Source organism: Balaenoptera ricei, chromosome 17 (assembly GCF_028023285.1).
Source record: "Balaenoptera ricei isolate mBalRic1 chromosome 17, mBalRic1.hap2, whole genome shotgun sequence".
In the NCBI taxonomy this organism is placed as follows: Eukaryota; Metazoa; Chordata; class Mammalia; order Artiodactyla; family Balaenopteridae; genus Balaenoptera; species Balaenoptera ricei.
This window is the reverse complement of record NC_082655.1, coordinates 78981845-79270202: the sequence shown is the minus strand read 5'-3', so window position 1 is coordinate 79270202 and position 288358 is coordinate 78981845. Positions and strand designations below refer to the sequence as shown.

Genomic DNA, 288358 nt, shown 5'->3' with positions numbered 1-288358 from the left:
ACTGAGCCTGCAATGAAGAGTAGCTCCCGCTCGCCACAACTAGAGAAAGCCTGTGCTCAGCAACAAAGACCCAACACAGCCAAAAATAAATAAATTAATTAATTAAAAAAAAAAAAGAAATTACAAACCAAAGTTACTATGATACTAGCTTTTACAACAATAAATTTTTTCTTTACATGTATTAGTCTTTTAAATCATGTAGAAACAAAAAGCACAGTTATAAACCATTGTTACAATAACACTATCTTTTATAATTGCTCATGCATTCACCTTTATTGAGATCTTTCTCCATGTGGTTTTGAGTTACTGTCTAGTGTCCTTTCATTTCATCCTGCAGGACTCCCTTGAGCATTTTTTGCAGAGCAGGTCTAGTGGTCATCAACTCCTCAACTTTTTGTGTATCTGAGAATATCTTAATTTCTTCCTCACTTTCGAAGAACATTTTTGGTGGATATAGGAGTCTTGGTTGACAGATTTTCCTTCTTGGCCTACTGTCCTGTGGCCTCCAAAGTTTCTGATGAGAAATATACTCATAATTTTATTGAGGATCCTTTGTATGTAATTATTTGCTTCTCTCTTTCTGCTTTCAAGATTTTCTCTTTGTTTTGGCTTTTAAATGTTTGATTAAGTTGAGCTTCTTGGATGTTTGTTTTCATGTCTTTCATCAAATTTGGGAAGTTTTCAGCCATTATTTCCTCAAATATTCTCTCTGCTCCTTTCCGTCTCTCTCTTCTCATCATGGGACTCCCATGATGCATATGTTGGTCTGCTTGATGGTGTCCCACACTGGTCCCTGAGGCTGTATTCACTTTCTTTAATCATTTTTCTTTCTGTTCCTCAGCCTTAATAATTTCCATTGTTCTATCTTTAAGTTTACTGTTTTTTTCTTTGCCTGCTCAAATCTGCCTTTGAATCCATCTAGTGTATTTTTCTTTTCTGTTATTGTGTTTTTCAGATCCAGAATTTCTTTTTTTTTCTTTTGTTTAGCTTTTATATCTTTTTATAGATATTTCCATTTTATTCACACATCATTTTCTTGACTGTTTCCATGTCTTCCTTTGGTTTTTGAGCATCTTTAAAACAGTCATTTCATAGTTTTTGTCTAGTATATCTGCCATTAGGCCTTTTTCAGGGACAGTGTCTGATGATTTATTTATTTATTTTCCTTTGAATGGGTCATAATTTGCTTGTCTTTGTATGCTTTGTGATTTTTGTTGAACACTAGACATTTGAGTAGTGTGGTAGCTCTGGAAATCAGATTCTCCTCATTCCCCAGGGTTTGATTTTTCAAAAAATCAATCAATTAATTATATTAATAATTAATTAATAATCTATTATTAATATTAATTATTATATTAATAATCTTCGTTGCTGCACATGGGCTTTCTCTAATTGTGACATGCGGGGGCTACTCTTCATTGTGGTGTGTGGGCTTCTCGTTGTGGTGGCTTCTTTTGTGCGGAGCACGGGCTCTGGGTGCGCGGACTTCAGTAGTTGTGGCACATGGGCTTAGTTGCTCCATGGCATGTGGGATCTTCCCGGACCAGGGCTCGAACCCATGTCCCCTGTCTTGGCAGGCAGATTCTCAACCACTGCGCCAGCAGGGAAACCCCCCAGGGTTTGCTTTTTTTAAAATGTATTATTATTTCGTTGTTGTTGTTGTTTTTTGATTGTTACAAGCTGTCTTTGTGCTGAAGATCAGCCTGAGGTGTAAGCTGAATGTCTTCTCAGCTCTTTCCTGAGCCTTTCCTTGGGCATATATGGTCATTTTCTAATTTTTCATGTATACACAGTTGATTTTGAATGTGTTAGTCATTCATGTCTGGCTCCCAAAAGGAAAAAGCAAAAAATTAAGGAGGGGAAGGGGCACTGGCATATTAAATCTCCCAGAAGTCATTTCAGCCAGAGGGAGAGGGGTTTGCAACAACCAGGGGAGGTGGAACAACAAAGGTTGCCAGCTTCATTGTCTTACCTCTGTGATCAGGAGGAGCAATCCATGATCTGAGCACAGATCCCCAATATCTGTAGGAAAGAATCCTTTTGTCCACCCTCGCTCCCACAGGCTGTGTGTGAGCTGCTCCAGGAACACATGCACAGCTGTCTGCAATGGAGGAGGGGGATGGGCAGCTAGTACTGTGCCAAGAAGTGAAACTGACTGAAATTAATAGCAATTTACTGTCCAAGTCTTCCCCTGGAAGTAGCAAGCATTTAATAGATTCCAGAGTTCAAAAATAGTTACATCAGATAGATTTGGCCAGTGTAGTTGTTGTCTAAGTGGGGAGACAGATTCCTGATGCTTTCTACTCTGCAATCTTCCCAGAATCCTCTCCCTCAGTTTTTTTTTTTTTTTGTGGATTGTGCTTTTAGTGTTGTATCTAATAAGTCTTTGACCCAGGTCATGCAGGTTTTCTCTATTATTTTCTTCTAGAAGTTTTATAGTTTTAAGTATTACATTTAGGTGTATGATCCATTTTGTATTAATTTTTTGTATATGATGTGAAGATCATTTTTTTTTTTTTTGCCTGTGGATATAAAATTGTTTCAGACCATTAGTTGAAAATGCTCTTCTTTCTCCACTGTATTGCCCTTGCACATTTATCAAAAATCAGCTTTCTGTATATGTGTAAGTTTATTCCTGGATTCTCTATTTGTTCCATTTATCTATTTACAAAAATACCATACTGTTTTGATTAATGTAGCTTTGTATTAAGTGCTGAAATTAGATTATGTTCATCTTCAAACTTTGTTCTTTTTCAGAAATGTTTAAGCTATTCTAGGTTCTTTATATTTCCATATGTATTTTAGAATGAGCTGGTGAATTTCTACAAACTAGTCATCTGGGATTTTCATTGGGATTGCATTGAATCTGTGGGTGAATTTGGGGAGAATTGGTACTTTAACAATATTGAGTCTTCAAGCCATAAACAATATGTATCTTCCAATTGATTTAAGTCTTCTTTAATTTCTGTCAGCAATATTTTCTAGTGTTCAGAGTACAGGTCTTTCACATGTTTTATCAGATTTATCTCCATCATATTTTTGATGCTATTGTAAATAATATCTTTTTAAATTGAAATTTCTTATTTTCCATTGCTAGTATATAAGAATACAATTGATTTTTGTATATTGATCTTGTAACCTGAAATCTTGCTAAACTCACTTATTAGTTCTCTTATCTTTTCTGTAAACTCTGTTAGATTTTCTATATCAATGATTATTTCATCTGTGAATACATAAAATCATACTTCTTTTTTTCTAAACTGGATGATTTTGTTTCTTTTTCTTGCATTATTGCACTGGCTAGAACTTCAGGTATTATGTTGAGTGAAAATAGTGAGAGCAAATATTCCTGCCTTGTTTCTTATCTTAAGGGAAAAGCATTCAGACGTTCAGCATTAAGAATGATGTTAGCTGTAGGTTTTTTTGTATATGTCCTTCATCAGGTTAATAATGTTCCCTTGTAACCCTAATTTGTGAGATTTTATATCGGGAATGGATACTGAATTTCATCAAATGCCTTTTTTTTTTGGTATATGTGAGATGATTATACAGTTTTTCTTTTTTAGTTTGATAATATCATGAATTGATTTTTAAATGTTAAGATAGCCCTGTAGAGCTGGAATAAACCCCACTTGGTCCTAATGTGTGATGCATTTACTGTATTGTTGAATTCAATTTGCTGAAATTTTTGTTTAGAATATTTGCATCTATGTTCATGAGGGATATTCATTTGTAGTTTTCCTTTCTTATAATGTCTTTGATTTTAGTATTGGGTAAAGGTGACTTCATAGACTGAATTGAAAAAAATTCCTTCTTCAATTTTTTGGAGGAGTTTGTTTAGCAGTTGCATTCTTTCTTCTTAAAATTCTTTTGGTAGAACTCACCAGTGAAGCCATTTGATTATATAATTTTCTTTGTGGGAAGGTTTTAAACTATAATTTCAATTTCTATAAAATATTTAGGATATTTAGGTAGTCTATTCCTTCTTGAGTGAACTTTGGTGATTTGTGTCTTTCAAGAAATTTGTGTATTTCATTTAATTTGTCAGATATATTGGCCTAAAGGTGTTTGTAATATTTCCTTATTATCTTTTTAATAGTATCTATAGTAATAACACCTGTCTCATTGATATTGGTAATTTATGTTCTCTTTCCCTCTCTTTTTCTGATCAATCTGGCTAGAGGTTTATCAGTTTTATTGACCTTTAAGAACCAGTTTTTGGTTCAATTGCTTTTTTTCCTATTGTTTTCTGTTTTTCTAGTTCATTAGTATCCACTTTTTTCCTTACTGTTTCCTTTCTTCTGCCTACTTTAGGTTCAAGTTATTCTTCTTTTTCTAGCTTCTTAAGGAGGAACTGAGGCTTGGTTTCTGACTTGGAAATTCTCTACTATCTTAGCACTCTGTTGCCTTCAAGTAGAAATGCTGTTCCCAATGTACCTAGTCTGTAGTCACTAGAAATGGATGCCCTAACTGCTCTCTTTCCACATCTAAGACTTCAGGTGTTGGAGGAATAAGGCTTTCAGGTTTCTGTGTCTTGGGAAAGAGTATCAGAATTAAACCTCCAGATGATACAGAGTGATGGAGATGCCCGCTTAAGGCAAAAGTGGAGATGAAGGAGAACATTCTCCCGTTGCCGATGACCAGAAGCTCCAGTAACCCTGCTTTGCTGCCAGGGAAGAAGCAGGTGGAAAGAAGGGCACCCCTGCCTGTCCCTGGCCGGAGCCAGGCCTCTTTTAGGCATATATTCTCACATTCACATATGTAGCTGTTGGTGGGTATCTCTTTAAACAGGCTGATGGTTACAGAAGAGAACTTGAATGAAAAAATATTCGGAAAGCTGCTGCTTGCCAAGTTTTAAAAAGAGTGAGAGAACCTTGCAGAAAACTTCCAGCGTAAGTTCATTGTTCAAATCACCAGCGTTTCTGATCCTGAATCTTCAGCTCACACAGAGGAGGTGATCCCTCCTGAGCCCTGCCTGGGGAGGGCGGCTGGGATAAGAGTGTGATCGTCAATCAGGAGACCTTTGAGCTTCACTCCAGCCCTCAGACATTTTGCCTCTGGGTCCTAGGAATCACGCTGGGAGTTGTGTCCGCCAGTATCTAACCGTGCTCTGCCTTGAACGGCTGTGAGATAGGAAGGGAGATAGCAGGTAATCTTGTTTTAAGAGCAAGAGGTTAGGAGATTTTTAGGTGTTTCCAGACTTGACTGCTTATTCAAAATACCCGATGAGCTTGTAAAAAAATACAGCTGCTTTAAAAAAAAATTTTTTTATTGGAGTATAGTTGATTTACAATGTTGAAAAAATACAGATGCTTGAGATGTACCCTCCTCCTGATGTTTCCACCTCAGGCCCCAAGCTCCTGAGTCAGACCAGGTATATGTATGTGTGCGTGTGCGTGTGTGTGTGTGTGTGTGCATGTGCGCATGCATATATTTCTGCTAGTGGTGTACAACAATCACTTATTATTATTATCGTTACTATCACTACTATCTTTCCGCAGTTCTGGGGGTAGACTGAGCCCAGCTAGGCAGGTCCTGCCCTGGGTCTCTCATGCGGGGCAGTAGGAAGCAGCTGAGGCTGGGGTCATTCTGAAGGCTTCCTTCCTCACATGTCTGGACCGTGGCTCAGGACACCGACACTCGGCTTCTCCTTGTGGCCGGGAAGGAACCTAACATTTTTACCAACTCCCCAGGGTGATTCTTGATAAGCTAGGCAGTGATTTATGGTTACTTTTGGGAACTACTGGACAACACGACCTTTTTAGTCCCTTAAAGTTGTAAAATTCTAGAATTCAAGCCATCGCTTTTCTTTCAACCTAAAGAATATCTTCTAAGAGAACGCAGGTGTTTCTCAAAGCAAAATGTCTTGTTGAGACAAAATTTCCAAATATAGGCTTATCAGAAATTCTAACAAAAAGCTAAGAGAATGCAGTCTGATGGAATTCTGTTTACTCAGTTGGACATGCCTTTACTGAGTCATGCCCATGACAGACACTGTTCTAGAAGAGGGTGTAGCGTTGTACTTATTTCATGGCTGCTAAAAAGGTTACACGTTATCCAGAGTAGTAACACATTGAAGCTGGTTCTGTATTTCCTTGGGACTCCCACTCCTCCTGCTGCCTGTGGGAATTGTGAGTCTGGGGCAGGAGAGGAAGTGAGAGCCTTTATAGCGAGTGGAACTTCCTGTGGGGCTACCTGCTGTGTTTGGCTCTGGACTGACTTGTATGTTGGGCCGAGACTAGACATAACTATAAAAGCATCAAGTCTGGGGATGTTTTACTCTCCAACATTGTAGGGTGGGGTCCATATGACCAGTGCATTGGCAAGTTTGTGTCACCCACCTCACAGGCATCTGCTTCACTGTAACATGACGCTTAGCATTTGGGTCCGGTTGATATCCTCACTAGATAGACATTTTGGACCTTTCTAGAAAACACTTTTAACTCGTTCCTAATTAAAATATCATAAGGCAAAATCTGGTTCTTCTTTGGGTCTTCTGGTCATTTCAAGCATTAAAAAGAAAATTAAGGGAAGCATAGTAGTCAATTGTTACTTCTCATCTCATTAATTTACAAACATAAGTTGGTGGCAGATATCATAACCTTTTTTTTTTTTTTTTTTTTTTAATTTTTGGCTGTGCCACAAGGCACATGGGATCTTAGTTCCCAGACCAGGGTTTGAACCCGCACCCCCTGCTTTGGAAGCACAAGTCTTAAACACTGAACCACCAAGAAAGTCCCTGTCATAACCTTTTTAAAAAAGATGGACAGCTCCCAAATTGATTCTTACTGAAATGAGTTTTTAAAAAGAGAAACTAGAAGCTTCCTTATATTAAATGGAAATAGGCCAACTTAGTAAAACCTAAGTAAGGCCGAGAGATGAATAACAATGTTGTGGTATTTCATGTAAACAAACAACTCTGTTGTTTAATGATTCTCATTTCCTAATTTAGAATTGCCACAATATCTAGGAATTCTCACTTTCTGGTGTAGAATGAGACAATTTTATGGGTTTCCATGATTCAGTTTAAAGCAAAAGGAAATGTGTTATAGACATTTTCCTTGAACATTTTCCTTCTGGGCAGGAAGTGGACAGTGTCAACCGAAAATGCGATCATCAGATGGAGGAAAACCTGCCAGTGTGACAAAACATCTCCCTCCCCTCTTGATGTGCTTTCTTCTTTAACGTTTCTTACTTAAAACTCAACCAAAGCTCAGTGGCCCTTCAATATCAGGGAGAAAGCGGTCGGACTGCAGCTGAAAGTGATTAGGGAGGGAATTGTGTGCTCGCACCCTAAGCCCTTCTTACTGAGATAAGAGCTTCAGGAGCTGCTTTCTCTTCAGAAACAAAAGAGAGTCCCATCTATAGGAGCAAAGGTTAGATAACAGCAAGCTCTGTGGCTCACCTTTGGGTGCCTTTAGGTAAATTTCATCTGAATTTTTCCATCTTTATAATGGAGATAACAACATTGAAATTTCTGGAACACTAACATGAGTTAATTTATTGGAAATTTTCTTAAGTTCTCAAAAAATACTGTACACGTCTAAGACGGCAGTACTCAAACCATCCTAATAAAAAATGCATTTCTGTTTTATTTGATAACAGTCTCATATTTGCAAATAATTCTCTATAAATTCGGGTCACTGAAAGCAATGCAATATTGGAGGAGCTCAGTTTGGGTGTTTAGTCTGCATTTCTATGCGTTCTTAATTCTGATTTTTCGTAACTTTCTTTTTCTTTTGTTGCTAAAAATACAGCTATTCATTAAATAAATAATTATCGATACCTATTATGTGCAGGACTGTGTACAGTTCATTGTGGGGCACACAAAAATGATAAAACACTGTTTCGATCCTCACAGAACTATTCACATTATCTGGGAACTTTACAGCTTGTATCATTAAACTGACTTGTAGATTGCATAGGTATGCTTCCTGAAATCATTCCTTGTGTCATGAAGAAAACTGATCGTCACTTGTCAACCGAGGTTTTCAGTGTAACAGCTTTCATCAGATGTGTTTCTTAGAAAGGAAGTTCAAAAGGACCAATTCTGTTAGATTGCTGACCTTGACCTCCTGTGGCCAAAAATCCTGTTTCCCTGTGTTTTTAAAGGAAACACGTTTTGAGAAAAGCTCCCAATCCCAGATTCAGTGGTTTTCCTTAAAGAGAGACAACAATGGAATTCTGGGAGAGATCTGACATAAGCGGATTCATCTGACCCCTCTCAGGAGAGAGCAGTGTTTGTTTACTCTGCTCAGAGAGCTATATTTCTATGCATGTGCTATTATTAGAGCCCTTTGAAGTAGAAAAGTCATATGTCACAGGCCTCCTTGTGATTAAAAACTTTAAGGCTGTTTATCTGATGTGTACATAGAGTACATAGGAAAGGAGAAACACCTGTTTGTTGAAAATGGACTCAGAGGAATTAGTGAGCACACATTTGCAAATGTTGATTCTCCATACAGCGTCACATTTGTTTATCTTACATCATAGGCTGCTCTTTGGATATAGGTGGTTTTAAAGAGGAAAATATGAGTGCATCGGGAAACCAAGAAATGTATATAAAAAATTTGTGTGGTATCTGAAACTGTGTTGGGCTGGAAGGTAACCAGGCCTAATGCCTGCCCTGATTATATATATTGTGAACATCCAATGAGAGAAGCCATATGAAGTTGCTTTCAGGGCATAGCTATTGAAAAACTAAAAAATTTCTTATTTCTCTGGCTCAATCATCACTAATTTATTTTTAAAAATTTATTTATTTATTTATTTATTTTTGGCTGTGTTGGGTCTTCGTTTCTGTGCGAGGGCTTTCTCCAGTTGTGGCAAGCGGGGGTCACTCTTCATCGTGGTGCGCGGGCCTCTCACTATCGCGGCCTCTCTTGTTGCGGAGCACAGGCTCCAGATGCGCAGGCTCAGTAATTGTGGCTCACGGGCCCAGTTGCTCCATGGCATGTGGGATCTTCCCAGACCAGGGCTCGAGCCCGTGTCCCCTGCATTGGCAGGCAGACTCTCAACCACTGCGCCACCAGGGAAGCCCCCACTAATTTATTTTTAAACTCTTTTAAAAATTCAAAACAGAAAAGCTCAAAATATTTTTTAATTGTTTTAACCTGATCACAGTGTGTCTTAAACTTTTTTGCACGTAAATTTATATCTCATTTTTAAAGGGCCTACGTACTATTTCCTTGTGTGAAAGTGAGAATCCATGTCCTGTATTGATAGATATTTAAATAATTTCGTTGAACTACTAAAAAGTCAGAGCCACAGTGAGTATTCATCGTCCATATACATTTATTCATTCTCAAATTGAAGGTAAAGTGTGTGAAAAGAAAGGAAAGATTTACTCAAGATGATATGCTGTTGAAGATGGGGGCTAATTATGTTTATAGTTATGGAATAAAATTTTGTATCAGGCAATAAGAAAGTTAACTGTAAGGGTAAATACATTTCAGAATGTTATAGACAATCTGTCTTAACATCTGCCTCTAGGAAGATGGAGTAGACAGCCTTTTCCCCATTCCTCTTGCTAACTAAAAGCACCGGACATTTTATATAACAAATATTAGAAGACTCTGAAAGATGGAGAACAAAAGGTAGACTGGCTAGGGACCTTGGGACCTAGGTTTTACTTTGTCTCTGGTATCCCAGATCAGGCATCAGAGAAACTGGCAACCTGGAAATACAAATGGACTCAGACTAAAAAAACCTCAAGAAAAGTCTGCAATCTCTACACAAAGGACCAAGAAAAGGGCACCCTAGCAAGAAAACTGTTAGATAATATCTGCTCTACTGCAACCAAACACCACAGAAAAAATTGTCGTCTCATCTCCCCTCCGTCCCCCCATTGCCCTGCCAGCAGAAGCCTAGACTTCCATCCTTGCCATGCTGTAACAAGGTGCCCCACCCACTGATGTGGCTTTAGTGAGGGCTGAGCGGGGTGTTGGGACTTTTACACCCCACCCCCACTCCCCTGCAGTGTCAGTGGAGAGAGCATGGGGTGACTGGATTTCCACTTCCCTCTCCTGTTGGTGTGGTGTCAGAGGAAGCCAGGTGAGAGTCAGGGCTTTCACTACTGCTAAGTGGTAATGAGCCCACCGTCCACAGTTTGGATGCACACCAAGTGGGGAGCTGGCCTGAAGAGCCTTCCCCCCAGGTGTCAACAGAAGCGAAATAGAAAACTTGGTATTAATGAGTGGCACCTTCCTTCCTCCACCAGAATGGTGTCAGAAGAGACCTGCTAAAACATAAGGTTTAAATAAGATCCAGACTCTATAAAATAATACCCAAAATGTCCAAACTTCAACTAACTATCACTAATTATAGCAAGAACCAGGGAAATCTCAACTAGAATAGAAAAAGCAATCAAGGAAAGCCAAAAATGAGATGATACACATATGAGATTTATCTAACAAAATTTTTAAAGCAGCCATAATAAATACATTTCAATAAGCAATTACAAAGATACTTGAAACAAATGAAAAAAAAAAAAGTCTCAGCAAAGAAATAAGAAATCTCAGAAAAGAAAGAGAAGATATAAAAGAGAACCAAATGGAAATTCTGGAACTGATAAATATAATAACCAAACAATGAAAAAACAACCAACCAACCAAATAAACAAACCAACAAAGCAACAGCAGAATAGGGTATACAGGTGGAGGAATATATGAACTTGAAGACAGAACAATAGAAATTATTTAATCTGAATAAAAAATAGAATGCTAAAACAATTAATAGGGCTTCAGTGGCATGTGGGACTGTAATAAAGATCTATTATTCATGTCATCAAAGTCCCAAAGGGAGAGGAGAAACCAGGTGGGGTTGAAAAGTATTCAAAGAAATAATAGCTGAAAAGTCCCCAAATTTGGCAAGAGACCTAAACCTACAGATTAGAGGAGCTGAGAAATCCATAAACAGGATAAATTGAAATATTTCTGTGCCAAGACATATCCTAGTCAAAATTCTGAAAACTAAAGACAGAAAACTTGAAAGCAGGCAGAGAGAAATGTCGCATTACCTATAGGGCAATGACAATCCAAATGACAGTGGATTTCTCGTGAGAAATGATGGAGGCCAAAAAGTGTCACAGCATTGCCAAGAGCTGAAAGAAAAGAACCACTAACCCAGTATTCTATCTCCAGTGAAAATATCCTTTAGAAATGAAGGAAAGGATACAGAGAAAACCACTGCACCCTGGACTGGAGAGACAGACAGAAGAATACAGAGCGTTATGGCTTCTTGGAGCAGAGACTTCAGTGCTAGGGAAGGAAAACCTGAAATGTAATTGGCAAATTGCAGGAGGCTCTATGTGATGACTCCAAGAGTTAAAAACTCCAAGGAGACCCACGATTTTGTGAGATTTACCTCCAGGAGCTTGATTCCCATAGTATCAAAGAAAAATCCCCTTGTGCTTCCAGCAGAGGAAGGGAAAGAGGAACCATTCTGAAATACACCAGATCACTCTGATTTCTTTCCAAGACCTGCCCTCAGGGGAAACTAGTTAACTAGAGCCTAACCAGATGAGATATTATCAGAGGCTAACTGACTGGGGGAGGAGATATACCCAACTGCAGCCTACTCTAGCCATCCTGTCTCGTCTAAGGGGAGAGAAAAAAATGAGAAACTCTTGTGAGGTTCATGGTCCAGAGGCATAGGCTCACTAAAAAACTGAAACCTAATCATGAAACTATAGAACACTTCTCTTCTTCCCACACCTCACCATCACATTACTAAAGGTCTATTTACAGCAGTTACTTTCATCCAGTATGTCATCAAGCTATCAAGAAAAAATTACAAGACATATTAGAAGGCAAAAATATGAACAAAGAACAAGGGCAACAAATAGAAAATAGTGACAAGTATGGTGGATATTAATCCAGCTATATCAATATATCACTTGAACATCAATGGTGTAAATGCACAAATTAAAAGACAGAGATTATCAGAATGGATCAACTATATGTTGTCTACAACTATGTGTTGTCTACAAGAAACCATCTTTAAATATAAAAACAAACATAGATTAAAAGTAAATGAATGGAGAAAAATATACCATGCTGACACCAATCAAAAGAAAGCAGGAGTGCTATATTAATTTCAGTCAGAGTGTACACTTCAAAGTGAGGAAAGTTATCAGGGATAAAGAAGGGCATTTATAATGATGAAGGTGTCAGTTCTCTAAGAAGACATAACAAGCCTTAACGTGTATGCACATAACAACAGTGTCAAACTATGTGAGACAAAACCAAATAGAATTGCAAAGAGAAATAGATGAATTCACTATCATAGTTGAAGATTTCAATACCCTTCTATTAGAAATGGACAGATCCAGCAGGCAGAAAATCAGTAAGGACATAGTTGAATTCAACAACACTATCAATCAACTAAATATAATTGGCATCTATAGACTGCCTCATCCAGCAACAGCCAAATATACATTCTTAAGTTCACATGGAACATTCACCAAGGTAGACGATATTCTGGGCAATAAAACACAGCTTCTCAAATTTAAAAGAATAAAAATCATGCAAAATCTTCCCTCAGAAGGAATTAAACTAGAAATCAATAATAGAAAGATAACTGGAAGGTCCCCAAATATGTGGAGATTAAAAAGCACACTTCTAAATAACATGTGTGTCAAAGAAGAGCTATCAAGAGAAATTTAAAAAATATTTTGAACCAAATGAAAATAAAACCACAACTTATCAAAATTTGTGTGATGCAGCAAAAGCAGTGCTTACAGGGAAATTTATAGCACTGAATGAATAAATTAGAAAAAAAGAGAAATCTAAAATCAATCATCTAAACTTCCATTTTAGGAAACTAGAAAAGAAGGGCAAATTAAATCCAAAGTAAGCAGAAGAAAAGAAATAAGACTTAGAGCAGAAATCAAGGAAATTTAAAACAAAATCAATAGAGATAATCAATGAAACTAAAAACTGGTTCTTTGAAAAGATTGATAAAATTGATAAGCCTCTAGCCAGGCTAATTATGGGAAAAAAAGAACACAAACTACTAGTATCAGAAATGAAATAGGAGGACATAACTACAGATCCCATAGAAATTAAAGGATGATGAAGGAAAACTATGTACAACTCTATGTCCACAAATTTGATAATCTAGATGAAATGAACAAATTTCTTGAAAGACAAAATCTGCCAAAATGCTCACAAGAAGAAATATATAATCTGAATAGGACTATATCTGTTAGATAAATTAAAAAATTTAAACAATAATTAATAACCATTCAAAACAGAAAGCACCAGGCCCAAATGGGGTTTGTTGGTGAATTTTACACCAGACACTTAACAGAGAAGTTATACCAGTTCTCCACACTCTCTTTCAAAGGCTAGAAGCAGAGGAAATACTTTCTAACTCATTCTATGAGGTCGGCATTACTCTAATACCAAAACCAGACAAAGACATTGCAAGAAATGAAAACTACAGACCAGTATTTCTGATGGACATAGATACAAAAATCTTCAGCAAAATACTAGCAGATCTAATCCAACAATCTATAAAAAGATTTATACACTATGACCAAGTGGAATTTAATCAGGTATGCAAGTCTGGTTCAGCATTCAAAAATCAATTAATGTAATCCATTACATCAATAGGCTAAAAATGAAAAATTACATGATCATAGCAATAGATGCAAAAAAAGGTTTGACAAAATCCAGTGCTCGTTCATGTTAAAAAAATCTCAGTTAACTCAGAATAAAGGGTAATTTCCACTTGATAAAGAATATCTGCAAAAACCCTACAGCTAACATCATACTTGCTGGTGAAAAATTTAAAGGCTTCCCACTAAGATCAAGGAAAGTACAAAGCAAGGAAGTCTCCTCTCACCACTCCTTTTAAACATCGTACTAGAAATCTTTGCTAATGCAATTAGTCAAGAAAAGGAAATAAAACATATACAAATTGGAAGGAAGAAATGAAACAGTCTTGGTTTGCAGATGACATGGTAATCTATGTAAAAAACCTGAAAGAATTAGCAAAAACAACTCAAAAAACAACAAAACAAAACAATACTCCTGAAACTAGTAATCAATTATAGCAAGGTTGCTGGGTATAAGATTAATATATAAAAGTCAATTGCATTCCTTCATCAAGGAATAAGTGGAAATTGAAGTTAAAAACACAAAACCATTTATTTACTTTAGCACACCAAAAAATAAAATAGATATAAATCTAACAAAATATGTACAAGACCTATATGAGGAAAACTATAAAATTCTAATGAAAGACATTAAAGAATAACTAAATAAATGGAGAGATATTCCTTGTGCACGGATTGGGAAACTCAATATTATATTGTCAGGATGTCAGTTTTTCCCAACTTGATCAACAGATTTAATGCAATCTCACTCAAAATTCCAGCAAGTTATTTTGTGGATATTAACAAATTGATTCAAAGTTTATTTGGTTGTTTAGTTTTCCCCTTATTATTATTTACCTATCCAAACTTCTAAAGGTGGTTAAGCCCCTCCCTAACTAGATCCTAGCACATGAGCCCTGAATGAATACATTGTAGGAATTTGATAGATTTCTGAATAGAAAATGAATATAGTGATAAATAGTTGACAGTTTTTAAAGAAGAATTTAAGTTCTTAGAGAGCAGGGATGACTTAATAAATTGATACATATTTATTGAATGTCTTCTTTAAGTTCACAATTATGATGATGTGAGGAATAAAAAGATGCTAATATATAGTTGAAAGTTAAGATGGGGAGGAAAAAGTATTACATATAAAGCACTGATAAAGAACTCAAGGAAATATACAGTGAATCTTCCTATTATATGATATTGTATGGATTTTGTATGCTTTTGTATAATATGTGTTTAAGAAATTGCTTGTAACAATTGACACAACATTTTTTCTAACATAAAAACAGAATCATCTTCCAAATCATATGCTAGGTTATGATATGACTGTTGGGAAGTGTCATTGTTCAATGTGATCAGCATTATTATTTATATTTGAGAAAAGAAAATTTATCTTCTTATTGTTGAGCTTTTAGGTCACATAGAACATTAAATCTCATGAAATACTTAAAAAATTGGACTCAGAATCAGTATGCACCTTATTTTTTATACTATCTTTTTGTAGTGGTCGTATAATATTACACAATGTTGCTATCCTGTTAATTTATTAAACCATTTCTCAGTTCCTGACTCATAGGTGGTTTCTAGTTGTTGAGTTAAATTTTTTAATTATTCCAGTTAAATATGACTATTTAAATATAGCACAACTAGGTAGAGTTTATGGAAGAAATATAAGATTGTTCATCACTAGAAAATGTATTAAGTTTATTCATTATTTAAAAAATTTAAGGGGAAAAATCATGATTATATCAATAGATGACAAAAGAAAAGTGAATAGTCAAATTTAGAAGCCAATTCTAATTCCTTTTTGAAAAAAGGTTTAAGAAAAATAGGAACCAAGGAAAATTACCTTGGAAAGAAAGAAACAACTTATTAGTTGCAGATGATATAACAAATTTCCTAAAAGTCCAATAGATTCAACAGAAATTGTTAGACTATTAAGAGAATTAATAAGGTGGCTATATGTAAGACAAAATACAAAATAAATATTACTTTCCTTTTTATTAGCGTTGAACAATTAGAAACTGAAATGAGAAAAATTACATTCAAGATACTATCAAAATTAGCCTGTAAAACACCTAAGAAGTATTTAATAAGAGAATTATATATTTTTATTAAAGGAAATAAAATAGGACTAAAATAAGTAGACATATCATAATTCCTCATGGAAAGACCAGTAGCATATAGATGCTGCTTCTCCTCAAATCAATGTACAACTGTAATGCAAATCTGACTAGTATCCCAAGGAATTATTTTGGGAAATAAACAAGTTGATTCTAAAATTTATTTGGAAGAGAAAGTGTTTGAAAAGAAGAATCATGAGGAGGAATTTGCTTTCTAAAATATTAAAATATATAATTATTTACATCAAAATAGTTGGGTCATCATACAAAAGCAGATAACTATATCAGAGGCACATTAAAGCGAATGCAATAGACACATTTGTATATGTGGGTTTAATGTTATGATAATGAAGGTATTTTGAAGAAAATAAAGTTACTCCCACATTGCACACTTATAAAAATTGTAGATGAATTGAGCATCGAACTGTAGAAGAAAAACTATCTTGCTATGTTAAGGTAACTATGTTTAGCAGCAAAAATATCTTAAGATCACAGTAGCTTAACATAGGAGAGCATCTTGATTGTGCAAAGTCTGAAGTGAGTTTGGAATTCTCCAGGGCACCCCTTCAAGTATTGATATTGAGGCTGTTTCCATCTTCTGTGCAATTTGGAATATGTGGTTTTGAGCTGTGCTACTGAAGGAGAAGAGAGAGCTGGAGGGTCAGACAGGGGTACCCATGGTCAGGGGTAGAAATGACAAAGACTGTGTGAGTCGCTTCTGTCCACATCCTGTTGGCTGAACTAGTCATATACCTAAAACCTAATTCTAAAATGTGCTGGAGCCCATGGAGATTTAGTCAGGATTAAATGTGTACATCAAAAAAGTATTATAGTCAAATTTAGATACACATTTTTATAACCTCAGTGTTGGGAGAACATTTCTTATGATTGTCTGGAAAAGCAAAAACAATAAGAAAAAAATAGATTTGACTACAAAAGAGTTTTAAGGCGTTAAACAGTGAAGGATGCCAAAAAAAAAAAACTTAAAAGGAAGCGACAGATTGAGAGAAGATATTTGACACATACATAAATGGCAAAACATTAAAAATTCCTACTGTGCAGTTTTTATAAAGAAAAAATGACAAACCAATTAGAGAAGATAGCAAAGGATATTAAAAATTAAAAAATGAAGATGGTCAGTCACATATGTACAAGGAAGTACATTGCAATATTCTTGGTAAAGGCATGAAAACTGAAAATGATTTAATTTTCAGTTGGAGTCTGACTGAATTGCATATGGTGTACCTATACAGCAGAATACCATGCAGTCATTAAAAGAGAACAGGCTAGGGGCTTCCCTGGTGGCGCAGTGGTTGAGAATCTGCCTGCCAATGCAGGGGACACGGGTTTCAGCCCTGGTCTGGGAAGATCCCACATGCCATGGAGCAACTAGGCCCGTGAGCCACAACTACTGAGCCTGCGCGTCTGGAGCCTGTGCCCCACAACGAGAGGCCGAGATAGTGAAAGGCCCGCGCACCGCGATGAAGAGGGGCCCCTGCTTGCCGCAACCAGAGAAAGCTCTCGCACGAAACAAAGACCCAACACAGCCAAAAATAAATAAATAAATAAATAAATAAATAATCCTTCCCTCTACTTAAAAAAAAAAAAAAAAGAGAACAGGATAGATCTCTACACTGATATGAACAGATGCCCTTGTTTTACAAGAGGAAAAAAAGAGATGTAGATCACTATGGGCAATATGATTATAATTTGGGGAAAAATTAAAATTAATTGAAAATATTAATAATATAGATAGATGATTGATAAATAATATAGATAGATAAATTAATAGTACAATATAATATGACAAAAGAATATGGGAAGAATATGGACAAAACTATCAACATTTTTTTTTGAAAAGCAAAGGAGGGGACATTCACTCTAATTCATACAGTTTTCTAAGTAGTAACTTTGATCTTTTTGAGTTTTTCTGCATTGTTTAAATAAAAACCCATCAATAATATTAATTAATTCATTCATTTATTCCTCCACTCATGTACCTGTCCATCCATCTATCCATCATCTACCCATAATTCCATTCATTTGTTTTATCGTAGCCAACCAACGGTTAATAAGGACCAATTTTCCGACATTGTGTTCGCCGTGCACGTTGCAATTAACATTGGGTTGAGCTCAGCTTGGAATAAAGAGGATGCCCAAATGTTGTTTCCTCTTTCTTGTTGACCATTGATTTAAAAACAAACCAACAAAACAAGAAGAGTCTGGCCCTGGGCTTCTTGAGCGCACCATCTGGCGTAGCTTCCCTCGCTTCTAACCTTTGTCTGCCCTGTGGATGACAGATTAGTGGGGAACATCCTTTATAGTAGGAAATGGAGGTCAATAAAATTTGCACCAGGCTTTCCAATTTAGTATCATCCCAGTCAGGACATCCCAAAATAAAATTTGTTTCAAAAATAGATCTAGGAGGAGAAAAAGTCAGGATTGAAAACAAACAATTAATCCTCTTATGTCATTGATTCTGTGAGAAAGCCAGATTTAAAAAAAAAAATCAGTTTCTTGTTCAGGTGCAGTGATTTTGCTGGTCGAAAAAAAGCGAAAGAACAAAAATAGTGCAGAGAGTCCAGTGTGGTAAATGATCCTATAGAACAAAACAGGAAGTTGTTTAATGGAAGAGAGTAAGTGACCTCAGAGCCTGAGATGTGAATGGCCCCTTGGATGCAAAGGTTTTTGCATTTCCAAAGTGTTGTAGTGATGCTTTATTGATCAGCACTGAATTGTACACCATGTGCTCTTTTGTGGCGATCCACTGGCTTATCATACAGGTGAAGAGGTGGACTATCCACTATGTTGAATTATAAAGCGTTCCAGCTGTTACATAGGAGAGGGAAACACATCAGTCTCTGTTCTAATACATGTATTCAATACTTCTGCATATACATATTTTTGTGAGTGCATGCATGTGTGCATGCGATTTTGTACTGTAGGGATATTTTTTTAAACTGAAGTGTAGTTGATTTGCAATGTCGTGTTAGTCTCAGGTATACAGCAAAGTGATTCAGCTATATATATATATATATATATATATATATATATATATATATATATAACTTTTTCAGATTCTTTTCCCATATAGGTTATTACAAAATATTGAGTATAGTCCCCTGTGCTATACAGTAGGTCCTTGTTGTTTATCTATTTTATATATAGTAGTGTGTATATGTTAATCCCAAACTCCTAATTTATCCCTCCCTGCCCTTTCCCCTTTTGGTAACCATAAGTTTGTTTTCTATGTCTGTGGGTTTATTTCTGTTTTGTAAATAATTTCATTTGTATCACTTTTTTTTTTTTTTTTTAGATTCCACATATAAGGGATATCATATGGTATTTGTCTTTGTCTGGCTTACTTCACTTGGTATGATAATCTCTAGGTCCATCCATGTTGCTGCAAATGGCAGTATTTCATTCTTTTTATGGCTGAGTAATATTCTATTGTATATATATACCACATCTTCTTTATCCATTCCTCTGTTGATGGGCATTTAGGTTGCTTCTGTCTTGACTATTGTAAATAGAGCTGCAACGCGCACTTCTGTCTTGACTATTGCAAATAGAGCTGCAACGCGCACTTCTGTCTTGACTATTGCAAATAGAGCTGCAGGGCGCACTTGTGTCTTGACTATTGCAAATAGAGCTGCAGGGCGCACTTGTGTCTTGACTATTGCAAATAGAGCTGCAGGGCGCACTTGTGTCTTGACTATTGCAAATAGAGCTGCAGGGCGCACTTGTGTCTTGACTATTGCAAATAGAGCTGCAGGGCGCACTTGTGTCTTGACTATTGCAAATAGAGCTGCAGGGCGCACTTGTGTCTTGACTATTGCAAATAGAGCTGCAGGGCGCACTTGTGTCTTGACTATTGCAAATAGAGCTGCAGGGCGCACTTGTGTCTTGACTATTGCAAATAGAGCTGCAGGGCGCACTTCTGTCTTGACTATTGCAAATAGAGCTGCAGGGCGCACTTCTGTCTTGACTATTGCAAATAGAGCTGCAAGGCGCACTTCTGTCTTGACTATTGCAAATAGAGCTGCAAGGCGCACTTGTGTCTTGAGTATTGTAAATAGAGCTGCAAGGCACAATTACAGTATGCTGCACTGAATACTGTAGGGATCTTAATTGGTTTTATGTGCAATTGGACAGACATCTCAAACCAACTTGATTTTTTTTCCTTGTTATAATCTTAAAAAGAATAGCTTCATTATAGAAATAAATATATTTTCCTATTTTTTCAAACTTTAATTGGTTTTATGTGCAATTGGACAGACATCTCAAACCAACTTGATTTTTTTCCTTGTTATAATCTTAAAAAGAATAGCTTCATTATAGAAATAAATATATTTTCCTATTTTTTCAAACTGTTGGGGAATGTACGTTCAAAAGGTATAGGCTTGAAAGGGAGAAAAATATTTCTTCCTAATATTCCATATGGTTGATTCTTCTTATAGTGCTAATCTGGGAAAATATCCACCTAGAGTAGTTTCCTGTCAGAGAGCTTGTCTTAATGCCAAGAAAAACTGTCACTCTTAAAAATTCTCCTCTCACAACAAAGAGAATTGGATATTTTAAGTCCATACTCTGATAATTCAGGCAAAACTTCTCCTTAAATGAAGCAAAGGCGAGTCTGTAGGAAGCTGCTAGGAGAGGTTTTATTTTTATCTTCTTTCCCGTTTTCCAGGGGAGCAAAGGAATGCTCCACGAGATTCTGTAACTTGTGCAAGATAGAGCTGGTTAGTAGCAGAGCTGATCTTAAACCAGATAACGCCAGCCTCCAAACTCTGGCCAAATGTGCTCTTGAAGTATGATCCAAAAAGCTTATTTATAAGATCTGTCGACCTCTGTCCCCTGTGATCTCAGCTGTCTGGACTGACAGACTCAACTTGAGCTCACGTAGACAGCAGGGAGGTGATTCCAGGATTAAGGAGTTAGGATCCTTGGAAGAGAAGGGTGCTGCTTTGTTTTGTTTTGTTTTGTTTTGTTAGTTGTTGTTTTCCTGGGGTTGGCCCTTGTCATCACTTTCAAATACACAGAGGCTGTCTTCTCTAAGTTCGTCCCTGAGAAGGACCTTTCTTGCTTTCTACCTTGCTTTTCTGGGGCTGTGGGCGGAGCCTTTGCTGGAGGGGAAGGGGAACGGGCACCCCTGAGGACCTGCCCTGTCCAAGGAGAGAAAACCAAGCAGATGGCAGCTGACACGTACAGGGCACTTTGTAGGAACACTGGCCCCGAGCAGGCTTCCTGAGCTGCAATTTGGGGTCCCTCCCTTGCAAGGCAGCCCAGAGGCGTCTGATGACTTGGCCGAGAACCAGCGGGCTGGTAGCCAAAGGGCAGTAAATCAAAGTGAAAAAGAGGTGATATTTTAAAAGCAAACGACACTTTTGTTTGTTTGTTTTAAAGGGCAGAGAGAAATAAGTTCTTGTAATGGTAAAAGGGTAGAAGATATAAAACAACACTGCTATAGAATAATTCAAAGTTATTTGTTTGTAAAAGCCCTTTCTGGAATGAGTATGCTCTATTTTTATTAAGCAAGATTCTCAACATTTCTCTAGATGAGGATGTGATTTTTACCTGGAAGTTGGTGATCCAGTGTTAATGAGGTTCTTACCACGTTAAATTAAACAGAATACTCTATTTCATAATGTCCTCGGGGAGGTTAAAATGTTTTCTGTGTAAAATTTCTGGAGCCAAAATCTTTCTTTTTTTTTTTAATCCTAATTCAAGTTATGTTTCTTCTGTCCTTGATGAAATTTTTCAGTTGGACACTGTAAGGTTGGAAACATGTTTCTAAATACTCACCTCCTGCAGTCCACTGAGGATGGCTCTGTGTCCCAGAGGAAGACTCTTGGGGAAATCAGAACTGGGTCTCGAGAAGCAACATCACAGGACCGTGGATCCGGGGCTGCGTTTCCACAGAACCCAGGCGACACCTAGGCATTCACTTGTTTATTGTGATCATACCTTTAAGAGTTTTTAATTATAAGTATAAAATGTTTCCAGAATATAAAAAATGTGTATAAAGAGTAATATCATGAACACGCACTCACCACCCTTTAGTGAAATACGACATTACACTAATTATAAGGGAAAAATACAAAGTCACCAAAGCGTAAATTGAGAGCAATACATGACAGAGTGAAAACACTAGCTTTATTGTTCCTTTAAACTTACCAGTAACCTTTATTGAGCTCCTGCTTGTGCCAGGCATGGAGGTGGCAGAGATGATGAATACCCTTGCTGACCCAGGTGTGATGGGAGACTCATACAAAAAAAAGAAGAAAAACCACAACGTAATACACGCCAGCCAGGAAGGGCTATGGCAGGTAGGCGCTCTGGGAACTAAGGGATCACAAAGAAGGAGAATCTAACTGAGAGCAAAGGTGGGGATGGAGCTGAGAGGTCAGTAAAGGTTTCCCAGGGAAAGTGATCCTTGAGCTGGGTCTGGATGAAGAGGGTTTAGCCAGCACCCAGGAGGAAAGCGTGTCAGGCAGGGAAGCAGCATCTGCAGGCTCAGAGGAGCGCTCACTGGCACGCAGAGCAACTGCTAGGACTTAGGTTGGCTGGAGGGGGCTGTACTAAGAGCTGGAACCGTCGGGGGGATTCAGATCGTCCCATCTGCACGTTAGAACAAGCCCTCTGCTCAGAGATAAGGTGGTGGTTCTTACCTGGAAGTGTCCAAGGAGGGCTTCAGAGGTTCTGTGAACCCTTTGAAATTGTATGTAATACGGTAGAAATATGTGAGCGTGTGTGAGTGTGTAAGTGTGTGTGTGTGTGTGTGTGTGTGTGTGTATGTGTGTGTGTGGTTTTCCCCTGGGAAGGTGCAGCTCTTTCCTTCCATCTTACAATGTTTCTTAACTCTCAAAGAAGGTAAAGATCTCTACTAGGCTGGAAGAAGGTGGTCCGATTGGAGGGTTATTGTAATAGGTGCGATGACAAGTGATGAAGTCCTGGATTGAGGGACTGACCCTAGGGCAGAAGGGAGGACAATTTTGGAGATAATTAAGGGACCTATTGACAGGATTTGTTATCTGATTGGATTTGCAGGGGGAGGAGGAGGGCGCAGTCCAGCGCAAGGCCTCTCAGACTTTAAGGGGGTCTCGTACTAGATTCTGACCAGTAGGTCTGGGGAGGAACCAGAGACCTCGCATCCATGGCAAGGTCCTTGGTGCTGGTGGCCATGCCGTGGTCAGGGGCTACCTTGTGAGCAGAAAGACTCCACGTCCAGGTTTCTCAGCCTCGGCTGTTGTCTTCTGGGGCCACACGATTCTTTGTCACGGGGGGTGGGGTACATCCTGTGCATTGCAGGCTGTTTAACAGCATCCCTGGCCTCTGGCCACTGGACGACAGTATCACCCCCCAGTGGAACAACCCCAAATACCCTGGCATCACTAAATAGGGGGTGTGGGACACTGCTCCAGGGGTTCACAGCCCTGATAGATAAATATTAAAATGGTCTGGGGAGCTTCAGGACTTATCAATGCCTGGCCTCACCCAGACTGATTGTATTCTAATCTCTGGTGGAGGTGGGGCAGGACACTCAGGCAGCTTTTGGAAAACCTGACATTCAGCCAGCCCTGCAGTTCGAGGCTGTGCACCAGGCCAGGTGCACAGCTGTTCCCTGTGCAGGGGGAGGCAGGTGGAGGGAGGGGTGAAGATAAGATTCCAGATTTAAATGCTGATGAGCCTGACATGCCTGGAGGTCATTTAGACGAAGAAGATGCTCACTTTGATTTTCTTGGTCACTGACAAGCTGTGTGTCCTTGGGCCAAATATATTCCCTGGCTTTTATTTTCCTCATCTGTCCACTCTGATAATATCTACTCTGTCTTAAGAGTTGATGAAAAATAAGATACATTAATGGATGTGGAAGAAAGTAAAAGCCATCTCACACTTACACACACACACACACACACACTCAGTTTAAGATGGATCTTCAGAATTTTATTTGAAAAAAACATGGGACAACGTTTTATCATATCAGGGCAAGGAGTAATTTTTGGGGAAAAAGAACAACAAACACAAAAAGCACAAATCATAGTTAATAAATTCAAGTAAATTAAAAACTAAAATTTTAGGATATCAAAAGGCACCATCAGCAGAGTTAAAAGACAAACTAAAAACTGGAAAAAATATTTGCATTGCACAAATTGACAAAGCTTTAGTATAAAAAATATGCAAGGGCTTCCCTGGTGGCGCAGTGGTTAAGAATCCACCTGCCAATGCAGGGGACACGGGTTCGAGCCCTGGTCCTGGAAGATCCCACATGCCGCGGAGCAGCTAAGCCCGTGCTCCACAACTACGGAGCCTGGGCTCTAGAGCCCGAGAGCCAGAACTACTGAGCTCACGCGCCACAACTACTGAAGCCCGCGCGCCTAGAGCCCGTGCTCTGCAACAAGAGAAGCCACCGCAATGAGAAGCCCGCGCACCGCAACCAAGAGTAGCCCCCGCTCCTCACAACTAGAGAAAGCCCGTGCTCAGCAAAGAAGACCCAACGCAGCCAAAAATAAATAAAATAAAATAATTAAAAAAACATATAATAAGTTCCTAAAAGTCAAGAAGAGAAAGACAAACAACCCAGGAGAAAATAGGTAGGAGATATAAATATGAACCAAGGAGAGGGTGTTGGAATGGCCAATAAACATAATGCAAGAGGCTCCCCCCGCCCCCCTCCAGTTTTTAGGTAAATAAATGCCAGTTGAAAGTGCAGTGTGTATTATTTCTCAACCACCACATGGGCAAACATTTACTGAATTGTAAGGCAAAAAAAACTCAGGCTGCTGGTGAGGGTATCAACTGGGACTACTACTTTCTGAGCAATTTGATAATATTTAACAAAATTAAAGATGCCCAATAACCTATAGGTATACTTTTATGAAAATAAGTAAACTATAGCTCTAAGTATTAACATAGATAAATACCAAAGGTGATGTTGGGCAAAACGGTAAGTTACAGAAGTGTACAGTCTCCTGTTTATTTAAAGTGTAAAAAATACAAAACAGAATTATATTTTATTAACAATTATATGTATTCTTACTTAAAAAAATGCACGCATGGGAATATTTGAAACCAAATTGGGGATATTGGGTCTCTGCAGGGGAGGGAGAGGAATGAGATTGGGAGGGTGACACAGGGTGAGGAGGCTGAATAACTTGCCCCTTCCCACCTCGTCAAACAGCGAGAGAATGGCAGAGCCCGGATTCACCCCGGGCTGTGGTCCAGCCCCTGCACTCTCATGAACTGCATCCCTTTTGCTCTGTGGTGCATCCTTATTTTAAGCTCTCATCCCCATATTTAAAAGAAGAACTTTTTCTGGAGGAACTGTTGTGCTCAATCTGTTTACAGTGATTTAATTGAGGGAAATTACTGGCTTTGCCAAATAATCTTTTCACTTGCGTGACTTAATTTTAAAATATTTAAATATTAAAAATATTTCAGGCACAGCATATCAGTACCAGCATATGGTGTAATTGTGACTACTACATTTTTTAAAACTATATTTAATGTATAACATATTGACAAAGATGTAATTCCCTATCATTGAAGGTTAAAGATTCAGTACAATTATGCTTCTTAAGTTTTAAAAAAAATCATCCATTTATTCTTTTTTTATACCCAGCTTTTTTTTTTTCCTACTCTCACAAAATTCTAGTCTAATGAGGTTACATTTTATGAGCTTTACAAAAATTTTTTGTACTGGAGGGAAGAAAGAGGTCCGTAAGTCTTCAGTCTGAGCCCATGATATGGTTTATTGGCCCCTAAAAGTGTTTGAAATGGGAACCAACATTGACATGGAGCTTCACTATTTAGAAAATTTTCTTGAATATGTTCTAGCCCTCGAGACTCTTTGAGGTCAGCAGGTGCGTATCGTTACTCTCAGCAATTTTCGAAGAGACTAAAGCGCAGTGGTTTTAAGTGATTTGCTCTGAGACCCACTGATCTTGTGGGTCAGAATTCCACGTTCAGCCCCCGCTGAATTCAATGGCAGCTTCAGGGGAGATCTCAGAGGAGAGCCGCCTGGAGGAGCCCAGTCGACCCACGGAGCTGGGAGATCATGTTACATTGTTGTGTTAAGCCACTAAGTTTGGGGGTATTTGGTTACGCAGAACAAAAATGGCAACCTGGGGTTTGCTGACCACGGAGCGATCTCAGCGGACCAGCGGGGATGGAGTGGAGTGGGGTGCAGAGGGCGAGGGGTACGGCGGGGAGTCGGGGACTGTGGACCCCTCTCTCAGGAGCTTTGCTGCGAAGGGAACAAAGACATGGGGGGAGAGCTGAAGCTGGACTTGGGAAGAATTGAGGGGTTTCACTTCCTTATTAAAGATAGGTAATTCCAGAGCATGTTTGATACGACAAAGGAAGAGAACAGCGGACCTAGGCTGTAAATGGAACTCAGAAGTGGAAAGGCACCGGGCCTTCGATGGAGTATTTCGCTGAGAGCAGGAGGTGGTGCCCAGGATGGTACAGAAGCACGTGCCTTGCTCTTTGGTGGTTGGAAGGTGAGATCCCCCTGCGTGATGGTCCCTGTTTTCTCCATGACGCAAAGTTAACATCCGATGGGGAAGGGATGTGTATTTTTATAAGAAGTTTGAGCCAAGAGGGACAACAAAAGGAAGGAAAAACTCTCCCTATTTCATTTTTATTGTATGAGTTGCTCAGGCTCCAAAAATACTAGTGGCCATTTTTTTTTATATCAATCAAAAAATATTAGAATTTGAATCAGAGCGCAAATATATTTTTCTTACACTTCTACTAAGCTAGGTTTCTCAATTTACTGTATTGTTCTTAAGATGCTTGTATTTTCAAATTTTTAGGTTCAGTGAAAAAAATATGTAAGTACATTCCAAATGATAGTGTTCTGAATTTTTAAAAATGCAGTTTATTAATAAATTATCACATGGAAGGGCTTGTCGTTTATGTTTAGTAACTAGAATCCCAGCCCCTACTACTCTCCATTTTGGGGAGAGAAGTGAAACCTGTTTTAATGGGGTTTAGAATGAGATTTTCATGAGAGCCAGTGCAGTGTTCATACTTGTCTATGGACACGTTTGAATTGTGTAAAGGAAATGCCCATGGATCATAAGGCTTTTAAAAAATCATGTGTGTTGGAATACCACCGCTGAGTCAGCTAAGATACGCTAGAGGCCATTACGAGCATCTTAGAGTATTGTTTTCTCCTTTTTTGCGTGGGATTTGAGATGTAGAGTTTTGTTGGATCGCTTGTAAGAGTTGGTCAGAGTATAAAAGTGTCACGGTAAGTAAGAAAATACTCATGAAACAGTACATTCACGTCCTTGCAACTTTCTTTTTCTTGTTTTTGAAGATGTTTGTTAACAGAGATGAGGATTTTAACATGCTTTATTTGGAAGGAGGAAAAACAGAACAAACTAATTTTGGTTTCCATTAGTGCTCATGATGAGGGAGAGTTGTCTGTGTGCAATTCCACACTTCTGGTCCCCAAATAAGCTACTCAGTGACAGGCTGCAGCTGTGTGAGCGGTTAGCCTGGTCCCCTGCGAGCATCCTGTTGTTGTTTTTATGCTTTCAGGGTTATCCACATGGAGGAGGTCTGAGGAAATCAGACTGCACACAAGTGTTCTGAACGGCTTTTACTGCTAGAAGGTCTCAAGGTTCTAAAGCTTATTTTTCTGAGTTAATATTTTTGAGAAAATGGGGTAGGGTTCTAGTTTTGACCCTGAATGTGATACTGCAGAAGCCACTTTGTAGAATGAGGGGCTGTGTCTCTTCCACTTCTGTGGTTCCAGCCCTGTATAAATCAAATTCCATATATCACCCGAATACCGGAACTAACTGCCAAAGTTATTCTGCATTTGCCAATCTGACTCACACTAAAATATTAAAACCCAAAAGTTGTTGAGCAAATAAAGTATTTGAAATAAAAGACTGGAATGAAAAGGGGAAGGACATCTTGACCAGATTCATCAGAGGAGCTCTAGGGTTCCACTTTTGAAGGGTATAAAAGGGTATAAAATGATGTCTCATTGGTATTGTCTCAGGTTATCATGAATTAGCAAAATCGAGGAAGGACCCGTGTGTCTGACAGCCTGTGTGCCCAACCATGGCATCTAATAAGGTTCCTCTCTGAGAGAAGCAAGGGCCATGGAGGCCCAGCTCTCACCAGGCACATGAGCCAATTGTTCGGTTTAGATTTTACAGACTCAAAAACCCGAGGAAGATCCTGAGACATATTGTTGCTGTTTTAACATTGCAGTTAGGAGGATTTCCTAGTATGTTGCTTAATTATGCCTCAGTTTTCTCACCTGAAATATTATAATGTTTATAACATAACTATTATAAAGTAGTGGTACCTACTTCATAGGACTATTCTGAAGATTAACTGAATGTGTTTATACTATAGGTAAAGTTTTTATTATTAATATTATATATTATTATTGATCCCCAGTACTATTTCCTTCTTCTTTGAAATAATGTGTATTATTGCATCATTCTTATATAGGTTTTTGTGTACCTGTAAACAATATGTGCTTTAAAAATTTATGTAATTGTCGTAATACATTTTTTAATAACGTTTTCAGTCTGCAAAATGTTTTTGAGATTTGTTTATATTGATATATGTACATCTAGTTTATTGATTTTCCCTAATGCATGACACAGAGTTTACTTACCCATTGCCGTATTGATGCACGTTTAGACACTTCATTTATTTGAACTCAGGGTACCAATGGTTATCTCTAAGCTGTCTATCTAGAAGTGGATTTGTTGGGTCATAGGAATTGCATATTATCAACCGTAATAGAAATTGCCACATTGCTTTCCAAATTAATCAAAGTCACAATTCCAACAACAATGCCTGTTGGAGAGTTCTATTCTCTCCTCTATCAACATTAGTATTGTGTTTTTGCTAATTTGATAGCTGTGACAAGACAGCCTGTGGTTTTATTTTGCATTTTCCTTATGAATGGAGAAGCCTGGGCATCTTTTCATACTTACTGGCCTCCTGGTGTCTTCTGCGTCTTGCCTCTTTGTCTGCTTTGCCATGTTTCTATCAAGTTGTTTCTCTTCCCCTTTTGATTTGTGGATCTTTATACTCACGAAAGTACGGAAAGTACCGTCAATTCTCATTATTCTCATTGTTCTAGAAAGTCACCGCGAACACTGAATTAGCGAATACAGAACCATTGCTTCTAGAAGAAATATGGGGTCAGGTTCTTGTGAGCCTTTGGCTGCTACATTTTGGTCAGCAGATCAATACATAACCTTGTTTTATGTGTGTTTTTGTTTAAAGACACCCCATTTATATTGTTGCTTCATTAATATTGAGCTCACAAGCAACAGCCCCATAACTCATGCCTGAGCTAAGCTTCTCTAATACATGTATTACATATGTTTTCTCCTTAAGTCACATCACAGCCTTTTTGCACCTAGGACACTAGATAGCACTTCAGCTTGGGAGACATTTAAAATAATGAATTCACCAACAAAAGTCACAAAAATGAGAAAATATGGCACTAAATAGACTTCAAAAAGGACTCATGTACGGTATGAGTGTTGAAGCAAGAAGGCAGAACGTAGCCTCGTTTGGCCTCCGCTGGGAATGTATGTGATTCAGATGAGTCAAAATGTTCACTTCTCTGTGCATGGCTGGAATGGCTACGAAAGCACCAAAATTATGGATTTGCGGGTTACTAATAAATATTAGCAAGCAGGTGAATTCACAAACATGGAATCTCCAAATAGTGAGGATTGACTGTAGTTCTTTGTCCATTGTACACAATTCAAATATTTTCTCCCAGTCTGTAATTTGTCTTTTAACAACGTTTATGGTGTCTTTCTTCATACGGAAGATTTTATTTTCACTTTGTCAGTTTTACTAATCTTTCTTTTTTATGGTTTATGAGTTTCATCTTGTTTTAAACAACTTTCCCTACCCTGATGTCAGGGATGTATTCTCATATATTATGTTCTAAAAGTTTTCATAGTTTTGCCTTTCCCATTTAGATGTTTATTAGGATTCCTTTGAGTAGAAAATGAGGTAGGAATTGGCTAAACCATTTCCCGAAACGATATATTGAATAAAGCTTTTGATTAGATTTGCAATGCAATTTCCATTATATACCAAGTTCCCGTACATACAACAGTCTGTTTCTAGTCCCTCTATTCTTTTTTTTTTTTAATTTTTATTTATGTATTTATTTATTTATGGCTGTGTTGGGTCTTCGTTTCTGTGCAAGGGCTTTCTCTAGTTGTGGCAAGCAGGGGCCACTCTTCATCGCGGTGCGCGGGCCTCTCACTATCGCAGCCTCTCCTGTTGCGGAGCACAGGCTGCAGACGCGCAGGCTCAGTAGTTGTGGCTCACGGGCCCAGCCGCTCCGCGGCATGTGGGATCTTCCCAGACCAGGGCTCGAACCCGTGTCCCCTGCATTGGCAGGCAGATTCCCAACCACTGCGCCACCAGGGAAGCCCTAGTCCCTCTATTCTTTTCCAAGCTTATTTGTGTATTCTTTCATGAACTCTACACTTTTTAAAATTGATTATAGCTTTATGATACGTCAGTATTTGGTAGAGTTGTCTTTGAAAAATGTGGTTAGTATCACGATTAGAATAACATTACATTTATAGATCTATTTTGGGGAAATTATCATTGTTATGATGTTGAGCTTTCACGAACATAACATTTTTCTTATTTACTTAGGTCTTCTGTAATAGCCTTAAAGAAAGTAACTGTAATTTTTCTTAATACATATCTTATACATCCTTTTTTAGATTTCTTTATGGGTACCTTGTAGTTTTGGTTGAACTTTGAATGAAATTTTTAAAAGATGACATTCCTGATAGATTTTTGCAAGAATTTAGTAAATCATGAACTTTTATTCAGCAATCTTGCTGAAGAACTCATTAGTTCTAATAGTTCGTCTATAGATCCTCTTGGATTTTTATGTAGACAATTATATTGTCTATAAATAAAAATACTTGTGTTTCCTTTTCAGCACTTGGTAATATTTCTTATTCTTGTTTTATTCTGTTGGCTAGTATTTTTACTTTGGTCCAGCTGTGCACCTGCACTGTATCAGCTCTATGTCCTCAAATGATCAGTTGGAACTAGGGTTGTCCTCCACTGATGGTCTGCATTGAGCTTCACTACTACAGAACTCTGGAGAACTCTTTGAGTTCATATCACACGCAAGTTACTTAACTACCTGTGCCTTAGTATCCTGACTGATAAAATAGGCATAATAATAGTGTCCTCTTGATAAGGCTGTTTTTAAATAAGTTAGTACTTCTAGTACCCTTAGAGCAAGGGAGGCGGGAGTTGTTATTTTGTGGGTATAGTTGCAGTTATGCTATATGAGTTCTAGAATCTGCTGTACAACATGGTACCTGTAGTTAACAATATGGTGTTGTGCATTCAGAATTTGTTAAGAGGGCAATACTCATGTTGTGTTCTTACCGCACATACACACACGCACAAAATTTAAAAAAAACACAACAACAAAGGGATACAAGAAAACTGGAAGGTGATGGATGTGTTTATTACCTTGATTGTGGTGATGGTATCATGGTGTTTGCATATGTCCAAACTCATCAAATTTTCTTCATAAATATGTGCAGTTCTTTGTATATATATCAATTATATCTCAATACAAAAACAACCAAAATGCCATTATAGCAGCAGCTGACACGTATAAAGCTCTCAGTAGATTTTATCCATTAGTACTATTGCAACTGCCACAACATAAAACTGAGATCAGCCGACAAGCTTCCTTTCTCATGCTATTCCATCTGTTTTTGATATCAAGGTTTATAAACGTCAAAAAAATGAGTTTAGTCTTCATTCTTTTTCTGTTTTCTTGAGTGGGTTAATGTAAAGATAGGAATTATCTATTCCTCAAAGTTTTGGTGAAACTCGCCTTTAAAACTGCTTAGGCCTGGAGATTTTCTGACATTGATGACTCATTCAGTTTCTTTAATGTTTTATGTCTATTCATATTTTCAGTTTCTTTTTGAGTTAATTTTGGCAATTCATATTTTCCACTCCATTTAAGTTGTCAGGTTTATTGCCATAAAGTTGTTCGGAGTATTCTTTTATGATGTCTTAAAGTTTTACTGTATCTTTTATGACCTGTTTTTTTCATGGAAAGAGTAAAATCTGTTTTATTGGTTTGTTGCAAAGATTCAGTCTTTGCTTCTATCTATCCCTCTTTTCTTTAATTTCCTCTTAGTTCATCATGTTTCATTATTTATTTCATTTTCCTTTCTTTGGGTTAACTGTGTTCTTTTAGGGACTCCTAGAGTTGTATGCTTAGCTTGTTCATTTCCATTTTTCCTAGTATTTATACTTAAGCATGTACATTCTCTCTGAATATTGATTTTGTGGTAGCCCACAGAGTATTACATGTATTTAGCTTCAAGTATCACCAAGAATTTTAATACAAGAAGCATTCCTTTCCCACCATCCCCATCCCTATTCGCAGCCCACAAGGGCAGCTAGCTTTCAACTTTTTAAACAGTTTCCTTCGTGTTTATCTCTTTATTTCTAATTAACGTGATGTATTCTCATTGCTTGATGCTTCAGTTTATTATCTACTGACCTCCTGCTGTGGAAGATAATAGGTGCTCCCACATCCTTCCTCTCCCTCTGTCCTCCTAGAGAGTCAATGTCACCATTTTACATTAAATCGATACTCAGTGTTTACACTATTGTATGGATATATAAGTATGATTCACAGAAGAGCTATGCAGTATACTGTGATTACATTTCCTGTTTCACAATCTTTTTCCTCCCTCAAGTTAATAATAGGCTTTTGATTTTTGTTTTCCTTGGTTTTCTACTTTCTTATCCTTCTTTCCTTCCCAAGGTCTCCTCCGTAGGTTTAAATCTCTTCTCACTGGCCACACACATCAGGTATGTGATTGATTTTATCTCTTTCTCAGAGATAACCCTCCTAGAATTCTCTGTCCGCTTCTTCCAGTCTTTACTTCTTGTGCTCTAGGCCTGCTCTGGGAATCCTGTCCAGGGATTTCTTCTCTTCACTGTTATGCCAGGGACCAGTGGCTTGAACACCAGAGAAAGGCAAAGGGGACCTTCTCCAATGTTCTGCCACTGGTCCCCGCATCTGGTTTTCCCCCTCTGTTTACGCTATTGTTTTGATAAGACTGCATTCTTCAGCAGCTTCCTGAGAGGGGTGCATATTATTCCCGATCATTTCATGTGATTCTTAAAAGTTTCTGAAATATATGTAATTTTTATCTGTCTCTATTACCTGCCTTGGTGTGGGTCTTTTTCTTTCATTGTCCTGGGAACTTAGTAAGCCCATTCAGTTTGGAAACTCATTTCGTTCAGTAGTAGGGAAATTTCTATAATTATTCCTAGGATAAAACCGTCACTATTTTTTATGTCTTTATGGAAAAACTATTATTCAGATGTTAGCACTCTTGAACTTATCCTCTGTTTTTTCTACGTTTCTTGTCCTTTCTCTCTTATTTTCCATCATCCTATTTGTGTGAGTGTGTGTGTATATATATACATATATATATATGTATATATATTTACATATTTAAAAGTATGTATTTATACTTATATAACACGTTTATTTGTGTGTGTGCGTGCGCGCACATGTGTGTGTGTATATGCAAATGTGATGATGGAAAAAATATATATCACTTTCACCCTCACTTAAATCTAAATAGTAATTTTTCTTATGATTTCTCCTTTGGTCCATGAATTATTTAGAAGTGTGCTTTGTAGTTTCTAAAGAAAAGTATGTGTGTTGGGGGGGGTCATTGGCAACCTTTTTGTTACTGATTTTTATTGTTACTGAATTTTGATCCGACAATGTGGTCAGTATATAATTTAAAAAATATGTATTGAATTTCCTTTTGACTTAATGTGTTTATGTTTAACTTTCCTAATATCTCATGTATGCTTGAACCAGAGAAATATTTCCTATTTGCTGGGTGCAATATTTCACATGTACTTCCCTTAGATCAAGCCTATCAATGGGGAAAACATTTATTAATATTTTGTCATCTTGATCTGCCATTTTCCAAGGAGACTTGTGTTCGGTGCTCCCCTAATAGTCCCTGTGTAACCCCTTCAGTTAATCACTCCTTCTGCCTTTGACTCCTGGAAACCACTGATGTGATTTATGTCTGCACCGTTTTGTCAGAATGTCATATACATGGAATCTTACAGTATGAAGTCTTTCAGGACCGGCTTCTTTCATTTAGAAAAATTTATTTAAGGTTTATCCTTGTTGTTGCATGAGTTGACAGTTTGTCCTTTGTGTCCAAGTAGTGTTCTGGTGTGTGCACATACACAGTTTGTTTATCCAGCCACCTGTTGAAGCACATTTGGGCTGTTTCCAGTTTGGGGATGTGAATAAAGCTGTTAGAAACGTTTGCACAGAGGTTTTTAGGGGAACACATGTCTTCAGTTCACTTGGGCAAATACCTAGGAGTGGTGGGCTTCCCTGGTGGCGCAGTGGTTGAGAATCTGCCTGCCAATGCAGGGGACATGGGTTCGAGCCCTGGTCTGGGAAGATCCCACATGCCGCGGAGCAACTAGGCCCGTGAGCCACAACTACTGAGCCTGCGCGTCTGGAGCCTGTGCTCCGCAACAAGAGAGGCCTCGATAATGAGAGGCCCGCGCACCGCGATGAAGAGTGGCCCCCACTTGCCACAACTAGAGAAAGCCCTCGCACAGAAATGAAAATCCAACACAGCCATAAATAAATAAATAAATAAATAAATAAAATAAACCCAAAGTTTAAAAAAAAAAAAAAAACAAACCTAGGAGTGGGATTTCTGGGTCCATGTGGTAAGCATGTATTTAACACTGTAAGAAATTGTTAAACTGTTTTCCAAAAAGGCTGTGTCATTTGTGTTCCCACTAACAATGAATGAGGGTTCCTGTTGCTCTGCATCTTCACCAGTCTTGCATGGTTAGTTTTTAAATTGTAGCCATCCCAGGTATGTAGTGGTCCCAATCTGTGATTTTAATTTAACTTTTTTTTTTTTTTTTTGCCTCACCATGCAGCATGCGGGATCTTAGTTCCCTGACCAGGGATCGAACCCAACCCCTTGGCAGTGAGAGTGCGGAGTCCTAACCACTGGACTGCCAAGGAATTCCCTAATTTAACTTTGTTAATGCATCATTTCATCTGCTTATTTGCTATCTGTATATTATCTTTGAAGAAGTATCTTTTCATGTATTTTACTCATTTTTAAAGGGGGGTTGTTTCTTATTGTTGAGCTTTAAGAGTTCTTTATGTATTCTACATGAATATGAGACTTTTATCAGATATAGGATACATAAATATTTTTCTCCAAGTCTGTGGCTTGACTTTTCATTCTCTTAACAGTGTCTTTTACAGAACAAAGGTTTCAAAATTTTTAAGGATACAATTTATCAAATTTTCTATTATGACTCATGTTTTTAGAATCACATCTGAAAACTTGTCACCATACCCAAGTTCACACAAATTTTCTTCTCTGTTTCTTCTAGAACTTTTAAAGTTTTAGATTTAGAATTAGGTCAATGATTTATTCTGGGTTAATTTTTGTACATGGTATGAGGTATGTGTCAAGGTTCTTTTTTTAAAAAATTTTTAATGAAAATATACATATATTTTTAATTGGGGTATAATTGTAAGATTCTTTTTTTTTTTTTTTTTGACTTTTTTGCACATGGATACTCAGCTGTTCCAGAAACATTTGTTGAAAAGATAAAACTTTCTTCATTGAATTGCCTTTGTACTTTTGCCAAAAGTGAACTGTGTTTGTGTGGGTCTATTTCTCGGCTTTTTATTCTGTTCCATTGTGAAATGCACATACTCTTTCACCAATATCATACTGTCTGGATAACTGTAGCTTTATCATAAAATTTGAAATCAGGTAGAGTGAGTCCTCCAACTTTGTACTTCTTTTTCAGAGTTGTTTTGGCTTTCCTTTTCCCTTTGACATTACATCTAAATTTTAAAATTAACTTGTCTACATTTACAAAAACTTGCTGGAATTTTGATTTGGATTGTACTGAATCTATTTATCAGTTGACAAGATGGATATCTTAAAATACTGAGTCTTTCAATCCATGAACATCGTAGATCTCTTTATTTAGATCTTCTTTCATTTCTTTCATTAGTGTTTGTAATTTTTAGCATACAGACTCTTTTATTAGATCTACACCTAAGTATTTCATTTTTAGTGCTATTGTAAATGGTATTGTTTTTGGAATTTAAAATTCCAATTGTTTATTGTATATAGGAAGATGACTGACTTTTATATATCGGCCATGTATCCTGTGATCTTGTTAAAGTCACTTTTTAGTTCTAAGAGATGATTTTGTAGATTGGAATTTTCTTCAAGACCGTCATGCCATGTGAGAATAGAGGCAGTTTTATTTCTTTCTTTCCTATTTGTATGCCTTTTCTTTTTCCTGCCTATTGTAAAAACTTCCAGCAGAAGTTCTAGGCTTCGAACAAGATATTGATACGGAACAAGAGTGGTGAGGGAAGATATCCTGTCTTTGTTCCCATCTTAGAGGGAAAGCATTCTTTTTTTTTTTTTTTATCATTGAGGTTAGTTGTAGGTTTTATGTAGATATGTAAATGCTTTCCATAAGGTTAAGGAACTTCTTTTCTATTTCTAGGTTGCTGAGAGTTTTTATCACGAATAGATGTTGAATTTTGTCAAATGCTGTTTTTGGAAGCTATCAAGATATCTATATGGTTTTTCTTCTTCAGTCTCTTAATATCATGAATTACATTAATTGATTTTAAAATATGTTGAACAAGCCTTGTATTCCTGGGATGAATCCTGCTTGATTGGCATGTATAATCTTTTTTATATATTTCTGGATTCAATTTTCTGAAGTTTTGTTGAAGAAATTTACATCTAGGTTCACAAAGAATAATGGTTTGCAATTTTCTTTTCTTGTAATATCTTTGTCTGGTTTTAATATTAGCTTAATTCTGGCCTCATAAAATGACTTGGAAAGTGTTTACTACTCTTTTTTTTTTTTTCAGGAGGAGATTGGGTAGATTTGGCATTACTTTTTTCCCTAAATGATGGTGCAATTCACCAGAAGCCATTTATGCTTGGGGTTTTCTGTGTGGAAAGGTTTTCAATTACAAATTCAATTTCTTTAATAAATATAGTACTATTCAGACTCTATTTCTTTTTCAGTGAATTTTGGTAGTTTATGTCTTTCAAGGAACTGGTCTGTTTCACCTAAGTTGCCAAATTTATGAATCTACAGTTGTTTGTTTTATTCTCCTGTTATCCTTTTAGTGTCCGTGAGGTCAAGAGTGAAGTTCCCTCTTTCATTCCTGGTATTGTTATCTATGTCTTCTCTCTCTTTTTTTTCTTGGTCAGACTCACTAGAGGTTTACCAATTTTATTGATTTTTTTCGAAGAATCAGTCTTTGGTTTCATTGGTTTTCTCTATTGTTTTTCTGTTTTTTAAAAAAATTTCTTTAAAATTTTTTTATTTTTAAAAATTTTTGGCTGTGTTGGGTCTTCATTGCTGTGCAGGCTTTCTCTGGATGTGGCGAGTGGGGGCTACTCTTCATTGTGGTGCATGGACTTCTCATTGTGGTGGCTTCTCTTGTCACAGAGCATGGGCTCTAGGCGCGTGGGCTTCAGTAGTTGTGGCGCACGGGCTCAGTAGTTGTGGTGCATGGGCTTAGTTGCTCCGTGGCATGTGGGATCTTCCCCGACCACAGATCAAACACGTGTCCCCTGCATTGGCAGGTGGATTCTCAACCACTGCGCCACCAGGGAAGTCCCCTGTTTTTCTGTTTTTAGCTTCATCGATTTCTGTCTTCATCATTATTCTTTTATTCCTTCTGCTTGCTTTGGGTTTAATTTACTTTTCTTTTTCTAATTTCTTAAGGTGAAAATTTAGGTCAGATCTTTGTTCTTCCTTAATATAAGCATTTACTGCTATGAATTTCCTCTGAGCACTGTTTTAGCTGCATCTCACAAATTTTGATGTGTTGTGTTTTAATTTTTATTCAGTTCAAAATAATTTTCAATTTTGGTTGAGACTTCCTCTTAGAACCATTTCCCCCCAGTTTTTGGGGTTTTGCCCAAATTTGTTTCTGTTATATTCTACTTTTATTTAAACTATCAATGAAGAATATATTGTTTTCTTAAACATTCAATTATCTTTAGAGCAATTAAAGTAAGAAAAAATATTTTATTTTAACTTTGTATTTTCCATTTCTCTTTTTTTTTGGGGGGGGTATAGTTGTTTTACAATGTTGTGTTAGTTTCTACTGTACAGCAAAGTGGAGTGGAGTTCCCTGTGCTCTGCAGCAGGTTCTTATTAGTTATCTACTTTATACGTAGTAGTGTATGTATGTCAGTCCCAATCTCCCAATTCATCCCACCCCATATGGTCCATTTCTAATACTCTTCATTTCTTTGTGTAGATCCAAGTTTCTGACCTATATTGCATTCCTTCTGACTGAAGAACTTGTTTTTAACATTCCCTGTAGAGCTGCCACCCTGCTCCGTCTGCTGTCTCCAGGGTCTCCAGGTCTCCCTCAGCCTCCACACTCAGCTTTTAGCACGTTATTACAAGTATCCAGCTAAATCTTATTGGCTCTACGGCCTCTGACAATATCTGCCCCAGGTAAGGAGAAGCATGGGTCCTGTTTCTCACTGCAGGCACTTGCCTCTTTGAAGATTTCCAGTTAGCTATTTGCTCTTGTTACCTTAGTTCTCTAAGGGGGACAAGGAAAGTAATTAATTTGCAGTTTGTCCAGCAGTTTTCTTGTTGTCAGGGTGGGTGTGACTCTCTTTCCAGCTCTCTGGGTCGCCATGCTGAATCTAGAAATCCAAAGAATCATTTTTTGAATTCCTACATTTCATTTTTTTTTTTTTCAAATATTCTTGATCTTTTAGAATGCTGTCCTGCCTTTTGTTATTGCTTATGTTCTTTTGTTAATCCATGTGAGTTTAAATGTACCTTTTTTTAGTGGTGTCTTTCAGGTTTTTCCATTTCCTCTCATTCTTGAGTGCTGATTCTTCCTGTGTCGAGTCTGCCCATCTGTCTTTCACGGTGTTTCCTCATGTAGCTTCAGTGGCGTTTGCGTGCGGAGTTTCCATCATGTCACTTTGAATTTTGATTTGCTGTCAGCAAGGACTATCCTTTCTATGGAGGATCCATAAGGCCATGTGTTGTGCGCGTTTTCCTACGGAACAGCTTTTCATTTGTTTTTGTGGGGGTCTCAGGATTTCACTGTCCTAGACCAATCCTCATGTTTAACTCTTGAGTGTGGTTCCTGCTCCCTTTGGGTGGTATACATTCACATCTGCACAGGGTATAGTCCGAGGTTTTGATTTCTTGCAAGTCATTTTTTTAATACAAGGTACCTGGAGACTGAAAGTTTCCTTGCTGCTTCCTGGGATGAGGACACAGAATTTTCTTGTCTGCCTCTCAGGCTGGCCAGCCTTTTGACACATCTGGGTCTTGAGCAGCTAGCTCAGTACCAGTTCCCCCTTTCTTTCTTCTCCAGTCCTCTCCCCGGAATTAAAATCCCAGCTTTCAGGCCAAGTCTGAAATCCTTGTGGGTCTCCATGGCAACAGCGTCTACACTCTGTTCTGAGACTTTTCTTCATTTCCAGAGCCCAGGAATTTCTATCCCCCAAGTACACTGTTAAGAGAAAGTGATATGATACCAGACAATTCTATTAGTTTGTTTCTAGAGGGTCCTTCCACTCCTCACCCCCAGCTCCTCCTCCTGTCAGCTCAATCGGCCATGTGGCTGGAAGCGGACTAAGTACAGCTCTCATGTGACTAGAATTTGGGTGACCCCCCCCCCAAATGCTCTCCCTCCAGTTTCCTTAAGAAAGAGAGATTCAGGTCAGGTCAAAGCCAATTTGAACCCTCACCCTCCTTAGTTATATGGATTATAGAATTTAGTGATATCTAATTTCTCTTCTTGACCACTTGAATGATTTGTAAATACGATGGCTACGCGCGGTTTTTTTATTGTCCGTATGACAATGAAGCCAAGGCATTTTGCTTTATATTCAGGGAGTTCATATTAGATCTTTAGTTATTTTAATGCACATTTAAGTACTACCCATGCTTACCAAAGTCAACTGATTTGCTACTTACATTAAGAGGAAATGTATGAAAAAATGTCACTTTCCCAATATCACCGGCAATTCCTATTGGTGATGCTTTTTCAAATTCCCAAATAGTCACCAGTTGAGGAACATTCTGAATTAAGCATCTCAAATTTCTGCACGTTGCTTTTAAGAAGAATGCTCTACCCCTCGATGAGGTTCTAGAGATGCCGCCAATGGAAGATGAAATGGAGGAGAGACTTAAGATATTCCTAGATCATTACCTTAAGTTCCCCAGTGAAATAAAAAGAGAAATGTTAAGTGAAAACATTCTCCTTAGTAAGGGATTGCATTTCTTGTTATTTCATTAATTACTAAGGTACTGACTGTATACTTTTTACTTTAATAACTTTCCTCTAGTAAAGGGCAGACCTCCAAAAGGAATTTACTGGGTAAAGTGACCGGTCTTTAATATGTAAGATGTGGTTTATTTCTGTGACCCCTTGAAGCAGTTTCATGGAGCAGTAAGCTGCAAGACAAGCATCATAGCCAGCTGGTGTAAGAAGTGGAAACGCTTTGCACGAAGATGCTGTTTTATCAGCCAGTCTTTTTCTCATCTGTAAGGTTAAGGTGTTCTATTACATTCACTCTAAGTTTGTTTCAAGGCTAAGAAAGAACTATAATCAAAATTCCAGAGGCGTTATGGGGTTGAGATGCTCCAGTTTGGGAGTTTATAAATTGATGGTAGAGAGGATTGTCAGATAAAATGCATCCATTTGGTTCCTGAGAGGAAGTCACACCAGGTCTCCCTCCTGCCTGCTCTTCTTTCAAAGCATCCATCGCAAGAGTTTTAGGAACACGTACAACTACTTATTCACACATCAGCCTCCTTCCAGACAGTGAACCTCTGGGCAGGAGTCCGTTCTCACTGTTTTCGAGACATACCACCACTGTGTGTGCGTTGGCCGTGTAAATGACGACACGGTTTTTCTCATATTTGCCCTTTCAGGTTTTGAGCTCTGAGTTTGGTTTAGGAAACACAGCCATACTCCTGATATTACGATCCCAGGGGACTGCTGCTTCTCATTCTTCTTATTGCAACTTCCAGCTCCCTCTTGCCACCCTCAGCCCCGACAGGCCCTACCTGTACAGCCTCAGCTGATCCCTACCCCCCAGCTCAGACTGAGACAGGATCATTTAAACTCACATCAAAGACTCGTGCCTGATTGTGTGTTTGAAACACGTCCTTGGTCCCAGCTGTCTCATACCCTAGAAGGGAGTAGAAGTCTGAGTGGATTGGGGAAGGCAGCATCACGTCACACCTGGAGGAGGTGGGATCCAGGTGTGGGAGAAGCAGGCCAGCGTGATCACGGTGTTAGTGCTGGCATCGGTCCTGGGGATCACGAGGAAGCCGCCTGGCTAGGGTAGCACTGCATCCTTCTTTATAGACACCCATATTAAATCCAGGATTCCTTAGAGCTAATTTCCAAATCATGAGCAAAAGGAAAGGGAATTTTCATTTCAGATGTAGAACTACAGATGGAAGAAAGTATTATAAAAATTGTGTCTCTTTACCTAGGTAGCTCATTAAAAATTTTTTTTTCTGGGCCATGCAGCGAATAGGTGGTGTTCCATTGATTGAATTCACAGTGGTGAGCCAAAGGAACAGGGCCAGTCTGATTTACTTTGAGACATTATGAGGAGAAAGGATTCACTGTTCAGATCCAGAGAGCGAGGCAAATACCCTCCAAGCTCGCAGGTGCTGTTACGCCCTATCTGTCCGTCCAGCCTTCCGCCCGTTCAGCATCTCCGCGCTGCAGGTGCACTGACACGTGTGCACCACAAGATGGAGCCTCACAGCAGCTCATCTCCCAGGGCTTCCTTCCACCCCGTTCACGCTTTGGAAAGCGAAGCAAACAGGGCCGTGAGGAGGCGCACAGGCCTTGAGTGGATTAGAGGTTGTTCTAGACATTGTTCCTGAGAGCAGATCTGTCCTCGGCCGGATCTCGATCAACGTCCTCATCAGCGTCTTCCAGGAAGACAAGCTTTAGCAGGAGGGCGGGTGACGCAAAACCAGGGAGGAGTGTGGGGGCCTCTGGACATATCGTAGAGATTCGGGGGGCTTTTCCGTGGGCTGCCAGTGGACAGGGATGGAGGCCCAAGTTTGCCTTTGATGGAGCCGCAAAAAGAGCTTTGGACAGTGGAAGGGCAGGTCTGGACGGGCGCGTCACGATAGCTGTGACGCCGATAAGCGCACCGTCTCACGCAGTGCTACTCAGCGTGTGGGCCGTGGACCGCCCGCGGGAAGCGGCGTGCTGTCTGTCCTGGATGAGGGCAGGCGCTCCTGCCAGGTGCCACTGAAATTCATCACGAAGTACGTTGCTTAGTGGAGCCGAACAGGTAAAACTTACCTGGTGAGGGAAGCAGGGCGTCCACCTGCATCCCAGCACCAACTCTTCCTCTTGGGAAGGGCCTGCCTTTGAGCAGCACTGAATTGCAAAGGCTCCTTGGTGTCAGTACTGAGTACTTGGTACTAACGGTGCTAAGTAGGTTAGGCGCATCCTCACCTTTGGATAGAGGCACAGTGGACTTAGGGCCAGTGTCGTGAAAGGTGGACGTTCACATGTTGGACCAAACTGCCTCACTTTGCTCATCTGATGGGTGGTAGCAGTAATATCTAACCCGAAGCGCTGTCATGCTGGAGGTCAGAAGTATAATGCAGGCAAAGTTCATGGCGCGTTTCTCGGCACATGGTACAAATGTGCTTAGTCCCTGCAAGTGAGAATTAGTGTGCTTCTCCTTAATACCTCTTGGAGGAAAATACTGTTGTTTTCCCTGTTTCGTAGATGAGGAATTGAGCTGAGTTTCAATGAAGCTTAACAGCGTCCTGGGGTCATGCCGTTCCTGCGTGTCAGGGCCCAGGCTTAAACCCAGGGATTTTCTGACTCTAGATTCCAAACAGGTGCTTGTTGATCATAGCACACTTCTCGTTCCTGGCTGGACTAGACCAGTGGCTTTTAAATTTTTTGACCAAAGCTCAACTGTAGTCATAACCTAGTACCACCGTCGCCCACCTCCCCCCAGGTACACAGACACATATATAATCTGAAACAAAACTTACGTGAACTAATACTTGCCATTCATAAATGCAATGCACCCTGATATCTTCTAGTCCATTTTATTTCATTTTTAAAGAAAAAGCTGGTGGTGACCTATTGAATTGATTTCCTGGCCCACAGATGGGCTGGAACCCACAAGGTGAAAATGCTGTAATAGCAATTTCTATGAACTCTTCAGTTCTAATTTTCTCTGATTCTCCAAAAAACAAAACAAAACAAAAAAACACAAACAAAAGCCTTCAAACCCAATTCCCTTCATCCAGAACAGAAGACCTGAACTTGGGAGCAGTTCACGTGGGAAAGAATAAGGATTTTAGCCAAGGCTGAGTTGCGGAAACACTGAAAAGGTGAGTGCAGAAGGCTTGCCTTCAAGGCCCCCACAGGAGCCCTGCATTCCCTCTGGGTGCCAGGTTTTAGGAGAAATCAACCACCTGATCACGTTCGGAGAAGGACAGGCAAGGTGGAGCCGGGTCTGAAATTGTTCAAGGAGCCAGGCATGTTTAATCTGATTTTGATGGGAAAGAGTCTCTAAACCGTAAAAAAAAAAAAAAAGTATATTATGATGATAGGTTTCTAAGGTAGTTGAATAAGTCTTGGCCTGTCTGATGCATTATGTCACATCAAGCTTATTTTTATTGGGCTTTTAGATTTTGGTGTCTAAACTGAGAATCATGCAAAATGATTGTTACTGCGCTTCCGTCCTGGGAAAGGCAGGCAGGAAACCACCCCTCCCAGGGTAAGTGGAGGAGCTCTCAAGCTCGCCCTTGGCCAGACATTTGCCCAGCTTCAAAGGGGTTTCAGAGGGCGGGACCGACTGCGGCCCAGGCTGTGCCTTGGAACTCAGACGTTCCTCTCCTGGAGCCTGGCCTGCCCGGCGGGAAAGCCCCCTGTTCCTGATGCTTTGGGCTGGTGGGAAGCTCTAGCTCGGTTGTTTCCCTCCCTCCTGGGCTCCAGCCAGAGAGCCGATTCCCCGTGAGTCAGGAAAGGAGGGAGTGAGAGGCTGAGCGGTCCCTCCCGGGGTTTCACGGGGCCTCGGGAACGCCTGGGGCTGGAATTCCCCCTGGAAGGTGCCTCCAACAATAGAGGTTTGCGCTGTGTGGCCCGGTAGGGCGTTCTGCTGGAACAAGCAGCAGCAGGTTTGTTGGTAGTTTGTTAGATTCAGGAAGGAAAGGGGAGAGGGGAGTCGAGAATGACTCAAAGGCTATGTGGTTGGGAAACCTCGGAGCAAAATCAGGCCACCAGAACACAGTGGGAAATCTGAAGTGGTACAGACCCGGGGCGGGGGGAGAGGATGCAAGTTTGGACGGTACTTCGTTTGTGGCTTAGAGTCGGAGCTGTGTCCGTGAAAGTCTGTGTTCATGAAAGCGGGAGGGGTTAAAGTACTCTGTAGATCTTGCTGCCCAACTGTTTACCGTCCAATGTTAAATCCTGGTCCTTGGGGCGAAACGTGGTCAGAGTTAAGGGTGAAGTGGGTCTTAGGGATGTTGGAGTTGGGCTGCTGTCCTGGATGGCATTCATCTGGTGGCATCCTGGATTGAGTTCCACTTTTAGGATATAATTAACACATGCATTTTTGGTGGTTCTTTCAGTAGACTTAAAATGAACGGGTTAACGAGGTGCTCTCTGAAAACGGCTGTCTTCATTTTATTCTGCTCTCTCAGGTGGGGAGAGACCGGTGGCCCCCCGCAGCCCGGCACCCCATCTAGTTGATGGAGATGAAGGGAGGGACTTCCTCTGCTGAAGCAGAGGAAGTTGTGCGCATGCGCGCCTCGGGGCGGTGTCGGGAGGGACCAACTGATGGAGCGAGACGCTGACAAAAGCATCACTTGTCACCTATCGGGCATGCCCTATGCACCGAGCAGTGTTCTAAGCACTGTATATGATGGTCTCATTTGATTTCAACAACCCAATTAAATGATTACTATGAATGCCCTCCTTTTATAGTTAAAGAAACTAAAGCACAGAGAGGCTAGCGGATTCGCCCAAGGTTGCAGAGCTGGGATGGCCTGACCACCAAGCGGCACCGTGAACACGTCCCAGGCAGGTACTGTCCTCACCTGGCTTGATAAACCGGCAGAAGGCAGTAGAGTCAGAAGCTGGAGAGGCTGTTTTCTAGGGGTGACCTTGCTGCTTCGAGTGCCCGGGCGGTTAAGTTGTGATCCAACATCAGGGAAAGACACACGCTTCTCTCATTTTCCAAAGGCCATGGGGAAGTCAAGGCTTTGGGTGCTTCCACGGGGAGGGCCATGGCCCTCTGAGAAGCTCCACACCCCGGAGCGCCGGCAGCCCTGCGGTCGAGCCGCCCTCAAGCGCTCATGTACAGTGGATTTCTGCAGAGAAGCGGGGTGGACCATTCCGGGGGACGGCAGAGGAGGGCACTTAGGAACTGGCCAAGGACCAAGGTTCTGCAGCAGCTCAAGGGACACCATCCAAGCTAGCCGAGCTCAGGAAAATGCAACCTACTTGTTCCCACGGGCAGGTGAGGTCCGGAGATGTGCTGAAGGGGTGAGGAGCCTCCACTCTAGAAACAAATCTTTATTCAGTTTCTTTCTATCAGTTCCCAGAACCTGTTCAAAGCACAAAGGAGGGGACCCTTTCTATCAGGAAGATAAGCTCACCTCGGTTGTCAAGGGTTTTTGGAGGGACAGGAACTGTTTGGAGTCTGCTCCTCAGCCAGGCTTGTGTCCCCAGAGTCAAGGGCACATAACAGATGCTCAACCAGTGCCCCCAGCCTGAGCATTTCACACGCGAGAGGAACAGGCCGTGTCCGGTTTTTAGGGGACAAATGTAGGGCTTTTCCTTGAAGCTGTTTAGATGCTACATGAGGAAATGCAAATAGGAAACATCTGACAGTAAAACAACAAGCAATTATTACATAAAGATGAAAAATTCAGTCCCTGGAATAGAACAGCACATAGAGATGAGACGCAAAACTTAAAGCCATGAGAAGGAGAAGAGAAGCAACGGCACCTTCAGGTACTGCGGAGAAATGGCCTTGGGAGAGAATTTAGGTTTTACAGTCTTCACCCCAAATTCCAGTGACCCCTCTTGCTCTGACCCTCTGTCTGTCATTTTTCAGTCTGCAGCCCGTCGGTAATGGTGATGCCGCCACTGCCTGGACCGTGAGGGGCCTCGTACCCTCAGTGCCAGGGCTGCGGCGTGGCTGGACCACCAGGAGGGTGGGTAGGGGGCAGCACGTTTTTGGTGTCTGCGTGGTTCCTTTGCTTGGCGGGTTGGAGCACAGACTAGAATGTTTTCCGTTTACTTTGCTTGTTGCCTCCTTCCTTGTTGTGAGTTGCCCTTGAGATTCTGACTTCACTGTCTGGTGAAGTTGCTGATTTTTTAAAGTCACAAGTTATGCGTTATGTAAGAGTACGTGGAAGCATTTTTACTGGGAACTCTTTCAAATAGTCACTAAACGACTAATTCTAATTCAGGGAAGATCTAGTGGGCCTGCCCTCCTAATGATTGATACTTTGCTGGGAGCTTTCGATTATATTGTTCAAGAATCAGAAAAAAAATTCCTGCAGGGAGGGATTATTAGCCCCATTTGAAAACTGAAGTTTAGAGAAATTAGTTGTCTAATCCTTTTACTGAAAGAGACAAATGGTCCACATATGTGATTTCTTTAATAAGCTGCAAAATAGATAAATAGATGAATAAATCCATAAATACAAATATGTTCAGTACCTAACACTGATTAAAAATATTCTTCAGAACATCTCTGGAAAATAGGTCAGAAATAGTGTTTCATTCTATATCTTGTGGTACATTTCGGACAAGGTGGAAATGAAATTGTTTGCACACCTGCATATCAATGGAAAAACTGAACACTTGGAGATTACATTCTTACAAATAAATTAGTAATATTGTTTCAGCAGCACTAAAGGCTCCAAGGAGAATAAAACAGAGTGACCTGCTGCGCAGTGACTGGGGTAAGGTGAGCTGACATTACAGGGTGGCCTCAGAAGGGCTCTTAGCAGAGACATCAGAGCTGAGACCCAGCTGGGGAGGAGGAAAGAGCCCTGTGTGTGACTGGGGAACAGCACCGGGGCATGCAGAGCCCTTATGGGGTCAGGACTGGGCAGGGAGCGGGCTGGGCAAGGAGGGGATGAGAAGACTTAGCACCATTTGAAACAGTGTTACTTGTGAAATTACTTGCGAATTGTCTACCATCCTCTAAGAATGTAAACTCCAAATGGCCAGGGACTCATCTGTTTACTCTTGTTTCCTGCTCTAATCTAGCACTGGCACAGCATCTGGTACATAGTAGGTAGGCAGTAATATTACTCAATGAAAGAAAAAAAATGCTGCTGTAGTCAAGTCCATCCAACCCAGGTCCTTACTTCGCAGACGTGTTAGATACTCAGCAGAGGTAAAGCTACTTCCAGCAGGATGGGACCTGCCCTGGGTTTAGGCTGGTCAGCTTCTGATTCTCCACTGCACCATCCTGCCCGCTGCTGCTTAGCATATTAAAAAAAAAAAAAAAGGGGGCTTCCCTGGTGGCACAGTGGTTGAGAATCTGCCTGCCAATGCAGGGGACACGGGTTCGAGCCCTGGTCTGGGGGGATCCCACATGCCGCAGAGCAACTGGGCCCGTGAGCCACAACTACTGAGCCTGCGCGTCTGGAGCGTGTGCTCCGCAACAAGAGAGGTCGTGATAGTGAGAGGCCCGCGCACCACGATGAGGAGTGGCCCCCGCTTGCTGCAACTAGAGAAAGCCCTCGCACAGAAACAAAGACCCAACGCAGCCAAAATGAATAAATAAATAAATAAATTTATTAAAAAAAAAACTAAAAAAACAATGGTCAGTGTTTCTAAAGGCACAGGTTCTTCTGGACAGAATTTCTCACTCTCCAGAATTGACATTCTAAGTTACATACGAAGGAACTTTGTTTCTTGTGTGTTCCACTCACAAAAATGATATTTTCTCTGTCAAGGAGGAAAGCAAACAGACTGTGCCTTTTCTCTGAGCATTAAAACAAATATGAGACCACAATGCAATAGCAAAACACACCAAATAAGCCAAATATAAAGTGGGTAAAGGATTTGAACAGACATTTCTCTGAAGAAGAGATACAAATGGCCAACAGGGATATGAAGTGGTGCTCAACACCATGAATTATCAGGGAAATGCAAATCGAGACTACAACAAGCTGTCACCTCACACGCGTTAGGATGGCTATTATTTTTTAAAAAGTGTAGGTGAGGTTGTGGAGAAGTGCAACCCTTGTACACTGTTGGTGTTAAATTAAAATGGTGTCGCTGCTATGGAGAATTGTATGGAAATTCCTCAAAAAGTTAAAACTAGAACTACCGTATGATCCAGCAATCCCATGTCTGGGTATTTATCCAAAAGAACTGAAATCAGATCTCAAAGAGATATCTGCCCTCCCATGCTCATGGCAGCTCTTTACACAATAGCCAAGATATGGCAGTATCCCAGGTGTCCATTGACAGAGGAACGCATAAAGGATGTGAAGTCCATACACATGTGAAAAAAGAAGAAAATCCTGCCATTTGCAGCAACATGGATGAACCTGGAGGATGTTATGCTAAGTGAAACAAGCCAGTTACAGAAGGACAAATACTGCATGATTCTACTTACATGAGGAATCTAAAATGGTCAAACTCATAAAAGCAGAGAGTACAAGAGTGGTGGCCAGGGGGTGAGGGAGGGGAAGGGAGAGCTCTTCAATGGTTGGAAGGTGTCAGCTCTACTGGATGAGTGAGTTCTAGAATCTGCCGTACAACGTGGTGCCTGCACTTTACAGTGTGGTGTGCACTTCAAAACGTGTTAGGAGGGTCGGTCTCATGGTATTTTTACCATAAAAACAAACAAACAACAAACAAGCAAGAAACAAAGGGACACAAGGAAACTCTGGGAGGTGATGGGTGAGTCTGTTCCCTCGATTGTGGTGATGGTGTCATGGCTGTTGTGCAGATGTTCATACTCATCACATTGTACACATCAGTTATGTGCAGCTCCTTGTGTATCAGTTACGCCTCAATAAAGCTGTTAAAAAAACATGAAAGAGTACGAGACCTTCAACCAGGGGTTCTGGTGACCGAAATGAAGGTACTGAAGATGACAAGGGATTTATCACCCTCTGGGGCCCCTACCTCCCTGGGCTACTGGCAGCGCTCAGAGCTCCTCTCTGCCTGGGCTGAAGACATACTTACATGGGTGTTGAGAGAGTGACAAGTGAAGCTAATGCTTGCATATTAATAGTCTAGTACAAAAGATTACTGGCTTGTGGACTGTTAGAAGTCAGGGTTTTTGTTTTTTTTTTTCCCCCGCAGGCCCACGTCTTAAATGGAGCAGGCATTTAACAGATGTCGGCTGAGTTGAACCAATCTACTTGTTATGGGGACTTGACTTCCACTTCATGGTGTCGTACTCAACGAAAACATAGTTTTCAAGATAAATATTCAAAACATCAACTTCAAAATAAGGTAAAAAGCTCCCATGTTCACATGCCACATTCTATTTGTATGCCACAGATGATCTATTGAACAAAATGGGTTATTTTTTTGGCCATTTAATAAAGTTTTATTGAAAGTAGATTATTCGGTTGGATGGTATAGGCAACTAGAAAGGAAAAGCAGTTATAGGTGCTGTGGTCTGGATGTTTCTTTATCAGAATAAGGAGAATGTGCTCTCTGATACCTCCTAAAGCAGTTATAGGTGCTGTGGTCTGGATGTTTCTTCATCAGAATAAGGAGAATGTGCTCTCTGATACCTCCTAAAGCAGTTATAGGTGCTGTGGTCTGGATGTTTCTTCATCAGAATAAGGAGAATGTGCTCTCTGATACCTCCTAAAGCAGTTATAGGTGCTGTGGTCTGGATGTTTCTTCATCAGAATAAGGAGAATGTGCTCTCTGATACACCCTAAAGCAGTTATAGGTGCTGTGGTCTGGATGTTTCTTCATCAGAATAAGGAGAATGTGCTCTCTGATACACCCTAAAGCAGTTATAGGTGCTGTGGTCTGGATGTTTCTTCATCAGAATAAGGAGAATGTGCCCTCTGATATCTCCTAAAGCAGTTATAGGTGCTGTGGTCTGGATGTTTCTTCATCAGAATAAGGAGAATGTGTTCTCTGATACCCCCTAAAGCAGTTATAGGTGCTGTGGTCTGGATGTTTCTTCATCGGAATAAGGAGAATGTGCTCTCTGATACCTCCTAAAGCAGTTATAGGTGCTGTGGTCTGGATGTTTCTTCATCAGAATAAGGAGAATGTGCTCTCTGATACCTCCTAAAGCAGTTATAGGTGCTGTGGTCTGGATGTTTCTTTATCAGAATAAGGAGAATGTGCTCTCTGATACCTCCTGACTGTCGTGACTCTCGGGCCAGCTCTGGTCTTGGCTAGTGTGCGCCCGTGAGTCACATGCGGTGCTTGCTGTTACTCCAGGGAATCCCGGTGACGATGGAAACGTCATGTTCCCTCCGACCAGCAGGACCAGAGCCAGGTTTACTCCCAGGCGGTGTCCCTGAGCCACAGGCTCCTTAGGATGCCGGGCCCTGGGCTCTGATGCTTCCTTTAAGAAATTCTGGAGGCAACTGAGGAATTTCGTTTTGGAAATTACAGGTAAAATATATGCTTTTTCTCTCCTTGCCCTTATAAAAACAGGAAATGGTAATTAAAATTTTAAGCTTTATAACTGGGTTTTTAAAAGGGAGGATGTCTTAAACTTGTATTGAAATGTGGAAGATTGCTTAATTGTGTGGAAAGTACGCCAACGATGGTAAAGAAAGCAGGAAAGGCTGGAGCTAAATCATTTTTAGTCTTGGTTGCTGTGGGGAATGAACTTATTTTTCTTGTGGGGAACTTTTGCAGATGTTTCTAAGGAATTCTAGCTTTCAGAGATTGTTTGGACAACTGTTCTCAAGTTCAGGAACCTGTGGGCCGTGCACAGGACTTGGAATCGATCCTCAGGGCCCTCGGGGACCAATGGAGGGTGGTCAGAGGAATAATATGATCAGCCTTAGGTTTAGAAAGAATAACTGACATTTTTTAAACTATGGAGGCAAACAGGAGAGTGACTTACCGTAGGGCCAGACCAGACGGAGGCCTGATGACCAGTGAGGAGGCCGTGGGGAAGTCTGATGTGGGTTGACTCCTAGGGAGGCGAAGGGCCGGATCGGAGAGCATGGAAAGAATCTTCAGAGCACGAGGAGGAGCAGTGATGCGTGTAGGGACTGGTCTCCAGCGGGAGAAGGCAGAGTTTGACACGACTCTGCGGTTTCTAACCTGGATGACATTAACTTCTCATGTTCTTGCAACTGCAGTTTTTCATGTTCAATGAGTAACACTGAAGCGGCAAACATATTCCTAGTGTGCAGAACAGGTGAGCTGAGAGGAGAAGCTTCCGGGGCATCCTGGCGAGAACGTGGGACGTGGCGTGGGGGGCACCCCCTGGGTGTGTACCTGCGGCAGCCTGAGTCTGCTACGGAAATGTTAGCCGCTGTCTTAGAGGTTTTTCTCGCTGTCCAAGTGGAAGTCCGTTGTCATTTCGATTAAGCTCCTAGCTGCTGTGTCTGCTGTGGGGCTGCAAGGACCATCAGGAATCCACTCCCCACCTCCTCCCCCGCCAGCTCACATCAGATGCGGACAGACCAGAGTCTTGGGGTCTTCTGGCCGCAAGAGCGCCGGTGGGAAGCCCCCCTGCTCTCGCTCAGGGCTGAGTTCACTGGACACGCTCCCCAAGGGAGGAGGATGTGGCCAGTGTGGGTTTCCCGTGAGGCAGCATCGCAACGTGGTCCAGGGTGCCTGCCCCAGTCCTTCACCCAGGGCAGATCATTTCTTCTCCTCCTCCTGTTTCCCAGTCCGTCAGTTGGGAACAATAACGGTAGGGCTGGGGAGGGCACCACGTACGGTGGTCAGTACCTTGTGAGGGCCCAACACGTGAACAAAGATCTCGTTTCTTCTGGTCTGGTAGGTCGACGTCATTCAGGTGGGGAGACCCACAGGGCCAGTGGCACATCTGGTGTCATCGCCATGTGGTGGCATTCAGTGGCTTTATGTGGGGCTAGCGCGGGAGCCTCCGCGTGGGCACGCGGGCTCTAGCACCCTTCCCCCAACGCCCAAGCATCGGGGACGGGGCCACTCCGCATCCTCAGGAGGTGTGATGCAGAGTTTGGATGCTGAGAGACCACAGCGGATTGCGGGGAGCGCCAGGCAGGGAAACTATTTGAGCCCCGTTATCCCAGGAGCTGGGGATCCTCAGAAGAGGGTTTTGTCAAGCTGGCCCCATTGAGCTGAGCAGAAGCTTCTACTCCTGAACTTGTTAATAAATCCCCAACCTCCGTATTTCATCTGGCATATCTGAAATTAATGGCATAACACTTTCACAGGAATATACCATGGAATCTCTTTCTTCCTTTTGGCCAAGCAGAGTTTATATATTTAAAACCTGTGATGTGGGTTCTGAGTAAACTCAGAGCGACTGTTCAAGTTAGTTGCCATCAGCACCGTAGCAACAGGTGTTCAGTGTCTGTTGACATTTACTTTCTTTAGTCTCAGGCAGATTTCATAGCAACATAACACAAAAGCCGAACGGCATCCCTGGAAACTTGTACGCACAGCGAAGGCCTGGATATACCACAGTGGAAGGATTCCTCAGTACAGGGAAACGCCAGAGAAGTTTGGCAAACATGACTTAACCCGTCAAGCCGTGTAGAAAGGGAACATCGCAGATGGTCAGCTTATAAAAAATAAACTGTGGCTTTTCAGGTGATTAATCGGCAGAGTGTGTAAACTCTGGCCATTGGATTATCTTATTCCAGGTTAATCTACATAATCACAAAATAATTTTAGCAATTAGAAAATGGAGAAAAGATCAATGACAAATATCATTGCTAGAACATTCTATGAGGAATGTTGGTGAATGCCATATTCCAATTATTTATATATCCTGATAACATATGAATTAATACCATGGTGTTGTACATACAATAACTATACTCAGATAATGAAAATACACTCAAATATAAATGAAAATAATTTTTGACTTTTTTTGAGAAGGTATTTCAGATTTTTATGGCATCTCAGGGACATTAACATAAATATCACTTATCGCAATAAAGTACCGTAGCTACAGAAGGCATATGAGATTGGCTGCTGAAGAACAGATGGTCCCCTAATATACCTAGAGAAAGATAAGATCTTAATAGTTAGTATTAAGTAATTTGAAATGAAGCTTTCTAAAATATCCACAGCTTTTCTATTACTCAAATGATTTAAAACTCAGAGTTTCAAATTTCTTGTCTTAATTACGTTCATCTATGAAACTAGTGAATATGGGTATAACATTTTTACGCCCATTAAGAAAATGATGACTGATTGATGATTGCTTTTTATTAAACAATTAATAAAACTACCTGACATTTCAGAGAAGGCATCTTTGGATATTGAAATGATAACATTTGTCTATGATAAATAAGCCAGTCTCTGAAAGAAAAGAAAGATTTTTAGTAATGTTAGAGCTGGTAAAGTGTCACTATACATTTATAGTTGTCATCTAAGATTTCAATATTAATTGATCAGAAAAGCATTTTCATAGCAGGTACTAGACACATGGCATCTTCTTCAACACAGAAGAGAAAAGCAGGGTTTCAAAGGTCTTTGAAGGTCCGCAAGGGAGTTCTGTGCAAAGAGCACAGGGCCAGGCAAACATCTCCTATTTCTACAGATTTTGCCCTGGCTGGTGATGCAGGTGCTTGTCAACAGGCCTAACCCTAACCCCAACCCTAACCTAACCCTTTCCGAGGCCCCTGTAGGCCCTAACCCTGACCCTAACCCTAACCCTGACCCTGACCCTGACCCTAACCCTAACCCTAACCTAACCCTGACCCTAACCCTAACCCTAACCCCAACCCTAACCTAACCCTGAACCTAACCCTAACCCTAACCCTTTCCCGAGGCCCCTGTAGGCCCTAACCCTGACCCTGACCCTAACCCTGACCCTGACCCTGACCCTAACCCTAACCCTAACCCTAAACACTCAAGGTGGCCCAGCAGTAACTGTGGACTCTTTCCCTTAAGTCTGCCCCCTGTTATCTGCCCCCTGGTCTCACCACTCTGACAAGGAAGGAAACCAAATCCCAAGAAAGAAAGAGGAAAACATAACTGGATTCCCTTTAAGCCCAGGGCAGAAGGGTCAGCCCGGGCGCTGGCTCTGGTTGCTGGGGGGCTTCCTATGGAGATGGGAGATCGGGGGCAGGCCCAGAGGGGGGCGCTCCCGGGCCTCCCTCACCCTCCGCTCCCCCCGGTCACACGGGGAAGCTGGGTCCTGAGATATGCTTGCGTGTTGGGATGGGCCTCAGAGAACCCCCGTGCAGAGGACTGTCTTTCCCCCGCTGAGTCTCCATTTCCACGTGTGTGATGCAGAACAAGGACGTCTTCTGTAGGCTTGTTTGATTTTTAAGAGTCAGCACATTTTAAATGCCTTACAAGCATTAGCTGTTGTTATATCTTTTTTAACAGTTAAATCTTCACGCCATGACCCCAAGGCCCATACATTTGTCCAACAAATGGAAAGAGCAGGAAAGGACTAACCTGTAAGCAGTAATGTTGGCTATTTCATCAGAAATGTGAGCTCACCCCAGGAGGAGCTACCTCAGGTTACGTTGATGAGACAGACTTGATGGCCATGGCTTCTCCTCACAGAAATGGCGACTCTCCCTAGAACATTCCAGGCCAGGTCTTCTGTGGGTGGGGCTTGAGGCTTCCATCCTGCCCTGTATTCATGACGTCAGGGCCGGAAGGCACAGGGAACACACAGCGTTCCGTGCACAGATGTACAGCAGTGGTCTTCGGCCTCTGGAGGCCTGTTTCTGAATGCAGACTTTTTTGGCCAGGAGGATTTCTCTCATTCGGTCATTACGGGGTCTGATGGCCACAGTAAAATGGATGTTGCCATTCTGGGGGGACAGAATGGTGAGGGGTGAGGCAGAGGGGTGAGGCTGGGCTCCGGAGCCAGGGCCTGGCCTGGGTCTGAGACCCGGACCCACGACTTCCTGCCGCCGCCTGGGGGAGTTTCTCAAGCTCTCCGAGCCGCGGTTTCCTTCCTGGTACAACAGGGAGGGTAGCGGAACTGACCTCGGATGGTCGTCGCGAAGGAAAGGCGTGCCCAGCGAGTGTTAGCCGGGGCCGCGTGTCACGTCACCTTCACGAAACCTTTCTCCGCAGCTGCCTTCTGAGGTCAGGTCCGCCCCCAGGGCCCCGGAAGTGGCCATTTAGTGGCGCCAGCAGAGCCTGCAATGACAGGGCCCTAGGACACTGATACAGGTGTCCACCTAACAAGACACTGGGGCCCTGAACGAGCCCAAGCAGGCAGGCCTGTCTGGAGCCCGGAGCCCCCCAAGCCCGGCTCTGTGCCCCCGGAGAGCATCCGTGAGGGACCGCGTTCCTGCCGAGCCCGCCACTAGGCGTCTTCTGCTGCGGGAGTGGGTGAGCTCCCTCCCGCCCAGACACACGCAGCCCTGAAGCCCGGGCGGAGTCCCTGCACGCCGACGGACCGCGCGCGGGCTTGGCCTGCTGAGGTTTTAGCTGCTTGCGACGGGCACGTCCGGCACCTCGCACACCGAGGGCTCACGGTCAGGGCGCTTCCTTCCCTAAGAGGCCCGCCTAGGAGGCCCCGCGCTGCAGACATCCTCCGCCACCCGCAGACCCCGTCCGCCGGCACACGCACGTCCGCCACCCTTCCTCCTGGGACGCTGGAGGCCCCCGGCGTCCCCGCCCTGCTGATGCCCGGACGAGCACCCACACGTTGGAGGAATCAGCCGCCTCCCGAGCTCCGCAGCTTCTGCCCAGCTCTGCCCGTCCTCAAGGAGCCGGGCCGGGAGCGCAGAGCACGGCCCGCCGCCAGGACTCGGCCGTGGGTACCCGCCTCGCGTCCGTGAGCTCGGCCTGCTCAGGACACGGGGCGCTGGGAGCCGGGGAAGCAAGTTCCGAGATTCCAAGTGGACGTGGGCCCCGAGCACAGCCCCGCCACGGACTCGGTGAGCGCCGCGGACCGAGCCGCGTCTCTGATCTGGTTTCGTGGTCTGTGCAGCGGCGCTAAGGTCCCATCGCAGGCCCTCCCCCTCGGCCCTCCCTCCCAGGCAAAGGAAAGCGCACCTTTCAGGCTGTGGAGGATGCAGGATCCCCAAGGAAAGCCCCGCCTCCCCCTCCTCCCCGCGGAAGGACTGGCCAGAGCAGGTGCGGCCCAGAACAAAGCCGTCCACTTTGAGCATCTCCTTCTTAAAATAATTTAAAATTTGTGTTGGAGTGCGGTTGATTTATAATGTTGTGTTAATTTCTGCTGTAGGGCCAAGTGAATCAGTTATACATATACATGTATCCACTCTTTTTTAGATCCTTTTCCCATGCAGGCCATTACAGAGTACTGAGTAGAGTTCCCTGTGCTCTACAGTGGGTCCTTACTAGTGATCTGTTTTATATATAGTCGTGTGGATGTGTCAGTTCCAGTCTCCCACTTGGAGCATCTCCTCTTGGTGGCTGCTTGTTCCTTCCTTCCTAAGAGCTGTCTTCATTCAGTTGGCTCCTTTCTCCCTATCTGAGCTGTGACTTTGTGACCTAGGCTGGCCCAGGAGAGCCCCGGTGGTGGCCGGGCAGTAGAAAGGGTCAGCGCTGAGCTCAGAGCCCCTACCATCTCCCCAGACCCTGAGCCTCCCCTCCTTGTTCCAAAGTGAAGGGGAAAAGATAAGAGATTACATGCTGAGGAGTTATCTACAAAAGGGCTCAAATCAGCAAGTGCTACAAGCCACAGAGACAAAACAACCTTACAGGACCAGGAAAGTGCTGAGGTGCGTGGGACTACCAGAGGAGGGTTCCAAAGCCCGACGGGGTTGGGGATCCTGGCTGAGTCCATGGTGGAGGTGAAGCTCAGGGGCTCGCCTGGTCCCACCCTAGTGTAGGGGGAGGGGTTAGAGCTGACCGGTCCCCTTGCAAGTTCTGCCTGGAGCTCTGGGCCCACCCTTTGTCCTGGGTTTTCCCTGATTTTCTTACAGTTGATCTGAAATCCCTGTAGCTCAAAAGGCAATCTGACTTCTGCTTCTCCAAAGACAAATCTCAAGGGAAAAACTCTTCAATATAGGCAATTATTTTGTCTCCTTACATCTAAGTGCCTATTTGACATGTTTTGTCAAACTTCCTTTAGTCACAGAATGTAATATTGTTATTCATCAGTTAAGGTCTTTAGACATACAGAGAGATGCCTGCACCTGGCAAAATGAGTAGAGAACTTCCATTATATTCTGGTAAAAGGGCCAACTTAATATGGGCATCAATACTTAAGCAATTTTTTTTTTTTTATAGCCTGAGATCCAAATACCTTTCAGGAAACTACAAAAGGCTTTATTTTTACAGCTTAATTCAAAGCTTATCAAGGTCACAGGCATTTCACTTATTATCAGAGGGCTTCCTGAGGAAAAGTAGAGTAAAAATAGAGGCATGCAGGTGGCACAACTTTACTTTTTAATAGGTGGGAAGGAGAAGGAAAAATATTCCTACTGGTTTGAGGTAATTATTTTCAGCGTAATGGTCTTTGAATGCAGTAAGCAGTGGGAAGCAAAATGACCTCACTTTGTAGATTCAGAAAAAAAAAATCACTCTTGTGGGAGAGGAATCTATTATAAAGTATTGGATTTGAGAATGTTTCACAAAATTTCAGGGTCCTCTGAAGCATTTCTGTAAAATCTTTAGGAGTAATGTCTGTGGTTGGTGTGATGTATCTGTGATTATTGCATTAGATCAGGCATTGCCGAAACATCCAAACTATTTATTTTACTGTCTGAATGTGTGTATTGGGGGTGGGGGAGGTGGAGGGAGATTTGTTTCAAGCCCAATGCCTGGCACACAGTAATGCTTCTCTCAGATAATTCTGGCTGCACATAACTGAAACATGAAAAATAGATATAAATATGTTTCTTTCTTATTAAAAAATATGAATCCACAGTGCAGGGCTGATTTGGTGGATCTACAATGCAAGACCAAGGATTCTTCTGTCTTTTCACTCTGCTGTGACTGGCTACCGTTCCCTTGGACCGCCCTGTGGTCCAAGATGGCTGCTGGAGCTCCGGCCATTGAACCACATTCCAGGACAGAAAGGAAGAAGAAGGAAAACGAAAATAGAATCCCTCCATATTTAGGAGTCTTCCTGAAAGAACCATACAACACTACTGCTTCCAACTCTGTAGTTAGACCCGGAAGCAGATGGCTGTGATGGACACTGGCAAATGTGCTTGGCTTAAAGTACTTAAAGGGCTGGAGTAGTAAGAAAAAAAATGAATGTGAAGAGTATGTGCCTGGCACATACTAAGTACTCAATAAATATTAATGGTAATTATTAATAATGCAAAGAGCAGAGCAGAAATCTTAAAAGTGGTGTGGAAACTCCAGTGGCCCACATGCGTTTATTCCTGGGTTGTCTTGAGGGCGGGAAGAGGGCAGCTAGTATCACAGTATTAATCCTCGCAGAGTGTGGTTGTCCTTTTTCAGAAACCAGTTTGATCAGTATTTAATGGTCTGTGTCTCTTTCCTTTCGTATAGTTTGCAGTATTTGTCAAACTGTTCTCAGCGATTTTCAAACAAATAAGCAAACGCACAGAACACGCCTTCTCCCAGAAACCTAACAAGCAAACGTTGTTGAAAAGGAAAACTGACTTTCGGTCTAGATGAAATAGTCCGCGCTTAGTCATCAGTTCTGCCTTTGGCCTGCTACGTTGAAATAGGAAACAGAAAGGATGCCATTAGGCCCAACAGAAATCCAAATATAACTGAGGTTTGGAAGTGACTCATCAGCGGAGGGTTCCTTTATGACCTGTGCTGCTGCCACTGCTCCAGACATTGCCTCCCCAGCCCCATGTGGCCTTGACCAGATGTGTCACCAAGAGCCCTCTGTCTGTCCTCTCTGCCCGGGTAGGTGGTCCCCTCCCCTGGACTCACTCTGTGCTGGTCCTGCTGGCACGTGACACCTCCCTCCCCGACCCGCTTTGCTGGGGTGCTGACACCTCGCCCTCATTCCTGTCCCCTCCAGCCCTCCCCTGGCCCACGGACCAGTCCAGTTTCCCCAGGGCGGCCTCTGTGTTTCTGCAGCCTGCACCACACTGGTAGTTAACTTGCTTAGAGCTGATCTTCCCTGGGAGACGTGAATTCCGGTCCCAGGGACTGTGTCTTCCTGTTCACGGCTGTGTCCCATACCTCGTGTCCCCTCCCATGGCCGTAGAAAGGTTCCAAGGCCAGGCATGGACTCAGGGCCTCTGTACAGTCCACGCCTACACGGAACCTGGGGAGTTTGGGTGGGAGGGCCAGTGAGATCAGTTAGTTCACCCAGCCTTTTTCAGATGAGGCAACGGTACTAGTTTGGTGGGCCTGTCGAACAAAGTGCCACAAACTTGGTGGTTTGCACAACAGAAATTTACTGTCTCACAGTTCTGGACACTAGAAGTCCAAGGTCAGTGTCAGTGCGGCTGGTTCCTACTGAGACTGTGAGGGAAGGGTCTGTTCCCTGCCGCTGTCCCAGCTTCTGGGCTTTGCTGGCAGTCTCTGGTACCTTTGGCTTATAGAAGCATCTTCTGATCTCTGCCTTTATCTTCACATGACGTTCTCCCTGAGGGCCCGCCCGTGTCCACATTTCCCTCTTATGAGGTCACCAGTCATACTGGGTTAGGGCCCACCCTAGCACCTCATTTTAACTTGATCATCCGCAAAGACCCTGTTTCCACGGAAGGGACCATCCACAGGTACTGGGGGTCAGGACTCAACATCTCTTGGGAGGAAACAATTCAGCCCAGAACGATGACTAAGTTCATCACACATTGTCCTCTCTGTTGAAAGATGATGCTACTTACCCACCATTTTTAAAATCTGGGGGTTGTGTTATTTCCCTAGGTTTAGTCTTATTTGTGTGGTTTTTTTCTTTTTTCTTTTTTTTGTGAGCAAGAACCATAAGTCAGAGGAAAGCCTGGGTTATAAATTAAGAGGTTGGTTTGCTCGGGTAATGGAGCTTGTTTGCTAAGTTTGGAAAATTGTTTTCATATGGTGCTTTCTTTTTTTTTTAAATTAATTAATTAATTTTTTTGGCTGTGTTGGGTCTTCATTGCTGCATGTGGGCTTTCTCTAGTTGCGTCGAGCGGGGGCTACTCTTTGTTGCGGTGCAAAGGCTTCTCACTGCGGTGGCTTCTCTTGTTGCGGAGCACGGGTTCTAGGCACGTGGGCTTCAGTAGTTGTGACTCGTGGGCTCAGTAGTTGTGGCTCGCGGACTCTGGAGCGCAGGCTCAGTAGTTGTGGCGCACGGGCTTAGTTGCTCCGTGGCATGTGGCATCTTCCCAGACCAGGGCTCGAACCCGTGTCCCCTGCATTCACAGGCTTATTCTTAACCACCGCACCACCAGGGAAGTCCCCATATGGTGCTTTCTACTGACATTAGACCCACTTGGTTCCAAGAAGGGCAGCCACAGGAGTGCCTTTGTTCTCATGGATCGATAAACAATTATTTAGAGAAAGTGACCTTGTCCACAAGTTAATGAAAGTCACCCAACCTTTGAAATTAAGAGTAATTCAAGTTTTGCCCCATATTAGCTGTGTGGCCCTCAGCAAGTCGTTTCACTGTCTGGTCATCAGTGCACTGTCTGGGACGTTCTGGCACTGGATCAGGTAACCTCTAAGGACCCCTCTGGCTGGAAGCTTCTGTGGATTATGTGGTTCTTTCAGTGTTGAAAGCAGAAAAGTTCTGTGAGGAATTGGGCTGTGCAAGTATAGAAAGGGATCAATCAAGCGCTTTTCCTATCCATTATCGGCGGTAGACATGAGCTGGCTCTAGCCTCAGCACAGAGGGAAGAGGCTTGGTCCCTGCCTTCGTCACCTTTTATGTGCTCAGCGTCTATTCCCTGCAAGGGACAGCCCAGCACACAGGACACGTGTCCTCTGCTAGCAGCAGTGCTCCCCACCCGACCCCAGGGGCCACACGCTGGTGGGTTTGTGGTGTCAGAATTCTCAGGGGTTGAATGTGTCATTTTCATCCTCACAATGACCAATTTTTCAGACAGTTGTTTCTGTAAGTCTCTGATAACATCTTCAGGAGCCTAATCCGAGTTTTTCCTCGTACAACGGAGCCTTCAGGGTGTACACGCTCGCTCTTGATAATCTTGGCATAAAAACTCCTGCTAATGATAGCATCTTTACTATAAATAGAGGTTTTTAGATGCCCTCTCCCCCTATTGTCCTATCTCTTACAATACTCAATGCATCTTAACCCTTTTTCTTTATTTCGTCATAAAACCGTGACCCTTGATGGTTGGTAGGATAACACAATAGGCCAGATGTCTTAACCATGTTTGGATAAATCAGTCATCACCTTCTTTTTCCAAGAAAAATGAGGCAGAGCAGCTTGAGTGAGGCGTAGACTCTGCTTTCCATTCGGTCTTTCCAAAGCAAACAGAAAAAAGAGGTAACCGTCTGCTAGCTGTGCCGGGTCAGTTGTGAGGAATCGGGTTTAAGGATGTGCAACCATCGTTATTGTGACAAGAGAGGGAGACCACACTGTCAGTGTTTCGTCTCATTTAAAATTGAGACTGAAAATAACCACCTCAGGAGAAAAGAGGATTGATTCATGACCTTAGTTCTAGTTTAAGTTTGAGGGGGATATAGATTTTATATGAAGCTGGGGGGACAGGCTCTCAATACAGTGGCCTTTCCCTCAGATTGAAGAACGCTTAGATTTACATTTAAGTAGCACGTGATTTCAGAACTTTGCTTTTTACAAAAACATATGATCTATGATGATGAGGCAAGGGGTGGATTTGTAGCAATGCACCAGTAGAGTCAGTCATCAAAGCGTCTCGTGTTCCGTGATGTACGTCAGTCACTGGGTTAGGTGTTGAGCACGCACGATATCATTCAGAGCAAAACAACCTTAGGACATCAGAACAGCTCCAGTTTACAGATGAAGAAAATGTAACATAGAGGGGGTTAAATAATCTCATCTTCGTCCAATTAGGAAATAGTATGCTCAGGATTCCAGCTTGCAGTAGGACCATTTGACTCAAGCCCTGAGCTCTTTCCGAAAACTCTGATGTCCTATTAATAGGGCCTTGATTTGTGTAAATGCTGCTGTCACACAGCTTTCCGGGCGTGAACATCAGATGAGTACAGAGCCCTTGTTCTGACGTGGATTCCCACGGCATCATTAATCTAAGCCAGGCCAGTCCTGGTGGAGTGAGAAGGAGAAGGATTGGAAATAGGCCGTCAGGGGCAGGCAGGGATGCAGGAAACGCAGTTCCTCAGAGTACTTTTAGGAGGATCCTGAAAATACACACATCATTATGATAAAAGGGAGAATAAAGGTGTCATGAACAATTTATGAAATAATGCCACTGGGGGCCTAAGGAGGGAGAGATCCTGGCGCCAAAGCCGTTCTGAACTCAGATCCACAGATGGCTATTGACGGTGGTGGGCTGTATCACGGGGCGAGAGGGTAAGGGCAGACCTGTTAGAGGAAGGGGCACGGGGGATGGGCCTGAAGGATGGTCAGGGTTTGGGTGAGAAGAAGCACGTGTGGGAGATGGCATTCCAAGCAGAGAGAATGATAAGCAAGAGGCATAAGAATGGGAACCTTTTCTGTAGAGAAGCACCGCTTGGGACAAATACTGGGAAAAGCAGCCCTAAGCTCGTAAGACTGGGGCCTGGGAGCATTGCCATCCAGGGATTTCAAACTTGAAGCCCATTCCTAGCTCACTGGGAAGCCTAGGAATGGGCCTCAGTTTGTCTATGACGTTTTATTGATACCTTGAGCATATGCCCATGTTTCGGTTATTTTTGCTACGTGATGAACCACTCCAATGCGAGCTAACACACTGACTTAAAACAGCAACAACTTATTGTTCCACATGATTCTGCCATCTGGGATTGCTCAGCCAGGAAGTAGAAATTTGCCCCAGAGCCCCAGCCTGGTGTTTGGGGCCCTGTCGCCTATTTTGAGGCCTCCTTTATGTTTTGTGCCTGCCCTCCTGCTGAGAGTTTGAAGTAACAGCCAACCTGTCAAGGGGTTCCCCACCAAAGGCCACCTCTGGGGATATTTCCACAATTCACGTAGAAATTCCCATTGCTGTCAAGCACAGAATTTATAGAAAAGAGTGGACATGGGACTTTCCTGGCGGTCCAGTGGTTAAGACTCTGCCTTCCACTGCAGGGGGCGCGGGTTCGATCCCTGGCTGGGGAACTAAGATCCTTCACACCACACAGAGCGGCCAAAAAAAAAAAAAAAAAAAGAAAAAAGAAAAAAGAGTGGACATCTTGAGGACCAGTTTGATTCTTGTATCTGGAGCTGTCTAATTATGGGCTTTGTCCTAAGGCAACACGCCTCCACTTTTAGATGAATTGAAGTAGCGGATGCACGACTGTGGCTCGGGGATTCTGCAGGATCACATCTTTCATTCCAAAACTCTATTCCACTAGACGATGGTCTTCTGATGACTTGGAATTAATGGTCCTGAGTTAGTTGTTCCCTAAGGTACCAAAACTATGGAGATGGAGAAAAGCCAGTGAGGCAGTCCGGAAAGAGCAGTGTACTTGACAACTGGAAGCACAGAAAACGTTCAGTTCTGTTGCACCTTGACTGACTGGTGAGAGGGGAGTTCTTTCTCACCCGAGGGTGTGGACAGAGAGAAGGAAGACGCCGCTTTCTCAATCACTCTTAGCTGCTTTAGGAAGTTCCCAGCCTATGTGCCGTTTGCACGTCCTAAGGAGAAAATGAATGAGCGAGTGTCAACCTCTTACCGCTGATCAGTGCTGGTGAGCTGGCAACAGCTGTTCGCCTAACAAGTCCATCAGCAGCTGCGCAATTGAATGTTCCTGCTTCTCTTGCATCACTTAGTGGCAACCTAATTGACACCGTGCCTCTTCTCACGCTTTAAAGACATTCTTCAAAGGTACAGTAGATACCAGGAAAGTCATTGTCAGCTATGTTAAAAAAAAAAAAAATGATGCCACATGGGTGACAAGGACAAGATTCTAACTTACAGCTCCCCATTTTTACTTGGGATCAGAGTGTAACTGATCATCTTTGTGATGGATGTGTAACACTTCTGGTCATATCCAAAACTGCAGGGAAAATGGTAGAAGTCTGGAAGTGAAAACACCGGGAAGTGATTTATTTCAGAGCCAGAGCTAATCTCTTTCCACTTCGGGTCCGGAAATTCCTGGGCTTTGCGTCCTTGATAAGACTCCAGGCGGCCGCAGGCCGACAGGGGTGTGGCGGTAAGGCGATCTAGGTGTGGATGGTGTTATCAACAGCCCCAGGTTAAGTGTGACAGACATTTCTGAAAACCTGGCTTGATTCAATTGATCAGAATATGTTTTAGATTTCTTTGCAGTGCTGTCATTTCCAGTTGCTCTATCTACTATTCTACAATTTTAAATATGAAATGAAAGCTTCTTTAAATAAGAGAAAGCTATCTGAGAGGATGGGAAAAAACTGCCTATTTTTTGGTGTAAAAAATCTCAGTTATTCATATGTGATTTCCATGTAAGGGAGAAAACGTCACTGTCGTATTAACTAAAATATAAATGCAAGAAATAATGAATCTGCATTCAAAATTTATAGCCCATGTGGTTTTCCTTATATGAAAAAATACTTTTCTCCTTACGCAATGTTGAGAAAAATGTATTATTAAATTCACATTCCCTTCTTACCTGGTATGTGCGTTATGGAGCAGTCAAGAATGTTATAAATTGCTTATTAATAATTATGGCTAACGTGATTTCTTAGTAGGTACTGTGCTACTTTACTGTGCTATTTAATCTCAAAATAATACCGTAAGCCATATACCACGATGACCTCCCCATACTGTAGATGATGAAATGGAGGCTTACACTGTGTCATCACCCAGGTCGCATGGCTGGAAGGTGTACAGGTGAGGCTCAAGTACAGGTGTGCCTGTGTCAAACCATGCCTTTAATCAGTGTACTCCGCCAGCCTTACACACGGTGCCTAGATGACCTCAGACTTGGGTAAATTCCATTGATGAGAAGCTTGGCAGACATTTCCAGAAAGGAGGAGGTGGAAGCATTTTCTAATTATAGAGGGAGGAATGGCTCAGAGTAATCGACTAATTTCGTAAAGAATTTTAGTTGACACAGCTCAGTTGAAATTTTACAAAAGCAATTCTGTATTTCATTTCTTTTTACCTCTGATTTTTGCTGTGGAAGTGAAATATTTTAGAATTTCTAACAAAGGTCCTAGGATGATGTCATACTTCTCAAGTAAAAATATCCTCTATTATGGCTTCACAAAGTGAGCTGCTGCGTTCTTTTGTCCTGTTAATCAGAGGAAGGACTCCAGTTTGCTAAGCACAAGACGCGGTGCTGGAAGCAGGTCACTTCATTTAATTCTCACCCGCGCTGTGTGAGCTGGGTGTGAGTGTGGCCATGTTTCAGCTGAGGAAGCTGTCTCAGGAAGGCTAAGTGCCTTAACAGGAGTTGTACCTACTGCAAACCACAGGGCTGGGATTCCAACTCTGCCGCATGCCCTTCTTAGAAATAGATTTATTGTCCCTTGAAAAGCGAGGGAAATCCGATTATTTCCCCATATAAGCAGATTCTTAATTAACCTTCCAATTCTCTGTTTCAGTGCTTCATCTCTGTGGTTGGGTTACAGAGTCAATATGAGTCCCAATTCAAAATCTGCTGCAGCTTCGAAAAGCTGCGTTGTCTGTTGTTTCAAGAACTGCCAATCTAATCAACGTAGTTTTGTCTAGGAAGCTGAAATCAGGGCCTGAAGTGTCCAGATTTCCATTCTGTGTTATCTCAGTAGACACACAGCTGCAAATCTGTAGCTCCAGGCGGGCTCCTTTGATGATTCTCGACATTTCCCTCCAAATGAGAGGGCACACGGAGCAAGCTGCTGATGGGTCTAGTCAGCATGTTTTACGCATAAAGATTCCAGAGGCTGAAGCGTAGACTCAGTTCTGCGGGCCGGAGAGCAGAGAGGTAGCAATGACTCGCCTTCCTGCCAGGCCTGCTCCTGCCCCGTCACTTTGGTTTAACGAAGGTTGGGTGTCAGGGAATTCCAACCCCCCTCCCTTCGTTAAGTCTGGAGCCTTTGGGATCATTGAGTCGACTGCAGGAACGAGTCCTAATATTCCTCGTAGAAGTTCTGGGTCAGGTTCTTTAAAACACCCCGTCCCATTCGTCTGTTCAGCTCCTGAATCAAAGCCCTGGACGGTCCAGGGTCCCTGAAACCTCTGTGGAGTGGTCAGTGGGCTGCAGGCTGAGTATCAGGCGCTGCTTCTTCGTCCTGCTCTCTCCCCAGTTAGGGGAGCTGGGCTCTGTCTCTCCCACCCCGTACCCCCGTGTCCCCCGAGCCTCTGCGCGGGGTTCCGCATTCCTGTGAGTTAACGCCAGGCACCAATCTCTACCTCACCGTCAGCCTGCGAGACTCCCCTCCTTCTCTCCAGAACCCCTAGAGGCAGCTCATCTCCTGGGAAGCGTGGAGCTCTGTTTCCTCCTCATCCTCACATTCTGCCTGGTTCAGGAGATGCCTTCCGATTGGACTTGACCAAGGGCTGATACTCTCTGACCAAGGTGCTGTGGTAACGGCACAGGGCAGCAGAAAAAGCAAGGGTTTGAGCCAGACGGACTTGACCGAGACACTGGTTCCAACCTGCATTGAACTTGCCATTGGACCCTAAACAAGGGCTCCGTTTCCCCAGGGTTGTTCTAACGTCTGAGTCGATGCATATGAAGCCCCCGGTGTGAAACCTGGCGTGTGTTAGCCATCACTACTTGGTAGCGTTGATGATGTCTTTTCAATGAACTCTTTGGGCAGTTACAAATGTAACTTAGATGTTCTTAAGCCGCCCGGGATAGTTCCAGTAACACTGGAAACAAAGAGAACTCAAGTTCTCCTGTACCAGCCCAGTGATCTTTAGAGGATGCCTATCCTGCTTTTGATGAAGTTTCACCTTTCTTAGGTATTTTAGAGGTAGATTGACAAGGAAGAGAAAATTGTCCCTTTAGCACTATATCTGGATGTTCAGCCAGGGAAGGCCAAGGGAGCCTTTGGAACTTACTGGAATGTTGGAAATTTCGGCTCAAGGGCTGGAAGTCTTGACAACTTGTGAAGGTCCATTAGACAGCAGGATGATTTTACACACGAAGGGCCTAGAGTCAAGACTTTTGGGTCATCGAAAATTAGACCGACAAACACTCATGAATGAGCTCTGCTGGCCCGGAAATGACCAAGGGCCGGAGGACTTTTTCTGTTTCTAATTTCTGTGAGTCTGTGGAAAGGTCTCTTTCTTTTTTGTATTTTCTAATATATGTATATTTTTTCTTTTAGCCTTCTTGGCACTTTTTTCCCTCACATATATTTATAGATTCTACTTACAAAGCTTAAAATGACAACAAAAATGCCATTTCATACACTAAGTTTAGTCCATTTTAAATCCTGTCTTGCAAATTTCTCCTCCTACAAAGCAAAGCTGTCCCATCCCGTTGCCTTCTGTCTGTTGCTATTTTTGGATTACATTTACAGAAGAGTTCATCCACCTTTGATAAGGAATTTAATACCATTGGCAGGTCCACTTGTGACTTTATCCCGTGACTATAGCTGCAAATTATGGCACATCTTTCCATTTTAGTTATTCCCTGGGACAGAAAGCCAGTCCAAAGGCAGAAGAATACTTTGTGTTATAAGGACTAGAGAAGGAATTTTACAGAAACAATGTTCCCAGGGTGGACGATGCTTTCAGGATGGCATGTCATGGAGGAGTGCGATTGGTCCTGACGTACGGAAGGGAGTTGGGTGCAAAAGAGCAAAAACGAGGCTGGAGAAGCCAGGGAGAGACCAGGAGGGGACTGAAAGGGGCCCAGAGGAAGCTGATTGTGGCATCGAGGTCAGAGTCAGGCTCAGAACCTGGGCCAGTGCAGGAAGCAAGTTTTGAAGGTTAAAAGAAGCAGGTGGGCAGGAGTTTAGGAAAGCAGTTGCAGTATTAGGATCTCACCACAGTAGGAAACAGGACCCAAGAAGGAATTGGACAACAGGCTTTGGTAACAGAAAAGGCTTTGGACATGAAACTGACATTTCAGTTTAGCCTGAATTTTTTTTTTTTAATTTATTTTATTGAAGTATAGTTGATATACAATGTTGTGTTAATTTCTGCTGTACAGCAAAGTGATTCAGTGATACGTATATCTATATTCTTCTCACATTCTTTTCCATTATGGTTTTTCACAGGATGTTGAATATAGTTCCCTGTGCTATACGGTAGGACCTTGTTGTTTATCCGTCCTATATATACTGGTCCGCATCTGCTAACCCCAGACTCCCAATCCACCCCTTCCCTGCTCCCTTCCCCCTTTAGCCTGAAGTTTTGTAACTGGCACCTTAGGTCAGAAGGTGCAGGTGTAGGTAGGTGAGAACATTGGGAGAAATGTCATGGAGGGGGATTTGCAGGAAGAAAGACAGTGGCTTATTTTACAACATCTCCAGATATAGGTCTATCTTGATTTCAATATCCCTGGATTTTCAGCTTTTATTCAGATACTGGATCTTCTCTCTGGGAAGGAAGATGAAAGGGAATTAGGCAAACCCTGCTGGAATATCTACCATTTAAAAAGTACTTGGGGACTTCCCTGGTGGCGCAGTGGTTGAGAATCTGCCTGCCAATGCAGGGGACACAGGTTCGAGCCCTGGTCTGGGAAGATCCCACATGCTGCGGAGCAGCTAGGCCCGTGAGCCACAACTACTGAGCCTGCGCGTCTGGAGCCTGTGCTCCGCAACAAGAGAGGCCGCGATAGTGAGAGGCCCGCGCACCGCGATGAAGAGTGGCCCCCGCTTGCCGCAACTAGAGAAAGCCCTTGCACAGAAACGAAGACCCAACACACCCCCCTCCAAAAAAAAATTAATTAAAAAAAAAAAAAAGTACTTGGCTTGGCACTTTACGTGCGCTCCTCGTCCAACTGTTACCGCAGCCTATGAGATACTTATTTTTACCTGTTTTTCATAGACGGTAAGGTAGGTTAAGTTCACCCGAGTGCACACGGGCTGTTAGTAGTGGACTTTTTTGGGGGGGCTGTGCCGTGCGGCACGCGGGATCTTAGTTCCCCAAGCAGGGATCGAACCCTCACCCCCTGTGGTGCAAGCATGGAGTCTTCACCAGTGGACCGCCAGGGAAGTCCCAGTGGTGGCCTTTAGCCATTGATTCTAAAATCTTGTTCTTTTCACCTTACATGCTGCTTCCTTTCGGTGCCCGGTGGCTCTCAGTAAGTATTACATGCTGTCGACATCCTGTCTCCCTGCATCTCTTTCTTTTTCTCCTACTAATCTTTTAAAATCCACTTTTTTATGATGTTTAAAAATAGGCTTTATTTCTAGAGCAGTTTTATGTCCACAGCATAGCTGAGCAGCAGGACAGAGATTTCCCATTACTGCCCCAGTACCTGCCTATCAAGGCTCCGGCCTCTGTTCCTGCTGCAACCAGGGTGGTCTCTCCACAGTGTAAACCCGAGTTCCTCACCACAACAAACCCTGAAACCCTCGCCACGGCCTGGAGCCCTGCATGCCTCCGGGCCTGGAGGCCCAGGGCCTCCTCCTCCTCTGATGTTACCTTTCTTCACTCTCCACTGGGCTCGTATTTTCCAGCCTCTCTGGCCTCATTTCTGTCCCAGGACCTTTGCATGTGCTGTCCCTTCTGTTTGGCATATGTTTCTTCTACACCTTGGAACAGTTTTTTCTCCTTCAGATTTAGTTTCATCTTACACATCCCCTTGTCAGAGAGGATTTCCCCAAGAAATTGACTGATCTTCATCACTTTCTACCAAATTACCCTGCTTTATATTTTTCAAATCACTTCTGTACCTGAAATTATCTTATTTACTAATTTTCTTTTTTTTTTCCTTTTTCTTTCTTGCTGTCTGTAGTTCCATCAGTTAGCTTTTACAGCATAAAAAAATCACCCCAAACTTAGTGGCTAAAACAAGCATTTATTTATATGTGTATATATATATATATATATATATTTTTTTTTTTTGGCTGCATTGGGTCTTCATCGCTGCGTGCGGGCTTTCTCTAGTCACGGCAAGTGGGGGCTACTCTTTCTTGTGGTGCGCAGGCTTCTCATTGCAGTGGCTTCTCTTGCTGCAGAGCATGGGCTCTAGGCGCACGGGTTTCAGTAGTTGTGGCACATGGGCTCAGTAGTTGTGGCTCACGGGCTCTAGAGCGCAGGCTCAGTAGTTGTGGCGCACGGGCTTAGTTGCTCCGCGGCATGTGGGATCCTCCCAGACCAGGGATCGAACCTGTGTCCCCTGCATTGGCAGGCAGATTCTTAACCACTGCGCCACCAGGGAAGTACCAACAAGCATTTATTAAGCTTACAGTTCTTTGGTTGGACTGGGCTCGGATGGGTGGTCTTCTGGGTTAGACTGGGCTTACTTAAGTGTCTGTAGTCAGGTAGGCGGCTCTGTTTCTGAGGGTCAGCTGGCTGTTGGCTGGCGTGACTGGAGCATCTGGGCTAGGTTTCTCGCGTCGCCTGGCAGGCCAGCTTGGGCTTATTCATGTGGATAACAGAGGATTCTCAGGAGAGCTGCGTGTACCCGTTCTCTTGAGGTTTAGTTTTGGTGCTGCCATAATGTCCTTCTGCTTCATTCTCTTGGTCAAAGCAGCCCAAATTCAAGCAGTGAGGAAACAGACACCACCTCTGATGGAGGAGCTACAGATCACATTGTAAAGGGGTGAGTATGTAGGGAAGGAATAAAGGTACTCATTTTTGCAAACAGTCTACCGTAACAGTGTATATTTGCAAATCATTTTAAATTATTCGTATCTGCAACTTCTTTTGAGTTTGGGAGATTACCCACCTTACGAATCTTTGTTGGGCAAAGAGTATTTCTTCCTGTAGGAGCCGAACGAGCTACACATTTTCTGTCTAGTTTTTTGCACTAAAGGCATAGGTACTTGTGCAGGTTGGCAGTGAGCAAGGTGAGAAAGCAGGCTCCTTGGGGACCTGATTCTCCAGTTAGGGTGACAGCAAAGGTGACTGTGCTAGGTTGGTCTTTTTTCTTTTTTTTCACACACACACACACACACTGTATTTTTACAAGAGATAAATCAACTGACACCAAGCATTGTAAATGGATGACCACAACAAAAGTAACAATGATTGCAATTACCAAACACGAAACACACTCATACTATGTCATAATATTGACATTCAGTCCAGTAATCCTCCACTGTAACAGCTCCTTTACTTTGCAGTGAAAATTGATTTGTATATTTTTTGCCTCTGAGTCCTTGTGGGATTTTTTTTTTTCATTCAAACAGAAAGTCACAAAAATTATAATCATCCTCATCAGTTCACTCAGTCCCATGTAATTAATTTTTTTTTTCATCTTGATCTTTTGTTAACACTTTTATGAATTCATCAGTTTTCCATTAGAGTTCTGAAAATGCTTATTCATTCAGTTCAGCAGTATAGTCAGTTACCTAGGTTGGTCTTATTTGCAGTACGATTGTGTTCCTGGTGGGAAATTGGCAAGCTTACCAGCCATAGCAGCTTGGGCTCTGTGGCATGCAGGTGATTTCTTCATCAGGCCAGTATGATGAAAGGTTTTGTATGTTTGTTTCTGAAACCTTAAGTTTGAGCTGTCTTCTTTATACCTCTCAGAGATTCTGTGAGGCATTCAATATTCTTTCAATAGACTCCTTTTGTGTGTGATCCCCAGGATCAGATTTAGTTGTTTGCCAGGGAGGGTTCTGTTCCAGAAGTTGGTGTCAGGAATAGGGTTAATTCTTCTTACATAATGAGAAGAGTCAGGAGGTTACCAGATTAGCCCAGCTGCTCACGGAGCCCTCAGGACCACGCCTCTCTTTCTACTTGGCCATCCTCTGTGTGTTAGTGTTTTGTCTTCATATGTGTTGCCTCTTAGCTCCCTGTACTACTTCCACGTTTCAGGCAGGAAGAGGGAAAATGGGGTGGCACCTGCTGTGTCTGTTTCTTTTGTCGAGAAAGCCACAGTTTCAACAAATGCTCCTTCAGATCTTCCCTTACACAGCTTTGGCCTAAACAAGATCACCTAGATTACTGACGCGAGAGACTGGGAAGTATCTGGCTTCTTAACCCCTGGGAGGAAGGTATGAACGGAGAGAGCTTGGGAATGTGTGCTGAGTAAAATGATGACCATTGGCTGCTGCATCATTAGCTTCCCCCTTTAGAAGGGTGGTTCCTGGCAGGTAGGGTTGAACCTCGCTCATTGCTCTCTCTCCCGTGCCTAGAACAGGGCTTGGCAAACACAGGACCTCAAAATTCGTTGACTAACTGGTTTTTAATCTGCTACCAACAGCTGGAGATTCTTTCTTCAAAATCTGTCCTGTATTTTGCTTTCATTACAGAACCCCTATTTTATCCTAGGCCAATTATTAAAGATTTATTGATTAGAGATTTGTTTCCATCCTATATTTCTCTCCCCAGTCTTTTCCATCCTTTGTCTACATTACATTCTGCCACTAGAAGATTATCTTGCATGCCGTTTTTGTCTCGTCCTTTTCTTTCTCAAAAATCCGTGTTAGTTCTGTGGTAGTAAATGAAATCTCTCAGCCTGGGAGGCAACTGCTTGCATTAGCTGTCTGTTACCTCCCCACATCATCAGCTTACTTGGTAATCGCTCCCAAATCCGGCTAATCTCTCGGCCATCTGGTGTAGGCCGCCATATCCAGAGTATGCAGAGGACAGGTTGCAGGGCTCGCTGGGCTAGAGGGAAGCGAGTAAGCGAGACCTGATTTAGGGAAGACCCTCAGCGTTAGGACGGGCCGCCATGCTGCTCTGTTGGAAGGGGTGGGCAGTCGCCATTCACTTTGACCTTGTGCTTAGTCTGCAGTCTCATCGGTGGAAGTTATAGCAGGCAGGGGATCTGATTGGGCTGCAAGGTAAGGGCCATCTCTGTCCAATCAGTGGGGTCCACTGCAGTCCTTTTGCCCCAGAGAAGGGGAGCATGAACCAAGGTCAAGAACAGCAGATTGAAACACAGTCTGGCCCACAGGGAAGGCTGAAGTTCAGGGCCCTGTCTCTGAGCAGGCACTCAGCCATTCTTAATCCTCTAGAGAGGATGAGACCATGGAGGGCCAGCCTGGGGAGGCTGGGTCTGCCCTTTGCTGGACCTCAGTGTGGCAGCCAGACCGAGTCCGGTCAGGTGGGGACTGGTAACCCCACCCGCCTGCCTTCGTCTTGGTACTTAGACAAGTGTTGCACTTTTTGTTAGAAACATATTCTTTGCTGCTGTGCTTAGAGGGAGATTCTGAAAAGCCATGGGGGACAATTCTGATACATCTCAATTTATTTGATGAAAAAAACCTTGAACCATTTTTATAACGAAACATTACAAAATTACAATATAAAATTGTCATGCTGTTTTTCAGGCAAAATTAAAATTTCAGTTTCAAACTTTGATTAAAACTCCAGTCTGTGATTACGAATTTATCCTCCCCTTTCCTTAGAGGTACTAGGATGGAAAGAACTGAGAAACACAGAATTCGAAGACAAATAAAGGGCCACTAGAGGGCCACTGCTAGTATTATGAAAGTTGTTAATTAAAGATGTATGTTTTTACTTATATGTGGAATCTAAAAAAACAAAAACAAACAAATGAACAAATATAACAAAACAGAAACAGACTCAGAGATACAGAGAACAATCTAGTAGCTGCCAAAGGAGAGAGAGGTGGGGAGAGGGACAAAATAGGTGAAGGTACAAACTACCAGTTATAAGATAAATAAGTCACAGGGATGTAATGTACAGAAAAGAAAATATTGTCAGTATTTTATAATAACTTTACATGGTGTGCAATCCCTAAAAATACCGAATCATTATGTTGTGTATCTGAAGTAAGTATGGTAGGTCAACTACATGTCACTAAAAAGCACACGTGCTAAGAATTTAAACTAGAAATCAGAAATTTCCATTTTTAGAACGAATTGAAAAGACCTTGTTTGAGATTTAAAATATTTTCTTTAACAGGAAGGGAAAGCTCCTGATGATAGCATTAGTGGTAAGGGTTAGCATGAAACTGCTATTTGGAGGGAATATCCAAATGACTTCCTTTTTAAGGTAAAAATGTCAAGTCAGTCGAAAAGAATTTCAAGCTGTTTTTCTCACTTTTAAAAAATAACCAACATCTATCTTAAAATAAGTAAATCCTTTTGCATAGTGCAGTTTTATTCAGGAATGTCTATGTCCCCTAAGCAATAAAAGATCTTCCAAACATTTTAAAATAACAACTTAATCTAATCACACGGACAGAATGAAATTTTCCACTTTCATCTCTTGTAGCAAGTTGGAATCTTCGAGCATCTAAATACTTCCCTGTGGCAGCGTACCAAGAACACACCATGGGATATTTACCTAAAATCGCTTTTTTTAAACTGGCTGTTTCCAATCATTGATGTGAAATCCCAAGAACTGCTTATCAGCTGAGAGAGCAAAGTGTAAACTGAGGATCTACTTACCTGATTTTTCTAAGCAGAGGTTTTGCTTTATTGTTCTGTCAAGATATTTAGGAATAAGTTTTTTGGATTGACTTGTCTCTAACCTTAGCTTGGTTATGTACATTTTGATGATAGCTGCATTTTCTGTCACTAATATTTAAGTTATTCCTTTTTTGGTAGAGTAAAATATACCCCTTTACAAGTGCTTTGAACACTCTTGAAGATTTTATGGAAAAGGGGATTTATCCTTGACAGGCAAATTTTTTAGAGCAATCCATTTTTTTCAGTCTTTCATTTAGTAAATAGTACTTACCAAATTCTGACCAAGAGATTATAACTCATTAATTTGTCCTGAATTAAAAATAAATATTAGTCACAGAAATGATAAACTTCAAGTTAGTATAGTTTAAGAAATTCTTGAAATATATAGAATTCTGCTTCAATAATACTATTTCTCCATAAGACTATAATAGGCTTGAAGACATTTTAATCAGGATCATTTTGAATTTTAATTTATGGTACATCTAGATCAGTTTCATCTGGTCAGCCAATGATGGAAATGTGGAATTCCACTGTGAATTTGGGGTCTTTTTGTTATCTCACCATAACTTAGACTATCAAGTCCATCATGGGCTCTGTCCATATCACAACTATAAATACTGTATAACTTCTAGAGTTTGCTCGTTTCATTACATGAATAATATTCACCACTTTCCCAATTATTTCTCTCAGTGATCCCAAGACATATATTACAGCCCCTACTTGAATGCCTCTAAACTCTCTCTTCTTCTGATCTCTCTCCCAATCTTGAATGTCGTATTAATTACTGCTTTTTGGACATCACTACCTGGATCGTTTCTGTGACCTCAAACTAAGTATGTTAAAAAAAAAAATGCAGTGGTTGAGAATCTGCCTGCCAGTGCAGGGGACATGGGTTCGAGCCCTGGTCTGGGAAGATCCCACATGCCGCGGAGCAACTAGGCCCGTGAGCCACAACTACTGAGCCTGCGCGTCTGGAGCCTGTGCTCCGCAACAAGAGAGGCCGCGATAGCGAGAGGCCCGTGCACCGCGATGAAGAGTGGCCCCTGCTCGCCGCAACTAGAGAAAGCCCTTGCACAGAAACGAAGACCCAACACAGCCAAAAATAAATAATAAATAAATAATAAATAAATAATAAATAAATTAAAACCACATTAAAAAAAAATGAAATGGAATGGATTTAGACAATTCCTGACTTAACAGTCTCTCCTCTTACGTAGATTTATTGTTGTTATTGACACTACAGTTTTTTCCAGGCTTGAAAAACTTGAGTTACCCATTTAAATGAGGATACAGCAAATACTTGATAAAAAGCCAACTCCTGTTGTCATCTTTGTTCTGCCTGCTTCACACAACTTTTGCTGAACTATGCTCTGTACTGGCTTCTTTAGTTACAGTAGATTATTCATTTAAAGGATTAAATAAATTACCTATCTCCTTGCCTTCCACAGTCGACCTATTGTTATGTTATTTTGGGTCTACCTCTGAAATTTTTGGAAATAATTTCCTTCCTTTCTATTCTCATTACTCTAAGTCAGCCCTCAGGAGCTCTTGATTGAACTATTTTTAGGGCCACCTTCCCAGTTTCTGTCACCACAGCCTCCTCCCTCCAAATCATCTGACTTAGCAATGTCAGTGACATGTTGGGTTCTGATGTTGTCATTTCCATGCTCAAAAGTCTTCAGTGCATTTCCATGTTGTGCAGAATAGAATCAAAACTCCTTAGCCAGGCATTTAAAAAATTTTATTTTATTCAAGTATAGTTGATTTACAATGTTGTGTTAATTTCTGCTGTACAGCAAAGTGATTCAGTTATACACATATATATACCTGTATATATATATACATTCTTTTTCATATTCTTTGATTTATCACAGGATATTGAATAGAGTTCCCTGTGTTATACAGTAAGACCTTGTTGTTTATCCATCCTATATATAATAGTTTGCATCTGCTAATCCCACACTCCCAACCCACCCCTCCCCCACCCTCCCCCTCCCCCTTGGCAACCACGAGTCTGTTCTCTATGTCTGTGAGTCTGTTTCTGTTTCACAGATAAGTTCATTTGTATCATATTTTAGATTACACATATAAGTGATATCATGTGGTATTTGTCTTTCTCTTTCTGACTTACTTCACTTAGTATGGTCATCTCTAGGTCCATCCATGTTGCTGCAGATGGCATTATTTCATTCTTTTTTATCTTAGCCAGGTGTTTTTGATCCTCCACAGTATGCCCTCAACACACATATAGACTTTAACATTAGATAGAGAACATTACTGCAAAGTGGTTAAGAGGTTTCACTATTTACTAATTATGTGTCCCTTGGTAAAATACTATTCCTTCCTTGATCCTGGTATTCCTAGCTGGAAAACAGGGATAATAATAGTACATACCTCATAGAGTTGTTGTGAGGATTGAATGAAATAATTTAGTTAAAGCATTAAGCATGGTTCCTGGCACAAAGTAAGTAATCAATACACTTTATTATTATTATTACTGTTACTATTATTGTTCTTGTTACTACAGCACTGCTAGATGGGTAGATAAATAGATGCTGTTTATACATGGAATTTGGTATCAGTTCAGTTCTTCTCTATAAATTTTAGAAGCTGGAATGTGAGTCTGCTACAGCACTGGGAATTATGGCTCCCATGTCATTTAGTTCCCGTGTATTTCTCGTTAGCAGTTATTTCCAGATGAAGGCCTATGCCTGTTGTGTTGTATGGAGCACATTAAAAATTGATGTGACTGCTTGCTTTACAGGATTAGTAATAAAACCTAAATGTCCATCAATTGGTGAATGGATAAACAAAATATGGTATATTCGTACACCACACCACCACTCGGCAATAAAAAGAAACAATGTACTGATATATGCTAAAACATAGTTGAGCCTCAGAAACATTATGCTATTGATAAATAAACAAAGCCAGACAGAAAAGACTCCATATTGTATGATTCCATTTATATGAAATGTCCAGAATAGGCAAATCTGCAGAGACAGAAAGTAGATTAGTGGCTGCTTTGGGGTATGGGTGGAAATGAGAAATGACTGCAAATGGGGACAAAGTGTCCTTTTGGGTTGATGGAAAAGTGTGTGTATTGTTCTCTGTCATTTCATCACATGTGTAACCACCCCACAATCAAGACACAGAACTGTTCAGTCACCACACCCACTATTCTCCCACACCATCCCTAACCCTGACGACCACCAATCTGTTCTGTAATTTCGTCATTTAAAAAATGTTATATAAACAAAATCATACAGTATGTGAGGCCACTTACCTTCAATCTAATTATTGATATCTTAGGGCTTAAGTCTGCCATATTATTTTTTATTTTTTGTTCTCTTTGTTTTTTCATTTCCCTGTTTTCTCTTTCACACCTTCCTGTGGGATACGTGAACGGTTTTTAGAGTTTCATCTTGCTTTTTCTATATTGTTTTTGAGCATATCTCTTTGTGTATGTTGGTGGTAGCTCTAGGTATTACACTGTACATACATAATTATCACTTTACTAATGTAGACATTTTACCAGTTTAAGTGTAGAAAACTTAGCTCCCCTTAACCTCCTCCATTTATATTTGTTTTAATAGTTCCTTTACATACATCGAGAACCATGTAAGACAGTATTATGTTTTTTGCCTCAACTGTCAAACAAAATTTAGAAAATCCCGGAAAAGGCAAGTCTATTGTATTTATTCACATTTATGGTCTTTCTGTTGTTCTTTCTTCCTTCCTGATAGTCCAAGATTCTTCTTTTCATAATTTCCTTTTTATTAGTTAACTTTCTTTATAAATTCTTTCAGAGTAAGTCTGCTGGTGACAAATTCTCTTAGCTTTCCTTCATCTGAGCATGTTTGGGTTACTCTTTGTTCCTCAAGGATATTTTCACTGGGTATAGAACTCTAGTTGACACAGCTCTCATTTTAGTACTTGAAAAATGGTTGTAACTTCCTTCTGGCCTCTGTGGTTTCTGATGAGAAATCTGCTGTCATTCAAATTGTTTTTGTCTTGTATGTAATATGTCATCTCTGGTTGCTTTCAAAATTTTTTCTTTGTCTTTAGTTTTCTGAAGTTTGATTATGATGCATCTTGGTGTGAATTTCTTTGAATTTATTGTCTTTGGGATTCAATCAGCTTCTTGTATCATAGTTTTTCTGTTGCAGGATATGGGAAATTTTCAGCTGTTATTTCTGGGAATATTTTTTTTCAGCCCCACCTACTTTCGCTTTTTCTTCTGCAACTTTTGATTACCCAAATATTAGCTCTTCTGTTATAGTCCTAGAGGTCCCTGAGGCTCTGTTAATTATAAAAAAATCATTTTTTTCTGTTGTTCAGATTCCAGAGATAAAGAATCCATAAGTTCTGAATTGTGCACCATTCTGAGTAATGTGATGAAATCTCACACCGTCGGCTCCATCCTACCTGAGACATGAATCATCCCTCTGTCCTGTGTGTCCCACCCATTAGTCACTTAGCAGTTGCTCGGTTATCAGGTCGACTGGCATGGTATCACAGTGCTTGTGTTCAGCTGACCCTTATTTTACTTAATAATGGCCCCAAAGCACAAGAGGAGTGATGCTGCAATTCAGATATGCCAAAGAGAAGGTTCACCAGGAACCACATTGACTGATGCTTTGATCTTGGACTCCCCAGCCTCCAGAACTGTGAGAAATGATGCCTGTTGTTTAAACCACCCGCTTCATAGTATTGTTACAGCAGCCTGAACTATGACAGATGCCTGTTTCAAAGTCCAGGAGATCAGTAGTGTGGGAAATTGTTTCCAAGGCAGAGACCATCCAGGTTTAACATCTAGTAATTTAACTTCATCAGAATGGACCTTACACAGAGTTCCATGTGGGTTGGATGGGAATGACAAAGGGCATGTTCCATACTAACTGCTCCAAATGATTCTGCTTCTTGAGGAAATCTGAGCCCTTCCCTGGGCTCCTTGGATCTGCCTAGAGAGGTAAATTCTAGCAGTTAAAATGAGGCAGGGTTCTTCAGGCATATATATCTCTATAACACACTACATTAAACCCAAGCAGAGGATCATTCCTTTCGCAGATACTTATCGAGTGTCTGGTGTGTACGAGGCACTGAGCTGTTCCTAGAAATTCTGAGGGAATAAATTAGTTACACTTCTGGTGCTTAATGAGTGTATTGACTAAGAAGCCACCAACGGCAGTGTGGTGACAAGTGTGAGAGAGTATATATTTATACAGATAAGTGAGCACAGTGGAGGGTATCTATTCAGCAGAGAATGCTTGCGCAGTGGGAAGGCAAGGGTGCAAGAGAGGTTCCTGAGATGAGCTGAGTGTTGAAGGAAGGGATGGAAAGGTGGATGGTAGTGTAGGGCAGGGGGTTAGGGCTAGAGAAGGCATACCGAGTAAAAGACACAATGTGTGCAGAAGTGTGGAACCACATTTAAGAAATGTCGAGTGATTCAAATTGTTGAGTAAGACACATGAGATGAAATTGGAAAAGTAAGCTGGAGTCAGACCACAAATGGTGTGGTACAGTAGGGTGTGGGAGTAGTTACTAAAGGATGTGAGAACAATGGAAGTGTTTTAAAAGAATATTGACATGGCAAAATAATAATTTACATTTATTGAACACATTAGGACATTAGACACTTTGCCTAACATGTAATATATATTTTAGTCTTCCCAATGAGCCTAGAAGGTGGGTGTTTCCCGCTATTTTACGGCCAGGGAAACAGTCACAGAGAAATTAAGTAAATGGCCTGGAAGGAAGAGACAGGATTTGAACTGAGGTCTGACTTTAGAGCACATATGCTTAACCTCTGTGCACTGGTTCCCCGCGGTCTGGCTCCTTGGTCAGTGTTGACCAGACAGAATGGAACAGAGATCCCCAGGTGATCTGTGTGCATGATCAAGCTTGAGAAGCAGTGGTTTAGACTTCCTACGGTGGCATCTGCCAGAGACAAGGGCATCTCCATGGTGGCAACAGGTGTATTGGTCCCCGTTCCTGACTGGAGTTATGGGAGTGGAACGTGTGTTAGGGGAGATGCTTGGAAAGGGAGGGCCCCTTCATGCTGACTTATATGTATGAAATTTTACTTTTTCTAGAAGTGCCCCAAAGGAATTCCTTTAGTTGAAATTCCTTCGTTGTTGAAATAGAAGGAAATGGATGTGAATTGTTTATCCGATGTGGATTATAGGATTCATTAGTCCTTAGCTATTTAAGAGCAGATTATATCTAACTCCAAACTTTTAAAATTTACACTTCAATTTTGAGCTGGTAATAATGCCATTCATGCCTATTGCTACCCTGTAAACATGCATTTCTTTAATGATGCAATTGCCCTGTCTTTGTGTGGTGGTGATGGTTATAAATGGAGGTCTGTATCAAGTTAAACACTACTGTTTCTCTTATCTACCCCCCTCCCTTCCTTCCCTCTGTCTTTCCTTCCTTCACTCAGTGCCTCTCTCTCTCTGCCCTCCCTCCCTTTCTTACTCGTTTTACTTTTTAATTGGTCATTTGTTACAAAGGCAGCATTTACAAGGCAAACCGTGCAGCTTTATAATCTTTTTCCTTTTGTGGTCTGTTTGGAGGCAACGTTTGGCAGCACAAGTGTGAACCTGGTCCTTCTTTCCCAGAGAACCTTGTCTTTGCGGTTCAGAGCTGAGGCGGGAAGCCTGGTAAATCTGATTAGGTGAGGTATCTTCAAATCAGATTAGGCTACGGGTAGCCATCAGAGGCAGTGCGTGTCATCTGGGGACTGCATGTGTGACAAAGTCCTGAAACATGTTCAAACCCCATGATGATTAAGCAGAGCGGTGGGAGAGCTGTGTGTGCAGAAGTGTCACATCATTTCTGGGTGGTGCCTCTCTCATTTGCCCCGTTATGCTGAGTAGCCAAATTGTTACATTTACAGGCATTTTCATAGAACTACATTGATACCATAATAAGCAAGAGTGCTTACATTAAAAACAAAGGCTGTTTGTATATTTTGGAGATTAATCCTTTGTCCGTTGCTTCATTTGCAAATATTTTCTCCCATTCTGAGGGTTGTCTTTTTGTCTTGTTTATGGTTTCCTTTGCTGTGCAAAAGATTTAAAGTTTAAGTAGGTCCCATTTGGTTATTTTTGTTTTTATTTTCATTACTCTAGGAGGTGGGTCATAAAAGATCTTGCTGTGATTTATGTCAAAGAGTGTTTTTCCTATGTTTTCCTCTAAGAGTTTCATAGTGTCCGGTCTTACATTTAGGTCTTTAATCCATTTTGAGTTTATTTTTGTGTATGGTGTTATGTAGTATTCTTTTTTTTTTTTTTATAAAGTTATTTATTTTTGGCTGCGTTGGGTCTTCGTTGCTACACCCTGGCTTTCTCTAGTTGTGGCGCGTGGGGGCTACTCTTCATTGCTGTGCGCGGGCTTCTCATTGCGGTGGCTTCTCTTGTTGCAGAGCACAGGCTCTGGGCACACGGGCTTCAGTAGTTGTGGCTCATGGGCTCTAGAAAGCAGGCTCAGTAGTTGTGGCACACAGGCTTAGTTGCTCCGTGGCATGTGGGACCTTCTTGGACCAGGGCTCAAACCTGTGTCCCCTGCATTGGCAGGTGGATTCTTAACCACTGCGCCACCAGGGAAGTCCTGTTAGGTAGTATTCTAATTTCATACTTTTACATGTAGATGTCCAGTCTCTTATTGAAGAGACTGTATATTCTTGCCTTTGTCACAGATTAGGTGACCATAGGTACGTGGGTTTATCTCTGAGCTTTCTATCCTGTACCATTGATCTATATTTCTGTTTTTGTGCCAGTACCATACTGTCTTGATAACTGTAGCTTTGTAGTATAGTCTGAAGTGGGGTGTGTGTGTGTGTGTGTGTGTGTGTGTGCGCGCGCGCACACAAAGTGGAATATTACTCAGCAATAAAAAGGAACGAAATTGGGTCATTTGTAGAGATGTGGATGGATCTAGAGTCTGTCATACAGAGTGAAGTAAATCAGAAAGAGAAAAACAAATATATATTAATGCATATATGTGGAATCTAAACAAATGGTACAGATGAACCTATTTTCAGGGCAGGAATAGAAACGCAGATGTAGAGAATGGATGTGTGGACACAGTGGTGGGGAAGGGGAGGGTGGGATGAATTGGGAGATTAGGCTTGACATAAATACACTACCATGTGTAAAATAGATAGCTAGTGGGAACCTGCTGTATAGCACAAGGAGCTCAGCTTGGTGCTCTGTGATGACCTAGATGGGTGAGATTGTGGGGGGGAGGGAGGCCCAAGAGGGAGGGGATATAAGTATACATATAGCTGATTCAGTTCATTGTACAGCAGAAACTAACACAACATTGTAAAGCAATTATACTCCAATTAAAAAAAAAAACCTAGAGTTTTAAAAGTAAAGCAACAAAACAAAACAAAACAAAAGCAAAAGGCTTAGGTCCTTTTCTTTTTAATGACTACCATGAGTAAATACTGACTCAGACTTGCTTATCAAAGAATGACAAAATGTCATTTTTAGCAGCGTAACAACTTTTTCTCTTTAATAAAAATAAATGAGGACTTAAGGCTGTCTGGGAGGGAAATGCTTATGAATTGGCGAAGTATTTTCTCCTGAGAATGATACTAGGTAAACAAGATGCAATGCAAGGGCAACTAATTAGGAAGATTTCAGAACTGCAGAGCATGCCGGGAACTGGCTTGTTTCTGGCTATGGTCCCCTTAAGGTGAATTCTGTCTGGTGATTAGCATCACCTCGGATTAAATTAATTGGCTGTACTCAATCCCTGAGTGAATACACTAAGAATAAATCCAAAGACATTAGTTTCCTTGCACGAAACAAGCAGGTTACATATCCGGTAACATTTATGGGAATCATTCAAACAACTTAACCCATCTTTTCCATTATAAGGGAAGTTTCAAGTTCTGGTAAGTACAAAACTATTTAAAATCTTTATTTTGAAAATAATCTATTTTAGCCAGTTGTACTTTATTTTACATATCTAGCCTACATATTTGTGTTCTGTATGTAACCATTAGAAAAACAATAAATACTGCTAATATTATCTTTACCCAGATATGCAAGAAACCTTCACAATATGCTGATCTTAAAGTAGGAGGGAACTTCAGTATCAGGAAATCAAGCAATTCGAGTGTATTAAAACATGGGAAAAGTTTTGTTTTCTTCTGATTATAAAAGCTCTGTTAACTCTTTAGAGCAATCTGTGCAACACCTTAAGAAGGAGGAAGCTGCTTGTGCCTCAGCAGTGCTGTCGCTGCCGTGTGCTTCTCTTCTGAACCCTCAGCCCCAAGGCCACCCCACAGCGTTATGACCTGTGAGATGAACTACTTTTTCTTGCAGCAGCAGATCTCTGAATTGCTATAGAACATTATGAATATACCTCTCTTACGTTTTGTTTTCTACTTCATTTTTCTTTCTGAATTGCTTGAATTCCTACTACATGCTAGAAAAGTAAATTAAAAATATAATTAGGACATGATGCACCTGCATCTTGTGAATCCGTCATCTGTTTTGTCAAGTGAGTAGTGGAGAGAAGGTACAGCCCTCTTGGTAGAGGCAACTATTTAGCTCTGAGCAGCACAGATGATTCAGACCAATGAAGGCACGGATCAGCATAACAATGGTTGAACCTAGTGAAACCAAGGGTATTAAAAAAAAATCCGTTTTATGTTAAAAAGCGACGCAAGTATCCATGACAGGTCCGTGGTCTGACTGTAGGCAATGAAGAGCTTGCAGAGAAGTGGGGAAGATATCGACAGCAAGCGTCAGGCCATTAGAAGAAGATCTCAATATAATTTGGGCTGGAGGCAAGAGACTGTTAACTGGGTCCTTTGCTACCTCTAGGGCAGTCAGTGGTGAGGAAAGTAGAGGGCCTGAAGATCCTAGCTTCCTCTTTTCCCTCTGTCCACCTCCACTTCTCCTCCCTCAGCATAACCTGCTGGGAGAAGAATTAGACCACTTTAGGTACTCAGTTTTTTTGCTCCCTACATAGCCCCTAAGTATCCTACTGCATTATCCGATTTCAGAGGGCAAAGAATAAACCTTGTTATCTGAAATGTATGTAAAGAAACATTAAAAAAATTTCCATCCAAATAATTCCGATTAGTCTTTGAAGCTGATTACGAAAGGTGCACAACTAAGACAGGGTAGCTAAAAGTTGTGGAGGCGGGTAGCTCTGTTTCACGAAAGCGGACGCCCTACTGTCAAGGCTGACTGACCGCGTCGCCGGTCTGCTCGCGTGCAGCAGCAGAAGCTGCGCTAATCCCTGCCTTCTTCCTGGAGGGCATCCCCCCACTCTGTGCCCCTGGCATCGCAGCTGTACACAGCTCTTCCTCTGGAGACCGCCACCTCTCCCCAGCCTCAGCATCTCTCCTTGATGTTTTCCTGGTACCGTGACTCTTCCTCAATTGTGCTACTGAATTACTCTGTGACTTTCCCATGGACACCGTAGGACATACATATGATGGTGTCAAGGCAAAGGCTGAAACGCTCCCTCTGGAACGAAGCAACTTTGCACTCTGTTCCCCAGTGATGATACGGTGCGCTGTATGCACGGAGATCCTTCTATTCACCCATAATACTGACTCTTCACCGTGCTCGGTGCAATGCCCACCTCACCCTAGGCTCTTAAACCTTACCCACACGTATGCAAACTCTCAACACTCTCCAAAACTTCCCCCAGTGACTCCTAGGAGTTCCCAGAGATCCTCTTACATGCAACTAGGACGAGAGGAACTTGCATTTCCATTTTGCTTTTGCTACAGCTTCCTCATCAAGGTGCCTGGCAACTGCGCCGCTGCAAGTACTCGTTCTGTAAATGCTCCTCCACTGCTGGGCATATGGCATCTTCCCAGGATGTGGTAACTTTAGCTTCTTCCCTTCATGCATCAGGTTCAAAACCAATGATCAGGACGGGGCAGCAGTGGGATAGGGACAATGGGGGCCATTTCTTCCCTCCAGTTGACCCTATCTTCCATGGTCTCCCTTCTGGTCCCAGCACAAAATCTCCTCTCTCTTATTTTAGCCCAAAACGAAGAAATCAAAACGAACAAAACCCCCAAAACAAAACCCTTAGCATATCAGCTCACATAACTGTGTTCTCAACATGACGACCAGGTCAACAGCTCTCCAAGTAGTCAGATCCAGGCAGAAAACTACTGGAATTAAAAGCCTCACTACGCACTTACATATAGATAAATATAATTTCCAAAATTAGGTGAAAAATGTGTCTCAAACATTATTCATGTAAAATATTTTCAAATAAATACTAAGTAAACCAACCTAAAAAGTAGTTAGAGGCAAATAGTTCTGAAGTCTTTTGTTTAAATACTGAAGGAATTCATCCCTTTCACAGTTGGTGAGGGCCTGGAGATTCAGAGCATGGCACAGTTTATCAGCTGAGGATGAGGGGAGATTGAGGTTTTGCTGACTCCACTGCAAAGCTGCATTCCCCAGCTCCTGATGCGCATGCCTGCTACAGCTGCCTTTAGTGTCTTAAGAATTATTATCATTACTTTAAACTGCTTGGGAAGAGAGAAGGGGAGACACAAATAATTTCTAGGCTGATCTTTGAATGCAGTTTCCTAAGTTACATATAAATGAGATTTGTAAATCGTATTGGAGATAAATGAAGAGTCTTAGACAACAGCTTGCAAACATTTAAGTAGGTGATTTGGGCCAGATTTATAGCTGATTTATAAAGACAGACATGCCTTGTTCATCTCTGTAATACTGATCATATTTATTTAGTTTGTTCAATTTGTCTTCAAGGCTGCAGGGCATTCTTACTCTGTCAAAAGACACCAATAATTACATTGATTTAAAACAACAGAAAATAGCCACACTATGCTACCAATGAAAAACAAGCCCAGCATCAGATAAACCCTCCCACAAGCTGCTCACTTGTCAGTCAGACTCTGGCTTCACTTGGAAAGTGGAAGAGAAAAACCTCAGTGATTGGTGAAAATGGCTCTTAAATTCCCTCCTGAAGTTCTCACTTTAGAACCACTACAGTGAGCAGTAACCAGATTGCACCATTTTAAGCAGCCCATAGTAATGTCATTCATTCTAAAAATATTTGTTTAGTGCAGCGTTTCCCAAAGTAAGATTAGTAGTGTGTTAGATAATGTACCTGCATGTTCTACAATCTGTAATGGAAACATCTTACACTACCTTAACATGGCCCTTAGTTAAGGATATATATGAGACATTCCTTCTAGAATTTAATGTCAGGAGCCAATTTCCTCTAGATGAGTTCATTTGATTCCATCCAACAGACAATTTGAACTTTATAAACTTTTCCTGTTTTCTCCCTTTTCTTTAACTGCCAGGACATGCAGAACTAAATCAATCAGTTGCAAAACTCTCTTTTCTCATTGGATGATGGTTTCTGATTTTTTTTTTTACCTGTTCAATAATACCTGGTAATTTTAAAGATTCACAAAATTTGGCAATGTATAAAAAACACAAACATTATCCATAGCTCTGCCATCAGAGATAACCACCATCAACAATGGGCTGTATATACTTCAGACTTTCTTCTTCTAGTATAATAAATATTGTACACATTGGCAATGGCATAGCATGTGTATTCTATAAGCTGCTTTTTCGTTTAGTAATAAATAGGTCATGACCATTTTTCTATGCCAATAAATAAAGCCATGTTCAACGGCTCATAGTTTTCCATGGGTGTATACATCACGATTTACCTACCTAGGACCTTATTAGTGTCTTTAGGTTGTTTTTAATGTTTCAATGATAAATACCGTTACTTAACTGCTGCTTTTATGTCTTATTTTAAGCCCCGAAAGTTATCTTTCAAAATAGGTAGGTATAATGAATGAATCAATGAATGAATGAATGAAATTCGAGGAAGAGCTATCGGTAGCTGGCTTTCGCATTAGCACCTATTCTTCACGGTGTGAAGATGAATAATTTTCTTCCCTCTCCAGGTCTCAACCAAAATGAATGAAACTCCTTCCACCAGTTTTTCCATGATTCGTCGGATTTCTTCAGAAGGTCAGGTTCCTTCTCCTCGCCAGCTGGGCGTCACTCAGCCTGTCGTGGCCAAAAGGATCAGCTTCTACAAGAGCGGAGACCCGCAATTTGGCGGCGTCCGGGTGGTGCTGAACCCTCGTTCTTTCAAGACATTGGATGCTCTGCTGGATAACCTGTCGGGGAAGGTGCCCCTACCCTTCGGGGTGAGGAACATCAGCACCCCCCGAGGAAGGCACAGCATCACGCGCCTGGAGGAGCTGGAGGACGGCCAGTCGTACCTGTGCTCCCACGGCAGGAAGATGCAGCCGGTGGACCTGGACAAGGCCCGCCGGCGCCCGCGGCCCTGGCTCAGCAGCCGGGCCCTCAGTGCGCACGCGCAGCGCGCACGCGCCGCCGCCGCCGCTCCCGCCGCTCCCGGCATGCTGCGCGCGCCGCGGCGGCTTGTGGTCTTCAGGAATGGCGACCCGAAGACAGGGCGCGCGGTCTTCCTGAGCAGGAGGGTCATGCAGAGCTTCGAGGTCTTTCTGCAGCACCTGACGGAGGTCATGCAGCGCCCGGTGACCAAGCTCTACGCCACGGACGGAAGGAAGGTGAGCGTCGTGAGGTGATGGCGGCCCCGGGGAAGGAAGGCTTTTCCCGCGCCTGTGCTTGTGCGTGTGTGCGTGTGTGCGTGTGTGCATGCTCCCTGCTCATGGAGGGCGCTGGCTCCCTCCGGTGGCTCTTCTTCGCTTCCAGGTCAATGCAACGAGGCGTGGGCCCCGTGGGCCTTTTTTTTCCTTGCATGCCCGGTTCCCCGAGCCTCGCGTTATAGAATGTGTTGGCACAGAATCTGTCTTGACGCTATTTCTTGAAAAGGTGTGGCCAAGAGTGACATTCTGTTGGGTACAGAAAGCTTTTCCTGTGACCTGCGTGTCACTTTCCCGGTGCTGGCGTGTCTGTCAGGCCCTTTCCCAGCTGGATGCTTGGGTGGGGAGGACAGGGGCAGTGCTGTGTATCCTTTAAAGGTTTCTTTGGTTACGATGGCAGAAGACCGGTCGGGCTGTGCCAGCTGTGGGCTGAAGACGGGCGTTGGTCTAACACCCCCTTCCCTCCTCCCCTTTGGTTCTTCGGTATTTTGTATACGTCATTTGGTGCCCAGCGAGTGGTGAGTGATTATCACTTTAAAACCCAGGAGGCTGTTGAGTTAATCAGTTATAAACCCACCGTATGGAAAGAACAAAACTTCATGCTGTTCATGTCAGGACCATAACTCTGATTTTTTTCCCCTAGATCCCCAGTCTCCAGGCTGTGATCCTGAGCTCTGGAGCTGTGGTGGCAGCAGGAAGGGAGCCATTTAAACCAGGAAATTATGACATCCAAAAGTACTTGCTTCCTGCTAGAGTACCGGGGATAATCTCTCACCGTGTGTACCCCAAGGGAAATGCTAGGTCACAAAGCAGAAAGAGTAAGTCACTTAAATATATAGCTCTTATTTTTAGCACTGAGTTTTGTTTTTGTTTTTGTTTTTTAACCTCAACAACAACAAAAATTCATCTTAAATGACCAATTTCCTTCATCACAGAAAAGGAGAGGATCAAAACATTCTAAACTGAAATTCGTTATATTTGTAGCTGGAGAGAGTCGTAGAGATCATCTGATAATTTTTTTAAAAGATTTTTTTGAAGTCAGTCGATATATCTGTTTAAATTGATGAGGTTTATCTTTTTGTTTTCTGTTTTTGTTTTTGCATCTTATATCTAGATAAAAGATCGAAGTGCCACCATTTCTTGATTTAGAGAGGAATTCTAAATTCTGTGGAATATGTGTAAGTGACACTGTGGTAGTGGCAGAGTTTTCTCTAAATAATACCATGCAGATCATAGCTGAGCTCAGGTTAGTTGATCAATGTATTTAAAAAAAATCTCTGGAAATTCCCTGGCTGTCCAGTGGCTAGGACTCCACGCTTCCACTGCAGAAAAGAGGGCACGGGTTCGAACCCTGTCCAGGGAACTAAGATCCTGCATGCCGCACTGCGTGGACAAAACAAAACAAAAAAAAGAAACCTCTAACTACATACATGCTCTACTTTCTGAAGTTATTCCAGTAAAAATCACAGGCCCTTAAATCCACTTTTTATTTATTAAAAAAAAAAGGTTCATATAGCCAGTTCATGCTGGTTAACAGTACTCTGGGTTGATAGTTCCTTAGGAAATGCCGTCCAATGAGACGTTATCCTTTGGATAGGGGAGGAGGAGTGCCTCTTGACACCCAAGAGTGTGGTGTAAATTCCCTTTTCAGGCAGAGCTAATCTCATTATTCACAGTGCTCAGTATTTTAGCTCCATGCGAACGTGTTGATTGCCATTTACACTTCCTTTTTAATTTTTATTTTATGTAAACATGGAATGATACACATTTTAAGTGGTGTTAATTCCTTTACTTATTGCTGAACTAGGCAGACTCAACTGTTCCTTACTGTCGTTCTTTAGTTATTTCATGGATATACTAAATAGCCAATTGTTCATGTGTCTGTTTCGTAGGCATCAGCTGCCCAGCATCTTATGTGCAGGGTAGTGCTAGTTCACCTTGGTCATTTCATCAAAATGATTTTATTGTCTTCTGTCTGATGTGGGTTTCTGAGCATGATTTTTAATGGCTTCAGGGAATCTGAGGGCTTTGTTAAGTTTTACTTTAAAAAATGATGAGTGAGACATTTTCATTTATAATTTTGGTGAAAGTATACTAAAAATAAGAGGAAGTATCTCTGGGCTTATACTTTGAAACTAAAGGTATTTAATTGATGGTAAGCATGTGCACATCTATACAAACTACTAATTTGACTGAGTTTAGAAAGCATGAGTTCCAAGGTTATCTCTAGAGGTACACATTAAAAAAAATACTTAGATATCTGGGTCTTTGACTAGCTCTGTTCTCTTTTGTGGCTGATATTAAATTAAATGCACTGATTGTACAAAATGAATGCTAAATTAATAATTATTACTAGATTAACCTAGCCTTTAAAATAAATTCTAAAAATGTTTTTACTTTCATAATGGTATAGATATCTCACTTTGATATACACAGGTAGGAAAATGAATACCACTGTAAATTATTACTTGCTTATATGAATAGATAAGCAGCACTTGGTTAGACCCCAATTTCAGTACCGGTGAACAGAATAAAACGACAAAACCAAATCCCACAAAAATCTCTTTATTTTTGCTAGAATCCTTAGCAATTTCTACTTTATACTTTCCTTTTTAAAATTGCCTTATTAAACTCATCTTTCCTTTTTAAAATTGCCTTATTAAACTCGTTAAGATTAAAATTCTGTGAATTTCCTCACTGAAGTAGAGTTATAAGTTCTCTTTTAAAGAGTAGTTTGTAGAAGTGTACCAGATATTACAGTGAACTAAATTGACCAATGAATATATAGAGGTGAGAAACCTATTAACAACATTTTACTATGAAATTTAGAAAATATGGTATTTTTCATACTAATTATTTTTTGTTTTCTTTCTTTGCTGCCTCTTCTATTGGATATTTATAACTTCTCTGTCTTCCACATTATATTTTGATGTGGGGCATCTTTTACTTTTAAAATCTGAAAGTGAGCACACATGTACCTTCAAGCCCAAGGTCTCAAATTTATTCTGTTTCTTCTGACAAAATGCAGAGTAATGATTGCTACTCAGACCATTCTTTTGCTTCTGAAAATTACTTGGCCTTAGAAAAAAATGATTCTCAGAATTTATTGATATATCCTTCTGAAGATGATGTTGAGAAATCGATTATTTTTAATCAAGATGGCACTATGACAGTTGAGATGAAAGTTCGATTCAAGATAAAAGAGGAGGAAACCATAAAATGGACAACCACTGTCTGTAGAGCTGATCTTTCTAATAATGATGAAAAGAGTGAGATAAGCAGTGTCCCAGGAAGAACAGATGATGGATCATCTGGTTTAAAGATTACAGCATGTTCATTGTCTGCAGATGTCTCACCTCTGGAGAAAGGCAATAATCAAGAGGGCAGTTTGGCAGAGGAGATCAGCAGTCCAGTGAGAGATCAGGATACTGAAACTTGCAATTCTGCTAGTTGGGAGAATGCTGCTATGGACACAAATGCCACCCAGGGAACTCAGGATCAAGCTAAACATCATTTTTATAGGCCCCCTACACCTGGACCAAGGAGAGTCAGGCAAAAGAAATCTGTGATAGGGAGTGTGACCTTAGTATCGGAAACTGAAGTGCAAGAGAAAATGATTGGGCAGTTTTCCTATAGTGAAGAAAGGAAAGATGGGGAAAACAAATCTGAGTATCACATGTTCACACATTCTTGCAGTAAAATGTCATCAGTATCCAACAGACCGGTACTTGTTCAAGTTGCTAACAATGAGCAGGTAGAGTCATCTTTAGAAAGAAAAAAGGAAAGCAGACTGCTCAAATCAAACGCACTAAGCGCTGGTGTTGTAGAAATTACAAGTCAGAAGATGTTAGAGATGTCCCATAATAATGGCTTGCCACAGACTACGTCAGAAAACTCAGTTGTGGAGGAAGGTATAGTTGATAGTGTAACAGCAGACAACAAAACTAGTGTCAAGAATTTAAGAACTTATGGTAACACCAATGATAGATCCAGTCCTTTTTTAGCAGGTGCAACTCATTCTTCAGGTAACAACTCTGGAACTGACAAAACTATTTCAGAGACCCCAGCTTCAGTAGGATCCTCTACTGTCACCACAAGAATTGAAAAACTAATTAGTGAGTTTTCTCAGTGTGGTTTAACAGAACTTCCAGAAAATGAAAAGCAGATTTCATCATCTGTTGCCAGCAAAAAGAAGATGAAATCTCAGCAGCATGTGATAAATTCCAAGCATCAGGGTGGGGAGATTGCAAGGAAAGGAATCCCCAGGAAGAGTAAGAGAATAAACACAAGAGGTAGAATTGCACAGGAAACCATACTGCAAGATTCACGTAGTCCCCTTAAAGGAGAGATATTTTGTGAGAAAGACCTCCATGCAAGTGATATGGTAATTGAATCAAATTATTTTTCTTCCAAAAGTAATAATGCTGTGAATTCCAGGAATCTCCCTAGAAATAAATTAAATACTATTCATAATCCTAAGGTTCAGGGACTTTTAGCCAAAAGAAAATCCAGACCACTAAACAAAGTAAACTTAGGAGGACCTACAAAAAGAGAAATTGGTCAAGGAGAAAAAGTGTTTTCCCATAATGAATTTAGATATTGCAAAAATACTTTTGAAAATCAAAATTTATTTCATATGTTTAACTTTCTTGAGCAGAAACCCAATGCTTTTTGTGGACCACAGGCTCAAGCAGAAAGAGCATCTTGGTATTTGAGAGGAACGTCAAAGAAGAGTTTAGTTTCAAAAGTTAATAGTTCACACATAACTTTAAGAAGCCAGAAAAAACAAAAAGGGGATAGGTTGAAATCAGATACTATTGTAAGTAAACAACATGTCGCAACCAGGGCAAATTCCTTAGCTTCTTTGAAAAAAGCTGTTTTTCCTGAGGCTATTACCCATCATTCAGTTCAAAATTATGTACAGAGATGGTTGCAGAACATAAGTTCAGATTCAGCTTTGCAACCTAGACAGTCAGCTCCAATATACACAAAGGAAAGGAGTGTGGTAGGTTATAACAACAGTTGTTTTCCAAGAAATAATTCCCACAAAAGTTCTGGAAAAGTAAATAATTTTGTCCTGGAAGGTAATAAACATATAACTGAAAATGCCAGTTTGACAGGAGATAATCTAGGGAAAGAGGTCGGTACATCTTTTGACAAAGATAACAGTGAAGAACTTACCAAAGATCTCTATGGGAGCCAGGTTGAATCTCTGAAGGATGCTTACTTGCTTTCCATTCATGAATATTGTACTTTGTCACAGTCAGCTATTGATGATGCTAATACTAAAAGTCAGGTATCTGCTGAAAAGTCAGGACAAGAGGTAAGCCTTGTTTACAAAGACATAAACCTAGCTACAAAAGGGCAAAGTGTAGAGGCTGCCATTCAAGTAGATCTTATGGAAGAGGACACTCCAAAACACCTGTTACCAGTCTGGTTGCTTCACCAACTGCAAGCTTTAGTTCCTAGTAGTCACAAGACTCAGAATGGAGTTGTTCAAATGCCAGGTTCACTTGCAGATATTCCCTTTCCTTCTCCGATATATAATTCATCCACTAATGTTCTTCTAGCTTGGCTCCTGGTGCTAAACCTAAAGGGAGGTATGAACAGCTTCTGTCGAGGTGATGCTCACAAGACTACCAGCAGAACTTCAGAAATACTTGCGTTGTTGGAGGTTCTGAAGCACGTTGCCGTCACAGAGGAAGCGGATGACTTGAAGGCTGCTGTTGCCAGTTTAGTGGAATCAACCACAAATCACTCTGGACTCACTGAGAAAGAACAGGACATGGTTCCAATAGATCTTTCTGCAAATTGTTCTACACCCAACATTCAGATAGTTCCTAAATGCATTGAAAATGAGAAAACACAGAAAATCTCCTCTTTAGATGGAGGCTGTTCTGCCAGTGAGGACAGTGTCTCTGAAGTCTGTGTTTCAGAGGTGACTTGCTCTCCATGTGAGATGTGCACTGTGAATAAGACTTATCCTCCAAAAGAGACTTGGAACCTCAGTGATAATTCTTTCCCCCATGATGGCTGTATCACGGATCAGACCTCCATGAATAAGGCTTGTTTCCTAGGAGAGGTCTCTTCACTTACTGACACTGTGTCTTCTCATAAGGCTTGTGCTTATGATGAAAACCGTATCTGTGAGACGGCTTGCCCAGTTGATGAGGCCTACATTCCCATCAAAGTCTGCAATACCAGTGACTTTTTAAATTCCAAAGAAAACACATATACTGATAATTTGGAATTGACCAAAGAGTTAGAAAGAGTTGGTGAAGTTCAGAAAGACCTAAATATTTTGGCAGACACTGGGTGTAAACATGGCTTTAGTATATTGGTGTCACACCAAAATGTCAGTAATTTAAGCCATGGTGGCTTTTTCCAAGATGCAACTGAACCAGAACTTCATAGGAAACATAGTTCTCTAGATGAATTTAAAAATTGTTCATTAAAGAAATTTCAGGATAAAAATGCGTATACATCTTTTGATAAGGAAGACTCAAAGACTTCTGAAGAACCAGGCTCAATAACCAACAGCATGACATCAAGTGAAAGAAACATTTCAGAATTGGAATCTTCTGAAGAATTAGAAAACCAGAACACTGATATCTTTACTACAAAGGTAAATTCAGGAGAGCGAGCTACTGAAGAATTGATCCAAAAGGAGTTAGAGGCTAGTAAAAATTTGGAATTGATCAAGGTCTCTAGCAGGAACATTACAGAAGAAGAAGGAAGGAATGGTGTCATTTGTGAGACAATCAGTAGGAGGCTGGCAACACCACCATCTTTAGTATTTTGCTATGATTCTAAGCAAAATACTGAAAAGCAGCTCATTGAAGGAGAAACTGAAATGAGAGTAAAAAAGATGGTGGAAAGCATGGAAACTGGAAGTTTTGCAGAGTCTCCCCTTAATTTTAAAAATGACTTCAAAAGGTCAGGGACTTCTGATTGGTCAGATTATAGACAAGACAGTGAGAATGAACAGTCATATAAAACATCCAGTGATGGCCTCAGTGACGGTGGTGAGGAGATGGCCCAAGAGAAAGAATATAATAAAGGATTTGTTAAAAGGACAATAGAAAAACTTTATGGTAAAGCAGAGATTATGAAACCATCTTTTTTTTCTGGGTCTACACACACATCTCAGGTTTGTCCTTATGAGTCTATGGAATTTCGGGGTGCTGGGAAAGTAGGTCTTTATGATTCTGAAGGTCAGTCATTTGGCTCTTCTGAACAGGTATCTAGTAATTCAACTGTGTTGCAGAAATTTCAGGAGGAAAGGCGAGATAAATGTGATTTTAATAATGTGAGGGCCAGTTACCATGGGGAAGACATTGTGGAACATGGTACTGAACAAAATGGTCATAACAGAATTCTCAGAGACATGGAAGAGGGGGTACTGATTGACAAGGGCAAGTGGCTCCTGAAAGAAAATCATTTGCTAAGAGTATCATCTCTCGAAAATTCTGGCATGTATGGCAATGCAGACACCACATCAGTGGATACTCTACTTGATAATAACAGCAATGAGGTACCGTATTCACATTTTGGAAATTTGGCCCCAGGCCCAAACATGGCTGAACTGTCCTCTTCAGAACTGGAGGAACTGACTCAACCTCCTGAACTGAGATGCAATTATTTTAACATGCCTCATTGTAGCGACTCTGAGCCTTTTCGCGAGGATTTGCTGGATGTTCAAAATAAAACTTGTTCTCAGGAGAGAATACCAAACCACCATGCAGAGGAGAAGGGTAATCATAGGTCAGAGAGAGTATGCACATCTGTCACTCATGTCTTCACATCTGCTGGTAACAAAGTCCATCCTGTCTCTGATGATACTATAAAAAACCAACCATTGCCTGGTAATAATGTAATTCACAGTGCCCTTCAGGAAGGTGACTCTTTGGATAAACTCTATAATATTTGTGGTCAACATTGCCCAATACTAACTGTTATTAACCAGCCTGTAAATGAGGAACACCGAGGGTTCGCATATTGTAAAGATTCTGATATTGAAAATTCTTTGAGTCTCCAATTATGGATGAAAATACACCCATGTTTACTACAGTCAAACAAAAACATGTTCAGAGATAAGAACAATAAAGCAAGTAGTAGAAAAGCATTTATTGATGATGCCATTGGCAGTACATTTGATTGGCTTTATTTTAATAGCACATTTGACTTGATGGATAAAAGGAGAAAATTAAAAAGAATTAACTTCTTGGGCTTAGAGGAAGAAAATAATTTAATAAAGTTTCAATCATGTTTAAAGAATTTCTTGCACACATTGTTGCTAGTTGTGGGTCATGTGAATTCAAATACACAGAACCCCGGAAATCAGACAAGTGAAATCTTTGAAGTAGTTGATGAGAATAACAACGTACTAAATAACAGATTCCAGAACTCAAGAACAAATCTCAACCAAGTAGTAAGAGAAAATAACTATCATTGCTCCTTTGAAAGGCTTGGCCAAGACTGCCTATTTTGCCAAGTTGAGGCATCCTTAGATATCAGCAACAGAAGCATGTTAGAAATATTTTATATTTTTGAAGATGAAAATCTTTTCATTTGGGAAGAGGAAAACTAATTAAATTGAACTGATCTTGAAAGCCGTGATGAATGAGAAAATCTCTCATTTCAATATCAGCACGGCCTTTCTTCATGAGAAAGATGAAGCACATGGGATGGATGTGGATTAGATAACCTCTAAGAATTTGCCACTTCAAAATGAGCTTACCCTAGAAATCTTGCCACTGGATTATCCAACTTGACTTTCATCATTTCTGTGTTCTTCATTTTTTCAGCAATTACAGACTCAGTTTCTATTCTGTTATTTTTGAAGTTTCTCTGTGTTTTTTTCTTGAGCATGTATAATTTCTTGTTTCTGTTATTTTTCTCCTAAGACATCATAAATGCCCTGAGGACAGGAATTATATCCCCTCCTTTTTGTTATGTCAGCTTAGTGCAAAATGTGTATTGAAGGTATTGGTGAATTAATGGAATAGACATAGCCTCAGATTACTTCATTTATTAATTTTAACTGCTGATTTGATAAAAGTATGATTGTAAGATCTCAACAACAATCTCGTAAGTTTTTTTTGTGTGTGTGTGCCAAATGTGTTGAATCTAGTTTCCTCAGAACATCTGTCTAATGAACTTGCAAGCATTTCCATGGGAGAGGATTCACTGTTTTTCCTCATGACTAGAAAAAGATGCTCTACTACTAAGCTGGCTCTCCAGTACTTTGCGTAGAAATTAATGATCTCTTAAACATTAGTAATGTCAAGAAATTCAGATAGGTCAGAAAAAAATGGAAAAGTGTAAGGCATGCTCTGTGAAGAAGAATGAAAGGAACTGGAATGATTTAACTTGGAAAAGAAAAGAGAAAGGTGACGTCACCCAGAGTTCTCAACATTGAAAAAGAACTGCTGTGGAGAGGAACTTGACAGATTTCTTTCTGTGTCCACCTGCATTAATAAAATATTTAATTAGATATAAATAAAAACATGTTGCTTAGAAGGATAAATAAATTTGATTAGACTAAGAACCATAAATTGTCTCTTGAATACTTGTTATTTTTGCCTGGGGCTTAACCAGGGAATCTTTTAAGTTTCCTTGTTCTTCATGACTATTTGATGGTATAGAAACAAGTCTTATAAAACGTGGAAATTTATGTCTCTTGTCTGGAACTGACTCAAAATAGAAAAATTAATGTTTTTGGAGCCACACACGGAGGTGCTAAAATAACATAAATTTGGCGTTGGGGAACTAAAAGTAATTACCTATATAAGGAATACCTTTGGTTTCAGTTCAGCATGAGTCATAAATCCATAAAAAATGATGAGTTGCTGTTTATTTAACCAGAGGAAGTCTATCTCTACATAGAGTAGGGCTTTTCTGCATTGTGATGCACTCTTCTAATTGAAATATGGAAGTTGTAATGTTATGTAAGCTTCTGTAATGAGCAATGAGAAATTTTGGTGAAATAAAAGGGCTAAAACTGTGGAGATATACGTGCACTTAGCGTTACTGCACTTTGCAGATACTGCGTTTTTTACAGATTGAAGGTTGGTGGCAACCTTGTGTCGAACAAGTGTGTCGGGCACATTTTTCCAGCATTTCCACGTGTTCCCTTTGTGTCTCTGTGTCACATTTAGGTAATTCTTGCATTGTTTCAAACGTTTTCATTATTAATATTTGTTGATTTGTGATTAGCGATCTTCGATAATACTACTGCAATTTTTTTGCTTTGTATTTTAAAATTATGGCATGTATATTATTTTTTAAAGATGTAATGCTATTACATCTTAATAGGCTATGGTGTAAACATAACTTTTATGTGTATAGGGAAACAAAAAAATTTGTATGACTTGCTTTATTGTGACATTCACTTTATTGCAGTGGTCTAGAACCGAACCTGCAGTATCTCCCAAGTATGCCTGTGATAGAAAGGGGAGGAGAATTAACACTAAAGTTGTGCTAACTGTATACCAGGGGCTATGGTAATCTTACAGATTTATTATCTGTAACCCTTCCTCATAAAGATGCTGTGAGTTTGGCTTTGTTGCTCCCTTTTTATAGATGAGAGAACCCAGAAGCAGGGAGGTAGAGTACTTTTGTCAGTGGTGCACAGTACATATGTGAGGATTTGAACCCAGTCCCTTTGTGCTTGAAAGTCAATGCTATTTTTACTACATTTTTATTCTTCTCGCGTGAGGAAGAAGGAGTAAGATGTTTTAAAAATTATTAGCACTCTCCCCAGAGCAGAGAGACAAGGAAATTATTTTTCTTTTTAATTTGGAAGGAGTGATATTTAGATGTACCAAGGAGATTGGGGAAATCACTCACAACAACGAGGAGTTTTTAGGAAAATGTGGCATGTAGCATATGGTTTTTAGTAATACTACATCAAATGATGTCCTAGGAGACCCAGACGATATTGGGAAGAAGAAATTGGGAGTGACAGACATGAATGGGTAATGCACGACTGTGTAATGTACTTGTCTAAAATGAACATGTTCAGAGGCATTGAATTCTGTCTGAGCTTTGGAACCAGGTCTTACTCATGTTGATATCCCAGATCTAGCGTATTACTTGGGACGTGGTAAGCACCTAGTAAATGTGTGTTGAATGGATAAGAAGTGCTTTTGAGCGCTCTTTATTAACTTCGAATCCATACATGTAGAAAGATATGTAAAGATGCTGAAGGATAGAACTAAATTTCTTATATTTTTTGAAGCAATATTCCAATCATCTTTAAAAGAACGTGAAAATGATTTTTTTCTTTTAAACATTAAAAGAAATTTTTTTCCCACAAGGCTTACATTAAAAAAAAATCCTTGAAACGCTGTGAAATTTAGAAGACCAAATGAGACATTAGAGGAAATTTAAGAATATTGCCCAGACCTGCGCGCCTTCGAGATAAGTGCTTGCGGCAGAGGAAGGGGCGCTAGCCTGCTGCGTTCAGCGGAATGGCCCCAGGGCGGGCTGATGCAGTTCCCGCTTGCGCCCACCAGATGGCAGCTGTGCCCCGTGCGGCCGGGAGCTCAGGCCCCCTCGGGGGGAGGCTTCCCGGGCTCGCGGGAGCACCTGCGGCGCCTCAGGCCCGGGGAGGGGGGGCGGGGGGGCAGTCCGGGGGCTGTTTGCTGCCGCTTCAAAGAGCTGAGGACCCAGTTGTGCAGGCAGCCCCGGGTCTTAAAGCCCGGAGGTATAGAAGTGTTCGCAGTGAAAGGAAAGGCACTGTTAGCAAGGAGTCTAAGTCCGCAAGTGGAGGGGCTACGACGGGGAACGCCGGCTGTCAGGAATCCTCGGAGCCGGCGCCAAGGAAAGCCTGGGGAGAGTGGGAGCAAAAAGCAGACGGACCCCGACGTCGAGCGGAAGCTCAGGTAGCGAGCTGTTGGCCCGGCGGGTAGGGGTCGCTCTCGCATGAAGCTGTCACGTCTCAGTGATACGCAACCCGTGCCCCATTTTCAAGGTTTAGACTGGGGAGTTGACGCCGTGGTCCAGGCGGGCGGCGCTCGATTTGTCGGTTTCCTCCTCCGTAAAATGGGGCCCCGTGAGGAGCCGCCTGGTGAGACGGCGGAGAGGCTCGAGGCCCAGAGCCTGGCCCGGAGCCCCGGCTACGTTTCGCGGCCCCCGGAGGCGGTGCCCCCCGTCCGGCCCCCCTGAAGGCACCTTCCGCCAGGGACTCTCCGTGCGGGGCCGAGCGCTTTTCAAGCTGCCGCCTCGGTGCCGGGACCTGGAGCAGCGCCGCGAGAGCAGAGCTGGCTTCTCCTGGGTGTCAGCTCTGCTGTTAAAAGCCAGGCGTGGGGGGGGGGCTTGTTGCCTGGGGCGGTTTCCCTGGGCTCGGGAGCTCGACCCGGGCTTGCACGCCTTGCTCCCCGGGGGGGCCTCCATGGCTGGGAGGTCCCTCACACTTGGGGGTCGCCACGCCGGGGCTGGGGGGTGGGTTCTGACTAGACCGCATCTCTGCCCCTCCCACCTGACTTGAAGTGGTCTTTTCTTATTTATGCCCTTCGTTGTAGAACACCTGTCCCCCTAGCGTCCAGGGCTTTCTCAGAGATAATCGCTCTGTGTGTGGTTTTAGTCTTGGTGTGTCTGTGCGAGCAGGGGAGCGCAGGGTCCCCTGTGGAACCCCAGTTCCACATCACTTGTGTGATATGGGGAACTCTTTTACAGTCACAGTTAAACACAGGACGATTAGACAGTGGAAATTCTCAGCCAAAAAGATAAAGTAATGACGTGAAGAATGACGGGCCAGCGGAAATCTCTCGAGTTTTGTTGTTTTGTGCCTTTCCGTACTTTCTCCCGATTCACCCACTAGTATGCACCAGTGTGCACGCTGAACTCTGTCCTGCGTGTCACAGAACCTACGCTCCCCCCCTCAGCCTTCCAGAGGTTATGGTATAGGATGGCCGTGTGGGGTTCAGGGTGGCGCTCTCTTCCTTCCGGAGGTTCATAGGGAAGGTAGCGTGATTGGCAGTCCACCGGGCGTAATTATAATGTAGACCTTGACGGGGGTCAACAGATGGGCTTAAGCTGACTGATACGAAGAATGTGGAATGTGTCGAAGGAACTGACTTAGCCCTTGAGTGGCCTCGAGCGGGGTGGGAATGGGGTCCATCCACAGTGACTGCCTAATTGCAGGCAGCCGTGCCCGCTGGTTTCTGCCGGGCGAAAGGAAGTAGCGCCAGAGGTGGGCCTGCACTGCAGGTGAGCCGGCTCGGGGGTTTTACTTCTTTGGATGACAAACCCTTCCCCTTGCATTTTAATTTTTTAATTAAAATTGTACATGTATAAATAGTTTTTAAAAATCAGGTAGAAGTACAAGGCTCAAAATAAAAAAATGTAGACCACTTTCCGACCCTTTACATACATAATTTCCACTCCACAGAGGCATTTACCTTTAAAACTTTTAGCTCTTTCTTCTATTTCTGTATGTCTAAGATACTGGTATTTTTTCAGTTTTAGATTTTGTCTGTCTGTTGATATCCTCCACCTCCCACCTTCTACTTCCCGTCTCTGTTCCTCCCAATAATGTTATAATTAAAAAAACAATCACTATTCTGAATTTTTATTTTAATTACCATGCAAATATTATTCCTGAAATGAGCCTCTTAGTGTATTCTGACTATATTTCCTTTCTTGAACTATTCTTTGTTTTCCCTGAACTTTAAAACTGACTACTGCTCATTCATTACCAAATCCTTTTCCATGGTGGTAGATCCCTATCATCATAGAAGTGCGTGTCAGTTCTTCCATCGGACCATTTCTTCTTCCCTTGGGGACATTAGTTGTCTTGGAGACTCTCTCCATAAAGCCCCCCCACCTCAGCGGCCCCTCCTCATCCAGAGCGGGCCGTCTGATCTCCAGACCTGCCACACAGCCGTCAGCTTGGAGCTTTCCTTCACAGTGTCCTGGGAATCTCGTTTCCCTCTCGGTATTGCATGTCCTGTTTCTGAAACCCGTATCTTACTATTAGTTTAGGCCTCAGTTTTGATGGAACGAGTTTTCTGATGGTTTATAAGGAAGAATGCATGGAGGAACTTTTCGTGTCTTAAATGTTTGGAACTGCCTTTATTCTATTCTCATGCTTAATTGATAAAAAATGATATAGCATTACCTGTTGGAAATAATATTTTTCATTTGTCTTCTATCTCCTAATCCCAGTGTGAAAAGTGCTAAGCCATTCTCGTTCCTGCTTCTATGTGTGTAACTTCCCCACCCTCCCTTTCCCAAAAGCTTTTAGGATCCTCCGTTTATTCCGGTATTCTGAAATTTAACACAGATGCACATTGATTTAGGCACTGTTTTCATTTTTTATACTAAGCATTCAGTACCCATATTCTTCAGTTCTGGAATTTGTTTTATGTTATTTCTTTGATTCCCCCCCCCCCTTCTGTTTCTTTGTTCTTTCATTTTAGAAATCCTACTATGAATATCCTCTGAAGATGATGAACCTCTGATTTAATCTCTTAATTTTCTTTTGTATTTCCTTTTTAATCATTTAAAAAAATAAACCTTATTCAGATATAATTTACATTCAATAAACCCCTCAATTTCACGTCTACAATTTAATGGCTTTTGAGATAGGCAGCCATATAACTACCGTTATTATTAAGGTATAGCACATGCCCATCACCCCCAAAGTTCTTTTGTGCCCCTTTGCAGTCAGTCCCCTTCCCCTTTGCCAGGCCCTTGGAAACCACTGATTTGCTTTCTGTTGCTATAGTATTTTTCCTGGAATTTCATGTAAATATAATCATATGATATGTAATCTTTTTTTAAAAAAACTAATTAATTAATTAATTAATTTTTGGCTGCATTGGGTCTTTGTTGCTGCACGCGGGCTTTCTCTAGTTGCGGCGAGCCGGGGCTACTCTTTGTTGCAGTGCGCGGGCTTCTCACTGCGGTGGCTTCTCTTGTTGCGGAGCACGGGCTGTAGGCGTGCGGGCTTCAGTAGTTGTGGCTCGCGGGCTCCAGAGCACAGGCTCAGTAGTTGTGGCACACGGGCTTAGTTGCTCTGCAGCATGTGGGATCTTCCTGGACCAGGGATCGAACCCGTGTCCCTTGCATTGGCAGGCAGATTCTCAACCACTGCACCACCAGGGAACCCTGATATGTAATCTTTGATGTCTGCGTCTGTCACTTAGCAAAATGCTTTTGGGATTCATTAATATTGTTGTTTGATTCAACAGTTTGTTTTTCTTCTTTGTTGAATGGTATGCCATTATATGGATATACCACAATTTGTTTATCCATTCACCGATTAAAGGACACTTGAGTTATTTCTGGATTTTGGCTATTATGAATGTAAATTATATAAACATTCATGTACAAGTCTTTTCACAGGACATATGTTTTTATTTCTCCTAGGTAAACACCTAGCAGTGAAATTGCTAGGATGTATGGTAATTGTATATTTAACTCTATCAGAAATTGCCAACCGCTTTCACAAGTAGCTGTACCATTTCACATCCCCACCAGCAATGTGTAAGAATTCCAGTTGCTCTGTATTCTTACTTGCACTTGGTGTTATCATCTTTTAAATTTTAACCATTCTAGTTTGTGTTTAGTGATATCTCTGTGGTTTTAATTTGCATTTCCCAAATAACTATTGATGTTTGCCATTCATATGTCTTTTATGGCACAGTGTCTTTTCAAATCTTATTTTCTATTGGGTCTTTGCAGTCCTGGAGTGGTAAGAGTTCTTTATACGCTGTGGGTATAACATATTCAGATCTATGTTTTGCACATATTTTCTCCCAGTCTGTAGCTTGCTTTTTAATTTTCTTATTGGTGAGACTTTCAATTAGCAGAAGTTTTAAATTATGGTAAAGTTCTATTTATTTTCTTTTTATATATTTTATAAGATATATGGTTTATATCTTTCAAGTCCTATCTAAGAAATCTCTGCCCAATGATAAGACTTTCTATGTTTTCTTGTGGGAGTTTTACAGTTCTAGTTCTTATCTTGGGTCTATTTGACTCATTTAAGGTTATTTTTTGTATATGGTAGTAGATAAGGGCCAAGGTTCATTTTATTTCATATGACTATCCAATTATTCCATCACCCTTTGTTGAAAAGACTATTCTTTTCCCATTGAAATACTTGGAATTTGGAATTGAAAAGTCTAGAGTTTGGTTGAAAATCATTCACCCATGTATGTGTGGGAGTATTTCTGCACTCTCTCTTTTATTTCATTGATCTGTGTGTCTATTTGTATGCCAAAACACACTGTCTTGATTACTGTAGCTTCATAATAAGCCTTGAAACCAGGTAGTGCAAAATTTTCCAACTTTGTTCTCTTTCAAAATTGCTCTGTTAGTCTATCTTCTTTTGTTTCCCTCTTCAAGACCTGCTCAACCAGCTGGAGACCAAAGCCCTGAGTGCCTAGCTTGGAGTTCTCCACCACTGCCAAGTACGCAGCCAGGGAAGTAGCCTTGGGCCTGATACTCCGGGTGTAAATAGAAACCATGAAGAGATATGGGAGCCCAGTCAGCTCAGTGCTCAGAGGCAGTGTGCAGACGAGTGCCACAGAGAACCACACACAGCGACCCTGCCCATGTGTCAAGCCGTCCATCATTGTTTTGGACTCTCACGGTGGCGTTTTGCTACTTAGGAGCAGAAAGCTAAAAGAAAGGCTTTTCTGGCAGGACTAGAGAAACATTTCTCTTCCATTAGTTCTATGTCTCCTACTACTCAGAAGTTATTTATTTTACGGCTACTTCTGATTTCACACAATCAGTCTTCTTCAAACAGTAGTAGCTGCGATGCAACACTCTTTTTGTTGCCTTGCTTGGAATAAGATTTCCAATGGTTTAATCACAAGTATTTGTGGTTTATATTTGGCTAACACCCACCAATATAAATTTCCTTATAGACACCCCTGTCATCCAGCGACATACGTAACTATGTCCTGAGGCTGATCCCCTTTCTTCCATGTTTCTTACTGCTATGTGCACGAATTGCAATCATTCAGGTGTGTAGACAGAAACAGGCACTATTTCTCTAACTTCATACTTCAGGAGATTAACTTTCATTTATGTAAACATTTTATTCTTTGAAATTTATAAAGTTGATAACAGCATTTATACATAATTCTTAAGCGAGTTACTAGCCTATTTCATTCTTCCCCAACTATTTTTTTTTTTCATTATTGCCTTCTACTAGTGAGAGAAATTAAGTACTAAGGAATAATATTTTGTTGGGTAGGGTTGAGTTTAGAAGAGCCACACACCATTGCAATATTTAAGCTTTTCACCCTCCAAGAAGCAGTTTTCCTCCTTTGGGAGTGATAGTGCCCTTGCTGCGAAGGCGTGGTCTACTTTATAGAAAAGAGGTAATTCTACAGCGATTACAATGATAATAACTTTCCTTTGTTAAGTGATTTTCATGCACCAGATACTGTACTATGTGCTTAACAAATTTTAATCTTGTATAGCTCTCATAAAAACCTGAGTGTATAACTTCTGTTTTCTGAATGAAGAAACTGAGATGAAGAGGTTGTTACCTCATCTAAAACATAGTTTCAAAGTGTGGATCTCAAGGTGGTTCAGCGTGGACCTCAAAGGTTCTCCCGTTCTCTACTCCTCACAATGATACTATACAAATTAACTGAAAAGTCATATACGTGGATCTAAAAAAATGATACAAATGAATTTATTTCCAAAACAGAAACAGACTCACAGATTTAGAGAATGAATTTATGGCTACTGGGGAAGCATGTGGGGGAGGGATAGATTGGGAGTTTGGGATTGACACCTACACACGGCTATATTAAAACAGATAACCGACAAGGACCTGCTGTACGGAACAGGGAACTCTGCTCAGTACTCTGTAACAACCTAAATGGGAAAATAATTTGAAAAAGAATAGATATATGTACATGTATAATTGAATCACTTTGCTATATGCCTGAAACTAACACAACATTTTTAATCAACTATATTCCAATATAAAATAAAAAAATTTTTAAAGTTGTGTCATTCTGTGGCCAGAGATATACAATTTAGTGTGGGGCTTCTAGGAGTGCTTCTGTCCTAACATGCTGTCTTCTAGGAGTGCTTCTGTCCTTCCTGTTTGGCACTGCTTGTAGGTAACTATATATATATATAAAATGTATATATATAAATTATTTGTTTTAATATATTTATATTTATTTATTTATTTATTTTTGGTCTGTGAATTGCTAATAGTTTACTGGGAAGAACACTTGACAAGTGATGATAAGGAACTCTGAAAATATAAAGGATAATTCTAGAGAGGCTTTTTATACCCACAAGTTCAAAACATTTTGTTTTGGAAGAATTCAGATGCCATTTTCCTATATCCCGATACTCCTAAAGAGCCCTTCATCTATAATAGGCAATTCATTATTTAAAGTTATATCTATTTTTCCTTTTACATATTTGCCTATTTAAGAAGGTAAATGAAATATGGCACATGATAAAAATCAAAAAGAGGAGACAAAAATAAAATGAAAAATCAACCTGCCCCCAGCTCCATCTTCTAAATTCTACTCCAAGATAGTTCCAATTTCCCCCTAAATTTTAAATGCATTTGTTAGCATGTGTAAATGTATCTGTGGATATCCTTTTTACTTACAAACTTGAGAATGTAGTATTCAAATTGTGCCATATTTTGCTTTAGTCATTCTTTTCTTTTCTCTTTTTAACGTCTTTATTGGAGTATAATTGCTTTACAATGTTTTGTTAGTTTCTGCTTTATAACAAAGTGAATCAGCTGTATATACATATATCCCCACATCTCCTCTCTCTTGCATCTCCCTCCCACCCTTCCTATCCCACCCCTCTAGGTGGACACAAAGCACAGAGCTGATCTCCCTGTGCTATGCAACTGCTTCCCACTAGCTATCTGTTTTACATTTGGTAGTGTATATATGTCCATGCCACTCTCTCACTTCATCCCAGCTTACCCTTCCCCCTCCCCGTGTCCTCAAGTCCATTCTCTATGTCTGTGTCTTTATTCCTGTTCTGCCCCTAGGTTCTTCAGAACCATTTAAAATTTTTTTTAGATTCCATATATATGTGTTAGCATACGGTATTTGTTTTTCTCTTTCTGACTTACTTCACTCTGTATGACAGTCTCTAGGTCCATCCACCTCACTACAAATAACGCAGTTCCGCTGAGTAATATTCCATTGTATATATGTGCCACATCTTCTTTATCCATTCTTCTGTTGATGGACACTTAGGTTGCTTCCATGTCCTGGCTATTGTAAATAGAGCTGCAGTGAACATTGTGGTACATGACTCTTTTTGAATTATGGTTTTCTCAGGGTATATGCCCAGTAGTGGGATTGCTGGGTCGTATGGTAGTTCAATTTTTAGTTTTTTGAGGAACCTCCCTACTGTTCTCCATAGTGGCTGTATCAATTTACATTCCTACCAACAGTGTAAGAGGGTTCCCTTTTCTCCACACCCTCTCCAACATTTATTGTTTGTAGATTTTTTGATGATGGCCATTCTGACTGGTGTGAGGTGATACCTCATTGTAGTTTTGATTTGCATTTCTGTAATGATTAGTGATGTTGAGCATCCTTTCATGTGTTTGTTGGCAATCTGTATATCTTCTTTGGACAAATGTCTATTTAGGTCTTCTGCCCAGTTTTGGATTGGATTTTTTGTTTTTTTGATATTGAGCTGCATGAACTGCTTGTAAATTTTGGAGGTTAATCTTTGTCAGTTGCTTCATTTGCAAATATTTCCTCCCATTCTGAGGGTTGTCTTTTCATCTTGTTTATGGTTTCCTTTGCTGTGCAAAAGCTTTTAAGTTTCATTAGGTCCCACTTGTTTATTTCTGTTTTTATTTCCATTTTTCTAGGAGGTGGGTCAAAAAGGATCTTGCTGTGATTTATGTCATGGAGTGTTCTGCCTATGTTTTCCTCTAAGAGTTTTTTAGTGTCTGGCCTTACATTTAGGTCTTTAATCCATTTGGAGTTTATTTTCGTGTATGGTGTTAGGGAGTGTTCTAATTTCATTCTTTTACATGTAGCTGTCCAGTTTTCCCAGCACCACTTATTGAAGAGACTGTCTTTTCTCCATTGTATATTCTTTCCTCCTTTATCAAAGATAAGGTGACCATATGTCCATGGGTTTATCTCTGGGCTTTCTATCCTGTTCCATTGATCTATATTTCTGTTTTTGTGCCAGTACCATACTGTCTTGATTACTGTAGCTTTGTAGTATAGTCTGAAGTCAGGGAGCCTGATTCCTCCAGTTCCGTTTTTCTTTCTCAAGATTGCTTTGGCTATTCGGGGTCTTTTGTGTTTCCATACAAATTGTGCAATTTTTTGTTCTAGTTCTGTGAAAAATGCCATGGGTAGTTTGATAGGGCTTGCATTGAATCTGTAGATTGCTTTGGGCAGTATAGTCATTTTCACAATGTTGATTCTTCCAACCAAGAACATGGTATATCTCTCCATCTGTTTGTATCATCTTTAATTTCTTTCATCAGTGTCTTATACTTTTCTGCATACACGTCTTTTGTCTCCTTAGGTAGGGTTATTCCTTAGGTAAGTATTTTATTCTTTTTGTTGCAGTGGTAAATGGGAGTGTTTCCTTAATTTCTCTTTCAGATTTTTCATCGTTAGTGTATAGGAATGCCAGAGATTTCTGTGCATTATTTTGTATCCTGCAACTTTACCAAATTCATTGATTAGCTCTAGTAGTTTTCTGGGTGGCATCTTTAGGATTCTCTATGTATAGTATCATGTCATCTGCAAACAGTGACAGTTTTACTTCTTCTTTTCTGATTAGGATTCCTTTTATTTCTTTTTCTTCTCTGATTGCTGTGGCTAAAACTTCCAAAACTATGTTGAAGAATAGTGGTGAGAGTGGGCAACCTTGTCTTGTTCCTGATCTTAGTGGAAATGGTTTCAGTTTTTCACCATTGAGGACGATGTTGGCTGTGGGTTTGTCATATATGGCCTTTATTATGTTGAGGTGAGTTCCCTCTATGCCTACTGTCTGGAGGGTTTTTATCATAAATGGGTGTTGAATTTTGTCAAAAGCTTTTTCTGCATCTATTGAGATGATCATATGGTTTTTCTCCTTCAGTTGGTTAATATGGTTTATCACATTGATTTGTGTATATTGAAGAATCCTTACATTCCTGGGATAAATCCCACTTGATCATGCTGTATGATCCTTTTAATGTGCTGTTGGATTCTGTTTGCTAGTATTTTGTTGAGGATTTTTGCATCTATGTTCATCAGTGATATTGGCCTGTGGTTTTCTTTTTCTGTGGCATCTGTGTCTGGTTTTGGTATCAGGGTGGTGGTGGCCTCGTGGAATGCGTTTGGGAGTGGTCCTCCCTCTGCTGTATTTTGGAAGAGTTTGAGAAGGATGGGTGTTAGCTCTTCTCTAAATGTTTGATAGAATTGCCTGTGAAGCCATCTGGTCCTGGGCTTTTGTTTGTTGGAAGATTTTTAATCACAGTTTCAATTTCAGTGCTTCTAATTGGTCTGTTTATATTTTCTATTTCTTCCTGGTTCAGTCTCGGAAGGTTGTGCTTTTCTAAGAATTTGTCCATTTCTTCAAGGTTGTCCATTTTATTGACATATAGTTGCTTGTAGTAATCTCTCATGATCCTTTGTATTTCTGCAGTGTCAGTTGTTACTTCTTTTTCATTTCTAATTCTATTGATTTGAGTCTTCTCCCTTTTTTTCTTGATGAGTCTGGCTAATGGTTTATCCATTTTGTTTGTCTTCTCAAAGAACCAGCTTTTAGTTTTATTGATCTTTGCTATCATTTCCTTCATTTCTTTTTCATTTATTTCTGTTCTGATCTTTATGATATCTTTCCTTCTGCTAACTTTGGGGTATTTTTCTCTAATTGCTTTAGGTGTAAGGTTAGGTTGTTTATTTGAGATGTTTCTTGTTTCTTGCGGTAGGATTGTATTGCTATCAATTTCCCTCTTAGAACTGCTTTTGCTGTATCCCATAGGTTTTGGGTCGTCGTGTTTTCACTGTCATTTGTTTCTAGGTATTTTTTTATTTTCTCTTTGATTTCTTCAGTGAACTCTTGGTTATTTAGCAGTGTATTGTTTAGCCTCCGTGTTTGTATTTTTTACAGATTTTTTCTTGTAATTGACATCTAGTCTCATAGCCTTGTGGTTGGAAAAGATACTTGATACAATTTCAATTTTCTTAAATTTACGAAGGTTTGACTTGTGACCCAAGATATGATCTATCCTGGAAAATGTTCCATGAGCACTTGAGAAGAAAGTGTAATCTCCTGTTTTAGGATGGAATGTCTTATAAATATCAATTAAGTCCATCTTGTTTAACGTGTCATTTAAAGCTTGTGTTTCCTTACTTATTTTCATTTTGGATGATATTTCACATTGGTGAAAGTGGGGTGTTAATGTCCCCCACTATTATTATGTTACTGTCAATGTCCCCTTTTATGGCTGTTAGCATTTACCTTATGTATTGAGGTGCTCATCTGTTGGGTGCATAAATATTTACAATTGTAATATCTTCTTCTTGTATTGATCCCTTAATCATTATGTAGTGTCCTTCTTTGTCTCTTGTAAGAGTCTTTATTTTTAAGTCTATTTTGTCTGATATGAGAATTGGTAGTCCAGCTTTCTTTTGATTTCCATTTACATGAGTATCTTTTTCCATCCCCTCACTTTCAGTCTGTATGTGTCCCTAGGTCTGAAATGGGTCCCCTGAGGACAGCATATATACGGGTCTTGTTTTTTTATCCATTCAGCCCATCTGTGTCTTTTGGTTGGAGCATTTAATCCATTTACCTTTAAGGCAGTTATCACTATGTATGTTCCTATTACCATTTTCTTAATTGTTTTGGGTTTGTTATTGGAAGTCTTTTCCTTCTTTTGTGTTTCCTGCCTAGAGAACGTTCCTTTACCCTTTGTTTTAGAGCTAGTTTGGTGGTGCTGAATTCTCTTAACTTCTGCTTGTCTGTAAAGTTTTTAATTTCTCCGTTGAGTCTGAATGAGATCCTTGCTGGATAGAGTAATCTTGGTTGTAGGTTTTTCCCTTTCATCACTTTAAATATGTCCTGCCACTCCCTTCTGGCTTTCAGAGTTTCTGCTGAAAGATCAGCTGTTAACCTTATGGGGATTCTCTTGTATGTTAGTTGTTGCTTTTCCCTTGCTGCTTTTAATATTTTTTCTTTGTATTTAATTTTTGATAGTTTGATTAATATGTGCCTTGGCATGTTTCTCCTTGGTTTTATCCTGTATGGGACTCTCTGCACTTCTTGGACTTGATTGACTTTTTCCTTCCCCATATTAGGGAAGTTTTCAACTATAATCTAATATTTTCTCAGTCCCTTTTTTTTTCTCTTTTTCTTCTGGAACCCCTATAATTAGAATGTTTGTGGGTTTAATGTTGTCCCAGAGGTCTCTGTGATTGTCCTCAATTCTTTTCATTCTTTTTTCTTTATTCTGCTCTGTGGTAATCATTTCCACTATTTTATCTTCCAGGTCACTTATCTGTTCTTCTGCCTCAGTTATTCTGCTATTGATTCCTTCTAGAGAATTTTTAATTTCATTTTTTATGTTGTTCCTCATTGTTTGTTTGCTCTTTAGTTCTTCTAAATCCTTGTTAAATATTTCTTGTGTTTTCTCCATTCTATTTCCAAGATTTTGGATCATCTCTACTATCATTACTCTGAATTCTTTTTCAGGTAGATTGCCTATTTCCTCTTCATTTGTTTGGTCTGGTGGGTTTTTACCTTGCTCCTTTTTCTGCTGTGTATTTCTCTGTCTTCTCATATTGGTTAACTTACTGTGTTTGGGGTCTCCTTTTCACAGGCTGCAGCTTCGTAGTTCCTGTTGTTTTTGCTGTCTGCCCCCAGTGGGTGAGGTTGGTTCAGTGGCTTGTGTAGGCTTCCTGGTGGAGAGGACTGGTGCCTGGTTCTGGTAGGTGGGACTGGATCATGTCTTTCTGGTGGGCAGGGCTGTGTCCGGTGGTGTGTTTTCGGGTGTCTGTGAACTTAGTATGATTTAGGCAGCCTCTCTGATAATGGGTGGAGTTGTGTTCCTGTCTTGCTAGTTGTTTGGCATGGGGCATCCAGCACTAGAGATTGCTGGCCGTTGGGTGGAGCTGGGTGTTAGCGCTGAGACGGAGATCTTTGGGAGAGCTCTTGCCAATTGATATTATGTGGGGCTGGGAGGTCTCTGGTGGTCCAATATCTTGAACTTGGCTCTCCCACCTCAGAGGCTCAGGCCTGACACCCGGCCAGAGCACCAAGACCCTGTTAGCCACATGGCTCAGAAGAAAAGGGAGAAAAAGAAAGACAGAAAAAATAAATAAATAAAATAAAATGAAGTTATTAAAATAGAAGAAAATTATTTAAAGTAAAAAATTAACAAAGTAATAAAAAAAAGAAAGAGAGAAAGAAAGAAGATAGCAACCAAACCAAAAAACAAATCCACCAATGATAACAAGCGCTAAAAACTATACTTAAAAAAAAAAAACAAAAAAACCAAACCGGACAGTCTGAACCCTAGGACAAATGGAAAAAGCAAAACTATACAGACAAAATCACACAAAGAAGCATACACATACACACTCACAAAAAGAGAAAAAGGAAAAAACATATATATATGTAAAAAAAAAAAAAAGGAAGAGAGGCACCAAATCAATAAACAAATCTACCAATGATAATAAGCTCTAAATACTAACATAAGATAAACATAAAACCAGAAACAAATTAGATGCAGAAAGCAAACCCAAGTCTACAGTTCCCAAAGTTCACTGCCTCAATTTTGGGATGATTTGTTTTCTATTCAGGTATTCCACAGATGCAGGGTACATCAAGTTGATTGTGGAGATTTAATCCGCTGCTCCTGAGGCTGCTGGAGAGATTTCCCTTTCTCTTCTTTGTTCGCACAGCTCCCGGGGTTCAGCTTTGGATTTGGCCCCGCCTCTGCATGTAGGTCGCCTGAGGGCATCTGTTCCCGCCCAGACAGGACGAGGTTAAAGGAGCAGCTGATTAGGGGCTCTGGCTCAGTCAGGCTGGGGGGAGGGAGGGGTATGGAATGCCGGGTGAACCTGTGGCGGCAGAGGCTGGTGTGGCGTTGCACCAGCCTGAGGTGTGCCGTGTGTTCTCTCGGGGAAGTTGTCCCTGGATCACGGGACCCTGGCTGTGGCGGGCTGCACCGGCTCCTGGGAGGGGCGGTGTGGAGAGTGACCTGTGCCCGCACACAGGCTTCTTGGTGGCAGCAGAAGCAGCCTTAGCGTCTCATGCCCATCTCTGTTGTCTGTGTTGATAGCTGTGGCTCTTGGCTGTCTCTGGAGCTCGTTTAGGCGGCGCTCTGAATCCCCTCTCCTCACGCACCCTGAAACAATGGTCTCTTGCCTCTTCGGCAGTTCCAGACTCTTTCCCAGACTCCCTCCCAGCTAAGCGTGGCGCACTAGCCCCCTTCAGGCTGTGTTCACGCAGCCAACCCCATTCCTCTCCCTGGGATTCGACCTCCAAAGCCTGAGCCTCAGCTCCCAGCCCCCGCCCGCCCCGGCGGGTGAGCAGACAAGCCTCTTGGGCTGGTGAGTGCTGGTCGGCACCGATCCTCTGTGCAGGGATCTCTCCACTTTGCCCTCTGCACCCCTGTTGCTGCACTCTCCTCCGTGGCTCCAAAGCTTCCCCCCTCCGCCACCTGCAGTCTCTGCCCGCGAAGGGGCTTCCTAGTGTGTGGAAACCTTTCCTCCTTCACAGCTTCCCAGAGGGGCAGGTTCCATCCCTATTCTTTTGTCTCTGTTTTTTCTTTTTTCTTTTGCCCTCCCCAGGTATGTGGGGAGTTTCTTGCCTTTTGGGAAGTCTGAGGTCTTCTGCCAGCATTCAGTAGGTGTTCTGTAGGAGTTGTTCCACATGTAGATGTAGTTTTGATGTATTTTGGGGAGGAAGGTGATCACGTCTTACTCCTCCACCATCTTCTAGTCATTGTTTTAAAATTGTTGTATTGTGTAGCATTTCATTTTGGCTGTTTCATTATTTCTTTGACTCATTTTGTAGTAAAAGATATATGGCTGTGTCCAAATATTCACTCTTCCAAGGAGTCTTTTGAAAAATGTTCTTATTACACATAGTTTGGTATCTTTGTGAGTATATTTGTACAGTAGATAATAGCAGTAAGACTGTTAGATCAAAGGGTATGTGAATTGTGAATTTTCATAGATATTGACAAATTGCCCTTCAAAAGGGGTACAGGAAACTACATGAGGCCAAACAGTGTGTGAGAAGGCTCACTCTCACAGCACTAGATATTCTAAAACTAAAGATTTTGCCAATCTGATACATGAAAAGCCATGTCTTGTTTTGATTCGCCTTTCTTTAGTTACAAGGAAGTTGAGCATATTTTCTGTTTCTTTGCTACTTGTGTGTGTGTTTTAATGAATTTCTTATTCGTATTCTTGCCCATTTTTCTGTTGTGAAATCCATGTTTAGTTTTGCTTTATTGATTGTATGAGCTGCTTGCAAATGAAAGAAATTAATCCTTTTTCATTTGTGTGGCAGTTTTTTTTTAACCCCAACTTAACCAGTTCAAGTTATGGCTTTTACAAGTTTTTGTTTATCTGCTGTTTAAAACAATCAAGTGTATTCATGTATAATTTATATAAACAAAATGCACGTATTTTAAGTCTACAGTGTGATGAGCTGATAATCAAGTTCACCTGTAGAACTACCACTTCAGTCAAGACGTAGAATACTTCTGTCATTCCGAATTGTTTCTTCACGCTTTTTGCAGAAAATTCCACCATCCCTAGCCCTAAGAAAGAACTTATTTGCTTTTTGTTACTGCAGATAAGGTTGCCTTTCCTAGAACTTCTTGTGGCAATCGTAAAGTGTATACTCGTGACTAGGATTTTAATCAGCATAAAGCTTGATATTCATCCAAATTTTTCTATGTATCAGTAGTTTATGTCTTTTAATTGCTGAGTTGTATTCATTTAGGTGGCACAGTTTGCATATATAGTCACTTTTTGTATTAGTTTCCAAATACTGCTGTAACATTTAACATAGTCAGAATGGCTTGCAAAAAAGGAATTTATTCTGTCATAGTTCTGGATGCTAGAAGTTGGAATTCTTCAGCTTGCAGCTGCGTATTTGCAATCTCTGCTGGCATTCTTCTCTCTGTCTGTGTCTCTGTGTCTCCTCTCTTTTTAAAAGACTAAGCCTGCCCTACTCAAGTGTGACTTCACCTTAACTAATAACATCTGCAACGATCCTGTTTCCAAATAAGGTCACATTCACAGGTACCAGGAGTAAGAACTTGAACATATCTTTTTGGGGACACAGTTTAACTCACAATAGTTCTCCTTTTGGTTCTGGAAATTCATGCCTTTCTCGTATGCCAAATGCATTGATCACATCCCAACATTCCCCAAAGTCTTAATCATGCCAGCATCAACTTACGTCCAAAATATCACTTATCATATAATATCATATAATCATCTCAAAAAGTTTGGAATCCCTTTTTTGATATCTAAATCAGATATGGGTGAGACACTGGGCGTAATCTATATCAGGCCCAAAATCCTCTCCATCCACAGACCTATGAAACTAGGAAACAAGTTATCTGCTTCCCAATTACAATGGTGGGACAGGCATAGACTAGATATTCCCATTCCAGATGGGAGAAATTAGAAGGAAAAAGGCAGTCACATGTCGCAAGCACGTCTGAAACCCAGCAGGGCAAACTCCATTAGATTTAAGGGCCTGGAATAATCCTCTGTGGTTTTACTGCTTTGTTCTCTGGGCCCTGCTGGGGCAGCAGCCCCCTCCTCATGGCCCCCCAGGGTGGAAGCCCTGCCCCCTCAGCCCACCAGGGCAGTGACTCCACCGTCTTTGCCCTCAGAGTCATGCTTCCTTTATTTCATCCCATTTCTTCCCTTTTCATCTGCTGGAATGAAATTCTTGAAAACCTTGCTGGTCTTCAGTGGATGTCTTGGGCGTTCACGTCATTAGACACAAGAGTTCTCCACGGATCTCTTCCTGGATAACTCCGTCTCTATTCCTGGCTTCTGCTGAGATGGCTGAGTGGATCCTAAGTCACAGGCCCTTGGCTCTGTTTCCAGAACAGGATATCTGGATAGGTTGAGAATTTTCCAGATCATCAAGTGCTGGTTCCTTTTTGCTTAACAATTTCTTCCTCAATTTATCCCTTTCCTCTTGAACTTTTACCATCAGCAGCAAGGAGAAACCAGGGCACACCTTCCACATTGTGACTGGAAATCTCAGGTAAACATGTAAGTTCATCACCTATAAGTACTATTTCCTCCACTGAATAATAGAGCACAATTCAGTCAAGTTCTCTGTCACTTTATAACAAGAATTGCCTTTACTTGAGTTTCTAATAAGAGTGTTTCTCATTTTCATCATTTCCAATAATAAGTTTCTATCATGAATGGGTATTTAATTTTGCCAGCTGCTTTTTTTTTGGTATCTATTGAGGTGATCAGATACATGTTCTCTTATTCTGTTAATGTAATGCATTACACTGATTTTTAAATGTTAAAAAGCTTTGCATTCCTGAGATAAACCTGAAGGTTGTGGTTGACTTGATTTCCTAATATTTTTTGTTAAAATGTTTTCATTTATGTTCATGAGGGTTATTTCTCTGTAGTTTTCTTTTTATGCCTTTGTCTGGTTTTAGTATCAGAGTAATGCTCATCTCACATGATGAGTTGGGAACTCTTCCAAAGGATTTGTGTAGGATTGGCATTATTTGTTTCTTAAAGGTTTGGTAGAAAATTCACCATCTGGGACTGTAGTTCTTTGTGAAAATGACTTAACTTTACATTTTAATTATTATTTTTTAAAAGATAAAGGGCTATCGAAAATTTCTAGTTATTTTGTGTATGTTATGGTAATTTGAATCTTTCGTCAAGCTATTTGTCCACTTCCTGCATCCTGTTTTTCTCCAGCCCATTTACTCACCCCTTCAACCCACTCTTTCAAATTGGGGCCTAATAGGGTATGAATATTAACAAGGTTTTTAGAATTTTATCTACTCACCTTCTTTCTCCCATAATGTTGCTGAGGAAGTTGCGTTAGGTGCCCTATAAATTCCTGAAATTGTGTCTCACTCTTCTCTTGGCTTCTGTTTTACAAAGATTATAGGACAAGGTTTTGTACCTTCTTTGTTTAATTTCTATTGATTTTTTTTTGGCCAGTTATATTTTTTTAATTAAAAAACAATTCGTTTTGCTAACTTTTCTGTGACCTGGGCCCACTTCACCAAAATCCTACCTTAAGAATTTTCTGATATTTCTTCCTTTTTGGTGTGTTGGCCTTCCTACCTCATATAGATTATAGGCTAATGGAGGACCAAGACATCATCCTGTGATTTCCATCTACCCCCCATGACACTGGACACCCAGTAGTGACTCAATGACTTGTTGGCTATCGATTGACTGAAGATATAAACTAAAAGATGAATCTCGGTTCATGATCTTTAGATTCTGCTCCAGTTTTTACAACACTTCCTCCCAAGGTTAAGATTTTAATGATTTAAAGAGGTAAATGGTTTAAAAACATGTGGTTGGCTTCCCTGGTGGCGCAGTGGTTAAGAATCCGCCTGCCAATGCAGGGGACACGGGTTTGAGCCCTGGTCCAGGAAGATCCCACGTGCCATGGAGCAACTAAGCCCGTGCACCACAACTACTGAGCCCACGTGCCACAACTACTGAAGCCTGTGCACCTAGAGCCCATGCTCCTCAACAAGAGAAGCCACCATAATGAGAAGCCCACGTACTGCAACGAAGAGAGACCCCCATTCACCGCAACTAGAGAAAGCCCATGCGCAGCAACGAAGACCCAACACAGCCAATAATAAATAAATAATAAAAAAAAACAGAAAAACAAAAAAACAAAAAGAAACGTGGTAAACAGACATCATATTTCATTATTTTCATTTTTATTTCTATTCCTATGCAGTTCATCCTTTTCCATCTTAGTTGTTGGAAAATGCAATTTCTTTCCCTATTGATTTGGTCCTTGTACATTTAGCAAGTATTGATTCTCCCCTGAACTCTTTTGCTGCATTTCTAAGAGAGCAAAAGCTGAAGAGCTTTATTTCATTTTATTCAAACAAGCACTAACATACTAGTTATTCTACATAAAACAGCTAGGATTTTCCCAGCCCTATAGTTTGTAATTGCAATGTAGCTGCTTCTGCTATTGTTAAAGATAGCCTATTCATCTCTTTCAATTTTTTAAAATGATGTTTTTATTTACTAACTGATTGTCTACCAAGATGATTTGGTAGCCTAACATGGCTTTTTACTATGTGTTGAAAAAATAAAGTAGAATTTCCTGTTTTAAAGTGGATTTTTAAAAATAGACATTCATTTAACATATATTTATTGTACCATATAAGTAAAATTTAAATCTAGAATTTGATTGCTATTTGAAGGATCAAGATGGGAAATACACTTTAGTTCAAATATGGGAGAGAGAAAATCACAGCCTAAAGAGTAGAATGTTATTTAAGTCCATAGTTCTGAATTTTACTGCATCATATTCTTTCTTCTTTAATATAAGCTTGAGTGTGTTACCATAATTTCTCATTACTTCAGTTCTCTTACTGATCAACTCTTGATGTTCACTCCAAAGAAACCTGGCAAAATTAAATTAAAATTGTAGGAAGTAATATCATACCACTATCAATGTGTTACGATGTTTAGTTAATCTCAGTTATGTTCACCAGGAATCATACATTTTCTAGCACTGTTTTTATTTGTTGCTGGATGATACAAAATTTATTTAACATTTGTGGAACTCAGGCTAATTTATCTATTAATTAGGAATACTTAAAACAATAAGTGAAGAAATTGTACCAGATGACTTTTGAATTCCTAACTTATCTGATTCCAAATTTTATGTTTATATAAATTATTACATAATTTTTAATTTTGGAAAAAAAACACCTAAACTCAAAAGATCTTAAAAGGTATAATTCTGAATGCACATATTGGTTTGGCCAAAAAGTTTGTTCGGGTTTTTCCATAAGATGTTACAGAAAAACCTGAATGAACTTTCGGGCCAACCCAATATTATATGTCAGAGCTAAGACTATTGGAGATATTTTGTTAAGATGCTGGGAACTTGAGAGAACTTATATAGTGACTCTCTTGTTGTCCAGGCATGATCAACTATGAGAACTTTATTAAAGATCTTCTAGAAATATTCTCCCAGTTACACTGTAGGACATAGTCATTTTATTGAGTATTTATTTATTTATTTATTTTTAGAAAGGATATTCTTTTTTTTATAATTTTTATTTTTTAAAATTTTATTTTATTTTTAAATTTTATTTATTTTTGGCTGTGTTGGGTCTTCGTTGCTGCACGCGGGCTTTCTCTAGTTGCGGCAAGCGGGGGCTACTCTTCCTTGCAGTGCGTGGGCTTCTCATTGTGGTGGCTTCTCTTGTTGTGGAGCACGGGCTCTAGGCACGCAGGCTTCAGTAGTTGTGGCGCATGGGCTTAGTTTCTCCGTGCCATGTGGGCTCGAACCCGTGTCCCCTGCACTGGCAGGCGGATTCTTAGCCACTGCGCCATCAGAGAAGCCTAAACTCTCCCAGCTTTATGATGACCTGTTCTTCTGAGTCTTCCATTTTTATAAGTTGTTGTAATTCTCTGTGTTATTTGTGCTTCTTATAGGTGGTAAATGGAAAGTTTCCATAATCACCAGTGACTTGCCAAATGTTGGGACAAGCTCACAGATTTATATTATATTTTATGGACATCATAGAAGTTCAGCCCCCATATATCTTTATGGAACAGATGGAGCTCGATTTCATGGCCATGAAGACATATTTACTGTAAGTAATAAAACTGAGTAAAACGTGGTAATATGAGGGAAACAGCTAGTAGGTAGTTTGGAATGACTGCAATCTATGGAATTGAGTGCTTCCTTTTATAACAATGTGTCCTGTAGAAGATCAATCAAGAGTAATTCATGGCAGTTTTTGCTCAAGTGGATTAAAACACCAGTAAAACTGCAATACAATGAGACAACAGCTAGAGAGAAATACTGGATGACCAGCATTTGCTGTTTGTATACTCATGGCTGTCAGGAGCAAGGGCTGTGCCTTTCCATCTGAAGCTCTAACAGATAAGCCTGAAAGTCAAGGTCAAAAAGGGAGAAATGAATGATCAAATAAAGGAAGGCAAAGAAGTTGTCATCACGTTATTAGGTCTTGGCTGGACACATTGAGATCAAGATCTAGGGAGAAACAGAGGTAGCAAAGTTGAAGCAGGGGGGACCCAGGTCACATTGTTAAACTAGAGACAGAAAGACTCGCAATCAAAGGCAGGACTTGATGTGAGCCCAGCACCTTGCACTTCAGGTGCTTAACTGTGTCCGTGGAACCAACGACTGGAGGCACAGAGGGATTGACTAGAACCGGGTAGAGACAGAGAATAAAGTCACAATCAGAAAAAAGGGTCCTTAAGTATCTTTGATCTTCACAGAAACCCCTTCCATGTGGTCCTGGGTGTTTGATTTACTACAACCTGTGTACTCAGCCCACATACGTCACAGAAGAGGTTGAGCTATCCAGAATGAAACTAATAGTTTAATTTGAACTGTTCTTTCCATACTTTCTGTATGAGTCAGTATTTGAATAAACTCTTTCTTGTGTCAATGGTCATTAACGAGTAAAAATAAAAAACGAAGATTTTGTTGTTATTTTACATGAGTAAGAAATAGTTTTAGAGGTGCTTGTACCAAAACAGTCTGAGCTGTTTTTTTTTTTTTTTTTTTTTTTTTTTTCACACACACACACTGTATTTTATTTTTACAAGAGATAAATCGACTGACACCAAGCATTGTACATGGATGACCACAACAAAAGCAACAATGATTGCAATTACCAAACATGAAACACACTCATACTATGTCATAGTATTGACATTCAGTCCAGTAATCCTCCACTGTAACAGCTCCTTTACTTTGCAGTGAAAATTGATTTGTATATTCTTTGCCTCTGAGTCCTTGTGGAATTTTTTTTTTTTTTTTTTTAAATTCAGACAGAAAGTCACAAAAATTATACTCATCCTCATCAGTTCACTCAGTCCCATGTAATTAATTTTTTTTTTTCATCTTGATCTTTTGTTAGCACTTTTATGAGTTCATCAGTTTTTCATTAGAGTTCTGAAAATGCTTATTCATTCAGTTCAGCAGTACAGTCCGTTACCAGAAACCTGTACTTGTCAGAGTCTTTTCCATGTATTTCTTGAAGATGAAACCCTTTTATAGGAACATATTTGCAAAATCATCAGAGTACACCCAGAACTGTCTGTAAATGACAAAAGACTTAAAAATGACCACGGTTAAAGATTTGATGACAGTTCATAATAATGCAGTTGACAAGAAAATTAGTTATTTCTGAGATATACATTTTAAAGTAATAACTAGGATTATTACTTATAACATTATACCAGAACATATAAGATTTTTAGAAATTTCATGTAATGTCTGAAACATTTATATTAACATATTTCCATACATATTTCCATACAAATACAAATATAAGATTTTTAGAAATTTCATGTAATGACTGAAACATTTATATTAACATGTTTCCATACAAATAACCCAATGAAAGTTTAGTATTAGTTGTTTTGTTCGTTTTTTTATACTGCAGGTTCTTATTAGGCATCAGTTTTATACACATCAGTGTATACATGTCAATCCCAATTGCCCAATTCAGCACACCACCATCCCCACCCCACCGCAGTTTTCCCCCCTTGGTGTCCATATGTCCATTCTCTACATCTGTGTCTCTACTTCTGCCCTGCAAACTGGCTCATCTGTACCATTTTTCTAGGTTCCGCATACATGCATTAATATACGATATTTGTTTTTCTCTTTCTGACTTACTTCACTCTGTATGACAGTCTCTAGATCCATCCACGTCTCAACAAATGACTCAATTTCGTTCCTTTTTATGGCTGAGTAATATTCCATTGTATATATGTACCACAACTTCTTCATCCATTCGTCTGTTGATGGGCATTTAGGTTGCTTCCATGACCTGGCTATTGTAAATAGTGCTGCAATGAACATTCGGGTGCATGTGTCTTTTTGAATTACGGTTTTCTCTGGGTATATGCCCAGTAGTGGGATTGCTGGGTCATATGGTAATTCTATTTTTAGTTTTTTAAGGAACCTCCATATTGTTCTCCATAGTGGCTGTATCAATTTACATTCCCACCAACAGTGCAAGAGGGTTCCCTTTTCACCACACCCTCTCCAGCATTTGTTGTTTGTAGATTTTCTGATGATGCCCATTCTAGCAGGAGTGAGGTGATACCTCATTGTAGTTTTGATTTGCATTTCTCTAATAATTAGTGATGTTGAGCATCTTTTCATGTGCTTCGTGGCCATCTGTATGTCTTCTTTGGAGAAATGTCTATTTAGGTCTTCTGCCCATTTTTGGATTGGGGTGTTTGTTTCTTTGATATTGAGCTGAATGAGCTGTTTATATATTTTGGAGATTAATCCTTTGTCCGTTGATTCATTTGCAAATATTTTCTCCCATTCTGAGGGTTGTCTTTTCGTCTTGTTTATGGTTTCCTTTGCTGTGCAAAAGCTTTGAAGTTTCATTAGGTCCCACTTGTTTATTTTTGTTTTTATTTCCATTACTCTAGGAGGTGGATCAAAAAAGATCTTGCTGTGATTTATGTCAAAGAGTGTTCTTCCTATGTTTTCCTCTAAGAGTTTTATAGTGTCCAGTCTTATATTTAGGTCTCTAATCCATTTTGAGTTTATTTTTGTGTATGGTGTTAGGGAGTATTCTAATTTCATTCTTTTACATGTAGCTGTCCAGTTTTCCCAGCACCACTTATTGAAGAGACTGTCTTTTCTCCATTGTATATCTTTGCCTCCTTTGTCATAGATTAGTTGACCATAGGTGCGTGGGTTAATGTCTGGGCTTTCTATCTTGTTCCATTGATCTATGTTTCTGTTTTTGTGCCAGTACCATATTGTCTTGATTACTGTAGCTTTGTAGTATAGTCTGAAGTCAGGGAGTCTGATTCCTCCAGCTCCATTTTTTTGCCTCAAGACTGCTTTGCCTATTCGGGGTCTTTTGTGTCTCCATACAAATTTTAAGATGATTTGTTCTAGCTCCGTAAAAAATGCCATTGGTAATTTGATAGGGATTGCATTGAATCTGTAGATTGCTTTGGGTAGTATAGTCATTTTCACAATGTTGATTCTTCCAATCCAAGAACATGGTATATCTCTCCATCTGTTGGTATCATCTTTAATTTCTTTCATCAGTGTCTTATAGTTTTCTGCATACAGGTCTTTTGTCTCCCTAGGTAGGTTTATTCCTAGGTATTTTATTCTTTTTGTTGCAATGGTAAATGGGAGTGTTTCCATAATTTCTCTTTCAGATTTTTCATCATTAGTGTATAGGAATGCAAGAGATTTCTGTGCATTAATTTTGTATCCTGCAACTTTACCATATTCATTAATTAGCTCTAGCAGTTTTCTGGTGGCAGTTTTAGGATTCTCTATGTATAGTATCATGTCATCCGCAAACAGTGACAGTTTTACTTCTTCTTTTCCAATTTGTATTCCTTTTATTTCTTTTTCTTCTCTGATTGCCGTGGCTAGGACTTCCAAAACTATGTTGAATAATAGTGGTGAGAGTGGACATCCTTGTCTCGTTCCTGATCTTAGAGGAAATGCTTTCAGTTTTTCACCATTGAGAATGATGTTTGCTGTGGGTTTGTCATATATGGCCTTTATTATGTTGAGGTAGGTTCCCTCTATGCCCACTTTCTGGAGAGTTTTTATCATAAATGGATGTTGAATTTTGTCAAAAGCTTTTTCTGCATCTATTGAGATGATCATATGGTTTTTATTCTTCAATTTGTTAATATGGTGTATCACATTGATTGATTTGCGTATATTGAAGAATCCTTGCATCCCTGGGATAAATCCCACTTGATCGTGGTGTATGATCCTTTTAATGTGTTGTTGGATTCTGTTTGCTAGTATTTTGTTGAGGATTTTTGCATCTATATTCATCAGTGATATTGGTCTGTAATTTTCTTTTTTTGTAGTGTCTTTGTCTGGTTTTGGTATCAGGGTGATGGTGGCCTCATAGAATGAGTTCGGGAGTGTTCCTTCCTCTGCAATTTTTTGGAAGAGTTTGAGAAGGATGGGTGTTAGCTCTTCTCTAAATGTTTGATAGAATTCCCCTGTGAAGCCATCTGGTCCTGGACTTTTGTTTGTTGGAAGATTTTTAATCACAGTTTCAATTTCATTACTTGTGATTGGTCTGTTCATATTTTCTATTTCTTCCTGGTTCAGTCTTGGAAGGTTATACCTTTCTAAGAATTTGTCCATTTCTTCCAGGTTGTCCATTTTATTGGCATAAAGTTGCTTGTAGTAGTCTCTTAGGATGCTTTGTATTTCTGCAGTGTCTGTTGTAACTTCTCCTTTTTCATTTCTGATTTTATTGATTTGAGTCCTCTCCCTCTTTTTCTTGATGAGTCTGGCTAATGGCTTATCAATTTTGTTTATCTTCTCAAAGAACCAACTTTTAGTTTTATTGATCTTTGCTATTGTTTTCTTTGTTTCTATTTCATTTATTTCTGCTCTGATCTTTATGATTTCTTTCCTTCTGCTAACTTTGGGTTTTGTTTGTTCTTCTTTCTCTAGTTTCTTTAAGTGTAAGGTTAGATTGTTTACTTGAGCTTTTTCTTGTTTCTTTAGGTAGGCTTGTATAGCTATAAACTTCCCTCTTAGAACTGCTTTTGCTGCATCCCATAGGTTTTGGGTCGTCGTGTTTTCATTGTCATTTGTCTCTAGGTATTTTTTGATTTCCTCTTTGATTTCTTCAGTGATCTCTTGGTTATTTAGTAACGTATTGTTTAGCCTCCATGTGTTTGTCCTTTTTACGTTTTTTTCCCTGTAATTCATTTCTAATCTCATAGCGTTGTGGTCAGAAAAGATGCTTGATATGATTTCAATTTTCTTAAATTTACTGAGGCTTGATTTGTGACCCAAGATGTGATCTATCTTGGAGAATGTTCCATGCGCACTTGAGAAGAACGTGTAATCTGCTGTTTTTGGATGGAATGTCCGATATATATCAATTAAATCTATCTGGTCTATTGTGTCATTTAAAGCTTCTGTTTCCTTATTTATTTTCATTTTGGATGATCTGTCCATTGGTGTAAGTGAGGTGTTAAAGTCCCCCACTATTATTGTGTTACTGTCGATTTCCTCTTTTATAGCTGTTAGCAGTTGCCTTATGTATTGAGGTGCTCCTATGTTGGGTGCATATATATTTATAATTGTTATATCTTCTTCTTGGATTGATCCCTGGATCATTATGTAGTGTCCTTCCTTGTCTCTTGTAACATTCTTTATTTTAAAGTCTATTTTATCTGATATGAGTATAGCTACTCCAGCTTTCTTTTGTTTTCCATTTGCATGGAATATCTTTTTCCATCCCCTCACTTTCAGTCTGTATGTGTCCCTAGGTCTAAAGTGGGTCTCTTGTAGACAGCATATATATGGGTCTTGTTTTTGTATCCATTCAGCCAGTCTATGTCTTTTGGTTGGGGCATTTAATCCATTCACGTTTAAGGTAATAATCGATATGTATGTTCCTATGACCATTTTCTTAATTGTTTTGGGTTTGTTTTTGTAGGTCCTTTTCTTCTCTTGTGTTTCCCACTTAGAGAAGTTCCTTTAGCATTTGTTGTAGAGCTGGTTTGGTGGTGCTGAATTCTCTTAGCTTTTGCTTGTCTGTAAAGCTTTTGATTTCTCCATCAAATCTAAATGAGATCCTTGCCGGGTAGAGTAATCTTGGTTGTAGGTTCTTCCCTTTCATCACTTTAAGTATATCATGCCACTCCCTTCTGGCTTGCAGAGTTTCTGCTGAGAAATCAGCTGTTAACCTTATGGGAGTTCCCTTGTATGTTATTTGTCGTTTTTCCCTTGCTGCTTTCAATAATTTTTCTTTGTCTTTAATTTTTGCCACTTTGATTACTATGTGTCTCGGCGTGTTTCTCCTTGGGTTTATCCTGTATGGGACTCTCTGCGCTTCCTGGACTTGGGTGGCTATTTCCTTTCCCATGTTAGGGAAGTTTTCAACTATAATCTCTTCAAATATTTTCTCTGGTCCTTTCTCTCTCTCTTCTCCTTCTGGGACCCCTATAATGCGAATGTTGTTGCGTTTAATGTTGTCCCAGAGGTCTCTTAGGCTGTCTTCATTTCTTTTCATTCTTTTTTCTTTAGTCTGTTCCGCAGCAGTGAATTCCATCATTCTGTCTTCCAGGTCACTTATCCGTTCTTCTGCCTCAGTTATTCTGCTATTGATTCCTTCTAGTGTAGTTTTCATTTCAGTTATTGTATTGGTCATCTCTGTTTGTTTGTTCTTTAATTCTTCTAGGTCTTTGTTAATCATTTCTTGCATCTTCTCAATCTTTGCCTCCATTCTTATTCCAAGGTCCTGGATCATCTTCACTATCATTATTCTGAATTCTTTTTCTGGAAGGTTGCCTATCTCCACTTCATTTAGTTGTTTTTCTGGGGTTTTTTCTTGTTCCTTCATCTGGTACATAGCCCTCTGCCTTTTCATCTTCTCTATCTTTCTGTAACTGTGGTTTTTGGTCCACAGGCTGCAGGATTATAGTTTTTCTTGCTTCTGTTGTCTGCCCTCTGGTGGTTGAGACTATCTAAGAGGCTTGATGGGAGGCTCTGGTGGTGGGTAGAGCTGACTGTTGCTGTGGCGGTCAGAGCTCAGTAAAACCTTAATCCACTTGACTGTTGATGGGTGGGGCTGGGTTCCCTCCCTGTTGCTGTGGCGGTCAGAGCTCAGTAAAACCTTAATCCACTTGACTGTTGATGGGTGGGGCTGGGTTCCCTCCCTGTTGGCTGTTTTGCCTGAGGCAACCCAACACTGGAGCCTACCCGTGCTCTTTGGTGGGGTTAATGGCAGACTCTGGGAGGGCTCACGCCAAGGAGAACTTCCCAGAACCTCTGCTGCCAGTGTCCTTATCCCCACAGTGAAACAGAGCCACCACTCGCCTCTGCAGGAGACCCCCCAACACCAGCAGGTAGGTCTGGTTCAGTCTCCCCCAGGCTCACTGCTCCTTCCCCTGGGTCCTGATGCACACATTACTTTGTGTGTGCCCTCCAAGAGTGGGGTCTCTGTTTCCCCCAGTCCCGTCAAAGTCCTGCAGTCCAATTCCCACTAGGCTTCAAAGTCTGATTCTCTAGGAATTCCTCCTCCCGTTGCCTGACCCCCAGGTTGGGAAGCCTGACGTGGGGCTCAGAACCTTTACTCCAGTGGGTGGACTTCTGTGGTATAAGTGTTCGCCAGTCTGTGAGTCACCCACCCAGCAGTTATGGGGTTTGATTTTACTCTGATTGCGCCCCTCCTACCGTCTCACTGTGGCTTCTCCTCTGTCCTTGGACGTGGGGTATCCTCCTTGGTGAAGTCCAGGGTCTTCCTGTCAATGATTGTCCAGCAGCCAGTTGTGATTCTGGTGCTCTCGCAAGAGGGAGTGACAGCACGTCCTTCTACTCCGCCATCTTGGTTAATCTCTCCTCTGAGCTGTTTTTGTTGTTGTTTTACTATTTTATTGTTTCACGTTTACTTTTAAATCAAATTATACCTTCACATGGTGTAGGGTTAATCATTAAATTTAAGGTGAATTCTGTAGTAAGATAGGAGCACCTATAACCCCCATTCCCTTTTCCTCTCCCACAGGAAACCATTTTCATAGTTTGATGCTTCTGTTTTTCTTAGCACTGCTACCTGCATTTCAGCTGTTTGTGTTGTCTTGGTCTCTCTTGCTTGACCCTGGGATTGCTACATTTATGTCTTGTTTGTAGAAGTGATGGCATCATTAACTTTAGTAATTTGTTGCTGATTTTGATCATAGTGTTCATTTATTCTCATGAATTGTTTTATTGTAAGACTTTTTAAGTAAGCTTTTGTTTTCCGCTTTCCTTTTCTTTTTCCTTACAGTTTCTTTGTATAGATCTTTTCTTTCCTTTTTTATTGTGGTAAAATCTACAAAACAAAACTTACCATTTTAAAGTTAACAATCCAGTGGCATATAGTACATTCACAATATTGTTCAATTATCACCACTACCTAGTTCCGGAACACTTTAGTCACCCCAAAAGGAAACCTCATTATGCCATCCCTCCCAATTCCCTTTTCCCCAATCCCTAGCAACCTCTAATCTGCTCTTTGTCTTTAAGGATTTGCCAATTCTGGATATTTTATATAAATGGAATCATATAAAATGTGGCCTTTTGTGTCTAGCTTCTTTCACTTAGCATGTTTTCATGGTTCGTCCATGTTGTAGCATGTGTCAATACTTCATTCCTTTTTATGGTTGAATAATATTTCATTGTATGGAAATACCACATTTTGTTTTTCCATTCATCTATTGATGGATATTTGTTTTTTTCCTACCCTTTGGCTATTGTGAATAATGCTGACATGAACATTTGTGTGCAAGTAATATTTTTTGAATCACTTATTTTTGGGGTTTTTTTTTGAGTATATACCTTGGAGTGATATTTCTGGAGTCTTATGGTAATTCTATGTTTAACTTTTTGAGGAACCACCAAACTCTTTTCCACAGTGACTGTACCATTTTACATTTCCACTGGCAATGTATGAGGATTCCAGTTTCTCCACATCTTCACCAACACTTGTCAATTTTCGAAAAAATTCTAGCCAAACCTCATTGGTATGAAGTGGGGTCTCATTGTCATTTTGATTTACATTTCCTTAATGATTAATGATATTGAGTATCTTTTTATGTGCTTGTTGGCCATTGGTGTATCTTCTTTGGACATATATTTATTCAAATCCTTGGCCCATTTTAATTAATTTATTTATTTCTTTTTTTTTTTAACATATTGATTGTAGTATAGTTGCTTTACAATGGTGCGTTAGTTTCTGCTTTATAACAAAGTGAATCAGCTATACATATACATATATCCCCATATCCCCTCCCTCTTGCCTCTCCCTCCCACCCTCCCTATCCCGCACCAAGCTGATCTCCCTGTCTTGGCCCATTTTTAAATTGTTTTTTTTTTCTTTTTGTTGTTGAGTTGTAAGAGTTCTTTATATATTCTGAATACTAGACCCTTATCAGAAATATGATTTTCTCCCATTCTGTGGGTTTTTTCATTCATTTGATAGTATCTTTGGATGCACGAGAATTTTTAATTTTGATGATGTCCAATTTATCTATTTTTTTTATTCCTTGTGTTTTTGGTGTCATATCTAAGAAACCATTGCTGAATCCAAGGTCATGAAGACTTACCACTTTGTTTTCTTCTATGTTAGTTCTTTGATCTATTTTGAGTTACAGTTTATATATGGTATGAAGTAAAAGTCCAGTTCCATTCTTTTACAGGGACATGCCTAGTTGTCCTCTCTTTGTTTGTTAAAGAGACTATTCTTACTCCTATGAATAACCCTATGCCTTTGTCAAAAATCAACTGGCCATAGATGCATAGGGTTTATTTTTCAATTCTATTCCATTGATCTATGTATATATCTTTATGCCCGTACTCCACAGTTTTCAATACCATAGCTTTGTAGTAAGTTTTGAAATCAGAAATTTTGAGTCCTCCAACCTTGTTTTTATTTTTTTCAAGATTGCTTTGGCTATTTCTGGCCCTTTGCAATTCCATATGAATTTTAGGATCAGGTTTTCCATTTCTGCAAAACAGGCCATTGAGATTTTGATTATACACTGAATCTGTAGATCACTTTGGTAGTATTGATATGTTTTCAATATTAAGCCTTCCAATCCATGAACATGATATCTTTATATTTACTTACTTTCTTTCGGTGATATTTTGCAGTTTTTCTTGTGTAAATCTTGCACCTCCTTGGTTAAGTTTATTCCTAAGAATTTTATACTTTTTGATGCTATTGTAAATAGAATTGTTGTCTTAATTTCTTTTTCATATTGCTCATTACTAGTTATAGAAATGCAACAGATTTTTGTGTGTTGTGTTTTGTGTGTTGTGAGTGTTGTGTAACTTTGCTGAATTCATTTTTTAGCTCTAATAGTTTTTTTTGTGTGTGTGGAATCTTTAGGATTTTCTATATATCAGATCATATGGTCTGTGAATAGAGATCGTTTTATTTATTCCTTTCCAATTTGGATGTTTTAAAATTTCTTTCTCTTGCCTAATTGCTATACCTACAACTTCCAGTACAATGTTGACCAGAAGTCATGAAAACTGGCATCCTTATCCTGTTCCTGATTTAGGAGGAAACTTTCAGTCTTTTATCATTAAGTATGATATTACTTGCTGGGTTTTCATAGATGCCCTTTATTATGTTTAGGAAGTTCCCTTCTATTTCTAGTTTGTTGAGTGTTTTTATCATGAAAATGTGTTGGATTTTGTCAAATGCTTTTTTTTTGCATCAATTGAGATGAGTTTTTTTTTCCTCTTCATTCTATTATGTGGTGTATTACATTGATACTTGTATGTTGAACCACTCTCCATTCCTGGGATAAATCCCAGTTGGTCAGGATGTATAATCCCATTGGTCAGAGTGTATAATCATTTTATTATGCTTCTGGATACAGTTTGCTAGTATTTGTTGAAGATTTTTGCCTCTATATATTTTTCTTTTTTTTTTTATATTAGTGCATTTTTATTTTTTTATTTTTTTAAACGTTTTTATTGGAGTATAATTGGTTTACAATGTTGTGTTAGTTTCTGCTTTATAACAAAGTGAATCAGTTATACATATACATATATCCCCATATCTCTTGCCTCTTGCATCTCCTTCCCTCCTACCCTCCCTACCCCACCCTTCTAGCTGGTCACAAAGCACCGAGCTGATCTTCCTGTGCTATGTGACTGCTTCCCACTAGCTATCTATTTTACATTTGGTAGTGTATATATGTCCATATATACACTACCACTCTCTCACTTTGTCCCAGCTTACCCTACCCCCTCCCTGTGTCCTCAAGTCCATTCTCTAGTAGGTCTGCATCTTTATTCCCATCTTACCCCTAGGTTGTTCATGACTTTTTTTTTTTTTTTTTAGATTCCATATATATGTGTTAGCATACGGTATTTGTTTTTCTCTTTCTGACTTACTTCACTCTGTACGACAGACTCTAGGTCCATCCACCTCACTACAAATAACTCAATTTCATTTCTTTTTATGGCTGAGTAATATTCCATTGTATATATGTGCCACATCTTCTTTATCCATTCATCTGTCGATGGACACTTAGGTTGCTTCCATGTCCTGGTTATTGTAAATAGAGCTTCAATGAACATTGTGGTACATGACTCTTTTTGAATGATGGTTTTCTCAGGGTATATGCCCAGTAGTGGGATTGCTGGGTCGTATGGTAGTTCAATTTTTAGTTTTTTGAGGAACCTCCATACTGTTCTCCATAGTGGCTGTATCAATTTACATTCCCACCAACAGTGTAAGAGGGTTCCCTTTTCTCCACACCCTCTCCAGCATTTATTGTTTGTAGGTTTTTTGATGATGGCCATTCTGACAGGCGTGAGGTAATACCTCATTGTAGTTTTGATTTCCATTTCTCTAATGATTAGTGATGTTGAACATCCTTTCATGTGTTTGTTGGCAATCTGTATATCTTCTTTGGAGAAATGTCTATTTAGGTCTTCGGCCCTTTTTTGGATTGGGTTGTTTGTGTTTTTGATATTGAGCTGCATGAGCTGCTTGTAAATTTTGGAGATTAATCCTTTGCCAGTTGCTTTGTTTGCAAATATTTTCTCCCATTCTGAGGGTTGTCTTTTCGTCTTGTTTATGGTTTCCTTTGCTGTGCAAAAGCTTTTAAGTTTCATTATTGCCTCTATACTTATAAGTGGTTTTGTCTCTAGTTTTGCTTCATTTGCAAATATTTCCTCCCATTCTGAGGGTTGTCTTTTCATCTTGTTTATGGTTTCCTTTGCTGTGCAAAAGCTTTTAAGTTTCATTATTGCCTCTATATTTATAAGTGGTTTTGTCTCTAGTTTTCTTGTCATGTCTTTGTCTGGCTTTGGTATCAGAGTAATGCTGACCTTGTAGAATGTGTTAAGAAGTGTTCCCATCTCCTCTGTTTTTTGGAAGATTTTGAGATGAGTTGGTATTAATTCTTCTTTAAGTATCTGGTAGAATTCACCAGTGAAGCCAACTGTCCTAGATTTTTCTTTGTTGGGAACTTTTTGATTACTGCTTCAGTAACTTGTTACAGACCTCTTCAGACTTCCTTTTTTTTTGTTTTGTTCGAGTACATTTTGATAGTTTGTGTGATTCTAAAGATTTGTCCATTTCATCTAGGTTATCTAATTTGCTGGCATAAATTGTCCATGATGTTCCTTTATAATACTTTTTATTTCTGTAAGGTTAGTAGTAATGTCCCTATTTTCATTTATAATTTTAGTAATTTGAGTTTTCTTTTTTTTTGCTTAGGCTAGCTAAATGTTTGTCAATTTTGTTGTTTGTTCTTTTCAAGGAATCAGCTTTTGGTTTCGTTGATTCTACTGTTTTTCTATTCTCTATTTTATCTCCATTCTAATTTATTATTTCCTTTCTTCTGCTAGCTTTGCATTTAGTTCACTCCTCTTTTTTCTAGTTCCTTAAGTTGTAAAGTTAGTTTATTTATTTGAGAACCTCCGTTTTCTTCCTCCTCTTCCCACTTTCCTCCTACTCGCACGCTCTTCTTCCTTCATTCTCTTCCTCCCTTCTCCTCCCCCTCCTCCTTCTCCCTCTCCCTCTCCTTAGAGTCTCTGGATTTATTGGATCAAAATCTCCAAAGAAGTTTTCTCTCACAGCAAGCTTGCCAGTCTAGTTGATGGACATTCACCTGAAATGGTTTCCTCCTTTTAAGTACATTCATATTTTATGGGTTTACAGCTAAAATTTCCCTGTGACCTCTGCTTTCAGCATATCCACTATGTTTTTGTATGTTTTTTCAATCATCTCAAGGTATTTTTAAATGTCCCTTGCAATTTCTTTGACTCATCCGTTGCTTAAGAGTACGTAGGTTAATTTATACGTATTTGTGGATTTTCCAGTTTTCTTTCTTGTATTTATTTCTAGTTTCATTTCATTGTAGTTAGAAAAGATACTCTGTATGATTTCAGTCTTACTCAATTTTCAAAACCTCTTTTTTGACATAACATATAGTCTATCCTGGAGAATGTTCTATGTGCACTTGAGAAAACTATGTATTCTTGCTGTTGTTGAGTGGAGCTTTCTATAAATGTCTGTTAGATCTAGTTGGTGTATAATGTTTTTCAAGTCCTCTATTTCCTTATTGATCTTCTGTTTAGTTGTTCTTTCCATTATTCAAAGCGGGGTATTAAAGTCTCCAACAATTATTGTAGACTATTTCTCCATTCAGTTCTGTCCATTTTTGCTTCATATATTTTGGCACTCTGTCATTAGGTGTATAAGTTTTTATAATTCTAAGATCTTGTTGATAGATTGATTACTTTATCAAAATATAATGTCCTAATATAAGGTTTTAAAAAAATGGATTTTGTGAAATTACATTGAAAGAAGTTCTCTTGGTTCCTTTATAGATCACAGTTGGAGACATTGGTGCACTCTTTAAGATTTGTATTGGTCATACGAACTCCGGAGTCTCCCCTTCCTGGCACTGTAAAGAGGTAAATACATATCAATACTTCCATCCTTTGCAAGATCCTCATAAATTCTGCTTAAGAATCAAACCTCAAGGGGGCATTTCACACCTATTGCGAGTGGATGGAGTCAAACCTGGACTTTTTAGTCAGTGTATTCCTCAAGGCAGAAGCATCATGTGCCCGTATTAATAATTGTAATCCCTAATTAATTGAGGGAAGCACCTCAACCAAACAATCCTTTTGCCTCTTTGCAAAGAAAAGAAAATACTTGGGAATCTGGATTAAACTCACATTGCTTCTTGATATGGTTGCAATAATGATGAAAACGTGACTAGGAGGTTGTTACCTGCTCAGAAGGGCTGTAAAATAGCCCATTCTTGTTGGTGAAATAATTAGCAACTAGACTTGAATGCCAGCCCTCAAATTTAGTCTACTCATGCTAAGTGAGATAATGCCCCCCTGAGTACTTTTAGGAGCAAAAAGAGGCTTAAATTTTCTACACTGTTCAGAATTTAAAATTTTACTTATTACTGTGATTGCCAATATTGCATGTCTTTAACACTGGATATCATGCAGCTTGTAATCCATTTTTGTGTATGGTGTATTTCCCTCTTTTGTCATTTCAGAATAAATAATCTTTAAACAAGTTCTCAAAATGCAAAGAACACCTAGTCAAACCCCTGATATTCTTGGCAAACTTGTTCTACAGTTTTGTAATACATGAGAAAATTAATGAAAAATTCATGGAAGATGAGTAATCCCTTAAAAACATATTTTTTCTTTCATTAGCAGAAATATACAGTTGTTAATAATGCCATCTTCTTTACATTAAAGTCACAAAAGATGCTGAAGCAGAATGAATCAATGAAACTCACTTTATGAAAATACAGAATGTAGATGTTAGATTTCAAAATTACTACCTGGCTTCTATATGAAATAATTTTCTCTTTTATGCTATTGATATATAGAGCTTTTGAAGTATAGTATTGAAACTGATATGTAAGTGATCATATATGATAATAATATCTTTTACTTTTTCTCTCCTGGTAAGCTAAGCTAATTTATGAAAATTAACACTCATCTCATTTGATAAGTAACCAAGAAGCAATATTATATTCATTATGAAACTGGGATGCTGAGACAGTGGTTAAGTGATCTGAAGAAATTATATAATATTGCAGAGGAAAGACAAAAAAATCAGGCTGAAAATTCTTGGTGTCTTTCTCTCTATGGCGAGTACCCTGTCATTGCAAGGCCACGCGTTTGCCTGAGGTTTACCTCACCTGTCCTTCAGGACCAGTGAAGAGGAGATATTCTTGATCCAAAGTCTTATTCTGAGTATATAACGCCCATATATAATCTACCCATTTGGCAAAATTAAGATGCTAGATAATGAGTTTAGAATTTTCTGTTGAATTTTTATAATACAGTTCAGAAGTTTGAAATTTAAAATTTTAAGTAAGCCAACTTGTGCCTATAAGTTGAAGGGATTTGAATTAAAACACTGAGTCTATTATAGCAATAATGATACAACATTTCCACAGTCCATAAAATAATCACATTACTTTTATGAACTTAATCTTGATTCTTTAAGTTTAGTTAAGGAAGATTACAAAATAAAACATTTTGAATGGTGATTTTTTTGTATTTCTCAAATGATCTGCCTTGGACTGTAATCTAAAAACCAAATCAAATAGTGGTGGCAGCAGTGTCGACCTTGCAAACCAACAGTAATTCTGTGCAGCTCTCAGGGAGCCTTTCTAAAGTGTGATTGCTCCAGAATCACACTTGATGTGAATTTATGAATGCAAATTTCTGGGCCTTACCAAGACCCACAGAGATAGTAAGTTTAAGGATTGAAAATCTACCTTTATAACAACGTGATTTTCTAAACACATTAAAGTTGAAAATCTCTGATTTAAGGCATTTTAAAGACAGTAAGATTAATTTAACAGATAAAATAACACCTCACAGAAGTTTTTAAAAGAATGATAGTACCGGGCTTCCCTGGTGGCGCAGTGGTTGAGAATCTGCCTGCCAATGCAGGGGACATGGGTTCGAGCCCTGGTCTGGGAAGATCCCACATGCCGTGGTGCAACTAGGCCCATGAGCCACAGTTGCTGAGCCTGCGCGTCTGGAGCCTCTGCTCCGCAACAAGAGAGGCCGCTTTAGTGAGAGGCCCGCGCACCGCGATGAAGAGTGGCCCCCACTTGCCGCAACTAGAGAAAGCCCTCGCACAGAAACGAAGACCCAACACAGCCATAAATAAATAAATAAATAAAATTAAAAAAAAAAAAGAATGATAGTACCCTTCTCATGAAAGGCTAGATTTTAGAATCAGAAAACATATTTCTACTTTTCGATGATTTTTGGCATTCATCTGAACCTATCAGAATTTATTAACATCTTTAAGCCCAGGATGAATGGATTAGATATAATATGGTATAATAGGTACCGAAATAAATAATTATAGCTTGAATTTCATTAATTGCTAAGGACCCAAGGAGGGAACTATATTAATTTGAATCTGTAGCGCATGGAATCTAAGCTCATGCTAGTATTCTAGAAAATCACTTTAAAGTAAAAAGAAATTCATTACTAAGAGGTTGGAACAGGGAAGTAATAGACTTTTAAAAATTGTAAATATCTCTTTCTAGATAGGAAAATATTGATGACACTTAGAAAATTTGGGAGGAAATTGGCATGTCTAGCATTTCAATATGGAGAAATTAGAAATAGAAAAATTTCAAAATAGAGAAAAGAAATGCCATTGTACTTGAGATGGCAATAAAAGAAGAAATTAACACTTTTCTTGTCAAGTATTCAACGAGTTCTACTAAAAAAAAGGGAAAAGGCCTTAAGTGTCAGGCTTGGACAAAAATTTTTATTTGACTCTTTGATAAAGTATTCTTACATTTTTTTATAAGTAATATTGTTGCTGTTATAGACACAATTGTGGGACATGAATGCTGGAAGACAGTTTTATATACCTGTTCAACGATTGTTGGCACGCGATCAAGAGGACAGGGAAGTCTGTTGAGAATTTCCTGTTTTAAACAAAGGGCAGTCCATCCTTCCAGGTAGGGAAGGTCCACTCCAGGCAGCACAAGTAAAACTTGTTTGCCTAAATGCTGAAGGACAGAGAAGTTCAATACGTGTTGAGTAAATGAATAATTGAATGAATGAATGATTAAGGAACTGCTTATTTCTCGCCAATTGCCTCTGCTGGTGTGACAGCTGCATCTAAATATTTTTTAGTTGTTTCATGTAGTGGCATTCAGGAATATGTTCTTGTCAACAGTTAACCCTGTAGGAATGTCAGCTGAAATGCCTCCTAATCAAAAAAAGAAAATTAGGGCTTCCTTGGTAGTGCAGTGGTTGAGAATCTGCCTGCCAATGCAGGGGACACGGATTCGAGCCCTGGTCTGGGAAGATCCCACATGCTCCGGAGCATCTAGGCCTGTGAGCCACAACTACTGAGCCTGCGCATCTGGAGCCTGTGCTCTGCAACAAGAGAGGCTGCGATAGTGAGAGGCCCGCGCACCGCGATGAAGAGTGACCCCCGCTTGCTGCAACTAGAGAAAGCCCTCGCACAGAAACGAAGACCCAACACAGCCATAAATAAAAAATAAATAAATAAATAAATAAATAAACCCAAAGTTTAAAAAAAAAAAAAGAAAATTAATTCTTAGAAGGTCATGAGAAAATTGAATGCCCAATGAAGTTATTCCTGGGTTAAAAAATGCAAAATCAGTGTATGCTTTCCTTATCAGGCTCAATCTCATTTTTGAAAATTTATCTATTTGATTAGGAAATGAAAACAGAACTGCTCAATGACTTCCTAAGCTTTTGGCCAAAAGCAGAGGTGTGTTTAAGACTTGTGTAAATGTGGTTGAGGAATAGGCTGTGCTCAGAGTCAGTCGCTGCTCGTGGCCACGAGAATTCAGGGCGACTCTGTCCAGAAGAGCTGTTTGCTCTTGTGTCTGCTGGCTTCTACTTTGGAAGAGAATAGGAGAAGGATATATGAGAATTATTATATGGGCAGTTGATAAAAACAGATTTTTCTCCAGTTCACAACATTTTCCTTTAAAAATGTGATATCTTAGTTTTCTAAAGAAATAAATACTATGTAAAGATTAAGAAAAGCTCCATAATGTCATAGAATCTAATATTAGGTTTAGATTTATAATAACTTGTATAACTTAATAGGGACCATGAGCTGCTAAAACATTTGCAGAGACTGATGATTCCTTTGTGGTTTTTAAATAAGGTGTAATAAACTCTTTGTTAAGTTTCTGAAGTTAAATTTTTAACTTTTGAAAAGATATGAATAGTTCCATTTGCTGAAAAGTGAATGACTGTTCTCGTCATTCATAAGCATTTCCCTCAACATTTATGAGTATTTTTCTCAACACTCTTCCTCCTCAGCCCACACATTCACCTGGTAGGAGGCGTTCGCCAGGTGCCCCATTCTACTTACTGTTAGTAATAGATGCAGAGGTCACTTTTGCTTCTTCATCTCTCATTTTTAAAAGAAAAAAATTTATTTTATATTGGAATATAGTTGATTAACAATGTTGTGTTAGTTTCAGGTGTACAGCAAAGTGATTCAGTTATACATATACTTGTATCTATTCTTTTTCAAATTCTTTTCCCATTTGGGTTATTACAGAATATTGAGCAGAGTTCCCTGTGCTATACAGTAGGTCCTGTGTGTGTGTGTGTGTGTGTGTGTGTGTGTGTGTGTGTGTGTGTGTATATATATATATAATTATTATTATTTTAAATTTTAACAAATACATAACATAAAATTTACTGTCTTAAACATTTTGAAGTGTACCTTTCATTTAAGTATATTCACATTGTTGTGCAGCAGATCTCACAAAGCTGAAATTCTGTTTCTTCTTGTGTGAGCTTTGACACAGTGTGTCTTTCAAGGAGTTGGTCCACTTCATCTAGGTTATCAAATTTGTGGACATAGAGTTTTTCATGGTATTCTTTTATTATCATTTAAATTTTCCATGGGATCTGTAGTGGTTCTCCCTGTTTCATTTCTGATGTTAGTAATTTGTGTCCTCTCTCTTTTTTTCTTAGTTAGCCTGGCTAGAGGCTTATCAATTTTATTGATCTTTTCAAAGAACCAGCTTTTGGTTTCATTGAGTTTTTTCTATTGATTTCCTGTTTTCAATTTTATTTCTGCTCTAAGTCTTATTTCTTTTCTTCTTGCTTACTGTGGATTTAATTTGTTCTTCTTTTTCTAGTTTCCTAAGGTAGAAACTTAGATGATTGATTTTAGATCTTTTTTATTTTCTAATGTATGTATTCAGTGCTATAACTTTTCTCTAAACACTGTTTTTTCTGCATCCCACACATTTTGCTAGTTGTATTTTCATTTAGTTTGAAACATTTAAAAATTTCTCTTGAGATTTCTTCTTTGACCCATGTGTTATTTAGAAGTGTGTTATTTTATCTCCATACATTATGAGATTTTCCAGTTATCTTTCTGTTATTGATTTCTAGTTTAACTCTACTGTGGTCTGAGAGCCAACAATGTATGATTTCTGTTCTTCTAAATTTGTTGAGGTATGTTTTATGGTCCAGACTGTGTCTATCTTGGTGAATATCCCCTGTGAGCGTGGGAAGAACGTGCATTCTGCTGTTGCTGGATGAAGTAAGCTATTGATGTGTATTATAAACTGTTGATCAGTAGTGTTACTGAGTTTACCTATGTCCTTATTGATTTTCTGCCTACGGGATCTGTCCATTTCTGAGAGGGGTGTTGAAGCCTTCAGTATGATAGTGGATTCATGTATTTCTCCCTGCAGTTCTATCAGTTTTGCCTCATGTAGTTTGATGCTCTGTTAGGCACATACACATTAAGGATTATCATGTCTTCTTGGAGAATTGACCCTTTCTTTATCATGTAATGCCCTCTTTATTCCTGATAACGTTTCCTGTTTGACATCTGCTCTGTCTGAAATTAGTATAACTGCTTCTGCTTTCTTTAGATTAGTGTTAGCAGGGTATATTTTTCTCCATCAATTTACTTTTTTAAAAATTTAAAACATTAAAAAAATATTTATTTTGGCTGTGCCAGGTCTTAGTTGCAGTACGCGGGATCTTAGTTGCGATATGCGGACTTCTTAGTTGCAACATGCAGACTTCTTAGTTGCAGCATGCAAACTCTTAGCTGCAGCATGCATGCAGGATCTAGTTCCTTGACCAGGGATGGAACCTGGGCCCCCTGCATTGGGAGCTTGGAGTCTTACCCACTGGACCACCAGGGAAGTCCCTCCATCAATTTACTTTTAATCTATGTGTGTATTTATTTTTAAACTGGGTTTCTTATAGACAACATATATATGGGTCTTATTTTTTGATCTACTCTGACAATCTCTGTCTTTTAATTGGTTCTTTTAGACCATTGATGTTCAAAGTGATAATTGATATAATTGGATTAGTATCTACTGTATTTGCTACTGTTTTCTTTTTGTTGCTCTGATTCTTTATTCCTATTTTTATCTTTTACTCTTTTTCTGTCTTTCGTGGCTTCAAGTGAGCATTCAATTGAGAAAATCATTCTATTTCTCTCCTTTTTTAGCATATCACTTATACTTTTTTTCTTTAACTTTACTTAGTGGTTGCGCTAGAGTTTGCCAATATACAGTTACAACTAATCCAAGCCCACTTTCAAATTACACTAAATGTCTTCATGAGTAATGTGAATACCTTATAACAAAATAATCTATTCTTTTCCTCTTATCCCTTGTATCATTGCTATAATTCATTTCTCTTATATATAAACAAATGTTATGTATACATACATGTAGATAATTGTGGTATTATTCCCCAATTCTCCTGCTACTGTTTACTTTTCAGAGCCTTCATGTAGCTGCTCCACGCATTCTGTCAAGATTTTACGGCTGTATTTGGTGAGAGAGGCTGAGGGGAGTGTGTTACCCTATCTTACCCGGACCCGGAGCTTTTGATTAGATATGTGTAAATTTTCTGTCACATGAGTAATGCTTGGCATGTAAAGCTTAATTTTCTTTTGGTGTCAGTGACAGTATATGAAGTGCACGTGGCAACAGGTGAGCTTTGGAGTGCTGGAACAGTAGCAAATGGCTACATTTCTATCTGTGGGGAAAAAGGAGATACAGGATCCAGACAACTATTTCAATCAAAGAGCTCCTTCAATTTTTTTTTTTTTAGTTGTGGCGCACGGGCTTAGCTGCTCCGTGGCATGTGGGATCTTCCCGGACCAGGGCTCAAACCTATGTCTCCTGCATTGGCAGGCGGATTCTTAACCACTGCGCTAACAGGGAAGTACCCCTTCAATTTTTTAAGAGGACAAGTAAGTGACCAAAAAGTCCTTTGTCTGATTTTTAAAAATTTGTAGTAAAAAAATAAAATAAAATTTGCTGTCTTAGCTACAGTTCATCATTGAACAACCCAGGGGTTAGGGGCGCTGACCCTCCACACAGTCAAAAATCCACGTATATCTTACAGTCGGCCCTCCTTATCCAGGGTTCCACATCCAAAGATTTAACCAACTGTGGGTTGTGTAGTACTGTAGTATTTAGTATTGAAAAAGATCTATGCATAAGTGCACCCATGCAGTTCAAGCCCATGTTGTTCAAGGGTCAACTGTATTTCTAAGTGCACAGTTCAGTAGTGCTAAGGATATTTACCTTGCTGTGCAACAGACCTCCAGAAATTTTTCACCTTGCAAAACTGAAGCTCTGCACTCATCGAATAACAGCTCCTCGTTCCCCTTTCCCCCATCCCTTAGTAACAACGATTCTACTTGCTGTCTCTCTGAATTTGAATATATAATCAGAATCATACAATGATTGTCTTTTTGTGAACTAGCTTATTTCACTTAGCGTAATGTCCTCAAGGTTCATTCATGTTGTAGAATCTAACAAGATTTCCTTCCTTTATAAGTCTGAATAATATTCCATTGTATGTATACACCACATTTTCTTTATTCATTCATCCACTGATGGACATTTTGGTTATTTCAAACTTTTTTGTTTTTATACTTTTTAATTTTTTTGGGCCACACCAGCACGTCTTGCAGGCTCTTAGTACCCTGCCCAGGGATCGAACCCGGACCCACAGCAGTGGAAGCACAGAGTCCTAACCACTGGACTGCCAGGGAAGTCCCTCAAACTTTTGACTATTGTGAGTAATGCAGTGGGTGTCCTCTGCATACCACTGAATTGGTATCCTCAGTTCAATTCTTTTGGATATATACTTAGCAGCAGGAATACTGGATCATATGGAAGTTCTATTTTTAATTTTTTTAAGGAAACAGTATACCATTTTCCATAGCGATTGCACTATTTTACAATCCCACCAACAACGCACAAGGGTTCAAGTTTCTTCACGTCCTTGGCGACACTTGTTATTTTCTGGTTTTTGACAGTAACCATCCTAATGGGTGTGAGGTGATATCTCACTGTAGTTTTGATTTGCATTTCTCTAATGTTAAATTAGGTTGACATCGTTTCATATGCTTGTTGGTCATTTGTATATCATCTTTGTAGAAATGTTTATTCAAGTCTTTTGCTATTTTAAAATCAAGTTATTTATTTGTTGTTGAGTTGAAGGAGTTCTTTGTATATTCTGGATATTAATCTCTTGTTACATATATGATTTGCAAATATTTTCTCCAACTCATATAGCTTTGTGTTGCTATTTATTATCCTTTTTATTTTTTTTCAACTTGAAGGACTCCCTATGGTATTTCTTGTAAGGCAGTCTACTGGAAATGAACTCCCTCAGCTTTTGTTTTATCTGGGAAAGTCTTAATTTCACCTTCATTTTTGAAGGACAGTTTCATCTGATATAGAATTCTTAGTTGACAGGTTTTTCTTCCAGCAGTTTGAATATATTATCCCATTGCCTTCTAGCCTGCATGATTTCTGCTCAGGAATCCACTCATAAACTTATAGAAGCTCACTGGCAGATGATGAGTCACTTTTCTCTTGCTGCTTTCAAGATTCTCTCTTTGTCTTTGACTTTTGACAATTCGATTATAATGTGTCTTGGTTTGGGTCTCTTTAGGTTTATCTTAGTTCAGGTTCATTGATCTTGAATTTGTATGTCCATAAAAGCTCTTTGCCCCTTTCTCTCTCTCTCTTCTCCTTCTGTGACTCCTACAATGCATATACTATTCCGTTTGAGGGTATTCCAAAAGTCCTTTAGGTTCTCTTCACTTTTCTTCATTTTGTTTCTTTTTCTTCCCATTTTGATGGAGTCCCCTCTTCATTATGCATTGGACTGGGTGCTGCAGCTTCTTATCTGGTGTTCAGAATTTTCACAGAAGTATTCTAGTCCATACACTGTGCTTAAAATGGTGTCTCCATGAGGAATGAGGGCTTGCTTCTCCTTAGTCCACCATCTTGCTGAAGTCATTCCCAATTGTCTGATTTTTACACCTACTTTTATATTGTTAAATGAGGATTACTATATACAGTTGACCCTGAGCAACACAGGAGGTTAGGGACACTGACCCCCACGCAGTTGAAAATCTGCATATAACTTTACAGTTGACCCTCCACATCCGTGGTTCCGCATCCGAGGATCCAACCAACTGCGCTGATTGTGTAGTGCTGTGGTGCATGTTTATTGAAAAAATTTCATGTATAAGTGGACCCGTGAAGTCTAAACCTGTGTTGCTCATGGGTTGACCGTATAACAACTTTCATTGTCAAATTTAGAAACTGAATATGTTATTTTTTTTTACTATTACTAATATTAATATGTAAGTTATATTTAATTTTTTTTAACTGAGTAAATTATAGAGGGCCCATTGTATTTTAGTTATCTCAGCTTTCTGTGATAATCTGAATAATTTTAAATATATCAGCATATTTTCATTACGTTTCCTCTTTTTTTCTTAGCATTCTCTACATCAATCATCATAAATATTGTAACTCATGATTTTCTTTGCTAGTATTTTCTATTATTGCATAGGATGTCCTCCTTTTCTAGCAGATCTCTTTCATGATAAAGAGATGGCAGTGTTATCCATTAACCTTTATCAGGCATTGACTGTATTCTTTGTAAATAAATGCTAATGGATTTATCTGTTATTTATATTTTTTATAGTCCACTTATGCAGAGGCAGAGTGATTGCAAAGGAAGGTAGTATGATTACATATCAGAGGAACTGAGCTCTAATACTGGTTCTGTGCCTCACTGTTCTTTATCTGTAGAGTGGATATGTTTTTTTCTCACTGAGTGACTTTTAAGGATAAAATATCGCTATGTGTGAAAATATTTCAAAACATATAAGACACTGAAATGCAAAGCTTATTTTTTGTTTTTGAATTATTTTTCAACCGCTATGCTACATCATGTATTTTCTTGCATTTTAACCTGTATCATTATCGTAGGTTTTATCAAAAGAACTCTGGCTCCTCACTTTTACCCATATTCTGAATACACAAACCATTGGAGCACAAACATGAACAGTTTTGATTGTAGCAGTGCATGGGGACATTGTTCCAGATAAATGTTATAAATTTTCAATAATTTTTGCATCAGTATTCTAAAATTACTTTAGAAACATTATTTTTGCAAATGACCCATAAACATTGCTAAAAAATTCCATTCAGGACAGATAAGAGTTTGTTGAATTCAAATGAGTGGAAACATTTAGTATACTTTATAATTATTACATTTATATTATCATTATTTGAAAACATATTTGTAGAGAGTCCTCGAATTTATGCTTTTATAATGAAAAACAGGCAAGAAGGAAGAATTAGAAAACTTGTTATTATGTTCTATAAATTAATATTATTGTTTTACCTTTACTTTCTTAATTTAGACAGATTTGTGTATTTACTGAATGAACCTAATCCCTTTCACAATGAATTTTTGCTGTATCTTAATTTATACTCATTAGAAATCAGACTCACAGTCTGGATCTAACTATACTTTTTTGATTTGTTACAGATTGACACCTTCTCCCTAGAAGCCATGCACCTTGAGAATTTGTACAAGATTGTCATAGGCCACGATGGGCTTGGACCAGGTAAGAGTCTTCCATAGGTAGATATTCAAGGTCTGATTCTGCTCTGTTCATGTGAAGCCCTGTGCAAACCTAGAAAATAATTGTGGAAAACTCGTAATGAACTGATCTCTAAGTATTGACTATCTGAAATTAGAATATTGTCCCAAATATTCTTTAGATTTTAAGTGGATGTATTGTTTTTCAAAATTATGTAGGCTTTTTCAAGTGGATGCTCTGCCTAGAAAGCTAGACAGAATGATGCGTAAGAACTGGGGGAATTGGGGATTTATACGCTGTGGCACGTGGCAGTGTTCCAGAACGCTGCTGGTGGACATAGCGGCAGTGTCCTCCGACGGTGACAGTCTGTTAAGTGCTAATGATGGTGCCAGCAGTGGCACCTTCCGGAGACTGTCCTGGCGGCCTTGCTGTGTTTTCTGCTGCCATTTTGTTCATGCTTCTATCTCAGTTTTCCCATCATTTTTGTGAGATGACCAGTATTTTCATTTTCTGCTACTGTATAAGATTGCCATAAGGTAAACAAAATCCTTTAACGAAAGTGCATATACCACAAAAAGGATAAAAAAAAAACCCAAAACATGAAACAAGACAATAAGCTCTTTTACTTAAAAGTGTCAACATATACCTTTCAAAATGTTAAGAACAAAGTTCTCATACCAATTTATAGTGGACATGTGTTTAAATAATGAGGAAATTAGCCAGTTGGCAAAGCTGGTTCAAAGGAGGTTACACAAAACTGAAAAATATATACTTATAACCAGTGAAAACAAAAAGAATGATAAATAAGATTGATAAATTAAATTAAAGATATGGCTAATGTCCTAAGATAATAAAAAATAAAAACATAACTTTGAGGTTATTTTCTCTCTTGGGCAAAATCCATTTATATTTTGACCAGACCCAAGTCTTTTGCATCTTATTTTTCTGTCAGTTGACAACTAATTTTACAGAGTTTGGGCTCCGATCCACAGTAAATACTAAGGTAATATTCCATTTCTGCAGGGAGTCAGGCAGGCTTGTAGGACAGTGAATGCTCTGGTACAACAATAAAAGGATGTGTTAATGTGCCCAACTAACACTTATATGGCAACTAATTCAATTTTGTAAATATATTTGGTGGACCTGCTATGTATCAAGTGCTGTACTGAGTATTTTCTATGGTAAATATGGAAATAATTTTCTGTTGTTTATAAGCTACCCAGTCTGTGGTATTTTGTTATAACAGCCCAAGCAGATGAAGACAGTATTTTAATTTGACAGATAAATTTCTCATTTTGCCCTACCCCAAATATCCAAATAAAATTGAATTTATGTTACTTCTGAGGATATTCACTGTTGGTGGCACAATGTGAGTATCCCATGGAGTCTGCATTCTCCTGAAGAACAGCTGTAGACCAGCAGCACTGCTATACGCATGTGCAGGTATTCAAAGGTAAATGTGTACAAAGTGAATCAAGAAGTATAGTAAAGGACTAATGTATAACAACTAAGGAGGGCTCATGCCAGGAAACTGAAGGATAGTTCAGTATTAGGAAATCTATTAATAAAATACATCACCTCAGAAGGTTGAAGCAGAAAAATTATTCGTAAGCAGTCAAATAATACCATTATTAAAAATTCTTTGAAAATCTGGAACAGAAAAAATACTTTAAAATTATTTAACTCAAGATGACCACTTAATAAACAATGAAATCCATTAAAATTAGAAATACAATAAGGGTGTTTCTCATTATGAGAATAGTCATTCTTTGGAAAGCATTTGTATATATATATTTTTAAAGTTATAATTTTGGAAAGAAGAACATGAATTTATTGCTTACAGGTGATAGAAATGTCTAGTAAACTGCAAAGAAGATCAACTGAAAAATGGATGAATGAAGAGAATTTATAAAGTGATTAGAATTTAAATCAATATACAATAACTGGAGGCTGTTTTTCTTACATTGAAAATATGAGATATAAAAGATCTTATTCAGAGTAGCAGCAAAAAATTATAAAATATATAATAATTAACATCAACAATAAGAAATACATGCCCATCTGAATTATTAGACTGGCTTTGTCTGAAAGTCATATTGAGAAGTAACAGGAAGTTCTAGCCAAGAAAGTTTGGTTTATAGATTCTATCCCTCTTTCAGATTAAGTGAACCTATTTGTTCTTTAACGATTTATTTACCAATGATCTCAGCTAGCTGTAGATCCAGTCGTTGTTTGCAGTATTCCAACAGCACTGTTTTCTTGTTTTGATTTGTTTTGTGTTTTGGTGAGAGAGGTGAAGATTTTGTGCTTACATATATTTACATATATAGTTTAGGCCCCAGCTGCCTGTGTCTGTGGTGTATTGGCAGTTATAAAACTACAGAATTTTGTTTAACCAAATTGCACCCAGGTCTGTCCATTTGTTTGGGCAGAAACAATCTGATGCAAGATTTATTTTTACATAAGATAAGCTCTCAGACTATGATGGAGAGAATCTCCTGCAATGGTTTCTTTACAGGAAGACTATCAGTCTCACTCTGGGCACCAAGCTAGGCCTCTATCTATTAATTCAGGACTCCATGTATGTGTGTGTGTATATATACATTCATTTTTTTCTCTCTTCACATAGGTACTACATCGTCTTATTAGTGTTGTTCCAAGGCTTTTGGTTGCTATTGTAAATAACCCCTTTTTCCATAATAAAGCTAACATATATACAAATATATAGAAATCTGTAGTTTTTATATGTTTTGTTCATTCAGTATTTATTAAGTGCCTATTATATGTCAGGCACTGGTCTAGATATATATTTATCTTGACTCGTACCACTTTACTCCACTCTAATTAATTTAAAGAGTTTTTTCAGATTTTACAAATATAATAAATTTATCTACTACTTCCCAATAGTTATATCTATTGATTTGGTTTTAACCACTTTTCCACTGGCAAGAACATCCTTAAGAAAGTGAAATAATGTTGGTAATATTGGCATTCTCATTTTGTGATTAATTTTAATGGGATGTTTTTATTGTTTTTTAAGAGTTGGGTATTTGAAAAGGCGTCAATAAATAATACCATTTTCTTCCGCTCCTGTGTACAGAATCATTTAAGAGATAAGATACAGAACACAGACGAATAGAAATCAAAATCTCAGCTTTATTACTGATGGAATCAAGTGGGGGTACTGGCTCTGTTTGTGAGCCCACAGGACTTGCTAACCATCCCCAGAATGAGACAAGCTTACCTCCCCAAATGTAGGCAGTGTTGGGCAACCACAGGCTCCCCCAGGGGGGCTGCGCTCACCGGTGATGGAGAACGCTAGAGAGAGGGCCTTCGTGAGGGCGGCTTCCCTGGGATAGAAAGGGCACAGCTGGAATACTTAGCTCCGTTCAGTCACCAGCCTAAGGGCCGCACCCTCTTCTCTGGTCTCAGTGGGAGGGAGTGTTGAGCATCGCATGGGGAAAGGAGGGTCCCCCTTACGTTGCTGGTGATGTGGTTAGTGATTTTTACATACTTGTCCCGTACAGTGGTAAGAGAGTAATCTATTTCTAATTTTACTAAGAACCCTATTAAGATGATTGAAAAATGAAAAATGAATGTGAAGACATTTCTCTTTGGCATCTACTGGCTTCAATACGTTTTTTCATGTTGGGCTTAGAGTTATGTTACTTGAATAAACACATTTTCTTAAAACTAAATAATATTTCCATTCTTATATTAAACTCTTTACTCATGGTGAATAGCTCCTTAACTCGATAATTTAAATGAGATTTCTAATTTTTTTTGTTTTTCAACAAGTTTTGAACACTTACCTTTTTTTTTTTAATTGAAAGATAGTTGACATACAATGTTATGTTAGTTTCAGGTGTACTGCGTAATGATTTGACATTTGCAAACATTATGAAATGATCACCATGAGAAGTCTAGCAAGCATCTGTCCCCACACAAAGTTATTACAATATTATTGACCATACTCCTTATGCTATATTACAAGGCTGACAAGGATATAGTTACATTACATTCTTGTAACTTAATTATTATATAACTGGAGGTTTGTACCACTTAATTTCCTTCACCTATTTTGCCTCCCCTCTACTCCCTCCCTCTGGCAGCCACCCATTTGTTCTCTGTATCTATGAGTCTGTTTTTGTTTTGTTTTGTTTTTTAGATTTAACATGTAAGTGAGATCAGGCAGTATTCATATTTGTATTTGGGGATCTAATTTAGTGATCTTATCTAAAGAATATTTCTAAGCACCTACTGTGTCTGGCATTGTTCTGAGAGCTGGTATATAGCTATACACAGAGTAGACAAAAATTCATGCCCCCAAGAAGCTTACATTTCAAGATAAAATGGCATGTAAAGGTATACTGAAAGCTAAAAACCATCAAATATATGATGACATAACCTTTATCATCATAATCATACAAAGTAGTCACCAATGCCCAAATAATATATATTTAATTTTATAATGCATCCATTTATTTTACCTCAAGTCTCTGAGACTTATAGAACAGAAATGGGTTTTTACACTAGGATAATCTATCTTTCTGGAAACGTTTCCGTTGAGTGTTATTTGGGGTGGGGTGGTCTCAGGGGCTTACTGACCAGCATGGGAAGAAGGCATTAGAGATTTTCCGTGGAAATTCCACCAAATTGCCAAGCAGCATGTAGATTATTAAGGGTTACTGACATTCTACCTTTTGACTAATTAAAAACATTTAGCTGAGAGATATTATAGAATGTATTATTAGGAGGTTTCAATGTAGAATTGAATAGGAAGAAAAGCTTTAAAAGCAAGAATTACTTGCTAATACTTAAAACGTTTTATAGGTCTCTTTGATGTTATTTTCAACAAAGGAAATGTATGCATTTTCCAAAGTCATGAAATGAGGCATCTTTCTCTGACTCTTGACAATGGCTCTGTCACTGGAATGGTACATAGAAATTTTTCTTTTTGCTGTTTGTCAATCGTATTGTATCCGTATATAATATATTTTTGCATAAGGCACTTTTATAAGATTATCAGTTTATATTTTCCTTTGGCTTTTACTTTCACTTTTTTCATTGTTCTGTTTTGCCTCACTAATTTTTGAGAAACGGATACATAAATGGTCCTAAATTTCAGAAATTAGAATTTCGAAGAGAAAAAGTAGACCACATCTCTGATAACATTCAAAATTTTAATGAACCTCCTAAAAGAGACAATCTGACTTCTCAAAGGCCCCTTGGGGGACCACATTATTAAGGAGAAAAACAATAATTTCACATAACTATGCTTTGTTAGTCTAGGTTTGAAACGGAGCTTTTAATATATAAGGCTTTTAAAAATGTCTTTTAAAAATACATGCATATTATTTATTTTGAAAAATGAGAAGGCATAGGGTAGCATGCACTGTTTTAAGTGCTTAATGTGTGTTACAACATCAGCCTTTGTATCTGCCCTTTGGGAGAATGCATTGTTATCCCTTCCTGACAGAGGAGGAGCCTGCCTGTGGAAGGACTAGCTGCCCAAGGTCTCAGCTAGTAAGTGTGGAAGCAGGATGAGCCCAGGCCACCTGACTTCAGCTTTCATTCTACGGCTTTCTCGTATGATGTTACATAATTTTCACAGTGCTCTTTTACTCATGCATGTTTGTTAACTTAAGGATAATAATAATTACTGAAAAAGAAAACCCATGTAATTTGTAAGGCTGAAATTAAGGCTAAGTGATTAATCAGTCACATTGCCTTCATGAAAACTTTTCTTTGCTCTGGACTCAGAAAGTTACCCCCTACTGTATTTTGTAGCACATTCTGCTTAGTAAAGGTCCTAGTCAATAAGAGCTTAATAAATATGAATGTAGTGGATATGGGATCTACCCAATTAAATTAAGAGTTCAAAAAATGTTCTGTTACTTTATTTTTCTAAAATCAAATTAAATCTACCTCTAAGCCCCTATCCCACTAGGTTGGAGAGAGATTCCATCTTATTTATTACGAGGTTCATCTTGTTGCACGCAAGATTTCACCTGGTACGGGGTCTCAGAATAGCTGGTGACAGCTCCCTTAGCTCCAGTCCACAGCTTTTCTACTTCGGCAACTTTGCTAGAACCAGTCTTGTTGGCAGCTTGCTGGGTGAGGGACTGGGTCTGGAATCGTGTCCTCTCAGCCTGTCCTGTGCCTTAACCAGCACGAGGAGCCCCACCCCTTCCCCGATGGGCTTCTCAGCACGAGAAGCTAGGTTCAGGCTTTCCTGTGCACTTTGGAACTGAGGCCGGCAACCATGTGTTGGTGTTTTAAACTCAAGTATCACTTCTTAAAGATTTTTAATAACTTGAAAAACGCAGAGGCATCTATTCTGTTTGCTTTGGGACAGAGATAGCTGAAATGGAGAACCCCGTGAGGTCTGTTGGTCGCGGTTTGATTGCATGGAATTTGATATTTAGAGCATTAAAGTAGGCGTTCAGCCCATTGCAGAGCGCAGTGCAGAGACGCCCCAGGCCTTCTGCAAATGAGCATGCCACGTCTCAACTGCATGTGATTTGTCCCAACGGCTGGGGCCGTTCCTCTGAGGCCTCGTGAGGGGGCACCCGTGTGTGAAGCAGGAGCTGAACGGAGAACACCCTTGTCTCAAAGGGCAGACCGGAAAGGACAGGTCCGCGTGAGTCAGAACCCGGCCTTTAACCGCGAGCTCAGTCCGCCGCCGCTCCTGCGAGTACAGCTGAGAGGCAGAGCAAGGAGCAGCGGAGCCCGGGGGCTATTAGCACGGGGAGGTAGCACGGATGCCCGTGTTATCGGGACCCGGTTCCTCCTGCTGGGGTCCAGCCCGCACCCCACAACACCAGGAGTGGGCCCTGGCCCCCCGGGCTCTCGCAGGCCGGAGCAGCCCGAGCGCTAGGGTGAAGTGGCGGATCAGACCGCAGCTGCTGAGCGTCTAGAATGGAAGTGTTTCAGTACTTACAGAATGAGCGGCTCTCCGGACGCGTGCAGTTCGCTATCGGCGCCCACACACGGGGAGGTGGCTGCGATCCTTGAGGGCGGCACAGGAAATCTTGTCACTTCTTTTTTTTTAAAACATCGGTAAAAATCTTCAGCTTAAAGTAAGGTTTTAGAGGTCTCCCTGGCTTATGACGTACTTGAAGGTCAGTTACTTTTGTCCATCTGCCTCCTAAAATCGGGGACTCAAACATTCTATACAGGTCTCTAGCTTTTCGGTATTTCTGTTAAAAATTCAAAGCCTGGTCTTAGAAAAATTATTGCATTGGAAAGTTATCGCTAAAAGATCTGAAATTTTAAAGAGCCTTTCCAGGAAGCCAAGGCTCCTGAGTACTCTGTAAATCACAGGAAAATGTGCCATAATTCTGGCCAAAGGTGATTTTCCTGATTTTGTAAGAAGATCAGCAAGGAGAGCTAGGAGAGGAGATGGACTCCTAGGCTTGGGTGTCTGTTGCCTGGAAAAGGCTGAACTAGCTTTCTCGTATTTGTATGACACCCTTAACCCCTGAATAATCAGACAAGCAAACAATAGTAGCGTGTCTTTACCTAAAACTGACCCATGAAAATGATCTAAGGACTCCTTTAGTGTCATTAACAGATTGGCCAGGACTGAAGCATTTCTAGTCTAAATTTAACGCTTTTACCCACCAGGCACAGCCCAGATTGGCCCCTTGGTGTGGCCATGGGACATCGAGGGCAGTGAGGGCTCCTCCTGTGGGTCCCGTGTGGCCACCTGTTTGGTGCATATGGACCCGCGTCATGGCTGGAGGACTCTCCACCTCCTAATGGCGTCCACCCTTTAAACAACATTGATGTTTCACCTTTACATTGGTATTATTAGAAAGAAGACCACAGACCCAAAACAGAGTCACTTACGCTAGACCATGTCGCCAAACTGGGACTTAATACCTCATCTAACTGAAGTTTTACCCTCCTCCAGAAATGTACTCTTAACTGGTCGGTCAGGAATTTTCTGGAATTACCTCAGCTCCAATGAGGTAATCTGTCACGTGGGCCCTCTCCATCCGCAAAGGAAGACGAGGTAACCCACCTAATAAGACCCTTTTGTCCCCAAAGGGAGATGACTTAATCCGAAATAATCTTTTTATTTGTTTGTTTATGACTCCCTTGTCTCGCCTTTAAAAACCTCTCCCTCTCTGCAGCCCTTTGAGGCTCCCCTCTACTTGCTACCTGGGAGGCTGCCTGGGTCATGAATCATTCAGTAAAGCCAATTAGATCTTTAAGATTTACTCAGTAGATTTTTTGTTATTTAACAGCACTTTCGTGGAGAAGGTTCTGCACGGAACTCTCATCATATGTATTTTCCTTCTGCCACTTCCATCGTAGTGTTTTCTTTATAACTTGTTTAGTGACTCATTGATATGGTTGTCTAAAATTCTCCACCTGAAATTTTGGTAGTGATACGGACCAGGGTTCTTGGCCTCTGTAATCAATAGAAATTGACTAGAGGCCAGACAAGAGGTTCAGGTGAGGCTTTACTGGGACCCCTGCAGCCGCAGGAGGGAGTGAGAAGAAGTAACAGGTTCCCTTGCTTGCTCCCTGAGGGGGGGGCAAGCTTGTTTCTTACATGGGGTGAGGGGAGGGGTGTGTCCAGGGGTCAGGCTGGAGGGGTGGCTTAGGTGTTTTGCCCACTGCTTAGGGGGTGTTGTGTGCAGGGGGCATGCGCAGTACCCTGCTTTTGCTCCCAACACCCTGCTTTTGCTCCTGGCTCTTCAGATTTAGCAGTTGGGGTTTTTTGGTCTTTTTGTATCTTTTGTCCAGAATTTGCCCCAACTGTGCATGCACGCGGTTATTTTTAGTCCCATATAGTTTCTTTGTATTTTTGTTCCTTGAGGAGAGATGTGTCCAGGTGCAAGCATTTCAGCACTGCAGCAAAGGGTCCCAGGTTCCAACCTGTCTCAGTAGTGGGTCTTTTTAGTCAAAATGCATGTGCTTTTTTGCTCTTAGGATATAGTACAGATGCATAACAACAGGCATATTATTGTTCACTTTCACTGTATCTGACCAGAAATCCCTGGGCTGGACTGACTTTACTTTTGAAAATAGAATGGTAACAATTATCTTAATTACCCTCATTTGCATAGAGCCTGTGATAAGGCTTGCTTACGATCTCCAAAGGAATTTAAGATGCAGCCCATGTTACTATAACTTAAATACCTAACAGTGCCTGGGTCCTGGTAGCAACTCAACAAATGCTGATTGTATAAATTGAATGAATAAAAGCACTAATGTTTCCAATGTGTCTGCCATTGTATATTTCTTATAGGCAAACACATTTATGTTTAACCGAGCAATGCTGATCCTATAACAAACGTTTCTATTTCTGTTGCCATAGAATTGTTATGCTGTAGGAATAAGTCACTTTAACAGACTCGGGTGGAGTAGGGATTCAAGTTAGCATGAATGCAAACAGTGTGCCGTTCACTAGCAACAACTGTAAGGTTGTTAATTTAAAGAAGAAAAACAAGCCTCAAAACAGCATGGGTGGAACTTGTCACTACACATGAATACAAAGGGAAAAAAGGTGTAGGATTTGTAGGAAAGACAAGCTGAAGGGTGACCAGTATATCAAAGACAGTGCACACGCAGATACACCCTACACTGGTAGGATCCTTGTTTGTGGGCGAGGGTCTAGTTTGCAGAAACTAGGAATGATTCTCTCATCTCAGACCTATCTAATTTTGCCTCTTCACTCAAAATATATTTCTACACATGCAAATAACTAAAAGGTTAAAGACTATTCATATTTTGACCAAGTTGCTTATGAAACATATAGATGGGCTAGGTATACACAGTGCTAGACCAGTGGGTTGAAAAGTATAAAATTCAGTGAAAGACATACTTAGTTTCATGCAAATAATGATAAACCATGTTCTTAGTCGGTCTATGTCTCTGTCAATGAAAAAAATTAATCAGTAGTCAATATAAGAAAGAAATAGAAAATAGAAAATACAGTCCGAGCCAAACTGCGGACTGTAGCCCGGGAGACGGCCTCTCGGAGAGCTCTGAGAACTGTTCCAAAGAGGTAAGTGGGGGAGGTCAGTGTGTGTGTGATTTTGGAGGAGGGGGTACGTGCAGTCAAGCATGAATCCCAGCAGAAGCTTGCTGCTAGTCACAAGGAAGAGACATCTTAGTTAATGGTTTTAGTGCTCTTCGAAGTATGGGAAGATGCAAAAATCCAGGTTCATAAAACATTTCTGCTGAAAATATCTAACCATCTGAAGGTCTGTTCTGCAGTTTCCCCAGAGCGCAGAGTGCCTCATCCTGATCTTCGCCCTGAACTCCTTTCAGGATGTACTGTAGGTCAGTGGCTGCGGTGGCTATTGAATGACTTGATTCTTGTAGAACTGGATGGTGGGCAACATTCTTTATTTTACAGTCCCCTCCCTTTTGGTCTTAATTTTGACCCAGGTTTGGAAGGCATTTAGTGGCTAATTTGTCCCACGGTGCTAGGAACGCTCATTCCCAGGTCAGGTGAGGATTTCATCGATAAGCCAGTCAGTGCTGTTCCTGGATTAGGCCCTGTTAACAGTAACCAAAGGCCTCTCGGCTGCCTGTCCTACTAGTCTGCTATGGTCCAGGAAATGCTTTCCTCTCATTGCTTCCTCCCATAGCTAGAGCTACACGGTTACAATCATTGACCTTATAGAACTATGTATTTGGTTAATTGTTTCAAGTTGCCTAGTCATCGTTAATTTTATCTGAGGCTTAGTCACACATTTGGTAATGCAAGAACCAATAATCTCGTAAAATAGGCAAGTAATGTAGCTAATAACATTAATATGGTCATAAGTAAGTATTTAAGCTAAGAACTTAGGTGCAGCCCAGGATCTCCCCAGGTCCTCTGACCGGTCAGTTCTGCACTAATTGCTCTCTTGAAGGGAAATGGTATATTGGCATTTTACATAAAGTTCACCAAAGATGTCTGCACGTACAAGGTGAGTGGTGGGTCATCGTGACCCCTTATAGGATTGAGAAAGAAATGTTATCTTCTAAAGACTTACAAGGCTAGCTCCAGAAGGAGAAAAATTGATCTTTATGGTTGAGCAGGTATTTCTGCCATTGGGGAGGTCTGGTTAATGCATAATGAAGATGCATAACACACACTAGAAGGCAAAGAGAAAGCCAAAGGGCAGAGAAAAAGTTTTATGTTTAAATTTTTCTTGTCTTGCCTTAAAATGTGAATTTTTATTTCATCAGCTCTGGAGTGTGAGCTTCACAAGCGCTTCTCAGTTCTGGGATGGCTAGAGGGGGCTGGAGCTGGATAATTCCCTTCCCCTAGTTCAGCTGGGCTCTGATAAAACCTAAAAAGATTAGGCTCGGGGTAACTAGTTTTTCCTATGGGCAGTCCTTGTTAAGAAGAACAGAGTGAAGCCCTGAAGTAGTGGTTAAACCTGAGTGTTCTTACGCTGGGTGTGATAAAGAGTTGAGGAAAGAAGTGAGAGGACAAAGAAGGGTATGAGCTAAATGTGGTGAACTGGGGAATGAGCACGATCTGTCCATCAAAGTCCCTCTGCCTTTGGAGACAGGATGCTCTGGGAGGACACCGCTCACACGAGGGTTTTATGACCTGCTTCGTGGGAAGGTCAGGAAACCCTTCCTGCACCTGCCAGCTTGAAATATTCAATACACCAAGGTGCCATATTTTTGGGTAGTGTGTCCTAAACCCGATCACCTGGAATGGTGAATTTTACAGGGAATAATCCCATTTTTCATTGTCAAAAGGAGAGGAAAAGACATTACATGAAGAAATTATGAGATTAGAAATTAGCAAAACAGAGAACTTTTTTTAGAGCTAACAAAACATTTATTGGTTTCTTCCTTATTCTCCTGAGTTTAGTGCCTTTTCTCTCCCCAAACCTAAGGAATTCACCTTTATCATGCTGGCCTTACATATTATATTATTATTTGTATATGGGGTTGTGTCCTCTGCTTGGCCATGGACAAATCAAAGCCAGAGTTTTATTATATCCATAACAAGAACAAAAGGTAGAAGTTGCTTAATTTATATTTATATTATAAGAGAGAGACGGACAACAGACATTTGGTTCTTACCTACAAGAAACTCACATTGGAGGGCAAAGATCAGAATGCAATTATCTTTTACAAATAAAATAATAGATGCTATTGGAAATTTTAATTCATTCTCACAAAACTTATTTTCTAGAACTCTTAAATCTTATAAGAAAACTTTTTAAAGCAAAAGGTGAAAAAAGTGAAATGTTTTCTAATATTAGATTATAAATGCCGTGAAAGCGAGGTGATTTTGGTGATCTGAAGGGTGTGTAGATCACTCCTATAATTTATAATCATCTAATTCTTGAATGCTTTGCTCTACAGTCTTTGAGTAATTTGTGGGAACTCGGTTTACTGGTGAAAATTGGTTTATGTTTAAATGTAAACGGACTTGTAAGAATTGCCCTCTTTTTCATCAATATTTTAGAGTGTTTTCCACAAGGGAAATCTCACATGTCAGCATCCCCTGTTCACATACAGAGGTGGGCAGCTCTGGAGGGAATCACCACACACTGCACTCAGCTTACGTGAAGCGCCTCTGAGATTCAGAGCCCTTTGTCCTCTTTCTCAGCTAATCACATGGTCCCTGTTTCTGGATCTTATGGAACAGGGTGAAGCATCTTCTAGATTTGTCATGAGGACTTGAAAATGAAGCAAAATTATATTCTTGTGAAATGACTGGTTTTAAATTCTGTCCTTCAGTGTTTGCTCATATTTGTGAAATAATGTTCTATTGATTGTAGGGTACAGGAGACACTGTCATTTTAAAATTAAGAAGAACTTGGAAAATGCATGTGTAAGCCTGGAATCTGCGAAGAGCCCAGGGTTGTTTGTTGGACTTCAGGCAGATAGACAGGCAAAACCAGTTGCGTATACTGAGAATGGGAATGTTTTCTTCTATCCACAAGTCATCAAATGTACGTTTACCCTGAAATACTTCCGTTTTGGTGTGCTTTGCGATGGTTTGTGTACAGTGTCTGATAATCTCATCATATTTTCCTATTTGTTATTCTAGAAACAGTGAAAAACACCATAATGAAGACCCTTACCTCAAATTCTCAGATATTTAGAGAGTTTTTGCTACCTTAAGCTCCTTTATAGTTTTTTAAATTGAGTGCGTGCATTTTTAAAAATTGGGTGTGTGTATGTGAGTGTGCACTTGTGTTTTGTTATTTAAGGATGTCTCCGTATACACTGAGAGGAGATGGGGCTGTTAGAGACATTCTCAACTTCATTGCTATTAATTTTTAATATTCATAGTGTAAAAGGAGATAAAAAGATCAACACTAATGGGATTTGAATTAAAAATAGGATTTGGGACAAAAATCCAAGGATAGGACAGAAATGTGAATATTTTGAAACTGGTTTCTCTCATATTTAAGTTCAGATTATCTAGCAAATTGAAGTAAGGATCTGAGGAATTTATTTAAACAGTTTAAGCTTAGAATATATTTGCCTGAACAAAGCTTAATGAGGTATCTCTATTGTGTTCTTAAATTACCTCAAATCTCAGTTTACTATCTAATTTTTACCTGATTTAGTTCCATGGATTTTGGCTTAATCAAAATCTAGATGATTTTCTTAGTCAGTCTGACTCTTATTTAACTTCTCTTTTCTTAGCAAGGTCTACCTATACTTTATATGGAGACGTATACAATTCTGTAAGTTTTAAAAATATATATCCTATCAGATGGGTGATATATAAATATAATATATATCTTTAGGGTAATATACCTATATCTATATATCTATATCTATATCTTTATTTATATTATATATTATTGTATATATTTATATATACAATATCCTATAGAAGATAGTTTAAAATAAGAATATGATAGTTTAAAATAAGAATATAATGAGCTTGATTTAACATAATGGTGTATCTGGCCCTGTTCTTTGTGTTATCGGCATCAATTCCTTCTCAGCCTTTAGTTGCCATATTTAAAATTTTGCAAATTGTTGGGCTAGTACACCTTAACTGACTGCCACCCACACCCACTCCCTCCACCCTCCGTTTCCCACAGGCTGGCACAGAGTGGCACTCCTACTCAACAAAATGGGTTTGCCATCTGTCTCTGGAGCTCTTGAGAGACAGCAGAAAGACCCAGGGTGGAGTAGTCGAGAAAGCAGGGAGAAATAGCTAGCAGGGGGCAGCAACCGCGCTGGAAGAGCACAGGGGGGAAGGAGGACTGACATAGAGGAAAGGGGCAGTGGGGAAAAGATGAGGAAGAAGAGCCAGCAATAATTTAGAAAAGGAGAAGAGTAGAAGAAAAATAATTTGTGGCAATAAACGAGAGAGATCATAAAAGGCTGTGTTTGCCGATTTAGGGTATCAGTACAAACAGAACAAATAGAAACAAAGTCATTCTTTTTTATAGGCTCTACAATTTAGTTCTTTCTCTAGAGCATGGATGATTTGAGTTTTCTTCTCTGTAGACCAGCTGTGTTGTCTTGGTGAAGCCAACTAACATGGGAGAGTTTTGGTTTCTGTGTCTGTGTAACCCAGATAGCAGCAGTAACTTCCCTCTCTCCCCTGGAGAGCTGGTGGGGATCAAAGGAGTAACTGTATATGAAAGTTCTTGTTTCGGTAATAATAGCTAACATTTGTGGGCAGTTATTTTCATGCAGATGCTGCAAAGCATGGGTTATCTCATTTTATGTCACTTTGAGAAGTAGGTATACTATTTTTATTGTGTTTTGAAACTGCACTCTTATTATTTGATAATGTTTTTGAAAAAATAATTGAGTATCTCAGTGATGTGAATTAACTTTAAAAGCTTATAGCCAATAGAGCTGGGACTGATTCTTTTGATGCTATGTTGATTAAACTGGTTGATAGACATCTGTAATCTGTTTATATAATTGATTTTCTCCCTTTATTATTTTTATTATACAAATAATACATGTAATTTAGTGGAAAGTTTTGAAAATTTGCTCATGTAAAAATCTATCCAGAGATAAAAACTATTTACATTTTGAGGTATATCTTTTCGTGATTTTTTTTTCTATGAAGTTATCAACTTTTTTCTATAAATATACTCAAAGTATTTATATTTTTAAACATAAAATTGGGCTGCAGTCTTGTATATGTAAAACAATTTTATCTGCCTTTTTATTTTAAAAATGATTTTCATCAATACACGTAGATTTATACCATATTTTCAAATGAGTTTCATTGATGCATTTATTACAAATTATTTAACCAATCCCCCGATGTTGGATATTTTATTGTTTAATTTTTTTGTTATTATAAACAATATTGGGATGATCATTCACATACATACATATTTTTGTAGTAGTCTGAAATTTTTTCTTAGCATAAATTACCAGAAGAGGAATTGTTTGCTCAATTTAGATACAATAGACCTTTTAAATCTGAATGTCCCATAGCGATACTAGCAGTCTCGGCAATGAGAAGTGGGGCTTTGGCGCTAGTTGTCAGTCCTGTGGCGAATTGCCTAAAGGTTCTCGTTTGTCTTGGCTGTACAGAGAGCTTCCTCTTGTGCTGAGTTTGGACTATTAGGTATCATGCTTAGATCTTACAGGTTATTCTTAGATGCAAATACATGATGGTACTATTTGACAAAACTCATTGAAATTATTGTATGTAAATTCTATCTCAATAAAGCTGATTTAAAATTTAAAAAAGATCAATGATCACAGATCACCGTAACAAATATAATGGTAATGAAAACGTTTAAAATATTGTGAGAATTACCAAAATGTTTCACAGAGACATGAAGTGAGCAAATGCTCTTGGAAAAATGGCACCAATAGACTTGCTCAATGGAGGGTTGCCACAAACCTTCAATTTGTAAAAAATGCAGTATCTTCAAAGTACAGGAAAGCAAAGTGCAATAAAATGAAGTATGCCTGTGTTTTTTTAGAACAGTTTTAGGTTCTTAGCAAAATCGAGGGGAAGGTACAGAGATTTCCCGTATACCTCCTGCCCCACAAATGCATAGCCTTTCCCATCAACATCCCCCATCAAACGGTACATCTGTTACAAACTGATGAACCTACATTGACACATCATAATCACTCAAAGTCCATAGTTAACATTACGGTTCATTCTTGGTGTTGTACATTCTGTGGGTTTGGACAAATGTATAATGACATGCATCAGTCATTATGGTATCTACAGAATATTTTCACTGACGTAAGAATCCTCACATTAATTGATTTTTGAATATAGAATCAGCCTTGCATACCTGGGATAAATCCCACTTGATACTGGTGTATTAATATTTTTATAGACTGTTGGATTCAATTTGCTAATATCTTGTTGAGGATTTCTACATTGGTGTTCATCAGAGGTATTGGTCTATAGTTTTATTTTCTTGTGATGTCTTTGTCTGGTTTGGGTATTAGGGTAATGCTGGCCTCATAGAATGAGTTATGAAGTATTCCCTCTGCTTTCATCCTCTGAAAGAAATTTTGGATAATTGGAATTGGTATAATTTCTTCCTTAAATGTTTGATAGCATTCTTCAGTGAACCATCTGGGCCTGATGCTTTCTGTTTTAGAAGATTATCAAGTATTGGTTCAGTTTCTTTAACGGATACAGGCCTATTCAAATTGTCTATTTCTTATGTGAACTTCAAAGAATTGTGTTTTTCAAGGAATTGCTCCATTTCATCTAGGTTATCAAATCTGTGGGTATAGAGTTGTTCATTGTATTCCTTTATTATCCTTTTAATGTCCATAGGCTATATAGTGATGCCCCCTCTTTCATTTCTGATGTTAGCAATTTGTGTTTTTTCACTTTTTTCTTAGTTAGCCTGACTAGAGGCTTATCGATTTTATTCATCTTTTCAAAGAGCCAGCTTTTGGTTTCATTGATTTTCTCTATTGACTTTCTGTTCTCAGTCTCCATTGGTTTCTGCTCTACTTCATTACGGTGTGTCTTTTACAACTTAAATAGACTTGATAGGTTCTCGGAAGACAAGAGATACCTCTCATTCCCTCTTTTAATCTTTTTTCTATAAATTACTTAACTTCTCTGTGACTTGGTTTCTTCATCTACAATTTGGTTAGGATTTGGTTTAATTAATTAATTGTGTATTGAGACTTTATAATAAAAGCCGTTTATTCCACTACTATTTAGCTGGTGCAGCAAAACTTCTTCATTTGCTCTTTCATAAATTTACATTTACAGTACTATGAACCTTATGTATAGGAGAAAGTGTGAAGAGATCTGACTTCATGTGCTTACTATTGCACCCATGGAGACGGTTCTCAATGGATTATCTGGGTATATGGATGATTTGAAAGTTCTGTTCATTCTTACTGTTCCAGATAAATAGCCCATCCTTATAATTCCATATAAGACCACACTGTGCCAGGTATCATTTAAAGATGTTTAATCAATGTAACTTGTGACTTTTCCTTAACTTCAATTTCCTGTTACTTTTTTAGAACATCTAGGTAATAGTGAACATATCTGAGTTTTATAGGTATCATAACAGAGCCTTAAATTATGCACAGTAATTATGCATAATAATCCTTTTGCTCTAATTCCAGCCCAGTTTTATGGTATTAGGCATCCTCTGTATACAAATTGTGAGGCTCTGGGTATTAGTAACATGAAAAAATGCAGCACCAAAGATATGGTTCAGATGTTACATTTTTTATTGCACTAAGAGGAATTTCAGGTTCAAGACTTATGGAAATTTTTATTGAAATATGTTTGGAAAATTCATTTTTGCTTCATGCTAGTCCTCTAAGATCACTCATGTTTCAAAATCTAAATGAAATACTGTTATATACTTGATTCATCTGATATTGAGTATGTATATTATGTTCTTATTTTGGAAAATATGGAAAAATATGTTTTGGATAATAAAATAGACTTCCTGGATTTAAAATACATATGCCATAATAACATGACCCATTGCTGTTTTGTAAGTTTTAGCTGTTTTAATTTTTAAATAGCTGGTATTAAATAAAACAAAAGTTTTTTTTTTTTTACTGGTTCACGTTGTAGAATTGCAGCCATTTTGTCTGGTGGATCTTGATACTATTAAGCTTTTGCATATAATGAGACACTTGCAGAAGTGGATAAATGAATCATTTAATTCCAGCTATATGTGTAATACTGTACATACATTTTGATAGTATTTCCAGCTAGACAATTCTGGTTTTTTGACCTTCATCACAGGTTTTATTTTATGTTATAGTGGATATATTTTCACATTCCTTTATCAACTGTGAAAGTGAGACAAAGGGCATACCGGTAAGAGTTACTCCAATTCAGAGTAGGTTGTGAATCCACTGGAGGGCCATTTGGTACTTGGGTTTTGGACCTCCATTTGTAACCTGCCTGGCCCAAAGGCAGAGCATACAGCCTTCTGCAGAGGACAGGAACCTCCTGAAAGACATTTCCAGAAAAAGTCTTCCAAGCCCTGAAATTTCCTTCTATTAAGGCAACTATCGTGTTTATAATAAAATATTGACATTGTTTTTGAGGGTAAGGTAGAATCTTGAGCAGCCAGTGGTGGGGGGTGGTAGAGAGATGAAAGATGCTTATCTCATTTCACAATCTGCTTAGGTTGACCCTGTTGTGCAACCCTTTCTGTGCCTGCCTCTAATTTCTAGATGGTCACATTAATTGTCTTCTTCTCTGTCCTCCCTAGGGACTCTGTGCATGTGTCTATTATAGCACTCATCAGTATATACCAGAGGTCATTGTTTACGTGTTCTCCTTCTGGGCTGCAGCCCCATCAATGTCAAAGCCATGTCTTATGCGTTGATTTATTATTATGCTTATGGCAGTGACTGCAAGAGTTTATCTTGTCTTTGTAAATCCTGGGTTTCTACATTATTTATAAATAACGTAGACACTTAATTATGGGTTCCTTAATTGGACAATAATAAAATGGACCCTAAATTATATTTAGGATCTTTTTTGATTGTTTTCCTCTCCAAGTGTTTGTTTACCCTAAGTTGACATATTTCTAGTTATTTCTGATCTCCCTTGTAATATTTTAAAGTTCCTTTATTAGCATCAATCTCCAGTGTCTATGTCTTGCATTATAAATAAACCATATGGAAAAACTTCTGTTTTATAGGGTTTGATGTTTAAAAGCTTATTATTGTCTGAAATGATATAATACTTGCAGGATATAAATGACAATATGGTCATGGGCAGTCCTTCAGACACTAGTATTGTATGGTCTGTGCCAGCATTCTCTATGATTAAGTGCTGCTAATTCCCATTAGCCATACCTATGAGGTTGTTATGCCTTTTCATGCCAACATATATTTTATGAATCATCTTAAATTATTGACTACATTGTGGTATTAAGAAGTAGCTGCTATTATTATGTACAATCAGACATCTATATAGTTTTTTGTCACTGATGAGGCCTCTAAAATCTGACAATCATAGTATGAATTACTACCATTAAATAATGACTGTACTATGCCTGATCCTTAAAAATGAAACACAGACAGCTTGAACTTTGAAATCCTAAATACAGATAGCACTCGTGAGCATATAGTATGAAATTGGACTCATTATTCAGCTAGGTTGGAGATATCTGTTTTTGAACAAGACACCGAAACAGCTTGCTTCTAAATAAAAGGCAGAAAAATAGCTAATGCTTTCTTCACTTATATGTATACTTCTTTCATTTTCACATTTCAGTAGAGGCACATGAAGTATTGTTTGAATGACATTTTCCCTTCGTCAGTTTTCCCTTTTGATGAAGGCAATGTACATTACCAAAGGAATTCCAATTTAGAACCTATAAGAAAAACATCTTGAATAAGTCATCTGAGTCATACTATGGCGTTAAATTATTGCTTGGATTTACAAAGCAGTGAATAGATTTAATAGGAATACCACCCATGTGCAACCTGCTGCTATAAAAAATCATTTTCTGGTTACTATGTAATACAGAGTAAAGAGATTTGACTATGCATTGAGGTGGAAACAATAGCAAAATTTAAACTTGCAGAGCTGAACATATGGTGAGTTTTCTGAGAAGAAACAAGTGGTTTTGAGAGGATAGAATCTTTTAAAATCTTAATTTCAGTTGGCAGAGAAAACCCAGCGGGTGTGTCTGCAACACCCAGCCAAGAGGAGGAAAAGATCCTTGAGTTGATAAACCAGCAAGAAATGCCACCAGAACCTGAGGCCAGAGGAGCTTTTCTTTCTTCAACTGCAAGTGAGAAACAGCTGTTTTTCTTCTTTTGGTTTGTCTGTCTGCACTGCTTTTTTTGTGGCCACCTCAGGGAGAACACCGAATTATTTTTATAATAATATAGGTGACATTATACCACGTGAACTTGCTTTTAAGATGTTACCTTGCTTTTTCATGCTTTGGTTTTATATTGCAAAGAATATGTATATTTTAAAATGTGTTTATTTCTTTCTCTTGAATTAAGTGTTCACTCCAGAACAATACTTGAAAGGAAGGTAGTATTAAATTATAACAACATATTGGACTACCACTTAAAAATATTTTATGAATATGTTTTATGAATAACAGCAAATTCTCACCAAAGTCTAAGCAACAACAAAAATAACCTCCTCCATTTCCCTGATATTGAAATTGAGGCATGAAGAAAGTACTCAGGCCGCAGAGGTCTGAATTTTTAGTCCGTCTCTTAGTATGTTTGATTATTTTTCTTGCTCTTAAATGTATTAAATTCCATCTGACTGAGAAGTAAAATGAATGCTATCTGACAGATGCTGTGCATCAGAGTCTAGTCATCTTTGGGCAAAATGAAATCGTGACCACTGTCTCTGAACCTTTTTTTTTTTTTTTAAACCTATTTTGAGAGACAGATATAATGTTATCTTTAAAAACAGTGCTTTTTGAAAATTAGTTACTGGGTGTGCTCTCTTTTCTCTCAGATAGTAACAGAAAATAGATGTCTCTTGCTTACAACCCAGGGTTACTGTCACATCAGCCAGAGGGAAGGGAAGTTAGCCTTTTGATTTTTGTTGCATTGGACTAGGCCCAGTTTTATTTACTTATTTATTTTTGACTGAGTTGGGTCTTCATAGCTGCACGAGGGCTTTCTCTAGCTGTGGCGAGCGGGGGCTACTCTTGGTTGCGGTGTGCGGGCTTCTCATTGCGGTGGCTTCTCTTGTTGCGGAGCACAGGCTCTAGGTGCGTGGGCTTTGTAGTTGTGACACGCAGGCTCAGTAGTTGTGGCTTGCGGGTTCTTGAGCACAGGCTCAGTAGTTGTGGCGCACGGGCTTAGTTGCTCTGTGGTATGTGGATCTTCCCGGACCAGGGCTCGAACCCATGTCCCCTGCATTGGCAGGCGGATTCTTAACCGCTGTGCCACAAGGGAAGTCCCAAGGCCCAGTTTTATATTTCTATATCATGGCATGAATCCATGGAGCAATGTGACAAATCACACTGCATGAGAAACATGTACTTAGTTAAATTTTTCACAGAAGGAGAATTTAATCTTGTGTCAGGAAGTAAGGGCAACTAAATCTGGGAAAGCCACCTTAAGTAAAATTTTCCTTGGTTGAAAATAGCATGCTAACTGAAATTTCTAGGAATTTTTTTTTTTATGAGTTGCAAAATGCTTAAGAGAAAATCTTTTACATATTTTATGCAAATTTTTTCTGGCAGAAACATTTAAAAATGTTACCATTGTTAGATTTTCTTTTTTAAGTTTAAGGTGTACAACATGTTGATTTGATACATTTATATATTGCAATATGATTGCCATTGTAACATTAGCTAACACCTCTACAATGTCGTTTATTTATTTCTTCTCTGTGATGGGAATAATTAAGATCTAGTCTCTCAGTAAGTTTGACGTTTATAATACAATATCGTTGTCTATAATCACAATAATGTACACGAGATCTCCAGGTCTTATTTGCCAGTTTGCACCTTAAATATTTCTCTTATTATCCCCCTCCTCCCAACCCCTGTCCTTGGTGACCACCATTTTACTTTCTGATTTCACGGGTTCAGCTTTTTTTAGGTTCCACATATAAGTGCTATCATATTTGTCTCTGTCTGACTTACCTTACTCAGCATAATGTCCTCAAGGTCCATTGTGTTGCTGCAAATGGCAGGATTTCCTTTTTTCTCATGGCTGAGGATATTTTATATACATTATTATTTATGTATTATATATGTTTTTGCTCTCTATTCATCCGTTTAGGGGCACTCAGATTGTTTCCACATCTTGATTATTTTGAATAATGCTGCAATAAACATGGGAGTACATATATCTCTTTGACATCCTGTTTTCATTTCCACTGGGTAAATAACCAGAAGTGGAATTGCTGGATTGTATGGCAGTTCTATTTTTAACTTCTTGAGAAACCGCCATACTGTCTTCTATAGTTACTGCACCAATTTACATTCCCACCAACAGTGCACAAGTGTTCCCTTTTTTTTTTTTTTTAACATCTTTATTGGAGTATAATTGCTTTACAATGGCGTAAAGCTTCTGCTGTGTAACAAAGTGAATCAGCTATACATATACATATATAACCATATCCCCTCCCTCTTGCGTCTCCCTCCCACCCTCCCTATCCCACCCCTCTAGGTGGTCACAAAGCACCAAGCTGATCTCCCTGTGCTATGCGGCTGCTTCCCACTAGCTATCCATTTTACATTTGGTAGTGTATATATGTCCATGCCACTCTCTCACTTCGTCCCAGCTTATCCTTCCCCCTCCCCGTGTCCTCAAGTCCATTCTCTACATCTGCATCTTTATTCCTTTCCTGCCCCTAGGTTCTTCAGAAACTTTTTTTTTTTTTAGATTCCATATATATGTGTTAGCATATGGTATTTGTTTTTCTCTTTCTGACTTACTTCACTCTGTATGACAGACTCTAGGTCCGTCCACCTCACTACAAATAACTCAATTTCATTTCTTTTTATGGCTGAGTAATATTCCATTGTATATATCTGCCACATCTTCTTTGTCCATTCATCTCTCAATGGACACTTAGGTTGCTTCCATGTCCTGGTTATTGTAAATAGTGCTGCAGTGAACATTGTGGTACATGACTCTGTTCGAATTATGGTTTTCTCTGGGTATATGCCCAGTAGTGGGATTGCTGGGTCATATGGTAGTTCTATTTTTAGTTTTTTAAGGAACCTCCATACTGTTCTCCATAGTGGCTGTATCAATTTACATTCCCACCAACAGTGCAAGAGGGTTCCCTTTTCTCCACACCCTCTCCAGCATTTATTGTTTGTAGATTTTTTGATGATGGCCATTCTGACCGGTGTGAGGAGATACCTCATTGTAGTTTTGATTTGTATTTCTCTAATGATTAGTGATGTTGAGCATCCTTTCATGTGTTTGTTGGCAATCTGTATATCTTCTTTGGAGAAATGTCTGTTTAGATCATCTGCCCTTTTTTGGATTGGGTAGTTTGTTTTTTTGGTATTGAGCTGCATGAGCTGCTTGTATATTGTGGAGATTAATCCTCTGTCAGTTGCTTCATTTGCAAATATGTTCTCCCCTTCTGATAGTTGTCTTTTGGTCTTGTTTATGGTTTCCTTTGCTGTGCAAAAGCTTTTAAGTTTCATTAGGTCCCATTTGTTTATTTTTGTTTTTATTTCCATTTCTCTAAGAGGTGGGTCAAAAAGGATCTTGCTGTGATTTGTCATAGAGTGCTCTGCCTATATTTTTCTCTAAGAGTTTTATAGTGTCTGGCCTTATATTTAGGTCTTTAATCCATTTTGAGTTTATTTTTGTGTATGGTGTTAAAGCGTATTCTAATTTCATTTTTTTACATGTAGCTGTCCAGTTTTCCCAGCACCACTTATTGAAGAGGCTGTTTTTTCTCCATTGTATATTCTTGCCTCCTTTATCAAAAATAAGGTGACCATATGTGTGTGGGTTTATCTCTGGGCTTTCTATCCTGTTCCATTGATCTATATTTCTGTTTTTGTGCTAGTACCGTACTGTCTTGATGACTGTAGCTTTGTAGTATAGTCTGAAGTCCAGGAGCCAGACTCCTCCAGCTCTGTTTTTCTTTCTCAAGATTGCTTTAGCTATTTGGGGTCTTTTGTGTTTCCACACAAATTGTGCAATTTTTTGTTCTAGTTCTGTGAAAAATGCCATTGGTAGTTTGATAGGGATTGCATTGAATCTGTAGATTGTTTTGGGTAGTATAGTCATTTTCACAATGTTGATTCGTCCAATCCAAGAACATGGTATATCTCTCCATCTGTTTGTATCATCTTTAATTTCTTCTTAACTTCTTCTCCGCTGTCACTCTGACCCAAGTCGAACACTCTCTCATGATGAATGACCTTGTAGCTGCCTAACTAGCCTTGGGCTTCAGCTCTGCTTCTTCCAGAGACCGTCTGTCACACAGCAGCCAGAGTGCTGCTCTAAGACCTCTTTTTAAAAAAATTTTATTTATTTATTTTTGGCTGTGTTGGATCTTCATTGCTGTGCATGGGCTTTCTCTAGTTGAGGCAAGCGGGGGCTACTCTTGGTTGCGGTGTGCGGGCTTCTCATTGCGGGGGCTTCTCTTGTTGTGGAGCACAGGCTCTAGGCATGCGGGCTTCAGTAGTTGTGGCACATGGGCTCAGTAGTTGTGGCTCATGGGCTCTAGAGCGCAGGCTCAGTAGTTGTGGCGCATGGGCTTAGTTGCTCCTAGGCTTGTGGGCTCTTCCCGGACCAGGGCTCTAACTGGCATCCTCTGCATTGGCAGGCGGGTTCTTAACCACTGCACCACCAGGGAAGCCCCTATGAAGCTATTCTAAATGCTGACATGGCACAGACTTTGGATTTGGACATGAAATCCTGGAAATCCAGATGATAAAGCTCTCCTAATACAAATGCCATCTACGAAATGCCCGTGACTTGTTTAAACTTTGCCTTCTCTGGTTGCAGTAGAAATGATTTTTATAAGCATCCATGACTTAGGTGGGAAAAACATCTCTTCCCATATGAACATTACCTAGAAGACTCTCATTCATTGCTGATTAATTAGATCATGACTCTCTTCAGTTGTCTTCTTTCTACCTCTACCAAACCATAGTTAAAATTTGTTTCTCGCAAGAATACCTTCCTCTTGCGTTTGCAATTTAGCTGTCATTCTAGATAGATTTGGGTTACATTAGCCATTCATATTAAAATCATGTTAGTTGAAAAATACTTCAGAAGACTTATTTCATACTTTCAAAGACATCAGAAACAACTATCATCTCCTGAAGAATGAGATTATGTTTGTCAGTGTACTTTCAGGGTAGGGCAAGGTGTTCATTCATTGTTCAGGGGATTAGGTATTGTAGATAAAATAAACCTGTCCTCTGTATTCAAAATGCTCATTTATTAAAAAAGAAAAATAGGACTGTTCTCATCTACATCAAAGGGAGACAAAGGTTTAGAACTTATAATACCACATATACAGTAAATGGTGCTTTTGTAGCGGTAAATAGAGGTGCAGTGCCTGAATTTGCAGCGCTCTCCTGAGGGCTATAGGTTGGATTATGTTGCTGGTTCTGTTAGGGAAAGTAGAGCTCAAGGAAGAAATCTTGTTTTTTAAAAGAAACTTTTAATTATGGAAAATTTCAAACATACATAAAAGTAGAGAGAATGGAATAATGAGTCCTCAGGTATCCATTGCTCAGTTTCAAAAATTACCAATATCTGCCTAATCTTGTTTGTTCAGAACTGTAGATTTTATTCAGAAACACCCTGAAGGGGTCTGTCAGTTAATCCAGAGTCCCCATCAAATATTCTTCCAGCTTAGAATGTTTTTTTTTTTTTTAATTTATTTATTTATTTTATTTATGGCTGTGTTGGGTCTTCGTTTCTGTGCGAGGGCTTTCTCTAGTTGTGGCAAGCGGGGGCCACTCCTCATCGCGGTGCGCGGGCCTCTCATTATCGCGGCCTCTCTTGTTGCGGAGCACAGGCTCCAGACGCGCAGGCTCAGCAATTGTGGCTCACGGGCCTAGTTGCTCCGCGGCATGTGGGATCTTCCCAGACCAGGGCTCGACCCCGTGTGGCCTGCATTGGCAGGCAGATTCTCAACCACTGCGCCACCAGGGAAGCCCCAGCTTAGAATGTTTTAAATCTCCAGTCGACAAAAGCAAGTGCTTTTATGTTTCTCAAATGGATAAATTTATGGTCTGAGACTAATGGACTTTGGTTCACTTCCAAAAGATCAGGGCATTGGATTGAATTCATATTTAATTGACAACAACACAAACTTTGATACATTGTTCTATATTACAGGTTACACCAGTTCAGTCATCAATTTTTGTAAGTGAGTGCACTCTGAAGATGTGCTGTGTTCGTGCAAATGCTTTATGTTTGTGAAAATGCTAGACCGGGAAGAAGAGGCTTTGGAGACTCGCAACTTGTTTGCAGGTTAAATCATACAAACAAGCTGAACTTAGACACACACGCACACACACACATGCAGACACACACACTTGTGTGTGCACACCCGGAAAGCTAAAACCAAGTAACCACGGTCTCTGGACCCCACCCCAGCGTTCGTTGGTCTGTTTGCTGTTCCCTGTTCATTGTTCGTTCGCTGGCCTTCCTGCCCGGGTCTCTCCCTGCTCCATACAGCTTACCCGTTTCAGGCTGATGTTTCTAATACTCCGATCACCTCACCACCAGACTTTAGCAGATGGTGCCCGCACAACTGTGTCCCGACTCCCTCCCCACCTGCCCGTGCCTTCTACCATCTCACTGTCTCTCCTCTTCTCATGTGATGTCTTTGTGATGTCATGGTCAACACATGTCACCATGTGTGGTCCTCCCATCGCGCCCGCTGCTTCAAGCCTTTGTACGTGCGGGCCTGCTGTTCCCTCCACCTGGAATGCCCTTCCCTTCTTCTTTCTGCAAAATTCTGATTCATCGTCATACATTCAGCATGTGGTTCCCTCAGGGACGCCCCTCCTGCCTGCCCCTCCACAGTCAATCACTCCCTGCTCTCTGCTACGTCTCAGCTTCATAGCATTTCTTTTGTCTTCTATGAGTGCGTCTGCTTGTTTGAAATCAAATACCTATACATCTGCCTTTCCCACTAGGCAATGTGTATCTCCAGGTTGAGATTTTCATTATTTTTCAAAATGTTAATCTCTGTCATTAATATTTAGAGAGCCATGAACCACACACAGTGCCCAGCGAAATAATAAGAACTACATAAAGTTTTCTTGAATGCAGTAAAAATAATCCTTTTTGATGACTAAGATACTGATTAAATGATTAGCCTCCTACAGCATCTCTTACTGACCTGGATCACTGGTTGTTGCTCTCTGGGACTCACGGATGTGCTGCAGAGTTTTCCTCACTAGAGATCTGACAGCACTCTCGTCTCGGGTCTGGAGAAGTTCCAAGTGGGTTTGCAAGGTTCCTGACGGTGCTTGACTAGAAATAGCGAGAAGAGCAGTCATGTGTGCCCAGCCAGCATTTGGGTGTTGAAGGTTAGATTGTGTCAGCAAGTTCGTTGGACCAATTTTTGTGATCTTTCCCAGGGCAGCGACCTTTGATACTTCATCCAGGATGGCATGGGGCTCACGCTTGCCTGCCTAGGGTTCAAGTTTAGTTCTTTGTTGCTGCCTGTGTAGCTCTGGGCAGACGATTTAACCTCTGAGTTCTGGCCTGTCCACCCGTTTGATAGGGCTCAGTGCCTCTTAGGATAGTGTGAGGGACGAGCAAGGTTGATGTGACGCTGCAGGTCCAGTGTTCAGGGCAGCGCTCGGCACAGAGTGAAAGGTCTGGTGTCCCGGGGAACCCGTGTCTGCTGGAGCAGCCAGCACCCGTCTGGCTTGTTTAAGCACCGAGGCTTCGGAGTGTGACATCCCGTTGTTTCCTTATTGCGCGACTTGGGCATGTGAGTTAACCTCTGCCTCTTTTTCTCGTCTTAAAATGGACATCAGAATTTGACTTACTTCATGGGATGACAAATGAATATGAAGCGTTCAACACAGACCCTACTACGTAGTAGGAGCTTGATAAATGGTGCTTATTATTACAATTGAAGGGAAGAAATGCCTGCTGTTACAATGACAGAAATTACCCAGGATAGTAAAGAAGGAGCACCTATTAAACATGAATGCCAGTCCTTTCTCAGGGCTCACAGCTTTTGTGTGTGTGGTTTTTATCCTAACGTCTCTTCATCAGCGTGGGAAATAGCTGGTTATCTGCTGGCTTCGTTGTCATCAATGCTGGTGCCGTACTCATGAGACCCTAGGCGCTACCTAGGGTTGCCTGTAGTTTCAAGGAAGAGTCCTGGCTTCCTTTTAGCCATTCGACCTGAGGAGATTTGTCTCATTTCCCAAGTCTGCGATATTTCTACCCGGAAGTATCAGTGAAGATCTGACGTGAGGTTCTAGGGTCAGTCCAGACACCAGTGCCGTGCGGCTTGGTACCCGGCATCTCCTTCGGTGCGGGGACAGGCTAAGCGAGTGCAGAGAAGGCGGCAGCTGTAACCCGCTTCCTGAGCATCTCGTGCAGACGAGGAGTGGCTGTTCGGTGACAGCCAGCGGCTGCGGCTGCTACCGGGCAGGACCTGTTCCCCCACCACTGCAGGCTAGACTGCTCAAAGCACCTCAGAAACCATTTGCATTTGTGACAGTCCTACCTTTGGTTCCAAATCTTTTCACTGTTCTCTCTGGTAGGGTACCTTTTTTTCCAGAAACATTTCAAAAAATTTTCTCTCTCTTTCATCGGTCATTCTTACATCTCATTTGAAAATGTGTTTTAATTGCACTTTTCTTTTGTTAATTTATATTGTAGTAGTTCTGCCTAAAAATCTGTAAGCCAGGCAGGCAGATTTATGAGAAAACTGCAAATTCCAGCACGTACCCGTGCTGTGTTGAGGACAAGTGAAAGATTGCTAGGCATGTCAGATGTTTAACGCTCTAATTTAATTTACTTCAAGTAGTTGAGCTTCAGTTGACCAGAACCTTGCTGTGAGGAGACAAGCACAAGTCAACTCCCGGGAGCTGTAGCTGCTCGGGGCCTCCCTGTCCCACCCCAGCCCTCCCCACTCAGGGTTGATGTCCTTGGGCTCCAGGTGACAAAAGATTCTGTCAGCCTGATGCGGCATCTGATGTGCTGCTTTTCCCCCATAGCAGAAATCAGACCTTCCCAAAGCCCTGAGACTCCCCTGTCGGAAGATGAATGGAAGGTGTTAGTGTGACGGGAGACGCAGGGACTCGAGCCGGCGTCACACTCTGGGTGTACGGAGACCCAGGAGTCGCTGGACCAATCCCTCTCGGCAAGGACAGCCCAGAGCAGCTGTTCTTCCCAGACAGGAAGATACGTTTCAGGTGAGCAGCGCTGGCCATCCTGTTGGCTTTATGAACATTTCGAAGGAATTTCTGTAACACAGGGTGTGACTGTGTGTGTGTCCTGTATAAAATACATCTCTGGCCCATTAGAATCCCCGTGAATGGTGCTAATGCCGATTGTAATGATCAAAGGAAGCATTTTCCCCCCTACATATCTTATATAAGCCAAGTTGTAGAAGATAATTGCTTTCTTTAAAAACAGCTCCTGTTAGGCCGTTGGTTTGAAACTCGCCCCATAAACTGTCAACCTCAGCTCAAATTATAACCAGATTATTAGCCATTTAGAGATTGTTCTGATGATGAAAACCCTTCTTTTATATGCTTGCATATACTCTTAGATGTTGCTCCGCTGACCTGTATGGGTGTGAAATCATTTTCTTGACATCTTCAGAGGCTGTTTTCTGAGGTTCTGCCGATGCTCATTTGAATAGCTCTCTCCTTAGCATCAGAGAACACTGAGCTGCATTGTTTTGAGAATCGCTGGTTGCTTCCCCCAGTTCCTCAGGGTTTTGGACAATGACGTTCCACTTCGCTAATTCACCGCACTCCCACAGGGTGAAAGCTAAACAGGTCTTTGGTGCATTGTTCAAGGGCAGTGTTTCTCCCTGGGGGATGTTCCTTTGTGTCCTAAGCCTAGACAGAGAATAGGGAATGACTGGGGCCAGCTCGAGTCACCGGGAAGCCAAGGCTGCTTAGGCTGTAGCACATGGCCATCACTAACACTCACGTAGTTTATGGATTTTCAGACCTGAGCCTGGCGTTCTTCTCTTGCAACCATTAAGTTTTCAGTCAGGACTGCAGTCATGAAGGAGCACTTTGGGCCAGTTCACAGGCAGTCCTACCTTATACAACACGTGCATTTCAAAAGATTATTTGAAGATGATCGTTTAGAATTCAACATGCACGCATTACGGCTAGATCCCTGGGCAACCCCACAAAAGTCTATGACCGAGAGTATACTTTGTGGTGTGTGTATTTAAGGTGTCGGTAAATCCTGTCAAGGTTTTCCTGGGAAGGTTCACCCAGGGTCCTGTCTTGGAGTGGCTGCCGTAGATTCTCAGTGTTGATTGCACATTGGAATCATCTGGGGAGCTTTAAAAACCGCCAAAGCCTCCTTGTTCCACCGCCAGACATTCCAATTCTAGGGTGCAGCCCGGGCACTGAGGTTGTCAGAAGCTTCCCAGCTGACTGTACAGTGCAGCCAAGGTTGAGAATCCCAGTTGCAGCATTCGACTGCGACTCAGGTGGGCTGGGTCAGAGCCCTAGCTTTCTGTGTGTTCACTGTGTGACCTGGAATGTGTCCCTTATTTTCTCCAGGCCAGGATTATATTTACTTATAGAATGGAGGAAATGGTATCTGTTCTTTCCCTAAATTCCAAGGTAGTCTGATGACAAAAAGAGAAAATGTATATACGTTTTAAAAATCCTATTGACCTATAGAGAATGTAGTAAATTGGTTAAGAACAGAGGTCTTGGAGTTATAGAGACCAGTTTCAAATCCAGATGGGACACTCATTAGTTCTGTGTGACCTTGAACAGATTACTTATTCTCACTAATCTTTGATTTCCTTCCTAGTAAAGAGGGGGAGGTGGGTAATAATTCTACTTATTTAAAAGGCTCGTGAGGTTTAAAGACTGTCTGGGAACGTGTGTGATGGGCAGTGCCCCTGGGAGGTGGGTATCATTACAGTTGGCGAGGACTCTCTCGTGGCCAGTGGCACCAGCACATGTCCCTCTTGGCTGTGAAGTGAGAGCAGGACTTAGCCAGCTCTAAGCTCCTACCTCGACTGCAGAGATCAGGGCTGGGTACAGAAGCCCCCAGGAGTTCAGGGCCTCGCGGACCCCGGGCCAGCAGCGCGGGCATCGCCTGGGAGCCTGTGACACAGCCAGGCTCTTGGGTCCCACACCAGACAGACTGAATCAAAATCCGCATTTTAACAGGATCCCCAGGTAGTCTGTGTAGACACTAATGGTTTTCTGCATCCTTTACTTTCTTTTAATATTTTTTATTGAAGTATAGTTGATTTACAATATTGTGTCAGTTTCAGGTGTACAGCATAGTAATTCAGTATTTTTGCAGATTATACTCCGTTATAGGTTATTATAAGATAATGGGTATAATTCCCTGTTCTATGCAATATATCCTTGTTGATCATCTACTTTCTATATGGTAGTGTGTATCTGTTAATCCCATACCACTAATCTGTCCCTCCTCCTTCCCTCTCCCCTTTGGTAACCACTGCTTTGTTTTCTGTCTGTGAGTCTGCTCCTGTTTTGCATATAGATTCATTTGTATCATTTTTTAGGTTCCACATATAAGTGATGTTATATGGTATCTGTCTTTCTCTGTCTGACTTATTTCACTTATTTAAGTTATTAAATAACAAGGTGGTGTATTGCCCTTCTGAATCCTCACAGTTCAGTGGCCTAGACATATCTTATTATAGTGAAAATGTCTGCTTATAAATCTGTCTCCCTCACTAGACTAGAAATTTCTCTGAGTTAGGAACTATGCCATCACTTTCATCTTTGTATACCTGTGGCCTTGCACATTTCCTACATTATATGTTACATAAACATTAATTTAGTTGAACTGAAAATTGTATGCAACAGACATTATGTCCGTTCAACCCATAAAGAAACTGAGGACCAGAGATGTAAAACAACCTATTTTACCCAGATCACAACGTCCAAGATACCAACTGAGCCCAAAGTGATTCCAAAGCCAGTTCTCCACAATGCCACCTGGATAACAGATAGTCTTGGACCACGTCAGACACTAAGCAGGTGCACATGCTGTGTGTGCAAGTTTGTTTCTCTTCCTTGAACTTTAAACCTCTATGTCTTAGCCTATGATTCTAACTGAGAGGATTTTCAGAGTAGAAGGAAGTTCTAGACTCACTGGTACTTCTTCTTAAGCTTGTAGAAATAGCTATATTTAACTTTGATGAAAATTGGTTTTTTTTCTTCTTAAAATAAGAGCCCATCTTTCTGTCATTGGAACTGAGCTCGGAAGACGTTGGCTTCCAGTGAGACTGCGGCAGTCAGAGAACTGAGCATATGCATGCTCTTACCCTGTTCTTGCAGCTGACTCCTTCTGCATATTTTTTTGTCAAGCCTCATGATATTTCTGTCTCATATTCTGTGTCTGTGGTGCCCACTGATAGCTTCTCGAGAGGGCTTAATGTCTAGACTCTGAAAGGGTCCCTGAGAGCTATTCAACTACTAGGAACAAAAAATGCATTTCATTAAGAAGAGAAAGAATTTTTTAACTTGCTTAACTTAAAACAGTCTTCTAATTTTTTCTTTGCATTTCATTCAGGTTGAAATAAGAAGCGTTGGTAAGATATATAAGGATAGGACATGATGGAACCGAGTGGAGCTTACAGAGGGTAATGTTTTTTATTTTGTGCTTCATAGTTATTCCATTACAAAAAGAAATAAGCAGGATTATTAAAGCAATGAGAAAGATAACATATTTCTCTAGTTGTTGTGCAAAATGTGAACAAAATTTTTGTAGATATTACACTTCAAATACATATGGTTCATCTTCGAGAGTTTTTTAAAAATAGCATTTTAATTGTATTTGCAAAAGCAATGTGCGTTCACGGGAGATCTGAAGAATACAGTGAAGTATAAGAATGAAAGTAAGTAGTTATTCATTGATCATCAGGTGACCACTGGGGTGGTTCTTTTTCTTCAAATCCTTTTTCTATGAGTCTCTCTCACGAACTCTCTCTCCCTAAACACACAGAGACACACACACACACACACACACACACACACACCCCTAAACATGTAAATGTTATATGTATGGAAGAATATATATTGTATACGTACACTTACACATATCTCGCCCTTTTATGAAATTGAATCATTCTATGTGTGCACTTTGGAATCCTACCTCAACAGTAGCAATAATAGCAATACCAATAATCATCAGTGTTTGCTGAGTGCTTAGCATATACCAGCTGCCTTACAAATACTATCATATTTCTGTTGCCTAACAGCTACTCTTTGATTTAGGTGCCATTGATATTCCTATTTTATAGATAAGAAAACTGAGGCTCAATAAAGCTAAATAATTTGAAATAAAGTAATTTGAACCAAAGTCACTTAAAAATGGTTTTACTGTATTTTGGGCCCTGGGGACTGAGCTCTTAAGCACCATCATGGGCCTCAAGTTTGTTTTCAGAAATAGAGAGCAGTTAAATTCTTAGAAGCCATGAGATTTCTGTATGGAAGCAGTAATTGTTGTAGGGTCAGATAACATGGTTTCAATCATAGAACATCTCTGCTTTCTAGTTTTAAATGCTGGGTCTGTCACTGATTCTTTTACAGGAATGTTATGATATGTTATTTAAAATTTTTTAAGGTTTAAAACTTTGAAAACCACTGATAGAATCTAGAAAATTTATCATTTTTCCATTTAAAAGTTTCTTAATCTTATCTGTGATTTTTAACCTTGTGTGTTTGATCATATAATGAAAGTAAATGAGAAAATGTTAAATTTGCTGAAATGTTTATTGTAGCATTTCTTAGCGCATAACTAATACTATAATGAAAACTGGCATTCTTACCATATAGGAGCAGGTAAATATGTTCCAGTGAGTTAGGCAAGAAGTATTTTGAGCACCTAATATATGACTTGCATTGTGCTAAATGCTGGTGAGAATGGGAGAAAACCATATGGAGGCTTTAAAGTTTTTCTAGTCAGAAGCTTTGAAAGGTTTCAAAGCAGAGACAAAAAGTGACCTTTTAAGAAGAAGATGCGCAACCCATAGAACCTGCAAAATTACGCAAAATTACAAATTCTGTACTTGTGAATTACTGGGAAAGACAAGGCAGAACATCTGAGAAAAGACCTACCCGTTTGTCAAGTTGGCCTGTAGTCACTAGCATGACTAGTGCTTTCTCTGGGGCCCTGGAATGAGAAGGGTGTTCAGGGTTATAGCAATATCGCTATGCAGTGATCCTCCAGCTGGAGGGAAAAGCATCCGCGGGCAGGGGGCAGGGGCGCTGAGGGGAGGGAGGACTCCGAACCTGGCCAGGCCTCTGCACGCACAAGATGCTCCCAGTAAATAGTTCCGTGGTGAAACACACTGAGTTTTCATTCCTCTCTTGGAGATTTGCAATGCACGTTGATATGGCTAAGGCTCTGAGATGCCCCGGAGTAAAAAAATCTCACAGCATTTCCAAACTAAATTCACCATCAGACCATATTTTGCAGGTAGAATCTATTAACATCCCTTGAAATGAATATAGAGTATCGTGCATTACTATAGAGGTTTGAGGTATTTGGGGGCCAGTCGAGGAAAAGCACACGACCAGGAGAAGAGCAGCAGTGGCACACCCGAGCTTACTGTGTGAGGCCTCACCAGGCTTGCACATGGGGGTGTCCCTCATAGCAGCAGTCTGTCCCCCCTCAGGAAGGGCAGAGGGCAGAGGGGCTCCCGGGGAGAGGAAGATCTGGGGAGGGGGCTTTGTACGTCAGATGGCATCTCTCAGCAGCACAGTGGGACGTCTCCGTGTCCCCGAGCTCCAAAGGACAGCAGATTGGGGCCTTATAACCGCAAGGCCCTGTTTTCTCAAGGTACGAGCTGTTGGGTGAGGTTTTGTGGGGTATGCAGAGCAGGCAGACTGTAAATTGCTACAGATTTGCTTGTTGGGGCTATTTTTTTTTTTTTTTTATTGTGGAGAAAATCATTTGGGCTGTTTTAAATGTATAAAATTTGAGTTTGCTGCCAGTGGGTTTTTGAGCTAATGGGTCTCTGTCTGCAGTGAAGAAATAATCAACCTATGGGCCAGTATACAGAGGTTACCTTTGACTCATTTATATAACAATTCCACACTGGGAAATGTGACAAGTTTATATGAATCCAATCATAGTTAATAATATATAAGGGTTTATAATTTATATGATTTGGAAAATGACTAGCTAATGTCTAATCCACTCTTTTGAGCTCTCCAGGCCTATGGAGAGTTCTAGGAGAGGTGATCAAAATGATCCCAAGGGACCATCTTTAACCTGGAAACAGCGCGGTGAATTATTGGGTTGCGATGGTATATCCAAGAGAACATGATGGACTTACCACAGGTCTGGCTTAGCCATTGCAGTGATACAAAATTAGAGTCAACCATGGTTTCTGCTTTCAGTCTGGGTGGAGAAGGAAGATCAAGTAGCAAACATGTACAGAGTAGGGGGCAGTTAAATGCTGAACTGCATGTTCAGGCCCTAGTCGCAGTAGGTTTCCAATAAGAGATACACGTGTGCCCTAGAGGAACTGGGAAGGTCTGTGGACAAGGAGGTCCTTGAGGGGTGAAGAGGTGTGAGCAAGGGCAGAGCAGGGAGAGGCGGGGAGAGGAAGGCCGCTTGGAGACGGCCTGTTTCAGTTATCAGTGTGCACATGGGTTACCATGAAATATTATATAATTACGTGCGTAAAATGACTTGTTCCCCCACGAGGGAAAGTGAAGCTGAAGTAATTTCCTCATGTTTGAACGGTACTTTAATAGCCTAGAGTCTGTCAGACACGAGTTGCTTGAGCTTGTTTAGGTAGAGTCGGTGGATAAATGCATTGACTTAAGGACCTTCCATCACCACGTCTTGCGTTCCTAGAAAGGAATCTGTGTCTGTGACCAACATCTTCTGTTGATAATTACCCTCCAGCCATTATATCTTTTCTCAGTATTTCACAACTGCACAGGAAGTTCACGCCTGTGCAATAACAAGCTTTAGTCATCTCTATGCCTTGCCCAGAGGAGCAATGCAGTGATGTTTACATCTTCTACATATTCTTCTTAATCAATATTTCCCTTATCTTCCAGGACTCCCCACCCCCTCCCCTTTTTTGTTTTTTTTTTTAAACTAGGACTAGCATAGTCCTACTTAAATTAGCTCTATATTTTAGGACAGAGCAGGACCAAGATAATTTTCCTTTTATATTTCAATATGCCTGGGTGGGAGGAAGAGAGCAACAGATGTCTCCGTTTTGGACTTCGTTGCCCAAGTTAATAGTAGCGCAGACGCATAAAGGGGTGTATAATTGCATTCACACTCCAAGTACTCCAGCAGGTTGTGCTGGAGCCCCCATGATGTAGAAGGGGTCCTGCCAGGAGTCCAAGCGTGCCAGCATGACTAAGAAGCAGCTCTTGTCTTCGATGCGTTCATTCCACACTTAATCCGACTATAAACCAGGTTGTGGTTTAGTTCTCCTCAGTGTTTTAATTTTAATAGTCATATATCCATGACAATGCCTGTCTCACTACATCTTTCTTCCAAAAGATTTATTGAAGGAGCTAATTGATTTCTGCCATTCTCTCAAGTTCTGAGCAGAAATGATGGGTAACCTGACTGAGGTGATATAACCTCAGTGTTGAATTCTGATGTGTTAATTCAGGCCTTGTAAGTAGTACTTTGTGGCTGTTCCAGTTAGCTATTTTTGGGACGTGTATGTACTCGGTTGAACTTTCTTAAAGTAATCCAGGAATTTTAGGTTTCTAAGAAAGCAAGAGTGAGTTTTTATGGTAATATTTTCTTGTAAAACGACTAATTTTTGCTGCTGTAAATCAGTAGGGGGAGCTCAGCAGATGAACTTTAGTTTCTACTAAAGCCATTCCTAAAATTCTTTCTATTCATTCAGAAAATTAAAACAAATGCTGAAGATTTCATATGGTAAAGACACTGCTGTTCCTTAAGCGTTTAATTTATTTGTTTGTTTTAAAGGGGAAATGAATGTATGTTTCAATGAAAAAATATTTTTGGAAACTCACCCTTTTATTCCTCACACCTATCCCAACAGAAGATGGCTTTGAACCTTAGTATCTCTGTATTTTTTTTCTCAGCCATACTGACTTTTTATAGTACTCACATCTGGCAGCTTTGTCTCAGAGCTCAAGCAAAAGTCAGGGCTTTTGGTTTTTTCAGTAGAGAAGTATACTGGTTGATGCTCTGGTCTGAGGGCCAAAAGGAAATACTGTTTTCAAAAAAAGAACGGTTGGCTCTGTGTTGATCAAAGGCTACCTTTTGTGGACTGAGAGAATCTATAAAGCCTGCCGTTATTAGGATATGTGCTGTGAGGGTTTTTCCCCCATTGATAATGATGGGCTGTTTATAGCCAACAGTTTCTTGTGATGAGTAACGAGAGCACTTACCGGACGTTACTGTTTGAGGGAACCAGTGCTTCTGGCACATGTTTGTTGGAATTATTCCTAGTATCCCAGGTTAAAATGGGTGAAAACATGCTTTTTTGCTTAACATTTAGATTTTCAGGAGGGAATACCTGCCCCATTTCATGATGCTCTGGCAGTTTGGGGCCTAGTGGTAGATTTTTATATCATTCAAAGTTTGAGAGTTTTTTTTCCTTGATCATACTTTAGGTACCTCTTTGGAGGTCTGACTTGCTATTTCAGTCACAGTAATACACATTAATACAATTGTGCTAGCTAGCTTCCAAAATACTGATATAAATTATTAATCCAAGTCACTGAATTGATTCCAGGTAACAGATAGCTTGGAGCCCAAATAAAATGGCTCTAACTGAACACTGTCATATAGTAATTAACTTTGAATATTGAAAAAAGGAGGGGGACAGTCCAAGGTGGTGGCACAGGAAGATCCTAAACTCACCTCCTCTCACAGACACACCAGATCTCCAGCTACATTTCAGAGGAACAATCCCCCCTGAAAAAACCCTGAAAACTAGCTGAACTGCTCCTGCACAACAAAGGATAAAAGGACACATCAGGCCGGGTAGGAGAGACAGAGGTGCAGGTAGCCAACAACCCTACCCCCAGTGTGGCATCCCTCGATAGGGACGGGCTCACAAGTCCGGAGCTTCTCCCAGACCTGCACGGGAGAGATGAGCCCCCAAGACATCTGGCTTAGGAAACAGACGGGCCCGGTTCTCCTTCCAGAGGGCTTACATGTGATCTCATTTGCCCGGGACCCAGCACAAAAGCAGCAGTTTGAAAAGCACCTAGGCTGTATGTGAAGGGGATTCATTTGCTAATCTTAAAGCATCTACTGGAGGGGCAGGGGACAATTGGGACTCTCCAGGGACAAGTGGTCACGGCACTATCCTGCTGCCTCGAAGAAGCAGGCAAACACGGGTGGTTGTATCACTCTTACCACTCCTGGTTGGGGCTGGTGAATACACACACACACACACACACACACACACAGTCACAGCATCCTCCTGATTCTTTGCTAAAGCGGATGGGCACCCACAGACTAGGTATTTTCCTGCTGCCTTGCTGAAGCCGGGAGTGTATCCCTCCCCCGTGCTCTCCAGCTGCCTTGCTAGAGCTGGCAGGTACATGCATTCCACATGGAGGACAGCCCTTGATTACCTGGCCCTGGCGGCCAAGGGTGTTGCATTCCTGGACTCCACAGGATTGTAACAATTGGAAAGATGGTTCTTGGGAGGCTCCACACCCAGGGCACTGCCCAGACAGCAGACTGAAACACACCCCCCACTCTTCCTGTGGAAGAGGCCTGTTTACTGGTTCAGGAGCTTCAGCCTGAGGGACAGGCTTCAGGTTTGTTGCACATCCAGAGGCTGCAGAGGTGCTCTCAGGGAGCATGAGCAGGGAGACACCATCCTTGCTAACTCCTTTGGCCGCACTACACTGTAACAGTACCTCCCAGAAAGGAGCTTGTACACTCAGCCAGGGGACACTTCCAGCTCTCCTGGTCTGGAGACCAGCAGGATTTATGGTTGTGACCCAATAGGACTAAATATATTTGCATACTTTAAAAGCTGCTGCCTCAGGGTTTGGCTTCCTAAAACTAGGTGCTAAATGAGATCACTCCACCTGGAACACTGACACGTCTTGGCATACCCTCAACAACAGGGACCATGAATAAACCAGGCTACTTAGACAATCACACAGGCTTGAGAGACAACCAAGAGCTAGGGCAAGCTCGAACAATAAGGTCCATCACCTACACAAGGCCACTCCTTCAAGACTGGGAAAGGTAGCTATTTCACCTAATACATAGACAAAAACACAGAGAATCAAGCAAAATGAGGAAACAGGAATATGTTCTAAATGAAAGAACAAGATAAAAACTCAGAAGAAGACCTTAATGAAATGGAGATCAGTAATCTACCTAATAAAAAATTCAAAGTAATGGTCAAAAACATGCTCACTGAGCTTTGAAAAAGAATTGATGAACACGGAGAGAACTTCAATAAAGAGACAGAAAACATAAGAAAGTATCAAACAGAAGTCACAGAGCTTAAGAATACAATAATTGAACTAAAAAATGCATTAAAGGGGTTCAACAGCAGGTTGGATGAGGTAAAAAAATGAATCAGTGAGTTGGCAGACAAAGCAATGAAACTCACTCAAACAGAGAGGCAAAAAGAAAAAAGAATTTTAAGAAGTGAAGACAGCTGGACGTATGGGACAACATCAAGCAGGATAGCATTACCATTATAGGGGCCCCAGAAGGAGAGAGAAAAAGGGACAGAAACCTTATCTGAAGAAACAGTGGTTGAAAACTACCCTAACCTGGGGGAGGAAACAGACATTCAGGTCCAGGAAGACCGAGAGTTCCAAATAAGATGAACCCAAAGAGATCCACACCAAGATACACTATAATTAAAATGTCAAAAGTTAAAGATAGTGAGAAAATCTTAAAAGCAATGAGAGAAAAACAACTTGTTATGCACAAGGGAAATCCCATAAGGCTATCAACAGATATTTCAGCAGAAATTTTTCAGGCCAGAAGGGAGTGACATGATATATTCGAAGTGCTGAAAGGAAAAAAACTTCCAACCAAGAATACTCTATCTGGCAAAGTTATTCAGAATAGAAAGAGAGATAGAGTTTTCCAGACACAAAAACTAAAGGAGTTCATCACCACTAAACTGGCTTTATAAGAAATGTTAAAGGGATATCTTTAAGTTGAAAACAAATGGCACTAATTAATAACAAGAAAACATATGAAAGTAAAATCTCACTGGTAAAGGTAAATATATAATAAAGACAGTGGGTTAATCACTGATAAAGCTAGCATGAATGTTGGAAGACAAGTTGTAAAATTAACTAAAACTACAATAATTAGGTAAGGGGTATATAAAATTAAAATGTGACATTGAAATGTCACGTAAAATGTCGAGTGGGGGAGTAAAAATGTAGAGTTTTGAAGTGAGTTCAAATTTCAGTTGCGAACTAGCTTAAAATAGACTATTATATACATAGGATGTTATATGTGAACATCACAGTAACCACAAAGCAAAAACCTTTAGGAGACACACAAAAGAAAATGAGAAAGGAATCTAAATATAACACTAAAGAAAGTCATCCAACCATAAGGAAAGACAAAAAAGAGAAGAAAGGAACAAAGAGGAACTATAAAAATAGCCAGAAAACAATTAACAAAATGGCAATAAGTACATACCTATCAATAATTACTTTAAATGTAAATGGACTAAATTCCCTAATCAGAAGACATAGAGTGGCTGAAAAGGTAAAAAACCAAGACTCATTTATATGCTGCGTACAAGAGATTCATTTCAGATATAAGGACACACACAGACTGAAAGTGAAGGGATGGAAAAGATAGTCCATGCAAAAGAAATGAAAAGAAAGCTGAGGTACCTGTATTCATAACAGACAAAATAGACTTTAAAACAAAGATTGTAAGAAAAGACAAGGAAGTGCATTATATAATAATAAAGGGTTCAATTCACCAAGAAGATATAACATTTGTAAATATATGTCTACCCAAAATAGGAGCACCAAAATACATAAAGCAAATATTAAGACCTAAAGGGGGAAATTGACAGCAATGTAATAGTAGTAGGGGACTTTAACATGCCACTTACATCAGTGGGTAAACCATCCAGGCAGAAAATCAAGAAGGAAAAATCGGCCTTAAGTGACACATTAGTTCAGATAGACTTTATAAATGTATACAGAACATTCTATCCAAAATCAGCAGCATACACATTCCTCTCAAGTGTACATGGGACATTCTCTAGGGTAGATCACTTGTTAGTCCACAAAACAAGTCTCAATACATTTAAGAATGAAATCATATCAAGCATTTTTTTCCAATCACAATGGTATGAAACAAGAAATCTGATAAAGAAACAAAGCCTGGAGAGTTTTGGAGGCTTGGCTGAGTCACGCAGTTAGTAGCTTTCAAGGCCAAAGCCCCTCCTCCTGACCCTTGGCCCGGTACTCTCTCCAAGTGTCTGGGCTGTCTCTGTAGCGTATGCTACATGTGACTTGGATAAATTGAGTCACTTGGAATAGGAACTCTCTGGAAGCTTCTTGATTCTTCTGAGCCTTTGAATTGAAATGAGATGTAGGTTTTCGTGTATTTGTTATTATTTTAAAATTAGTACTACTTGATGTGAGCTCTAGGCAGTCTTGAGATTAGCTAAACTAGGTAAGAGATTGCTTTATTTATTTATTTATTGAAGTTTTAAGGCATCTTGTAAATATTTCCAGTTCCTTTTCATTTTCAGTTACTTCTTCACTTCAGGATTCTAGAAAGAACCACAGAAGAGAAAGAGCAAATTCTGAAATGCAGTAAGAAAAATAGTTTGTTTTTGAGGATTTTCTAGTTCAATGAATAGCAGGAAGCACCAGCTTCCTCTTCTCACAAAATCTCCAGTCAAATGTTTAATCTCAAAAGACTCCAGGAGTTTATAGAAATGTTCTAAAAGTTGTGCCAGTTCATTTGAACCAAAGATAAATTCATGCATTTAATAGTTCCTCAGTCAGTTGCAGCTACCGTACTTGATCCTTCTTGTATAGTCCTTGTAACAAATAGAGTATCATCATAAGGAACAGACCAGAAATAAGGAGACTTAGAAGCAGGCTTTGACTTCGTATCTGATTTGCAACAATGCTTGGAGTGTTCTCTGAGAACATGTTTAAGCCTTACTCTTCATTTTTCCAACTCCAGAAAGAAAGCAGCAATACTGGCATTAGTACTTGCACCTCCGTCCCTATTACCAGATCTTGTAGAACACCATAAACACTTTAAGTGCCCAACAAATGTGTTGGTGACTAGTTGCCTTTATTATTCATATTTTTTAAGAAGCATCAGACAAATTGAATATGTAATAAGAGTAGAAGTATTTTTTGTTTTATATTTACAACAAAGATTTGTGATATTTCAGAGTAGGATTTCTCAAAGCATTTTCCTCAACTTTTCTCATCCTAATACAGTCTGTATTTTATATCCAGTGTCCAGCAGACAACTAGCCTCAAGAATGTGTTTGTTGACTTTGACTGTATATCATTTCTCTTCCAAGAAAAGATAAGATTAAATTTAGGATTAAATAATACATGTGAAGAGTGTTTCATAAAACAAAGGAGAATATAAATACAGGTGGTGGTAATTGTTGTTGGTTAGTAACTGCATTTAGCCTGAGTCCTCACAGGCAGGAAATGAAGATGTGAGCCTGGGCCAGGGAGGAGGGCTGCTGGCTCACTCTGCCCTCCTGATTGGGTGTGCCCCTGCCACAGTGATGGCCCTCGCTCCCACCCGCCTGGACCCCATCCTTCCTCCATCGGGTGTCCTGGTTGGCACTAAAGATAGGCCCTAAGGACGTGGACAGAAAGGGCTACAGGGCCATCTCTGAGGGGCAAATAGGGAGGACATGAGCAGAAGAGGTAAACCCATGGAGAGGCATTAGGACAGTGCCGGCCCTTCGGTTTAGAAAAATGAATATCCTTTTCCTTATGTGCTCCTGCCTGACGTCACAAAGGATCAGAACGGGAACCACCTCACAGGAAGCACGCAAGGATTATATGACTAGGAATCTAGGTGCTTAGAGCTTTACTGGGGATGGGATGAGCAAAAGAGAGAGCTTAGAGGATAGATTTGGATTCCCAAGACTTTGGAGGTCTCTATTTTTCTGAAGTTAGGGGTTTTGCCTTTGTTTACGACTGCTGGGCTAGAGAGTTCAGGGTGGGACCCAGAAGAGAGGAGGATGCAGGTGGACCGACTTCATGGTGGCTTGGGGCAGGAGAGGCAAAGGAGGCCTTGCTCTGTCTTCCCGAATTGTCCTGGCCAGTCATCCAAGTAGAGTCAGGGGGACTGGTTTAGTTTAATTTCCTCTGTCGGCAAATACCCATTTCACTTTGTTATTTATTTAATCATTCACTCAGCACACAACCTAAGGACTGCCTTGTAGAAGCTTGTGGAAGTCGTGAGATGACTAGGACATGGTCCCTTCAATCAGTCAGTCAGATACCAGGTGTTCGGTCAGAGTCATGAGGGAATAGATCACCAAGGATCACAATGTGGGGTCACCTAACCAGACTGGGGGCCCTAAGAAGAGGTTATGCCTGAGCTATGTGAGCAGGGGATGGGCAGATTGGGCATGCCAATGAGTCAGGGGAAAGCTGTTCTAGGCAGAGGTTCAAGCGTGTGAAGAGTCTGAGGTGGGAAGGCAGGTGGCCAGGTTGGGGACAATAAACAGGTCAGTATGACCAGATCGTAGCGGGTGGGTGCAGCCAGTGCTGGGAATGAGCCCCTGAGAAGCTATGGGGCCTCTCCTAAGACCGGGGAGCCGAGGAAATTCAGGAGGACAGAGGCTTATTTAGGAGACGAACTGGTATCTTAAAAGGAGGAGGGCATTTAGTCCACTGTGATTGGAGGAAAGGCAGGTGACGGTGAAATTCCTTCAGGCATTCATCTGCTGAGACACGAAGGGACGGGCACCTTCTTGTGAAACAGACACCAAAGGAGAAGAGCTCCTGTGGGTCTGTTGAGGGTTAGTGAGCAGGGAGGCCAAGACAGCTCACCGCGCCGGGAAGGGCAGGCGCTCTGGCTGTGGCAGCCGAGGGCTACCCCTCAGCCTGCAGGTATTATGAACACATTTACAAGGCATTAGAAATTTAAAATATTCTGCTGGATGCCTGCTTTGGTGATGAAGATGAACACAAAATCTCTTTCGGGGTCCCTCCTATAGATTGCTTTTTTAGCAACTCCTGTAAGTGAAACTGAGAGCTTTGAATCAGACAGAGTCCGTTTCAAACCTCCAAGTGTCAGTTTTCTTATCTATAAAGTTATAAGAAATTTACAAATTTAATTGGTGATGGTTAAAAGATATAGTTAAAACACATCACTTAGCATAATACCTGGCAAATAATAATTGCCTAATAAGCAACAGCCACTGCTGGTACTACTAACAACCACCCCCAGGATGTGTAGTATGTTCTGGCAACCCTGGGGGGCAGTATGAATTCTGGGTTCTATGGGGAATTGGAAACCACACAATTTGGTCATTGTTCTTTCTACTCTCAGGTGACCATGCAGCATATGAAGAGCAAAAAGACCCTAGATTTTGTAGCAAATGCATGGTTATCTCGAATCCAAGCAGATGGGGACACTGTCTGTGAGCTCCCTGTGGTACAAGGAGGACAAGCTATTTTTCCATGTGTGTCATTACCCTTCGAGAGCATATATTGCATGTACAAATGTTTTATAGCTGCTTAGATTTGCTTCTGAACTATTTAGTTACAGAATATTTTTTTCTACTTCTAAGAGAGTCGTTTGACCCACTGAAAAGTGACTTCATCATCACAGAATGAGTCACTGGTGGATCTGGGATTAAACGTAATCTCAGAAAGATCCTTATGGTCTAGATACAGTCACGGGGGCTGAGGCTATGAGAAGGAAGAAGTCATGTCTGTGCCTTGTCTGGCTTTGCCTGTGGCTGGTTGGCCACCTCATGTCACCACTTCACTTTTGATATATTTCCTCATCAAACCTTACATCATTTTAAACTTTAAACATCACACACAGTAATATTGTCACCCTTGCCAATAAAATACTAATCATGAAATATCCTCCTATGTCATACATAAAAGAAGAGCTTTTTTTTTTTTAAAGCTTTTATTTGTCTTTTTGAAAAAGCTATTTGTTTTTTCAGAGCATTTGCTCATGGTGTAAAAATACCCATTTATAATTAAAATTAATAATTGAAAGATCAAAAATCTCTCCATGGATACAGCAAGTCCAGATTAGAGGAATTCTCATACAATGATTTTTATTGTAGCGTGGCCCATGGGTCTGGGTTCTGTCTGTATGAATTCCCAGGTGATTAATTTCCTGGTTTCTGTCCCCTTTGCTTTGTCAGTAGTGAGATACCTTGCTGATGTCTGTACTGGGCAACTGAAGCAAGCAGAAACAGGGGCCGAAGTGTCCCTGTGTCTCTGTGGGACACTGTGTCTCAGAGGTGAGACTCTGGTCTAAGACTGCTGTACAAATCCAACATGCCAGTAAAATTTCAAAGAGGACAGGTGTGTCTGCACAAATAACTCTCCCATGTTCTTAGTAATCTCTCCAAAGGTGGCCATACATGATTGAAAGTTGAAGAGGGCTTGACACCCTTCAGGTTTTTGTTTTAGAACATCTTCAGCACAAGTTTTCCTGACCTGACTTCCTAATGTGCTTTGTCTTAGAAGTTTTTCTTGAAAGAAAAATGGGACACACTATACTAGCAATGAATAATAGAACAAAGAAAAAGACATTAAAAATTAGTGAGGGTGTAAGTAAAAGAAAAAAATGAGATTATATCAGGGAAAAATATATGTGAACATACCCTGTCAGGACTGGGAAGTACAAAGCCTTATTCTAAAAGGTCAAGTCATAGAAGGGCCATTATAGGATATTTCACAGAATAATGCAATACCCTTTCTTTAAAACATCTTGAATGGAGCCAAATACATTATTCTCACACCTTAAAGCCCTTCATATTCCCTTTTGTTCTTTATATACACATATGAGTCTTTCTATATAGTTGATGTTTGAGGAGTTGCAGTGATGTATATAATCAACCCAGTTAATTTTTAATGTTATTTTGTTGTGTATAGAAAAAAAGAGTACTATTTGGCATCTGAGATTAAGAATAGGGATTATCTAAAGCATGAGTACATTTTTAAGAAAGAAGACTCCCAAACCAGTTTGAGAGTGCTATTTTTCAAACTGTTTGTACTTGTAGTTTATGAAATATTTTGAAACATCAGAGCTCTTAAAGCTCACCTAAACCTTTCATTTGTCACTGCAGATTACAGAGCTTTCATCACAATGAGGGAAAACAGCAAAATTATGCCTAATTTTTGCTGTCACAAGTGAATTATTAATTTTGAGCAGAAACAAAGTTTTAGATGCCATGATATTATTATTAATATTACACCAAGTGATCAGTGAAATTATCCTGGCTTTCATTCCCAGACGCTTTGACCTTCCCACTTGGTGGTGCTTGGTGAAGGCGCCATCTCTCCTGGCTGCCTGCTGGTGGGTTGGCCCGCGCGGCATGGTGTGGGATTACCAACTAAGGTTTTGCAAGTGAAACATCTTCGTGGTGAATTGTCTTCCATTCGTCATTGTGTACAGCACCTCCCAGAGAGTGGGAAGGGTGTATTATAGATTGAAAACAATCTATATATATATACTGGACACGAAGTATAATTGCAACCAGTGTATAAAAAGAGTAAACAGTGTAGGTTTAGTGGCATGTTTTAAAGTTTAGAGTCAGAGATGTAACTGCTTTTCTTCCCTAGTTCATTTTAGAGTTCTCTATTATCTTCCTCAGTGGATGGAATGTAATGGAAATGCCAAATGGTTTCAAGAGTTCTGCTGCAAGAAACTGTAGCAATGCTCTTGTAGTTAATTGTCAGAATGATTCCACACGAACCACAGCTCACATCCTTAGCCACTGTTGGGCTGGTTGTTGTCGTTTTCTCTACAAAGTGTACAGCTGTGTAATCAAAAGGCAGCCGCACACATAATAGACCTAGTTTCATTCTGTCTTCAAAACTAAAGATAACTTTAAGAAAAAAGAGGAAACAGGAGAGCTGGTTCAGGCAATCTTTCTTGACCTTGAGGATCCTCATTCAGATTTGCTCCAAAGCAGAACGTGAAGACCTGGGTAGTTGATCTGGGAGGGGATCCCAGCGGGACCTGAAGGAGCGTGAAGAGAACGGAGAAAAGCCCGAGAAGGAACAGTGCTGGGCTGTGGCTACTGGGACTCCTCCTTGCTAGAGGATTTCAGAGAAACCCTGGGGACACCCCTCAACACTGCCCCACCGGCGAAACCCTCAGGAGAAGAAGCAGGGAGGTGCAGGGGTCTGAGATGGAGAGCTGTCAGCACGCCTGCACGATGACCCACAAATGGCCCCAAGGACAGGGCTGGGGCCCAGTCGTATCTACCACCGCAGGTGACGTGTATCAGGAAATGTCCCTTTTGAAGCACACTGGGGGTGCAGGAGAGTGACAGCGAGACTATGCAGGGACACCAGGAACACACACAGTCACAATTTGGTGACCAAAATATCACAGGACTAGCGATGGTTTTGGTTTGGCCTAAACAAGAGAAGATTTCCATCAACAATGTGGAACCAACAGCTGATGCCAGGTAGTGTGTCTTCAAATATGGAATTGAAATGTACTCTAGGACCCGTGCAGGCGGCTGTTTAGACAGCCTGTGCCACAAGAAAATACAAGTGATACTGGATTTGCAGTTTCACCACAAAGTAGTGGAACAGTAGTTAATAGTCAACTGTCACTTCTGGGAACGTCTCAGACTTAATTAAATTCCTGACCCTTTCCTCAGATGATCTTCAGGTGGTCTATTCTCAGCAGGAACCTGTGAGGAAGTGACGTGTGAGTTCTTTCTCTTCCAACCAGCGTAGCACCTACTTTAGGTCCTGCGTCGCTGGAAACCTCAGTGAGTTTTTGACATGATAAAATGAAGGTTCCAAGATGCTCTTTCACAAAAAGCCCGAGAATGTGCTTCACATTATTTACAGAAGAAGGTGTATGAGAAGGTTTATTGGAGAAAGAAAGGAGGGAGAGAAGGAAGGAAGGAAGGGAAGAGGGGAGGGAGGGAGAGAAAGAGGGATTTGTTCCTCCGTGCCTCAAGGAAAATCAGCATTCATGGAAAGTAAGTGTGCTGTCAGGCCCCGCGGTCGCCAACCAGACCATCTAGCAAACTGCATCCCGGGGCAGGAATCTAAGCAAGAGAAGAGCGCCAAGCTGGAGGCCTTTGTGTTAGGGTTTGTTTCTTTGTTACACTGGACACGACCACAGTGGAGGAAATAAAACTCCAGGAGAGGAAAAAGCATAGCCAGAAATACATCTTTAATAGATAAAAAAGTAGTTGCTTATTTTCCTTTCCTTCCTACCCCGTTGGATGCGGACTGTAGTAGCTTCTCTGCTGAAGTACTGTGCTGCCCCCGGCGCTCCTCGGGCTGCTATGATTGCCCCCATTCGTCTTGTGCTGGACTCACGCTATCTCTGTGGGGTTTTCTCTGCCTCCGGCACCGGGTCGGTACCTTTCAAGTGGAAGCAGTGTCGCCTGGGAAACTGCAGACGGCGCTGTGGCACTGTGAGGCCAGTGACAAGCCTCAGGGCTGGTGCTGCGAGTTGGTGGCGGCCAGGGAGCGAGGGCTGCGTCCGCGTCCACCTTCTCCTGTGAACGGTAGTGCTGTCCCCGTGCCGCCTCAGAAGACGGAACTGCAGTGTGTGTGAGTGCGTGTCTGTTTAGGTGCGTGGATTTGTGTCATTTCCTCAGCATTCCACATCACGCATCACTCATCGAGTGTTTCAGTAAATAATCTATTGCTAGCAATAGCATTGTAGCATTAGCAATGCTATTGTAGCAATAGCATTGTAAGGAAATCTTATCTTGTAATTTCTTATTATTTCAACACGCTCTAAGTCACAGAAGGACCAAAAGTTTCACACTGGAAATTGCTGCCTACGACATGAGAATATTTGTTTAAATGTTGGTCTCTTTACTTTACTAAAATGGTAGCATTCTAACAATTTCATATCAAATTAAGCAAGGAGACTTTTAGAGAGAACTCTCAGAACATAAGAAAGACAAAGATGGAAACCTAGATAACTCGGGCTTTCCCTCAAGCCTCATAAGGAACAGACCGCAAGCAACTCCCTCCATTTCTGATCTGACCCTACAGCCTTGAGGTTCAGCTTTGCTCTCTAGATCCCTTCCTTTCTCAAGAAAACCCAGCTTCAGCTGGCTAGGGCCAGGAGGGGACCCAGACCCAAGACAGGACAGGTTTCTCCATGAAAACCCAATCTATTGTGGACATGGAGTGAGAATCCTTGGGCTCTATTCTGAAATTTTGGACCCTCAGTGTCGGGGACAGCCTTCTTTCCAAATAGATAATCAACAGGAAATGCGGCATAAACAGGGGCACTGGAAAATTCAAGGGGACAGATTTGGAGATGCCAAAACCACTACAACTTTAATTACTAAGCAAAAAGCGGGTAAAAGACAATGAGTCAGTTCGACTAAAAATACTCGCCGTATACCACCCAAAACTACAAACACAAGGGTGATTTGCGGGGCTGCGGTGAATGAATGGAGCGGTGGGATCCAGGGCAGGCTCGCCGCCTGTTCCTCGCCTGGCTGGGCGTTAAGTGCCGTCAGTTGCTTTCTCAGAGTTCCCGCTTGATTCATCCCGCCTCCTCTGTGGCCACTTCCTCCACCCTAGTCAGCGTCCTTGTTGGATCGGAGCCGTCTTCTGATCGTCCTGGTTCTCTCTGTGCCCCTCGACCCCGCTCACGGCTTCCAAGCTGACTGTACTCTGGTACTTATGGTACTAAGCTTCATTTGGACTCTAGCTTGTCTCTTCCTCTTTCATTCTTCCTTTGCTCTATTATGACTTTTATTCTCTAGCATTATATTGTATAGTTTTGCCCTAAATTTTTTCAAGAAAAAGCGTGGGGAAAATCCTGTTCCTAAAGCAGTGTTTGAACTACATCATCCTCCTGTTCAAAAATCTGTACTAACCCCCATTGCCTACCAAAGCCAAAACCAAACTTCATGATCTTTCCATTCAAGGCTTTATACCAGCCGACTCCATTTATTTCCCCTCCAGTTTGCTTCTCTAATTGTCCTCCTGCAGGATCTCAGTGAAGTTAGACCACCTGACTTCACGTCTTTGCCTCTGTCCCTCGGAGCGCGCTGTTCTCCGCTCGGGGTCGCCCTTCCTTGCTCCGCTCTGTGTGTCCTGATCCCGCCCTGCCTTTAGTTCCCACTCAGAGTCCGCCCGCTCGCATGAGCGAATCGGCCCGATTGGCAACAATGTGTCTCTCCTCCCGAGCTTACTCAGAACTCAGCGCCGACGCCCCCGGCTGCTGAGCGGCAAGTGCGCTGAAGCGGCTTCAGCGTTCACAGCCCAGCCCACTCCCACCCCCGCACCGGGCAGCCTGGGGGCTGGGGCAGCTGCACTCATTCCCCACGGCAGAGGAGCTAGGGAGTGATTCATCTAGGGTTTTCTTCTCCGGTTCCTAGGTTCTGACAAACTTTATCGCATTAACTCAGCTGATGTATTTAGTTTTATATTTGTTTTTAATTTTTATTGAAATACAGTTGATTTACAATGTTGTGTTAGTTTCAGGCTTACAGAAAGTGATTCAGTTATACATATATATAAATATATATATCCTTTTTTTACATTCTCTTCCATTATAGGTTATTACAAGATATTGAGTAGAGTTCCCTGTGCTGTACAGTAGGTCCTTATTGGTTATCTATTTTATATATAGCAGTGCGTATAATTTAATTCCAAACTCCTAATGTATCCCTCTTCCCCCCTCTCCCCTTTGGTAACTATGAGTTTGTTTTCTATGTGAGTCTGTTTGTCTTTTGTGTGTAAATTCATCTGTATCACTTTTTTAGATTCCACATGTGAGCGATATCATGTGCTATTTGTCTTTCTCTGGTTTACTTCACTTCGCGTGATAACCCCTAGGTCCGTCTGCGTTACAGCTGATTTCTTTACAATGTGAAATCTCCCGGACGTAGTTTGGATTCGTTCATCACGCTGTCGTGCCTGCACCACCGCCGCCTCTGGGGCGGCCCCACTGCCAGCCCCTCCCGCTGCCATCACCTCCTGCGTCCCCTCAGCGCGTGTCTGTACTGTGCCAGCGTGGCCTCGACTGGAAGGAAGACACCGAAGTAATAGCTTAACTTAGTTTCAACGGGTTGTAGCTGAAAAAATTTTAATTATAAAATACGTTAAGCGACCAAATGTCATGTAACACGTACGCACTGTCCTGGCGTAACAAACGCTGCTCTTCGGTGTTCTGCCCGTCGCGGTGGGTCCCGAAGAAATGGCAGCCGGTGCTCACTCACACGGCACCTGATGAGGACAGTGAGCTGCAGCCCCCCTTCCGTCCCATCTGTGGACACGGAGGCGAGGCAGGTCCCACGTGCTGAGAGAAGCAGAAGAGCCGCGGCTCCAGGCATAGCTCTCAGGCTCAGCCGACCCGTCTACGACAGAGGCGGACCGCCCTGACGCCGCTCGCGGTGGCCTCTGTGCCCTCAGAGCCTTACCCTCCGCGCGTGAAAGGTCCAGGACAGCTTCCGCCGAGGCAGCCGCCGGCCTAGGAGGCTGCGGAGACGGGCGCTGGGGCGGGACCTGGACCACCTGCCTCCTCTCACACCTCGGGTGGCGGGGGCGCAGGGGCCGGGCTGGGCTGCGGGGCGCGCTCGTTGTGGGCATGAGTTCTGGGGCGCAGGCAGCAGAGGCGCACATCAGCGGGGGGAAGGAAAGGCAGTCTCAGTCGTGCTCCCGGAAGCTTCCCCACGGACAAGAATGTACAGCACAGCCGAACTGAGGCAGAGAGAAAGCCCAGCAACGTTTCGTTCCTTTCCTAGGTTAGGGGGGGAAGAGGCTTGGCTGAAATACACGGCCCGGCGACCGGGCGAGGACTCCTTGGTGCACCGCAGACGCCCCCTGCGAGGATTCGCATCTCCTCTTCAATTGGACACCCGCGTCCTATGGCTTTATTTTATTTCTATACCTGAAGATTTTATTTTTCTGCCTTTTCTGCAAAAATAGAGTATATGGCACTGAATTTCTACCATTTACACATAAGATTTAGCTATTTGAGGTTTGGAGCAAGCAAAATTTGCATTTGCATGGGGCAAATATTCAACTGACTATGAATTGAAGTAAATATTCTTATTTGCTCTTTGTATTAGTTGCCTATGAATGCTGTAACAAAATACTATAAACCTGGTGGCTTAAAGCAGCAGAACTGTGTTCTCTGACAGTTCTGGAGGCCAGGAGTCTGAAATCCAGGTAGGCCGGGCCCTGAAGTCTCTGGGGTACTCCCTTCTAGCGCTGCTGCTGGTTGGGTGTGGCCCGCAGTCCTTGGTGCTCCTGGGTTTGCAGCTGCCTCGCTCCAGCCTCTGCCTCTGTCGTCACAGTCTCTCCTCCTATTCTGATGAGGACCTGGAGCTGAGGGCTGACCCTGCTCCAGTCTGATCTCATCTGAATCAATTACATCTACAAAGAGCTGTTTCCAAATGTGGCCGCATTCTGAGGTTCTGAGTGCACATGAATCTGGGGGGGCACTGTTTAATCCAGTGTACTATTTGAGTGTATTACCTACTGCAAGTTTATTAACATTAAATTAGGTATCTCTAGACTTTTCTGTTTGTCATCAAACTTGTGGTATTGTGTACACGTGTGTGTGTGTAGACCTTTAATGAAATCATTTAAAAGAAGTTAGTATCTACCTTTAAATAGCAACAATGTCATTTATGAATATATTCATTAACCCACTTGACTTAGAAGAGTCTAGATTCGCAGACAGTTAGTAGCAAAGTTCTTCAGCTTCAGGACGAGGCAGCTTCCCAGTGTCGCCTTCCATTCCTCCCGACTGGTTTGGGAAGTAGCATTGACGTGAGCGTGTGCGAGCAGGTTATTTGAAATAAAGGCCTACTGTGGCAATTCTAAATAGGAGGAGATTTATGGATGCAGGAACTGAAAAGTTAAATACAGATAAATGATACGTGAAACAGCTGCCTGGCTGGACTTGTCAGGGCACAGCAGAACGACCAGCTTTGTCTTCACAAAACCAAATCATGGTCAGATTCATGGTCAGATACGCGGGGTGACCCCAAGGCGTTTAGCCCTAAGGAGGGAGGACGGGCAGCTGCACAGTGGTCCCCAGGGCTGAGGTCGCAGCCAACACTTGTAAAGTGTTCTAGCCTCATTGTTAGTCAGGAGGCTTTTTTTTTTTTTTTTTTTTTTTTTGAGAAAGGTTGAGATCATTTCCTTTGTGTAAAAATGGAAGGAAAGAAGACTTGAGAAGGTGTCCTCTACGGACAGCATAGACCATCAGCAAGTCCTGGATACTTTCCGAAGGTGAATGCCACCCCCGCTCCAGGCCACGCTCCCCATTACATAATCCTCAGTGCCTTCTTACTAATGTTGGAAAGAGGGTCCGTTGCGCCACTAAGAGGGCTCACCTCCCTGCAGGCCGGCGAGGCAAGCGTTCGAGGAGAGGCGGGTAGGACGGCCTCCCCCTCGGCCCCCCTCGGGATGGCTCTCTGTCCCGGAGGCGGCCTCGGCCACACCCTGGGGCCGCTGCCAGGCCAAGAGGCCGCAGACTCGGTTCCTCTCTGCTCCTGGGCGGCTCCGGCGCCCTTCTCCGTTGCTGCTGCTGCACCTGAGCTCGCCCCGCTCCTGCTCCTCCCCGGTGCCTGGAGCCTAGCGGGCCCTCACGGTGTCTTTGCTGTGAGTTACCAACAGGGGGCTCCCTTCTGCCTGGAGCCTTCCCTGCAGCCTCGGGTTGGGCCACGTGCCGCTTCGCCGTAAGCTTTTCCCAAAGCACGTATCGCTAACCCGGTGCTTCCTAGCCCTATTTCTGTGTTTCTGTCCAGCCTGCCTCTTCCAACTCTCGGAAGACTTTCCTCGAGGTCAGGTCAGTTGGTCTCCGTTTTTACTTTCAGCCCCACCACGTTCCGTGGAATAGAACAGGTTAAAATTGCATGTTCAACGGAACCGAAGGGCGTGTGTTCGTGAAGACACCTTAAACCCTAAGGGACATCACATGAAAGAAGGGATTGGAAATTAGAACATGGAATCTAAAAGGTTTAAATATGTCTTAATCTCACTAAGACGTGTAAACAAAATTATCACTGAATATTCATTTGTAAGTATTAATACAGTACCAAAGAGTGACTCTTGGAATTAGCACAGGAGTTAAGAAAAGGAGTCTGCTGTGCCACTGGTATAGATATTTAGGCAAAACACGCTTTGTTAGAGCTACTCCAAGATATCTCAGTCTGGAAAAACTGAAGTTACTGGTTGGTCAACCGCCACGGGGACCTCTCTGCCTTCACTGTCTTGCAGGGGAGGTGTGTTTTCTATGGTTCCATCTCTGCAGCCTCAAGCACTAGCAGGGCTGCATCCTGATGCAACAGGTTCTTGAACAGAAGCAAGACTGCTAGTCACCTCCTCCCAGCCTACCATTATTATTCACAAAGCGTTTTCCTTGCTTGACTACTTGGTGCCAGCTCTCGCGGTTATTCCAAGAAAATCACACAGGAAGGTCCATGGCCTTGGAAGGTTGTAGTCAAAGACCTTCAGTGTCCATGTGACAAACCTACAGCAGAACATAGTAGATGCTCAGGAAGTATGTGCTAAATTGACGAATGTGTACAGCATAAACTGTCATACACAGCTCAGGGCTGAATGCGTCCTTGTGGAGAGGGTCAGGAGAAGACCGGGGGGACCACGTAAGCAGCGCCCTTCTATGGCACACCTGCACTGACAAGGGAGCTTGCACACGTAGGCCAGCCATGTGTGAAGCTTGGCGCCAGGCTTAAGATGAATGCATCCCTCCTGCCTCTCCATCAACCTCTCTGGGCTTCCCTCCCAATTCTCCCCAGTAGAGTATGTTCTGCTCCCTCCCTAGGCATCCTCCAGGGGCGTTAATACTCTCTTACCTCGCATGTCTTAGCTTGGGTTATTCTTTCCTCTGCTTACTGAGGAAATCTTTATCCTTCGAGGCCCAAGGTAAAGTGCGGTCCATGCCATGAAGCTTTCTCCTCTTATCCAACCAGAAGGGAACTCGTCTTTATTCTCTTGAAAGTTATCCAGCCTTTACTTAGACCTCTGCGCAGTACTGACATAGGACGGCGGCCACTGTCGTTGTCAACGTGTTTGTCTCACGTACTAGATGATAAGCTTCCTAAGGGTAGGGTCATGTACATTTTTTTTTTATTGTTCAGCATGGTTTCTTACACCAAGTAGGGACTTGGCCAGTATTTAAAGAAAGAAGGAAGGAAGGAAGGAGTGTCAGGAAGGTAGGAATAATGAAAAACACAGTGGAATCCCAGGCTGGAAAAAACCTTAGTGATCACCTAGTCTCAGCTCCCTCTGTAACAATCCTCAGATGTGTCAATTAGAAATTGTTTATATATTTGTTTACTTTCAAAATAGCTCAGCCCATGTACAAGTGGTTTTATTTTCCCTTTCTGGGAAAGAGGGGGAAATGATAAATTACATACATAAGAAAGGATGTTGAAATTTTGATAAAGTACAGAAATATAAAATACTATTTTTATAGGGAAGAGAGAATAATAAAAATTATCATGAGACAGTGAGCAATCATTTAACTTCACTGATTTTTTCTCCTGAAAGAGGCCACTATTAATCATTTCTTGCTATTCTGAGCATGTTATTTGTGCTGCTGCAGGTTTCTGTGCTCTTCTTTGTCAGTTTGAGCCATTCCTTGGTACGAAAGTGACAAGTGGTGATGGTGGAAGCTGACAGAATGAGGTGCAGGGATGCGTCTTGCTCATTTTTTGGATGGGGGTGGAGACACAGAGCCTTCTTACAAGCATTTAGGTTTCTTCTGCTGTTTGCAGGATGAGTGAGTGGTTGCCATAACTGAAGTGTATCTCAGACAAAATCTAATCTCTACCACCTTCTTATACCCCCTCTCCACCAAAAACAACCCACGTGTCTTAGGGCCACATCACACAAACACATTCCATGGCTGTCTACTTTAATCATGAAAGACTAGAGAAATTTTGTTTGTTTCTGTATTTGTGTTTCCTAGCTGTCCCAGTGAAAGGGAACTCCCTGGTGATCTGGGGGTATTGAAGTGAGCTTTTGCTACGGCTGCATAATGTGTATGGTGTTCTTGGGCAGGCAAGCTCCTGCTGTTCGCTTTTTGATTCCGTTCCTTTAATATCACCATGCCTCCCTCCAGGCTCACTGCTCTAATTCTCCCATCTGTTCACTGGCTTTGGGGGGATGTTCACGTCCTGATGTAAAACGTGGTTCACAGTCCTCAACGACTGGCCTTGGCTAGTTCACTCAGCTTCTTCTGCAGCACATGATGAGGTAGAAATTGAAGGATGGGCGCAGACACGTGCATAGGCAGGTAGATAGAGGCACATGCAGAAGAAAATACGTGTGCCCTACAAATGACTCTCATCTAAAGCAGCTAAAATCTATCCTGTTCTATTCATTAGAAATGGCCCATGAGGAAAGATCTGATGGCAATGTAAAACTAATTTTTAAAAAATCCCATAGAAATGATGGGCACTGAAGGGAATTAAGAGTTAACAGTTTTGATGATTTCAAGTGTATAGGAATCTAAACCTGGAGCCATCTAGAGGGAGTTATTTTTAGTAGATATCTAGTGCTCAGAGGTCTCTGTGGCTTTCAGGGCCAGAGTATTGCTTTAGTTCAGTAGTTTCTGAAAGAAGAGAAATCATAGAAGAGACATTCCATAGGTAGACTGAACAAAAGACAAGACTAGAGTATGATTTTTTAAACGTTAGTTGGTCAGTCAATAAACCCTGGTTTGGTTGCAAGGATGAGAAGTTCATTAAAGCTAATTTTAGAAATGGCAATTTTGAACGTGACTGTCATGGAATCCAGCTTTAAGAAATAAAGCTCAGGGTTTCCCTGGTGGCACAGTGGTTAAGAACCTGCCTGCCAATGCAGGGGACACGGGTTGAATCCCTAGCCCAGGAAGATCCCACATGCCGCAGAGCAACTAAGCCCGTGCGCCACAACTACTGAGCCTGCGCTCTAGAGCCCGTGCTCTGCAACAAGAGAAGCCACTGCAATGAGAAGCCTGGGCACCGCAACCAAGAGTGGCCCCCGCTCGCCTCAACTAGAGAAAGCCCATGCACAGCAACGAAGACCCAACACAGCCAAAAATAAATAAATAAATTAATTAATTAATTAAAAAAAAAAAAAAAGGGCTTCCCTGGTGGCGCAGTGGTTGAGAATCTGCCTGCCAATGCAGGGGACACGGGTTCGAGCCCTGGTCTGGGAAGATCCCACATGCCACGGAGCAACTGGGCCCGTGAGCCACAGTTACTGAGCCTGCGCGTCTGGAGCCTGTGCTCCGCAACAAGAGAGGCCGCGATGGTGAGAGGCCCGCGCACCGCGATGAAGAGTGGTCCCCACTTGCCACAACTAGAGAAAGCCCTCACACAGAAACGAAGACCCAACACAGTCATAAATAAATAAATAAATAAATAAAAGAACGTGAATTTCTTTAAAAAAAAAAAAAAATTAAAAAAAAAAAAAAGAAAGAAATAAAGCTCAACTTTGTAAACTAGAAAGTCACCAGTCAGCCCATCACTCTCTTTGAATTTTCAAGGTGTCTCTTCGTTGAAAATCTCCATTCTTCTCTCTGGAGACCAGCTTCTTCTGGAACGTTCTTCTCACCCATCTCTTTGGCTTGCAGCTGGCTCGGGTTCCGGAGTACCAGCTGGCCTTACCAGTACCAGTACCGTGAAGCCTCCTTGGGCAGCGTTCTCGGATCACAGTTGCTGTATCTTTTAGGTCAAAATATTAAGAGAGAACATCTGATTAACTAATCTCCAGTCAGCTAGGATGGAAGGCAGGTCCTCTGGTACAAACCTTGCTCTCCAAGGCTTACTTCTTTCTGGAACATCTGAAAAGGGGATGGGGGATGGGGGATGACCATCGCCTGAATTACATTTGCTGTGACACCAACTATGTACAAGGTACTGTGTTTGGCAATGAGAGAATATAATAGTAATGATATTTCTTGACGATTTATCACATGTCAGCAGGTGTCAGATGATAAATTTAAATATGTATGTTTAATCCTGCATCCTTATGCTGTAGGTATGATTATTACCTATACTTTACAAATGAGGAAACTGAGGCTTAGAGAGGTCAAGAACATGGGCCGGGCAGTCTGACTCCACGCCATTCCCGAGCCTGTGTCCTTACGCACAAAGGTGACCTCCTTTGTCCTGGCCTGTGAAGGAAGCTATGGGGCCAGTCGTCTAGCTGCAAAGATGGATGCACAAACCGAAACAAAGCAAGATAGCACGACTAGGGGGCTAAATCAATGCATAGAATAGATGCTGTGTTACTAGATTCTAGAGGGGGAAGAGAAAGGACACTGTGAGCTGAGCGGTCAGAAGGGAATGAGGCCTCTCCTCGCCTTTGAAGGGCGCAGGGAAGAGAGGTCCTGACGGCTGAGGAGAATGTGTGAGCTCACAGTCCCCTGTCAGCCCCACCTGTGAGCACCCTCCAGGGATTCCAAGGCCAGAGTGGTTGAATTAGTCCCACAGCTCGGCCTCTGAACTCCTTGGCGTTCTCGCCCCCCGTCAGTGACCCCCACGGCCCCCCCGACTGCCCCCGCTCCACGCCCGCCGCGTCTTTCCCGGCAGCCTCCTGTGCCCCAGCCCTGCAGCGTCTTCCCTCCGAGCCCTCACCATGCTGCTCTCTCTCCCTGCGGCGCCCTCCTGACCTCTTGCTGGCTGTCAAGCACCTGCTCACCGTCCAAATTTCAGCTCCGTCGGCACCTCTTCGTTGAAATGTGTTTGTTCTTCCCCACTCTGGCCATTCAGAGGTGGCCAGTCCCCTTTCCTGCTCCTGTAACACCTGGAAGCATTTCTTACATCACGTGCGACACTTTGCGCAGTCACACCTTTGCACGTTCATCTCTTCTCTGATACTGAAAGCTCCTGCTCAGGCTCCTTGTCTCTCTTGTTCTTGCATCTTCAGCACTTAGCGGAGTACCTGGCCCACAGAAGGGTCTCCCTGAATGTCTGTTGCCTGGTGGATGGATGGAAGGTGTGTGGGATAACCGTAACTGTGGTGACCGTGGGATAATGGCAACATTCATGTACCACGTAGTAGGATAGGCAGGGTTTCCACAAGGCTGTGCCTTTCAGCTTCATCACAGCTCTGAGGCAGGTAGTCTAGTCGAGGAGACTGAGCTTCCAGAGGGTAACATTACAAGGCCAGGAAGTGCTGAAGCTGGGTTTTCTGAGCTCAGCTGCCTTCTGCACAAGTTGCTTCTAACGTGGAAGTTGGTTTGTTTAGAGGGAAGCTGCTACTCCCTGAAAGCACATTTCCCAGAGTGGGAATATTTGCACTGAATTTTAAGGTAATGTGATTCTTTTTGGAGATGCCAAGGAAAAGCTACTAAAGGAAGCTATGTGAAAGCAAGATAGAGACGCCACTCAGGATGTACTAAAATGGTGGCGCCTACCTTTCTGTGCCAGATTCCTTGAGACCAAGGGGTGGCCACTCTCCGCCCGAGCCCGGGGGTCAGGCTCAGAGTCTCAGCCCCGCCCTTGGCCTCGTCACAGCCCCGTCATGAACAGCGACCCGCTGGGGGCCCGGCTGCATCTACCAGTGTTAGTGCGTGAGGACTGAGAGGCAGACGGTCAACAGGTCTAGCAGTTCAGACGTTTCATTCTTCAAGCCACAGTTACGGTATCATTTTCCCACCGTGATGAGTACACAGTAGATTGGATTGTGTTTGACTTTATAAAAAGCTACTCCTATAATTACTTTTTAACTTTCAAAATTAATGCAGAATCAAACTTATTGTAAAAATAGAGAAAAACAAAAATTAATTTTCTCTCCTGTTTTCTTCTCTCTCTCTCTCTTTTTTTTTCTTTTCCTCAGATGGCTTCCCTTTATGTCTCAGGGCATAATTCATTTAGAAATCGAACTTTATCTACAAGGTGAGGATTAATGACAACTTCAGTAGAAGAAAGTACAACATGATTTTGGTACAACTGACATCCGGGACATCCCCAGGTGCCCCCAGGATGTCCCCTTCGGTAGTTTACCCTTCGCGTCAGATTTCCAGCTATTTCTCATGGTGAAAATAGAAGCATGCGTAAAGTGTGTCTTGGCAATGCAAATGCCCTCCTGTAAGTTAAAAATCAACCCAAGGATTTGCTTCCATTTAAGAGTTAAAGTCACACTTTTTTTTTCTCCCATTTATAATGTCATGAGACAGATCTATCATTAACTGCACTTCGCTTTTATTTTTTCAGAAGTGCAAATAAATCATCAAGCTAAAATACAAGAGGAAGCAAATGGTAAATGTTATTACCACCCTTTGTCTTTTTAATTATCTGAAATAATTTATTTCTGTTTTAAGATTACCTGCCTTGTACAATTTTTAATATACTCTTATTGAGTATAAACTATTGATTAAAAATACTTAAAATGAATCTAGAAACAGGTATTAAACTATAGCTTGATTTATAAAGAAACGAACATAAGCAACTTTAGCCACAAAAGCTTTTTCCCTTCAATAATTTAAATGTATGGGGGAAATAATTATTTTTCAAAGGATTAATTTCTATTAATATACTTTTTTTTAACCACTAACTTTGCATATTGGTTTCTCAGTTTTATTTTTAAGTCTTTTGAGATTAGCTTTTGCTATTAGATCCTCTTAAAATCAACTTGCAACTGTGTTATTAATATGTTTACACTTTAAAGCTGATCTGAGTGAGGTAAATACGGATTCCTAATATGCATGTCAAGTCAACAAAACCTCTGTTTTCAAAAATGTTTGTACTGTGTGTGGTAATTTGAAACCAGGCAAGGTTTAATGCTAGCATTATTATATTCATAAAGTCCCGTACTGACTAGGATGGTTGCTGAGATGCAAACATCATGTCCAAGCTGATAATTAGCATTTGCATTTATTGATATTAGAAATTGCATTTTGGCTTATATTTTACTTTATGTTTTTAAGTTATTTATAGAGAAAAGGCTGTGCATGTATTAATATGGACAGAATTTTATTAATGTTCTGGAATCACTTGGTAATTTTAAGGGGTCTCAAAAGGTCTGTGTCTTACAATAAGCCCTTAAGTAATAAAGCTTGAAATGACATTCTAAGTAGAAAATTATCCATTAATTCCAGAACTTGGCAGGGCGTATATGAATAATAGAGGCTAATAGTTTTAAACTGAAGATTCTAATTAAGGATGAAAATGTTGAAATTCCTTTGCTAATAATATTAGCCATGTAATCAATATAAGTGCTACCGAATATAGTGAAGTTACGTTATACAGCAGAGGTGTTTACCTAGGAGTTTGGTAGATATAGTTTATCAGTGAAATTTTGATTAGAATAAACTGTTATAAGGTGGGTTTTTTGGTTATTATTTCTGTGGTTTTAGTTTATTCTTATGGCCTCACTAAAATGTCTTCTTTTTTTTAACATCTTTATAGGAGTATAATTGCTTTACAATGGTGTGTTAGTTTCTGCTTTATAACAAAGTGAATCAGCTATACATATACATATATCCCCATATCTCCTCCTTCTTGTGTCTCCCTCCCACCCTCCCTATCCCACCCCTCTAGGTGGTCACAAAGCACCGAGCTGATCTCCCTGTGCTATGCGGCTGCTTCCCACTAGCTATCTATTTTACGTTTGGTAGTGTATATATGTCCATGCCACTCTCTCACTTCGTCCCAGCTTACCCTTCCCCCTCCCTGTGTCCTCAAGTCCATTCTCTACTTCTGCGTCTTTATTCCTGTCCTGCCCCTAGGTTCTTCAGAACCTTTTTTTTTTTTTTTTTTTTAGATTCCATAGATATGTGTTAGCATACGGTATTTGTTTTTCTCTTTCTGACTTACTTCACTCTGTATGACAGACTCTAGGTCTGTTTTTGTTTTTTACAGTACTAATGTGGATTAATCACAGACCTTAGTTCGTGAGACACTATCATTTGTCTGTGAATGATCCTCTTTTATTTTATTTCATTTTTAAATTCTGAAGAATATGATCTTTAATATGTCTTGGGATATTGTTACCGAAAGTGGGGTCCCTGCTCTGTTTCAATATGATTCTAGAAATACATTGATAGTCTTATAGTTAGGTGAATAAGCTAATTTATGGTGTGGCAAGAACCTTGAGAAGTTAGGAAGTCTAACCTGATGAGGCGGGGTTCCATTGTGGTTAAGTGCTGAGGAGCAACCGTGAGTCTTAGATTTTGAAAGTATATGAAGCACATTTACATAATTCATCCCTTTTTATGTTGCTGCATAAAATATGCTATTTCAGTATAATGGTAGAAGGAAAGGAAAAGGAAGGAATCAGCTGAGCTAATTTCATCTTGGGGTGATTAATAATAAGTACAATTAGGTACCATCACTAACTCTGTGTCATGTTTAATGAACTCCCACAATTATCTAAGACATATTTTCCAAAGCTTGACACCTTATAAACATAAATATAATTCTATAGGTAAAATCATTGCCATAGTAAAACTGCATTTCTGGATTAGACTGGACTTGGTCATGAGATAATTTTTTTTTTTTTTTTTTGGCTGTGTTGGGTCTTCGTTTCTGTGCGAGGGCTTTCTCCAGTTGCGGCGAGCGGGGACCGCTCTTCATCGCGGTGCGCGGGCCTCTCACTATCGCGGCCCCTCCCTTTGCGGAGCACAGGCTCCAGATGCGCAGGCTCAGTGGTTGTGGCTCACGGGCCCAGCTGCTCCGCGGCATGTGGGATCTTCCCGGACCGGGGCTCGAACCCGCGTCCCCTGCACCGGCAGGCAGACTCCCAACCGCTGCGCCCCCAGGGAAGCCCCCTGAGATAATATTTCTAATGTACATTGCTGGATTGAATTTTCTAACTTGTCAGTGCCTTTTGTGTAACGCTCTTATAGCTAGCCACTATACTAAACCCTCTTATTAATGCCAATAAGTTTATACTAATTCTATAATAATAAAGTACATTTAAATTAATTCTAATTCTAATAAATTTTCTCAAGATACTTTTGAATGATTTGGAAAAACGGCCGTATCACATGTGAATAATCAGGCACCTTTCCTTGTCCTAAGATGCTATCTAGGTCCCTGGTACAGTGTGCAGAAGCAGTAATGGGAACATTAGCAGTGAACACATACAGGATTTGCTATGTCGGTGCTGAGTGTTTTAGATATATTCACTTATGTAATCCTCACAATAACCCATGAGGTAGATAGTATCACTGCTCCATTTTACAGGTGATGAAACTAAAGGACAGAGAGGTTTTTTTGTTTGTTTGTTTGACTTTTGTAGCGTGCCTGAAGTCACACAGGTGGCAAATAGCAGATTTGGAATCTGAATCCAGACGGTTTGAGTCCATGGCCTGTACTGTTCTTGCTTTAAAGGAGTGCCTTCTAACTTCCCCCAGACATTAAGAATGTGTGGGTTCATGTGTGTGTATATATCATCTCTAGCTTTGGATTTACTTTGTTGTGTTATTTTTCTAACTTATTAGGCCATATTTTTGGATCTTTAGCTTTCAACCTCATTCCGGGCCCAAGTGAAAGGATGTTTTTAACTGTCAGGGGAGATTATTATCGTTATTGTTATTATCCTTATGAATCTCTTTTCCACCTAGAACCTTTGTGGAGACAAATTGCGTTTCTGCTAAACTCCCCTTGCTGACAGGTATTTGCTGGCCCACCTGTCACCAAGGCTGCAGCCCCTTTGGGCTCACTTCCGAAGTTGCTGGGCCGGCCAGCTCCCACCCGCTCGGGAGCCCAGCCCGGGCCCTCGGCACCTCCACAACAGCTCAGCCGGGTTGTTTTGTTTTCTTTTTTAAAATTTTATTTATTTTATTATTTATTTGGTTGTGCCGGCTCCTTAGTTGCAGCATGTGGGCTCCTTAGTTGCGGCACATGAACTCTTAGTTGCGGCATGCATGTGGGATCTAGTTCCCTGGCCAGGGATTGAACCCGGGCCCCCTGCACTGGGAGCGCGGAGTCTTATCCACTGCGCCACCAGGGAAGTCCCTAGCCGTCTTGATTTCGACTGTACTCACCCCTTGGTTTCTGCCGATGGCCCCTTTCATCGTTATTGCTATTTGGCATTGGGGATTTTTCTTAACTTCGTTGGGAATGAAGTAATGAACGAAAAAGTTTGGGGTTTTGAGGTTTTTTGTGTGTTTGTTTTTGTTTTTGCAATTTATTTGGAATCTAATGGTGTTATAGTGCAGGGAGTGGGGGGGGGGGGGTAAAAATCCCATCCCAGGAAACTGGCTCAGAAGTATTAGAAACTGGTCTTAAGTCAAGCAGTTAGTGAAAGAAAGAACTCAGCGCTTAACCATTATACAAAACTGCTTCACTCTAAATGACTCTGCTTCCTACCCGCCCTCAAGGGTTTCTGACTTGAGGGGCTGTAACATTCTTGGAGCGCTTACTCATTTGTTTACAGGCAATGCCAACTCTTTGTAGCATGATTATTAGCAACTTGGTGGATTATCTGTGGTAAATATATTAAAATATTTCCTCTCTTCTTGATTCTATTTTCTATATATGCTCACTGGCCTCACAACCCACCTGGCATCTGCTCTGGGGAAGAAACTGAAATTTAATTATTAGCCTCAGCTAAACATAATTAAGAACATAAACTATCCTATGAAATCCTCCTGCATCCCGAATTTAATGTCGATGGCTTGGGATTGCCCCCTGCTCCGATCACTTATGGCACAGTTTTCAGTGGCTGTGTGGACAGTAATGAGCTCCTGCGTCAGAACCTTCTGCCCGTGTCAGTCTGGCTTCCTGGAGAGGAGGACACACCGTGGGTACCTGGGAACGGGGGGTGGGGTGGGATAGGGGCCAGCGTCGCAGAGAAGTGCCCGCAGTGTGTGCAGCGGACGTGCCAGCAAAGCCGCCTCTGCGCTTGCCTCCCCGGCCCTGACACACACAGCCTGCACCCGGGTCATCAGACTCCAGGGACTGATGGGCAGGAGGGGGCCGTGTGTGAACAGGTGTGGAACCCCAGGAGGAAGTTGAGCCTAGCGTGCTCTCCTCAGCAGAGGCCAGATGTTTTCTGGGACTTGCTGTTCGGTGCCAGGAACCTTCGGCGTGGGTCTAAGGAAGAGCTAAGTGAGCAGCCAGGAAGAGGACACAGGGCTTCCCAGGCCCCTGCTTGGCCTTTGCCTCATTTTCTCCTGCCATTAAATAGCCAGTGTTTGGCTAGTCATTCCTGTGCCATTGATTCTAGAATATTGGTCCGCGCCTTTCCCTGACTGAGACAAAAAACCCATAATTCAACACAGTGATTGAATGGAATGGATTTGGCATTAACACAGAAATACTGTGATCTCAGCATCTTCAGAATATCCAACAGCTATGCAGACACATTGCCCCAGAGAGTCTACTTTCAACCAGTTTGTGTTTAGAGATAATTCACAGATAGCATAGTACGGTTTGGGGTGAAATAAATTAATCAAGTGGTCCTTACTTAATCTGAGGCAAGGTTTCTCAACGCTGAGACTGTTGACATGTGGGGCTGGGTGATTCTTTGTTGTGGAGACTGTCAAGTATATCATAGGATGTGTAGCAGCATCCCTGGCCTCTACCCACTCCATGCTAGTAACGTTCAACCCCGGTTGTGACCATAAAAAATGTCTCCAGGCATCACCAGATGTCCCCTGGAAGCAAAATCAGCCCCCTGTTGGGATCCACTGAACTAGAGAATAGTGGTTCTGTTGGAAAAGGGGGCTGAGGAGTGTCGGGAGGGGGCAGACTGCATCTGCTACAAATGTTTGCAGTATAACATTTCCTGTCCCGTATACTCTTCCAGAACCTTGCCAATTCCTCATCAGAAGGTGGACTCACCTGGGCAGACTTTTAAGACTCCCTCAGCTAAGCGTGTGGGGCAGAAGTTGCGCTACGTGACATTTCTGCTGTGCACTGCAGGTCCTGAAAGGCGATGTTGCTTCTGCCTGCCTTTGCCTCTCTCGCTGGGGATGTTTGGAACGCAGCCCCCATGCTACGGGGAGGCCTAGACCACGTGGAGAGGTTTGCTTGCGGAGACACAGAGGCTGTCGCCCTGGGCCCTGGCGGAGCTTCCAGTCGTGTAAGAGCCATCCTGGAAGCAGATCCCCCCGCCCGCAGTGGAACCACCCCAGCTGACAGCGTGTGGAGCAGAGAAGAGCCTTCGCTGCCAAGCCTGCCCCAAACTGCCGACGCGTTGGCAAAAGCAGCAAGCATTGTTGTCTTACGGCATTAAGTTTAGGGTGGTTTGTTGCACAGCAATCGATGACCACAGCAGCAGAACTGGTAGAGGGTAGCTCACGTAGACGTGCATACCTCAGTCAAGACTTGACTTCTACGTAAAATGAAGGTCATGGGTTGCTGCTCTAGTGACTGGCGTACAGCGATGTGCTTCTGTAGGTAGGTTTGGACCTAGTAAGTTGCTCGGCGATCAGAACACAAAGCACTTGAGAATTGTTAGCGAATACCCACAGGGAGGCCGCTAGGTCAGCCAAAGTGAGGTGGTGGTGAGCAGAGGCGGAGGGGCACGCGGAGGTTAGTAGCGAGTGTAAGTCTGAGGGGATTTGGGGTAGGACGAGGCAGAAACGCCTCTGATGGGAAGCTGGATCCAGGCTGAGGCTGATCACAGGGAACCTGGGCACCTGACAGGAACTTGCCGTTTAGCTGTGATGCCGTCTTCCCTGCCAAGGATCGAGGTTTGAAGTGGAGCTGAGTGTACTACCCAGAGGGGCAGGGGATTGGTGGTAAGCTGCCCTAGAGAACAGTCGTTCTGCCTGAACAGTGACGTGTAACAGGGTCCAGCATGCGGAGAGGCTACTGAGCATCGTGGTTAATAGTGTGGGTTCTAAATCTTGATGGCACCACTTCCTCCCTGCATGGCTTGGGGAAATCACTGTGTTTCCCTGTGTCTCAGTTCCTTCGTATAAAACGAAGACAATAACAGAAACGACCAGGGTGCTGTGAGGATTAGGTACAATTATATCTATAAAGCGCTTACACAGACCCTGGTGCATCTTCTGTATGCAGTAGATGCTCATTTTTAAACTCCTTTCCCTGGTGATGAGATGTATCACGGGTCTTGAGCATCTGGCAGCAGCCCCACTGCACCAGCATCTGGGCTGGAGTGGGGGGGGGGGGGGCAGGCTGCACCGCTGTCCGCGGTCTCTGGTGCTGCTTCTCCATTTAGAACCGGGGTGTCCTTCCCCACAGCAATACATAGTGAACAGAACCAGAGGAACGACAAAAGGTTCACCCTAATCCAATATCAATATGAAATATATAATAGATCCATTGCTGATAGTGTTCTATGGTTGTTTTCTGGACTTAAAGTGGAGAATATTAAGCATTGCTTGAAACCATTTTATTCTAGGAAGCATAACTGTTTCTAATTCAAAATCAAATTTTTCCCAACTCCTGTGGTAGTCAGCATGTAATTTCTCTATTGCTTTACGTGTATAATAGGGTTAATAATATTTGTCTCTTGGAAGAATAAAAATATTTGTAAAGTACTTAAAAATTTCAAAAAATCTCATGATCCTCTTATGAGGTTGTATTTTGAAGGACTTGTGAGTTTATATACATAGAATTGTTTGGAGATAAAATTATCAAAATTAGAATAATGTAATAATTTGTCTTATTTACAATATCTTTGCCAATCTTATTGAAATGTATTTACTTACCCTTCAAAATTTGGGTCCTACGAGGTCAATATTGTTTCTATTATCTTTGTGCTAATAACAAGACCAATTATGAGGTAAATAACAATGTCCTTGTCCTTTGTACAAAAAACAACACTAATGACATATCATCAGAAAGACTTGTTGCTTGTTAATTGAGAAATATTTTTATATTGTGCTGAAACATTCCTAATAATACCTTGAATGCCCTTCCTCACCCATGAGGTCTTTACTTTTCAAAATACTTCTTAACAGATCCCCAAATGTTGTATGCATCTTTCACTCATTCTTTGTCTGAGAGGCTACCCTGTGCTGATGTTGTGCTAGGTGCTGGGGACACAGGGACATTTAAGATAGAAACGTGCCCTTCAGGGGGTGGGAGGCGTGGAGAGGTGGCATTAATTTACATGTCTAAGGGCTGAAGTGTGCCCCAGTCCAGGAGAGCAGGGGCAGGCTTCATTCTCGTGACTGTGAAGGGCGTCTGGAAACTCTCCTTAGAGGGGGCGACCTTGAGCTGAGCCCGGGGTCAAAGGTGTTCACCGGGGTGGTGGGGTGGGGAGGAGAAGAGGTGGGGGAGGAACATCCTGGCTGAGCCTGGAGGTGGGAAGGGGCCTTCTGGATGGCTGGAGGGTGGAGCAAAGCAAAGCCGTCCTGTGAGAAGGGCCTCGGGGGTCGAGGCTGCTTTCGGGGGTGCTGCGGCTCGGCGGGTATCAGTATCACCAGCAGAGTTGAGTTAAGCATATGACAGGCTTGCCGATCTGTAAGTAAGGTTAAAATACTGCTGTGGAAGTAAAGATGGGGAAAGACCCCTCTCAAGGAGCCAAGGGACGGTGGGTGGAAGGAATTCTTGGATTCACCACCTGGCGTCTGGGGGACCCTCCCCTGGGGGCTTCGGGGTGGAGGCGGATCTGTTTAACATTAGGGCCCGCAGTTCTCTTTCTCTTCCATCTCCCCTGCGCCGACGCTCCCCTCCACCTAGCAGGCGCTGCGCAAGCATCTCTGCGGCCGTGTGGTACCTGTCTTCATAGGCTGACCCCACCTTCCCTCCCCGTAACCAGGCCCGTGGAGGTGCATCTGCACAGGTGCACTGGGTTTTGTTACCTTCACTGCATCTCCCTGTGATGCTTGGGTTCGTGTCAGGGGCATGTGCTGCTGTGTGTGTGTCATCAAGCAAAGTGTGCCAGTGCCATAGTTTTTACTGTGCTTTGTGTGACTTCATGGCAGGCAGCTTGAAGACTTTTCCCTCAGTATGTGAACAAGCAAGTACATGGTAAGAGCTTAATTTACATGCATCCTCCCTACATTTCTTTGAGTACTCATTCAGTGGAGAGTTGCCAAGTAACTGAAACTGCGTCTAGACACAGAAGTTTCTATATTCAACCACAGGGGCAATTTTCTGAGCCACAAAGTCAAGTCCATGAACCCCTGTAACAGAATGCACAGAAGAAGATAAAGATGAAATGCTCAGATCTAAGAAAGGGCTTTGAACTCCACCAGCTACAGGGACTTTGTTCACCAAAATAACTCGCTCATGCCTTCCTGAAGATAAACCTCCAATTAGTAAGAAAATTTGGAGAGGAAAAAGTTAACAGCAGGCCTGCAATCTATTTTTTTTTTCCCCCTTTACCTGGGAAATGAAGGGGATGCCTCAGTCAAATCCCTTGCATACATGCTAACAATCAGACCTCCTGGAAAAAACACAAACGGTATCTGTAAGTAAAAAGATAATTGAGAGCTCCTGTCTGTGAAATGGTCTCAACAGCTGCTCCAGTTTTCTCTGCACAAGAAACCACCCCAAAACTTAGTGGCTCGAAACAGTGATTTATCGTTATCTTTCAGTAGATTGATGTGGCTCAGCTAAGTGGGTTTGCCTAGGTGAATCTCCTGTGATTTCAGTCCGATCGCTCTGCAGCGTGCTTATCTGAAGGGGTGGCGAGCTGAACCCTCCTGCAGCTCACTCGTGCGGCCGCAGGTGCTCACCTGGAGTTACCTACCTGCCTGAAGCCTCGCTGTGTGCCTCCGGGGGCCGCGAGAGAGTGTTCTGACAGACCCAGGCTGACTTCGACTCGCAAGTCCCAGAATGTCACTTCTGCTGCGTTGTATTGGCCAAGGGCAACCCAGACTCGCGGGGAGGGAAATAGACTCCACCTCTTTACAGAGCAGTAGGGTGGTCACGTTGCAGAAGAACAAGTGGGCTGGGAGTTATCAGCGAGGACTTCTGTAAATCATGCAGCATGGCACAGCAGGATACGCCTGGTTTGTCCAGGCTGCCTGTTGTAAATAAACCTGGTGTTTGTGGATTGGGGCATGCTTGGAAACTGTTCCGTGAGCTGGGAAATCAATGGGGCGTGATTGCTCTGCATGCCTTGTTTATATCCCACCTGTTCAATCTGAACCGGCACATGTTCTAATGCAGGCTGGAGAGGACCTTTTTGAGTTGTATCGGTCATCTAGGGCAGGCATCGACAAACTTTTATGATAAAGAGCCGATTAATATGCATCTTAGGCTTTGCAAGACGTGTGGTCTCTGTGGCAGCTACTCAACCCTGCCATGTAGCACAAGAGCTCCCACGGACAATCCATAAACAAACGAGGGTGCTGGTTCCAGTGACACTTTAATTACAAAAACAGGTGGCAGGTTGGATTTGGCCAGTGGGCCATAATTTGCCAACCCTGGTCTATGAACTTTCCAAAGGAAGAACGCTTAGCTTGTGGTTTGCTGGTGAATCACCAGTAAGCTTGGTATTAGGTGAGATCTATAAACTCTGTTGAGTCGGAGTTCCTAATTTGACTCATGTGGTCCCTTAGAGCCTCTTGAATGCCCATCACAAGGCTTGTACGTAATATGGACACTTAATATCTGTAAACCAGCTGGTTAGCAAGTATTATGGAATTCCAATTGTTGGCATAGCTTTGTGTCCTGAAGTTCAGGATTTTCTAGTTCAATTGTATATATACTTATTGCCCTTAGGTGCATAGGAATGTCAAACGACAGAGCCTATACTTTTCATTTTTAAAGTGAAAGTTCCTGTTAAACCTTACTTCCTTATTGACAAGAAATCCAAACTGTTACGGGCTATTTAGAGATCATAAAGTATATCTAGACTTCTTTAAAAATATTTTTGACACAAAAGAAAAATAAGCCTACTAGGACGAAGTCTCCAAGAAAATTTTTCTTTTTTCTGTAGCAGGATTTAGTATCTTCCCAAATTTAAGGTCAAAAGCCAACAAAAAGAGAATAAAATGGAACAGTCTGAGGTAGATTATCAACAATGGTATTTTTTAAGCCTTTCAAAACACTGGTAAACATAGAAATATTTAGACTTCAATTACATGAAATTCTGTTTCTTCCTTTGGGAGTTTTGAGTTAATAGAAATGATTTCTAAAGGGGTTAACAGATGACAGTATTTTTGGGTATGATTCCTTGGTTGAATAGATAGCAGCTACAAGGAAAGAAAAAAAAAAGAAAAACTTGTATAGACAGAATATCCGAACTCATGTTCTTTTGATTTTTTTGGTGAACAAAGTTTCACAAATTACAGAAAAAAACTTGTAACTGTGACACATATTATAAGCAATACAAAAATTATGAACCTATTTTTAACTCTGATAAAAATAAACTGTTTCTTAGGACAGTAGAATTTTAAATATAGACTCAAGAGTGTTCCTCTATGTTATTTTCTACAAATGTTCCTATTTTGTATTTTAGATACTGAGACATTCGTAGAGAAGTTAAGCGATCATGTTTTAAAAGTATACTATAAAAATATTGGAAAATACTTATTTTTGTCCAGCGGTAGAAAAGAAAATTATGCCCAGGAAAACTTGAAAATCAACAAAAATCACCACATTAGGTATTTCATTAGTAACTCCACCTTTGAAGCGCATGTCCTGGTGACGTGCTCATTCCAGAAGGGAAGAACACGAGAGTATTATATAAATCCATAGGTCATTGTTGTTTGTCTCTGTTTTAGTAAACAAGACATCCAAGCTGATGTGCAAACTCATTCCTGACCTTCTCCCCATGAGAGCACGATGCCGGGTCCCAGGGCAGGCTCAGGTGACAGGGAAGGAGACGAGGACGAGGTGGGAAAGATCTAGAAAAAAAAAGGAAAGAGATTCTTTAACTTCTTGAATTGTTCATCAAAGCCCAGGTGGAAAGCTTCCTATAAGAATCGATATCGTGATAGGATTCTCAGTGGAATTACAGTTTGAAATTTGCACGTTTCCTACTTTCCTGCATGGATAGCAGTTCCTCAAAGCATACTTGCCACGGGGTAGAAGGGGCGGAGGGGTCCTCTCTCAGGTCTGTACTCCTGGGCCATCTTGGCAGCAAGCCTCAAGCTCCGCCTTCATCATCAAATCTAACATTACGCAAAATTTACTTGACCCAAGTTGTGTTAAAGCAATCAGATATATGAGTGATCTTTGTGGACACATTGGGGAGGGGAGACTAGCATTATGTAGTGAAAGGAAGATAACGTCTCGGTGGAGACGTTGCTGAGACCTCAGGTGTCCGGGTTGGTGGTGGGTCTTAATCACATTTTGAAAATGTAAAAAATACGCACAAGGTGGCGTGTGTTCATGGAGCCTTTGGAAATAACAAGGAAGACGTCTTTAAATTGTCCCTGTAATCCAGGGGTGACCCGTGATGAACAGACTGTGTGCCCTGCAGAGATTCCCAGCAGACAGGACCTCCTCCTCTGTTACGCTTGACTGCCTGACGTGCCTCAGCGTCAGAGGGTTTACTGCTGCGGGGTTGATGGTACGGTTCTCCAGAGTGCACAAAATGATCAAATAAATACCATCTCAATTTGTCTTTCCAACTAAACAATCATAGAACAGGCTGCAGATCTTTAAAAAAAGATGTTTTCTGTCATGCTCTGCTCGCTCAGCCTTCCTGTGTTCCCAGCGCCACCGGGGCAGGGAGCTCAGCCATCCATTCTGCTTACATGATATGTTGTCTTTCTTTATTTCAAATACCTCTTCTCTTCATCCTCCCTCTCCCAAACCCAGCTTCCTTTGCTAGGTCCCACATACAACATCCCAACCCTTAAGGGACTCCAGTATTTTTCCTTGAAAAAAGTTTTAGCTCTTTTTGCTTTGTTTTCAGGTCTCCCGCATCCTCACCATGATTCTTCTCGGATCTCTAAACTGTGTCACTAGCCCCGGCTTGTGAAAGGGTGACTCCTAGTGCAGATAATGCCTTCATGTTAGGCTGTCAGCATGTCTGTCACCCATTCCCACCCACAGATCTGACAGTGATGCCTAAATAGACTCCTAAATCTGCCAGCCAAACACCTAGTGCTAAATTCCCCCAAAGTATCTGTTGTCATGAAAAGCCCACTGCTTATTTGCTCTGTAATTAAAATGCTATCATATTGCCAAAACTTTTCTACATGCTACCTTCCAAAAGGGAGTCCATGATTAGCAATGATTTTAATACTTCTTAACTTCACAAATTATTCACTTCATAACTAAGTAGATTACGTAGAATTCCTCATTTCCTAATATCAATATGGTTTTCCTCCACAGTTTCATATTGATTTCCTTTTTCCTTTGCAGAAGGAGATTGGAAGGTGACTGTTGTCACTGGGGATCTTGAGAATGCCGGCACCGCGGCAACAGTATCCCTTTATGTCTATGGAGAAACGAGATGTTCAGGTCCTATTATTTTGGGATCTGGGAAACACCAGCTGTTTAACCCCAACCACGCAGATATATTCAAGGTAAAACTGATATAACTTTCTTACTAAGACATATTACAATACACATTCTCTAAGATGGAATAGAGAAAAGTTTTGTTTGTTTGCTTTGGTATTGCGTTTGCATTACATTTTCTCGGTAAACATGAAATCTTTTATTCTGAGGGAGCTGGGACACAAAAATAATGACAGGAATACAAGACTTTTGTTTCTCCCCCGCTTTTTATTTGTATAAAGCCAACAAAGTATATGAACTTTAGAAAGTTAAAGAGTTAGAGTGAAAACATGTACTCCTAACCTTGCCGTCAAGTCAGATATTTCCATTTGGAATATCTTTTTCCGTCTTTGCCCGTATCCATGGAGCACAACAGTGCTTTGCTGGAAAGGTGGTCCAGCCTCCACCAAAGGTGGTCCAGGCTAAAGCACGGTCTGAGGCGTCAGATGGCCAAGATTCAAATGCTGACCCTACCTCTTACTGGCATGCTGACCTCTGCAAGTTACTTAACTGCTGTGCGCCTGAATATCACTGACCTCAGAGGGTTACCATGAGGATGAAATGAATTAATCCGTGGAAAGTGTTCAGAGCAGTACCTGAAATGCTCAATAAATGTTTGCTATTAATATTGTAGCACATAAGCAAATTTGTAGCCCCTGATTTAAACAAGGAGCTAGTCTTCCCAGTTATAATTTTTATGGATTAAATATTATGTATATGAAATTTACCACTGCATTTACCAAAGGTAGATGAGCACTTCGCTCTTGTTGGACATTTAAATGGCTTCTAGGTTTTAGCTGTTATAAATAATGCTGTAACAAAGGCATTTTTTACCGTAGTTTCTTCCTTTTTCTAACCAAAGCTGTTTTATTTCCTTATGACGCTTTCTGAGAAATGGGATTCTCTTGATCTATTCTGACAAAGGACTTTGTAAAAGTGTCTAATTTATAGCACAGTGCCCAGCAAGACATAGTAATTGGTAAATTTTAATTGTTATTAAATCATTACTACACACCCCAAATCATGGTGTTTATTTCTGCCATATGTAGTGTTTAATATCTTTCGTTTTTTTGCCCTGCAGTAAAACTGATGATATATTAAAAAAATTTTTTTAACTTTTTATTTTATATTGGATTATAGTTGATTAACAATGTTGTGTTAGTTTCAGGTGTACAGCAAAGTGATTCAGTTATACATATACATGTATCTATTCTTTTTCAAATTCTTTTCCCATTTAGGTTGTTACATAATATTGAGCAGAGTTCCCTGGGCTATACAATAGGTCCTTGTTGGTTATCCATTTTAAATATAGCAGTGTGTACATGTCAACCCCAAACTCCCTAAGTATCCCTCCCTCCACCCTTCCTCCCAGTAACCATAAGTTCATTTCCTAAGTCTGTGAATCTTTTAATTAAAATTTCTCAGCACCTTGTTGCAAGCTACCGTATGTGACTGTGGATCTATGTAAGTTATCTTCACTTCTTACCATTTTGTTAAAAGAGCTTTATGAAGATGAATTCACATACCATAACATTCACTTGTTTAAAGTGTACAATTTTTGGTGTTTAATATATTCTCAAAGTTGTACAACCATCACCACGCTCTAATTTGAGAACATTTTCATAACCCTCCCCCCAAAATCCATATGCAATAGCAGTAACTCTCCAACCCCCTATTCTCCAGCCTTTGGAAATCAGTAATTTACTTTCTATCTCCACAGATTGGCCTGTTCTAGATAATTCACATAAATGGAACCATACAACATGGAGTCTTTTGTGTATAGCGTTCTAAAATTTAGCATAATGTTTTAAGGTTAATCCATGTTGTAGCAAGTATCAGTATTTCGTATTTTATGGTTAATATTTAATTGTATGGATAGACCACATTTTATATAGCCATTTGTCAATTGATAGGCATTTGGGTTGTTTCTGTTTTTCAGCTATGAATAGGAATAATTATTCGGTATAATGCTGCTATGAACATCCACGCTTTTGTGTGTTATCATTTCTCTCGGGTAGACACCTAGGAGTAGAATTACTGGATCACATAGTAACTCTATGTTTAACATTTTCAGGAACTGCCAAATTGTTTTCCGAAGTGGCTGAAACATTTTTACATTTTCACCAGCAATGTCTGAGGGCTCTTATTTCTCTGCCTTCTCACGGAAATTTATTATTGTCTGTTTTTTGATCGTGGTGGTCCTAGTGGGTGTGACATGATGTCTCATTGTGGTTTTGAGATGCGTTTCCCTAATGACTAATAACGTTGAGCATCTTTTCATGTGCTGGTTGGACATTTGTATATCTTCACTGGAGAAATGTCTATTCAAATTCTTTGCTCATTTTTAATTGGATTATTTATCTTTTTACTAAAGAGTTTGAGTTCTTTATTCTGGATATGAGTCTCTTATCACATATGTGACTTATAAATGTTTTTTCCCATTTTGTGAGTTGTCTTTTAACTTTCTCAATGGTATGGGTTTGAATTACTTCTGGTGTCCTTTCAATTCAACTTAAAGGATTCCCTTTAGTTTCTATTGTAAGGCTGTTCTGCTAGTGATGAATTCTCGGAATGTCTTAATTAGCATGTAGAATTCCTAGTTGACAATTTTTCTTTTGTCTTTTGAAGATGTCATCCTACCGCTCTCTGATGTTTTCTAAGTCAGATGTTAATTTTATTGAGGATCCCTTGTATGTGATGAGTCATTTTCTTTTACCACTTCCGACGTTCTCCCCTTATTTTTGGTTTTCAGTAGTTTGACTGTGTTGTGCCTGGAAGTACACAGGCTTCCTGTTGGTTTTCACAGCCACTGTGGTTGCAAGGTTGTTGATTTTTAAGGATATTGTGGAACTGGTGAGAGAAAAATGGAAGTAGATCAAGTTACAGTACACAAACCCTTCTGTTCTTACCAAGGTTTAGAGTTTTCATTGAATAAGTACTCCTCAGATTGTTGCGAGCCTTTGGTTAATTTCCAGAGTTCTTAAAATTTTGATTTCAATCATTTTTGCTATTGCATTTTTGGAGGAGTGGAAACATGGAGGGACTCAATATGTCATTCCAGAAGTCATGCTCTCCCCTTTATCATATTTTGTTCTATCCTATTAAACTTATATTCCTCTATGAAATCTTCTGTTTATGGCTGTGATTTCTGTAATCTGCTGAAGACAAATAAGAACTGACCCAATGTAAATGTGACGTTGTGCCTATAATATGTCATGTGACCGAAACCATGAAATTTAAGAGCTACCAGCCAAGTAGTGTTGAAACACTGACTATCTCATTACTGTCAGAACAGTGAAAATTTCCCTTTTGTATAACTGGTTCATGTTGTATGTGGCAGTGGGGCAACTGTAATGTTCTCCTGACCCAATCATAGGTCTTGAAGGGAACCTTGATTGTAGGATGGTGTATAGAGAGTGGAGAAAGATTCTTCCTTCAAAAAAAGGCTTGCAAAATAATGTCAGGCTTTGCAGCAGTTTTGACAGCTACCCTCCGTAGACTTACAGAGTCAACCCTATAGGAGCGCCTGAAATGTCACTGAGAGACAAGCTGGAAAAAATGAGACATCTTTAGAAAAATGACCAAGACAAAATCAGAGCGAGAGTCCATTAGAGCAGAAAGTTTAAAGAGAGCAGGCAGAGAAGAGCTCCTAGACTGTAGGGGCTGGACCTCGTTCAGTTGCTAACTCCTGAATCTTATCCATTGACTGACATAGACGAGACACTCCTGAATATTCATGTTGAAAGCATGAAAGTTTAATGACAATGACTTGGCTGAAATCTGTTGAATATTTGCTCATTTCCCTTGGGGCACTCATTGTTAAATTTCCCTTGCGATCTTTCTCACTTGGAGGGCATCATAAAGGAATCCCATGTATCTTATATGGTTATTATTTGCTTATAAACCTGCCCAGAGATTCAGCTGAGCTTTTCATTGCATTTTTGCAAATTGAAACACTAAATAGTACTCTCTCTCTGTTGCTTGGGAAAAGTTAGTGGCTAAGCCCTTCACTCCTAGAAGGCAGTTTCCTGCTTCTGGTTTACTACTGTATGAAGGCAATTAATTTTGTAGATGAATAGGTTTAATATTTATTAAGAGCTCACAGGGCACTTGCACAATCATTTGAATATCGCTTATGTTCCTAGAATAGAGTGCATCATACATTTTTGCCTTTTTAAGAACAATTTATACCAGCAGGAATTAGAAGACCTCTATTTGAGTTCCAACTCTGACCTTTACTATCTAGGAAATGTGGACAAACCACTTAATGTTTCTAAGCTTTAATTTCCTCCTTTGTAAAATGGGTACAATAATACCTTATAATGCTACTGTACAGATTGAAAGAGTTCACAACTAAAGCACTTTATATAAAGCATAAAACATTCTTGTCTTTATATTCCTGAGGCTGATTCTTAAAATCCTGCCCACAGACTGGGGTCGTCTTCCTGATGGGGCGGGATTTAAGATAATTCTTCCAATGAATGAGGGCAGGAAGGCAGCTTGGCAGATGGCTGGTGGGTGGCTATTGCTGGGATGGGGGTCTGTGCAGAAACACGAGTGGCGGCTACAGGCAGGAGGAACTGCACAGGGAGCCCAGACTAGGTTGGCGACCTGGAGGACGGCAGTGAGTGTGCACGTAAGAGCAGGAGCGTTTCTCTTGGGCCTTTTCACTGTTTACAGGTTAGATGTCTATGCGGATCTACAGCTTATTAGCCATTAGCTAAATGGGAGCCAGCACGTCATTTTGATTCTGGCAAAACTCTGTGTGACTTTCTTCTTTATACTTTTCTTTTCTGTTCTCTCCTCTTCCCCTCCATCCTCCTCCTTCTTCGTCTCCTTCTTCTCCTTTTATTTATTTATGTGTTTGTTTATTTATCTTTTGGTGGACCTGAAGCTTGGAATTTGGTGATATTTCACACTGACTGCATCGGGCACGTAGGAATTGCAGCACTAAGCAGTGCCCCGCTGACACGACTGACTCTCCTGTGTTTGCCAGATCCTAGGGACAATTTACCTTGATTTTTTTCCTGAGTCACAGAAGTTGAAGTATTTTTGAATGACATCTACATCTCGACCACCAAATTTTCACATGTGCATTGTTACCGAGAAAAGCTGGTGGAGTTGCTCTGCTTAAATACAGAATAAACTTCAGAAACCGAAATCCCAACACAGAATAAATTACAAAAAGAAGGTAACCACTTTTCAGAGGGAATACATTTTCTCATTCAATGGCTACATATTAAACAAAAAGATTATGGGCCGCAGATAGTAATCAGGTTTTATTTATTGGAGGAATGCCAACAAAGAATGGCTTGACCCTCTCCTTAATTAAGCCAAAAACCTTTGTGAGGAGAAGAGAAAAAGGGCGTTTAATGAAGTCTGCTCTGAGACAGATGTTAGATGTTTGGTAAAGCTGAGACACGAGAGAAAAAAACTTCTTTCTCTAACCCCTCTCTGGTGACCTGGTGAAATGGTGCCTTTTCAATGACCAGCACCTCGATGTGTGGTCTTCATCACATCCTCTTCTGCCTTTCAGGATGGTGTTCCATCAGCCGTCCTTATTCTTCTCGCCTTTTCAGGATGCTTCTGTTTAACCTCTGCTTTCATTCTACCAACGTGCTTATGCCCCCGTGTTCTCAAAACGACCCTTGTTCTGCTCTGAAACGACTGACCGTTCTCCTCCCCTTCTTTGCAAAACCTTTTTAAATACTAATCTACCCTTCTTGCTTTGTCTCTTTCGCTTCCCACTCTCTCCTAAATCTTTGCTGTTTGGGATTTTCTCCCATCATTCTATTTCGGCCATGTTTTCTAAGATCAGCCGTGAAGCACTAATTTTCCCAGCAGTTGTGATCCTGGGTTGCTGGTCAAAGAATTGTGATAGGTGTGGGTGTCAGGTTCAGATCTCCTAGATTCACATTTGAGCCACTTGACCAGCTGTGTATTTGTGAGCAGCTATTTAAAATTGTATCCTCGGGCTTCCCTGGTGGCGCAGTGGTTGAGAATCTGCCTGCTAATGCAGGGGACGCGGGTTCGAGCCTTGGTCTGGGAAGATCCCACATGCCACGGAGCAGCTGGGCCCGTGAGCCACAACTACTGAGCCTGCGCGTCTGGAGCCTGTGCCCCGCAACGGGAGGGGCCGTGATAGTGAAAGGCCCGCGCACCGCGATGAAGAGCGGTCCCCGCACCGCGATGAAGAGTGGCCCCCGCTTGCCGCAACTAGAGAAAGCCCTCGCACGAACCGAGGACCCAACACAGCCAAAAATAAAATAAATAAATAAATAAATAAATATCCTCCAGACCCTAATCCACCTGCCTTTAAAAAAAAATAATAATAAAATAAAATTGTATCCTCTGTAAAATGGGCAAAAATAATTGCACCTATCTAAGAGTTGTGAGGATTGTGCGGAATATATAAAACCGATGTAAAATGTTTAGTACAGAGGGGGGCACACAGAGTAAACATTCAGAAACTTAAAAATATTTTTATTGCATTTGGAAAGCAAATGAACAGGAAAGTTTCAAGAAAGAAGAGGTGACTGTTATGGGCGTATCCCCCCAAAAGATGTTGAAATCTTAACACTTGGTATCTGTGAATGTGACCTTATTTGGAAATAGGGTCTTTGCAGATGTGATTAAGATGTAAATTAACAAGAGGTCATACTGGAAATAAGGCAGGCCCTTGATCCAATACGACTGGTGTCCTAATAAGAGAGAAGAGTGACACATAGGGAGACGGCTGTGAGGACAGAGACAGAGATTGGAAGACACCTGCTGTGAGCCAAGGGTGATGGCCACGACCAGCAGCTAGAAAGAGGCAGGAAGGACTCCGTCCAGAGTCTCAGACGGAGCACGGCCTTGCCGACAACTGCATTCAGACTTCCGGCCTCCACGACGGTGAGAGAACACGTTTCTATTGTTTTAAGCCGCCCAGCCTGGGGTGCTTTGCTATGGCAGCCCCAGGAAAATAAAACAGTGACCAGCAACCAGCTGCTTTGCAGGAATGGGGCATGGAAATGGAAAGAAAAAGGATGAAGTTGCCAACAAGGAGGCTATTACTGAGGGAGCTGATAGGGAAGTAAAGAGTCTGTCATGGTGTGAAGAGAAATGGTGTCTGTAGATGTGGGGCCTTTCCCCTTACGCTTATTGGTTGACGAGAATCAGGAGATTAGACGGAGGCACGACAGGGTAAAGAGCAGGACTTTGACAGGAAAAGGAGGTTGTCCACTTTTCAGTGGGAGGAGAAGGTGTCAGGGGAGAGACGTTTTTTTGCATCGAATTGCTGAAGAGAGCTGCCGCAAGTCTTAGAGCTAGACCCCTTGAAGGGCAGAGTGACCCACCGATTTAACTGCCACCAAAAGCACAGCTGGAAGAATAGCTTTCATATACGGGGAGGGCACCTCTTTAGAAGCATTGAGACTAGAAATTAGGATAAGAAGTAGATGTAATGACAAATGTTAAGGTGGAAATAAAGTGTGATTAGTTAGGCCATAACACTTGTTTTGAAAATATGAATTTGTTCCAACATGATTGATATATTAAGGAACAATTTGAGCATAACTAGAATTTCACATGTGTTAATTATGCATAAGATATCCACAAGAAACACAGAAAACTCCACCCAACTGAACCAGGTCACAAGGGAGTGTCAACTTAATTGAACTTGTTTTAAAAAGCTGCTGAGTTTATACAACTGGTAGATACAATCAACCCGGTCAGACCCTCAGTGTTGTGTCAGTGCATTAGTTATGACCTCTCTGGCAATGACACCAGGTGCATGCTCATGTAGTGGAAATGTTTTTCATTTCCCTAGATTTTTTTTCCATGTCTGCAGGTGCCACAGAAGGCAAATGAACATTGTCAGTGATTTCTAGGCTGTTAGAGAATCCAGCCATTACATAGGGCACCTGAAACTGTGAATGATGGATCCTATAGTACCCCGTGTTTCCCAGCAGCCTCCAGGATATATGCTAAGTGCTAAAAGGCAAACGCTAATTCTTCTGAGTGGAGACCACCCTGCTCTTGTATAGAATGGTTGTATCTACTACAGAAATTGAAGAAGGTGGTGAATGTACTGTCTTTGTTTTGTTTCTTTTCTCTTAACATAGCATCAATTGGGGAGCTTAAAGATGGACATCTTCTCAATGTAAAATCATAGACATTTACCTTAGGTTTGGCTGATTAAAAAATACTAAAAACCATCTCTCTTTACAAGATTTCCTTGGTTACCTATCAGCCAAGAAGTATAACTGCTTTTTGGCAAGCAGTATGGCTCTGGCTTTTAGGCTTAAAATTTCAAACGCATTTCTCATTTTTTAACCCCCATGTTTGTTTCCTGAACAAAATTCCTAAAGTTCTACATCTTGCTGTATGTGAATATATGTGCTTTAAGAGCTCATAAGTTATATAATCAGGCTTACACTTCATTTGGTAATAGTTTTGAAGATGTAGTTGGAATACTAGCCATCATAGATACTTAAGGACGGGCTCATGTATTCCCCCTCCATTTCCTTTCCTGTATTTCTACTAAAAATATTCCTTGTTTTTAAAAAATTGTTGCCAGTAATGGATGAGGAAGACCATTTAGTATCTCAAGGGGAGATGGCTAGTTCTCGCTCTCAGACAACACTGTTGTTAAGGTTACTGAATGCTGTGTGGAACCCAAAATAAACTGGGGCACATCAATTTGTTACCTTTGTCTTTAAAGTCTGATTTGCCACAAAATTAGGTTTTTGAGAGAAAACTAATCCAAACAAGCAGATTCTCAGTGGCAGAGATGTCTCATTCTTGTCTGCCTGATAGAGTATCGAAATTAATATTTATGGACCACCCGCAAAGGGCCAGGTTTGTGTGGAGTATTCTACGTACGACATTTAATTAAATTTTCTCCACCTGCCAGGATGCAGGCTACAAAATAACAGGTAACTAGAAAAGAGCAATGGGCACAGACTTTTGTGAGTCTAGGTATGCAAAGTATATCAGCCTTTCATTATATCACGTTGTCCATACGTTTAGAGACTGAGGTACTCTTAACAGATTTCAAAGAACAGGGCAGGGGGTATCACTCATCCTTCAAAGAGAAAACTCTTCTAAACTGGGAATAATATTTTCCTCTTTTTAGTCGGAAGTAATCATGGTAGTTACTGGTTAGAGACGTCCCTCGCTAAAATGTGCCACAACCTAGGCCATCATATCACTAATCCATTCACTCCTTCGACTGCACGGGTATAAATTATGACGTATTGGATATGTTTTAAATCATGGGGATGTGATGTACAGCAGGGCGACTATACTTAATAATACTGTATTGTATATTTCAAAGTTGCTAAGGGAATAAATCTTAAAATTTTTCAACACAAGAAAAAATCCATAATTATGTATGGTGACAAATAACTAGACTTATTGTGTTGATCATTTTGCAATATATACAAATATCAAATCATTATGTTGTACACCTGAAACTCATATAATGTTATATACCTCAATTAAAAACAGTTAACCATCATAGCCATGAAACTTCTTCATCAACCGAATGAAGAGGAGGTTATGGGATGCGGAGTTCACTGAGGTACAATAAAGCTCTCGCTTGTCCCAGAATCAGGAGCGAAATGTTTGCCACTTGGTGATCCCTCAGTAAGTGCATGGAGGTTTGCGCCATCCCATTAACTAGGCTGCCCTCCCCGCACATCTGTCCACAAGGTGGTCTTAGGATGCCTGGTGCGAATGGTCAGAGATGGCCTTGCTTCTAGGTCTTGTCCAGCATCCCTCGGCTGTCAATAGTGTGAAGGTGGACATATCTGCATCCCCTCACATCCTGCACAGATTTGCCATCAGCCTAAGCTTTGGATGGCTTTGATTTAATACTGAGGTTCGTAACTTGTGGGAGGGTCATAGTCCTGATCTTCTGAGGTCACTTGATTTTATCACGGATTAAGACACCTGGTTGGTCATTACAGATCATGCTTGCAGCTTTCTTAAATCTTTTCAATGAATCAAGGAGATGTGAGCAAGGCTCTCTTTCCTATTCTTTACTTTTCATTTGTATTCATTCTTTTACCATTTCTTTCTTAAAACTCTTACAAGGGTCTGGTGCACAGTTGTTGACGTACATTTGTTGAGCTCTCTGAAAAGTCAGTCATTGTGTTACCAGGAGACCCTTGATGGCCACGCTCCATTCAACCTAGATCAACTTCACAGAGTCCAGCAAAGCTTCAAGTTCCTTCTCTGCCAACATTGTCTGTCCCATTGCATAAATAATTAATAAATCTCATTTTATAATGCTAATGAAGAATATGAGCTCTCCAGGAAGCTAAAAGCTTGAGTTCTAGCAAATATTTGAATAGCTTTTAATTTATCCAAGTGATTTCGCTCCGTCCTTCAACCTTTGTTACTTAAGACTTTACCCACATCTTCCCGTCTTTATTTCTAAACTCTGGGCAATGACATTTGCTTCCTTCACTGCCTTTCCCAGGAAAGAATGTGGGTCTATACAAGATCGAATGTGCTCTTATTAACTTGGAGATAGTTCTGAAGTTTAGAAGTACGTACGGCTGGTTAACACCTTATGCGGTCGTAAATAAGCAGCTCATCTGCTTTCTCATACCTTCTCTGTCTTCATTCTGCAATGCAAACCTTGGATCAGGATCAGTGGGAGTTATGTTTCTGCTTCCAAAAGAGGCCTAATTCTCACAGGACATCAAAATAGCCTGCTGAGATAGTATTAGCGACAGGGATTCAGGGGAAGAGATGGAGTCTGCAGCTGGCATTTGAAAGATGTAAAAGACAGATTCATGCAGTATGTAAGTAGTTGGTGACTGTGTTGTTCAGAAAAGCCTTAAATTCAAACATATTCTCTGTATTTATTTCAACCTTATGCCAGGAAGACAGGCTGTATATAAAGATGACTGTTTCTTTTACAGCCATTGTACTGTAAAAGAAATAAAAATCTATTCTGTTTGGTGACTTTGCTAAGGGAAAAAAAAACAGCACTCTCTCCTAGAGCAAATTGTGTAATCTACTTTGATACTGAGAACTGCACGCCTGACATTTGCAGTGACATTTGCCATCGTTAGGTGGATGCTGGAAATTAAGTAGCAACTTCAGCTGTATTACTTCAGGTGGGATTAAGACCGTCACTTGTGATGCAGTGTGAGAGTGAGAGCATTTTCCTCTGAATTGCAGCGTGAACGGGGGTGCTGAAACACGCTTGACAGTGTTCTAGTTGGCAAACGCTAGCATTTTAATAAGTCAGTACTGCCGGGAGTTCGATGTAAGAGCTCATCTGAAAGTGAAATAAACTGACGAAAACTCAGACCAGTGGACACTGTCACCATCCTCGACAAAGTGTACATGCGAGTCTGGAGCTCATATATGAGTAACCTTTCAAAATAATGCACACGTCTGATCACATGCTCTAGTGAACGCCATGAAAATCCCTGCCATGGTTTTCGGAGAGGAATAAACATAATTTATATTTGGCATCAGCATGAACTGGTAATTATCTTGGGATAAAAAATACTAGGCAATATTTTAAAATCACTTGCGTGCTGGAGAGCTCTGCTTCCCATAAAACAATCAGTGAGAGGAGATGGAAACTAAGGTGATTATTTAGATCTCAGCATAAGATTTTTAGGAGAGGTGTTTTCTGAACATTTGAAATACTTAGTCCTGTTTGGGGGCAATTGTTTCCTTACAACTAGTCGCTGGTCACTTTTTAAATAGATTTTTAAAAGCTCCGCGATTCTATCTTTTGCCTTTGGCCATTGTTTATTATTATTATTATTAAATCTGATTGTCCAAGTGTTGTTCCTGGAGAATATTCAAATCCCCTTCAAAGGCATGGAGCCTCTTAAAACTAACCATATATTGAATTATTTTTTCCCTTCTGTTGGAAAACAGTTGGAAATAAGTTGACTGTTAACTATTGCTCCCAAGTAAGTCCCACCAAGATCCCTGTGTTCCCTTCTCAGAGAGATAAACTTCACATTATTGCAACACATGACACAGGTAATGCTTGCACAGTTCCTGTGGAGAATCCCTGTTCAAACGCTGTGCTGGTTACTGTTTTATGTTGCTTCTGGAGAGGAAAGAAGGGCCTGCCCAGCATGACGTAGAAGATTCACACTGCATGTCACCACTGCCCATCACAGAGAAGGGCGTGGAAGGTGGCACCAACCCCCTCCCCAGCTTTAAAGCAGGACCTGTTATCTGGCCAAATCTTTATTTCTGCCACTCCCAATGGTAAGAGGTTCAAATCTGTGCAAATGCATTGGAAAAAAGGATGCAAAACACATGCGGAGAGCCAAATCCAGAGTGGTTCTCTTTGTCCGTTTGGGCTGTTATAGCAAAGAATGGTCTCTAGGTCCCTTGCTACCATGAGATGCCCTCCTCCTTGCTTATTCTGAAAGAGCCAAAGTAAGTCCAGGCTTAGAGCAGGAGAAGCCCCTCATTTTGACAAGCACGTCGTGTGAGGGTCCATCCATTTTGCTTTGTGTGACATGCATTGTGCAGCTTTCCTTGTAATTGTTGCTACTTCCACCTAAGCCAGACTTGTCCTTATTATAGGGCCCCCTGCCAAGATCACCCCCAAACCTACCTTCAGCATATTCTCATCAGCGCTATTTGCAATTTTAATAATAAAACATGACATTCCTTGAACCCTAGATGCGCTTAAGTCAACATTTTGTGTTTCTCCACAGCCCTTCCTGCAGCATCACCTCCTGCCAGACACGGGCCCTCAAATATCTGTGAAGTGGGTAAACTTGAGACTGCTAGTGAGTTTAAACACATATTTCAAAATTTAGATTTCCTTATGGGTGGAATCCACAGATTCAAAAGGTTGTGGTAGGGAACCCTAAAGTTTCCAGGTTTTAATTGATTCCAGTTTAGGGCTTGATCTTGATGGTTTTCATGGAATCCAGGATTGTACAGATAAGTCCAAATGGGTTGCCCACTGACAACGTGCTTCCTCTCTTCCTGGTACCCAGTGAGGTTGGGGACAGAGCTCAGTCATAATCGAATCAAAGCATTTTATAGAAAAAAGTACTTGTGGAGTCAGTTTTAGGAACAGTCTGTATCCTGTTCTCTAAAACTGGTCTGTAAATTACAGAGTGGCACAACTGTGTGATAGTGAGACCAAGAGAGAAACTTACAGAAGTCATCAACACCACAAGAAATATGGACATTTATAAGATTTTTGTTTCCTTGTAAAATGCACATATTGGCTCCAGTCATATGATAATACACAGATTAATGTTCAAAACATCTCATCAGGACTTCCCTGGTGGCGCAGTGGTTAAGAATCTGCCTGCCAATGCAGGGGACACGGGTTCGAGCCCTGGTCTGTGAAGATCCCACAGGCCTCGGAGCAAATAAGCCCATGTGCCACAGCTGCTGAGCTCACGTGCCACAACTACTGAGCCCGCATGCTGCAACTACTGAAGCCCACTTGCCTAGAGCCCGAGCTCCACAACAAGAGAAGCCACCGCAATGAGAAGCCCGTGCACTGCAACAAAGAGTAGCCCCCGCTCGCCACAACTAGAGAAAGCCCACGCACAGCAACGAAGACCCAATGCAGCCAAAAATAAATAAATAAATAAATTTAGAAAACAAACAAGCAAACAAAAAAAATCTCATCCTCAGGACTGGCTTCTCAATAATCAACCTTAGAAACATCTATAAGGTTATTAGGTCTTCACTTCCATTTGTTTTCCTTTGTCTCATAAATACGTGTTAATTTTTGTCTCAAGCATATAAAAGTAGATTGTAGACTCTTTTACATGACTCCAATTCTCTCTCTCTTCCTCCCTCCCTCTCTTTTTTATATCTACCTATCTATCTATCTATCCATCTATCTAGCGTTTTTCTATTGAATTAGAAAGTAAGGGATGTAGGGATGATATTCTCGATAATCCTCCAAAGAGTCAAGCTATAGTTATTTCAGTTTCTTAAATGCCTGTGGTAACTCATTCTTACTAATCCATCTGGCCACCAGATTTCACTGGTGTCAACACTTCTGTGCCACAGTCAAAATTTAGTTTTAGCTCTTGTTTTCTGTGAGAATCATTTTGTGGGTAATGGTGAGGGGGTGTTAAGGGGAAACCCAGTCCAACTTGATAGCTTGCGGGCCAGGAAAATGAGTCACGTTTCAAGCACGAAAGCGAAGCCTTAGGCACTGAACTCTAGTTACTCCTAAATTGTCTCTAGCAGTGCCCCGAGTCTGCTAACGGGAGGCATCAAACAAATATCTACGTGGTTCCCCTGGAATATTTTTCGTTCTCCTTTAGCCAGACTCAGAGACTGAGTTCACTGACAGCAGCCTCCAGACCCGAGGGCTGTCAGGCTGCTCAATTGAGGGCCTGAGTTCCGTGAACAGCCCTCCCGGGCACCCTGGGGTGCGTCCGCCCAGCGCTACCCTGCGCCCTTTACTCTACAGCCTTGTCTGCCTTCAGCCCCCCGGCAAGCTGACAGGAGGCTTCTGCTGCCCTAATTCCGTCAGTTCCGTGTGTCCCCATGCCTGTGCTTTACTATTTAACTGTGCCTCAGTGTAGCGTCAGCATTTGCAGAAATGGTTAGCCTTTGCCCCGAATGGGAATAGAAGTGAGGTGCGCCGTAAGCCAGGCCTCTGCCCGCAGAGCCCAGGAATGGTGGACGGATGCTGTCTGCCCGCTTACCCTTAGAGCAAAATGGAAACCTTCCCCACTCAGCAGATGCAGAGGACATTTAAACTGAATCGGCCTTAATATTGTTTAAGCGTTTGCTCTTGCAAACGAAATATTACATAATTCCCTGGAGAATATTGTCGAAACTGGGGAGCTGGTCCTCGCAGTACAGTCACGCCTACACACTCACACATGACATTCATTTGATGGCACAGCTGTGTCTACACAGGGGTGATCGTGTAGACGGGAAGGGGTGGGAAGGGAGAGACTATTTGATTTACGCGTGAAACACCGATTTGTGATTGTCGTTACAGTTTTGTTTTGTTTTCCTCCGTGGACCGTGTTCATCTCCTGGTTAAATCTTACAACTGTTTTCGTGTGCCCTGGGGTGGAAAGGCCTTGCACTATGGGATCCAGTCATGTTGAATTAAAGTCCTTGCTCAGAAACTTAGGGCCCGGGGGGCTTTGGGCACATGACACAACCTCTCTGAAGCTCCCTTTCCTCTTCTGCAAAATGGAGAGAATTACGTGTCTCTCAGAGTCGCTGCGAGGATTTAAAGTAACATGAAAACGTTTGGCGGCGACTCTCCTTCTCTCAGCAAACCTCAGGCCTTGTCCTCGTCACTGTTGTTACGACACCAGAAAAACATCTAGGATCTTGACTTGGTTTTTGTTGTGAGATTGGGTTCGTTCTAAGTGAAAAACCCCAAATTCTTATTGTAATTCTGAAAATGAATGGACTTATGAAAGCCTCCAAGATGCTCATGGAGCACTAAGAAGGGAGAGAACCTTAAAGTGACATCAGCCTGGAAGGAATGAGCCCACGAAGGACTCAAGAGTGAAAACTAAACAGAACCCAAACAAACAAAACTCAAAGTCTCTCAGAGTCACCGCTCTGTCCCTGGAGGCGTTTCAGATGAGGCACTGGGGCGGACGGGGTGGAGGTAGTTTCTCTGACCGTCGAGAACAAGGTGCGTGACCGGTGATCATTAGAACATACAAAACCTGGTGTATTTTCTCAGAGTTCACCCAGCAAATTCTGCAGCGGCTAGGCCCTGTGATGGGCCTCTGCGTATCGGTGGGAGGGCACTAGACATGGAGTTTAGTTTCCCAATTTGCCCCGTGAAGCAAGGGCCCTGGTTATTGTGTCTTCAGAGCTCTCTCTCAGGTGTGCTGGTTACTCAGCGCTCTTTCATTTGCTGGAATTTTGACTTTGTTAAGCTGACTTTTCATGCTGCTCAAAGTCCTTCAGCTATTTTTTTTTTTTTTCTCTCTCTCTTTGGAGAGGTTGGCCATTGATCATAAAATGATAGCGCCCATGGGCCCATGAAAAACAGTAGAAATTCTTAAAAGGAGCCTCAGCATATGGTCTAGCATTTCTTTCACAGTTTGGGTGATCTGACTGACACACACCGCTCTTCTCTCCTCTGGCTCCACCACCACAGATTTCTATGCTTTGTGACTGAATTGTTCTTTTAAAAGTCAGGCGGGTGGTTTATGGAAGAACTACTTTCAAAATATTTTGTGACATGTTTCTTGAATGACTCTTAAGGCTTAGAACGCTTGTCTAATTCTCCAGTTAAAACCAAGCTTTAAAACTCTTTCTTCAAGATGTGGTATATTGTATACAATGGACTATTACTCAGCCATAAAAAAGAACAAAGTAGTGTCATTTGCAGCAACATGGATGGACCTAGAGATTATCATGCTAAGTGAAGTAAGCCAGACAGAGAAAGACAAATATCATATGATATCACTTATATGTGGAATCTAAAAAAAATGATACAAATGAACTTTTTACAAAACAGAAATAGGCCTACAAACATAGAAAAACAAATGTATGGTTACTAAAGGGTAAAGGAGGTGGGGGAGGGATAAATTAGGAGTTTGGGATTAGCAGATGCAAACTATTATATATAATGGATAAACAACAAGGTCCTACTGTATAGCACAGGGGACTATATTCAATAACCTGTAATAAACCAAAATGGAAAAGAATATGAAAAAGAATATATATATATGTGTATATATATAACTGAATCACTTTGCTGTACACCAGAAACTAACACAACATTGTAAACCAACTATAATTTGACAAGAGAAATTTAAAAAAAACCTCTCTTCTTCAAAGGGGAGTGAGGAAAATTTTGGAGGTGACAGGTTTATTACCTTGATTTTGGTGATGGCTTCGTGGGTATATGCATATGTTGCTCATCAGATTGTGTATCTTAAATATGTACAGTTTTGCATATCAATTATATCTCACTAAAGCTGTTAAAAATAATTTGAAATTCTCTTCTTGAACTTTTATTAAATGAAATAAAGTTATAACATAGTGACCATTACTTAATATTTGCGCTAACTCAAGGAAAAGGTGCAGTTTTAATATTCTAGCCTATGAGTACATCCAATACTGATTTTTTATATTCCAGACAATGTAGTTTGATAATAATATTCCTAACATGAGATGTGAATATTGAGGTAGATTACCAAGGAAGTTTAGAATTTTCTTCATTGTCTGGGGTGGCTCATTTGTAGCTCAGACAGATGGGTTACATAGCATCGTAAACTGCTTTCCAGCTCTTTAATTCTTGGAGCACTTTTATGACAACAAAATTTGTGTGTGTGTGTGTGTGTGTGTGTGTGTGTGTGTGAAAGAGAGAGAGAGAGAATGAAGAAGACCAGGTCTAATATTGTAAATTTTAAAAATAGATGCCTGCCTTGAAGTTCTGTTTGCGAATGTTAATAATTTTCAGAAAGATAGTTCATATTTGGTTGTTATAGCTAATTTTTAAAATGGAGATTAACTTATGTCTAGACATGAACGTTTTGCCTTTGCTTCTAGTGATGTTATTTCTTCAGAAATTTTAATACAACTTGAATATAAACCTGTAGCATACCCATATATCCCAATGTGACCATAACACTATCTGGGTGTTACAGATCTCTTGTCTACCAGCTCTGTCATGACTGCTGGGTCTCAACTCTGTCTTTCACAGATGTAAATGTGAATCTTTGGGAGATTTGGCTTATAAGGAAAGGTAGATTCTTAAAAATAAAAACCTTACTCTCTAATTATAAACAATCCCAATGAGAGAAAGGGGGAAATTATTTAATAAAGTGACTACATAGAGATTTCTTTGATGAACTAAAATTTTGAAAGCTATGTTCTAAAATGCATATAGGGACAAAATTAAGAACACATTAAAAACAAATGGCAGGAGCTTTCATAAAAGATCTCTGTAAGGTAAAGCTTTGTGCACCTGGAGACGTGGAAAAGGCCAGTGGTCATTTAAAGCGAATAAGAAGGGATGTGGGATGTGAAATGGCAAATGTGAACGAAAGCCAGGGAAAAAGTAGAACTACTGAACTCTGACAGGACTTCAGTGAGGAAAATTTCTAACCTGGAAATATAAGGCAAATTAGGTGGAATTTCAGCCCAAGAAATTGAGGGTGTAGTCAGATAAAATACGTGGCATAGATGTACTTCCAAATATATTCGGAATCCTTCTTCTTCCCTCCGCGTCCATTTCCAACATCCTAGTCAAGGTCACCACGTTCTCTCACGCGGATTCACACCCTAGTCTCTTCTTTAGTCACCCCCACCCGGCTTTCACTTTACTGCCCTGCAATCCTTCTTTTGCAGAGCAGTCAGGGGAATCTTTTAAAAACATAAACCAGATCACGTTATCTCCTGCCTACAGTCCCATCCCTGATGGACACTACATGTCCACCTCGCTGCCCTCCACCCATTCTGGCTTCTCCCGGCCGAACAGCCCAGGGAACTTCCTTTTGCTCCACACTTGAACCAACCAAACTCATTCCCATGTTCGTGCTTTTCAAAGATCATGGTAGCTCTTCCCTCTGCTGGCAGGGCTCTCTCCGTTAATATCCACCTGCTGAATAGCTTTTTGTCATTCAGATCTCGGCCTGAACGTCACCTCCTCCGAGAGGCCCTCCCTGGACATCCCATGTAGAATGGCAGCCCATTCAGTCTCTGTAGAGAACTGAGCACGTCATTGCTTTTCTCCCATGTGTGTTTATTCTCTCTCTCACCCCATTAGGAGGTATGCGCTAGGAGAGTAAGTACCCTGTCTACCTGATTCCTTGCTATCTGTCCCCAGTGCCTAGAATGGTGCCTGGTATATAATGGCTCTCAATAAAAGTTTTTGCATGAGTGACAGAATGCATGAATGATTAAGAGCTGAGGGAATTCAAAGACCAAGGACATCAATGCAGGTTAGGATTGGTGTCTTGGGGATGGTTTTGGAAGAGGTGAAATTGGGCTGGAACTTTGCCTGGGGCCTGGAAAGGTGGAGGAAAGGCCTGGGCACACACTGTGGGTGGGGAGATTAGTAGGAGGGAAGATATTAATGGGGAAGGCCCACAGCCTTCGGGAGCTGGTGAGGAACTTGAGTGGCGGGAATGGCAGAGAATGAGACTGAACAGAGTGGGATCTGAGTAAAGGCAGGGGTATTTGAAAACTACAGAGCAGCTTGGTGACTTGGTGGAAACTAGAATGTGTGTTTTTATGTGTGCAAAATAAAACTATGTTTAATACACAGGAAATTATGTCACAATTAATTTTCTAAACAATTTCTTCACTTATACACAAAATAATTTTTGTTAAATGACTCTAGAACACCTCATTACTCTGTTAATTCTACTGATGTTCACACAGACATAAAGTAAAACATTTTTCTTTAAAAATAATATGCGCTCTTCATTTTAATTTATTAGACTTGGCTTGTAGCTTTACAAAATCCCACTTACAGAGAAAGTCGTAATTAATATATGGCCTATTTCATTTTATTTTCAGAAAAGAACTATGTAAGCCATTTCATAATTGGGAAGTGTGACATTTCCTAATAGAGCTTATTTTTCCTATTATAAAACTTGAACAACTTAAATGCTCACAACCAGAGTTTGTCTGTAAAATAAGAAAAAACCAAAAACATACAAAAAAACCTCTCAATCCTTTTTAACACTGCAAAGATGGGCTATGTTAACAGCAACCACTGAGCTCATTTTCTCACACCAAGGTCGTCTTCAGCTGCCTTGGTTAAGAATAAACTTGACTGACAGTTTTGAGCCAAATGTGCTGGAGGCCTGCGTTGTGAGTTTGCGTGCTTCCTGTATAACCTTGAACTAGCTACTTTAGCTCAATTTTCTCAACTGTGAGATGGATTCAATGAACAGTGTATTTGCAAAGATGCAAACTGTGGCTGAAATCAGCCTTATGCTAATGATGGCCTGTCCTGACAGATTTCCTGTCCTCTAACTTCCACCAGCCCTAAGAAATGCTATTTTGTAAAAATCCATCAGATTTACTTAGGTTGAGACTTTTTGTTCAGAACAGCATCGATCTCCCAATGAACACATGAAGATGGAGTAACGGTGAAAATCTCAACATGGAAAACTAAGGCTAACAACAGCCGTCTTGATGCAGGAGGACATCTAAGTGGCACGGAGGCAGGAAGTGGGGCTCAGCTTTACGTAAGGAGGGCACCTGCCTCAAGAAAGGTGGTGAGATGTGTGCCGGGGGCATCCCCGCCTGGTGCTCTGAACTCCTCCGGGCCGACGCCTGCTGGAGAAGCCGGCCACCTGTCCTTGCCCTGTGGAACTACTGTGAGAGGCGGATTACTTACTATTGGCTCCGCTTTTTCTTCAAGCAGGAGGACCCTTACTGCCAGGATCTCTGAACAAGGCAGATACTTCAAATCTCAGAAACCAGGGACCAAAAAGTGGGAGGAAATTGGTGGTGACAGAGTGCATTTGTAAAGTGGCGTCTTCAGGAGTGAAGCCCTGGAGATGGGGCAGAAGGGACTCGGGGAGCAGTATTATTACAGTGTATGACAGAGAGGGGGCAGGGCGGGGGCGTGAGGATGGGGAGAGGTGAGACCACCGCGGGGCCCGGACACGTTTAGGACAGCGGTGTCCCAACCAGAGAGCAAGAAGCCTTGGTCCCCAGGACCCCATAAAGGGGACCCATGAGGAGAGAGTGTCCTGAGACAAGTAGCAAGCTGAGGGGTAAAGCTGGAAGTGGCTTAGAAACAAAAAGGCAACAGCAGAATGGAAATTCATGCTTAAATCTGGGAGTGAGAAATAACAGGGCCAAGGTTGAATCAGCGATGTAGGCTGTGCCAGAAACGATCTCCCGGGAGAAAAAGAGAGAGAGAGACATAAAGTAAGGCACGGTGGGGAACAAAAAGTAAATCAAGGTGTTTTGGAAAAAGAAACAAAAAAATATAATGATAGCCATAAAAAATAGAGTGGAACACAACTTCTAGAGTTATAGAAAGACTATCACATATCAACGAAAGGGCCCATCAAGTTCTACACAAAACTGGTGGAAAGAGGCCCATGTCCAGATACACAGTGGCAGCTTTGGGGAGTGCTAAGGATAATCCAATAGGTGTTTGTTAAAAACAAAAAAAAGGATCCTGCTAAACCATATGAATAATTCACATTAACACATTTACACAAATTTCAATAGACTTATATTGTCTGAAAGAAATTATCATACTTACGGTTTTGAGTCCATGTTCTGCTTTTCTGGGCAATGATGGCCAATTCAGTACTTTCTAAAACTCTGCCTTCTGATCTGTAGAAAGAGGTACAAATATAATCCCTTATATTGGTTGTGAACATCAAACTATCAGTATAGGTAGCTTCAGTGGTTGATGCAATCTCATATACTACGAAAAGTAGAGAGAGCAACTTAATGTGATAAACTGGAAAAATTAGTGTAAACTCATGACCTTAAAAAGGTGCAGATTTTTTCAATCTGTCACCAGTAATTGTCCCAACAGCAGCAGCACTTTCACCCACCCACTCTCATGTGTCCCTAGTGCCCATGTTTTGTACCTAATGTTGCAGACCACGAAAAAGAATCAGGATACCTGGGTGGGAAATTGATTCCATGTCTCCCAGTGGGAAAAACAGAATTGGTCTGGAATATCATTTTGTTGTCTGGAATCAGTAATAGCTTCAAAAATGTCAAGGGCAGTGCTGAAGTACAGAAGGAGAAATTTAAAGGGGTTTGCATTCGCTAAGCTGGAAGCGTTATCTTCGTAATAGTGGTGATAATCATAATAGTTAATTGAAATAAGTGGAGACTGTGAAAAGCCATGAATTAGTAATTGCATTCAAAAGAGAAAAGTGAATATAAAACGTACAAAATGTAGTTGTAATACAAAGAAGGGTATATATAATAGTATATGTTTAATTATTTATTGATTTTAATAAATAAAGGAGTGTTAATAAATGGGATTCCTGTAAAGCCCTGTGCCATTTGAAATTTTAATAAATTCACTTCTATAAAAGATGTAAACAATCTGCAAAATGCAATGGAAAAAACTACCCACAGAGTAGAATATTTGATTGTAGAAATCTTATCTTTCAACCTATCCACCGTGATTTTGGATAATTTTGATGTCATTCAGCATAGCATAGTTTTTATTACCTGGAATATAAAAGAAAGAAATTAGAAAAAATGAATCATTAGCAATTTAATTTAAATGATGAGTAAATTCCATCTCTCCTACATTTTGCAAATTGTTTATATCTTCCGTAGATGCAAATGTATTAAAATTAAAAACTGCACACTTTATGGATAGCTTGAATATATGAGTATTTTGTTTCTTATTTTAATTATGTATTCAAATACCTTGAAAGTACCATTGTAATAATGTGTCTGCTTCAAAATATTTGTGTTTATCAGACTTTAAGTAGTGAGAAAATAAGTGTCTTTCCAAAATGCTTACTGACAACCTACAACAAGTTTTAGATGAGAACAGCTGAGCTAAGATAAGTTTAAAAAACAAGAAAGCTTTCCTTAATGCTTTAGCCTTTATCCCAATACCCGTATTCAAGGGGAAAATGTGGGCTTCAGAGAGAGACAGATCCTTTCATCGGGGAGACAGCTGAAGCTCAGAGAAGCAGAGTCTGGCCTCAAATCCTGGTCTCAGTCTGGGGCAGATTACACAGGTTTTCTGAGTCTCAGTTACTTTGTCTGTGAAATGGGGCTGATAGCTATACTAGAGTGATCTCTATGACATTGGCCATCCCCCCCAGGGCACATTTGTGAGAGAAGAAGGGCTCCATTAATCATTATGCCCAGACAACAGATGTCAGTTGGGACCATTCCAGACAAACCGGGGAGTGGTCACTGCGTGGGGCTTCCATCAGGAGGCGTGAGAGGGTGTGACCGCAGTGCTGTCACCTGGGTGGCGCTCAGCACTAAATTGATTCCTTGGTCCTCTGCCTGAGACTTGTCTCTCCGTCCTGCTTCCTTCCTACTGCTTGGCTGGTGTCATTTCTATGTGTGTGGGAAGGAAAGAAAAAAACACAGAGAATTGTGAGTTATTTAAGTAATCCAGGAAAAAGTAGGTATTACACCAAGGCTATACACCAAGGCAAGGAAGGATGGCTTGGCCCTGGACACCCCCAAGAGTCGACTTAAGGGGGGGGTCACGATCTGCTCTAAAATGGTGAATTAGCTAGATGCCCAGATGAGAGCTAACTATGCAAACAAAAATCTCTCATCTCCTTGGAGATGAGACCTCTCGATGGCCTTACTAATCATAACGAAATGCTGGTAAGTACAGTTTTAAAAAAAAAACCAAACTTTTATTTTTAAATAATTATAGATTCACAGGAAGTTGCAAAGATAGTAGAGATCCGATATACCCTCCACCCAGTTTCCTCCAGTGGGTTCATCTTACATAGTCACAGTTCAGTATCAAATCAAGACTTTGACATTGGTAGGTATCATTACATGTCATTCTATCAGGTGCATAGGTTCATGTAACCACCACCACAAACAAGATATAGAGCTATTTCACCCCGCAAAGATTGCCCTTGAGCTATCCATTCAAGGTCACAGCCCCACGCCCACTCACGCACCACCACCATCCCCCGCCAACACTATTCTGTTTTAAATCTCTATAATTTTGTCGTTTGAGAATGTTACATAATTGGAATTATACAGCATGTGAATTTTGAGATTAGTTTTTTTTCCACTTATTATAAGCCCCTGAGATCTATCCAAATTGTTTCATGAATTAATAGTTTATTCCTTTTTATGGCTGAGTTGTGGTCCTTGGTATGGACATACCATATTCACTCACTGAGGGACATTTTGGTTGTTACCAGTTTGGAACTCTGATAAATAAAGATGTTAGACCATTTTGTACAGGTTTTTGTGTGGACATAATTTTTCATGCATCTGGGATAAATGCCAGGAGTGCAGTTGCTAAGTGGTATGGTAGTATGTTTAGCTTTTTAAAGGAAGTGCCAAACTATTTTCTAGATTGACTACCATTTTACACTCCCACCAACAATGTATGAAATGTATGAGATCCAGTTTTTTTGCATCCTTGCAAGCATTTGGTATTGTCATTAATTTTTATTTTAGCTGTCCTAGTAAGTGTATAGTGGTATCTCATTGTGTCCTTAATTTGTATTTCTTTAATACAAAACATATTTTCATGTGCTTATTTGCCATTAATATATCCTCTTTGGTAAAATGTTTCTTCATATCATTTACCCATTTCTAATTGAAGTGTTTGTTTTTTAATGTGTTTTGAGAAGTTTGTTTTATATATATATGTGTTTATATCTATAGGTCCTCATTTTTTTCCTTATTGCAGTCATTCTTTATAGATTGGCAACTCTGTAAGACATTAAGGGCCTGGGTATTGAAGGTTGAACATTAAATATGTATTGTATATGGGTATGAGTCCTCTATCAGATATGCGGTTTGCAAATATTTTCTATCAGTTTGTAGCTTGCCTTTTCATCTTTTAAAAGGGTTTTTACAGAGCCAAAATGTTTAATTTTGAGGAAATCCAACTTATCATTTTTTCTTTTATGAATTGTATTGTTTGAGTCATGTCTAAGAGTTTGGATCTGTATGCATTTTATTTACTTTTCTTGTGTTATTGCACTGGTTAGAACTTTCAGCACTACATAGTAAAAGAACATAGAAAACACTTGCTGTGTTCCCTTCTTAGGGGAAAAGCATTCAGTCTTTACCACTGAGTATAGCATTAGCTGCAGGATTTGTTTGTTTGTTTTGTAAATGCTCTTCCTATTTTTCTGAGAGTTTTTATCATGAGTGAGTGTTGAGTCATATGGTAATGGTTTGTTTAAATTCATGAGGAACTGCCAAATTTTCCACAGTGGCTGCACCTTATTGTTATTTTAACAATTAAAAAATATATTCTGGATACTACAATCTTGTCAGATATACGATTTGCAAGTATTACTTTATTCCTCTTTCCTACATTCTTTGGGAGTTAAACAAATTTTTTAACTATTCAGTTCATCTTCTCTTTTGGTGTTTTACTTATGCCTCTTGCCTCTTTTTATTCTTTGATGGTTTATGTATGCATTATAATATATGTTCTTAACATATACATGTCATATACTAAGCTTTAAAAAGTACCATTCCAGGGAATTCCTGGTCCAGTGGTTAGGACTCCACGCTTTCATGCCGAGTGCACAGGTTCAATCCCTGGTCAGGGAACTAAGGTCCCACAAGCCATGTGGTGCAGCCAAAAAAAAAGAAAAAAGAAAAGAAAAGAAAAGAGGAAAAACAAGTACCATTCCATTTATGCCCCTTCCATTCTTTGTACAATTATTGTCATATATCTTATTTCTATATACATTATAAACCCCCCAAAACATTGTTATATTTGCTTTAAACAGTCATCTTATTTTTATAAAATTTAATAAAATAGAAAAAATTATCTTTTATATATACTTGTATATTTACTAATTCCATGCTATTCCTTTCTTACTGTAAATTTACATGTTCATCTAATATCATTCCTCTTAAGCCCAGAGAATTTCCCTTTGCATTTCTTATAGTACAGATTGGCTGGCTATGAATTTTATTAGCTTTTGTCTGAATGAAAATATATTCATATGTCTTCATTTTTACTAGATATAAAATTCTAGGTTGACAGCTTTTAATTTTACTTAGCCATTTATACACATTTAAATACATTGTTCCATTGTATTTCTGAAGAGAAGTTAGCCATCACCCTTATTTTTATTGCCCTATATATAATGTCTTTTTTTTAATCTGCATTTAAGAATTTTTCTTTCCTTTTCATCAGTTGGAATATGATTTGCTTAGGTGTAGATTTCTTTATGTATATCTTGCTTGAGGTGCACTATGATTTCTGAATCTATGGGGTTTTGATCAAATTTGGAAAAATTTTAATAAATATTTCTTTAAATACTTTTCCTGCCCCATTCTCTCTCCTTTCCTTCCAGAACTCCAGTCACATATATGCTACTTTACTTGACAGTGTCTCACAGGTGACTGAGGCTTTGCTAAAATTTTTTATTCAGTGTTTCCTATTGTGTACTTCAGTGTGGATAAATTCTATTAATTTGTCTTCAGTTTTATTGATTCTTTTTTTTTGTATCTAAACTGTTATTAATCCCATTCAATTAATTTTTATTTCATTTGCATTTTTTAGACTTGAGATTTCCATTTTTTTTCCATATTTCCAGCTATCTCCTGAAAATTCCTATCTCTTTACCCATTATGTTTACATTTTCCTGTAGATTCTTTGGTGTATTTATTACAGCCGTTTTAAAGTTCTTGTCTCCTAATATCAACCTCTGGGTTGTTTGTGGGTCTATTTTTATTAACTGATTTTTCTGTTGACTAGGCTCACATTTTACAGTTTCTTCACGTCTGTTGAGTTTTGATTGCATACTAGAACTTGAGGATAATAGTGTAGAGACTCTGGATTCTGTTATATACCTCTGAAGAATGTTGAGTTTTGTTAAATTACTGGTGGATCGCCTTGAGCTTGTGGAGGTTTGTTTTTATGCCTTGTTTGAGCAGGTATATCTCAGTTTTATCCTTAGCCTCTGGAGAATCTCTCTAGTAAAGAGATGTAGTCTTCATTTCTAATGCATGTTACTTTCGGGGATTCACTGGAAAGCCCTAGGTGTTCACCATGCCCTTATAACTTGCTGGGACTCAGACTCTAAAGTCTCTCCCTGTGGCCAGCAGCAGCTGAAATTGCCACTCTTCTTTCAGCTTTCTGACTGTTATTTTCTCTCCAAGCTCCTTGGAGCCTTAGCTGCACATGCATAGTGCAGTGCTTGGTCTAGAACTTGTTTGGAATTTATATGCATATTTGAGAATCACCTATTTTTGTTTCCACCCTACTAGGACTTCCCCTCCCAATTTCCAGCTACACTGGCAGTCCCAAATTCAATCTTCTCACTCTTCAACAGATTATTCTATGGCTTTCTCCTTGAGTTCTACCCTCTTTATGCCTTACAGACTTGGAAATGACCTCAAGGGAAAAGCCATGCTAATATAGATTTTGCCCATTTTCAAGGGTAAGGTCTTTTTTTTGCCATGATTTCAAGGTCAAATCCCCTCTTTTTCTGGCTACTTTGGTTGTTTTCCAGGGCTTTTAGACAGTTATTTTATCCAGAGTTTGTCATGGTTATTGCTAGAGGACTAGTTCAATACAAGCTACTCTGTCATTAATTAAACTGGAATTGGAATTGATCCCAATCTGTTTATATTTGTCCAAGATGTATCAAGATTTATGAGAAAATCTGGAAAAAATACCTCTGCTATGTTGGAATAAATCAAAGATTCATACTATGGGACGTTGGTTTTATCCTTTATCATACCACTCCTTATAAAGATATCAGGTTTTGTTTCCCAGTGCGTTCGCTATCAAAAATTTAGATGACATAATATGGTAAAAGCCATGTTTTCATTCATTTGGACAGCATTAATTGGATTACAAATTATTACTGAGTTTAATAAAAAGCAACAAACATGTCAAAGTATGACTAAGAATTTTCTCCTGGTTACTGGGGCTCAGATACCTACCACAGGTACGTCATAACAAGTCATTATAACTTTCCATGTTATCATCAAATTTTTTCATCCACTAAAATATTTATAGAAATCAAAGAGAATGAAAGAAACACATGAAAATAAAAAATAATTAAATTATGTATTCAGAAAATGTTTATAACCACCTATCCCATGCCAAATGCTGTGTAAATACTAAGGATACAGAAAAGAAGACAGAACTCAGGTCCTCAAAGAGTTCAGAGTCCAGTGGGGGAGATAGCAAAGTAAGTCAACAACCAGAAGAAACCAAAGATTGAAGTTTATCAAGGTTTATGAAGAAATTGAGAGTACGGTGTGTAATGTACCCAGAATTAGTTTAGGGCTAGTGGCTCCCAAATCTTTAGAGACATATCACTGGGTAATCAGGTGTGTGAGAAGCTCTTCTCTCTGAAAGTTAAGATCAGACTCAGGGACTGGGGACTGGGAATGGGGGAAAACCTAGTAGAATCTGAGATCACTAGGTTCCTTAAGCTTTTAAAATTGGTGAGAGAAGAGCTTTTGAACTTAACTTAGAATAATACATAAGGCATTCTTCAATTCAGAGACTCCTGTCTAGTTTCAGAAGGAGGTCTGAACAGTCTAGGACCTAAATGTTTCCCCTTTAAAATCTAAATATCACTTATTAAGCTGGGAAAAGTTTCTTTTCCAGTTCTTTGAAGAGGAATGACATGGTTGGTGGATTGAAAAGGCCAGGGGGGCAGGGCCCCTAGGAAAGTGCATGCCAATGGCAGCCTATGAAAAATGAGGAAGGAGTATCTTGCTTCCTGTCCTTTGAAGGGTACCCTGGAGCTGATTTACATCAAGAATGTTTACCCCGCATGTGTGTAGGAGAAAAGCATCTTGTTTTCATTTTCATGTTGTATGATATAACAAAGTGTCTATGCTTATAGTTGCTCTGTGGATTTTGCGAGGGCTTTTTTGGAGGTGTTGCTTCCTCTAAAAAATTTACCCTAATACTTTTAAGTGTTTCTAACGTATTAGAACTCAAGTTTCCAGTCTACACGTCCACATTCCTGTCCTGAGCTTTCAAGACATAATATTCATTTGAAGGGCAATAAATATGTAAAATGAGCCATCCTGTATGAATTGAGAAATTGAGTTAAGGTGAAACACCCCAGATGGGATTTTAGTGATCACAAAGTTAATTTATGTTCCAGTATGTTTTTCCAAAACGTGAAAGCCTTCTTAAACAAGAATACAGGCTTTGCACAACATGAAATTGGCTTCTAGAATAGATTTTATAAATAAAATATATATATATATAAAAATTTTTATAAATAAAAAATAACTTATTTACTGTTTATTGAGAAAATACTGAAGTTCTGCATGAAGAGATTTAGTGTCTCCAAATTAGAAAAATCCAAGTGAGCATTACGTGTGCAAAAATGGCTGGATTAAGAGCTACATCTGAAAGTTGATACCTGAAGAGGGAATATTTTTTCCATAAACTTTTTGTGCGACTATTCCTGGATCCACTAGGCGTGTTGTTTTCCTTGAAAATATAGGCTATTCCTTCATAATTCTGAATCTGACCATTCTCTCATGTGCTATGCAACTTTTAGTGTAAAAAGGCTCCCTCTTTGAAAATGTAGGATATGCATTGTATTATGGAAATTGAAAAAGGAATGTATTTTATTCAAGTTGATTTTTCAACTTTGAGAATCTTTTCTGCTATCTTTGGCATGGACATTTCCATTTTTGCTCACAAATGAAAATATCCTTTCTTGTGATAATCCTGAGATTCTTTCTTGAGTAACCCTCAAATTATTGCCTAATTTTCCCAGCTTTTTCAATCCCATGAGCTCTAAGAATAGGATCATGGTGGTCCGAACCCACGATGTCAGTTCAAACCCTCCTGCTTATTCTTTAGAGACCTCTTCAAACCTCTCTACCCTGCTCTTTGTCCCTAGACCTGTGTGGGTTGACACTCTACGAATTACAAAGCATTTTCACAAGATTATCTATTTTGGTCCTTTTTACAAATGAGAACTTGATGGTCAGGGATGTTGGTGGCATGAGAAGACTCAGCCTCCATCCTGGTTTCCACTGACAAGCTCCATGCTTCTCCTCTCGGGCTCTGCTTCCCAGAACTGGACTCTGATCCCACACGGCAGAGACAACCCTCCTTGGAGCCCCTGGTGACGCTGCTGGCCGGCAAGGACACCGGATGGACAGGACTGATCTCCTTTGGTTTATCTCCTCCTCCCATCTGAATGCCCAGCGCAGGGCTGGAGGGTCAAAGGCACTGGAAAAAGTGCCTGTAGAGTTAAAGCAAATGGTGTTTAGTTTTCTTCCCCCCATTGTATTCATCACTGAATTCCTTCTAATCCCCCTTCACTACTACTACTAATTATTATTTTCCTTAGACCACCAGTGTTCATTGAAGATGTAATATGTGTTAATTTGTCCAGTTTTTGCTCATTAATCTGTCACTTACCCTCATAACCTCCCAGAAAAGTGATTCTTAATACCCCATTTTGTAGATGAGGAAACTGAGGTTTAGAGAGAAGACGTAGCTTGCCCCCAAATCCCAGTGTCAGAAGGTCGTACTGCCTGCTTTGCACATGGTGCGTCTGATCCAGAGCCGGTGCTCTCAGGTCTCATGCTAGATGCTGCCCCGGCCCCCCGCCCCCTCCCCCAAGTAGAGGCCACCATGCCTGCTCCAGGTTCATTTCTCAGCAGCAGCATCTACCTTTGTGAAGTACCTGTTCGTACCTGAAAGCATACTAGATTCTGTTCAAATAGAATACAACTTAGAATTTTAAAATTTCGGGAACGATGACCATTTCCACCCTGCTTGGTTTTGCTCGTGCGTTTCCTGTCTCCTGCCCTCCTTCATGGACTTGCTTGTTCCTCAAAGTCCAGGGCCCTCCCTGCCTGCCCCCCGTGCACTGAATCACCCCATCACGCTCTTCCTGTGCCTCTGCTTTGCTTACGTCTCTCTTTGAATGTAGTGAATTAGTGTCTCACATCTCTGTCCTCGTACGTGGATTGTGAGAGCCCTGGTTTTTTTCATGTTTATATGCTTGCTTAGGGCAGTGTTTGGATGTAATAAGAACTTCTTAAATGTTTAAATGGTTTAATCTACTTGGTGCACATTTAAAATATTCTTGGAGTAGTGTATATAATAAACAGAATTATCAAAAAATGTGGATATACAGAGTGCTTTAGTTTTGTCCTTAAATTCAGTGTATACTTAACCCTTTTTTTTTCTTTAACATCTTTATTGGAGTGTAATTGCTTTACAATGGTGTGTTAGTTTCTGCTGTATAACAAAGTGAATCAGCTATACGTATACATACATCCCCATATCTCCTCCCTCTTGCGTCTCCCTCCCACCCTCCCCATCCCACCCCTCTAGCTGGTCACAAAGCACCGAGCTGATCTCCCTGTGCTATGCGGCTGCTTCCCACTAGCTATCTATTTTACATTTGGCATCCTTTTTTTGTTAATAATTCCAAGTACCCAAATCAGACATTATCAGACAGCAATTTTAAAAAATCTTCATGTTCTGGCTATGTAGTGGGAGTTTACTGATATTATTGCAATTTTCAAAATGTGACATTAGAGCGATGGGAATGGACTATATGTGCACTTCTCTTCTGCCTTTCTCTCTCTGACCCTGTATCCCAGTCCCGAAAACCGTTTTATTTTCATCTGGGACTATCTTATTATTTTATTAGATTATTTTATTCTTCAGATCTAACTACTGAAATAACTAGTGTGTATCAATAATTTCAAAAAAACATTTACTGTGCAAAATAGTAATTGCTAAAAAATGATATAATGAAAGCTAGTTGGATTTAATCTGTTGGTTTGTTTGTGGTCAATGGATTCTTGTTTCACCATATGAAACAGTATTTCATGGTGTCACAAGTTACTAGTTGTCACGGAAATCAGTAAGGAGTATGTGGGGCAAAAGTAGCCACTGAGTTCGAAATCGGATATGAATTTGCAATTTGAAAAATCAAATTGGAGATGTAGGGAGTTTCATTTACTTTTTTTCTTTTGTGCTGCAGATTAATCTTAAAGATAATGGTGACATGTATAAAACACACATTGGACATGACAACAGCAGAAAGGATCCCAGGTGGTACCTGGAAGAAATTAAACTTGAAAATATAGAGCTGTTTTGTCTACCTGTTGATTCCTGGATAGCTGAGAATGAAAATGGTGCAATACATGGAAGGAAATGCCCATTGTGAGAACTAACAAAGCACCCTTGCCAGGTACAGAATTTCATTTCCTTTGTGATGTGTATTAAAAATTTAAATAATTGAGATTAGTTGGGACACAGGTCAGCAATCTTCTTCTGTAGCTGGCCAAACACTAAATATTATGCTTTGGGGGCCATGAAGTCTCTCAAAACTACTCAACTTTGCCAGTTAGTGAGACACTGCTATAGATAATACATAAACTAATGGAATGGCTGTGTTCCAACAAAGCTTTATTTGTGGACACTGAATTTGGAATTTTATATAATACTATTTGTCAAGGAATAGTATTCTGCTTTTGATTTTTTTGTTTTTTTTCCTTGACCACTGAGGAACAGTAACAAGCATTTTTATCTCCTGGACTCTGTGGACACAGGTGCTGGCAGATTTGACCCAGAGGCCGTAGTTTGCCTCTGCCTGACTTAGAGCATTGGGGCTTCGGGATTGACACTTGTCTGGCTGCTCAGAAGGGAAAATGTCCACAAAAAGAGGTATGCATGTCGTCAGCTCATCTTTCTGTGAACTCTTTTGCTAGCCATTTAAATGTGGCTTTCTTCTTGGCTATACCATGTTAACAAATGCTAGCAATCATGAACTTAGAAGCACCTGAATTCATTTACTAAGTTTTTGTTTTTATTTTTGCCCAAAAGTGAACTCATACATGGCCTTACTTTTCTCTCTATCCATTTCCTGTGTCTCTGATAACCACCCTGTTATTGCTGCCACCACTGTAGTAAAATTGTTCTCTCAATGGATACCCATGGCCTCTTTGTTTAAATGCCCCTGTGTGTACGTGTTTGCGTGCATGCACACGTTTTCTCCGTGTCCCAGACCCCTCGTGTGAAGAGGCAGAGATTTCTGGAGCCTCTGGAAGCAGACACACTGGGTGAGTCTGGGCGTGGCCATGTGTTTATAGCCTCGTCACCCTGGGCAACCTTCTTAGCCTTCCTTGGCCAACATTGCCTTATCTATAAAACGGGGATAAAGGTAGTGCCTGTGTCATAGGATTGCTTTGAGTCTGAGCTAATGCACTTAGTCTTTAGGATAATGTACTTCGGGTACTTAGCTCCTGGCACATCGTAATCATGCAGTAAACACTAGCTATTACCGTCACTACCATTAAATCTCTGTCCAGCCCTGACTTGCATCATGTGATACCAACCTAGTTCTGTTTCCTCTGATTTTTTTCTGTTTTTATCACTGGCTCCACCTGGTCCTTGTCCGTTGAACATGCGGGTTGAAATGCTGGATTCCTCCATGCCTGTTGAGCCTCTCCCCAACTTCTGAGGTTCACTCTGCACAGAGGAAAACCAGCCTTCACCCTCGGCTCTGTCCTCTTTCCTGCCCAGAGCCCCAGTATCCCATTAAGCGACTCGATGTCTCATCATTTTTAATACCCACTCGTGGTCTATTCATTCAACCATTCCACACGCAAAGGTAAACACATGTGTACCAACAGGTACTAGGCGCCTAGTGTGTGCCAGGAGTAGCGAACACCGTGCAGACAGGGCTCCTGATCCCACAGTTGTTCAGTTTTCACGGCTCTCGTTAGCATCTTCAGTCTAACGACCCCCCTCTTCTCCCCTCCCGTCAGTTGCTTGTTTTCTGCTTCCCTCGGAAGGCTTGGCTCCGAGGATCACGGGTGCTTGGAAGCTATCACATCCCCCTCCGCCTCAGCCTGTTTCCCCTACGTGTACGTGGGGAGTCTACCCTCCCCATGGGCTTCCTGTGAAGTAGCCGCATCTCCCCGCGGGACCTCTACGTGTTAGAATGACGCATGCGCCGTGTGCCATAGAAATACTTGGTTCATTCAGATATGGTGAGAAAGATTTAGGATAAGACCAGGTTAATGAATGGAGAAATGTTTTATAATAGTAATTCTTTTTGTATATATTTTGACAGTTTGCAAAAGTGCTTTTTCATATAAAATCTCATTCAGTACGTACAGCTCCAGACCCTAATGGTTTTAGTTGTTCTACAGTCATGTGAGGATGGCAGTGGTGTCCAGGGATGTCCAGAAGACTGAAGTGGAAAAGACAGAAGGATCCTAAGAAATGTAGAATCCTGGTTTTCACCCTTCATCACCCTAGGACCTATCTAAACTATTCACCCAGTTGCAAACATTTGTCAAGAATCCATTCTGCTTTTTAAAAACGATGTATAGAAGAATTTTGAAATCCATAGTACCAATAAGAAAGAGAAGAAATCTTATTGGTTTGTTTTATTTGTTATTTCTCAATCTGCAGTGTTTTAAAAGGCTGAGTTATTTTAAAATGAACTTTATTTAAACTCTATTAGGCAACTATTTTGTATTTTTTCCAGTTGCCTCCTGGTTGACATATTTGCACAATTTTTACATGTAGAAAAATGTGGAGGGCAGTTGTATGGGTTTTTTAAAAAATCCAGGATACAAAAGAAACTTCATTGTGCTTTACATGAACTATTGATTTGGGTTCATTTAACTCGAGCAGCAATAAAGGCTCAGCAGGCCTCCCCTGCACCTTTCTGTTCATCGTTTCCCCAGACTAGCTAATGAAACTTTTCCATTAGCATTTCCCAGTTAGAGGGGTAATTTCTTAGCTGAAACACGCCAACCATTTCTTAAGACATCTTCTCCTACAAAATAATATAAGGTAATACATGATACCTCGCTCTAATCTCAGCCGGACTTCTCATTTTTCTCCGGTTCTGACAAATTAGTCCAGGTGCCCCTTTCCCAGACTGAGTATTTGCTCATTTAGGAGAAAATCATTAAAATAAGAAAGTGAAAAAATAATGACACCTCAATGTTGGGGCATGTCCTGGTGAGCACGGAGCAGGCTGGGGTGCTGAGTCTCCCCTTTGGAAAGTCACGTTGGTGCCACGGAGAGGTTCATTTACTCTTCCTGTGACATCACGGGAAGCCACAGCAGATCCAAACCACTGAATCGATGCTTCTCCGGCTTGGATTTGGAAGGAGGGGTAAGGAGGGGTTGACCTTCAATATTCTAAAATTGTTTGAAGCCGGTTTAGGGAAGAACACAGAGAGGGATGTGGAGGAATTTTTTTTTCAATTAAGCTATTAATACGTTGGGTTGCCAGGCTGCATAGGGTCCTAGGGACCCACTGGAGGTTAATACATATTTTTAATTTGGTAGCACAAAATAGTGCTTTTCCTTGCAGCTGGCCCTTACACTCCGAGCCAATTAATATTGTGACTTTGCCTCTTCTTTTCAAAAGATTGCTGGAATGTTTTCAAAAGATTGCTGGGATATTTTCAAAAGATTGCTGGAATGTTTTCAAAAGAAAAGGATTCTGAGACCATTAGACTCTAAATCATCACCCTTTGGGGGCCTGAGCTAGGTTGCTGATGGGATCAGAGTGATCTCCTCCTGGACGTGAGCCCTGGCAAGTGGAGCTCCGTCACGCACGCGGCTTCCACACCTTCCTGCTAGGTGTTCTCGTCTGCCGTTCGTGGGGAAAGGCCCTGGGAGCTGCTGTTGGCCCTCGGTTGGTTGTCCTGCAGGATCTGTAGTCGATGGCCTGACAGGTATGCCCAGAGCTGATAAGAATGCCGGCTCAGCTCTCAACAGCCTCCTCACATTCTGGCTCCAGGCTTTCTTCTCGAGAGATGGATGGTAGCGGGAGATGAGGTCTGGGGCCACATCTGGGGGTGCATAAATGTTTGATGCTAGGTTTTGGCAAGTGCACACGAGGTGTGCTTAGTGGTTTCCTTCAAATCAAGAAATAACTGTGAGAGAATTATAAGAAAGTACCATCGTAATAATGTGTCTGCTTCAAAATATTTGTGTTTATCAGACTTTAAGTAGTGAGAAAATAAGTGTCTTTCCAAAATGCTTACTGACAACCTACAGCAAGTTTTGGATGAGAACAGCTGAGCTAAGAGAAGTTTAAAAAACAAGAAAGCTTTCCTTAATGCTTTAGCCTTTATCCCAATACCCATATTCAAGGGGAAAATGTGGGCTTCAGAGAGAGACAGATCCTTTCATCGGGGAGACAGCTGAAGCTCAGAGAAGCAGAGTCTGGCCTCAAATCCTGGTCTCAGTCTGGGGCAGATTACACAGGTTTTCTGAGTCTCAGTTACTTTGTCTGTGAAATGGGGCTATGATACCTATACTAGAGTGATCTCTATGACATTGGCCATCCCCCCCAGGGCACATTTGTGAGAGAAGAAGGGCTCCATTAATCATTACGCCCAGACAACAGATGTCAGTTGGGACCATTCCAGACAAACCGGGGAGTGGTCACTGCATGGAGCTTCCATCAGGAGGAGTGAGAGGGTGTGACCACAGTGCTGTCACCTGGGTGGCACTCAGCACTAAATTGATTCCTTGGTCCTTTGCCTGAGACTTGTCTCTCCGTCCTGCTTCCTTCCTACTGCCTGGCTGGTGTCATGATGGGGGGACAAACACAAAGAACAGCTCGGGTAGAGGACAGGCTCTTCTCATCCCCACAGCCAGAGGGGTTCTCTGAAAATGTCAATCAGATTCTGTCACTCTTTCGCTTACTACGCTCCAAAGGTTTCCCAACTTGCTAAGAATAAAAGCCCAAGTCATCACCACCTCATACCAGTCCTTCCCTGGCGCCCCCAGCTCCAGCCTCAGTGCTTCCCGATGTCGCCAGGCAAGCTGTCCCTCTGTCCCCAGGCCTCAGCCCTTCTGCTCCATCCGCTGTCCCCTACCTCCCCGGCCTCTGCACGGCCAGTTCCTTCACCCTCCATCAGGTCTCTGGTCCAGGGGCCTTCTCAGCTAGAAATTCCATCCCTCCCTTACCCTGGCATTTCTTTTCTTTCTACAGCTCAAAGGTACTTCTTTTTCAGCAGTAAGATAAATAATTTCAACCATGGGGATTCAGCCCCGAACCGCCAACGTATATGGTCTCGGACCACAAACCTTCAGTGCAGATGGAGGTGTCTGCACGTGCTTGATGCTGAATCTCATTTACCATCTGTGTCTGAGCTCTGATTCTTTTGGGCAGTTTGTATCAACACGATCACACCACGATGAGTGCTGAGAAAGCTTAATTCTTGGTGACCTGCAAGAAAGCACTGAAACAGTCCATTAATTATATCCAGTTAGAGATTCAGCCGAGGGGCTCGTCTTAGTGACGCTGAGTTGTGCTGCCTGCGTAGGCTTCCTGGTGCCGGGGGTTACACTCCCCAGGTGGTGCCAGCAGGCTCAGGGCTCACCGGGCCCCCTCCCCCCAGCACCCCTCCCCATGCCCATGTGCAGAGGGGCGGGCCCCACACGATCCTGGCGGGGCAACGTTACGCAGTGTTACCTGGGAATATTTGAGCATTGTGGCTGAAAAGACGGTACTGGGGAAGTTCCCCAAACATAAACAGCTACATCTCTTTTCCCGGATTGAGAAAGTGTTCAGACAAAAAACCCCCAAAGCTGACATTTGCTAAACACATTGTGAGCACTTTGACCTGTAAGGTTCATGGCCCTTCAGCCTTTTCCTTAGGCTCTGGGATTTCTTGTTTATGTCACCCAAGGTTGGTAGGGCCTGCAATGTGTCAAGAGTTTGTCTCCCAGGATGGAGGAAAGGGCACTGAGAGGTCATGTCCCCAGGTCACCTGCCGGCTGGAGAGATTTGGGAGACGGGCTGGCCCAGAGACCCTTTGGTACCCCATCTCTAAATTGGGGAGCTAAGTATTTAGAAGGGTCTGGGTGGAGAATCTTTCAGTTAGGGCCCTACTTAGGATTTAAGGTCCCATGAGTTTCACTGGAGTATCAGTGTGTTTGTCCCCAACTCAGGGTGTGTGTGTGTGTGTGTGTGTGTGTGTGTGTGTGTGTGTCTGCCCACAGACATTTGCACAGAGGCACGTCTCTCTAGGGGAGGTCCCATAGGTCATTTCCCAATGAAAATTTGCACAATATACCCCCGGTGGAGAATGGAAATCTGCAACATTAAGGACAAGCAGGAAGAATGATATTTTTATGTGACTCTATCATTCATTTGATAAACGGAGAATTTTGTTGCAGCGGATTGAGAACTCTTGGAGTTTTAGACCAACAGGGAATGAGTTACACCACTGGGCCATCTTCATAAAGAAGATGAGGAGGCCTTGGCCATGCACTCGCTCGGGAGGAGCGTGAGGGGTTTGACTAATGCCAGGTCTCTGCCCCCCTTTGTTCTTCAGTCACTGGGGGTGCGGGTGCTCCTGGGAGAGGGTCAGCGTCTGGGAAACCAAACTCTATTGTCCACTCCTTCTGGCACATATAGATCTAAGATTAGGAGGCAAAGCCAAAGGGCCCAAAGCTAGGTGGACCCTGAAATAAACTGGGAATAGGAGCAAAGTTGAGAGCAAAAGGAGCCTGGGAAGGTAGGCGCTGTTGAAGGCACAGATCTGCGCGAAGAGCAGCCACGGCACATTCTAGATGATTCACACTTGAGCGGTGCTTTGGGCAGCCAGCAGGAGCAGGACACAACACTTACTGCTGGATGGATGGATGGATGGATGGATTACTAGGCGTTCATTTATTCAGTAGTAGTCAGTATTTACACGTGCCGGGAGCTAGGGGTTCAAAACTAAGAAAGACGTGAGCCCTGCACTTACGACACGTGGTTTAGGGGAGTAAGCCAGCCGCCTGCTCCTTTCCGTATTGACTTCTGGGGCTGACTTTATTTGGCCATCGGTACTTCTTCAGAGTTGTTCAATCTTGACATCTTGGATGGGTGAGAGGTGGTCCTTTCCTCCTGAAACATACAATGGCCCTTAATGATCCTGAATGAGCCTGATGGCAAAGGACTCAATTCAGTTCCACAAATAAACTCCTGGTGTCTAGATATTTAAAACCCTCCATTCCAGATAGATTTGTGAAGAGGCTGCCCCTCGTCACCACATAGCTGATACCTTGGGTGATCAAGGGATTGCCACCAAGGGAATGAAAAACTTCTTGGCATGATAGGATATTAAGAGGTGATCCTTCAAATGGAATTGAGATTAAAATCACAGAACATCACCAAATGTAATATATTTTATATATTATATATAATATATTTTTATATAAAATATAATATATTTTTATATAAAATATAATATATTTTTATATAAAATATAATATATTTATATATAAAATATAATATATTAATATATAAAATATAATATATTTATATATTACATATAAAATATAATATATTTTATGAACAGTTAATTGGATTCAATGCCCTTATATGCTCATTCAAAAATCAGGCAGGTATCATGTCTGAGACGATATTTCTAGATATCATCCTGGCTATTACTATATCTGCATTGTGTTTATCATCATGTGATGGCTTTGAGTCTTCACAATCATAACTTTGAGGACTGCAAAAACATAATCTTTTTTGTTTTCCATAACTGATTAAAATCACACCCCTCATGAGGAAACTTTTTAAGGTGATGGAAATGTTCTCTGTCTTGATTATGGTGATAATTAAAGGACTTGTGCATATTTGTCAAAACTCATCAAACCATATACCTTAAAAGAGTGAATTTTACTACATGTGAATAATATTTGTGGACTTAAAAATATTCCAAGCCCCTATTTCCACTGATGATGGAAATCTTAATCCTTTTAATTCAAAATAAACTCCATAAATTCCAACATAGAGCTTAGCTTCTCTTGGGTGAAAACTGGTCAGTTTAGGCTTCTTCTCATTCTCCTCCCTCTCTTACTCCAAGTGGACATGTCAGTTCCGGGAACTCACCCTCAGACGTGGCGAGGACCCCTGTGTGTGCACCACCCTCTGTTCTTGGCCATCCCTGAGGTGTCTCTTTCTACTTCCTCTCTGGGTAATGCTTCCTCCCTCTTAACTTGTGCTGAAGGGAACATGTCCCATCGTGCCTTTGGTTTCCCTCTTGTAAACATCCAGTGAAAAATCATATTGTAGCTTTCTCCCCAGCCATGTGACATTTTTAATATATCCTTGTGACTAAAGAATTATATATGTCCCCATGAAGAGCAAATATATGTAATGTAAATATAAATATAGATAGACAGATGGAATTTTAACTCTTTGTATGCAGTAAGCAGAAGCAGAAGAATCCAAGATTCCTTGTAAGGAAAATCATAAGGATACTATTGACGGCGATATTAAGGCTTGGAGTTGAGTCTGATAAGTCATCATTAACAAACGCTTGGCACAGATTCTGCCCTAAAATGATGTTTGAAAAAAAAAAACTGTGGGGGAAATTTGAAAGATTTTTGTGTCCCTCATGAGATGGTGTTAAATCTTATTATGTAGGCCAAAGGTTTATAAAGCCCAAAGAATGCTGAGCTTTGCAATGATACATATACTGTGCATTCCTTGAGAGATGGGGACATTGTTGAAATGACAATAAATACGGTAAATATAAGGACGAGAGTGTTGAAGATGGTGACATTACAAACACAGGTGAAAGAATGCCCCCCAAACAGTGAAAACAGGCAGCTATTAAAGGAAGTGGTTGACAATTGCGGCAAATAGGATACAAGAATTTTCTTCTGTGCTGATGGCGGATGGGAAAGGCTTTCCGAACAGCTGAAGCTACCGACTAATTGTCGGAAAGAAAAAGTCAACATCAGCTACGGTGAAAAGAACTTTTAAAAAATATTGGCAGAAATGCCCAACATTTACGGGTAACCTAAATCAGCAAGTTAACTTTTTCAAATACTTTTAGCTAAGAGGGTGATAGATACAACTACTTAAGATAACTACTTAAAATCCAGTGCTTCAAGAATGGTTATTTGTAGTCAGAATGATTGGTTAGTAATACCTGCCTTTGAATATGTTCAGGTAAAATGGTCTTTCCCATTCTGTATAACATTGACACCTGGAGACCCATCCTTATAGTTTTCAAGTATTCGAGCTAATTGCAGGTTCTCTTCTAACTCACATTTTGGACTTATCACTGGGATCCCTCAGGAGTTCACCCTTGTGTGTGGGGTGTCCCTCTCCTAAAGATAATTTGCCGGCCTCTACATTTTTACAACAGAATGCGTGTCGTTAAGCTAGAACATACAGCCCTGCCGTTAAACCAACAACATCGAGCCCTGACTTTCATGCCCAAGGACAGACAGTGAACAAAGGATTCCTGATCTTCACTTGCTGTTTTAGCACATGGTATTTTAAGGTGTGTCTAAGCAACGTGGTAACTTTAGAAGTTCCCTTTGCATTGTTAGATAAGGAAGAATTTTATATTGCCTTAAGGATCATGAAAAAGTCTGGAGTTTTTAGAATCTATTGTGATGCATTTAACATTTTTAAAAAGAATCTCCATGCTTTCACTGCAGAAGCAAATGCTTCGTGAATCATGTTAAAGGAGAGTTACTGTTACAGAGTCCAGCAAGATGTCTGTTTCTCCTAGCGGGATCATATGTTTCCTTTCAACTTACAATTTAAACTATGTGACTCTTCTTGATGTAATTTGAGAATAAAATTTAGCGCTCATCTATGATAATCACTTTGTTCTAAAATTTCTAGTACCTTTATTTCTCTTTCTTTGAATTTAGGCGACAAGTTAAGTTTTTTTTTTTTTTCGGTGCGTGTATATTAAACTTAATTTATAGCAGCTTCTGGAAGCACAGAGTTGAGAAGTATTGAAGGTGCATGCAGGTAGCAGTCAAGGTACAGGATGTGGTCATTGCCGTGTACAATGATTAAGGGATGGCTGAGCGTTGTTTGTGCTGTAAATATATGTCTCAGTTCTAAATAATTTTTTAATTTTTATTTATTTATTTATTTATGGCTGTGTTGGGTCTTCGTTTCTGTGCGAGGGCTTTCTCTAGTTGCGGCAAGTGAGGGCCACTCTTTATCGCGGTGCGCGGGCCTCTCACTATCGCGGCCTCTCCTGTTGCGGAGCACAGGCTCCAGATGCGCAGGCTCAGTAGTTGTGGCTCACGGGCTTAGTTGCTCCGTGGCATGTGGGATCTTCCCAGATCAGGGCTCGAACCCGTGTCCCCTGCATTGGCAGGCAGATTCTCAACCGCTGCGCCACCAGGGAAGCCCTCTAAATTTTTGATATGTACATTTTAAACCTTTAACTATTCACTCATTTTTGTCATATGTATTTTAATTTTTTAAAGGTCTTTATTATTTTTAAAAATTTTTACTGAGGTATAGTTGATTTACAATGTTGTGTTAGTTTCAGGTGTACAGCAAAGTGGATCAGTTATACATATACGTATATCCACTCTTTTTAAGATTCTTTTCCCATATAGTTTATTACAGAGTACTGAGTAGAGTTCCCTGTGCTATACAGCAGGTCCTTATTAGTTATCTATTTTATATATAGTATCTTTATTTTTTTTTTAAGCTGTAAACAAGTTCACTCTTTGCCTGAAATGAAAATATTCTGGGTAAACAGAAACAGTGTTTCTCTATAAAGACTTCTGTTCATGCTCGTTCACACACTTGTCTTCATGAAGAATTCTACCATAAGTTTTAGCTTAATTCAATTCATGCAGCTACACAGGTTGTAAGACCAGATCATCTTAATAGGTAGCTTTTAAGATTTCTGTGATTGTCCTAAATTCATCAGTGTTCTAATATTCTGCTTAAGCTCAGCTGGGTTTCACTCTGGGGCATTTTAGAATATGTAAGACGGCACAAAGAAACTGATTTATCTTCTCTGCTTACACCATTTCCCAGTATACCACGTTTGTCTTTTTAAAGGTCAGGTGTGATGGAAGCAGACAGTGTTTCTCGCTTACTTTGTTTTCTTACTTGTTGGACTTTCATGTCTGAGTTCTTTGGAAAATGTTAATGTGAATTTCTATAAATGCAACTGTTCAATTGCACGGAGGATGGTTTAGAAAGAGTTCTAGGATCCTGGAATAAAAAGTACTCGTTGTATCCAAGATATTATTCATATTAGTAGTATCAGCAAGAGCAATCTCTTTCCTAATTAGTGACTTCTACCAGTGTCTCAAAAATTGCTTTAATTCTAAGGTCAAATATAGTGGATCATAATTTGCTGGTACCTCACTGAGCTCTTTTTTAAAAATCATATTTAAATTTGCATCTCTCTAGGATCTTTGTATTTTTTCACTCTCAAGAGGGCTATTAAAAATCTCCATTATTGGAATAGTGATCTCCATGAAGTAGCAGCATGAGTGACCAGCTGTGATTAGAACAGCCAAACTTCAGGGGAAAAAATTGCCACTTTTGTCTAATTAAGAGAGAGAAGAGTTTTTTTTTAATACAATTTCTCATAATAACTGTGGAAGTGTAGTGGTTAATGAAAGTGCGTAATTGCTAACAATAATTATTTTGAAACAGTAGTTCTGGGAATAGCTGAGAGTCTGTATGAATGGGTTAAACATGAAATAGCCAAGAGTGTGTTTGAATAGGGGTGCACATAAGAAAAAGGGCCAAGGCCAAGTACCATGGAAAAACTCACATCAACTAGATTAAAGAATGTTCTGATTCCCTTCCAGGGTATCTAACTACATTCAAATAGAAAATAAATATGAGAAAGATAATACCAGATTTCTGACATTTCAGTGGTGGTTTATGATATCTACGTGTACGCTGGTAGGAGGCCAGGTGCCGAGACAGAGTCTAACGTGTTTATCAACCTCATCGGCACCAGAGGAGATTCAGGGAATCGAAGCCTTCATCAATCCAAAAATAACAAAGTCAAGTTTCGGCTTGGACAAGTATCAAAAAGATCCTTCTAAATTCGTGCCCACAATTTTTACTTTTTCTCTAACTAAAAAGACACTCAAACAGAAAACTCCTGAGATACTCATTTGATACCAGCTGGGAAGTACAGTAGGTGTGGTCATTTCTTGGTGTGCATCTTGTCCTCAAGTTGAGTTGAGGTGGGGCTTAGCCAAGGACAATGCCACCATGAGTAAGTCCCAGTTTCCTCTTCTTTTAAAAACAAGTACCCTCACCCCCCCGCCGAAAAAAAAACCCCCCAAAACCAAGATTCTACCTCCAGATAGGACGGACAGTATAGCTTGTAACAAAATGACCATCCTGCTGACAACTAGAAATGTTTGTCTTTTTAAATTGGTTTTGAAGGCACTGAAGAGCTGCCAAGGCAGTTAGGGCTTGAGGGTCCACGATCTTGGATAGGAAGGAAGTTCAGAGGAGAACCTGGTACTCAGCAGAGCTTTCTGTTCGGTCGTTCGTTAAGTGGAAGCTTAGATCAGAAAGTGGCATCAGAGAGCCTGAGAGGCTGTGCAGAGATTTCGGAGGCTCCTGGGGCGGGGATGCAGCCCAGCAGTGAAGACAGACTCTCATAAAGCCCCACCTGAAAAGAGGGACCTTTGTGTGGGTTCTCCCTGGGGCAGGTCCTGCAGGTCGTTAAAGGGGGAAGTGACCCCAGGAAGCAGCAGTGAAGGAAGGTGGAAGAGAGAAAGAGAGAGGCAGAGCCGATCTGAATGTGCATCCCAGAGGTCACTGCTGTAGGCAGCAGGCACTGGATCCCTGTGACCTCAGCTGGCAGCCTGGGCACCCACAGCCCTGGTGCCAAAGCAGCCTTAGGGGAGGGAGCCCAGGTCCTCGGGCCACGCACAGACAACTCTACCCCTGCCACCATGCTCACTCCACCCATGAGCCCATTTCACACAGGAACTTCAGGGCCACAGCGAGGCTCTACGTGGAAAGCTACAGAATGTTATTGGAAAAATGTAAAAAGACACAAATTAATAGAGATATAGGGACTTCCCTGGCGGTCCAGTGGTTAAGAATCCAATGCAGGGGACACAGGTTTGATCCCTGGTCAGGGAACTAAGATCCCACATGCCGCGGGGCAACCAAGCCCACGCACCACAGCTACTGAGCTCACGTGCTCTGGAGCCCACGTGCCACAACTAGGGAAGCCCAGGCACTGCAACTAAAAAAAAAAAAAAAAAAAAAAAAAAAGATATACTATGTTCCTGGATTGGAGGACTCAATATTATAAAGTTCTCACTTCTCTCCTAATTGATCTGCAGTTTCATTGCAATATCAATCAAAATTCCAGAAGTATTTTTTAATGGAAATTGGCACTCTCATTCTAAAATGTATGTGGAAATGCAAAGAGTCAAACACACCACAAATAATCTTGAAGATTATTAATCTTGAGAAAAACAAAACCGGAGAACTCACACTGTCACATATCAAGATTTATTTTAAAGTTAATACAATTAAAACAGCACTAATTGGTACAAGACAAATAGAGCAGAGAAACAGGCAAAGACCAGAAGATTATATAAATATCCTTCTGTCCAGCATCAAGGAAACAATAGTCTTTTAATGAATTCAGAGAGTAAACTGGGTATCATTATAGAAAAAAAAAATCATGAGCCCTATTTTATACTAACCCTAAAAACCAGTTCCATACAAATTTAGGTCTAAGTGTGAAAGATAAAACAATAAAATATCTAGAACATAGGGGAAAATCTTCATGACCCTGGGAATAGATTAGGATTTAAAATGTTTTTAATTGGACTAAAGTATACATAACATGAATTTTACCATTTTAACCATTTTAGAATGTACAATTCAGTGACATTAAGTACATTCACACTGTTGTGCAACCATCACCACCATCCATCTCCAGAACTCTTTCCTCTTGCAAAACTGAAACTCTGGAGCCATTAAATAAAGATGCCCATTCTCCTCTCTTTGTTCCCTAACCCCAGACCCTGGCTACACCTCTCCACTTTCTCTCTCTATGAATTAGAGTCCCTTCGGCACCTCATCTAAGTGGAATCATACAGCATGCGTTTTTTTGCGACTGGCTTATTTCACTTTGAACAGTATCTTCAACATTCCTCTGTGTTGTAGCAGGTGTCAGAATTTACTTTTTTTTTTTTTTAAGGCTGACTAGTATTCCATTGTACATATATACATCTTGTTTACCCATTCATCCATCAATGAATTAATGCACCTTTTGGGCACTGTAAATAATGCCATGAACATGGGTGTACAAATATAGACTAAGATTTTAAAGACAAAACAGAGAAAGCACTACAAATAAAGGGGGAACTGTAAATTACACCATTTTAATATTAAAGACTTTTGTTCCTCAAGACGCCATTAAGACAAGTCAGAAAGTGTGAGAAGATACTGTAAAATAAATACAGGCTAAGGACTTGTTTCCAGACCATATATAGAATGCCCCCAAATCAACAAGAAAACGACAGAGAACCCAGTTTAAAAGATAAGCATGACACTTGAACATGTCCTTTGTAAAAGAGGTTGTCCAAATAGCCAGTAAATGTGAAAAATATATCCAACTTTGTTAGTAACCATGAAAATACAATGGAAACCACAATGAAGTGTCTGTGCACTATCAGACAGCTTAAACTCAAAAAGAATCACAACATCAAGTATTGATGAGCCGCTGGAGCACCCAGGCCTCTCATACAGACACTGAGCCCACAGGGCATGCGTCAGTATCAGCATTTTGGAGAACTGAGACTATCTACCAAAGCTCTATAACCCAGCAGTTCCCCAACAGCAACGTACACGCATGAAAAGACATGTACAAGAGCCTTCTGAGCAGGGGTTTATTTGTAATACCCCAAACCCAGAAACTATTGTCCACAAGTAATATAGATAAATAATTTGGAATAATCTTCAGCAATGAAAATGAACAAAATGCTGTTAAACAAAACAATGTGGATGAATTTCCCAAAGGTTGAGTGAGACAAGCCAAGCAGAAAGCCAACACACTGTATGCTTCTGCTTGTGGTCGGTCCGAGATCTGGCAAAAGTGATTAAAAGCATAAAGAGTCAGGTTACTGGTTCCACTTGGGGAGCTAATGACTGGATGGGCCATCGTGGTGGGTGAGTCTTGGGTGAGGCTGACATTTTATTATCTGCGTGGACGTGTGTGCGTTGAGTGTGTTGTGCACTTAGAATGTGTGCACTTTATATCTAGTTAACAAATAGTCTGTTTAAAAACTTTATATGTATACATATAAATATGTGTATATGAAATACACATATTTCAGTACATAGTTCATTTGGAACTGAAAGCCACCGAGAGGCAAACAGCAGTGGTAGAAAAGCAGACTGCTGGGGTCTGAGTCCTGGCTCGGTCAGCTACTAGATGGTGTCCTTGGGTGAGGAATTTAATTCTGTGTGTCATTCTCTTCAACTGTAAAATGAGAAAATAAGTAGTGCTTACCTCATGGCTTATTCTAAGAATTAAATGAGTTAATATATAAAAAACCCTTAGAAGGGTTTGTACCTTGTCAGGACTGTAAGAACTATTATTTCCACTAGCAGTAGTAGACAAAACAAATGCTATGATTAAAATTTACAAACCTTTTCTTGGTAGACCGTATGATTGAGGAGGGCAAGAATTACATGTTACATGTTTGTGCGTGTCCCACAAGGCATAGGATAGGACGTTGAACGTAAAATAGTAAGCGGGTAATTTTTATGGTAATAGTAATAATATAGTAGTAATATATAGCAATATAGTAATGTACTAATATAATACTAATAGCAATGCTATTTTTTTCTAGAGAAAGGAAATGTCCTAATGGTCACTGAGTTCATTTTTTATTGTACACGTTGATATTTTTTCCATTGAGGCAGTGTCTCTTGGAAAATTGAAGGAAGTTCTGATTAGTCATGATGGAACAGGTCCAGGTAAGATTTGCTTAGTAAGAAGTTTGTTCTTCAGATTAATTAAAAATAGCATAAAAGGTGGGTGAAAGGAAAGATGAATGTATAACTCATGGAAAATTGAGATGAGAAAATAATTTTCTTTTAAGAAATTATGGCTAGATGAAGTTTTGTTGGATTAGACTTATTACATGACTTTAAAAGCTCACTGCTATGTTATTATGAAGGACATTTCCTAGGAATACAGAAGCTTTATTGTGTGTGTGTGTGTGTGTGTGTGTGTGTGTTTAAAATCTCCAGACCCACTAGGCAGTATTCAAAATTGCATCTATCATGTTTCCCTGCAGGTGCGGTTCCCCTGGCTCCTGTCCTCCACACCCTGCAACAAACTAGAAACTTAGGAATCATCCTTGCTTATCCCGTTAACTCCCTGTCTTCTACCCATTCCACAACTGTTAACTAGGTCTTGTCAACTCTACCTCATTAATATCTTCTTTATCTTTATCTTTATTAATATCATCTTTATCTCCCTTAGAGCTATTGAATTCAAACTTAAATTTATTTGACTCTGGAATCTGCATTATTTATTGCTAAAATGCAACTACATATTTTAACTCATATCATGGTACCTAAACCGTTTATTACATTTATTTCCAGACGCCTTTTTTCCTTCTACTAGATTTTGAATTTTTTGAGGTCTGGTATTATATATTATTCATCTCTATTCTCCCAGTGCCTAATTTAGTGCTTAATAGTGTAGAAATTTAATGAATGACAATGTATTGAATGAATGGATTTAAATCAGTGAAATGATTTTGAGTAAAGCTCTTCAAAATCATTTCACTGATTCACTGAGGAATCATTTCTTACTCAGAAGGAACGAGGAGAGCTTAAAATGACTTTTGCAAGAAAGAAGTGTGTGTATTTTGGTCCAAACCGAGGAGAAAGGAAGAAGAAAAGGGAAGGTCGAGTGTATAGAAAGAAAACAGACACGTGGTAAAGGAGATGAGGATCACATGGAGGAAATTATTAGAAAGAAGCAGAAATAAGGAATTGAACAGAGGGAAGAAAGACACGCTATGCCGCCCCCCACACCTGGCGTCCCTGCAGAGAGGCGTGGCCTCTGCCTTATCTCCACGAGGGATGGAAACATCCACCATTTCCTGCTTTTATCCTAAGTCCCCCGGCAAACAGGGCCTGGATTTGCAGAGCAGCTGTAGATGGGTCAGAACAGGGCGGTTAGCAGAAATCCCTGGCTTAACCAGGCTCTAGGTTTTAGAAATTATTTTGAGACTCCTCTTGGTGATGAGGGAAGCCAACAGTGTTGGAAGATCTAACCCCAAAGACTGCAGGAGGTACCGTGGAGATGCTGTGAGAACAGGACCTTTTCCGGATGAAAGGAAGCAGAGGGAAGTTACACGAAGGGGCAGGTTTTTGAAGGGTCAGGTGTTACTACCACGGTTGGTTGATACAAAGAATAAAAATGGCCAAGGGAAAATTAAAGGAACATTGTGATTTTAAATATATTTAAGGAGCTAAATTACTCATATGGAAAAAGCTTTAGATGGAGGAACCAACAAACTTCTAAATATTGATTTTTCTTTCCACTGGAACACTGATTAACAAATCCTGTGCAGGTATGGAAAGACTTCAGCTAAACTCTCAAGACCCTGTTTTAACTTCCCATTTTAAAAGGAGAAGCTGCTAACAACATTACTCTCTTAGCTTGGATACAGTTGTATCTGTGGGTATCTCACCTCAAATAGAATAAACAGAAAACTTCAGTAAAGAGCCCTGTGTTTACAGCATACCTTGTAAACCTTCAGAATAGGAATTATTTGGGTACCTTAAAACAAACAAACTAGACTCCTGGGCCCACCCCAGAGATTCTGATTTAGTAGGGACTGAGTCATCAGAAATAAAGATTTTTGTTTTTTTTCTTTTTGCAAGCATCTTAAGGGATTCTGAGTCATGTGGTCTCAGACCATTTGTTAAAAAAGCTCTGCTTTCTGACGTAAGAGTTCTTTGCTGAGCTCCTACTTTGTTCCCGGCACTTGTCCGAGGCTGGGCGTTCAAATATGAACAGGGTGCATGTGGCCTCTGCCCTCACAGTCCGGGCTGGGCCGGGGCAGACACATAAGAAATAAGCAGGTGAGGTATGGCACCTCGTCTGAAAGGGATCCTTAGAGTGGCCAGGGGACCTAGCCTTGTCCAGAAGAACACGAAGATTCCCCAGGAAAAGATGAAAAATGACAGGTAGGCCAGGAGTGAGGGCTGGCTTTGGTGAGACACTTGGGGATTTTTATGGGCTCTTCTGACTGATGGGGCTGGGGTACTTGACACTCAGGTAAGGAAAGTTGAAAGCAATTACTATAACATGATTTTAAAATTCTTTGACTAAACTATCCTTCCTACATTCTGCACACTCTTTTCACTAAAAGAAAAAAAAAATTACCATGATAGAATATCTAGGCTATGTTTTTCTTTCTTTTCCTTTTCAAAATTTGTATTATATTTAAAGTCTGAGATAAACCGTCACCCAGTCTGAGCCTAGAACATTGCTGTACCTGTACTCACCTCTCCTATTCTCTCCCCCAAAGCCGTCATCCTAAATCTTCTTTTATCATTTCTTGATTTTTTTAATCCTTGCTTTAAAAAAAAGAAGTCTTTACTAATTATGTAGGTATCCTTAAAAATACTTCTGATAGTTTTTGTGCTTTGTAAAAATTGTGAATTGTGAAAAATTATTGTACATAATTAATTTATCCATCTCTTGTTAATGGATAATTGTGCTGTCTCCAGTTGAACTGTTACATACACACTGAAGTGAATATTCTCGTGTGTGTCCCCAAGTGCATAGAAGCCAGAGTTCCCTAGGGAGGTGGTTCCCAAATGAGGGTGATGTGGCAGCCCCTGGGGACACTTGGCAATGTCTGAAGGTTGTTTTTGGTTGTCACACTGGGGACGCAGTGCTACCAGCATCCGGTGGGCAGAGGCCTGGGAAGCTGCTAAACGTCCTACAATGCACAGGACGGTCCCACAGCCAAGAATTATCAGGCCCCAGATGTCAGTAGTGCTGAGGCTGAGACACCCTGCTCTAGGGTAAATCCATAGAAGCCGATTGCAGGATCAAAGAATAGGATCATGTCCAGCTTTATAAGATAACCTAGTTTTTTCAAAAGAGATTGTACTGTTTTACTGTTACCTAGAGTGTATATGAATTTATATGACATCAATATTCTCATACACAGCTAGTACACTTAATTTTTGCCTTTATTAGATGGGTCTAAAATGGTATCCCATCGTGGTCTTACTTTGCATTTCCCTGATTTCTAAGAAGAGCGAGCATTCTTTCATTTTTTTTGTCTGTTGAATTTCGTCTTCGGTGGAAATGCATGTTCTTGTCTATAAGATTTAGGGTAAAGGCAAAGGTCATGTGAGAAAAAGTACTCAGAAAGGGGTTTTAAAAAGATAGAAGTTTATTTCTCACGCAGGTAACAGTCCCAACGTGAGCAGCTGTGAGGACTCTGCCTCCGTGCCAGCCCTCGGGGGCCCGGGGCCTCTCGTCTTGTCAGTGTACCGCCGGCTCCACATCAGCCTCCTCTGAGCGGTCAGAGCTGGCCGCAGCACGTGGGAAGGAGGGCAAGGCCCTGGCAACAATGTCTTTTAGGCAGGTGAGGTGGAAACTGCCCACACTACTTCTGGTCACATGGCATTACTGAGAAATTAGTCATCCTGTTATCTATAGCTGCAAAGACTCCTGGGAAATGTGGGCTGGAGCCTTGCAGGGGTTGAAGAAGGCGTGGCGGCACAACCAGCAGTTACCCCCGCGGTACCTTGTCTGGTTGGTGGTATATTTGGATGAACTGAAATTCTTAATTTTAATGTGGTTGAATTTAACAGTATGGTATTTTTTTCTAATAATCAGCACATTTCATATCTTAAGGAAGTCCTTTCTCTACCCCTAAGATATTCCATATAGATAGATAGGTAGATAGATGATAGATAGATAGATAGATAGATAGATGGGTGTAGATATGGATAGATAGATATTCATATAAGTATGTTCATACACACACATTTATTTTTATATATATACATATATAAAGCCTTGTCTCTCTAAGATTTAGATATCTACTCCAACTGTAGTTGATTTCTGTGTCTGACAAGAGACTAGAATCCACTTTCCCTCTTTTCCGTGTGTATAGCCAGTGGTACCCACTACTTATCACAGGTTCCATCTTTTCCTGAGGGCTCGACAAAGTCGGCCCACCTGCATCACATACAGGCAGTCTTTGCTTTGCATGGCTTCTGTCTGCACTAATTCCAGTTACAATGATTTAGTTAAATAATAGAAATCCCCCGACAACATGGTTCAAACTTCAGTTACCACGGTTTGATCATGGTAACTGCATAAAGTCCAAATTTCACTGCTAGCTCTTCAGCCCACGAACCACCACCTAAGTCCCAGATGCACATCCTGAGCAGCGACGAATCACTGCGTTTCTCTCGGAGTCTGACAGTGACGCGTCACTGCCCATCTGTCACTTGGTTCATGCACAGACAGCAAAGCATGTAGTTGTAATTGTAGCTGTATTGACTCCTACTCAACTGACACTTTACAAAAATGTGTAATTCAAAGATGAAAGCACATCAAAGAAACCAAAAGGGGTAATGCTGGAAGTGAAGTTCAAACCAAACATAAATGGAGTTATAGGAGCAACATCCGACTCTGGGAATGTTGACACTGTCACCATTTGCGAGACTTTAGATAATAGCCAGCAGAATTTAGTGAAAGGAACTTGTGACCATAAATGAGCAAAGTGGTTGTGACAGAAGGATGAACACGTCCCAGAGAAAGTGATGTTGGTAAAAACGTCACATTAAAGGAACTCTCGGCGATATTTTATGGGATGAAAATCACAGAGGATGAAATGAAGCTGCGGGAACCTCAGAAAGCAGGAGGCCGATTTGCTAAGGCAGAAACATGATGCCTACTGTTTACAGTGACTTGTATGCTGAGAAGGCAGCACCATTCACATTACTCTTGATAAGGTTTTGTTTTTTAAACAAAGAAGTACACCTTTTAATTCTCAATGTTTCTAATGTATTAAATTACACTGTATTAAATTACAGTGTTCTAAATATGGTGTTGATTTTTTTCATCTTATACATTTATAACTAACAGTAAGAGAGTTTTGTTTTGTTTTGTTTTTTAATTTATTTTTATTGTTTATTTACTTTTTTTAATTTATGGCTGTGTTGGGTCTTCGTTTCTGTGCGAGGGCTTTCTCTAGTTGTGGCAAGCAGGGGCCACTCTTCATCGCGGTGCGCGGGCCTCTCACTATTGCGGCCTCTCTTGTTGCGGAGCACAGGCTCCAGATGCACAGGCTCAGTAGTTGTGGCTCACGGGCCCAGTTGCTCCGCGGCATGTGGGATCTTCCCAGACCAGGGCTCGAACCCGTGTCCCCTGCATTGGCAGGCAGATTCTCAACCACTGCGCCACCAGGGAAGCCCCAGTAATAGAGTTTTTGATGTCTTGATATCATGCATGGTCTCAGCATGTGGTCTTTTCATGGTTCTGCCCTATTGCTCAGAGCAAGTTGTGTAAACGTGTAGGTCAATTCCAAGTCCTTTTTTCTATTCCGTCAGTCAGTTTATCTATGCCAGCACCAATTCTGTGTTGTCTTACTTAGTATAGATTTATAATACATTCTGATACCTGGGAGGCTGACTCTCCTACCTTACTGTAGTCCTGGAGTGCCTGAGACAGTCCTGGGCTGTGCTCGTCCACATACATCTTACCATGCACTGGTCAACTTTCTTGTAAAACCCTATGGTGAATTTGATTTAATTACATTGAAGTTTTGGACCTGACATCTCTATAATTTCTTTATACTCACAAGTATAGGCTCACTCTCTATTTGTTTATGTCTTCTTTACTGTCACTCCTGAAATTTAGGTAATCTTTCTACAAATTATACTACATCTGTTTTTAGATTTACCCTATATTCTTTTAAGTATTTATAGCAATTCAACATTGTAACTTTCATCGACTTACGCTTCTTAACTGTTCCTTTCTGGTCAATAGAAATGTCATGGGTTTTTATATATTTATTATATATCTAAGCATTTTCCTCATCTCTCTTGATTCCACTACTTTCTGTAACTTCTTGGGGTTTTAAATTTAGAAAGTCACATTATCCATGATTAATGACCGTTCTGTTTCTTCTTTTCCAACAAATTACTTTTCATTCTCCTTTCTTCCTTCCTTCTTTCCTTCCTTTTCTCTTTTTTCCCCTTTATTTAATTGCATTGACAAATACAATAATCAGTGATAACTTCTAAATTTTTACCATTAAGAATGATGATTGTGACTTTACATTATTATTTAAACATATCAGTCTTCTATAAATAACGTACTGAAATGCATTTATGTGAGTTTATTTTGCTGTGTTTGGCTTTTAGATACTTTTTAAAGAATTTAACAGAGAGTTTGTGCCCCTGACAGAGAACCCTCTCTCTTCTTCTGCTTCCCCTGCTCTGAGTAATCAGGTAGCTCACTGAGGCTTGCATTTCTCTGCTGGTATAACTTGGATGTGCATAGTTTTGTACACAAATTGCCTGACAGGTGTATTTTAACAGGAAATTAGGAGATTCTATGAATAAAATCACAATACTAGTATATTTTATGCTAAGAGTCAAAGCGATCTCCTTTGTCAGTTTACACAGGTAAGCGGTTGGTTTCTTGAGAGGATTGTTGTTAAATCTGAAAAGGAAGATGGCAGTCAAGAAGTGCTGTTCCCGTGCAACAGGTGTGCTGTCACTGTCCATTTCTTCCAGCTGTGTCACCAGCCTGCCCCCTCCATCTGTCTGGCCACCTCCTCCCCTCCTTTAAAACCAGAGCTGAAGGCCTTCTCTCCCCAGGAAGCCGTTCTTTATCCACACTAGTAATTACTAAATGTTGTGACATTTAGTATTTTTCTCTTCTGGAATAAGCATGCTGAAATGGAAAGGATGCTGAATTAGGACTTAGAAAACAGGTTTTTGATTCTGTTTCTCAAACAGGTGCTCTGTTTCCCACTAGTTCTGCAAACGTGAGTATTGCTATCAATGTCTCTGAGGTTCAATTTCCTCATGTAAAGTGGGAATAATACCTGTTCCTCCCGGTTCATCTGAATCATTTAAAATCAAATGAAGGTATATGTATATATGTATGAACTGTGAACTCTAAAGCATTATTCTAATATGGTGTAGATATAATATAAATTAAGAGAATTAAGTTGCAAGGGCAGCTCTGGAATTCATTGACCATTCATAGGAGTATCACTTAAACTCTCTGGTCCTCAGTTTCAGACTCTTTATGCTAAGAATGATTAAATAAGACCTACCTACTTTATAGGGTTATTATGAACAACATCTTAAAACAAAGTGCACTATAAATAGAAATCATATAACTAAATTCCTGTTGTTATTAATCTGTAGAATATGTTGGTTCATTCATTCAGTCATGGTACAAATAGTAATTTACCATGAACCGTAGTAGGAAGTGGAGTAGATAAGGAGATTCAGGGATAAAGTAATATGGTCCCTGCCTGCAAGGACTCAGTAGACGCCCACGTGAAAACAAATGTTCATGACCTAAGGGCCATGATAGAGACATGTGTGAGAGCCCAAGTGCCAAGGTGGATGTCTAGGTGATTGCATGTTCCCTGAATCTAGAGAACACATGCATTGCATTGTGTTTATTCATTTATTCATCTGTTGACTCAAGCACAAGCTGCATGCCTCCTAGGTGTCAGGCATCATACCAAGTCCTGGATATCTAGGGATAAAAAATGAAGCGCCCCTGTCTTCAAGGAGCTTCCACTTGGTGATGAGGTAGGGGAGGAGGGATGCGTGCTCTGAGTTCAGCAGGTGTTTGGTCATTGCTGACTCCTGAAGAGGACACTCTTTCGGACACGTGGGGAAGCACTTCGGTTGACTGAGTGGGTTTTACCTTACAATAGCTCCGATTCTAGGAAATATCCATACTTTTGAAACTTTATAAGGAGTTGCATTCTTATTTGTATGAACAAGATGAATAACACTTCTCTGATCTTCTGTTTGTTTTCTTACTACACATCCATTTGAAACGTATGTGCATCGTAGGAGTTATTGCCATTTTATATCCTTCAAGCTCTAGGAAGAGACCTTATATTTTTAGTTTTTGCAAGGACTCTTTATTTCTTAATGGGGAAAGATTGAAGTTTTTCAGAACTGCCTTTGAATTACAGCTCTTTCATGGACTAGCTCTGGGAGCCTCTGTTTATTCTTATGTAAAATAGCAATAATGACACCTATTTTGCAAATTGTTTGAGGATTTCACACAATATACATAAATTACCTGAAAAAAGTCTTGCAATGATTAGAAGCTCCACAATGACAAATGTTATTGCAATAGAAGCAATTTTAGATTAAATAAATCTTTAGATACAATGCCATACAAGCAAAAGAGGTAGAAACTTTTATTTCTAGATTATATGTCAAGGATTTAGAACTCTCCAAATAATTAACCTTCATTTTTAAAAATCTAGATCTGTACAGTCCAGTACAGTAGCAATTGCTACATGTGACTAATACATGTAAATTGATGAAAGTCAAATAAAATAAAAATTCAGTTCCTGGGTAGAACAAGATACAGTTCCAGGGCTCAATAGCTGCAGATGGTTAGTAGCTACTATATCGGGCAGCTTATACACAACATTTGGTTCTATATCACATCTAGATATTTGGTATCATATGAAGCTATGCTTAATATTATCCAACATATTTTTATTGCTTTTAGTACAGTGGTAACCATGGAATAACCTAAAGAGTAAATAAAAGATTATTACTCTTATAAATGTGTCACATTTAAAAGATCAAGGATCATCCAGAGCAGGTGATAATAGTCATATTCTCTTCAGAGCTACAATCAATTTTATTGGCAATGCAAAAGAGTAGAAGTCAAGATGGAAGTGACTTATTTCTCCAGGGTCTGTCAACATTTTGGAATAACTACAAACAAGGAAATTGTATTTGTAAAGAACAGAATGATACAAATGAAAATGGTCACATGTTTTACTGTGTTATACTAGATCATATGAAATACTACACACGGCATATCATTGCACTATTATCATTAACTGAACTCTAGCAGTATTGGCAGACTTTGCCTAGCTCATTCTCCTTGAAGGCCCGGGGTTACATAAGTAAGAAAAGGGGAATTTTCTTGCTACCTCATTAGAGGTGGAAGAACCGTATTTAACATTTAGTCTCCTGCCTTGCTTGACAGATGAGAAAACTGACACCTAAGGAGATTAAATAACCTGCACAAATCACAGACGAGTCAGTCAGTGCAGGGCCTCCTGGTCCCTTGGGCACTCTATGGAATTTTAATTTAGTGTCTATCAACCTACTGTTTGCATTTTATCACCATGATTTTGTGAATTATCCACTAAGGAAGATCCCTGCAAAAATTACTGAGTTCAGTAATTTGATTACTGATTTGTCAGAAAATTCTACTGAGATTGTGGAAAGTTTAGAAGACAGGTTTTGGGAATTCCCTGGTGGTCCAGTGGTTAGGATTCAGAGCTTTCACTGCCAGAGCCCCGGGTTCAATCCCTGGTCTGGGAACTAAGATCCCGCAAGCCACGCAGCACAGCCAAAAAAAAAAATAGAAGACAGTTTTCACTTGTTTCCCCAGCAAAACTTAGCCATTTAAACTCAAGTCCCCTTCTACTAATAAGAAAAGAAAAAGTACCTGAGAAAGAAGTTATTTAGAACTTTATTGTAGAGTTAAAATAAGAGGGAGTCTACTCTGCCGTTGGACCCGCTAAGATTTGTTTACGCCTCTCCTTCCGTGTGGCTGGGAGAGAATCAGAGGCGTGTCCCCAGCTGGCGCTTACTGCTCTCTGACCCTGGAATAGGGTCCCCGGTGAAGCAGGACTTCACACAGTCTCGTCTGATCCTCACAGACGACCTCTGCACGGGCTCTGTGATAACCGTATTCCACAGATGAGGCAGCTGAGACACAGAGGTCAAGTTTCTTACTTAAATATGATTGGTTGAGTCAGGGTTCTGGTCAAGATACATCTAAATCTAGAATTGCACTGTCCCACATGGGAGCTAGGTGTCTGTTGAACTCTTGAGCTGTGCCTATTCAAAATCAAGGTGTGATGTAGGTGTAAGGTCCATACCAGCTGTCAAAGATGTAGAATAAATAAGAATGTAATTGTATGAAGCCATTCAGGCTGCTGTAACAAAACATGATAGTCTAGTGGCTTATAAACAACGGAAATTTATTTCTAACAATTCTGGAGGCTGGAAGTCCAAGATCAGGGTGCCAGCATTGTCAGGTTCTGATGAAGGCCTTCTTCCAAACTGTGCTGCAAACTGCCACCTTCTTGCTGTGTCCTCCCAGAGGAGGGACAAGGGAGCTCTCTGGAGCCGTGCTCAAAGGCACTAATCCCATCCAGAAGGGCTCCACCCTCCAGACTTTAAACACCTCCCAAAGGATTACAACATAAAAATTGGGGGGAGACACAAATATTCAGACCATCACAATAATATATCTTAGTAATTTTTATATTGATTACATGTTGAAATGATCTTCTGAATTTATTAAAATGAAAATATTAAAATTAATTTCACCTTTTTCCTTTTATTACATACATGACTCTTGTTATATTTCTCTTGAAGAGTCCTGTTCTAGAGTCTGAGGGTTTAGCCCCTGTATACACCTACCAATCACGTGAAAGGAGAGAAACAAAGGCTTGCACCGTGGAAACTGCAAATGAGAAAGTTTTACTGACTTTAAGATATATTAGAATATTAATAATGTTACCATAGGATGTTTCTGAAAACTGACACGAAAGGACGACTCAGTGGAACCTTCAGCTTGAGTGCAGGACGGTTTCATTGCATTTGCCCTGCTAGAGAACGTTTGGTGTGGCTTGAAATCTTAAATGCTTTTAAAAATGTCTGAGCTTCTCCCGGAAGGCCTCCTTAAACCGCTTCTGTATTTTATTTTCCGTTCTGAGCCGTGTGCCTTCTTTACATCCTCCCTCGTGTTACTTACCTTCCCCCTCCCCTGGCAAGTGGTTGTACCAGTACCAGGATGACGGCAGGGCCGGGCGGGAGGGCTCGCGGGAGGCAGCTGCGGGGCAGGAGGGAGTGGCTCTCCGGCCTCCTGAGAGGGCCCACCTGGGTCTTTCGCTGTGCCTTCAACAGGCTATTTACCTGATGGTCACAGTGTGTCTGCCCTTTCCTCGTGCTGGGGCAACTCCCCGGCGGCGTCGCTTGTGTCGGACACATTCGTTGCTTTTGGGAGAAGCACCAGCCAATGATGGACGGAGATGAGCCCGCGATAACCAGGTACACAAATGGTTTCCTCTTCTTCCCACTTCCTCTTCCAGAAAACCTGACACCTGCTGGGTTCACTGGAATGTTTAGGTGGCCTTAGTGGAAAGTAACTGAAGAGGTACATAATGCTTGATGACGGTAAGGTGCTTTTATACAAGCTATGTTAATTTTAAAGTGGAAGTCGCATTCTTGGAGAACAGTCTGTCTCTCTTAGTGTTGGTGGTGATGTACAGAATAAAGTGTGAAAAGAAAACAGTTGATTGGTTCCATTGCATTCCCTCTGCACTTCGCACCCACCCTCGTCCACTCGTCTCTAGGGAGCTGGTCACTGCCGCTGCCGCGGTGAGCAGCTGGGCCTCCTGCAGGGCACACGTCTTCCATCCGCTCGTCAGTTTTCTCAACCAGCCTCGCATACTTGTCAGCTCGGTGCTTCTTCCAACCCTTCCACTGGCACAGCGAGGAGCGCCGTGGCTTTGACATCAGAGACCTGGGTTGGAATCTCGATGCTGGCACCGCGAGGTGGACGCTCTCATCCTCCATGTTTGGCCGGTGCGGAAGCAGAGACTGGGAGAGGCTTGCCCACGCTCATCGGGGGAAATAAATAGGAGAGCGAATCTGAACCCGGCCGTTCCGCTCCAGAGCCCGCATCGCTCCGTGTGTTTTCTGGTGTCCCAGGAGGTCACCCAGCTGATCCTGCAAATCACCTTCCTGCTCTTGTCACATGCAGGTACCACCTGGACCATTTATACGCAACATTTTCTTTTCTTTAAACTATCTTTAAATTAGGTTATTTGAGGGTGGAGGGAGCTTTGCCTCATTTTAAACCATATTCATAATATCCATGCAATCACTGATGTCATTACATTTTTTTCCTAAAACATATTAAATGAATCTATGTCTAACAAAAATCGTAGTTTAGATATATGCTACCTACAATTATCTTATAAGCAGCCGGTGGGTCTGACATACAGTGACCCATAGATAGTGTTTCAACAGATAGAAGCTGTTGTTACCACGGTTTACCTTTCACTACTGCATGACTAAGGCCCAACCTAGTCCTTAGAAATGGTACATTTTACAGCTGAGTTTGAACACACATCAATAGTAGAGCCTCAGTGATTTGAAGTTTAAAACGGTTTTTTTTCCCTAAAGTGGCCAGCAGACTGTGTTAAGGGTTAGCACAACCAATATGTTTCACGCTGGCTCTTGGAGGGCCTGGTGGACCGCCTCTAGCCTCGGCTGTTGCTGCTTCATGGTGCCCGGCACAAGGCAGGTACTGAGGAAACACACCCGTGTATTAAGCAGAAGTTTGTTAAGTGTCTCCTGTGTCCCAGACTACAAGAGTCAGGCACCGGGGTAAAGGGCAAACCGCTCAGTGGTTCTCCCTGCCCGCCGAGGGACTTCTGTGCTAGTGGGGGACCCAGTGAGTAAACCGTTGCTGCGCACAGGTGGGCACCCCTCCTGCTAGATCCTGAGCCCTTTGGAGTCGGGACCCTTTTATGCTCCTCGGCATGTTTTGTCCTGGCACGCGGCCTGACTCATAGTAAGCACTCTGAGTCTATTAAATGCACAAATCATCCCTGCCCTACAATTCAGCACACCTTTTAAGAGATTAGAATATTAAATTATACCTGATTCAGCTCGTATATTTATGGAATTAGTACTCACAAATAATCACACTCAATTCCTCTGTTTGTACAAACTTTCCTACAACAATATATTTCAATTCTGAATGTAATCCTGCCCCTTTACTCCCACCACACAGATGGGAGCAGGATCCTTACCAGTTCTATCCAGCGGCATATTTACAATCCTCTCCTGGGGGAGGAGGCGGTGTAAACACTGATTTTACCCATTTTGTGTTGATTCCTCTTTATTTGTTTATTGTAGCAGATTCTGGCACTATCTATCTCAGTCTAACCCCCATATATATCGACTATACCCTGAAAACTGGATAAAGAGCAGAGAAGCCATATTTATTTCTGGGTTTTCTGAGAAGGCAAAAATGAACAGAGTATGTGGTACAAAGAAGGCAAATAGATTCTTTTTTTTAAAAAATAAATTTATTTTATTTATTTAGTTTTGGCTGTGTTGGTCTTTGTTGCTGCGCACAGGCTTTCTCTAGTTGCAGCGAGCGGGGGCTACTCTTCACTGCGGTGCGCGGGCTTCTCATTGCGGTGGCTTCTCTTGTTGTGGATCACGGGCTCTAGGTGCGTGGGCTTCAGTAGTTGTGGCACACGGGCTCAGTAGTTGTGGCTTGCGGGCTCTAGAGCGCAGGCTCAGTAGTTGTGGCGCACGGGCTTAGTTGCTCCGTGGCATGTGGGATCTTCCCAGACCAGGGCTCGAACCCATGTCCCCTGCATTGGCAGGTGGATTCTTAACCACTGTGCCACCAGGGAAGCCCAGAAGGCAAATAGATTCTTTTTTTTTTAAGATGAATATTTTCATTTTAATTAATAAAACAAAAATGAAACAATGAAGACATATATTGGGACTTCACTCATTCACCAATTATGCAAGAAAAGTTTTGGTTAAATAAGATAATAATTTTTGAATCCAGAAAAAATATTTCCTCAAGTTCTGGTGCTATTCACATTGTAATGGCTATAGACACAGCACACTTTTAAGTTTGGTCACCATTATTAACATTTTCTACTTCACTTTATGTCTAGACAATCAACAAAACAATAAATCAAGACCTGATTTGCATTTGCCAAATTCTGTGGTGGAAATACTCCCACTGTGGTTGATTTCAATCTCACTGTTGGGAAGAGATGCACGTCATTACAGTGGTCTCCCAGTATCCCCAGGGGATGGGATCCAGGACCCCCTGCAGAAACCAAAAATCCATGGATGCTCAAGTTCCTTACATAGAATGATGTTGTATTTGCATATAACCTACCCACATCCCCCCATATACTTTAGTTTTTTAAACATCTTTATTGGAGTATAATTGCTTTATGTTGTTGTGTTAGTTTCTGCTGTATAAGGTCAAGTGGAAAGAAGTGTCCTTCTCTTGTGGAGAGAATCACGTAAACTCCTAATCCAGAAACTGCCGTGTGTGTCCCTGGGAAACGCTGTGGCTGGGAGACAAGTGCAAAAACAAGGGCTAAAAACAAAATGTGGCTTGTTTCACGGAGTACCATGATTGCCTAGCACAGCCCTGGCGGCGTCTCCTGTTTGCGTGTGTCCGGGGCAAAGTCAAGAGGGTGTGAAGGGCACTTTCATCTGAGGAGCTGAATCCTCTATTTTAACCGGCAAACTACAGTCATGGTGCAGTGACGGTGCTGGTGTCCTTCCGGTTCTGCAGCGTTCTCATACACACACTGCTCAGGCAGGCGGGGTAAATACCGGCAGTGCATTTGCTGTACCAAAGGATGATGCAGCTTCTTCGTGGCTTTAGGCAATGCAGTGTCTTGGAGAGCTAAGCTGATTGCGCTTTAATAGGGAGGAGGGGCTTTACTAGAAAGCCGACCAGAGTTAGGTTTACCCTACAGTTATGAGGGCTTGTAATACTTCTGAATAGTTCACATTTCCAATTACTTTCAGAGGCAAAGAACCTCTGCAAAGTAGACCCTCCTCATGCTGATGTTTTGGAAAATGGAGGTTCATTTCAATTCCTTCAGGCAGTGGAATAGAATATACTAAACAAAGGCTCTCAAGTTCAGAAATTAATCTTGATTCTCTACCACAAAACGTCTGAAGTTCTGGGAAGGTAACATCAGCTTCCTCGGGCTGTTCCCATGCCTCCGTGACAGCAACTGGAGAGAACCAATTAAACTGGTTACTAAGTTTATAAATATGCAAAATTGTGATTATAAGGTCAACATTAGTCTTTGCAAGCTCAGCCATGCCAATGGATTGGAATGCAAACACACCATTTTCTAGCTCTGTCCCCGTGTGGTTTTGTGTGCCTGGAAGGTCCTTCCCTCATTGCCTGGAAAATGGGCTTTCATGTTCTGAGACCAAGCTTGAAGTGCTCAGCGCCAGTCAGAGTTCTGTCACCCCATCCTCTGTGTTTCCACATCACTGTGCTTCCTCTCTAGTGGTAACTGTCATTTCCATAGCGGGCGTGTATCTTAGTTTATATACTCAGAAGTGTGGCAGATATTACACTTTTTATTTTCTATACTCCGACTTAATGTCTGGCTCTAGGTCTCCATCCCGCAGCCTGGTAGACAATTTCTTCTTAAGCATAGTCGTGGCACGTCCTCTTTCCCAAGGAGAATCTGACAGGCTGACGCTCTGTTTGGAAAGGAAGGAAGACGCTCCTCCTCTCCCGTCGCTCATTGTCTCTGCTGAAGCAGGTTCTCTCTGCTTCCGGGCCACTCTCAAAATGCCAGGAGTTTTGGCAAGGCTGGAACCCTGAGTGCCTCGGACCCCTCCTTTCCAGGCTGGAAAGCCTCTCCTGGGAAGTTTGCCCCTCCTCGGGGTCTCTCCTTACACGAAGATGACAAATCCAGTAGGGATCCCACTGCTCTGGGGACTGCAGACCTCTTTCCTCCTGGCAGAGAAAAATCTCTTCTCCTTACCCTGTTGCTTCTCAAAAACCCTCTCCCTTCTCCTCCATCAGCACAAACCCTTATACATTTTGGCTTTCACGGATGACAGACAGGCCTTTGTTCCCAATATGAACATGATGATGGCAGAGAAAAGAATCTTTCCCCTCTGTTCTTACTCAAATTAACAAAGGGGCTGAAATGTACAATCTCAATTTCAGTGACTGCGTGAGGCAGTGGGAATCTGCAGACTCCCAGATACATGACATGGTCTGTCAGAAACAGCTGGAACAGACACTTGAGGGACCAAGCAGTGGCAGATCTTAGAAAGTGCCAACGTAAGCCCACTTCCAGAGGGTACATACCCTCCCGGGAAGTAAAGAAGCTGTATTTTGTATTCCTAACCGCTGGAGCAGGCATCTGTGCGGAGCCTAGTGAGGGAGGGGAGGGCCGAGATCAGGCAGAAGCTGTGCAGAGGAGGGTTGGGTAGAGAACGCTCCCCTCATTAAGCCTCAAGTGATCCCCACAAATAATTTGCTAAGGAAAATGGACGGTGCCCAGTAAAATCAAAGCTCAGCTCTGAATAAAAGGAAAGAAGCACTTACGAGTATTAGGAGACATAGAACTACAAAGCCTTCGGATGTTAGAATTGTCCACAGAGTATAAAAACATCTATAGTACATTTTTTTTAAAAAAAGCAACTGGTGTGAAAATATCTGTTTAAGTGGAAAACTATAAAATTAATCTAGCATACTGAAAAAACCAACTAAATAGTATTTGTAGAAATTTTAAAATGGAATGCTTACAATTTAAATCTAGGTGTGTGGGTTTAACAGCAAATGAAGCTCAGTTAAAAAGAGAATTTGCTAATGGAAGTTAACAAGAATTTTCGAGAATGTAGCAGAGAAAGACTGAAGGGAAGATATGTGTGAATGAGAGGTGAAGAGACTTTGAGAATAAAATGGTAAGTTCTATTACGTCTAATCAAATTCCTAGAGAAAACACAAAGAATGTTAGAGGACAATATTTGAAGAGATAATGGTGGGGAAGTTTCCAGAAAAGTTGAAAGATACCATTTCCAACAGGCCAATGAATCTTAAACAGGATATGTGAAAGGAAACCCACATCTTAGCGCCAACACGGTATATACTGCCTGATACCCAAACCGTGCAGAACAATGAACAAGCAGCCTGAGAGGAAAGTTACTTTACTTTCAAAGAAACAGGACGTAAAGTCGCAGACGGTGTTTCAGGAGCAACGAAGCAACCAGAGAATGGAGGGACAGCTTGGGAATTCTGAAAGGTTGTGAGGAGGATCTAGAATTCTCCAGCCAGGGGGAGTGAGGCCAAAATGAAGATACTCTCTAACACAAAAGATACATGCACAAAAATTCTAAGAGTTTGCCACTAGACCTTCACTAAGGGAAGTTCTAAAGCAGGTGCTTCAGGCAGAAAGAAGGTGATTCCAGATGGAAAGACTGAGACTTCAGAGGAATGGTGATCAGAGAAAGTGGCAAATAAGTAAGAAGACCTAAAATAACATCGACTGCAGGCATGTGTTAGTACTGGGTTAAAATAAAATGAGATAGAATTAAAATAGGAAACAAGAAATACCATGTAAGTCTGTAAGTTGGGAGGGGGAAGTAAAGCACTCTTTTCAAAGCCCTTGCTTTATCTAGAAGGAGGATAAAGGTATTAGATTAAATACGTGTGTTTGAATTTCTAGTGTAACCACCGAAAGGAAAAAAACAGGATAAAATTTGCAAACACGTGTATGTGAGATTAAAAGGTTTAATATACCAGGAAGATGATATAATTTTAAATTAATATGTCACTAATAATATAGCAAAAGTAAACATAAGCACAAATAAAAGTAGATGGATATATAATAACATTGGGAGATTTTAACACATACTTATTCTCTTGGTAATTGAGAGAATAAATAGCAAAAAGAAAAAAAAAAGACATTGAAGATTTAAATAACATGATTAACAAAGGACCTAATAGACAAATACAAAACACTGCATCCAACACATGCCAAATGCACACTTTCTTCAGATATCCATGGACCATCACAAATATGGAGCACGGGTTGGGCCATAAGGCAGCAACAAAAATGAATGAACTACAGACACATCGATGACATGGATGAATTTCATAAACACGATGTTGGGCAAAATAAGAAAGAAATACAAATATATGAATATAACTATATATAAATTCCAAAAGCAGGTAAAACATTTTGTATGTAATGTTTAATTCTATATATGGGTTGAACTGTTTTGGGTTTTTTTTTTAATTTAATTTTATTTATTTTCTTATACAGCAGGTCTTTATTAGTCATCCATTTTATACACATCAGTGTATACATGTCAATCCCAATCTCCCAATTCATCCCACCACCACCACCACCCCCCCAACTTTCCCCCCTTGGTGTCCATATATTTGTTCTCTACATCTGTGTCTCTATTTCTGCCCTGCAAACTGGTCCATCTGTACCGTTTTTCTAGATTCCACATATATGCGTTAATATACAATATTTGTTTTTCTCTTTCTGACTTACTTCACTCTGTATGACAGTCTCTAGATCTATCCACGTCTCTACAAATGACCCAATTTCGTTCCTTTTTATGGCTGAGTAATATTCCATTGTATATATGTACCACATCTTCTTTATCCATTCGTCTGTCAGTGGACACTTAGGTTCCTTCCATGACCTGGCTATTGTAAATAGCGCTGCAATGAACATTGGGGTGCATGTGTCTTTTTGAATTATGGTTTCCTCTGGGTATATGCCCAGTAGTGGGATTGCTGGGTCATATGGTAATTCTATTTTTAGTTTTTTAAGGAACCTCCATACTGTTCTCCATAGTGGCTGTATCAATTTCCATTCCCACCAAGAGTGCAAGAGGGTTCCCTTTTCTCCACACCCTCTCCAGCATTTGTTGCGTGTAGATTTTCTGATGATGCCCATTCTAACTGGTGTCAGGTGATACCATTTTTAGGTGTACGACTCCGTGGTGTTAAGAACATTCACAATGTTGTCCAACCATCACCACTATCCATTTCCAGAACTTTTTCATCATTCCAAACAGAAACTCTGTACCCATTAAATAATTATCTCCCCATCTCCCTCTCCCCCGAGCTCCTGGTAATCTCTGCCCTGTTTTCAGTCTCTATGAATTTGCTTCTTGCAGACATCCAAGAGATTAGTTTAAAGTTTTAAAAAAAGGTTACCAGTGACAGGGCAGAGATGGGGATACGGAATGTGGAAGATGGAGGTGGGAATGAGTCTTTTCATGCCACTTGTTTTGAATCACTGAATTTGTAGTCTGTTGAAAAAATTAAGAATAGATGAATAATTGAATGAATGATTGAAAGTAAATGGGGGTTATCTTAGCTACCAACATACGTAAGGGATACATTCCTGGAGGAGCCCCAGTCTTTCTCCCCAGGATTCTAGGGTCAGAGATTTGCCTTCCCTGACTCCTGCTTGGGAGGGGGAAGGGAGAAGAGTGAAGGAGAGAAGTCAGGAACGACCACTTCGGACACAGCAGTCCGCTGCCCCCCCGGACACTGAACTCCTGGAGAGCAGGAATTTCCATCTTATTTATCTTGTATCCTCCACCTGGATCAGTGCAGGCACAAAAGACTGTTATGTTTCCCTAATGGAAATTAAATATATACTTAGGAATACTGGGGATAGTTGGGAGGCTGAGAAAATGGAAATAATTTAAGAAATTCATCTTGGTTTTTTTTTCCCCAACAGTTATTGTGATTCTGTTTTCGCCCAGTAAGATGTCCTTAGAAAAAGAGATCTGAGAAGTCTCTTGTTTTGCCCAATGTCATTGTCAGTTAGTGCAACTAAAAATGTATCCTGAAGTGACAATCCCAGAAGTTGTGGGTCAGAGTGCACAGTGATTTCCTCAGAATGTTCGGAAATGCTTTAAAATTGGTGATGAAGCTTAATGTGCTATCTTTCCTGAGGCATTTGGCTAATAGAATCCATGAAAATGCAATCTCACTCCTTGAAATTACACTCGTGTTAGTAATATTACAGGGAATACCCTGTGGAGAAAAAAAGACTCAAGGTGAGCTCAAACGGGTTTATTTTTGTAAATTTTCTGGCCCCAAAGTTATTTTACCACCAATCCGCCCATTGTCATAACTTTTGTGACTCTCTAGTTTATTTCACTGCTAATCTGCTTAATGATTACTGGCTTCTTTAATTTTAACAATAAAGCTGGTGGTTGTTGAGGAGAGGTCAAAGTGAAGCATGACATAGTGGCCTGAAGGTTTCAGACACACTGAAATTGTCAGTAGATTGCCCAGCACGTAAAAATGTCCCTCCCCCACCCCCTTTTTTTGGAGTTTAGCAGACTGAAGGGAGACGTGTTAAGTTAAATTCCAGGAGCCCTTCCTTAGTACTTACTGTGCTTTGGCCACCCAGCACCCGTCTTCCATTTCTAAGAACACCCCACTTTTCTTTTGAGAAATCAGCTTTTCCTAAGGACTGTGTTCCTTGTTCCTCTGTCCTTTCTTCGTCTAGAGACGGGCTTGTGACCCAAGCAAAGCTAATACTCGGACTTTGAGTTGTGAATGGCAGAGACCAAAAAATGTTGGCATTTTATCCCCAGCCAGCAAGGGGCCCCGGGACTTCTGCCCTTGGTCCAGGGAGCTGCCTGGGTCCCTCCCTTGGCCCCCAGGCTGGTTCCCCACCCAGGAGCTGAAGCTGAATCTGACCTCTGTACCCTGACACAATTAAATCTTGGAGACAGAGTTTTGGATGAAGTAGAACAGAATAGCTTTATTGTCTTGCCAGGCAAAGGGGGCCACAGCTGGCTAGTGCCCTCAAAACTGTGTCTCCCAACCTGGAGTGGGTAGTGAGGAGTTTTATAGTCACGGTTCAAAGAGGGCGTGGTCAGCTCGTGGACGTTCTTCTGATTGGTTGGGGGTGAGGTAAGTGGGCGTCGGCATCATCAACCTTCTGGTTCCAGCCAGTCGGGGATCTACGTGCTTGTGAGCAGCACACGGCTAACTTCTCCCACCTGGTGTGGGTTTCAGGATCTGCAGAACAGCTCAAAGATACTGTGATGTGTATCCCTCGAGGGGGGGCCGGGCCCCTGCCCCCAGGCTGCGCTCTTGTTTGCTGACGGCCCCTCCCTTGTCTCCGCACCCCCTCCCTTCCCTGATTAGCAACTGTTTGAACCTCCTCCTTGGACCTCAGGGAAGGTCGTGGAGGCTGAACGAAGCCTATTTCCTGTAATCGAGAAACGGGGGACACGGAAAGGCTTTTGTGCCCAGGAGTCCCACAGGGTCCTGCTCAGTATCAGAGCCGGTCCTTCAAATACACTCCCATAACCACTGAAGTCATCAGCATCAGTCCATCTCGTCTGCAACCCAAGCGTTCTAGCAAATTCAAGCTCTTTCCTCAGGCAGCTTTCATCCGCCCTTCCTGTCCTGTCTGCCTGGAGATCTTTCCTGCTTCCAGCTCCTCTCTCACAGCCGGACAATTGCTCTGCCACTCCCACCCCAGCCCCTACTTCTTTAACTTCAGGCTGTAGTGAGTAGCTGCTGGCAGAGACATCCCTGTGGAACGGAGCTCTTGAACAGTAGGAGTAATGGGTTTTGCTTGTTATTTTATGTTACTTTGATGGTGATGTGCACATAAACAGAGACCATCCTAATGAGAAAGACAAAGGCTGTTTGCTCAGAGCTTGCCGTAGCAAGAAGGTCCACCACCCTCACTTGCCCTGGGCAGAGACTCAAGGGCCTGATGAGAAATGAAAGCTTGAAAGTGGAAGGAAGGGAAGGTTTCAGGTGGCCCCGACTGGAGGCTGCTGAAGGGTCTGGGTGGAAGCCACATTCCCTGGCAGTGCTTGGGGTGTACATTTGGCTTTTGCTGGTGGATCCTAAGTTGCAAGAAGGGACAGAAGTCAGGGAAGCTGGCAGTTATTGATCAAGTCCTGGCCATCTGGGGCCATTGCTACTGACTTGTGGTTTGGCTTCCAGGGCTGGTGGCTGCAGAACTGTGAGTTCTTAAGTCATTGTCAGCCTGCCTGCTGTCTGCTTATTCAGTCTCTCAATTAGCACTTGAGTTTGTGGTGTAGGTTTTATTTAGATTTCGGACACATTCTCTTTGCTTTTATTTCCATTCCAATGCAAAGGAAAGGAAATGCTAAGGAATAAAATTCTCTGCCCGAAGCCACCTCTTGAAACCCAGAAGTTCTGGTTTCTAACCACGGGGTATTTTTTGTTTTGATTTAATACATTTAATACATGAAGATTATCTTTTAGTTTCTCTTTGTAGTTTCTAAGTGCAGGTGGTCAGGGCCTGCTTGTGAAGAGATTTTAAAATGCATTTTCAGTCACATCTTCTGTCCCTGAATACATTTTTTAGAAGTCTGCAAGGAAGCCCAAGTAAGAGTTTTCTTCCGTCTGACTCTGTTCAGGGTATTATTCCCAAATGTCATTGTACATCAGAACAAGCTGGGGACATTATTTAAAATGCAGACCCCTGGGCCCCCCGCAGGCTTCATGCACCGGACTTTCGGGAGGGCGGTCCAGAGCATTTTTTATTGGTTCACTTGTTTGAGTACAAGAAGCGCCCAGAGTGACTCTCATGCCATCTGGTGGATGCTGGTCCTTGTGTTGGCATTTGGCAACTTTTTTTTTTTTTTGGCCATGACATGCAGCTTGGGGGATCTTAGTTCCCCTACCAGGGCTTGAACCTGGGCCCTGGGCAGTGAAAGCGCCGAATCCTAACCCCTGGACCGCTCGGGAATCCCCTTGGCAACTGTTGAATTAGGAATTCCACTGCCTCATGGTGGTGAGACTGAGGCTGTCCCATCATTTATCCTTTTCATAAATCTTGCCTTTGGCAACGTATCCACATTTACATTTGTGTTTCTGAGGTT

General features: G+C 40.9%; 1 protein-coding gene and 1 pseudogene across 1 annotated transcript; both read left to right on the top strand.

Annotated features, from left to right (window-relative positions):
- The first annotated feature begins 49240 nt into the window (after positions 1–49240).
- LOC132351941 (oxygen-regulated protein 1-like) lies at positions 49241–96891 on the top strand. The gene is made up of 4 exons (XM_059902064.1): positions 49241–49369; positions 87391–88026; positions 88706–88880; positions 91026–96891. Exons 1-4 carry the CDS (start codon positions 49250–49252, stop codon positions 96650–96652), a joined length of 6558 nt encoding a protein of 2185 aa, XP_059758047.1. The 5' UTR covers positions 49241–49249; the 3' UTR covers positions 96653–96891.
- Positions 96892–99871: 2980 nt separating this feature from the next.
- Positions 99872–272509, top strand: LOC132351758 (lipoxygenase homology domain-containing protein 1-like; annotated as a pseudogene).
- Positions 272510–288358: the final 15849 nt, after the last annotated feature.

Excerpts from the sequence above, each read along its gene's own strand:
- LOC132351941 (XM_059902064.1), top strand. The coding sequence starts at position 49,250 with ATGTCGGCTGAGTTGAACCAATCTACTTGTTATGGGGACTTGACTTCC. Across the intron at positions 88,027-88,705 it reads ACGCCACGGACGGAAGGAAG|ATCCCCAGTCTCCAGGCTGT; the intron begins GTGAGCGTCGTG and ends TTTTTCCCCTAG. Across the intron at positions 88,881-91,025 it reads TAGGTCACAAAGCAGAAAGA|TGAGCACACATGTACCTTCA; the intron begins GTAAGTCACTTA and ends AAAATCTGAAAG.